Source organism: Podarcis bocagei, assembly GCF_964188305.1.
Source record: "Podarcis bocagei genome assembly, chromosome: 4".
Classification (NCBI taxonomy): Eukaryota; Metazoa; Chordata; class Lepidosauria; order Squamata; family Lacertidae; genus Podarcis; species Podarcis bocagei.
Window position 1 is genome coordinate 23,013,594 of NC_138128.1, and position 275,943 is coordinate 23,289,536.

At 45.3% G+C, this 275,943-nt stretch overlaps 2 protein-coding genes across 3 annotated transcripts; one reads left to right on the forward strand and one right to left on the reverse strand.

Annotated features, from left to right (window-relative positions):
• The first annotated feature begins 8,424 nt into the window (after window positions 1-8,424).
• Window positions 8,425-16,167, forward strand: SSR3 (signal sequence receptor subunit 3). The gene is made up of 5 exons (XM_081190733.1): window positions 8,425-8,668; window positions 11,065-11,191; window positions 12,133-12,231; window positions 12,977-13,108; window positions 15,782-16,167. The coding sequence occupies exons 1-5, from the start codon at window positions 8,515-8,517 to the stop codon at window positions 15,846-15,848; spliced, it is 579 nt and encodes a 192-aa protein (XP_081046859.1). The 5' UTR covers window positions 8,425-8,514; the 3' UTR covers window positions 15,849-16,167.
• Window positions 16,168-17,916: 1,749 nt separating this feature from the next.
• Window positions 17,917-235,580, reverse strand: KCNAB1 (potassium voltage-gated channel subfamily A regulatory beta subunit 1). 2 transcript variants are annotated; one of them, XM_081190502.1, is made up of 14 exons: window positions 235,324-235,580; window positions 98,757-98,800; window positions 74,437-74,474; window positions 66,214-66,293; window positions 65,328-65,372; window positions 63,896-63,940; window positions 56,829-56,872; window positions 54,598-54,684; window positions 42,553-42,638; window positions 32,806-32,926; window positions 29,026-29,120; window positions 26,813-26,933; window positions 21,900-21,988; window positions 17,917-21,691 (listed from the first exon to the last, which is right to left on the reverse strand). In XM_081190502.1, the coding sequence occupies exons 1-14, from the start codon at window positions 235,563-235,565 to the stop codon at window positions 21,602-21,604; spliced, it is 1,227 nt and encodes a 408-aa protein (XP_081046628.1). In that variant the 5' UTR covers window positions 235,566-235,580; the 3' UTR covers window positions 17,917-21,601. The 2 variants fall into 2 exon arrangements, with proteins under 2 accessions (XP_081046628.1, XP_081046629.1); XM_081190503.1 differs by lacking the exon at window positions 235,324-235,580 and adding an exon at window positions 198,142-199,878.
• Between the last annotated feature and the right edge of the window lie 40,363 nt (window positions 235,581-275,943).

The following is a 275,943-nucleotide window of genomic DNA, read 5'->3' on the forward strand; positions in this document are numbered from 1 at the left end:
TATAATGCGCTCAGTGTAGGGTTTCCACATATGGGTCTTGTTAGGGTATCTGCCCATATTACCGAACTAGAAATAAGGCCTGGTTGAATTTCACACTAAACCTTGGCTTGTGATGATAGGAATGAGTTTCAGCAAGCCTAAGACTTCTCCCTCCCCTTGCTTCCTCCAGTGACCATGAGGAGGAGAATGGAAGTTTCTGCTTCTGTTTTTCCATTGTGTAGTTTAGCATTCTGTCTGAATCCTAAACTGTAGTTAATCTTAAGAGTTGGTTGGAACAAGTCAGCTTCAAAGCCATGTTTTGAAGTCAGCTTGTTTCAAGCATGAAGAAAAAAAAGGACTGCCAAGAGCTCCAGATGCCAGAAATCTACTTTATTGCAGGCCCAAGGCATTAAATTTATTCTCTAAGAGTACATTTTAAGAAACAGTGCTCCCTTTCAAGGTATACTGCTGTTTAACTGCATACTAAATCCAAACACTCCCAGATGTACACAGATTGGCTGGGGAAACCCAGCCAGATGAGCGGGGTATAAATAATAATAATAATAATAATAATAATAATAATAATAATAATAATTATTATTATTATTATTATTATTGCAGATAGGTAGCCGTGTTGGTCTGCCATAGTCAAAATAAAAAATAATTATTATTATTCACAGCTGTACTATCATGTGTTGATGCTTCTCAACAAGACTATTTACATGGAGCTAATTAACTGTTTTTAAATATCTATCTAAATTTAGGTCCCAAGAATATTTAAGTATCGACACATAACCGTTTCCAGGAGTTAGGACAGTATATTTCATGCCTACAAAGATCATATTGCAGAAGCGCTTGGGAATAACTACAGGTCCTTCTTTCCACATTTAAAACTTATTCACCAATCACTAAATATAGCTATCACTTCTGAAACCTTGTTTGGAACGAGATTTACCCTTAGCTGACTGGCACAAATTTTTGAAGCAGTCAATTTCCATGTGAAACAGAACTGCCGTAGGCTATGTGTATTTTGCAACCACAAAAATTCACCCTGGAACTAAGCTTTAGACAAGGGCGGCTTCCAGAGAACACTTAGGTAAAGCAGGCTTAACAGCTGATTCATTCTATGGAGGATTTTTTCAAGTAAGAACTACCTGTTTGAGAAGAGAAAAAATGAGTTTTTGGGCTGATAAGCATGTTATTAGGCAGTCTTCTAAAAGCTGGAGAAGCTCCACAGTGGCAGTTATTTACTTTTGGCCACTAGGTGCCTCATTGAGCTCTCTCTCCCCCCCCCCCCCCCGCCCCACCCAATATCTCAGACTCCTTTTATGGAGGCTGCATATTGCTGTGTACTACAAGTCTGAATTTACTCTGAGGCTGCGCAAGGCTAGGAATGCTCCCAAAGTCAGGTTTTGTACCTCTGCTACTTTACAGTAACACCACTGCATGCCAATAATTGGCTCTTTAGCTAAAAAAGGCTCCCACAGCAATTTACATCAATGGAAGCTAGCATACTAAATACCAAAATATAATATTTGGGCAAAAATCTGGCAAATATTTAAGCATTCAAAAATTCTGACATACAAAATTAGACATACAAATACACAAAATTGTTATTAGAATTTTGTGTGCAGAGGGGTAAATTCTACAAAAATCTTAACATCCACATTCCTTTTCATGCAGGTTGAATGAAATGCTACAGCATCATCTAATGGGCAAAGGTCTTATAGGCAGCAATCTTATACCCATTTATCTGGCAGTATGCACTATTGAACTCAATAGGATTTACATTTAAAAAATGGATTGATTGTATTTCTAAAAGGTATTACTCAAACAATGAAAGAGGCTTTGGGATTTCCCACCCTTTAGTTTTTACATTTTAGTGCCAAAATATCACGTCTATGCATAAAAAAATGGGTGGTCAGTCTTCCTGCGGGCAATATTTCCTCACTAAAAAGGAGTAGTGGTACTGGTGTTCACCATCTTAAGCAACAACTAATCATTAATTTCAGCCATGACAGCACTGTGCTTTCAGTGCTATGGGAACTGATATCAAAACAAGAGTACAACTGTCAATGGCTCCTCACAATGGCTCCACATGTCTTACTCAGATGTAAGCCCTATTGAGTTCAATAGGGCAGTGTTTCCCAACCTTTTTTGGGCAAAGGCACACTTGTTTGATGAAAAAAATCTCGAGGCACACCACCATTGTCGAGAATCCAGCTCGACATCAGTAAGAAAATCAGTCAGAAATCAGTCTCACACCAAGATGACTTGAAGAAAAAGCTTTGGCTTCAGCCGTGCCATGTTTATTGTGTGCAGTAAGAAATAAATCATCCTCTCTCCTCCAGCACCGCGCTTGCTCTGCCTGGTACTCAAAAGTAACTAATCAAAGGAATGTAACCTTGCTTTTGCCCACAGACAAAAAGAGTGTTATGCTACGTGAGCCAATCATTAGTCTAGCATGAGGTGTTCACGTGCCCATCATGCTCTTAGCAATATCTCGTGCTGTAAAATCACTCTGCAATAATAAGAACTCTGCTCATGCTCTTATGTACAAGCAATCATTTTCCCACATGCCCTCTTTTCTTGTTTATATTATAAGAGGAAATCTTAATCAGAATCATATATCTCATTACCTAAGCATTTATATTTTGCAACATAAATTCCTCTTGTAACCCCTGTGGTGGGCCGTGGTCGAAACCACCATGCAATATATTGGGAAGTCAAAGAAAGCAAGCATTGAATACATAATAAAACCAACAATACATGCAATTACAATCAATAATAAATTTCTTAACCATAATCCATTAAGTAACCAAGAAAATAACCAATCCCATGGATCAAAACCTTCAGGCGGATTCAAAGGATTATGGGTTATCATTTGTTCCATATAATCAATAGTAGTGGAGATATTGGTTGATTGATCAGTTATATACATACAACAATGAGAATGAATTAAGGCATAAATTCCACCTTTAGAGGCAAAGATTACATTTAAAGCATAAAAAGTTTATAAAGCAACTTCTCTCATTTCTGACTTTTTTTGTTTTTGTTAATTATTTTTAAAACAAAGATGATAGAATTAAAAACAAAGCTTCGGTCCAATTTGCCACAGAATAACCATAAATCAGATTGAAGCAAACATGTAGATTTACTGCTCTTTCTCATCCAGTCCAACCAAACATAAAAATCTCTACACGCAGCCTGTTGTTCATAAGTCATGTAAGTTGTGACATTATTAACTGAGACTTTTGGCCTATCACTCATAGTGGTAATAAAAAAAATAAGAAGATCCATTAACATACTCATAGGTTCAATTATAATATGGATAATGACCTAAAAATATACTATTATGATTAAAACGAAAACAATAAGGCACTATTTTTACAAGTGATAAAAAAAAAACAGAGAATTGTCCTTCATATTATTGCTAATCTTATATGAAGCATTTACTGGAATGCTAGAATACCACCACCAAAAAAGGCTCAAAGCTTTCAAGCATATTCCGCTTGCTGTAACTAAAAAGATTGCAACAAGGTCGAGAACAGAGCCCATTGTCTCAGGCCCTGTTAAAGAACCTTATTGCAACTTGCTTTCTGTCCGGGAACCATGCCAAAGCACAAAAATGAAACAACTGGAACACACTGAAATCCCCTCACCCCTCCCTTGCCAAGAGTCCACAATAGTTCCAAGACAGCCCTCTGTACATGCTCAGGGGAACACATCATAAGGCAGGACTCCTGAGGGAGGAGAAAAAAAAATATGGGGGGTAAAATCCAAGTGATGCCAATAAGGATGAGAATGGTAAATTAGTCCAAAGGCTGTTTCCGAGCAACCTGCGTGGTATTTCGTGGCTCGATTATTGGCATGTAAAAACCATAATCCAGAAGAAGTCACACAACCATTTCTGCAGATACAGGAGCCCATTTGCTGTAAATAAGTCTGATGTATTGCTCCTTGTACTGCTGAGTCAAAAAGCCAAGCCCAATGAAACGTGGTGACACAGAGGCAGTGTCCACAGTGAGATGTACCTTAGAAAATGGAGCCAAAGAAGGCGTGTGGGTGACATCCATTTGCCAAATTGCCAGGGGATGCAGGCCTCTAGGGTTGACTGCATCAAAAGAAGTGACTGTGATCTTGTCTGCTGGATCCTTATGTCCTTTAAGGGCAGAAAATAGTGGAGACAAAGTGGAGGTGGGCAGGTCCAAATAACTCTTTATCCAATTCAGCTGTCCAAGAATTTGTTGTAAATCCACCAGTTTAAGATGATCAGGGAACTGTAGTTGAGGCGTAACTGGAATGGCTGCAGATGCTGTCAGCTTGTGTCCCAGGTACGTAATAGGTAAAGTCCGCTGGATTTTTTCTTTAGCCACTGTCAAGCCAACAGGTTTTATCCTTTGCAGGATTTTGGGACACGGCGGAGGACAAGGCCGTGGCTAGCAGATGAGCTTTGTGCATCTCAGTGCCCACTGACTGGCAGGCTTTAAGCATATCAGCAATGGCTATATTTGATGTTGTCATCAAAGGGCACAGTGCTTGCTTATGGTCCTCATTTGCAAGCTGGCGTACAGTCAGTTCTTGTGCTGCCAGGTCCTGAACTTGCCGCTTGAAGGTATTGTACAAGCGATCAACAAATTGTCCATAGGGCTTTGCAAGGCCCTGTCTGACGCTTCCCAATAGGCCACCGTGCTCATTCCTGTCATCAGGGACAGAGGCCAGAGCCTCTTGGGCTGAGGCTGTGGTGGCTGCCCAATACATAGGATCAAGGGCCAACTGTTGGGCAATGGTAAGAAAATTGCCTCCTCCCGTCAGCCCATCGAGAACATCAGTTTGGGTCAGCATGACGGGGGCTGGGGGTGCAGGAGCAATCACAGGAAAGAAATTTGGAGTATCAAAATCAAAAGGCAGCAATGGAGCAGCAGTACAAAGAGTCTCTTCTTGGAGAGGAGTGGAAATGGGGGGTGCTGAATGCGAAGAATGCAGGGGAGGGACGACAGGAGCCGAAGGAGAAAAAATGTCTGCCTGTTTAGGAGGCTGATAAGACGGTGCTTCTAAAGGCAGCATGAGGACTGGGAGGGGGGGCAAAGGAGCTGAAGCAGCGGCCAGGAGGAGATTTGTAGGAGTTAGGCTTGAGATAGCCTTATAAACCTTACAGCAGGCATGCAAAACTTTGACATCAATCTGAGGATGGTTTTGGAAAAATTGTCCTATCTTTTCCCAGTCTTTTAAATGATAATTCCCATTCTGAGGAAACCAGGGACAGTGGGTATCCAATGCTTCTATAAGAGACACGATATCAGCATCTGAGACAAGAAGGCTGTTGCTGGCCAAAAGAGATTTAAGGTCTTCAAAAAACTTTTTCTGTGGTGGAGAGAGAGACTGCCCCATAATGGCAAAAGAAAGGGGGGGTTGGGAGCACTCACCAGGGATCCACTAGGTGGATGAACGACGCGTCTGCAGCCCTTGCCGGGCGAGATGAGTGCTGATAAGTCCTTAACGTAGTCCAGAATCACATACACGGGGTACCAAGGGAGCACTCACCGGGATCCATAGCGGATGAAAGACGTGTGGTGAGCGCTGAACGATGAGAAACAACGTGGAGTCCAAAGGTAGTCACACGGGGCACCAAATGTCGAGAATCCAGCTCGACATCAGTAAGAAAATCAGTCAGAAATCAGTCTCACACCAAGATGACTTGAAGAAAAAGCTTTGGCTTCAGCCGTGCCATGTTTATTGTGTGCAGTAAGAAATAAATCATCCTCTCTCCTCCAGCACCGCGCTTGCTCTGCCTGGTACTCAAAAGTAACTAATCAAAGGAATGTAACCTTGCTTTTGCCCACAGACAAAAAGAGTGTTATGCTACGTGAGCCAATCATTAGTCTAGCATGAGGTGTTCACGTGCCCATCATGCTCTTAGCAATATCTCGTGCTGTAAAATCACTCTGCAATAATAAGAACTCTGCTCATGCTCTTATGTACAAGCAATCATTTTCCCACACACCATTGCAGCCCCGTGACGTCAGCGCGCAGCGTCGCGCCGGGAGGGACGCACGAAAGTGTAAGTTTCAATTTTTTTCCCTCCCCTCCTGTGTAAAGGGGAATGCACTCTGCTAAGTAAAGGCACTTGCCACAGCAGCGTCAACGTCACAGCACCCACCGGCACCCAAGAGAGAAGGGGTCTCAGCAGCCCTTTTGCCAGGAAGAGGAGCAAGAACAAGAGGAGGAGGAGGAAGAGGAAGAGAGTCCCCCCCCAAAAAACATTCTCCTTTTGATCTTCCTTATTTGCAATTCCTCATTGCAAAACAGCGGTTGATATACAGCTGATTTTTTTGTTATTACAGTCCCCACCCCCTCACCTAGAAAAACACCACCTGTCAAATTATTATTATTATTATTATTATTATTATTATTATTATTATTATTATTATTATTATTCCCTGCCACTCTGGGAGGCTGAAGCCCTTTAAGGCTTCCTTCTGTCCACTCTCTGTGAATTACCTGCCCGGAGCGGGTTTCTGGGGGGGGGGCGCTGCTGCCGGTGTCCTCCCCGTCGAGTCTCGCCTTGCCCGGCGCATGGCGGCCGCCCTTTCCCACACTCTGCCGGCTGCGCTGCCAAGCCCCGCGGCTCGGCCTGTCAGCGTTACCGGGCTCGGCGGGCGGTAATTCCCGAAGAAAGCCGGCGGCGCTTGAAGAGCTGGCAAGCCCCCATTTGCATGTTTGTTTTCCGCAGCCCTTGGAGAGGATTAAGTTCCCTCCTTCCTGCCGGGGAACCTCCAAGCTTTGGGGGTGGGGGGGGGAGGAGGCAGCAAAGCGAGGCAGGAAGGAGAGCGCGGCTTGGCTGGGTGAGCTTTGGCAGGGGCAGGGAATGAGAGCCGCGAGGCGGGCGCTGTGGACGGAAGCGCTGCCCGCCGAGTTTGCAGGCAGCCAGGCAGGCAGACGGCGAGAGCCCCGCGCTGGGCAGCCTCTCCTCGCCGCCACGCCTCTCGCCGCCCGACTCGCCCGCCTCCCTCCCACGGAGGTAGGCTGGTGTGCCGTGGGAGGGAGGCGGGCGAGTCGGGCGGCGAGCACACGCGGGGCGGCGAGCGAGCTCCCTCCCACATCCCATCGCCGCTCGCTTCAGCCGGCCTACTGGGCTGTCGCAGGCGGAAGGCCTGCGCATGCGCGAGGTTTTCGCGCCTTCCTCCAGTAGGCCGGCCGAAGCGAGCGGCGATGGGATGTGGGAGGGAGCTCGCTTGCCGCCCCGCGTGTGCTCGCCGCCGCCGCCCTGCCTCTCGCCGCCCGCCTCGCCCGCCTCCCTCCCACGGAACACAAGGCAACATTCCGCGGCACACTAGTGTGCCGCGGAACACCGGTTGGGAAACACTGCAATAGGGAATACTCCCAGATAAGTAGCAACCTAATATTGCAAGCCAACCCTGTACAGTTATTTTAAAACACTCATTTTATTTATTCACCACCCACACTGCACCCTTGCAGAGATCACACTGATCCCCATGGGCAAAGAGGAGTAGAAGAACCATAGACACAGGATAGCTGGAAAAGTCTGCTCATGATACACTGGAATATCCTGAACACTATACAAGTGCAAAAGAATATCCTGAACAGAGTCTTACATGAAAACCTCTGTTCCAGCCTCCCTATGCTCCCAGTTATTGCTAGACTTTTAAAGCGAGGAACTGAAAAGCATCGGCTTTTGCAGGGGGGAAACACAGCCCGTTGTGGAAAACTTGAGACAGGGCAGCTAATTTCTCAAGCAATCTCAACAATTCAAGACTTCTACCCACTTAGTAGACCCCCTAGCCATCTTTAACATACAACTTTTTCTACTAATTGCTGTCAGTACAGACAGAACAGGAGGAACGTATGGAAATAAACAAAAGCCAACTTCTGACCACGTATTAAACTTCTCCTTCGTAAAGCAGCATAACTACCACTAAAAAAATAAAATAAAATAAAAAAGATACCTACACGCACGAATTAAGCAGTATTCAGAATGGGAAACCAAGAGGTCGCTACCCTATATAACAAATGCACCGTTTATTCTGCAGCTGAGCCAAAACAGAATGGGCTTCAATGCAGACTCTGCAAGTCACGCCCCCTCCGCTTTTTAATCCCGGCTGCAGAGAAGAGCCAATAAGACTCTGCCCACAAGCCCCGCCCCTGAATTCAAGCAAAGGACACGTCAGCCGAGTCCTGATGACCCGGATGTATAGGCTTGGCCCAATTCTCCTTGCTTATTACTTTTTAAAAAAAATGCTACACAGACTTACTCTCTGCTATTAACTAAACACTCGTAGCTCCGCGGTAGAGATAATAATTCTATCGAGAGAAACGGGGGACAGCGGCGGTTGGGGTGTGTGGAATTGACAGGCGACAGCGGAAGTACTCTGTAAGGAGAGCGGCCGTTGGTCGGCGGAAGTCCCGCCTACGAGGCCGTTGCGCCGCGTGTGCTTTCGTGGGCGAGTACGGCAGCCGCGCGGGGCCAGTCCCGGTCTTCCTTTCGAGCTCGGGAGGCAGAAGGAAGCGACAGCGATGGCTCCCAAGGGCGGTAGTGGCGGCAGCAGCGGCGGGGCCCGGCAGCAGTCCGAGGAGGAGCTGCTCCTGCAGGATTTCAGCCGTAACTTGTCGGCCAAGTCGTCGGCGCTCTTCTTCGGCAACGCGTTCATCGTCTCTGCCATCCCCATCTGTGAGTGAGGAAGGGTTGGGTTGCCACGTCTCCCTCTCTTCGCCCTGGAAGAGCTGCTCTGTCAGCAGCGGGGGAAGCAGGGATCCACCTCCCCCACACGCGAGGCTCCTCCCGGGGCGCGGTCTTCGGGCGAATCCGGATAGGAAAGGCCACAGATTTCGGGGTTCGAAGGGGACCCCCGAAGGTCATCCAGCCCAACCCACTGCTGCAGTGCAGGGGCCACAGCTAGAGAGGCAATGACGGACGGCCCTTCGACCTAGAATCACGGAATTGCAGAATTGGAAGTAATCTAGGGTCATCCAGTCCAGCTCCCTTACTGCAATGCAGGAATCTCAATTTAAAGTATCCGTGACAGATGTGGCTATTCAGCTTCTGCCTAAAAACTTCCCAAGGAAGGTGTGCCCCACCCAGTGTTAGAAACGGGAGATAGGAAAGCTAGTAGCTAAATGGCGCCTTAAACCTAGGATACAGGTGCCACAATGCACTTTTTTAAAATAAAAAGAATACAAAGCTGAAAATGAATGAATGGCAGCTGGTCCTTCCCCTGTCCACCCCCCTAATATTCTTAAGAGGGTCTTGTCTCTTCAGTCTCCGGAGAGTAGCTGGAAGTGGGAAGGCAGAAAAAAGGTCCTCATTTCCTTCCACTCTGCAGTTTTAATCTGAAATCTTAGGTGCAGTACTGCGCCCAGAGCTCATGAAATTCCCTGTCACAAAAATGTGCCTAGAACAATGGGAGTTTATCAGGAAACTGCAATTACTGTCAGAAATTTCTTCCTGGTGTTTAGTCGGAATCTCCTTTCTTGTAACTTGAATCGGCACATATTCCAACTGTCCATATTGTTCTTAAGCTTAGAATGGCATTTTCTCTTCTTTAGGGTGGCTTCTGGCCTTCTCTTAACTTCAAAGCTGTTATTCACTGTGGACACGCATTGCAGTGGGATATAAGAAATATTATTATTATTAAAGTATGTCTCTTTTTTGAACATCACAAAGAGAATATGGAAGTATTGCTATGTGGTTCATATTATCCACTTCTTTGGTATAGATTGAGTGAGGCAGAAAAGGTGACAGCTTATAATATATACAGTGGTACCTCGGGTTACATACGCTTCAGTTTGCATACGCTTCAGGTTACAGACTCCGCAAACCCAGAAATAGTACCTCGGGTTAAGAACTTTGCTTCAGGATAAGAACAGAAATTGTGCTCTGGCGGCGCAGCAGCAGCGGGAGGCCCCATTAGCTAAAGTGGTGCTTCAGGTTAAGAACAATTTCAGGTTAAGAACGGACCTCCGGAACGAATTAAGTACTTAACCCGAGGTACCACTGTACTTCAGGCTCCATGCAAGATTATAGAAGTGCCTGTATACCACTGATTCTCACTAAAGGGGACAATGTGCTGATGTGAGACAAATAAACAAAATTGGCTGCTCATCTACATTTCCATTAGCCCATCCACTTCCCCCCCACCTAGTAAAACGTGGTTTAGTGTTGAATTGGAACAACAGCAACCGAGTTTCCTGTGGATTGTTGTTCTCTGTGGGTTTCCTGGGGGAAAGTGGCTGGGCAAAGGCAAAACCACAGACCTGTGCCTAGAAAGCACTAGACAAGCAGTAAACTGCCCAAACCTGTGTTTTTTAGGCACAGGACAGGTGGAAGTGTAGAAAGCCCCAAGTCAAGTTTCTAAGGTCTGCGTGTGCTTTAAGGATTTGAAGAGCAAAGGGTTTCTAAAACTATTTAGAATAATAGACCACTAGGTGGCATTGCTACACCTTTGTTGGGTGTTATCATGTTCGTTGACTGTAGTTAGTAAAATGAAAAGAAAAGACAAATGTGCTTGAAATCAGTTTCACACAATGCTTCTGAAGCTATTCATCCTTGTGAATGTGGCATTCTGTTAGTTGTTGGGTCAGTCCAAAGATGACGTATTTCTTTCACATTCAGATACTCCCTTTCCTTTATTATTTTGCATGCTGCTGTTCAGGCAAAGGAAGACATATGTGGTAGAAGGTAGAATAGAAGATTATCCAAAACAGTATGTAAACTGGAGATACATTGTTCAGTTAATCAACATGAGTTGTTGTTGCTTAGTCGTTTAGTCATGTCCGACTCTTTGTGACCCCATGGACCAGAGCATGCCAGGCATTCCTGTCTTCCACTGCCTCCTGCACTTTGGTCAAACTCATGCTGGTAGCTTCGAGAACACTATCCAACCATCTCGTCCTCTGTCGTCCCCTTCTCCTTGTGCCCTCCATCTTTCCCAACGTAGCTGCCTTATATAGAGGTGGGCCCGTTGGTCAATCTAGCTAAACTGACAGGCAGTGGCTTTCCAGGGGTTAAAACTGAGACACGTTCTGCATTCAAAAATCTTAACCACCTGCACAATGTTTTTTCCTTAGGGCTCTACTGGCGAATATGGCACATGGATCTTGTTCAGTCGGCAGTTCTCTACAGCGTTATGACCCTTGTCAGTACATATCTGGTGGCTTTTGCCTACAAGAATGTAAAGTTTGTTCTTAAGCACAAGTAAGCATTTGGACAGTTCTTTTATATTTCTAGTGCTTGGGGTGGGTTAGGATGTTTATGGGGAAAATGAACGGGAGCTAGCAAACATCTTGCAATATTCCCTCAGACTACATCACCCTGGCTACTAAAAACCATTTCAGATCAGCCTTTCTGTATTTCTGGAGATGGTCTTTGGAGGGTCTGTGAAGCAAGACAGTTCCAGAACTAGGCAAAAAATATTTTGAATGGACGTTTTCTTTGGAAGAGCACTTGTACTTTTACTTAGACCAGGGTGGTCCAATTTTTTGTACCAAGCGGGCTGCAATAGTACTTCAACACAGAACTCGCAGGCCACACACTGAATTCCATTTCCATATCATAAAGTGCTCACAATAGGTTTAATAATACTTAAAAAAACCCAATTAATATATATAATTAAATACACAATTAATAGATTTAATTATTAAACAAATTTAATACTCAAACAGATGTATGCACTTTTGTAAAGAATGCATGACACAAAAAATAAGGCATAAAGATTTTTTTTATCTTGAACGTTGCTGAGGGCTGCCAAAAACGCCTTGTGGGCTGCAGATTAGACTATCCTGACTTAGACCCTAGTAAATATTCATGCATCCTGCTCCTAGTTGGATGGTTCCAACTGTTTGTTTCTCCTTCAGTGAACTCTGTGTTGTATCTAACAGTTATATTCAGAGTAAACCTACAAACATCAATGGGCCTAAGTTAGTCCTGGCTATTCTTTTCAGCAAACCCATTAACGTTGGTTACAACCCTGTGATTGGAACCATTGAGATGGGGCTTGCCGGCCTTGTGGCTCCACAATATGGGCAGTGAGTCTTTCACAGTGTGGAGGGCATTTTATGAAATGGCTAGTATCCTTGAATTTATTCTGATCTCCCCACCCCAAAAACATCGGGAATGTAAAATGCTTTCTCTTTCAGAGTAGCCCAGAAGAGGGAAGATGCCGTTTCCAAAGAAGTAACTCGAAAGCTCTCTGAAGCAGACAATAGGAAGATGTCGCGCAAGGAGAAAGATGAGAGGTGACAGTCAAATGCATTGTACAGCTTTGTTTGCAGGCAACCTGAATTACACCCCTCTGTTCATAAAGAGGGATTTATTTCTGTGGTTTTGTGTTTGTTTTGACTTGGCTTGTTGGTTACCACCATCTTAATGCCTACTTTGTTTTGGGCTGAATGTGTTTCAGATGTCACCAGTATTTTTTTAAAGCAGCATGGTTTGTGTATAGTTCATCATTTTATATAACTTGATGCATTAGAAATGCTTTAAAAAGCGTTTTATCATCCTAAAAAGCTCTTCAGTGGTGCTAGATTGAATACTTGGCAGTAACTTCCCAGCCTAAGCTTCTAATTCTTCATTAAGTTACTATTTCATAGCAGGAGATTCAATCTTGCTTTATTAAGTTTGAGTTATGTGCTTTTTTTAAAAAAAAGATCTCTAATAGCTAGAAACAAAGACTACATTCAGATAGCAATTTTTCCCCTTTCTCCTGATGCACCCATATCTGATAATTCCAACATTTTATGCAATCTTTCACACAGTGTAAAAACTGCTTTTGGAAATCTAATGGAAGTTTGGCGCTCATTACTGTGTTTCCAAAAAAAACCCCTGTTTGCCTATTGACAGCTGGCAGGTGCCTTCGCTGTACTACTTTTGACTCTTAAATAAAATAATCCTTTTTTCAGAAACTGGAATTTAGCATCTAGGTCATTTGTCAGTGGAAAAAATATGCCTAAATTGTTTGGAATGCTGCTTTTGCCTCTGCAGAATTTTGTGGAAGAAGAACGAAGTTGCAGACTACGAAGCAACAACATTCTCCATCTTCTACAATAATACACTCTTCCTGGTCTTGGTCATCATTGCTTCCTTTTTTTTGTTGAAGAACTTCAATCCCACCGTGTATCCTTTCCTTCCAAAAATTTCAAGTACTTTGAGATAGATGGGTTACATAAGTCAGGTGCTGTAGCTGTACTCTCAAGGGATATAGTTTCAGGGCCTGTAATTCAAAGAAACCAGACACACAATGGATACAGTTGTAGCAAAAACAGACAACTTTGCACATGGCACCACAACTGTAGAGCAAATAGTGCAAGGGCATTATGAGGACAAAGCAAATAGTCCTACCAGTAATAGAACAGAATATATGGACAGTGTTGTGACACTATTTTATTAGTGACTAAATTACAGGGATGTGTGGGGTGTAAGTAATAAAATTATTAAAAATTTTATTACAGTGAGCAGCTAACTGAATGTTACTGGAGGTACTTGGGACATTCAGGTTCTTAATCTCTGTAAAAAGTTTCCTTAGGATTCTCCCACCCTCTGGAAAAGTAGGCATTCTAAAAATCAAAAAAATGCTTTTAATAGCAACTGCAACATGTCACTTTCTGGAAATATTTCTTCCCTTTTGCACAGCCACCAGTAACCTACAAACAGAAAGGAGCCTCTTGATGTGGGGAAGCTTTTGTGACATCATTGATACTCATTCTAAACTCAGATATATAAACCAATTGCCAAATGGCACCTTAAACCCTGGTTACAGTTGCCACAGCAGAATGTCTAGGCACAATTATTTCGTCAAGGAAATTTATTATCATCACTATTACTCATTTTATTTCTATAGTCATTTTATTTTTTTTCTTTATATTTTTAAGAGAAAATCTCAAAATGGTTAGTAACGCCTTAAAACATCAAATAAAACAATACAGAACAAAACAGATTAAAGCTTCAAGGAACATATTTCTGATCCTTCTCTAAGTTACATTTACTTTCCCCATATTTATTTACCTACTTAATTTATAGAGCTGTCCTGTAGCAGAAATACTCTAGGAAGCCAGTGTGGTTTGGTGGTTAGAGTGTCAGACTGGGACCTGGAAGATCAGGGTTCAAATCCTCACTCGGTCATAAAGTTCACTGGGTGACCTTGGGCCAGTCACAGCCTCTTAACCTACTTCGCAGGGTCGTTGTAGGGATTAACTGGGGAGCAGGTGAACCATGTACTCTTTGGAAAAAAAGGTGGGATATAATTGCAATAGATTAGCTCTTCTGCTTACCTGCTTAAGAAATCTGGAGAGGCCAGCCAGATGGAGATTTCAGTCGCTAGCCTGGCGTCCAGAGATCTCCACATGGTTGCAATTGGGTAATTTCTAACATTCTAGAACTGTTTCAAGGGGTCAATGTTTCCCCATGGGCACAAGTACTGCTGTTTGTGCCAAGGTCCTGCACAGTACAGATGAGCTGTGTGTAGGCCTTATGCTCAGGGTAGGTTACTCCAGATGTGGCTTCCTGCGGGGCTTTCTCTAACCAGCTTACCTTTATATGGGAGTCAGTTGATAGGTTTTCTGGCACCAGGTCTGATTGCTTTTCAGACACAGTGACACATTCCTCAGCTGTTCCATAGGATGGGCTATAGGTACCGGGGCAACAGCTTATTCTGCTGGAGGGTTGCTTTTGAGGAGCAGATGGGTGGAAGTCAAGGGTCTTGCTTCCCTCTCCAGTTGCGATTACAAGCCAGTCCTTTGACCACAAGCTCCTCTACTTACATAGAATCATAAAACAGCAAAGACCTGATGAAGAGAGCACAGCAGAGGTTATATTTTCTGAGAATCCTCCGGAAAAACAATCTCTCAAAGGACCCGCTGATGGCCTTTTACCATTGTACTATTGAGAGTGTATTAACATATGGTCTGTGTGTGTGGTTTGGGAGCTGTACGGTCAGGGAAAAAACAACGCTGTCCAGGGTTGTAAGGACTACTGAGAGAATAATTGGGTGCACTCTTCCCACCTTGGATCAAATCTATGCTTCCAGGTGTCATAAGAAAGCTGCAGAGATAGTGCAGGACAGTGCGCACCCCAGAAATGACCTCTTTCAGCTTCTGCCTTCTGGAAGAAGGTACAGGGTTATAAAGACTAGGACTAGCCGCCTGAGAAACAATTTCTATTCAAATGCGATTTTGGTTTTAAACGCAGTGTAAGGTAGTCTCTATGGGAGTATATTGTATTTAATTATGGGGTATCAGAGTTTTTAGGGGGCTAACCAGGCTGGGATAGCAGGCTTGTTGGTTTTTGAAAGTCTGATGTAGATCCCCCCTCAATTCCATTGCTCTGTATGGGACAATGACAATAAAGATTATCATATCGTATTGTATTGTAACTGCTCTTGGAAGGGACCCGGGAAGGGGTCATCTAGTCCAGTGCCCTGCAATGCAGCGATCATCTTTGCCCAGTGTGAGGCTCAAACCCATGACCCTGAGCTTAAAGAGTCTCACACCCTACCAACTGAGCTATCTCACAGGCCTCTTGCTTCTGGGATGGGATACATAGTACTGGGTTTGATTCTTGGACTTGGGATAATAGATCCCTATTTATACGACACCCTAAATAAAAAAATTCCTTCCTGTAGCACCTTAAAGACCAACTAAGTTAGTTCTTGGTATAAGCTTTCGTGTGCATGCACACTTCTTCAGATACACATACGACACCCTGTTTTTGTAGCAGTTGCAACGGTAGTTGGGAGATATACTTACCACCCTGAGTGTTTGGGCTTTCATCCTTAACATGCTGCTTTATCAGAAACTACATCCTGTCCATCAGCGCTTCGTCTGGATTGATTGCTTTGCTGTCTACAGGTTCCAAGTAGACAGAATTGTTTGGATGGGTCAGTCCTATCCAGTCACACTCAGCAGCCTGGATAGAGAGGTGTTGCTTTTTTATAGCTTGAAAACATGAGAAACTATTTTTTACAAGAAAACAGAAAGGAAACAGAGATTATGGTTCCTTCATAAAATAACAAAAATGAGTAATGTCATTTTAGCTCATGAAATTGTTTTTCAAAACACAAATATGTTACAAATAAGTTTCTCTTTTTTCTGCCAGTGAGATGGGCTTTGTTGACTTCGAGCAGTGACTTCATCCCGTAACCTTTTGTAATCATGTTTGAATAAAAGCTTAAAAGAAAATACAGCCTGAAGCTTCTTCCATTGTGATATTGTCCTGTTTTCTGTTCTCTGCATTGCAGTCTTTAAAGAAATTTTCACTGTGTTTAGTTGAACTTACTCTTAGGAAAGTGCATAGATTGCAGCCTTTGCCCGGCTTTTCCAGTCCTTTTATCTTGTGGGTAAGGAATGTCTTCCTTCTTGCTTCCATTGCAGAAAAGATTCTCACCCCCATCATAGGGTGAAAACTGAAAATGTGAGTTTCCATCATCTTATTCGGTTCAGACTTGTTAATTCACAGCAGTTTGCCAATAGTGAAATAGCATGCCATAAAAATACATGCTACTTTAATTAAAACTGAACTCACCCTGTGCTAAACTGAAATGAAATGAATTTGAATATTCTAGTTTAGTCCCATGTTTCCCTTTCTGTATGCACCTCTAAATGCTGTATATCTGATATGCCGCAATTCCGAATCTGCTACATGCAGTAGTTTGTCTACCCTCCCCCCCAAAACCACTACCCTTCATATTATAACAAGCAAATGGAAGCAATGATTGAAGGTGTTGCAAAGAGGACAGAAGCTTAACAAAAGATGATTCAGTTAAGAGGAGTGATCACTGATATTAACTTGGTATAAATCACTGTCTAAAGAAATTTTGCATGTGGGATGTGCAAGGCTTTCTCCAGTAGTAGGAACCCTAGGATTTGAAATGAAACTGCATGCAACAGTCATCTAATAATTTAAGTCTGCAAATGAGGCCTGTTGACCAGATGCCCTAAACAGTTTTTCTAGCATGAGGTCACAAACAGTTAACATTTCTTTATGGAAGGGTGGGCTGCAGGTTTACCACCTCTGTGAAAAGTTTTTCATTCTGCTGGGCAGCACCCTCCCCCTTTTTTGTAAACTCTACTTCCTTTAGGCCAGTGGTAGCCAAACCTGGCCCTCCAGCTGTTTGGGGACTCCAATTCCCATTATCCCTGACCTCTGGTCCTGTTAGCTAGGAATGATGGGAGTTGTAATCCCCAAACAGCTGGAGGGCCAAGTTTGGCCACCACTGCTTTAGGCCGTGCTGTATCCTCAAAACTGTTGAAAATAAGCTAAATTCATTGTTATATGGCAGGTATGATGATGTCGCGAGGCATTACTGAACTGTCAGGATTTCATTGGGCAAAAAACTTTGGGGCTGTAGCAGTCGATTCCATGAATTAAGTTTAATTGTTCTCTTATCCTTTCTGCTGTCGATCAGCAGCAAGTAGCTGACTTTTCTCTGTAACAGTGGTGATGGAATAACCCTTGTTAATTGCTTAAAATTTGAAGACAATGGGGGGGGGGCAGAGACACCCTGAGGATTTCTGTGAAGCCATGTAGGCTGTCTCAAATGAAGAAAAACTTCGAATAAATCTTCCGAAGAAGAGAGTGTGTCTCTAAGGCAATCAAAAATATCCTCACCTCCCCCTTCCCCCCCAACCCTACTGCATTCCATACTTCAAATCAATGTATGTTAATAGTCACTGGTATCTTATGAGAGACACTGCCCTTTAAATCTGTCTTTAGCTAATGCTCTCGATGAATGAACATTTTCTTTCCTATCAAGCACTCTGTGTAATGTGGTTATCCCTACTGGGAAAGAAAAGTAATATGTATTGATTTTCAAAGTAATGAATCAGAAAGATACAGTCCTATTTTAATCCTAATAATGTAGGCTCTCCACCACTACCCTCCCTGCCCCCGCTCCACCACTCCAAATTAATGGAGCCAAAGTAATTAAGCTAGGTGCATAAAATGCCTTTATTATGTCCAAGCAGAAATAGAAAGCAGTTCCTAGTATACAGCAGCTGAATTCATTTACACAGACCATTGCTTTGATTAAACACATTAAAAGAGGGAAAAGTATTTTTTTTCTTTAGAACTCGGTGCCTTCTGTAAGCTCCGTTGCTAGGACTGTCCGATGAACAGTTCAAATGCAAAGGCCCTGTTTGATGGAGGGGAGGGAGGAGGAGGCTGTGATTCGGAAGCTTAAGCTTCACACATGGTGCGACCTATATGTGCAAATGCACCTTTGCTGCTTTCTGTGGGACGGTACATGTTCCATGTTCTAACCCAGACTTTCCTCTAAGTTCATTGCAGCAGCCGGAGCAAATCTTTGGTGAATAATGAAAACAGATTTGCTCGTGCCGCCGAAATGTGATGAATAAGTTGTGCCAGGCAGAGAAAGACTGTTCATTGAAGCTTTGCCACCCAGACCAGATGAATGGAGTTGAATACATGTGCATGATACCCCTGCCCACCAGGTGAACTGGAAGATTTGTGGATATGAAACTTGGCTTTATGGCCATTTGCCTTTAGCAACAAGAGCAATTATCCGTGAAAGCAGGTTTCACATCAGTTGCCCCAGATCCAGGCTATCGTATGCAAAAAAGATGAAATGCTTGTTCGCCATTTTGGGGTAAGGATACTCATCTGGGGCCAGAGTTAGGCAATATGAAATTATTGCTGATAAGGTACAGCATCAAAAAGGAAGCCATTGTGTAGCAGTGGGTATTTAGTATGCTTCTGGATCTGGGTCTTGAGCTGCAATCCTATGGATTAGGCCCCACTGAGTACACAGATTGCAGTTCGTGTCTGTCCTTTAGAGTGCAGGCTGTGGAAGTGAGATGTAGTAAACTAAAAGGATATTTGTACTTTCCATATAAATACAGTGTTCCCTGCTCAAAGGCCTTGGCACCTCCCCACCCCCAATTGTATGCACTTATATAATTTATTACAGAGGTGAGGAGCCACTCCAGATGTTGGACAGTGGCTCCATCCGCTGGCCATGCTGGCTGGGGTTGATGCAAGTCAGAGTCCAAGATCTGTAGGCTCTCAGGCTCCCCACCTGTGTTTTACAGTAGTGGATCTCAAAACCATCTTGAGACTTCAATTAGACATGAAAAAGTGGACCTATCCACAAACGTAATAAAACATCTCAGCTGAGAAGACCTCATTTCTGTTGGCCAAGCCCATTGAAGAAAAAGAAGAGTCCATGATAAGGTCTTTGCAGCCCACAAAATCAAAGTATTCATGGAAAGTAAGAGATGACAGGGTTGTAGCTGGGAGGGTGTGTTGTTCCTAAACAGTGTTTTCAAATGCAATGGTTTGAAGGATTTCTAGAATACACATATCATATGATAGAGATATACAAATCAAGAGGCACAAAACAGCTGCATTTCATCACTGTGGGATCATTGCCAATTGGATACAACCATGCAAATGGGGCAGGATAGGAGTGGGAAGAAGGGAGAGGAGATCTCCTTATCTGTATTAATCATCTGCCCATCGAATGAGACAGATGGATGCCAACAACAACACCTACCCATCAAATGATTGCTTTCAAGAGCAGAATGGTGTGGGATCAGCCTTCTACCTGGCTGCGCTGCCTAGGGCAGATGGATCTTGTACTCCAAAACATTGGGGGGAACCAGGTTGGGGAAAGCTGTTCTAGACTCTTTCTAGCTCTTTGATTGCTGATGCTTATGGGCTGATTTACACACAACACTCGCAATTTTCAGTAACGCTGACTTCTAGCTACACTGCTAAAGGAGCTTGCCCAAACCAGCCAGCTTCCATTTGCACTTGGCAAAGCTTGATGTTTTTGGCATCCCACCACTGGTACTTAAAAAAAGATGCTCTTGTTGCATCAAGATGCTCTTGTCCATCACAGGCCATCCTGTGCCACTGGCATGTGCATGTTAAGTCCAGTGCTTGGCAATGCTTACCATTCAGCAGCACAAGATCACTGAAAACCACAGCTGCCATGTGCCAAAACAAGGATCGGGAACCAAAACCCATGATGTAATGATGATCCTAAATACAGTTTGGAAACGAAAGTGAGAAAAGGCAGAGGAGATTGGGCAAACATAACATTTCCTGGGATCCATTAAACTGTGATGAAGTGCTTACAAACCGCATCAGGCTTTTCGATGGAGGTACAAAAGGGGAAATGAAACCCTTTCCAGTACACCTTCAGAAAATTGTACAACTCTGCACATTTTGTACATTTATTATACATTATATTAGTTAAGTTTAAGTAATCAAAGTTGCAGTAACTACGTCTACAAGCTGCCAAAAGTAAAGCAGGTTCTAAGAAAACAGCATTAAATTATGGCATTTTTTATTTCCGTTTTTGCAGCAGCAAAATGATTATGTGAATTTTACTTGCCTAGCCTAGCCTCTTTCAGCCTGATCCTAAGCACGTTGACTCAGGTGGGGGGGGGGACCTCTGTTCTGATGGTGCAAACCTCTAAGGGGGAACATGTGGCCCTCTCCAGATATTTTTGGACTCCCAGCTCCTATCAACCACTATGGCCAGCAGTTAAGGATAAATTGGTGCTGTTTTCCAGCAACATCTGGCGAGCCGAAGGTGAACCACCTCTGCTTTAAGCAGGTGACAGAACTACAACCTTTACTCTTTTTATTTTTAAATGCCGTAAAGCTAATGGCTACAATCCAGCTTAAGTTAAGCACTGTGAAGTCTCCCCACCCCCAAAATGGGGAGTGTAGAGCATATGCATTCAATCCCGTGCACTTTTCCTTGGAATTAAATCCCAGTGTGTTCAATAGGGTTTACATACTCCCTGGTAAGTGTGCACAGAAGTGTAGCCAATGGTTGCTTAGCTTTGGATGGATCGAGTCCATTCCCCACCCCACCAGTGAATCTGGAGCTACCATATACAACCTGCCTCTGAAATCCTAAAATAACTGGAAGGCAAAGATGCCATCCTCTGTAATTCTTTGATTTTCTGCCTTTAAATGGACAGCCCGTACTCCCCTAAACAAAGTCCAAACTAGGCTAGTATCCTAGAACTCAGATTCAGCATAAAAAAATGCAAATGGAAAAACACACACCCAAACTTACTCATCTTCAAGATAGCTCGAAGAATTTTTATGCTTGCAATTGTCTGATATGCGTCTTTGACCTATACCTGTATCTGGCTTTTGTGTTCGTTGAAAAAATATATCTGTACATCCTTCTTCTAATTTCCAAGTAACTAAAGCTTAGAAGAAATCTTTTATTGTTTCTTTACAATGTGTATTTTCACTGCATAAATGGGAAGTGCCGAGAGGATAATAAGGGTCAACAGGGAGCGGGCACGACCCGGCAAGAAGTTGTGCACAAACTCTGCGGAAATGAATGCTAGCGCACAATGTCCTGCAGGATCTCATTCGTTTCAACAGGGCTTGTGCTGGAAAATCTGACTGTAGTAAAAAAGAAGAAGAAGCAAAAAAGCAAAGGCAATCTCAGCTGTAAAGAGAGATCGGCTGTGCTTTTGGATCCCGGCGCAGCACGCCGCCTTGGAGAATCTAGTACACAACAGAGACTGCCGAATAATTCTAATCAGGATATTATTGACTTGGTACTGTACTAAGTACAGAGCGCTATTTTAGCCATGCAGTCCAGTTTAATCATGCAATGCATTAGGATCTGTAGTCCTTCTTGCTGTAAGGTTTGTTCCCCAAGATGTTATCGATCTCGTTCACAATGTGGGACGTCATCTTCGGAAGAACCTGTAAGCATAAAAGCGGGCGGCATACGTTCAGGATCATTACGTGCTTTCAGTTCACCAATTAAAACAAAAACAACATTTTGCTCCAAAGGAATGCAGGTAAAGATGGGTTATGCTCTGTGTTCAAAACTTACATACATTTGAATAAATTTGCCTATTTTGATCATCCATTTGCTTTGGCTCATCACAAATCAAGATTTTGTACTTGCCTGTATGGCACCAAGATTCTCTATTAGCTGCTCCGGATTGGAAGATCCTAAGAGGACAGAGCTCACACCCTCGTTACGTAGACACCAAGCTGGGAAGACAGAAAAGCCCATGGCTGTGTTAGGGCTGGTATCGGTTGATGCTGGTGAGCAACCTTAGTTCAGAGGCTTATCTCATGCAGTGGTTAAGACCTTATCATTCAGACATTTTTCCAGATAGGTTTTATTTTTTTTTTAACACCGCTGTGATAAGAAGAAAAGAAATTATGTGGCATTTGGCTACAAACAAAACTTGCTTATGCCCCATCTGCAATCTATTGCAGGGACCTGTCAGGGACAGGCTAGACCATGCGTAGGCAAACTAAGGCCCGGGGGCCGGATCTGACCCAACTGCCTTCTAAATCCGGCCCGCGGATGGTCCGGGAATCAGTGTGTTTTTACATAAGTAAAATGTGTTTTTTTATTTAAAATGCATCTCTGGGTTATTTGTGGGGCATAGGAATTTGTTCATTCCCACCCCCCAAATATAGTCTGGCCCCCCACAAGGTCTGAGGGACAGTGCTGAAAAAGTTTGCTGACCCCTGGGCTAGCCACTGAAGAGTGGTCACTGTGTACAGAGGAGAGGACATTGGGAGAATGGGGTGTTGCAGACTGACTTGGGTCAGTGACCTGAGGGAACCTGTAACAGCCAGGAGACGAGAGTCAGGGGCAGGAGAAGCTGCAGGGCTGAATAATGAAGAACAGGTGCAGGAGGAGGAAGAGATAGACCAGGCTGCTGTAGAGTTGAAGGCTTCCACATCTTCTCCTGCCCACACCTCTCCTGCTCTGCTGTCTTCCAGGACGAGAAGAGGATTGAAGAGGGAGGAGCAGAAGCAGGTTGCATGCTGAGGCAGTCTTCACCTGCTTGTGTGTAGCTCAGGTGGGGAAGATACATAACCTGAGGCCTCTCTGTTGCTGCAACAGCCTCATCGAGTGCACGGCTAGGAGTAGCTGAGGAACCTACGACTGATAGACATGCCTTTTCCTAACTTGCAAGTGTACTTTTGACAATACACTTAATTCTGCCCTCTGGACATTCCGTACTGTGACAGGACACCTTTTCAGCTCAAGGGCCACATTCCCTCTCTAGGCAGCTTTTCCAAGGGCCACATGTCAGAGGTAGGTAGAGCCAGAAGCAAAAAGCAGGCAGAGCAACAAAATAAATGAAATTAGGAGCACACAGGTGATGGTGCCGAGGTGAACCGAAACCTATTCTGTGCAGCCACTTTGGGCTACTGCCTTCTGGGGAACGTCCATTGCCATCACATACTGCCTTTGCTTTCTCCCCGGTTGCAGATGACGAGAAGCTTGTTCCTTTGCTGGTTTGTAAAACTGTGACGAGCGCTTCATGGCTTACATTGTCTAGCCAGCATCCAGAGAAGTGGGATTGGGCCGCATTGCTTACCTGGTTTCCCAATGTGGAGGACGCTTCTGGTAACTGACAGAAAGAGACGGAGGGGTGAGGTGATGGGCAGGTTGGTGCGGTGCAGGTGTTATGGCAGGAGCAGGGAATTAGCTTCCCCTCTGTGTCCGCACCATGCCTGCCTCCCTAGTGTCTCGCCCCTCTCAGCTACCAGCAGTGACCTCAGCATTCGGAAGCCAAGTAACCAGCACTGCCCCATCTTGCTGGCTGCTACAGAATCTGGATTGTTTTGTTTTAAACTTATTCCTGCACTGAATGTATTAGCTGATTTTTTTTGAAAAGTCATCTGCCAGGGCCAGAAGTGATATTTGAACTTCATCAGACCATTTATCTCCCACCCCGTCATCCCTGTGAAACATTTAAATCGTGTCTTTGCCAAGGCAAGAACGAGACAGCACAGTTAAACATGATTAATGGTCTCTCTTGAATTTCTGCGCTGTGTTAGCTCTATTTTTGCAGCCTGAGTCAATCAGGGCTACACAGCTGTTGGGAAGGAACTGTGCTGGGGGGGGGGGGAGATTAAAAGGGAAAAAATCCAGTCCTGCTCATGATTATTTCATAGTGATCGCTAGCCCAACTTTGTTGCTGTCGTCCATAAAAACAGCTATTCTTCCCACCCCAAAAGATAATGCAGTCAGTAGCTGTATCCAGTATCCGGCAAGGTACTTGGATGACTTTGTAAATATTTGCATTCCATAACCAGGCTTGCTGTATTGTTGGGTAAAACAATAGACATCCTGGAAAAAGACAGCATTTTTACTGCAGCAGCAGGCGGAAGGAAATTAGGGGATAAATCACAGGTCAGGGGTAGAGCATTTCTTTTCTGGCAGAAGATCCCAGGCTTGGTTCTTGGCATCTCCAATTAAAAGGGTCTCAGAGTCGGAGGATATATCTGCCTGAGACCCCCAGGAGCTCTACTGCTAGAATAAACAGCACTGGGCTACATAGAGAAATGTTCTGATGCAGTATAAGGCAGCAGCATACATTCATTCCATTCTAGGTCTCTGTGGGTCACCTGAAGATTTGGCTTGCATCCATATTGGGAGGGACTTGCAAGTGGAAATCGGAGAGAAGTTAGTTTGATCCAGTTAACATTTTTAGGTAAACTTACCTAATTTGTGCTGCCTGAAACAAGGTGTGAACTAAAACAAAAGCAATCTTCAAATTTTGCAATTCTTTGAATTTTGCAATGCAGTTATCAAGTCAAGTAACACATACAAAAATGCATGTACTGGAGTAAAGTGTACAAAAAAATGCACAAATCAGTGAAAAAATGAATTATGTTGGGGGAAACGGCTTTGCATATTAGATTGAATTCACTAAAATGGAGATGAAATTTCACAAGGACTTTTATTAGAATTGCTAACTGATGTGGAAGTGTGGAGAACTGATAAAATTTGGAAAGTGAGAGAAACAAAAATTGACAGATTGGCTCATCCCTGCTTGCAAGCGCAAAACCACAGGAGCTGAGAACACCCGTGCTGAGAATCAGTGAGGGACCAGGGCCCAGTGTGTGTCCCACTTCAGCCTGAAAAAACCCAAGTCTAAATCAGTACACTATCTTGCCTCTGTCAGTCATGGCAACGTCCTTTGCAAATATGAGAAGAACAATTATCCTCTGCCAGAAGCTGTTATTTAATCAGATTCTGCTTTGTGGGAATTATCTCAGTTACAAGGGGATTTATCTTTATTGCCCTGACTGTGAACTGTCCTAGTGTTTTGAAAGGACTTCCTTCTAAATCAGGGATAGTTGCTGTGGTTCCTGCCAGATGTGGACCTTCAACTCCCATCAGCCCCAGCCAACATAGCCAGTGGTCAGTGACGTTGGGAACAGTTGTCCAACAACATCTGGAAGACCCCCATAGCTTTTCCTCTTCGCTGGCAAGTCTTTTAGCCTCTTTCCCAAAGGGATGCTGCATCTGTTTCTTAGGATTTCATGGTACACTCAATTGGTTTTAATCAGGGTTGCAATTAATTAATGTTTAATTTGTTAATGATTGTTTGATTAAACCCTTTTAATCAGCAAATAGTGTCCCTAATTTAATCAGCCAGCAGGTTTTTGTTTTTTAAAAAAAATATTTTTAAGGCAAGTACTATCTTAAAAGAGCATTCCCCTTTTCTTTCACATAGTGGGGACCTTCTAAGATTATGACAATGTGGTGCACATTATCTAGAAACACGTACGCTTCCTACTTCAGAAATATGGTTTTTACCCCTTAAGTAAATATATGCAAATGTAATCAATAACCATAAACCAGCTGAAACTCATATGAGAAGGGGCATGGTTCAGTGGTAGAGCAAGAGGTCTTAGGCTCATTCCTAGGCATGCATCTCTAAGTAGGGCTGGGAGAGAACTCTGTCTGAAATGCTAGAGAAGAACAACAACAACAACCATTTATTATTTATACCCTGTCCATCTGGCTGGGTTTCCCCAGCCACTTTGGGTCAATACTGACCTAGATGGTCCAAAGAACTCTGTACAGTCATACCTTGGTTGTTGAATGCCTTGGTACTCCTATGTTTCGGCTCCTGAATGATCAAAACTCAAAAGTGAGTGTTCCAGTTTCCAAAAAATTTTTTGGAAGCCGAACGGACTTCCAGAACACATTCGAAAACCAAGGTATGGCTGTATATGATAGCTTCCTATGAACCTTAATTGATCATAAGACGCTTGATTAAGTTGGGTGTTGTTTCTTTATGCCACCCTCAGCTTTGGGAAAGCAGTATAGAAATGATTTAGATAAATGCACAAAATAAAATTAGCCATTGAAGACCACTGCAACCAACTCTCAAAAAAGGCATTGGATAAGTACCTCCTTTGTATCGCAAGCAGCTCACAGTGCCAGCCCAACTGAACATCACTAATGATACAGGTTTCTTGGGGGGGGTGTATTTGTCTATGTGTTCTTGACATAATAATAGTTCATTAAAGGTAAAGGTAAAGGAACCCCTAACCATTAGGTCCAGTCACGGATGACCCTGGGGTTGCGGCGCTCATCTCGCTTTATTGGCCGAGGGAGGCGGCGTACAGCTTCCAGGTCATGTGGCCAGCATGACTAAGCCGATTCTGGCGAACCAGAGCAGCGCACGGAAACACCATTTACCTTCCCGCCGGAGCGGTACCTATTTATCTACTTGCACTTTGATGTGCTTTCATTAGTGGTGGATTATGGGGCTATACTGTAACCAAAGAGGGATTCTCCACCCCACCCCACCCCACCCCACACAACATTTGTGGTATGAAAAGTTACAGGATTGCAGCAGAAAGTTACACACTATGCACTGATTGGAAGTGAAGCAGTGTGACTGCCCCAAAACCCGAGCAGGCACAAATAGTATTGAATGCGGAGTTGTGTCTGACTTCGCTGAGAGCATTGTGAATATGAATAGTTATGAATACACAATGCAAAAGACATTTGGAAGTGCCCAGAGGGAGACTTTCAGAATCACTCACCAACGGCCAGCTGAGGTAGGGTGCATCCGAGGCGTTCAGCAATGGGGAAGAGATCTTTCAGCTTCGACTGCTGTTTCCTCCCTTCCTCGCTCACAATCTTCTCCTTTAGCCACTGATAGCACTGGGGAAGCAGAAGACAACAAGATGTTAAAAGGAAGAGAAACCTTAGAACCCTGCAGTTTAAATCATGCACTGCTCTGTTAGAGCCACTCTCTATGTCACAGCTGCCAAGGGTGCTGGCAACTCACTGTGTAAGCTGAGGCCATGGAGTAGCATTTCCCCATCAGCAACGGCAGGGGTGCAATGTGAGATGCGATAGCTTGAGCACATGCAGTGAACACTAAACATTATGGCAGAGGGATGGGAAACTGGGCTGCAGCTGCCTCTGGTATGACATATTGGCCAACTCAAGGAGTGCTTTCTCTGGGCAATACTTGTTTTCCAATGTTTTAGTGCTCTCTGGGTGAAAGAAGGAGCTCAGTGAGTTTATGAATGCTACACTCTGGAGAGAAATGGGGGAGAAATGAGCTCCTGGCTCTCAATCGCAGAGCTAGCAAGCAAACAAAAACTCGGTTATCCTTTGGCCGCCAATCTCTAGTGCTGGACAAATCCATTTTCCTTAAACATGTGGAGCTTTGATGATTGCTTTCAAACATACCACAATGATTTCAGTGTGCTGCCATCCTTCAAAATGTCAAACAAGGTTGCTGTGAGGGGCATGGGGTGGTGGTGGTTTGGCAACAGTGACAGTATGTCACAGATAAGAGGCTATACTAAACAGGCTGCAACAGCAGCCAGTCAATGTGTCCAGGCAATTCATGTCAATATGTCCTTGTTAAGTTTCCTTTAAAAAGGCTTAGAAGCAATTCTGGATACAATTTGTGGCTGACATGCCAGCTTGATTTAATCAATAACGCCAGGAACGAAAACACTGATCTAAGTGTTTCAGAGCAGACTAAAGGCTGTGGAGGGACATCTGTTGGTCTTCAGTATATATATACCGAGGCTGGGAAACCTTTTTCAGCCTGAGAGATGCATTCATTCCCTTGTGGGCAACCATTGGGGGCCATGGGCAAGTGGTGGATGGTGTCAGAGGCAAATATGTGTAGCAGCACACGGCTGGCCAACTGTTCAATTGCATCCCAGTCTGGTGCAAAGATGCACAGCCACGGAAAAGTTTAAACTGTCTCTAGGTCTCCTCCACCTCCACCTCTTGCGTAGTGAAAGCCTATCATGTATTCTTATCTAGCCCCACACAAATGAATCTTACTAATCAGTGTTATGTACTGAGTTGAATAGGATCCAAAATGCAGCAGTCTGATTGGTCCCAGAACAATGCAGCAGTATGATTGGTCTGCAGGAGCCACCCAATCCAGCTCCAGATGGAAGTGAATCTACAACCTGATTGGCCTACAGGAGAATTCCGGAATTAGCCAATCATGTGCAGCCCATTGTGTAAATAATGTATATAAAGCAGATACTTTGAGGGGACTTTCATTCCTCCTCACCACTATGAGCTGAATAAAGAGGATGAAATCCACTCTCGACTCTGAGTATATTTCAATCAGGGAAGCAAGAAGAGATAACATGGAAACATGTATGTAACAGGCAACTTGGATGTTCTCCAAGAATACTTAATGAAATCAGAATCTATATCCACTTTATGAATAAAATCAAAATGGCAAGCAATGGGATAGGCTTGTATTTCATGCTAGTCATACTCGGCGTAGACCTCAGCAACAATGTTCTCATTAATGCTGAAATCTTGATTGTCAAGGGAATTATTAAAATAAAAAAATTCCTTCCAGTAGCACCTTAAAGACCAACTAAGTTAGTTCTTGATATAAGCTTTCGTGTGCATGCACACTTCTTCAGATACACTGTATCTGAAGAAGTGTGCATGCACACGAAAGCTCATACCAAGAACTAACTTAGTTGGTCTTTAAGGTACTACTGGAAGGAATTTTTTTTATTTTGACTATGGCAGACCAACACGGCTACCTATCTACTAAGGGAATTATTATTATTGTTGCTATTTATTAAATTTGTATACTGCCCTTTACTTGTAGATCTCAGGGGAAATTCTTTCCGTCATTCAAACATGTGCTTCTTCACACTTTTCACCTACCATCTTGAGCTCAGAAAAGACGTTTCTCTAGAGCACGGGGGGAAATATATTGTGATCGTACAAGTGGTTAGCATGGGGAAAATACCTTCAAAGAAGCCCTTGAGCTTTCAGGAATTCCATTGGCGTATTTCCCTGAGACAATCCCACAGGCGAGAGGGGACCACGTCATTGCTCCAACTCCTGCAGAACAACCAATCAGACAAGAGATAGCAGTGAGATACAGTGGTACCCTGGGTTACATATGCTTCAGGTTACATACGCTTCAGGTTACAGACTCCGCTAACCCAGAAATAGTACCACAGGTTAAGAACTTTGCTTCAGGATGAGAACAGCAATCGTGCTCTGGCAGTGTGGCAGCAGCAGGAGGCCCCATTAGCTAAAGTGGTGCTTCAGGTTAAGAACCGTTTCAGGTTAAGAACGGACCTCCAGAATGAATTAAGTACTTAACCCGAGGTACCACTGTAATGTTAACATGATCCTGTAGACACCTCCCCCTCTCTCTCTCTCTCTCTCTCTCTCTCTCTCTCTCTCTCACACACACACACACACACACACACACACACACGTGTGTTACGGATTACATAAGCAAATAAAAGCAAACATATACAGTGGTGCCTCGCAAGACGAAATTAATTCATTCCGTGAGTTTTTTCGCCTAGCGAATTTTTCGTCTTGCGAACCACGGTGTCGGAAAAGTTTTGGAAAAGCTTCAAAAACCACCAAAAACCTCAAAAAAGGCTACCACACCGCGTTCTATGTTGCTCCTCGAAGTCAAGTCGCAACTGTATTAACGGTGTTAAGAAAAAGGAAACAAACTTGCAAAAAACGCAAGACGTTTTCATTTTGCGAAGCAAGCCCATGAGGAAATTCATCTTGCGAAGCATCTCAAAAACCGCAAAACCCTTTCGTCTAGCGAGTTTTCCGTCTTGTGAGGCCTTCGTCTTGCGGGGCACCACTGTACCACAAATGACCAAAGTACATTTGCTATGAGGAAAAACTACATCATTTGTCCTTTATAGTTTAGAAAAACAGAAGGCTGAGCTTCCAGGGGCTGGAGGGCCGGAGGCAACATGATAGAGTTTTATAAAATTACAGATGGTGTAGAGAAAGAGAGACGTTTTCCTCCCTCCTTCATAATAATAGAAGTTGGGAGCATTCAATGGAACCATTGCTTAGTGGGCAGAACCACAGCAGATTCCTGACAGTGGGACCAGTGCTGTTTTACTGGGAGAGGGAGGGAGAGGGATGAAGGCCGTATCTTGTGTGGGTTCCCCAGCAAAGATGATTCAGTATTCCCACAGCAGCTTCTGCACAGCTTCTACCGCTTGGTAAGCGACAGCGACTCCATCGCTGGGCAAGCTGCCCCCGAGTGAAACTGATTGGCAGGAGGTTCAGGAGAGGCAGAAACAAGCAATTCTTCCCACAAAGCATAATTTAAACATGAAATTCATCGGCATGGGACATTGCGATGGATGCAAACTCAGACGGCTTTCGGAGGGGAAGAAGGCAAATTTGTGGAGGGTCTGCTGGCGGCTGTCAATCATGAAGACTGAATCATGAAGATTGAATGATTCACTGCCTCTCTTGAAAGGCAGTGAATTTTAGTTGCTGGGAAGCAACAATGGAAGAGAACTATTTTTTTATTTTTTTTAGTGATTTAAACAATTTCTATATTGCTGGACTTGTGAGTGGTGTACAAGAAATACAATACAGAAAAGGGGAACATCATTTTAAACTATAAAATCAGACTCCAAGTTAAAATGCTTGCTGGAATAATAATAAAGTCTTCAGTAGGGGCTAGAAGCTGCACAGGAGGTGCTAGGAGGTGCTGTCTGACCTCAGCTGGAAGATTGTTCCATAAAATTGGACCCACAACAATAATACATGGCTTCTGGAGCATCTGAGATGCGCATCTGAGCCATGGGGGACTGCTAACATTGAAGACTTCAATATCAGGGCAGGGATATTAGGGATTAGGTGGTCCTTGAGGTACCCTGGGCCCAAGTTATTAAGTGCCTTGTAAATTAATACCAGAGCCTATTGCCCTCATGCTCTGCTCATGAGTTTCCTAGATACATCTCATTGGAACTGGCATAGTGGAGGGGGAATGTGGGAGAGTGCATCTCCAGGACCTTTCTCCAGAGTGACAGCCATGTTTCCAAAAATGCATAGATTGGTGTAAGGTGTGCCATTAATAACGAATACATTTGCATGGATAAAGCCACACAAAAATGCATTATTTCAGGAAAAATTGCTTGCAAAAAAGTGCACATGAGTCAAAACTGCCCCAGCTTATGCCAAGCTAGCAGTTTGAAAGCACACCAATGCAAGTAGATAAATAGGTACTGCTGCAGCAGGAAGGTAAACAGCATTTCAGCTCTGGCTTCCATCATGGTGTTCCATTGCGCCAGAAGCAGTTTAGTCATGCTGGCCACATGACCCAGAAAGCTGTCTGTGGACAGACGTTGGCTCCCTCAGTCTGAAAGCGAGATGAGCGCCACAACCCCATTGTCACCTTTGACCAGACTTAACTGTCCAGGGGTCCTTTATCTTTTTACCTTGTTGTTGTTGTTGTTTAGTCGTTTAGTCGTGTCCGACTCTTCGTGACCCCATGGACCAGAGCACACCAGGCACTTCTGTCTTCCACTGCCTCCCGCAGTTTGGTCAAACTCATGCTGGTAGCTTCGAGAACACTATCCAACCATCTCGTCCTCTGTCGTCCCCTTCTCCTTGTGCCCTCCATCTTTCCCAACATCAGGGTCTTTTCCAGGGAGTCTTCTCTTCTCATGAGGTGGCCAAAGTATTGGAGCCTCAGCTTCAGGATCTGTCCTTCCAGTGAGCACTCAGGGCTGATTTCCTTAAGAACAGATAGGTTTGATCTTCTTGCAGTCCATGGGACTCTCAAGAGTCTCCTCCAGCACCATAATTCAAAAGCATCAATTCTTCGGCAATCAGCCTTCTTCATGGTCCAGCTCTCACTTCCATACATCATTACTGGGAAAACCATAGCTTTTACTATACGGACCTTTGTTGACAAGGTGATGTCTCTACTTTTTAAGATGCTGTCTAGGTTTGTCATTGTTTTTCTCCCAAGAAGCAGACGTCTTTTAATTTCGTGGCTGCTGTCACCATCTGCAGTGATCATGGAGCCCAAGAAAGTAAAATCTCTCACTGCCTCCATTTCTTCCCCTTCTATTTGCCAGGAGGTGATGGGACCAGTGGCCATGATCTTCGTTTTTTTTGATGTTGAGCTTCAGACCATATTTTGCGCTCTCTTCTTTCACCCTCAATAAAAGGTTCTTTAATTCCTCCTCACTTTCTGCCATCAAGGTTGTGTCATCTGCATATCTGAGGTTGTTGATATTTCTTCTGGCAATCTTAATTCCGGCTAGGGATTCATCCAGCCCATTCTTTCGCGTGATGAATTCTGCATATAAGTTACCTACTTGGAAGTAAACTCTGCTATTTTCAAAGAGGCTTTCTCCCTAGTAAGTGTTCTTAGGATTGCAGCCCATGGCACTTTTTGGTGTGGTAAAGGAACATACTAAAACATTATAGTTAAGCATTCTGCTTCTTTAGCCTGACACCATGCACCACTATGGACCTGCTATATAGGGTTTTGATGACACTATATTTATTATAATAATAAATCAGAGAGGAAAGCCATTGAAGAAGCCTGGCAGACATGCTGTCACTTACCTCTTCGCACAGGGATAATTGCTGCTGGCAAGAGACTAATTGCACCTCTGATAATTATTGAACAGCAGGGGCTATGAAATATTTTCCGAGCAGACACCCTTTGCATAGAAATGATTTGTTCCTCATTCCCTCGCGAATATTAACAATACAGCCTTTCTGACATTACCTATCTTGTGATACAGTTCCGGCAACTGAACCTCTACTTTCTCTCTTTGGAAAAGGTGGTATTCTGCTTGTTCGCACACGGGTGGAATCATATTAAACTGCCTTGCTACAGAATAGGCTTCCTGTGGAGAGTCAGCAAAAAAAGAATAGCACATTAGCGGAGAGTTCTCCTGGGAGAAATGACAGAGCATTAATCAAATCAACTCTTTCCAAGGCAGCACACAATACAGATGTTTTATTAGTGTTGCAATGTTTAATACATTTGAACAAATTGATTAAAAGAACATCATATTAACTGGAAGCCCTTTTTAAAGAAAATACAACTACAGTCGTACCTTGGTTCTTGAACGCCTTGCCAGTCGAATGTTTTGGCTCCCGAACGCTCAAACCCGGAAGTGAGGTTTAAGAATGATTTTTGTAAGCCGAACGTCCGACGTGGCTTCCACGGCTTCTGATTGAGTGTAGGAAGCTCCTGCAGCCAATCGGAAGCCGCGCCTTGGTTTTCAAATGTTTTTGGAAGTCGAATAGACTTTCGGAACAGATTCCATTTGAGAACCAAGGTATGAATGGCGGGGAACATCTTCTGTCCTGCTTGTGACAAAGCGTGTTCTCATAGAAGAGAGAGCACGTGTTGCGGATGGGGCCAAACAAAACCCTCAGTTAGCAACCAGCCCATTGAGGTCAATGGGATGGAGCAGATTGGTTAAAGCTGTTACTGGGGCAAAATTGATGTTGCCAATTTAGGGGTGGGTTTAGTCCCCTTATATAAGCAGGGTCCACAGCTTTCTCTTTCTCTTTTGCTGTGGACATCGGATCGTTTACACCGGAGTGAAACAGCGAGAGAAGTCTTGGTCGTATTGATCTTAGCTTTACCTTTCTTTCCTTCCCAACCCATTTTATCCCCAAGCGACTGGTTAAGTTAACTTTTTCCGAATTATTAATATTAATTTAGTTTTCTTCCCTGTTAATTTATCCCTGTTTTCTCCCTGCGGGGGGGGGGGTTATCTCCCGGTCCCGACTGGCTACGGCCCGGTCTCGGCCGAGCCGTTGTCCGGGCCGGGAAGGCTTTGGCCGGGGGGGGGGGGGCTGGGTCCCTGTTGTATCTGGCCCGGCTATCCCTGGCCATTGGAGCCTGCCCACTGACCCTCGGCCTACCGCTCCGGGGCCTACCGCTGCTGCGGGGCGGCCGCGGTTCGGCCGTTACCCACCCTCCTCCCCTTCCCCCTTACTCACATTTGAGTTCCCCCGGGTCTCGCTGCCGCCGCTGCGGTTGTTGGTGGCCCACGGCGAGGCGCCTTCACGCGTCCGGCGGCGCGGTGATCGGCCCCAGCCTGCTTCCCGGTGTCGGGGCCTAGGGGCTCCCGGAGCTCGCGGCCGCAGCGGCTGCTGCGCGCGGCCCGCCGGGGCGCCTCGATCGCCCGCGCCTGGGCCGGATCCGGCCGGGCCTGCCGCGCCGCGTCGTTGGTCGCGTCCGGCGGCGCGACGATCGGCCCCGGCCCGCTTCGGCGCGGTTGGGGGGCCTGCGCGGCCTGGGCCGCCCTCCCGGCGTCGGGGCCTAGGGGCTCCCGGGGCTCGCTGCCGCAGCGGCTGCTGCGCGCGGCCCGCCGGGGCGCTTCGATCGCCCGCGCCTGGGCCGGATCCGGCCGGGCCTGCCGCGCTGCGCCGTTGGTCGCGTCTGGCGGCACGGCGATTAGCCCCGGCCCGCTTCGGCGCGGTTGGAGGGCCTGCGCGGCCTAGGCCGCCTCCCGGCATCGGGGCCTAGTGGCTCTCGGGGCTCGCAGCTGCAGCGGCTGCTGCACGCGGCCCGCCGGGGGTGCCCATCCGGCCAGGCCTGCCGCGCCGCGGACCGCCTCCGGCGGCGCGGGGATCTGCTGCGGCCGAGGCCGGGACGGCCTGGGCCGCCTTTCTCGGCTCCCGAACGGGGGAGCAGTTTTTTCCACCTTTCCCCCTCCTCTTGCCCCTCCCGTCCCTGCGGGCCCTATAGGGGTGCTGGGGGGGGCCGTTGGAGCTGCGGAGCCTTATCTGCCCCGCTGGGCCTTCTCATAGGCGCTTGGGGGCTCCTACTGAATTGATCCCTGGTTCCTGGCCCAGCCTCATCGGGGGGGCAATTTTGACGGGAGCGCCATCTTGCCCCCGTTTCATTAATAGAGGCCCCTGCTGGCCGGATCTGGTATCTGCAGGGCCTGTTCGTGTTAACTGTGCACCGCAGTGGCCTCTAGTGGCCAGTCTGGTATTGCAGGGGTTGTTTAATTTTACCTGTTCAGGTTAGCCTATTAATCCCTGTTGCTGATACCACTGATTGAGCCTCCGAATACGTTTGGGGCTTTGGGGTTATTCTCCTGCCTGCTGGTTGTTTATTCTTTATTAAAATTCGTTAATTTGTATCGTATTATTTTCCTGTATTATTATTTAATTCTATTTAATCTTGACTTAATTTCTTTTGTTTTATCTCCTCTTATTTGATTTTCTGTCCAAAGCCAGTAGCAGGCATGGCTCCAAAAAAGGCGACAAAGAAGTCGGCCCCTCCCCTCTCTGCTAAGCGGCCCATAAAAGGCCCATCTCAGGCTTTGCGTTCTCCTCAGCCTGGCCGGTCTTTACAACGAGTCCAATCCATGGTCTCTAGTTTGGCTGGTGACCCGGTGTCTCTGGCAAGGATGGAGGCGGAGCTGGATGGCCTGATGCATCGCCACTCGACCCCGTCAACTTCTTCTGCTACGCTGGCTCCCCCTGTGGATGCTCCGCTTCCACCGTCTTCATCCAGTGAAGAAGAGGATGAGCCAGTGCCAGCCAGTGGCTACTTGCTTGATGTGCCACAGGCTCAGTCCTCGGTGCCGCCTGTGTCACAGGTGGCCGTGCCACGGGGTCGGGTCTCTGCCCGGGCGGGGGCTAGGAGAAGGGCACCTGCACGGGGCCTTGTTGTGCGGGGTCGGCCTGCGCAGCACGCAGTTACGGGCAGAGCGATTCCTGGCCAATCACAGGCTGTGTCTTTTCAGTCACTTTCAGCCACTCCGCAGCAGGGCGATGCCTCAGAGTCGTCGATCGAGGACAGCCTCCCTCTTCCTCCGAAGACCTCCTCGGGTGGACATCGCCGTCACAAGAAAAGCTCCAGGAGGCATGCCAAGAGGAGACGTAGAGACACCTCGTCCTCTTCATCAGGTGCGTCATCCCAGACTTCTAGTAGTGATGAGGAAGCGCCCCTTAAGTTATACTGGGGTTTCGGGGAAACCTCGGGGCTCCCAAAATGGGTTTGGGAACGGAGGGCGAATTCCCATAGGGCCAGGTATGGTGCAGTGCTAGACTGCCTTGATGGGGTCCTGGTGCCGGACGTAAAGGCCTCCACCAACTCGGCCAGGGACATCATTCCGGGGGCTCACCTGTCCGCCAAGTTGCGTTCCAGGATATTGGACGGCCGTTATGTTGATATATTTCGCCTAGCCCCCCCTTTGGAAGGCCAGGAGCCTCTGGACAAGGGCCTGCCTGCTCCAAAGAAGCGATTGATCATAGCTAAGGCTGACAGGACCTTTGAGCGTTGGCTAGATAGCTTTCAGGTTTTTGCTGGAGTTGTGGCTGCAGCCTACCCCAGGAGATCATTGCATCTTTGGGTGTATCTATCCATTGTCCGTTCCGCCTTCACAATGGCCGGAGAAACTGCCGCGCTAGCTTACGACCAGAACTTTAGGCGTAGGGCGGCTAAGATCCCTACGGCCCGCTGGGATCGGAAGGACTTGGATGTCTGGACCACTTATGTGGCCCCCCGAATAGAAAAGAAGGCCCCTGACTCCCAGAAGTTTAAGGCTGCCCCTACCAGGTTGGGAAAAAAGCTTTTTTGCTGGGATTTCAATAAGGGTGCTTGCACACGGCAGTCTTGTAAATACGCACATGCGTGTGATAAGTGTTCAGGGAACCATTCCGGGTCCGCGTGCCAGTCTGGCCGCCGCCCCTTTCGGAAAGGGGGGGGCTCTCAACAGCCCCCAAAAACCGCAGCCCAGACCCCTGCCGGGGGAGCAGGAAAGTAGCTTGATCTCCTCTTTAGCTTACACCCCGGCAAGGCTACAGCCGCTGCTTTCCTTGTTGAAGTTGTACCCCGATGCCAAGGCGGCGTCTTATTTGCGCGAAGGTTTTTCTTTAGGTTTTAGAATCCCGGTGGTCGCTACCCCGGTTGCCAGAAACCCAGCTAACCAGAAATCAATTAGGGATATGCCAGAGGTGGCACGAAGAAAAATTGGTAAGGAACTAGCTTTACGTCGCATGGCCGGTCCATTTGCGGTCCCTCCATTTCCCAATCTGCATATTTCACCTTTGGGCATAGTTCCCAAAAAAGCCCCGGGGGAATTTCGCCTAATACATAATCTCTCACATCCCAGAGGCACATCAGTAAATGATGTGATTCCCCCGGAGCTTTGTTCGGTGAGGTATGCTTCTTTGGATCACGCAATCAAGATGATCCGAAGATTTGGGCCAGGCGCCTTACTGGCAAAATGCGACATTGAATCAGCATTTCGGCTGCTTCCTATTCATCCCGATGATTTTTGGTTGCTGGGGTTTCAGTTCGAAGGAAGTTTTTACTTCGATAAGGCCATGCCCATGGGTTGCTCAGTTGCCTGTGTGGCCTTTGAGTGTTTTAGTTCATTTTTGGAATGGGCTTTACGTGAAAGAACCGGTTTATGCGGTGTCACGCATTATCTTGATGATTTTTTGGTCGCCTCTGCAGGCAATACGGGGGATTGCGTAGTTTTATTGCAAGCCTTCGCTTCCTTAACGGAAGAGCTGGGCGTCCCGTTAGCGGCTGAGAAGACCGAGGGTCCTTCTACCAAGCTGACTTACCTGGGTATCTTGTTAGATACCGTGGCTCAAACATCTAGCCTGCCGCCTGAAAAAATAACCAATTTAAGAATGGTCATTGAGGAGATGATTCCTTTAAAGAAGGTCTCCCTGCGGCAACTTCAGTCTCTGCTGGGCCACCTGAACTTTGCTTGCAGGGTGGTCGCTCCTGGGCGACCTTTCTGTTCACGCTTGGCCAGACTCACCTCGGGCTTGCAGGCCCCGCATCACAGGGTCCGCCTTCCTTCTCAGGTACGGGCTGACCTTGCTATTTGGCTGGAATTCTTGGAGGAATTCAACGGGGTGTCCTTGTGGCAGGACACTTTGAACCTCCACAACGACTTCCAAGTCCATTCGGATGCTGCGGGGTCCTTGGGGTTTGGCTTGTACTGGGATGGCAGGTGGTGCGCCGAGCGCTGGCCTCCTGCATGGCGTGGGCAGGCTATAACTAGGGATTTAACCTTTCTTGAGTTTTTCCCCATTGTAGTGGCAGTGCACTTGTGGGTCGAACAGTTTAGGGATCACCGTGTTTGTTTCTGGACTGATAACCAGGCGGTGGTGAAGGTACTGGCCAAGCAGTCTTCACGATCCCCTCGGGTATCTGCCCTTCTTCGGGCCTTCGTTTTGCATTGCTTGCGTTTTAACATTGTTTTTTCTGCCCGTTTTGTACCAGGAATTTCTAACGAAATTGCTGATGCTCTGTCCCGTTTTCAGATGGAGCGTTTCAGGTCCCTGGTGCCAGTGGCTCGAGACCGTCCGGAAATTTTCCCGGATCATCTCTGGAACCTTGGCAGAACTTAGTCTTACAGGGAGTAGCTGCATCTGTTGCACCTTCTACCTTGAGGTCCTATAAAAAGGCCTGGGCGGACTTTTTGTTATTTAGTGGGCACCCTGCTGGGGAGGTTACCACCCCCCATTCGACCTCTCAGGTGCTCCGGTATCTGGCACATCTATTCCAGATGCGTCGGGCAGCTAGGACCCTGCGCCTGCATTCTGCAGCAATTTCCTTTTTTAGTAGAGCATATTTTAATAAAGATCCATGTAGGAAGTTTGTAGTGCGTAGGGCCCTGGAGGGATGGGGGCGACTCACTCCTTCCAGGCCCGTTTCCAGACGACCCATTACATTTGAATTGCTGGCGCAGATGCGGTCTAAGCTGCGGAGCATCTGTTGGTCGAAATTTGAGGTTCGGCTATTTACAGCAGCCTTTTCGTTAACTTTCTTTGGGGCCCTGAGGGTTGGCGAAGTGGTCCTCGAGCCCAAGCAGGACGGAGGTTCTAGGGGTTTGTTGATGCAGGATGTGAGTGTGTCTTCAGGGGACCTGCAGGTTCACGTCCGGAATTCAAAGACGGACCAACTAGGCAGGGGCGCGGTCATTACACTTCCTGCGACGGGCGAAAGCGGCCCTTGCCCGGTGAAGGACCTTAAGAAGTATTTAGCACTGCGCCCTGGTGGCGAAGGGCCCCTGTTCATACACGAAAATGGCCGCCCGCTGGTGAGACACCAGTTTGCGGGAGTGTTGCGGAAAGCTGTGGAGGCTTGTGGCCTCCCGGCTTCTGAGTTTGCCCCTCACTCGTTTAGGATTGGGGCGGCTACAACTGCCGCTCACTGGGGTTTGTCAGTTAAGAGGATAAAGGACCTGGGTCGGTGGCGTTCGGATGCATTCAGAACCTACGTGAGAAAATAATGTGTTGTGGTACTTACATATGTGTGTTTTACCCTAGGTCGGGCTGCTATCCGTATTTGGATAGTAGGGCACAGTATTGTGCACTGGGCTGCGGACAGAGCTCGCCAGTCCGGACTGGGTGACGGCCTGGGATTCCCGCGCCACGTTCAGGTGTCCTGGATTTCCAGAAGGGGGATGCTGTGGAGGGAATTGTTACCTCTCATGCGAAGGCGTGTCTTCCAATGTGGCCCTCCTTCAGCGATCGTAGTGCAGCTCGGGGAGAACGATATGGTTTCCTCTTCCTGCTACGAGCTGCGTGCTACCATATTACAGGACCTTGGGGAATTGGCGGCACGGGTGCCGTCAACTAAGCTAATTTGGTCACAGCTGTTGCAACGCCGCATCTGGCGTGGTAGTCCTTGCCCAGTCGCCACTGAGCGTGTAAGGAAGCGGATTAATTCCGCAGCAAGCAGGCTGGTGGTGAATCTGGGTGGGGATGTAATCCCTCACCCTCTGATTTCATTCAAGGCAATTGAGTTTTACAGGGATGATGGGGTTCATCTCTCGCCATTGGGGAATGATGTGTGGCTGGATGCTCTAGTGTCCAGGCTGAGGGTGTGGTTTAATTTGTGAGTGGTTGGCGGCGAGCGTAAGGGCTCGAATGGCGGTTAGGCATTGGTTAAAATTGGTTGGTGGAGGGGTAGGGATTGGCTGTGCCTGCCCCTCCAATGCTGCTGCAGACGGGTATTCCGTTAAAGGAATTCTGAAGCTTACCATCCCCCTCGTCCAAACCCTGACGGCAGGGTGCGGGCCATGTAAGCTTCAAGGAACATGCGCGGAGCAGTGAGAGTCTGTGACGCAGCTCCATCTGACTCTGACCATGTTTCCTCCGGGACTGACTAAGGAGTCAGTGCTGTCCCCCAAGGCGGGGGGGGGGGACAGGTAGTCATAACCAATGCCTAAGCAACCACTCTCAATCTGTATAAAATAAAGTTGTGGCCAAAATTATGCCAAAAACCAAAACAAAAATTATGTGTGATGTCTGAGTTATTGGGGTAGGGGGTTTGTGGGACCTCAGCACGCAAAGCGTGTTCTCATAGAAGAGAGAGCACGTGTTGCGGATGGGGCCAAACAAAACCCTCAGTTAGCAACCAGCCCATTGAGGGCAATGGGATGGAGCAGATTGGTTAAAGCTGTTACTGGGGCAAAATTGATGTTGCCAATTTAGGGGTGGGTTTAGTCCCCTTATATAAGCAGGGTCCACAGCTTTCTCTTTCTCTTTTGCTGTGGACATCGGATCTCCCGCCCGCCCTCCCTTGTTTGGGCTTGCGCTTTGACCTTGCTTTGCCTGTCATGGGGTCGTTCGCCTTGGTGCGGGGGCCCAGTAGGAATTTGTCCAATTGGCTGATTAGTGCGTGCCTTTTGGGTTTTGCCTACTGCTTAGCAAATCGTCACAACTTGTAAGGTTGGCGGTTAGGCATTGGTTAAAATTGGTTGGTGGAGGGGTAGGGATTGGCTGTGCCTGCCCCTCCAATGCTGCTGCAGACGGGTATTCCGTTAAAGGAATTCTGAAGCTTACCATCCCCCTCGTCCAAACCCTGACGGCAGGGTGCGGGCCGTGTAAGCTTCAAGGAACATGCGCGGAGCAGTGAGAGTCTGTGACGCAGCTCCATCTGACTCTGACCATGTTTCCTCCGGGACTGGCTAAGGAGTCAGTGCTGTCCCCCAAGGCGGGGGGGGGGGACAGGTAGTCATAACCAATGCCTAAGCAACCACTCTCAATCTGTATAAAATAAAGTTGTGGCCAAAATTATGCCAAAAACCAAAACAAAAATTATGTGTGATGTCTGAGTTATTGGGGTAGGGGGTTTGTGGGACCTCAGCACGCAAGGCATCACTTAAAAGCACCTGCCTGTACCATGAACACATGCAGCCTGCTTTTCTTCTCTTGAATTATTTTTCTTATATGCATGTCTTTGTGGATTTCATCAAATCTTTCGAGATTTCTATCCACCCCCCACCCCACCAATGATCACACTACCTACCCACAGCAAAAGGGGTGTGGACTGTCGAATTTTGGCTTGCTTCCAAGTAGGTGGCTCCTAGAGCTGCTGCTACCACAACTTACTCTGATCAATTAATTAATTAATTAATATACTGCTTAGTGCCAAAATAGACTTCTAAGTGGTTTAGAAAACAGAGGAACCAGGAACACAAACACTGCTAATGAATGCTTTCCCGCTGTAAGCTGGTTTCCAGATTGCCTTTTGTACCGTTAGGGGCATTGCACTTTTACTGTGCGCCCATGCTGGTATGTTCCCTGAGTCCCTGTAAATAACTAAATTAATAATGATGATGATGATGATGATGATAATAATAATAATTAATAATAATATAAAAAATGTCCCAACGAGCACAGCACAGCTGCTGAGAGTGGGAAAGGCTAATTTCCACTTTACTTGGGCAGTATTCTGTCTGTCTGTCTGTCTATCTGTCTAAAGTGATGCTTAAAAATAATAACCAAATATTGAATTAGTGCTAAGTGCTTATGCATTTATGTCCTTATAGATTCAAGCTCAATTGCCCATTGCTGAACACAAAACATTTTTTTTAAAAACCCCTCACAAAGTTTTTAACATTTGGACTGGAAGTGCAGATTGGAAGCACTTATCTAGAGAAAAATGCACTAAAATGACAGCGAGTAGGAAGGCAGTGGGGAGTCCATTTGTTTTTAAAAAATCATTTTAAAATGTGTAATGGAGCTATTGCTGAACTTTAAAAAAAGTATATAGATGGACCCGTGCTTAAGAGACTTTAGCATAAATAAAACTTAAGTGATAACAGGAGTGAAAAAGCAATAGCAAAGGTGTGCTGAGCGGGCAGTTGGTTTTGGCAATAGGGTTACTGTCTTAATATTTAACTGCACACATCAAAACTCCAACCTTTTAAATAATAATAATAATAATAATAATAATAATAATAATAATAATAATAATAATAATAATAATAATGAAGAGAAGCTATGGGAGTCTCTACCAGCTATGTTCTTCTCTTCTTCTAAAAAAGCTAGACTTTTTGGAGCCTGGGAAAAGACTGAAGAATCGGAAGAAAAATACAGGAAGGCAATGATTGGACGATGGCACTGTGTGGATGCCCCGTAAAAAATGAGGGAGCAGACCATGGCAATTCCACACATCACACCTGGCGCTGTTTCAATGCTTGCAGCTCTAATAACGCTGTATCCTCTCGCAAAGCTACCTTACCATTATTTCCATGGCACTCCATCGGGAAGTTCCCCAGTACATGGCCATGCCTTGGTTTATCACATGAGTCATCGCCCGGACAATTTCTAAATTGGAAAGAGAGAGAGAGAACAGAAACATATCATATGCAATTGCAAGCAAGGTGGTTAGCAGACATATGCATTTGGGACCAAGGGTGTGTGTGTGTGTGAGAGAGAGATGCAACAAGGTCGTACACTTAGCAATCCTCCCTAAAAAGAAAGTTGGCCTTTTCTTATTTCTCTTTCCATATGTCGGCCTGCAACTTATGCTAACAAAGGTTGGAGTCCAGCTTTCAATCCTGCATTTATAAGTTTGACTCTTTTATGCGTTGCGAATCAAAAGTAACCGTGGAAGAAAAGGCTCCCCCCTTTACGTATTCAGGTGGTATGAATGTTCTTACAGTTTACGCAACAGTGTAAAGTAACACCCCACCTTATGCACATTTAACTTGTGCGCATTCAGCTTTATGAACATGACAACATAATATTTTTAAAAATATCAAGAGATGTGGGGTTCTGGGAAAATGACCGTGGCAAACCCTTCCACCACTGAGCCCACTGGATTTTGACTATACAGTCATACCACATGTTACGTTTGCTTCATGATATGTTTTTTCAAGTTGCATCCTGTGGCGACCCGGAAGTACCGGAAAGGGTTACTTCCAGGTTTCGCTGCTTGCGCATGCGCAGAAGTGATAAATCACGCTTTGCACAAGTGCCAAATTGTGCCGCACACCTGCGCAGATACGCCGCTTCAGGTTGCGGGCTTTTCATGTTGCGAATGGGCCTCCAGAACGGATCCCGTTCGCAACCAGAGGTACTACTGCACATGATTTTGACTTTAGGTATGATCCCCAGACGCGGGTGGCGCTGTGGGTTAAACCACAGAGCCTAGGGCTTGCCGATCAGAAGGTTGGCGGTTTGAATCCCCACGACGGGGTGAGCTCCCGTTGCTCGGTCCCTGCTCCTGCCAACCTAGCAGTTCGAAAGCACGTCAAAGTGCAAGTAGATAAATAGGTCCCGCTCCGGCGGGAAGGTAAACGGTGTTTCTGTGCGCTGCTCTGGTTCGCCAGAAGTGGCTTAGTCATGCTGGCCACACGACCCGGAAGCTGTACACCGGCTCCCTCGGCCAATAAAGCAAGGTGAGTGCCGCAACCCCGGAGTCGGCCACGACTGGACCTAATGGTCAGGGGTCCCTTTACCTTTACCTTATGATCCCCAGAACATATCCCTCACAGAATTTGCAGACGTACTATGAGAATATGCAACCATATACATGTCTGACCACCTGCATGTTGCTGAGGCAACTAGAGTCAAAATAAGGATAAAGAAAGCATATTGAAACAGCTTTGGTAGATCTCAGTGTGTGTATGCCCAACCTAGGTGTTGAGCCTATTTGCTGCTGCCTCCATCACCAGATGGCTGGTCATCTGGGTATTCTGGACTTTGGACCCCTAGCTGTACCATCTTCATGAAATATTCACATATCCCATGATAGCCCTATGGCATGGTCACGATAAATAAACTCACTGCAATCCACCAGGTTGTGGGTTAATATCGAGTAGATTCAGTCAGCACACCTCACAAATGTTCTAAGAATCATCTGTCTCCAGGTGTTCTGGTGTCTACACTGTCCCTGGATTGTGGAAACTGATTGGCTGCTGGGCAACTTTGAGCCCCACATCACATCTCTGGGGCTGATTGCAGACGCAAAATATTATCCTTACTTTCACACAGACAAACCCTGGAAAATCATTACCAGGAATATGGAAGGTTGCCAAAGGCTATTATTACAAATTGTATTTGCTGTTATTTTGTGAGAGGCTAGTGTAATTTATGTACAACTGAGGAGAATCAACGCATGATTTTGTGAGTTTCCTACTAAGCAAAAAAACCACACCTGTCCACAAAGAGAAAAGTTTAAAACTTAAACAACACAAGAGGGCAGCATTGTAGAAAGAGATACATGGGAATACTAACTTTTTGGGGTTCTTTTTGCTTTTAAACTTCATTGGATTAATTTCTCAAGTGGAAATCAGCTTATTGATCCAAGGGCAAGATGTGCAAGGCTTGCACAGTTGTGCTTTTGTACAAAGCCCTGTATTTGGGCCCAGGGCATGGTCTAAAGCCGCAACCTTGCTAAAGCTAATGCATGTCACCCAAGCAGAACATTGTCACCATGTGGATACGCTTGTCCTCCATGAATTTGTCTCATCTTCTTTTAAAACCACCCAACTTAGTGGCCATCACTGCCCCCTGAGGGGGCAAGTTCTATCATTTAACTATGTGCTACACGAAGAACAACTTCCTTTTTATAGAAAGGAAGCCTACAATGGAAACATAAATAAATTTCAGTGGGTCGATTCCTACAGCCATTTTGGGATGATGGCTGTTCCGCTGATGAGGAAATTGGTGCACTCACAAAGACTCTGACATGGCTTGTGTCTGTGCAGGATGCTGCAAGGCGCGAAGAGATGAAATCATCCTCTCTCTGCCTTTTCTGTGTGTAACTGCAAACAGAGCAACGGGAACACTGGGAGTGGTGGGTCAAAAACTGATCTAGACTTCATGCAGCACATAGCACCACTAAGGAAACAACTGCCTCACCCTGTCTAGCATGACTAGAATTCAGAAAAGACCAAACTTTCATCCATAGTCAACATGAATTAAGGTAGTGAGGACAACTGAACCATCCACTGGGTCTCTGCATACTTCTCCTTCTCTAGCTTGAACTGTAGATCTTGCACTGAGCTAGGAGTTAGGCTTGTTGTTATTGTTTAGTCGTGTCTGACTCTTCGTGACCCCATGGACCAGAGCATGCCAGGCACTCCTGTCTTCCACTGCCTCTCACAGTTTGGTCAAACTCCTGCTGGTAGCTTGGAGAACACTATCCAACCATCTTGTCCTCTGTCGTCTCCTTCTCCTTGTGCCCTCCATCTTTCCCAACATCAGGGTCTTTTCTAGGGAGTGTTCTCTTCTCATGAGATGGCCAAAGTATTGGAGCCTCAGCTTCAGGATCTGTCCTTCCAGTGAGCACTCAGGGCTGATTTCCTTAAGAATGGATAGGTTTGATCTTCTTGCAGTCCATGGGACTCTCAAGAGTCTCCTCCAGCACCAGAATTCAAAAGCGTCAATTCTTCGGCGATCAGCCTTCTTTATGGTCCAGGTCTCACTTCCATGCATCACTACTGCGAGTTAGGCTAGATGACTGCTAAGGTCAGCTCTATAATTCTTTGAGGCCATTGTCTTCTTCTCCCTTAGGGCTGGCCATGTTTGGTTGTGGCTCTCCGTGGTGTCCAGCAGACCTCTCTCCAATGACCTGCTGCCTAGTCTTTTTTACTGGAGATGCCAGAGATCAAACATGGATGCAAAGCACAAGCTCCATCATTGTGTGACAGTTTGAAAACAACCGCATTATTTTGTCTTCTAGCCTGCGACACATACATTGGATTAATAAAGTGCTGCTGCTGCTGCCCTTCCCATAGCCCAGTATATATTCCATCTAACCCTCTGAGCTTTCTGAAACCACTGCAAGATCAGAAAAGCCAAGCCAACTAGTGACCAGAAAACATTATACGTGTTTTTTCTTTAATGAAATGTGTAAACTGTGCCAGTTTCTATGGGCCTCGCTTAGTCATCCATCTATTGAGTTGACAGCGCAGGGGATGATTACATTAGAACTTCTTAACGCCTCCAGGAATTTTTCACTGTAGAGTTTATTATCTCCCATGCCCCAGCCATTTATTTTTATTCAAGGCATTGTTGCTTCTTGGAAGTTAACTCTTTTATATCTTGCTGCACAATCTTTGCTTGAATGAGGAAAACCGTATCAATCAACACAGAGTTGCCAACCTTTGGTCTTAGGGGAGGGAAACTACAACTAATCCAGAATGCGGCAGCTAGACTGGTGACTGGGAGTGGCCACCAAGACCACATAACACTGGTCTTGAAAGAACCTACACTGGCTCCCCAGTACGTTTCCAGACACAATTCAAAGTGTTGGTGCTGACCTTTAAAGCCCTAAACGGTCTCGGTCCAGTATACCTGAAGGAGCGTCTCCACCCCCATCATTCTGCCCGGACGCTGAGGTCCAGCGCTAAGGGCCTTATGGCGGTTCCCTCATTGTGAGAAGCCAAGCTACAGGGAACCAGGCAGAGGGCCTTCTTGGTAGTGGCACCCGCCCTGTGAAACATCCTCCCACAAGATGTCAAAGAGAAAAACAACTACCAGACTTTTAGAAGACACCTGAAGGCAGCCCTGTTTAGGGAAGTTTTTAACGTTTAATAGACTATTGTATTTTAATATTCTGTTGAAAGCCGCCCAGAGTGGCTGGGGAAACCAGCCCAGAGTGGCTGGGCAAATAAATAATAAATTATTATTATTATTATTATTATTATTATTATTATTATTATTATTATTATTATTATTAAAGCTGAACATACTCTCTTTGAGAGTGTTACTTCCCTGACCTTCAAAGAGTAACAGGACCTGTCAGTCATGGATCTCCCCACATTGCATCTCATGGGTACCTCCAACGTTTCAAGATAAAGCCATCATAATATGAACCCATTTCACAGTAATTAGGCAGCAAAGGTGTGAAACAGTATTAACTAGGTTTTCTTTCATAGAACCATAGAATTGCAGAGTTGGAAAGGGTTCAAAGAGTCTGCTAGATGCAACCTCTGTTGAAAAACCTTCACTGAAGGAGAGTCCACGATGTTCTTTTATCATCCTCGGTCCTCTTCAAGCTCATCTTTCTGAGAGGAAGGCCCTAACTTTCAAACCAGGGACTGCAATTGTTGTGGGTACTACAAAATCCCCATTCCAGAGAAGAAAAATTGGCAATGCTCAGAACCACCCCTGCAACTCCTCCCCCAACCCAGGCAAAACACCAACCGTCAAAAGAAATAACACATATACAACAGAAGCAAGAAATACTCAAATACTGTAGACAACACATCACAACCTCCATATCGCTGAGCCTTTAATTCAGCTGGAGAAACCATTGGAACCTGCAGTCCTGCAGTTTCTAGTCTCTTGCCATTGCTATCCTATCTCGCTTCAGACCAATTCCGATGCTGCTGATTTTTAACGAATAAATCATAATAGTAAATGCAGCTTCCAGTAGCCAAAGGTGTTGCTGTACTTGGGCACTGTAGCTCGTTGGGATGAAATATCGCACTCAGTCTTAATTGCAAAGCATCCATTTAGAAAAACAAAACACATAACAAGCCAAAAGATGGCTTCATCCCTCAGGGCCAGAACATCAGAACTCGTGTATGTGTGTGTGTGTGTGTGCGCACACACAAATGAACAGTTCAGAGTGACATAGAGTGCACCGTTGCCATGGAAACTCCACACATGGTAGGGATGCCAACAAATTACCTCTGCCTTCCCTATTAGCAAGATCCTATGCACAGTTCTTTGGAACTAATTCCTACAAACTACACTGGAAGTTACACCAGTGGATATAGGATTTCAGCCTTATTCTCTACACTTCTGATACAGGAAGAAAGCAATGCCTCTGATTACTGCGTGTCCAGAAAGGAGTAACGAGAAAGATATTCACAAAAGAGGAGGACGGAAACAGAGTATTTTGAAATGTTCAGAGTTCCTGCCCCCCCCCCTCAGTATTGTTGCACGTCCCTCTAATCTCTGAGCAGTGCAAGATTCCAGGGGTCCCAGGTGATTACCCAGGGTTCCTGTTTCCACAGAGACTGGGATGTCTTTATGATATATGGTTTATTTCCATCCTGAGCCTAAAATGGAGGGGTCCACAGCATTAACAGCTCCAAAAGGGTCTTGTTTCTCCCATTTCCGCAGCCTTGGATTCAAACAGAAATCAGACAGTGCTCTCCAATGCTGCTCTGACTCTCTCTCCAGTTTGCTGCTTTATTTGTAGGCCACATCACTGCCAAACTCTGCTCTAAAACTCTAAAAAACTTTGTCCTTCTAACTAACCACAAGCTGGGAGGGGACCCCAGCCATTTGCCATCTCACACAGAGCCCCTTTCCTTTGTTTCCCTTAATGGCCCATCACCCAACACATGAAGCTAGACTGGCTTATATTTTAACATTTGATGGATCCAGGGGTTAGAAGGGTCTTGCACAGAAGGTATAGAAAGCTCCCCACCCCAGCCCCAAACTCATAACAATTAGAGTGTTATTCTCCTCGGCATCTTTAATGACATTTGTGACATTTGTTGTTGTTTAGTCGTTTAGTCATGTCCGACTCTTCGTGACCCCATGGACCAGAGCATGCCAGGCACTCCTGTCTTCAACTGCCTCCCGCAGTTTGGTCAAACTCATGCTGGTAGCTTTGAGAACACTATCCAACCATCTCGTCCTCTGCCGTTCCCTTCTCCTTGTGCCCTCCATCTTTCCCAGCATCAGGGTCTTTTCCAGGGAGTCTTCTCTTCTCATGAGGTGGCCAAAGTATTGGAGCCTCAGCTTCATGATCTGTCCTTCGAGTGAGCACTCAGGGCTGATTTCCGTCAGAATGGAGAGGTTTGATCTTCTTGCAGTCCATGGGACTCTCAAGAGTCTCCTGCAGCACCATAATTCAAAAGCATCAATTATTCGGCGCTCAGCCTTCTTTATGGTCCAGCTCTCACTTCCATACATCACTACTGGAGAAAACTATAGCTTTTACTATACGGACCTTTGTTGACAAGGTGATGTCTCTGCTTTTTAAGATGCTGTCTAGGTGACATGTAACATAGATAATAGAATAGAATTCTGGCGATGCAGGAATCTTTTGCCCAACACGGGGCTCAAACCCGCGACCCTTAGATTTAAGAGTCTCCTGCTCTACCAACTGAGCCGTCCCAGGTCCTCGACTACTGTTGTAAATGGGCTAAAATAGCTCAGCCTCCTCCCCGTCCACTCTGTCAATTACGGTTCCATGGATATTAAACTAGCACAGACGCTCCCTCTCTCTTGCCAGCAAATCATAGCAACCCTCCTTTCTGTGTGACACTCAAATCACATGAGCAGCCACGCAGCGAGAGTATTTCCAAAAGACAGCGGTGCAAGGGATGTAATTATCACAAACACCATGTGGAGCTCTTTGTTTTCTCTTGTCTATCTGCCGCGTGCGCACGCACATGTGCGTGTGTGCAGCCTCCCACGAACTGCTTAATTCCCTGTCAGTCTAGAATGTGAACAATGAAGTGCGGTCTCCATTATTCTTCCTTCACCCAGAGATTGACTTATTTCGCTGCCGCCGCCACCAATTCACGTATTAACCCCTCAGATATGCCCATAGGGGGGATGTCATGAGGCAGCAGCAGGAGATGATGAGAGGGTGGAACAAGTGATGCTTGGCAATAAATCAAGCCTGAAGAAGGAAGAGTAGGATTGAGAAGGATCAAAAGCTTGAAGGCAAACCTCCTTCCTCTTCCACTACCCCTTAAGATTGTTGCTGTTCCTGAAGCAGAGTGTGCAGAAGATAGACTGGGATCCACAGGTAGATTGCCATATGCCCTCTTTTCTCAGGACACACCCTCTTTTTCATGGGTAGAGTCATCATAGCAATTCATAGTTAAACGTAGAAGTTGACAAATGTATCCTCTTTTTTTTTGCTCTTCAAAATATGGCAACCCTAAATAAATCCCTCTTTCAACAAACTTTATAAAATAATTGTCCCAGCTTTTTCGAGCATCTCCCGTCCAGGTTGTAAGCTTCCCACTTTGAACTGTGAGCACCTGTTTTTCTTAAGAGAAATGTACCACATCAAGGGATTGAGGCAGCATAACTTAAAGGGCCATAAACATCCTGCGATTCTACACACACTAAGAGCGGAGGAAATCCTGTGTGGCAAAAAGGTGGGTTTTTGCAGCTTTGGCAGGCGGATTGGAGAAAGGTAGCCTTTATCTCCCTTCTAAAAATTGTTTTTAAAAATGTAATCACTTTCACTATTTTTAGATATGTATCTCATATAGATAGATAGATAGAGATATAGATATATAGGTATAGTATAATATAATATATAGTATTATAAATCACTTAGTGATGCCTCATGGGAAGAAATTCATAAATGACATAAATAACAGCAGCAGCAATAAATAGATCTCTGCGTGATTTGCAATAGATCAGCATGGGTTTCTGACTCCACATCATGGAGCATCAGATAGCAAAAATTAAAAAGCTTTCTCAACCCTCCCAAATTCAGTTGCTGAAAAAAGATGCTGGGGAGCGGAGGGGGAGCAGCAACATTTGGCTCCCAGGCCTGATCTTCCCCATTCCTGTTTTACAGCAATACGTACATCTTGTCCAGGGATGTCTCAACCTGACTTGGCCCAAGCCCAGTTCCCTCCATGAATTGGCCTGATTTGGTTCTGAATCTAGCACACAGTTTTAGTGCTGAGCCCTGACAAAATGCTACAAATTTAGCATGGCTCATCATTGCTAATGCTGCGAAAGCTTTGTGAAAGTTCAACATTAAAAGGCTTCTCTCTGGCATTCCGCTATTTGCTCAAAAGGTTCTTTTGCACTTTGTCAAAAGCAGCAAGAAAAGAAGTGCCGTGTTGACTTGTGGAACAGCCATGAAGGCTGCTGGGAAAAGTCAAGATCATCCGCTAAAGAGCTGAGTCGCTGACAGTAAGAAGCAAAGACAGTGCAAGTTCTGCTGCTGCCATACATTGTACAGGTTGTTTAACGGTAGGAGCAGCTTACTAGGCGAACCGTGAAGAGTTGACTGTAGGAAAGAAATGTCCCTAAGGCTAAGGCTGCAATCCTACACCTAGTTACCTGGGATGAAGCTCCATGTGACTTAATGAGATTTACTTCTGGGTCAACATGTATAGGGTTGCACCGACAGTCTCTCTTTGAATTATTCTCACCTTCTGGGTTGCACAGATGGCTGTCAGAGGTGTTGCCATTTTGCTGGCAAGATTTCAAATTGTCTTCAGTGCCTCAAGTGGAAGCATAAATACTTGTCACTATAACCAAGAGGGGGAGCTGCAAAAATGTGTAGACGGAGCTGACAAACCTCCCTCCTCCATCATCTGCTCTCTGATGTGTAGTTATCCCTGCTGAGGATTAATGGGATGAGTCGCGAAAGGGCTTTTACTGCTTGCGTGTCAGTGCGACGAAGAGGCTGGGCAATTGCCTGTACGTCTGCAGAAGCAAACAGGGAGGGAGGCTTCGAAAAGGTGCTGCAGCCCTCTGGCTTGTGGCAGAAGGTGAGGAGGGTGATGCTGCCTGAGCGGTCACTATAGAGGCTGTATCAGGGGTGTCACCGGACTAAATAAATCTTGCAGCACAACCCTCTGCACACTTGTCTAATTAGAAGTTTAGCCCCAGTGAGTTCAGTAGGACTTACTCTCTGGTAAGTGTGTATAGCAGGCGTGGGGAACCTTTTTCAGTCTGGGGGGCATATTACCTTCTGACTGAATTTCAGGGGGCTGCTGAGTGGGGAAATAACAGCAACAACAACAATGTTCAGTTGTGGGTGAACATATCAGACGACACAGCGATTCTTCAAACAGCTCTTGTTTATTCACAGGCCAGAACAGAACTGAACTGAAGGGTTCAGCCAGCCTGCTTATATAGAGCTCCACTAGAACGTAACAGTAACCATTTTCTGTAACTATCCAACCACTGAACGTCACTTTTGATCCCTTATTTGCATATGTGGACCTGAACTGTCTACAGTATCCCCCTGCTGGCCCAGGGTGAGAACTTCAGTACATAACAAATAAAGCAATAAAACATCAGACATTAAAAACTTCCCTAAACAGGGCTGCCTTCAGATGTCTTCTAAAAGTCAGATAGTTGTTTATTTCCTTGACATCTGATGGGAGGGCATTCCACAGGGTGGGTGCCACTACCAGGAAGGCCCTGTGCCTGGTTCCTTGTAACCTCACTTCTCACAGTGAGGGAACCTCCAGAAGGCCCTTGGAGTTGGACCTCAGTGCCCAGGCTGAACGGGGTATGAATGAATGAATGAATGAATGAATGAATAAATAAATAAATAAATAAATAAATAATACTGGGCTGAAGTCATTTATAGTATGGCTTCAGTTACAGCAGCACAAGCTGTGGCTTTCACCAGTGGAGCTAATGCGTAATACTTTCCCTCAAAAGCAGGACACAGGAAGCCCCCATTCCCTTGCTTTCCCTTTTATAACTGGTGAGCTGTTGCACCAGCCTTCCTAGTTTTTATGCTCCAAAACAGCCCTTAGTTTATGGCTGTAGAAGGGAGATAAAAGCTACCTTTCTCCAATCCGCCTGCCAAAGCTGCAAAAACCCACCTTTTTGCCACACAGGATTTCCTCCGCTCTTAGTGTGTGTAGAATCGCAGGATGTTTATGGCCCTTTAAGTTATGCTGCCTCAATCCCTTGATGTGGTACATTTCTCTTAAGAAAAACAGGTGCTCACAGTTCAAAGTGGGAAGCTTACAACCTGGACGGGAGATGCTCCAAAAAGCGCGAAGCAGAAGGCACAGAACATCCAGGGTCAAAATAGACAAAGCAGAATGCTAACAGCTGAGAGGGGTATTGGTACAGATGCAGATGGCCATCAGAAACTAGCACTCATCCAAAAAGGGAATTGCAAGAAGGCAGCCTGGTACTTCTCCAGCTAACAAGAGTCAGGGCAAACTCCATGCTTCTTGTTTCAATAGACTTGGCCAACTATGTGAATGTCACCACCCCTTCTCTCTCTCCCTCCCTCCCTCCCTCCCTCCCTCTCTCTCTCTCTCTCTCTCTCTCTCTCTCACACACACACACACACACAACTTAATGTTATATACAACAACTTAATGTTATATGTACCATGATTGCAATCCCGTAAAAGGTTAGGCGTCTCAAATCCCATTGACTTCAATTATCTTCATAGTTAGTAGGCTACTGGGCTTTAAGAGGCTTTAGCTATGTGCAAGACTGCAGGCCTGCTTTTATCTTTCTATCTATTATAACTGACTGAGCAAAAAGGTTATGTCTCCCTCCAAGATACAAGACATGTTATGCTCCGTGACCTCATCGACTGCTGGCAAATTTGCACTAGACTCCGTCTCCAGTGAAAACTCTCAACCCTACAACCGTAGGGCATTGTCAGCAAGCATCACATCAAAGCAGCCTTTCAGAAATTGATATTGGCATTTGTTCCAATTTACACTAAAGGGCTGCATCGTTTTGCTCTGCAACCTCTTACAAATTCATCTACGCAGAGATTAATCTACATGTAGGGAAATTGTGCCTGATCTGTGCATTTGGGGGGAAACAAAAGCCCATGTCACAGATTATGTGTTTGGAATAAGGAGTTCTCCAACTGAGCCAGGGCTCAGGAGGAGAAAACTGACTGAAGTCCTTTATCCTGGCTGAGATGGAGATACTCTGGTGTAAGTCCTCTATCCCAGCTCAGCCAGTTCAGCTGGGACTCAGCCGAGGCTGGGGTAAATCCCTTAAAAGTGGTGTTTTTAAGGTGTGGCAGAGGGAGACTTGCTCCGATTTCACACTCCATTCAGTCTGGTCATGAGATCTAGCAAACCAGCAGAAACTACATTGGCAAAAAAGCTTTATTTTAAAGGCTTATTTTCCCTCACAGCTGAGCAACGGTAAGATACATCAAAATGATTTACTCCTGTGTAAACAACGGGCTTTCTATAGTTTGGATTGTGACCGCAATCTCTGTTACGTTTTATTTCCATGGTTGGCGACTGAGGCTGAAAAGAAATTGCAGAAACACATACAAACCCCTGCAGCCAACTTTAATTTCTTTGACTATGTCAGGAAAAAGAAATATTTACATACATGGAGTGGATGGCATCAAAGTTGCTTTGGGGATATTAATAATCTGGCCCTGGGGTTATAGACACAGTTAACACATTCTTCCACAGAGCTGAGTCCACACACAACTTTCTCAAGAGTGGAAATGTGAAAGACTCCAAGAGATTAAGACTGAGATGTTTTTCAAGTAATTTCCCTCACCTGAATACTTGAGGAGAGCCATTTTCCTGTTGGTATAAGCTCCTGAGCTGGGGCCAGTCAAGCAAAATCTTTTATTAAATCTCTCACTAACCTTCCATTGGGGTATTATTGTCTGGTCGATTTGCAAAGACGACGTCCACATACTCAAGCTGCAGCCTCTGGAGTGAGCCTTTTAATCCTAGAAGTAAAATAAGGAAGCATTAGAAAGAGAGAGAGAAAAAGAGAGAAGACGACGTGCAGAACCCATGACAAAGAATCTGATGACTCAAAAATATCATGGGCCTGAACCATCTTTAAATCTGCTCCAGAGATCAGTGATGTTATGCTATTAAAAACAACCAAAGCATGAGTTTATGCAGAATTCATGGCCCTCCACATTTTTCAATTTTTTGAAAATCATAATTACATTGAAACTTGGATTGGAGTCGACAAGCATTTAACCACAGTATCCTTCTGTGCTTGTCAAACTGTAGCCTCGGGGGACAAAGCTGATAGCGCAGATTTTGTTTCACAGTACGCCTAATCAAAAACGTGTCAGAGTGAATTATTTTGCATACTCCGCCTCTCCCTGCAAGACTGCACTGGTATTGTTCCATGGAATTAAGCCCTGCCACTCAGCGAACCACTAGGATTTAAAATCTGGAGGTGAATCTGGCACTCTAATATACAGTCATGACTTCCAACCTGCAGCAGGGATGAGCAAACGCCTGTGAATCTTGATTTCTTTCAGTTTTCCAAATCTTAAGTTCAGTTCTTCTTCATTTCTTCAGTTTGTGATTATTATTATTTTAAGTGAAAAAGGTCCTCCAGCAAATTCACCAGCATTTTAGCACGAAATTCTCCCAGTATGTACATTTTTGTATGCAATTTTACCTAACATGCATATTTTGGAAGCATGCATTTCCCCCAATGCAATGCATGCATGCTATTTTTACTTACCGTATTTTTCTGTGTATAACACGCCCCCGTGTATAAGACGCTCCCTATTTTGGGGGACTACAATTTAAGAAAATGGGAGGGGGGGAGCAGAGATGGCTCAGAGTTGTTGAGCTTTTGGGGGGGGGGTCCCTGAGCTTTTTTTTTTGGGGGGGGGGCAGAATGCCAATGATCACTCAACTGACTCACAAACGCTGAGAATCGCACTCATCAACAAAGCAAACAAGCGTCTGCCTGCTCGCCACCAGCAGCCAGCAATCACCCGCCCAATTGTCGCAGCAGAAGCCAATCAAAAAGAGCCCTTGCCGCAGACTCCACCCACCCACCAAATTGCCGCAGCGACAGCCAATCCTAAGCAGCCCTAGCTGCAGACACCAAGCACCCACCCAATCACCAGTGACAAGCTGCTGCTCGTGGCTGAAACAAATCGCCCGTCCCCACTCTGCACTATCCATGTATAAGACGAAGCCTGATTTTTAACATTCTTTTTGAGTAAAAAAACCCTCCTCGTCTTTGACACGGAAAAGTATGCATTTTAATGCACAGTTTGCCTTAGTATATGTATTTTTGTACACATTACTGGCAAAGTGGTTGTTCCATCCGGACAAGCGTTTTGGCTTGCCAGATGGAACAATCTCCCCTTCTCCTTCCCCATCCAATGTTCTGGGGGTTGTCTCCAAGCCATCGGGGGTTGCATGGGGTGGGGGTGGGGAAGTCCCATTGCCCTTATGCAGGGCTTCCACAGGCAGGACTCACTAGCTGCATCCTGCCCTAAGCGCATATCTGGTCTTAAACATGGACTCATTACATCTTAAGCCACTATTTCCTAGCTTCAGCTCTTTACTTGCAAGCAACTAAAGAGCAACGCAGGGATAGCAACATCATTGGGTTGTTGCCAACTATTCAGATTCACTGAACTTAATGGACATGATTCACTCAGACCCTCCAAGTGTCCCTATTTTCGAGGGACAGTCCCGGATTTACAGAAACCATCCCGGTTTCTGATTTGATCCCAGAATGTTCTGCTTTTCCTTAGGAATGTCCCCATTTTCATCGGAGAAATGTTGGAGGGTATGTTAAGTCCACTCCTTTCAGTAGGTCTACTCTGAGTATACCTGAGCTGGGTAGAGCCCAAGGCTATTGCAATATTATGCCAAGTGCAGTGCTTTTTTCTAAATAAATGTTTAGGGGTACTCTCATTTTCCTACTCATATTCAAATACTGCTCCTCAATGAGGCCAAACTTAGATTCACAAAATGTTTAGGGGTATGTGTACTCCTGCTCCCCCCCCCCAAAAAAAAGCACTGGCCAAATGTATTGGAAGCACTTTACCATAGTAACACATTATCACATGCACACCAAGTATTTTTTATTCATACGATATACCTTCAATAATGTGTTTTCTTGAGAGTCCTCTTTCTGTTTCAGCTCTGCAAGGAGAAAAGGCATACATTTTCATGTGAGCATTGTTGTTGCATACCCTTTGACTTACAAATGGGATTCTGCTGCGTCAAGAATAGTCTCATAGGACCTTTCACTAATAGCTAATACCTTACTGGTTAAAGCAAACAACTGGCCATATTGAACAGGTATCCCAAAACAATTATCACACATTGCTATATCCACTTGCCGTATATATATATATATAATGTTAACCTTGGCTTCAGCAATAGATGAATAATTCTACATGAACGCTTTTACAATTCACAGTCCGGATCCGGTCTTTCATAGTTACCTATCTGTATCACTGCAAAGTTTGCCAGGGCAGAGAATTTGAATAGACCAGCCCAGTTGCAATGCAGATTCTCTCAGGGCTGATAGGTTAAAATTCTTAAGCAGAGCAGGCTCCCTAAATTAGGGTTGCTGTGTGCAGGGGTGGAGGAAGGGGTGTGTGGTGGGGGCGGACCGCCCCAGGTGTCTTTGCTGAGGGGGAGGGGTGACATTTGGCATTCGTGATTGGGCGGCATGCCGAATGTCCACCATCGGCAGCTCACTCTGCCCCCAGCTGCAGGGTGCACACACCGCTCTGTGCAGCTGAGCGGCTATCCTGCGCCTGGGAGGGCACCCTCTGTGCCCCAACCCCCTTGGGAGCATGCCCACCCTGGGCAGTGCAGGCATATGCTCCGCCGCTGGCCGTGTGTCCTCCTTTCCCCGGACATGTCCTTCTTTTTCAGGCATAAAATTTGGGACAAATTCCATTTATTTGCTTTGAATGGCCATCATAGCATTCTCTTGTTTTGCTCTTCAAAATATGGGAACCCTACCTAAATGGCCTGGGTGTTTTGAAAGCTCAAACAGCAACACTCCCTATTTGTACAGAGCATATACAAGAAATAATGCCCAAGCAGTAGTAATCCAATAACAAAACATTTATACCAAGATAGAGCCGGACACCAGTTTAGTCTCTCTGAGTGTGTGTGTGTGTTTGCGTGTGTGTGTGTGTGTTTTCTCGCGCACATAAAACCAACCAAAAACCTATTGGTTCAATTATAAAGCCCATTTTCAGCTTCCTTTTTAAAAAAGCCTTTTCAAACTGTTGCAGGAATTTATGTACAGGTTGGTAGGGGGAAGTTGCCCCTCCAGCAGATATCATGCACATGCAGCCCACTACCAAAATCAGCGCAATCACTTTTGTGACTTTTGTGATTTGTCCCCACAAAACCCTTTATCACAGTTTCTTCCTATCTATTCAAAGGGCCTTTGCTGCACGATACCAAATGTAACAATTCACTGATAAATGTATCTATGTACTGGCTCACTGGGAAAACTTCAGAAATTCATATAGACATGTGAGCTCAGCTACTCAGCAGCCCCTCTGCCTGAGTGATAATCCCTGGCCTCCTGATACCTGAGTGCCAGCCAGGTAGCCATTCCAGAAATAACAAACCCAGATGAAGACAAAAGGGTGTGATTAACTTGGCTGGGAAACAGGGAAATGTAAAGATCTCTTTTGTTACACTTGATGGGTGTTTGGTGGAGGGCAAGGAAAACCATGGGGCAGGGTCCAGAATGCTCAGATTACTGCCACCAGACCTCCCCTTTCATGATGTAATCATGATGTATTAGTGATGTAGTTGGGGCGGGGTGTAACATGGGGATTAGCAGCTAATAAAAGTTTGGGTTCTCTTTTGTTTGGGGCTTCCATCTTGTTCCACCTTGTGGCAGGTGGGAGTCCTGTCGCGACAGTCTTCAATACAGACCAAGCCTACTGGCTGCTGTTTTGCTCAAGTATTCCTGGCTGGTGTCCTTGTTTTTTGTCCAAGGGAGCCCTCAGATTTCTCCGTTAACAAAACAGAAATCTGAACCAAGTCAAATAACTCCGATTTGTGACGCAGCTCCCTGCAATATCAAAATTTATCTTTCTGTGTTTATTCTTTATTTTTTTTTAAAAAAAAGAACAACAAGAAGTTTCAGTGTTGCTTTCCTTCTCCTTCAACTCTACTGCCTGTAACAAGAGCCTGAGTGTTGGCAGTCAGACACACAGGGGTTTCTGAACACACGCACCCGCAGTTTCGGAAGTCCGTGGAAAGTTATATTGCAGCTAAAATTGCCAACTGGCAAGCAGCCAGACATCCTTACTTAATAGGAAGGAGTTCAAAGACGTTTGGCATGTAGGCTACATTCAAAGCCTGCATTTTAGCTTAATTCACCAGAAGGAAATCTTCATGCTAATTATCCAGGATCAGATTCCTATGTATCAAAGAGACCATTTCCTCCCCTACGTAGCCAGGACGTGCTATGAAAGGAGCTGGATTCTGATTAAACTCTCATCTGAGCAGCAGAAAAGAAGGCAATGGCAATGGCTACCTGCCCCCAGTTCCTGAAATGGCCATTTTAAAAGTGCAAAAATATTTTTTTGGCTTCATCAGCATGTTTTTGATTTTGTGTGTGTGTTTTGTGTTCATTTTCTTCCCCAGCCTGCATGCTGCAGCTGGAAGTTAGACAGGAACAACCTCGTTTGTGGTCTGCAATCTAAGAAGTATGATTTGATTGCCGCTTCACCAGACACCTACAGACTTCAGGCACTAGAGGGAGGGGTGGTCCGTTGGCCTGTTCTTATGTTCTTAAATTATTTTCTCATTGAAGGCAGCAAAATCCTACAAGCACTGCACCCCTCTCTGGCAGTAAAAAAAATGCAACAACAAAACATTAAATACTGCAACTAACTGTTTCCTTCCATTTGATGACACCTAAAATCAGTTGCCTCACTCTGTCTATCAGGTGAAGTGTTTTTTTATTTTAAATGACTTTAAAAAAATAATAGTTAAAGCCTATTCAACTCTGAATAATTTTACCTACAGTACAAAGGGTGGGTTGGGCACAACAGTAATAGTAGTAGTAGTAGTAGTAGTAGTAGTAGTAGTAGTAGTAAGTATAATAAATTATTTCTACCCTACCCATCTGGCTGGATTTCCCCAGCCACTCTGGGCAGCTTCCAACAAAAGATTAAAAATACATTAAAACATCAGTCATTAAAAACTTCCCTAAATGGGGCTGCTTTCAGATGTCTTCTAAATGTCATATAGTTGTTTATTTTTTGACATCTGATTGGAGGGCGTTCCAAGTAATTTTAGCCAGCAAAATTTGTACAGAGTTCCTGTGAACAGAGGGAAATAAATTTTTCTCTTCCATTTAGGCCAACATGGGGGGGGGGGGGAGAGAGAGGCAGTCACATTTTATTTTAAACAAGATGGTCTTTTTGACCTGGTCTTACTACAGGGAGTGATCTGAGCTTATGCCCCAGGGGGTCACAGGAATATATTTTTAACTTTCTGACATTAAATAAAATGCTGCCATTTTTGGCAAAGGCTGAATATTATTTCCTCCTTACTGCTGAACATTATGCAGTATGCACACTTTTTAAGCTGAGTTTGGAGGAACAAATGGGAGGCTATTTATATATATCTTTATTAGGCCTGCAATCCTGCACCCATTTAGATTGCTGAAATTGATTCAAATGGTCTGTTAAGCAGCTGAACTGTGCAAAGAATTGCAATTTCATGTATGTATGTATGTATGTATGTATGCATGCATGCATGTAATTTAAATCTTTCTAGGCTACCTCATAGGGAAAAGCCCTCTCAAGTTGGCTTACATGAAAAAAAAAGAAAAGGGAGAAATAACACAATTGCAATAAAACACCATCGTGTTAAAACAGCAGTCAAAACATTTTATAAATGGCTTGGATGAAGGAATTGAGGGGATGCTCATCAAATTTGCAGATGACACCAAACTGGGAGGGGTGGCTAATACCCCAGAGGACAGGATCACACTTCAAAACGACCTTGACAATTTGGAGAACTGAGTGCAAGCTAACAAAATGAATTTCAATAGGGACAAATGTAAGGTTCTGCACTTAGGCAGGAAGAACCAGATGCACAAATATAGGATGTGGGACACTTGGATTACTAGCAGTACATGTGAAAAGGATCTAGGGGTCTTGGTGGACCACAAACTTAACATGAGTCAACAGTGTGATGCAGCAACAAAAAGAGCTAATGCTATTCTAGGCCGCATCAACGGAAGTATAGTGTCCAGATCAAGGGAAGTAATAGTACCACTCTATTCTGCCTTAGTCAGACCACACCTGGAATACTGTGTCCAGTTGTGGGCACCACAATTTAAGAAGGATGTTGACAAGCTGGATTGTGTGCAGAGGAGAGCAGCCAAGATGATCAGGGGTCTGGAAACTAAGCCTTATGAGGGGCACTTGAAGGAACTAGGTATGTTTAGTCTGGAAAAGAGGAGACTGAGAGGAGATATGATTGCCATCTTCAGATATCTTAAGGGCTGTCACATGGAAGATGAAGCGTGCTTGTTTACTCCTGCTCTGCAGGGTAGAACTCAAACCAATGGCTTCAAGTTGCAAGAAAGGAGATTTCAACTAAACATCAGGAAGAACTTTCTGACAGTAGGAGCTGTTCAGCAGTGGAACAAACTCCCACTAGAGGTGGCGGACTTTCCTTCCTTGGAGGTTTTTAAACAGAGGTTGGATGGCCATCTGTCATGGATGCTTTAGCTGAGATTCCTGCATTGCAGCGGGGTTGGACGAGATGACCCTTGGGGTCCTGTCAGGGAACTGCAGGCAGCGAGGGAGGAAAGAATTAGAGGATACAGGGAACGATCTCCACTGCTCAGTACTGAGTCCTCCTCAGAAGACAGAGAAGAGGATAGTGAGTCTGGGGAGGAAGGGGTGCTTCAGAGAGAGGGGGATCCACATCACAGGGGAAAACGGAAGGGGCTGAGCCGTTGGCTCTGTTGGTCTCGAGGGAGAGGGAAAAGAGAAAGTAGTTAGAGCAACGCGTCATGAGAGACGGGTCGCTTTGTTTATTCTGCATGTAATCTTGTCAGAAGAAAATAAAGAACGGAATTTATGGCTGGCTGCCGGGAGTGTTTTTCTGCTAAGTGCAGCAACGCATGCAGCTGGCTAGCTGACAGGTCCCTTCCAACTCTCAGATTCTATTAAAAGCGTGCCACACTCAATATAAAATTAATTCAAACAGCTAAAAAGAACAATTTAGAACCACCAGCTTAAAAACCAGCAGCAATATAGGCCATGAAAACGTCCCACCTGGCATACAGATTAAAAGCAAGCAAGCAAACAAACAAAATAAACAGGTTTTCAGGGTGCATTGAAATCCAGCAGTGATGGAGCCAAACATATATATTTTGGGAGTCCCACAGATGCAACCACTGAAAAGGCCCTGTCTTTGGGGCCTGCAAATCTAGTAGATCTTATAGGGCTCTGCAAGCAAGGCCTCTGAAGCTGACCTTAATGCCTGGGCAGGTTCATATGGATACATGCTGTGCTTCAAGAATGAAACCCATTTAGAATTCATAAAGGAAGAGGATGAGGATAAAACTAGAATTAGTTGGCTCTGCTTGTCATTGGCTCTGGCTCCCCCTCCCAGATTCCTGCCCCACAAGCCTCAATGGTCACCAGCCACCCCTTAAGGCTGATGGGGAAATATTATGAGGGGAAAGGGCCCTTCGAATACTCTGAGAGGCCCAGAAGCCCACTTCCTTCTCTTCAGTTTCACTATATTATTTGCCAATATTCAGGAATGTCAGCTTGGCCCCGTGACTGTGGGTGCCTGGGGCTATGGGTGCCACGCACCTAAATATGTGGATGCACGGCCCTTTCATGGGGAATTTTGTGGGTGCTCAGGGGCCCAGGGAGTTGGCACCTATGCCAATATTGATTTGAGGCACACAGCAAGGCCTGGGGTCAGTTGCTCCCACTGCTCCCTAAAGGGGGTCATTTGAAGGAGAGAATTGGGTGGCGATAAGAAAAGTTTAGTACCCCGCCCTTTTGCCTGCTGACCTTCCCTCATAAGTGTGCTAATTATCCTGGCAAATGCTATGCCAGGGGTCCGCAATGTTTACCTCACCTGGGTTGGTTCACTCCCATGGAGATTGCTCCGTGAGCCGGATCATGCCTGCGCAGACGCGATTTCTGGTGTCTGCATCTGCACAGAAGCGATTTCTGGCGCCGCAGAAGTGAGTCCCCGCTCTGTGTTGCGCCAGTTATCACAGTGTGCAGGGACTCGCCGAGTGGGCGGCTCGGTTTGGGGGTGGCTCGGGGGCAGTTTAAACAACCCCCGTGGGCCGCTTGTGGCCCATGGGTTGCAGGTTGCCGACCCCTGTGCCAGACATTCAGGTGTTGTTGGGCAAACATGGCCAGGGATGTTGGAAGCTGTAGCCCAAGCCCAACCACATCTGCAGAGTCACCGGTTTCCCTCACCAGGGATTTTTTTCCAGCTGGAACTCTCCAGAACACAGTTCCAGCACCTCTCAGGTGGGTGCCATTACCATTCTAAGAGAACGAGGGAGGTCTTTATCATGAGTTATGGCCCCTCTTTTTCTAGAAAAATAGTACTGCCCAACACTGATATAGCAAGTGGTACGAAGAAGCTAAGAAAGTGATGGGAAAATGCACAGTGGTACCTCGGGTTACATACGCTTCAGGTTACAGACGCTTCAGGTTACAGACTCCGCTAACCCAGGAATATTACCTCAGGTTAAGAACTTTGCTTCAGGATGAGAACAGAAATCATGCTCTGGCGGCGTGGTAGCAGCAGGAGGCCCCAATAGCTAAAGTGGTGCTTCAGGTTAAGAACAGTTTCAGGTTAAGAACGAACCTCTGGAACGAATTAAGTCCTTAACCTGAGGTACCACTGCTAGCACACTTGTGAATCAGAATGGATGCTCATTAAATAGCCAGTGGTTTCTAATTAGGATGAATGCTCAAGAAACGGTTAGTCTGAAAGCTACCTAGGATAACTCCCAACTCTGCTCTCAGGTTTAAAAATCGACGGCTCTTCAAAGAAAGCAAATTATCTTTCTTGGTTTCACCAACCTAAATGCATTTTGATGGTACAAAGCCATGCGGTACATTTTTTACTTTTAATAACAAATGTTTTCTACAACACAATGATTAAAAGGAAACTTACTTTCCTCCCCAATAGAGTTTTGTTGTAATGACCAGACTTGACCTCCTAAACAAATAGAACACATAAAAATTGAAAAACAGGCCATTATTTCTTTTGCAACTGCACCCTTCCTAATACAGCCATGCCTGAAATTCATCCATAAAGAAGAAAGGAAAACAGCAATAGCTCTTACATCATAAAAACTCTTCCATCAAAACTGTGCAGTTATAGAACAAGCTCTATACGGAAACTGACAGAATGTTGGCACTGTGACCCACACACACAAAGGGTGTGTACACATTACTGGTTTACAATGCAGCTAGGTCCTTATTTTTCTTAATTTGGTTTTGGACCAGGCATTGCAGGAAATGTCCAGGACCCTTGAATTGCCTTTGCCCTAGTCATTCCCAGGCCATAGCTGTCAACTTACAGATTTGAAAACAAGGGACCAGCAGCCTCGAAAATAAGGGATCAGCAGCCAAAATAAGGGATTTTAGTCAACCACCTGAAATACGAAGTTAGAAGGGACCAGATAATTTGGGAGAGCAGCGCTGGTTTTTAGCCCTTCATTTCCAGAGGTTGCTGCTCAAGACACTAGCTGATGAAAAACTGCAATTAAATAACTACAAGCAGCCACCACTTTTCGCGCAAAACGAAGTCCAAGCTACGAAGATGCTGCTGCAGTTCTGTATCTTTTCTCTCGTGCTCCATCTGCAGCTCACAGTTCCATCAGGCGGGGCAGGAGGAAGAGAGGGGAAAAAATAGTGCCTGAAGTAAACCCGCAGATCAGACCATCTATGCTCGTCTACCACTACAAATCTATGGGAGAAGCACTTGCGGTCCTTCCTCCGCTTTCCCCCTCTATGATTAGCCCTTGGAACACCTGCCCGCACCTCTGCCTCCTCCTCCTCCTCCTCTCTCTGAACTGCTTTCTCTATGGTTGCCCGCGCTCTCCTCTCAAGGCTCCTCAGTCCCAGTGGGGAGGGGCTCCCGGGGGCCAAGGCTGGTGAGAGGAGGCCGGAGGGGGGCAGGCCGGGCAGCCAAGCAACACAGTTGGAGCTTCCCTCCTCCCTGGCTGGCAGGGAGGGAGGGAGAGGAGCTGCTTCCTTTGAAACCCAGGAAATTTAAGGGACATCATCAATAAGGGACAGCAATGGGACACGGCACTGGGATAAGGGAGTTTCCCACCAAATAAGGGACGGTTGACAGCTATGTCCCAGGCCGGCTGCTTCTTCCACATAACACCAGCAAAGAGAAACTTGGAGGAGGTTAAGCAGCCTGAAAAGTAGAAGAATCTCAATACTAGCCTAGTGTTGGCTTGTTTTGTGGGCAGGTTTGCCAAGCCTTTGTAAAGCAAAGGCCCAAGATTCAGAGTAGCTCTGTAAGTCCTGATTTACTAGTCCCAATTCCACCATTGCATACCAAAAATTGAATGCTTAAATCTTTACATTACCTCCAGCCTTTCTTTTTTATTATGCTTCCTAAAATCACCTCGGCCCTGTGGGAGGAATAAAAAAACCCAGATGCACTATTCGGAAGAAATGTTTTTGGACATAACAGTATGGTACCACAATCGTTTATCGTTTTATGCTAACTGTTACAGGTCTATTTACTGCATTCAGTTGTTCATTCATTCACAATATCAGTGCTTGAGTTATTTGCACAATTTCATTGCAGGTCAGCATTGATGCTGCTTTGAAAGAATCCATCTGCTCCCCACTGTGTGCTTAGGCACTTCTGAGCTTGAAGGATCACCAACAATAGCTAGTCTTGATGCTACTTGGTAGTTGACTTCTAAATCAAGGATATTGTTGGACTTCAACTCCCATCAGCCTCAGCTAGTGATCAGGGATGATGGGAATTTTCGACACATCACAGGAGGAACCAGCTTGGCTTAATTAGCTTTTGACACATGTTGATCACATGATTTAGAAGTGTCTAGTACACAGCTTCAATACACATGGGTCTGGCCTAATACACATGAGTCTAATACACAGTGTCTAGCTTTGTTTTAGCACTCCTGAACTTAATTAAATTCTAGTACCCACTGGATGCAGGGATTTAAGGGTGTCTAGCACTTGCAACTCATAACAATATTTTATGTATGATGGAATTATTTATTTTAAAAAACCCAGAACACAACTGAAATATTTAGCTGAGAAATTAGCACATCAACATATGGTAGAAGTTAGTACCAGACAGCCATAGGGCCATTTTATCCTAATGCCCCTTGTTACTCATGCATGTTTGCTAAAGTCTTCTGTTCTGCCCAGGTGCTGCAGCAGAGCTGCAAGTTAGTTTCTTTAACTGGAAGCAACAAAGTAAGCACAGATACTTACTTTCCAGCTGCGTACACCTCTGCTGTGTCAAACAGGTTTACTCCACTCTCGTATGCGATAGTCATGAGCTGTTCCGCAATCTTTGGGAAAGGGAGACATGACATTAGTCCTAGAGAACACGAAAGGTAGCACCACCATCTACTGCTCTGTGCTGCAGAAACTACCCATAATAGAGCGCAAGTTTGCATAGAGAAGGACCAAGGAACTTCACCCAAACCAAACCCCAATTTTTAAACCATAGAGAATGGACCAGGGGTTTTGCAGCGCAGGAAAGAGGACTGCTGCTGCTTCTACTGCCACTTCCCATTTACTCAGTAGTGGCTGGTGTTTATTTGGACAGACAGAGCCAACTAGCTATGATTCATCCCATCTTCCTCGCTGCTGAAGTCTACATGGGCCACACTGAGACTAAGGAGCAGGAAGCTGACAGGTAGAACTACGGCACCCCCTGGACTGGTTCCCAGTAAGAAGGTGGGAAGTGGGGGCTGGCGAGAGCAGACTGAAGTGGGTGGGGCAGCACCCCATTCACCCTAAGGAACCAGCCTCCGCTGCAATTGTCACCCCCCCCCCCAAAAGTAAGAAGCATCAGTGCTGATTACAGAATTCAGGAATCTTTCACACAATGTGAGGCTCAGACACACGATCCTGAGATTAAAAGTCTCATGCTCTCCTTTGTGTTTTGAAGAGACAAAGTAAATCTGGCCTCTGCAGCAAAGCAAAAATAGTATATATCCATATTTATTTCCACAGTTTCATGTTGGGCAGTCAAGTACACATTTGAAAAACCAAGCATTAGCAGCCACAGCAGTAATTACAGATGTCACAAATGGTTATGATTTATTTTGCAAGCCTATTTAGGACCGGCTATGATGATGCCAGCTAGCATAGCTGAATCAGCGTTGCCATTATATGAAGTACAATGCTCAGGGGATTGAAGAAACTTGACCATTGCAATAACGATGATGAAATAGTTGGTCAGAAGGAAATTATGAAAACCAGGCTGCTTGTTTTATAGTTGCATCAAAACGGCGTCCTGTTTTAGCGGCAGGAAAGGCAAACTTAAAGGACCATTTAAAACAATTACAAATCTCTCCATTGCAGGTGAAAGGCAATTATAAGGAATGTGCATAGTACACCCAGCATTTCTGAAGTGCTTCCCTTATAAGAGTTTTATTCTGGGACTGGTGCCATCTCTTCCCATTGTTACAATCAGGCCCCATCTGCAGTGTTGTATCTGACAGTTATAGCTTCCCCCAAAGAAATCTGGGAAGTGTAGCAGAGCTACAATACTCAAAATTCCCTGGGAAAATGGAGTGGTTGTTGTTCAGATAACTGAAGCTCTGTGAGGGGAATGTTGTTGTTTAGTCGTTTAGTCGTGTCCGACTCTTCGTGACGCCAGGCACTCCTGTCTTCCACTGCCTCCCACGGTTTGGTCAAACTCATGCTGATAGCTTGGAGAACACTATCCAACTATCTCGTCCTCTGTCGTCCCCTTCTCCTTGTGCCCTCCCTTTTCCCCAACATCAGGGTCTTTTCCAGGGAGTCTTCTCTTCTCATGAGGTGGCCAAAGTATTGGAGCCTCAGCTTCAGGATCTGTCCTTCCAGTGAGCACTCAGGGCTGATTTCCTTCAGAATGGATAGCTTTGATCTTCTTGCAGTCCATGGGACTCTCCAGAGTCTCCTCCAGCACCATAATTCAAAAGCATCAATTCTTCAGCGATCAGCCTTCTTGATGGTCCAGCTCTCACTTCCATACATCACTACTGGGAAAACCATAGCTTTAACTATATGGACCTTTGTTGGCAGGGTGATGTCTCTGCTTTTTAAGATGCTGTCTAGGTTTGTCATTTAGGGGAATAGGGGTGTCCAAACCACTCTTAACACTCATAACAAACTACAGCTCCCAGGATTCTTTGGGGGAAGCCATGACAGTTTAAAGGAGTATGATACTGCTTTAAATGTAAAGTGCAGATAGGAGCCTAAAACTAGCCTGACCTACCAAGCCAAAATCAGCCTCTCTCTTGCTCGCCGTAAGCAAGATAAACCCATGTGGTTTTTGCCCGAAGGCATGGCAGCAAAGCTCTCCCAAGCTGGGCTCAGAATCAAACTTAGGAATACTGGAAAGCCAGATGCAAAATGAAATGTGCCTTTTCAAAGCTCCAAACTTTCTTGCTCGCTTGGATCAAAAAAGAAGTCCTGGCTCCTCACCTGTCTCCAACATCTTCCAATCCCCCCATACCCAGCACCCACAGGTCCCAAACACATTCTCTGGTCCCTCGCCTCTTTGTTGGCAGTTCCACAGGTATGGTGACAATGGCAACTGAAGAGGCAAAATGGAAACATTCTCCCACCCTACTCACTGTTGCTCAGACTGAGTGATGTTGTGATCAAGGTTTGGGGACTGGATCCAGCCAGCAGGACTGATTCTTATTTCCTCCCTTGATGGCTGGTTGGGACCAAACACCTGTCAGTTATCATAGAGCCATAGCATTGTAGAGTTGGATGGGTCCTTTAGTCCAACCCCCATGCAATGCCTGATGTCACCATGACCCAGAAAATCCAGGGTGGGGGAAATCGCGGTTCATTTCAAGGAAAGTAATGCAGGGCTCCTCAAGGGCTGTCAATTCATTCCTTTATTTCACAATGTCTGGCTAACTGGGCTGCAAATGGAATGAGGAGTCCCAGGTACATTTGCAGAGCTGGCTGTACCAGTAAGCAGGGTGAGTTAGTCCACCTCAGAGATATCACTAGAGGAGTGTTGTGTTCCAAAAGCAAGGAAGGATTGGACTCTGATTAATAAAATATACATGAGGCTTGACCAGCAAGACTCTGGGAGGAAGTGCCAATAATAATCCGTCCACACCTTGGCCCAGGTCGTTTTATTCACAAAAGAACTTTTTACACAGTGTTCGTAAGAACCAATCAGATTTCCTCTGAGCATTTAAAAAACAACCATGTGGGACAAAGTCAGATCAGAAGAAATCCTTTTAACTACAAAAGACGACTTTGAGCATGCATACATATCTGAGAGTAAATAAAACAGTACTAAAGGAGGAATGCATTCAGCAAAATCCTGGAGGTCATAAACCGGCAGAAAAGGAAGGAAGGATGGCAAGGGAAGAGTATTTACCATCTCCTTGTGAACTCTCTTCCTGGCCCTTAAGATCTATCTAAAAATTAACAAACTACATCAAAGCTACCTTATATCTTTATGACCCAGGATGCCTGGTGAAGCAACTGGCCTGTGTTTCGAATGCTTATGCGTGCCTGTTAGGCGTAGAGAAAGAAAATGGCAGAGGTGCAGAGAGTTTTGGGATTTGATCAGAAATTATTGTCAATGAATCAAACCCAGTCAACCCAATGCTTTCATTGTGGACACAATGGCTTGCTCCATATTTCATAATTCCTCATAGAAATCCCACCTGACCCCCACACTCTGGATATTTGCACCCCCACATCGGAGCAGAAAACGGTCTGTTTTGTATTTATTATTCTTTCTTTATCATCATGACAACAGCATGTTGATTTTCTGCCTCAGGTGCCAAGACTATTCTTGGGCTAAGTGTCTCTTAGGGATCTTTTCAGCTGAATCACAATCGCTTCAGTTAGGTCTGCAGCTGATCTCCCAGAAGGCAAAGTTACAGAGAAAGTGCTCGTTATTTCTGTTGCCAAACACAGCCTTCATTAACTTGGTGGCTTCTAAGTGTCTTGAACTACAATTCCCATCAGCCTCAGCCAGCTGGCTGGGGCTGATGGGAGTTGTAGTTCAAAATGTTTGAAGTCTATCAGGTTGGTGAAGGCTGGCTTCACTCTTAAAACTTAGACATAACAGCCTGCAAGGTGACAAAGTGCTTGTAAAAGTCATTTGTGGCTGCCTAAGATTTTGGCACTTTATTTCACTCCCTGCAGCATTTCCTCCTGTCACAGTGTTCCACTTACTGGATTAGTCCCGTAATCAGTCATTGTCTTTCCCCACTGCATATAACCTCTCTTATATGCAGCAAATAAAATAAGCCTTAGACAATTTGTGGAAGGAAAAGAAATATCTCCATGTAGCAGGGTTTCCCCCCCTTGCCATTCTCCTGAATTTAAATGTTCTTCAAATGGCACTTCCGTGTCACTATTGCTTCTTTGAAATAATTTAAAATATTGATCAGAAGGAGATAGCTTAAGTATAGGAGATGACAGGGAAAACTCATTCTTAAATGTCATTTTTTTTTTTACACCTTTAGTTAAGGCTTAAAATTGGGTTGTCAGGCCTTTAGTGCATTGATTGGTCACATTAAATAAAATCGCCATGTTGCCAAACGTCAATACAGATGCCTTGTTTAAGGACTCAAAGTAATCTCCTCTTAAGGGAATGTGCTACCATAATGCCCTTGGTGAAGCCTTCATTTTAGTCCATTACTAAGTTGGCATAACCAAAGAACTGCATCAGGGGAAACAGCCTCTCAGTCACCTTTTGTGTTTCTGGCCTTTTACCTTATCTGCTGGGGTGGAATCACCAGGAAGACTGCATTGTAATAATGATAAGAATAAAACTATCCGGCTGCAAAAGATTGTGTCTTTGATCTACAGAGACAAGTTCTCTTTAGAGTGGGTGCCGAAAGCTTGAGTTTGACAAATGTTATGGTTTAATTAGAAATTGCATGTTGGCACCAGGAATAGCCGGACCCAAGTGTATGCTAGGGGTAGTCAGAGATGTGAAGGACTCACTGATAAGCCTCTGTAAAAATGCTAGTTAAGTAGGCACACTTCCCAGGTTGTGTGCTGGACATTGTAATCCAAGCCAAATCAGCAAGTGTTAATGAAGTCAGAAAGACTTCTTTGTGAGGTGACCTCCTGGGGTGGGGAGAAACAATTAGGGGGTTCAGAGCATCAAAAGATTAGGTGTTCACACAACATAGGATCAAAGGATGTGAGAATGCAAATGTGAGGCATCCTCCTCACAGAGCAGGTGTAGTGGTTAAGAGCAGTAGTCACGTAATCTGGGGAACCGGGTTCGTGTCTCCGCTCCTCCACACGCAGCTGCTGGGTGACCTTGGGCCAGTCACACTTCTGTGAAGTCTCTCAGCCCCACTCACCTCACAGAGTGTTTGTTGTGGGGGAGGAAGGGAAAGGAGATTGTTAGCCGCTTTGAGACTCCTGAAGGGGAGTGAAAGGCGGGATATCAAATCCAAACTCTTCTTCTTCTTCTTCTTCTTCCTCCTGTGTTAGAAAAGGAAAGCCTAGCCCTAGAAGCTATGGAGTGTGAGCCAGGAATGATGGAACCAGGAAGCAGAGAGGTTAAGCTGGGATGTTCCCCGCAGAGCAAGAGAGGTTGCAAAGAAGGGATGCTGATGCTCCTACTATGGAATAAGCTGGCGTGTTTTGGGGTGGTGTTGCTGCTGCTAGCCCCTCTGCTGAAGGTTCTAGGTTGCATGTATATGTAAATAAACCATATGTCATAAAGACACTATAGCCTCAATTGTACCAAAAGAAACACAAACCCTGCATGAGCGCCTGAAGTCTCACATACCGCTCAGCTGAGACTGAGGCAATTCATAACAGGTATAAATTAAAAGGATAAGCAGAGCAATGGAAGCTCATCCCAAGTGTCCTGTAAAACCAGGAAACAGTTTATAAAATAGCATGGACTTAGTTCAGTAAATTAGCTCATAGGATGGAATCAATTCAATAATTTTTGTAAAGGTGTAAATTTAAATTTGGCAATAATAATAATAATAATAATAATAATAATGGCAGCTATATATCTCCAATGCTGCTGCTACAGAGCCTATTAACTACACATTCCCCACTTCTTGTCACCATTATTAGAAATCATTGCGAGGGCTTCTCAGCGGCACAATTTATTTCACCAACACTTGCAGGCACAGTTTCTTTTCTCCATTGCTATGCAGTGCTCTGCCACTCTTCATTTTTGCAGCTGAGCAGGCTTATTTTGGAAAACAACATAGGGCTCTAATCTACATGTGTCCCAAAGGAGACACTGAATAGTGGAGTGAACGCTCCAATGGACTGGAATATTCCCACTATGGGGAACATCTGCCAGAATTTTGCAGGGGTCTTCAAAGTGCTCTTGTAAGTTGCACAGTGTTGGAAGCGCCAATGCTCTGATTTAAAAAGAAATAGAGCCTATACATTCTATACATGTGTACTCAGAGGTCCTAGTATGTTCAGTGGGGCCTACTCCCCACTGTTAAGATTGCAACAACAATGGCAGGAATTGTGCTTAGAGCAAAAAATAAATGACAAATTCCCCTATTCTAAATTCTTTGTTGTGGTTGCTTTTCAGTCCAATACAGGTGAGTTCTGAAGCTGCGCTGATTACTGAGTAGAGCAGTCAGGAGAGGCAGCTGTGTGTTGCTTTATTTCAATCACTCATCTAAGTGACCCTCAAAACACAGAACCCACCATCCAAATCTCCAAGGCACTTCTAAAGTCTTTGGGAAGCACTGTGTCTCTCAACAGGAGTTGCACCAGGGAGTAAAGTCCAGAATATTTGGGAGAGCACAGACCTTGGCCCTTCCTTGATATTTGCCATGTTGCAATGAAATACACATGAAAACCCACCCAGCATTCTTTTGGGGGGAGTGCTCCTCAAAGAAGGAGCTTACCCCTACTGGCCCCCAATTGTTGGACTCATTAATACACACTGCTATTTTTCTTTCAGAGATTTAAGAAGTCACCCAACTAGAAATATACAGTGGTACCTCGGGTTACAGACACTTCAGGTTACAGATGCTTCAGGTTACAGACTCCACTAACCCAGAAATAGTACCTCGGGTTAAGAACTTTACCTCAGGATGAGAATAGAAATCGCGCAGTGGCAGCGGGAGGCTCCATTAGCTAAAGTGGTACCTCAGGTTAAGAACAGTTTCAGGTTAAGAATGGACCTCCGGAACGAATTAAGTCCTTAACCAGAGGTACCACTGTACTTTGCTGTTTCTGTACCCTGCCTGATGTCCGCCACCACTGCCAGCAAGGCCAGCGGTCAGGAAAGATGGGAGAAACATCTGGAAGGCTGCATATCCCCTATGCTTGCTTTAGTGATACACAGCTGGAATACTGATGGGGGCAAGCGCCTTTCATGTGTCCAGCACACCATTTTGAAATACTGCAGAAGCAGGGATTATGTGAAGGACAGATGGTCCCCTTTCTTGGTGGACAGCAGCCAACTAGATTGGCAGTTACTCTCACTTGTCACACATCTGAAGCAGCAAGCCAGGTTAGGAGGGGCAGGATAAGCTGTGCAGCACACTCAGCTCTGTCCTCTAGCACGTTGCCACCCGCCAAAAGATCTGCTTAGCAGCCTCTCCCACCCCAAGCCCAGAAAAGTCCCTTCATAGGTCTTCTCCCTTATAACCTCCCTTCAGCTCATGTTCAAGCAAGAAGGACAAGTTTTAAAACCTGAAACCTGAAACCCATGTATTTACTAGCTTGGAGTAGCTATCAAATGTCAACAACTTGGACCCTGTTGCCCACCATCACGGGCCAATGTCATGGAGAGAAAGAGAGGCCAGTTTTGGCAAGCCAACCTTACAACGCGAATGTAAGAAATGGGCAGCGCAATCCTGCTGAGAGATGTTCCATTGAATTCAATGGGACTCACTCCCAGGAAAAATAATAATCTAGGATTGTAGCCTCTTAACCACTGTTTTAGCATAACATAGAGAACATAGAAAGGTGTGGAGAGGAGTGCCTAAGAAACAACGAAGATAATACCATGTTATCTGTGTAACCAAACACTACTGGGGATATGTTGCCAGTAGGAGAGGTCTTGTGTTCATAGTAATTTGTAGCTGGTGCCTGAGGTTATCGACTGAGCCCATGTTGGAGCTGAATTGTGAATCAGGTCTGCTAAGCTCACAACTCACGCTCCTCACTGCCCTGACCTCAAAATGTATTCTTCATATCCCTGTCAGTGGACCACAGGTGTCTTTTCTCTTCAGGAACATGTTTAAAAAGGTATTTTAATTGGATCGCAGAGCCATTTAATGCCAGAGGTGCTGTCCATTAAATTCCAGGTTCTGAAAAGATGTTCTGAAGTGCATGAAAAGCACAAATCCCTTTTCTTTTAAGTATGATCATTCCTTTGCCGGAATGGACTCTGTACATTCTGTCATCTGTGGTTTGCCTTTTAATTAAAAAGACATATAAGAAATAAGACACAGCCAAATCTCTCCCCCCCACCAAGTTGTAGTTAAATGAAACTTTGCTTACCTCGTCTGAAATTTGACCTCCAAACGTGACCCACGTCCCTAGGAAGAAACACAGTGATTTGTTACTCTTTAGGGCTTTCCTTTAATATATGAAACACATAATAATTAGGAAACTTTCCCTCAGAGAATCTCCCCAAGCTGATTTGTTCGACGAGCTCTTTCCTAATGAGAACGTACTCCAAGGATGTTGAATGCTTTCAATTTAATTGCCTGACAAGCGACAGTGGCCGGGTTTCCATTACTTAAACAGCCTTGTCATAGCTAGGTAGGGATTTCTCCTTTCTGAATAGGACATGGATGAAATGTTTCGATAGGAAGAGATTACAGTCAGTCAGTGAATGCACCGCTCCTGTTAGCAATTATGGGTAAGTCAGTATGAAAAAGAGCCCATGGTACAGCTAGAAGCTAGATTTGATCAGACATCCGCTCCACATGGCAGTTCCCACATTAACTGCTCTGCGCAGAATTTCTGAATAGGCGCAAGTCAAGCTCACTTAATTCAGTTTGCAGCGCAGTCCTCTACATCAGTGTTTCCCAACCTTGGGCCTCCAGCTGTTTTTGAACTACAATTCCCATCATCCCTGACCACTGGTCTTGCTAGCTAGGGATGATGGGAGTTGTAGTCCAAAAACAGCTGGAGGCCCAAGGTTGGGAAACACTGCTCTACATGCCTTGTTAGGAGCAAACCCCATTGAGTTCAATGGGGTTTACTCACAGGTGAGAGAGTGCAGAAGCAAGCCTTCCCCTTCATAGCAACCTCTGAATGTTTTGGAGTACAACATCCTTCAGTCCCAGCCAGCACCCAGTCAGCTCCCAACAGCACATTGAGGTCATGGATGTTGTAGTCTAAAAGGTCAGAAGAAGGTTAAACCACAGAGCCTAGGACTTGCCGATCAGAAGGTTGGCGGTTCGAATCCCCGCGACGGGGTGAGCTCCCGTTGCTCAGTCCCAGCTCCTGCCCACCCAGCAGTTCGAAAGCACGTCAAAGTGCAAATAGATAAATAGGTACCACTCTGGCAGGAAGGTAAATGGCGTTTCCATGCGCTGGTCTGGTTCGCCAGAAGCAGCTTAGTCATGCTGGCCACATGACCTGGAAGCTGTACGCCGGCTCCCTTGGCCAATAAAGCGAGATGAGCATCGCAACTCCGGAGTCGGTCACAACTGGACCTAATGGTCAGGGGTCCCTTTACCTTTTAAGGATTGAGTCACGGAGCCCTATCAGTCAGTTTATGCGAGTGAAAACTTCAAGAACATACTTGCAGCAGTTACACAGCTGGCTTCTGTATGTGCCGCTAGATCTGCAATCAGCCATTACAGATTAATTTTACTCTGGTAGGTGGGGGAGGGGGAGGGAGAGTATGATCTTGTATCCGATAACTCAGCTAGTAGAGAGAGCAGGATGTCGTGATGATGCATAGTTCCTGCCAGCGCTCATTGCCACCAGCTGTAGAGAGATAATACCCTGGGATTTGAAAAACCCAACTAGAGCTTGGATTATGCATATCATTGCATTGTAGGCAACATTAAACCTATTCAGGCACTGTGGAGAAAAAATATATACGTTGATAAACAGGCAAGGGAGATAAACCCGACAAAGCCCCACGCTCAGGCTTAAGCAATAGAGAAAGATTGAAGTTCTTCATGAGAGCCTCATTCTCTGGCAGGGGCAGCAGGAAGCCAATTGCTGTCTGTTGTGTCTTTCCTGCCCCCCCCATAGCTGTCAACTTTTGGATTTGAAAATAAGGGATCAGCAGCCTCACCTGTCCCAGAGACAGTCTACGGCAGCCTTTCTCAACCTGTGGGTCCCCAGATGTTGTTGAACTACAACTCCCATCACCGCTAGCTAGCAAGGCCAGAGCTCAGGAATGATGGGAGTTGTAGTCCAACGACATCTGGGGACCCACAGGTTGAGAACCGCTGGTCTACGGGATATCTAACACTCCGGGGTAGCAGTGGGAAGCAGCAGGAAACGGCGCTGAAATAAGGGAATTTCCTGCAAAAAAGGAAAGGTTGACAGCTATGCCCCCCCCCCCCGCCAGCCACATACTGTACTGTGGTGAAGTCTATGGTGGGGAGTACAGCAATGGTGGATAAACTTGGTGCGGCTTGCCTTTCAGTGAGAACCTACACAATGTGCACTTCCTAAACCGTTATGTGAATTGAAACTCAGTTGGTTAGAGCATGGCATTGGTAACATGAAGGTTGCAGGTTCGATCCCCTTATGGCAGAGGTTTTCAACCTTTTTTGAGTCCACAGCTCCCTTGACCAAGTGCATTCTTACTGTGGCACCCCTGTGGGGCTCAGGAGCCCAGTTATGCCACCCCTTGCCTGCAGAGCTGGCAACCTCTCACCCTTTTCAAACCCTTGTGGAGTGTTCCCTCAGCTGCCTCTCCTTTCCCCTCTCCTTGGGAGTCCTCTGGGCAGCTGTTGCTGCCATCCCTGGTCTCTGAAGAAGAAGAAGAAGAGTTTGGATTTGATATCCCGCTTTATCACTACCCGAAGGAGTCTCAAAGCGGCTAAGATTCTCCTTTCCCTTCCTCCCGCTCAACAAACACTCTGTGAGTTGAGTGGGGTTGAGAGACTGCAGAGAAGTGTGACTAGCCCAAGGTCACCCAGCAGCTGCATGTGGAGGAGCAGAGACGCGAACCCGGTTCACCAGATTATGAGTCCACCGCTCTTAACCACCACACCACACTGGCTTTCCTCCCCTCCCCACCACAAAGAGAGGTCACTGTGGAGCTTATATCCATGGCTGGTGCAATAAACAGCCGTGCAAGCCTTTGGGAGGCAGAGATGCGAGAGGGCATCAGAGGGAGGGAGGGAAGGAAAGAGGGACAGAGGCCAGTGTTGCCTGCGGCACCCCTGAATATCATTCAAGGCACCCCAGGGTGTCACGGCACACTGGTTCAAAAGCACTGCCTCATGGGACAGCTGCACTTTCCCGCATTGCAAGGGTTTAGACAAGATGATCCTCAGGGTCCCTTCCAACTCTAGAATTCTTTGAAAGACAGCTATTTTCAGAAATTCACTTTTCTCTGAATTTTGTGATGCAATTCTCCAACCCATAAAACTCCCCAACATACAAAAGTGTATATGTTAGAATAAAGTGTGCCTAAGAATTGGTGAAAATAACAGCAATGCATTGTAATAGGGAGAAATGCTGTGTGCGGGGGGGGGGGGATATTTTGGGCAAAATTGTATACAAAAATACTGTGTCTTAAGAAAGTTCTGGAATGTAGATTAATGTTAATGAGGATGTCCTCCCCACAAAAGTTTGCAAACAGATGTGGAAAGGTGGCAAACTGAACTTATGATTGGGAAAAATGAGAAACGGAGAAAAACTGAAATTGACATATGTGATGAGCAGCCGTGTGCAATCAGGGATCTACATTTCGGGGGAAGCCTACATGCACAGAGCAGGGTTCCCTTGTGTCCCCCAAATAGTAAATGGGGTGAGGGGAGGTCAGCATAGATGTGGCAGTAGGGGCAGGATCAGCAGACACAGCCCTCTTCTCTCGTCCGCAATATTGCAATCATGTGTGAAGGGGAATACATAGTTAACCTTAATACTAGATGTAACTCTTGCTTCATGGTGTCAAGATGAGTTTCGAGATTTCTGAAACCTCTCATCAAACATTAAGGTCATCATCCACTGAGAAGTTCTCCCGTCTAGTCCCCATGAGAATGATTGAGAGCTGTGCAAGATCACACAAAGTTCGCAACAGCTAATGGCACAATCATTCTGTTAATCTTTAAAGGTTCTGTGTTTGTTTTCCAGTAATGGATTAACTCAGCAACTTCCCTGGTAGTGAAAAGTGAGTGTGAGAATGATTTTTAAAATGAACATGTCTGCAATGTAGAAGAAATATTATTTTTCTCCGTAGTATTTTTCTAACTTCTCTTTATTATTTTAAATCTGTTTTTGCTCTTTAAAAAGTCCTATCACACACAAAAATCTCTCACCTGGAGCAAGCATTTTGGGGGGGATTTTGACAGTTGGGACAAAGTTGTGCCTTCTGTTGTTCAAGCTTGCCAACCAGTGCCCTAGTCATTTGTTAAGGGGTATCCTTTACAGGTATGCAATATGCTAGTAATTCTCTCACTGTGTGATCTAGCTATCTATCTACCGTATTTTTCGTTCCATAAGATGCACTTTTCCCCTCTTAAAAAGTAAGGGGAAATGTGTGTGCGTCTTATGGAGCGAATGCAGGCAGGAGGCTCTGCTCAGCACTCCCTTTAAAGAGTCGCGCAGAGCGTGTGTGCGGCTTTTGGGGGCTTTCCCCCGAGGAGGGAGAAGGGACTGACGGGCTGCCCTCTGTCCCTTCCCACACCTCCCGGAAAAGCCAGCAAGAGTCGCTGCCAGGCTCTGCTCAACGCTCCCTTGTAAGGGCTCCCTTTCGTCCCTCATCCCGCTTTGCTGGGAAGCAAAGCGGGAGGAGGGACAGAAGGGTTTAAAGCAAGAAAAGCGAGAGCTGCTTACATGCTCTGCGCAGAATATTTTTTTTCTTGCTTTCCCCCTCTAAAAACTAGGTGCGTCTTATGGTCAGGTGCGTCTTATGGAGCGAAAAATACGGTATCTATCATCTATCTATCATCTATCTATCTATCATCTATCTATCTATCTATCATCTATCTATCTATCTATCTATCTAAAATATCTATCATATCTATCATATCTATCATATCTATCTATCTATCATCTATCTATCTATCTATCTATCTATCATCTATCTATCTATCTATCTATCTATATCTATCTATCTATCATCTATCTATCTATCATCTATCTATCTATCTATCTATCTATCTATCTATCATCTATCTATCATATCTATCATCTATCTATCTGTCTATCTATCATCTATCTATCATCTATCTATCCATCCACACAACAGTTAACATATATAAAAACCAGTTAAAACAATAGCAGATATATAAAAAAAATTAAAAGATTCATATACAGTTTAAACAGCTCATGTATAAAATCAATTCAAATCCAATACAGATGCCAATTGAGATAAAGATCTTCATTCAGAAGATTTGCTCTGCTCTTGTTCATCAAATACCTAAAGCTGAAAAATACCACAGAAGAGTAAGAGCTCAAACAGCCTTTGCTTCTGTCACCATCACTTGAGTTTGCACATCATGATGCAGAAGACAAGGTGCTGTAGTGTGAAAAAATGGGAAATTTAAAAATCACCCCATGCTCTTTATCACCTAGTTACTGTGTCACTTTGATTCAATCACAGACGCAAAGCAGCCCCAAACATGTCTCGCTCAGAAATGCATGTGTGTTAATATGTGCATTATCAGATAGTCGGAAAAGCTTAATAAAATGAACCCCACCACCTGACTCCTACCCTGTTCCCCATTTTGATCAAATAATGCTCAGGGCCGGTTGAAGACTTTTTGCCGCCTGAAGCAAAGGACAAGATGGGGCCTCTCTCATTTCAGCACAAAAGCTAACCCAATGGGCAGCTCCATCTTACTTGAACACTGGTGATGGGAGAGTATTCTTCACCAGAGCCAGGCCAGGTCATGTGGCATGCACAGCTCTCTCCTCCAAAAGAGGGGAATGGTTGGAGGGCTCAGGAGCAGCAGCCATGGGGCTGACAGCACAACCTCCAGCATCTGCTACCTGTGGCGATGGCTTCAACTTTACCTAATGGTAGGGCTGGCTGTGATCATGCCCTCCCCAGTCTTTTCAAAAAACAGTAGCTTGACGTTAGAAGGCTGGAAGAAAACCACAGTGCCACTACCTACCTATGACAGCTGCTGCTTACCTGAATGGGCAGGGCACGAAGAGAGGTAGGGGCTTTGTGCATGTTGCAGGAATTTATGTATAGGGTGGGGGGGGTTTGCCCCTCCAGCAGATATCATGCACATGCAGCCCACTACCAAAATCAGCACAATCACTTTTGTGACTTTTGCGATTTGTCCCTACAAACACTTCATCACAGTTTCTTTCTATCTATTCAAAGGGCCTTTGCTGCACGATACCAAATGTAACAATTCACTGATACTGGCTCACTGGGAAAATTTCAGAAATTCATATAGACATGTGAGTTCAGCTACTCAGCAGCCCCTCTGCCTGAGTGATAATTCCTGGCCTCCTGATACCTGAGTGCCAGCCCGGTAGCCATTCCAGAAATAACAAACCCAGATGAAGACAAAAGGCTTGGATTCAAAATGGATGCCAAGAAGGGGGGAGGCCTGCCTTATCCATCTCCCCTGACCAGAGACAGTTATTCATCATGGTCTAGAAAGATGACTACCCCAGAAGGGGTGAGCCAAGATGGTGCTGGCCAGGTTCCTAAGAGCTCATCGAAAGCCGAGGAGAGCTTTGACCCCAGATGGGGGAGTGAAGGAACTGTTCAAACTGCACTGGAAGTGAAAGACAGGGGGAGAGTGGAACGGAGTTCTAATTCCCCCACTGCTGTTGCTACTGGAGAGCATGCTGTAGCATTGAGCACTGTCCGATGTTACAATTGTGGACAGGCTGGGCATCTTCAGCGGAACTGTAAGAAGCCACGCCAGCCAAAAGGAGCAAAGGGCAGCTCTGGAAAGCCTGGCGCATCAGGCAAAAGTTATACCAAGTCTCAGGTGAAACCTGCTAAGGCTTTGATGTCGAAAGGAACCATGCCAGATGTTGAGAATGCGTTTATAATTGACACGGGTTGCACAGTTCATATGTGCCCACACAGAGAACTGTTTTCAACGTTTAAGAAGCAAAGCTTCGCTGTGAAACAGGCCAACGGTCAGGAGCTGGAAGCGACCGGGATTGGGACTGTGTATCTTGAGAGTCTGAACTTGACTATAAACAAAGTGTACCTGGTTCCAGAATTACGGTTCAATCTGCTGAGTGTGTCGCAGATTGCAAAGAAAGGACTGAGACTGTCCTATGATGATAAGAGCTGCAAGATCTTCAAAGATGGAGAACTGTATCTTACTGCCAAAGAGAAAGATGGACTGTATTTGTTGACTTTTGATCAAAGTGATTACATGAAATGTAATTCTTCTGATTCTAACATGATCTCTCTTGCAGGTGTGACCAAGACGGACACCAGGAAGGTGACCACGAGGGTCGACAGGGCATTTCAGCGGGTGTATGCTGATGTGATTGGTCCTCTAGCACCATCTAGAGGCAATGCAAGATTTTATCTTGTGTGTGTGGATTGTTTTTCTCATTATGTGTGGATATATACACTGGAGAGACCAAAAGAAGCCTTAGAGAGGTTTCAGGAGTTTTGTGACAAGGTTAAAAATGTGCATGATGCTAACATTGATTGTCTCTTCACAGATGAGAAGCCATTTTTTCTGTTACAGGAGTTTCAGAAGTTCCTGGATGAGAAAGGGATAGACCACAAGGTTGCTGTTTCGGCGGAAGCGTGGAACAGGGGGGTCTGTGTAAGGGTGAACAAAGAATTGCAAAAGGGGATGAATGCGCAATTGCTGAGTTCACATTTGCCACATGAATATTGGGCGGAGTCATTAATGTCCTATGTTCACGTGTGGGTGAGAAAGGTCTCAAAAGAGTTGGGAAGTTCTCCTTTTGAGAAGCTGTTTCATAGAAAACCTTCTGTAGCCTATTTTAAGGTTTTCGGGTCTCAAGTGAGAACAGAAGCTCCAGGTGGAGTAAAGAATGCCAGAGGCATTTTTGTGGGATATGAAAAGGGTCTCTACAGAGTAATTTTGTCTGAATCTGGTCAGGTGATTCTCACAAAGTTTCTAGAGAGTGCTCCTGAACAGGAGCGGGTAATAGTACACACATTTCCCACAGAGGACAATTCAGATGATGATGATTTTTCTGATTACACAGATTACAGTGGTACTGATGATGACAGTGATAGCTCAAAGAGCTCAGTTGAAACAGTCATTGAGAGGAAATCTCACATAATGAATAGACCTTCACAAGTGAAGGATGAACCACTGTTTGCCATTGGTACTGGTTCTCAACAAAGTCCAGAGGTTGAACCAGTGAGCAGAGAGGATCAGCACCTCATACGCAGGTCTGAGAGAGTTACAAAGGGCGTACCACCAAAGAGGTACTCAAAAGAGTTTGCTAACTTAGCTGTTGCATGTGTTGCTATTGTTAACAACTCAAAACAGGTTGAAGCTGTGTCTAAGTCAGAGACAAAGACACAACAGAGAGTAGCAAGCCAAGGTAATGCAGATGCACTCATTCCTTGGACACCAGACAACCAGAGAGGTACACTGGAGAAACCAGTGGTAGGGAGTTCCAAGGGCGGAACTGAAACAACAGGGGACTGTTATATGTGTAACAACTGTTTGTTTTCTTCTCTGGATCATGTTTTGCACATTGATGCTTTTGGGGGAGGATGTCAGGAAAAAGCAGCAATGCAAAAGCCAGCTGCAGGTGGCTGGAATGCAAAACAGGATGTTGATGTCTGGAACTGTACTATTGGGGAAAAGGGGCAGTCTATTCTCTGTACTGAGCACCGGATGTTAGCTCAGAGTGTCATCTGACCTGTACTGGAAGTACAGGGGTGGAGTTGTGACTCTACTGCTGGAGTCTGGAGAGTGCAGACACGTTTCTCTGTACTGCTGAAATGACAGGAATAAAGACATGTAAATAGCCTCCTGTCTGTCTTTTTCCCCTCCCTGGGGGAATGCAGGGAGGAGGGAGAGGAGGGTGTGTTCTTCTCACGTTTGAGGAGGATTGCCGATTTATGGCCTTGCCTGTATCCTGCCGGGAGACGCAGACGGGAAGGTCAACAAGTATCTCAGCCAATTGCCCGGGGGAGGCCAGTTACCTCTGACTGCGTGCTGAGAATACTGACAGACAAAAGGGTGTGATTAACTTGGCTGGGAAACAGGGAAATGTAAAGATCTCTTTTGTTACACTTGATGGGTGTTTGGTGGAGGGCAAGGAGAACCATAGGGCAGCATCCAAAATGCTCAGATTACGGTGCTTGCACCCGACCTCCCCTTTCATGATGTAACCATGATGTATTAGTGATGTAGTTTGGAGGGGGGGATGTAACATGGGGATTAGTAGCTAATAAAAGTTTGGGTTCTCTTTTGTTCGGGGCTTCCATCTTGTTCCACCTTGTGGCAGGTGGGAGTCCTGTTGCGACAGTCTTCAATAAAGACCAAGCCTACTGGCTGCTGTTTTGCTCTAGTATTCCTGGCTGGTGTCCTTGGTTTTTTGTCCAAGGAGGCCCTCAGATTTCTCCGTTAACATACACCAGGAGGAGCACAGGATTTGTCCCCCTGGCACACCCATGCAGCCCCAGCCTAGGAAGCCAACAACAAACCTTGACTCCAGATCATGGTTTGTTTCCGGGAAAACAAAGCATGATTCTGTACTCACACCTCTTGACACGCCAAGTTACTTGGCTTGCAGCTCCTGCGTTCACAAGATGAGGAACAAAGTAGGAGTGATCTGTTCATTGCCAGTATGTCATAAACCATAGTCTACCATGGCATGTGAAAAGAGGCAACCATACAATTCCTTGCAGACTCACCAAGCATCTCAGAAAATCTTGGCAAAAACAAAGACCCAAAGAAGATAAAAAATGGAAAAGGAAATATTAGTGGTGTCAACTCACAAAACCAACTAACCTGCCTGGCTAAATAACAATCCAGGAAAGAAAATCAGATTTCAAAACCTTAATAGTTTTCACTGTTAAATGGGTGAATTAAAATGGTATTGCTAACTTTATGAAGAAACCTTCCGACTGACCTTGTTAAATATCGCTGCACATTTCAAAAGGTTTAGGGTGACTTACTGTTTGGGTGCAGAGGCACAAAAGAAGAACAAGAAAAAAGTAATAATGGGCGCACTTTGTGAATTTAAGATAAGAATGTATGAATAGCAGAATGTATGGTCCTACTGAAGATAGGAGAAGGGGGAAGTAAGTGACCAAAATACCAAAGCATTTGGAGATAAACATGAATGTTGGAAGTATTCTGCACCTGCATGTTCCTGATGGGTACAGTCTCTCTAACTAATGCCTGCTATTTACTCTAGCACTGGAGAATGCTAATATGATTCACTCTGTTAACTCCAATATTCAGCTGCATAGTTAAGCTTTGGAACTTGGGGAAATAGAGTTGATCATTAGTTACATTCTTGAGTAAAACTAGCCTCTCTGTGTATTTTATAAATTTGTCCACGGTCCCCTCATACAAGCCAGTTTGTTGTTGGAACATTTATTTGACCTTTATTTATGTTTATGCATTTTGATGCATTTTAATTTATTTGTGCATTGACATATGCACGAGGTTGTGCATTAGGTGAACGCTAGCGTACCATACTGCAGCTAAGAAACTGAGATTTGAGCTAGAAACTCCAGCGTTCAAATGTCACCCCTGTAGGGACAGGCAGATCAGTCTATTTCTGGACTGTGTCAGTTTCTCATCTATTGATTCATATACCCAGTCCATCTCATTTTTTTCCACCCCTCCCATAAATATATGTATCCTATCTCAATGGGCACATTTCTAAACATACTTTAAAAATCCTAAAATGTACATTTGACACATTTGTGATAATGAACAACCACCAGCAGTTGTGGAGATTGCTAAATGTATGTGAAGCATTTTGAATAAAGCCCTAAACAGCTTTGGCCCTATATACCTGAAGGAGTTTCTCCACACCCATCATTCAGCCCAGACGCTGAACTCCAGCTCCGAGGGCCTTCTGGCAAGTTCCCCCATTGTGAGAAGTGAGGTTACAGGGAACCAGGCAGAGGGCCTTCTCGGTAGTGGCGCCCTCCCTGTGGAACACCCTGCCTTCAGATGTCAAGGAAATAAACAACTATCTGACTTTTAGAAGACATCTGAAGACAGCCCTGCCCAAGTGAAGTTTTTAATATTTGATGTCCTATTGTGTTTTAATTTGTTGGAAGCCGCCCAGTGTGGCTGGGGAAACCTAGTCAGATGGGTGGCATATAAACAAGCAAACAAACAATCCAGTCACATCAGCTCCCTGGTTTTCTGGGTAGCTTAGCTGGAAGCAGTGAAACAGCTGGGGAGTGTGTCTGTGGAAGGCTTGTGATAAACCCAACCGAACACTGACTAGAGCCCATTTTAAGGATTTAAGGAGGGTGCCTAAGAAACCATTGACAGGGCTCATGCTCTCCACTTTCAAATATTACTTTCAGGGGCTGCTTCACCGTCCTTGAAATCTCTTGCAATCCTTCGCATTAAGCCATTTCAGCCTTCCAGTAATTTCTCCATTATGATTCTTTCAAAAATGACATGTTACCAAAGCAACCGAGGAAACCTGAAAATGTTTACATGCAAGTGCTTTAAACCTCATAGGCAGAGGTAACTTGTAAACACTGGGAGATGAAAATCCCAAAGCACAAAGAGCCAAGCATATGAGCATATTACTTCCAATTTTTGAATTGCTTTATCTGCTAGTGGAGGAGCTGTCACTTATCTAGGTACCAGGCAGTGAAAACAGATGTTTACTTAGGAACATACAAAACAGCCAAATGCAGGTATCAAACTATTGGTCCACCTACCACAGTATTGTCTGCTCTGGCTGACAGTGGCATTCCAGAAGTTCCAGAACTACAACTCCCATCATTCTTGTCCATGGACCAAGCTGACTGAGGATGATGGGGGTTGGAGTTCAACAACAACTTGGGACACTGCGGTAGAAATTCTATGGATGCAGGAAATCACTGCAGCTGGGCACCAAACTGCCATTTTATTTCTCATCCACTTGCCTTCTGGAGATTTCTTTCAAAATATTGATAATTACATATTCAGAAATAATGGTAAACCATGGATTGGCAGTGGGAGCACTCCTTCTTCTTCTTATGGGCAAAGGTTAGAAACTTCAGACCTTTTACCATTTTGTTCCAATCTGGCAAAGCTTACACTGAGGTTTGGACTGAGGCTCCACCCACATCGTGGCCTAATGTACACAGCACTGGGCACTACAGTTTAACACTCATCCTGGGAGCTATAGCTTACCATTCAACTCCCAGCATACATAGAATCATAGAATTGTAGAGTTGGAATGGGGACCACAAGAGCTATCTAGTCAAAAACCCCTGCAATGCAGGAATCTTTTTGGCTAATGTGGGGCTTGAACCCACAACTCTGAGATTAAGAGTTTCATGCTTTACCATTGGAACAGACTACAGTTCCCACAGGATTCTTTATGTGAGGGGAATGATGTGTTAGGAATGTGTGTGGGAGCCATGAAGCATGGCAAAGGCTTGTAGCGCCACCTGGTGCCTCGCTGACCTCGGTGACCTGCATGCCCGTGCCTTGCAGTGTATTAAGTGCATAGCCTTATATGGAGTTATGTTCCCCCTCTGGGCAGTAATTACCCTATATGGCGATGGGTGGGGTTAAGCCATGACTGGATGTAGGTAATGTGAGACATTGGCAAACGGCCATGCGACAGGAGAGAACAAAGGATAATAAAAGTTACGGGAGAGAGAGAAGTTCGAAAGGAGCTGCTCATACCATCCTGAAAATATTGCTGGCTCTCTGTGCCTTTATTTTATGCTAAACCGCCATTTGTGACGGCTGACTTCCGTCAAATGTGCTTCGATGGCATGGTGTATATGCAAGCTTATGTCCAGTCTTTATTGAACATTTGTTCTGATTTATTTGTGGGGAGCTTCCATGATGACAAGCATTCATCCTGACCCAACACTTTTAGTGCATTCCCTGGTCGCTTTCTTAACTATAAAAACCAGATGATTCTTATTACAGTGGTACCTCGGTTTAAGAACAGTCTGGTTTAAGAACAATTCGGTTTACAAACTCCTCAAAAGTGGAAATAGTGTCCCAGTTTGAGAACTTTACCTCAGTCAAAGAACGGAATCCGAATGGTGGAAGGGCACCAGCGGCGGGAGGCCTCATTAGGGAAAGCACGCCTTGGTTTAAGAATGGTTTCTGTTTAAGAACAGAGTTCCGGAATGGATTAAGTTCGTAAACTGAGATACCACTGTGTTTTTTTAAAAAACTGCACCTGGATTTGTTGTGCAAGGTGACAAACCTTTAATCCACTTGAATAGCACAAACCTACATTTCCAGTATGTGCCTGAATTCCTCCTGCAAAATACTGACAGCCTGGTAGCAACTTTAATGCGTTTCTCTAATGACTGCCAATTAGACTAAAAACAATCACTTCAGTACTCCTATGAAAACTCTAGAGTATCCCAGCAAATATTGAAGGTTTAATCCTGCATGGTCTATGATTCACCTAAACACTGTCTACTCAAACATGCCCAGTAATTGAGAGATCTATGTAGGTGCCTGGGCTTCCATGCTGCATAGCAATTTGTCTGATTCAACTCAGGGAGAAAGTAACAGCTAACTGTCTCTAGCATGAATTGACTGGAATAACAAACAAAAGCTACCCTAGAATTGTATCACAAAACCGAAAGCAGCAAGTGTGAGAAACCAGGGCAAGAGATAAAATAGCAATTTAAACATCAAAGGAAAAGCTAGAAATATTAATGGATTAAGGATATTGTTTTCCACACACTAGGCATTCCTAAGGGTGGTGGAGCCAGCATGACGGGGGCAAGAGAATAAGGTCATTTCCAACATTTTTGATCACTTTGTTTCTGGAAGGGTAGACACTATCCTGTGGTGCTGAAGTCTTGGGTAAAATTGCCTCAAAGGTCCTATATTAATTATAAGGATGCGGGTGGTGCTGTGTTCTAAACCACTGAGCCTCTTGGGCCTGCCGATCAGATGGTCAGCGGTTCGAATCCCCATGATGGGGTGAGCTCCCATTGCTCTGTCCCAGCTCCTGCCAACCTAGCAGTTCGAAAGCACGCCAGTGCAAGTAGATAAATAGGTACCACTTTGGCAGGGAAGGTTAACGGCGTTTCCATGTGCTCTGGCACTCATCACGGTCCTCAATAGTGGTTTAGTCATGCTGGCCACATGACTCGGAAAGCTGCCTGTGGACAAATGCCGGCTCCCTCAGCCTGAAAGCGAGATGAGCGCCACAACCCCATAGTGGCACTCATCGCCTTTGACTGGACTTTACTGTCCAAGGATCCTCTACCTTTTACCTTTACATTAATTATAGCCCCCCCCCCTTAAAAAACAAAGTACTCATGAGAAGAGAAAACTCCATGGAAAAGATCCTGATGTTGAGAAAGATTGAGGGCACAAGGAGAAGGGGACGACAGAGGACGAGATGGTTGGACAGTGTTCTCGAAACTACCAGCACGTGTTTGACCAAACTGCGGGAGGCAGTGGAAGACAGGAGTGCCTGGCGTGCTCTGGTCCATGGGGTCACAAAGAGTCGGACATGACTAAATGACTAAACAACAACAACAACAACTTAAAAAAACTAATAAGAGGATTCTCTCCTCCCTTCTATATCTTGAAACCCTTGAGATGCTGAAATAAGGATATGTCACAGAACAGGGTGCTATTGATTATGTGAATGATCCTGAGTTACATAGATAATTCCTTAGGAACATAGGAAGTTGCCTTATACTGAGTCAGACCATTGCTCCATGTAGCTCATAGAATCATAGAACTGTAGAGTCTTCTAATCCAACCCCCTGCAGGCCAGGAATCTCAACTAAGGCATCCCTGATATTCAACCTTTGCCTTCAATGATGGGAGCCCATCACCTTCCGAGGGTGTCCATTCTACTGCTGAACAGCTCTTACCATCAGAAAGTTCATCCTGATGTTTAGTCAGAATCTCCTTTCTTCTAACTTGAAGCCATGGATTTGGGTTCTACCTCCAGAGAAGGAGAAAACAAGCTTGCTCCACCTTCCATGTGATAGCCCTTCAGACCTTTGAAGATGGTTATCATATCTGATCTCAGTCTCCTCATACGCAGGCTAAACATACCCAGCTCCTTCAACCATTCCTAATAAGGTTTGATTTCCAGACCCTTGATCATCCTGGTTGCCCTCCTCTGCATACATTCCAACTTGTCAATACCCTTCTTAAATTGTGGTGCTAAGAACTGGACACGGCATTCCAGGTGTGGCCTGACCAAGGCATAATAATAATAATAATAATAATAATAATAATAATAATAATAATAATAAATTTTATTTATATCCCGCCCTCCCCAGCCGAAGCCGGGCTCAGGGCGGCTAACAACAATCAAATAATCAAACAGTCAAATAGTCACACAATCTAAAAATATTTCATTATAAAAATTAATTAAATCAAATTGATGGCAACCAATTAAGCAAAATTCTGTGCAGGTTGCCAGAGGAGGAGTCAGGCTGCGTCCTAACCAAAGGCCTGGCGGAACAACTCTTTCTTGCAGGCCCTGCGGAAAGATGTCAGGTCCCGCAGGGCCCTAGTCTCTTGTGACAGAGCATTCCACCAGATTGGAGCCACAGCCGAGAAGGCCCTGGCTCTAGTTGAGGCCAGCCTAACCTCTCTGAGGCCTGGGACCTTGAGGATGTTATTATTTGCAGACCGTAGGTTTCTCTGTGGGGCATACCAGGAGAGGCGGTCCCGTAGGTACGAGGGTCCTAGGCCATATAGGGCTTTAAAGGTTAAAACCAGCACCTTAAACCTGATCCTGTACTCCACCGGGAGCCAGTGCAGCTGGTATAGTACTGGATGAATGTGATCTCGCAGCGAAGACCCCATAAGGAGTCTCGCCGCGGCATTCTGCACCCGCTGGAGTTTCTGGGTCAGTCTCAAGGGCAGCCCCACATAGAATAGAGAGGTACTATTACTGTTTCATTGATTTTTTAAAAAAGGAACCCTCTAAGTGGTGTAAAAGTAAAGGTAAAGGTACCCCTGACTGTTAGGTCCAGTCATGGACGACTCTGGGGTTGTGGCACTCATCTTGCTTTACTGGCCAAGGGAGCCGGCATTTGTCCGCAGACAGTTTCCAGGTCATGTGGCCAGCATGACTAAGCTGCTTCTGGCGAAACCAGAGCAGCGCACAGAAACGCTGTTTACCTTCCTGCCGGAGCGGTACCTATTTATCTACTTGCACTTTTTGGCGTGCTTTCGAACTGCTAGGTGGGCAGGAGCTGGGAGTTCACCCTGTCGCAGGGATTTGAACCGCTGACCTTCTGATCAGCAAGCCCTAGGCTCTGTGGTTTAGACCACAGTGCCACATGCGTCCTCTTCTAAGTGGTGTACAAATATATAAAACAAAACTTTAAAAAACATTGATTAAAAACAGTTCAGAACTGGTATTTAAAACATTCAAAATATTATTAAAATCAACAATAGAGGGAAAAGAGTTAAAACAGATGCAACTTCTATATGTCTGGATAGACCTGCCTAAACGAAAATGTTTTAAGCAAAAATAATTCAGCCAAGGAGCCTACCGGATGCCAATAAGCAGGGAGTTCTGAAGCGTAGGTGCTGCCACACTAAAAAAGATTTCTTAAAAGTGTGAAATAGGTATTATGGGGCACTCATAACAGTGCTGGTTTTGCAGATTGATGTGGCCAAGTGGGGGTATATGGGGCATGTTGTTAATCCCATCACTTCAACAATATTCCCCTTCAGTAGGCAGTGGAGCACCATAAAACTGATTCAAGATAACTGTTTGACCATTCAGTGATTGACTGTTGGTGCCAAGCACTCCACGACAGTGCTGTTCAAAAGGGCCACTGCAGTGCCCCCATGTGTTCTGCATATGCCCATGTTAACTGCAGCCAAAATGTATGACTCAAGATCTGGAGGTGGAGAGCAGTTCATATATACTGGTATACTGAGCTTCTTTGGAACAATTAAGGGATTAAGGATTTCCTCTTCCGAGCAGCGAGTGCGGCAAACTGTATCCCCGAATATCAGACTGTTGCAGGCTTGCTGATAAATATGTTGTTACTAAAACGTCTCTGGGCTTAGAAAGCAACCGTAAATATTTGGCATTTGCCAATTGATTGCTAGCTAAAGGGAACCATGAAGGCATTTTAAGTTACGAGCAAGTGAATTGGGGTGGGTTGTGAGGGGAAGATCACATATTCACTTGGACATGTACGAGTCCCCTATTGCCAATTCTTTCTTTCTGTGCATCGAAGGCTCCTTGTCCGCTAGAACTTCTTCCGGAATGTCATTTTTCTAGTAATTGCTATGGCAAGCAGCCATGTGTTTCATTTTCAAAGGGCAAATCAAGTAGAATTGGCCTCTTTAGTTTTACGCTGCTGTATTATATTTTTACATCTCTTAAAACAACAGCAACAAATCTCATGATCTCCCTAATTCTAGATCTTTCAAAAGAAGGGAATGGTCTGTAGGCTGCTTTCCCCGCCCTCCTGTTAAATAAAAATCCACTTGCAATGTCTTACCACAACAGCTTTGTATCTGCCTAAAATGCATGTGTGTGTCTGTGTGTGTGTGCATGTTTTCACATAGCAAAGATATGTATTTGCTAGACCACATTTGACTATGCACATAGAATAAACAACTCTAGTCCATTGGACTAGATGAGCCTTTGAGGTCCTTCCAACTCTACAGATCTATGTTTCTATTCAAATACAGTGGTGCCTTGCAAGACGAAATTAATTCGTTCCGCGAGTTTTGTCGTCTTGCGATTTTTTTCGTCTTGCGAAGCACGGTGTCGGGAAAGTTTTGGAAAAGCTTCAAAAATCACCAGTCTTTAAAAACCTCAAAAAAGGCTACCACACCGCGTGCTATGAGTTGCTCCTCGAAGTCAAGTCGCAACTGTATTAACGGTGTTAAGAAAAAGGAAACAAACTTGCAAGATGTTTGCAAGCCCATAGGGAAAATCGTCTTGCGAAGCAGCTCAAAAACCCCTTTCATCTTGCGAGCTTTTTGTCTTGCGAGGCATTCGTCTTGCGAGGTACCACTGTAGCTCTATTTGTTCCAGCTGTAAAGTCCCAATTCTGGATTTGTCACCATCAGCAATTCCATGTCCCATACCCACCTCCCCCATCATTGACAGAAAGCTGCCCGTTCAAATGCTATAAGGCAAATAGATCTGGCATGACAGGAGATCTGCATGACAAAGTTCTACATTTTGATAACTGGGAACTCTGTGTCTACCTTTCATGAGTAAAGATTTGAGCAATAGTGGTCAGCAGGTGAGGGAAGTGGCTGCTATCTGACCTCCCTTCACTGTCATAGCTGCGGCATACCAGGGAAAGGGCTGTGAGATGGTTGGTGAGCTGCAACCCATCATGGTTGGGAGCACTGGACTGGCTCTGCTGATGCGTTTGCACTGCTCTGACCTCACCGCTGCCTCCGTCTCTCCCAGTAAGCCCAGCAATGCTGGTGATGGGGAGGTCAGTGTATTGCCAAAGGGGCAACGGTTCTTTTAGGGTTTTGAACACAATGAAGACATAAATGGAGAGAGGGTTAAATATTTCATTAAGTACGTCAAACAAAGCTACACAGCTTTGTCACAATCTCATGCCTCTTGGCTTTTTGGGTTCCTGGGAACTCTCTCAGGAACAGGCATGACCCCTGAAGACCGTCCAGAGGTTCTCACTAACACAGTCCCTGGGGCTTATATGCCCTTGGGGCCCATCTTCACCAAAGTTACGTAAACCACAGCTTGTGTTTGGGTAAAACATCCACTTCCCATCAGAGTTGAAATACTAAATAATACTCGGCAGGAAGTCAACACAGATAACTTCCAAGGACTCTTTACTCCAGGTGTCAGCTGCAGCCTTATCTTAAAGATAAACATTCGTGCACATTTATATCCCATGAGAAACTAGGCTGCTTATTTGTGGAATAAACAGAATTAACCACTTAACAGCTCAGGATTTAGACATGATCTGGGCATGAGAAGGGCAATTGCTAGGCACCACCTTAATCTCCTCACGATAACAATTGTCTTCCACAATATCGCAAATGCCATCCTACTGCCCGGCCAGCTGCTCCTGCTATTAAGTCAACACATTTTCATTCCCCCCCCCTTCTAGCCATGAGAGCTAGAACTTTGCTATTTTCAAAGGAGAAAGAAAAAAGATTAAATTTACATTACAAGCCTCATCTTTCCCTCAAAGGTAACCGAAGCCTAAGTGTGGGACAACAGCTGCAGTGTGAGAATTTAAAAACAAGCAACCCTACACTGTATATAAATATATGCTGCTGTTTCTGCTAATAGCAGCCCATCTGGAAACTGCCAGATGCTGACGAATGGCTAAAGGTCTAACAGTTGAAGCGTGGTACCAAAGGATCTGGTCAGTGGCACTGGCAGAACAACTAACATGCCAAATCCACACAGCAAAAGGAAGTGCAAGCTCTTCTTCTTTTTACACAGCATGGCAACTCTTTATATCACATGCAAAGGTGATGGGGGGCTGACGTCACAAGCGTGACATCATGTGTGATGTCAGGAGGAGCTTCAATGGCTGGCGGCTCCTCCTCCTCCTCCAGCAGCAGGGGGCTGCTTCGAACCTCCTTCACCTCCACATCAGGCCACTGAAGTCACACCTTGCTCAGCTTCTCGCTTGACCTCCTCTGCCCCCTGATTTTGGGGGACATTTGGGGAACTGCTCCCACCCAAAAAATATTTGGGCCCCCCAAAGGCCTCAGCACTCATGAGTGGACATCCCTATGAGGCAGGAAAAAACAGACAAGGACTCCCCCCAGTTTCATGGTGGACTTTGGAGAGATCTCTTTGATTGGAGCATCGTCTTGTGTGCTATTTGTACCTGTCAGAGCTGCTTCAAGATCCTAGCTCACAGAGGATCACGCTAGCCAGCGGTCATTAAGTAAAAGTCTTTATTGAGTTACAGTTTCCATTCCCAAGCTGCTGCGTGCAACTCTACGTCTAATGGCTAGATCGGCGAAGCTCCGTCTGAGTCTCCGCCCCTTGTGCACCAACTTAATATCCTAGCCCTGCTCCACCTTTTCTGCCTGACTGCTCTCCTCTGGGTCCCTCTGCCCCCCGGGGTCTCTTCCTTCCGGGATTCTTCTGACGCCGACCCCCCGGAACTCCCTGTCTCCTTGCGCCGGGCTTTAGGACCTGGCTCCCTTTCCTGGCTGCCTACTGCGTCACTTTCCTGTGCATTTGAACTTGGCGCGCGCGCCCAACCTTCCACCTTCCGTCTGACCGTTTCTTCGCTCCCCGATGGAGGTGTGGCCACTCCTGACTCGTGCCCTCCCCCCTGTTGCGAGCTGCCAGCGCTTGATCTCTGGCGCTCTTCCTCTTCCCTGCTCTCTGGCTGTGACGCTGGTCCCGATTTCCAACTGCTCTCCTCGGAGTCCCCTCTGGCCCTATCTTCCTGGGGTGTCCCCCTAGGCTCCCCCCTTGCCCTGACCACTGGTGCTCCTTTCTGTGAATCTTCTGATTCACTGGAAAGACTCGGAGATCTCGGGTCGTCGTCATCACTCATCTTTTCTTCTGCCTCCTCCCCCTCGCTCTCGGTTTCCTCCCTTGCCCTTGCCTCTGCTCCTGAACCCCTGACAGTACCGCATGACAATGTATATTATTTTCAATCATGACTCCTCTAATGCAGAGGTTTTTAACCTTTTTGAGTTCATGGCTCCCTTAACCAACTGCATATTTTCTGTGCCACCCCTGTGGGGCTCAGGAGCCCAGTTATGTCACCCTTTGCCTGCAGAGCTGGCAGCCTCTCACCCTTTTCAAACACACTCCCTTGTGGAGGGTTCCCTCAGCCTCCTCTCCACTCCCCTCTCCTTGGGAGTCCTCTAGGCAGCTGCTGCTGCCGTCCCAGGTCTCTGAGCTGAACACCCCCCCCCACAAAGAGAGGTACCTCCTCACACTGCCCCATAGGGGCCTGGGGCTTGTCCGTCCATTCCCAACAGCAAGGCCTGGTGGACTGGCTGGCTGGGCTCCCTCGCCTGCTTATTCTGAGGCCACATAGGCTCCTAGAATTATAGAATCATCTAGTCCAACCCCCTGCAATGCAGCAATCTCAGCTAAAGCATCCATGACTGACGGCCACCCAACCTCAGCTTAGAAACCTCCAAGGAAGAAGAGTCCACCACCTCTCGTGGGAGTCTGTTCCACTGACGAACAGCTCTTACTGTCAGAAAGTTTTTCCCAATGTTTATTCGGAATCTCCTTTCTTGCAAAGCCTCTCCTCTTCCCAGAGGGGGAGTGTTGTGAGCGGGAACCGTTCCTGTGTTGGTTCATCTCCCTGGCTGCTGCCTGGGAGATAAAAATAACAAAAACCGTAGCATTTATTAATTTCTACGGTTTACCCTACATCTATAACACCATGCAAAGACAGTCAAGATATTTGTAACAGTTCTTGTCCGTTATATATTGCAAAATGAGAAGAGGGGAAAAACAACAACACAAACACAAACCAAACCAGAAATAAAAGAAAGTTTAAAGGGCTTAAAGTTGGAATTTTACTATCTGTAAAATTCTCCCTTATAATGAGAGCCATTCACGTTTGCTTCAGAGTGTGACTGGTTTCAAGAAAGGCCAGGACCCTACACATTATCATGTTTTTATTGTTGGATCTTTAAGTGGAGTTCAAGTTGATCCCATACTAAAGGCAGGGTTTTCTGCCCAGCCCTCCCCTTTGTGTAACTTAACTCCTTTCTGCTTCTTCTGCATTTCCCTCTGTTCTTTAACCTTATCTGAACAAGATTCCCTCTCACCTTCCCTTACACATGCATTCCTTTGTTCTGCCCATAAATCCTCAGTCCTGTCTTGCTCCCAGCCAACAATGGCACCTCTTGCTCCCAGCAGATGCCTTTTCAGCAGCCCCAGCTGCATGCCAGAAGGTTTCCTTTGTCTTGCCTTCAACTCACCATTCCTCTTCCTGCCTGCCAGTACTTAGAATCAGGTCATCTGCAAGAGCATTACCAAGGCATCACCCCCCTCCTTCGCAAAGCCTAGTAACCTGGTGCAGTCAGACCTCAGAGCCCTCTTTGGGCTCAGGAAAAAAAAGGTATGCAGTGCTGGCCCTTGACTGCTATCAGAACTGAATGATATGAAAATGTTTGTGCCTAAGGATGACCAAACCTGTCATTTTTTGTTTCTTTCTGTTTCTCGTTTTCACACCCTTAAGTCCAGTTTTCTGGACCAGTTCCTGATTTTATTTTGAAGTTTTCATGAACACCTACCAGCATTTTACTGCAAATGTCTCCTCATATACCGTTTTGTATGCAATCTAATACAAATATTTTTATAAGCAGCCCCCCCTGACCATAGGGCATTTATACATGTTATTTTCACTCATGCATGTATCCATGCACACATTCTTCAAGTACATCCATTTTTGCACACATTATTTGTTTGGAGAACTGCCTCAGAAAACTCAGAGAACTGATGATTTTGAAGGATGGCTATATTTCAGTTCATATAAAATGTCTTAAAGGTAAAAGTATCCCTGACTGTTGGGTCCAGCCGCAGACGACTCTGGGGTTGCGACGCTCATCTCGCTCTATAGGCTGAGGGAGCCGGCGTTTGTCCACAGACAGCTTCCGGGTCATGCGGCCAGCATGACTAAGCTGCTTCTGGAGAACCAGAGCAGTGCACGGAAACGCTGCACTTTGACGGGCTTTCAAACTGCTAGGTGGGCAGGATCGGGGACCAAACAACAGGAGCTCACCCCATCGTGGGGATTCGAACTACCGACTTTCTGACCAGCAAGCCCTAGGCTCTGTGGTTTAGACCACAGCGCCACCCGTGTCTTATATACTGTAATGTCTTAGGAAGCACATATTAGATAGATTTGCCTTTAAATGTGAACTGGATCAAATTTATCCACCAACCTTAATTGCACTCTAACAAATTTTTAACTTAGTATTCCCCGAAGGAAAAATAAATCAGTTTCAAAAAGTCCAGTGATTTACCAGGGACTGGTACCAGAAAACATATCCCTGGTAAACAGAAATAGTTGCAGTGTGTGAATCTGGCAAATTCCTCTAGCATGCGGACCTACTTCTGAAGTCCACTGTGAGAATAACAATAGGCAGCAGAACCCTGTGATTATGGGAAAAGTCATATAAATAAAGAAGGGTTTTGTGGCAACGAACAGGTTGCATTTCAGGTTATAGGGTACACTTTGTTGCCAGGGTATGGTCTTGAGGACGTTTAGATATCTCTGCTTATAAATTGATACGTTTTCTCGGGATTAATCCAATTTCAGGTTGCACAAAGCCTTGGGAGCAGTCAAATTTGATTATTATGTTTTCACTCTCATCTATGGACCCCACAGTGTCGAAAAGCTTACGTCTCATAGCAACACAGTGAGGTATGCTAAGCTGTGCCAGATTCCACGCAGTGGAAGGTTTTCAGAAAGAGCCCCCGTACGATAAGAAAACTCTGGAGGTATGAATTTCAAAGTCGCCTTAGATTTAGAGGCAGTGAGCAAATGACACACATAGAACGCATTACTGGTTGGACCTGCATGCAAACTGGGGTCTCTTTGAAGCTATGGAAAATGTCACTGCAATGCATACTTATAGGGCTGGATTGTGCTCTTCCTCTAAATGGAAAGTTGATGGATTTTTTTGGTCTACTGCCCAATATATGTACACAGAAATATATCCCCTGAATAAGAACATTGGAAGCTACAAATCTGAGTAGAAAAATTTCTTTTCTTTTCGGGGGTACAACTCTGAATCTTGCTTGATTTGAAATCACTGTCCCTGAATCTAGCTGCACTTAAATTCATCATACATGGGACTTGAAAATGTTAAATAAACTGCTTTCTTGACTGTGCAGATTATCTGTTTGAAAGCGCTGTTTGATCTTAGAGGCACTAAAGGCAAAAATATGCAAGATGTATGGAATATAATATTTTTATATGCCCCTGTAGATGAACTAGATGCATGCAACATTGACACAGTTTCATAGAAAGTGAAGTCAAATAAATGCACGTGTCATGTATTCATGCAAATTTTCAAATCAAAAACAGTACTGGCCTCCCATTTGTGGAATACTCTCCTCAAGGAAATTCACCTGCGAGTGCCTCTGCTAACATCTTTTAAGCATCAGGCATTTGACTTGCTTGTTAACATCTCTCTTATCTTTATGGGTGTTTTAAGTGGCTAGTTATTTATTTCTGATCATGTTGGCCTGCATGCGCTTGGAAGCGGGTGGGGGTATCTGTTTGTTACTTTTAGCATTAGGCTGCAATCATAACCCCACTTACCCGGGAGTAAGCCCCACTGAATTCAATATGATCTACTTCGGAATCAACATGGTTGGGATTGCATTGTGGGAGTATAATAATTTGTAAGTGCTTGTTGTCACCATTTTAATCTTGTGTATATTTTTCATCATAATATATTTTTGCACTATACTGGGCATCTAAGAAATGGAATAAACAGAGGCAATAAGAACATGGGAAACTCACTATTATTCACATTTTAACCCAGAGCTACTACCATTAGCAGAATCATGCAGATGAACATGGCTAGTATAATTTCTTCCCTCTATCCTTAAAGTAACAATAAAATACTCACCTAGCCCCAGACACGAAACTCTTAATCCAGACTTTCCAAGGTTTCTAGAATCAAAATAAGAAGACAATTAGCTCAGATTTCAATTGATATAATAAATAAATTATATGATTACTGTTACCAGATTTATCTCTGTGCAGGCAGTAACATGTGCTAATCATATACATGTTTCACACACATTGCCTGCACACATGCAAGTGAGCTTCACCTTCCCAGTATCTGCACACCAGGTGTATATGCATTTTGTAAGATAGTACCCCCCATGTGTGCATTTATTAGAAGTATTTATATATCACCCATTAATAAAGTTTTCTGTATGGCTTGTAGAAACATTAAGAGCACAATTATAAACTGTAAGAAAAAAGGGGAGGAGATCTTGTGCAGCATGAAAACCTCAGTGGAAGAGAATAAAACCAATGAATTAAACACACACCCTTAAAAGGCGTGGAAAAACAAACAGGTTTTCTTCTAGCCCAGAAAAGAGCAAAGGAAAACAAGTGTTGTCAGGGAACCCTGGTTTGTTAAACTCTATACAAATCTGGAGTGGAGTTTCTAAGATGGTTGGATGGCGCCTTGCATGTCTCCTTCCAGCAACTCCTGCAGCCAAACTGGTGCCAAACATCGCTCTGCTTTCCTTTGGACCACTTCAGGGAGGCTGAGAGGTCTTGTCTTCTGGGCAACCCAGGACCTCCATTCACACTACCCAGGTTTGCCCCCTGGGGAGGTCACTTTGATGCTGCTACTGCAGCAGTTTGACTCCACCCCCAGAGTTGCACTCCATTGCCTCTCGAGGCAGACAGATGCCAACAACAACAACAACGTCAGGGAAATATTTGGGTTCACTACCCAATACCTTGTGGGTTCAGCCTGGATGGCCAATAAAATCTAGATTCCAGAGGTCAGCAAAACAGGACGTTCTTTTATTAAAAGCATTGCAATGGATGCAAAAGAGGAAAGTATCATGCCAGGTAAAAGGCACAGTAATATTTAAACTTTGAGCTTTCATAAACAATAGGTATTCTGTCTGGCTAAGTCATGTAGCATAACAAGACCCTTCTGACATAGCAATGGCCTTCATCCTTCATCCTCCTACAGTTTCTCCTGCTTACGTGCTACTTTGTCCTTCTCTCCTGGTTCTCTTGCAAGCACAACGTTCACATCCCACCCTTGCTCAGCCCTTCTTTCTCGCACTTCAATTTTCATTCTATATTTTCTATAATTCCAAAATTTTCTCTGACATGCGATGAACAGGCCTCCCTAGTGGAGCACTCCACTGGGGTGCTACCTCTGAAATGGTCCTGTCCTAAACACACGTCTGCCACACCTCATTCGGTGAGGGCATCTGGAGATGAGTCTCTGAGGATAGTCCTTAGGTAAGGGACATCAAGGAAGAAGAGTTATTTCAGGTAATCTGATCTCAAGGCATTAAAGGCCAAAGCCAGCTGTCTGGAGCCAGAGGCAGAGGCAGGACAGCAATAAAACATCCAGTGTCAGTGAAGTTAACCCCTTATTCAAAGAAATCAAAGCAGTGCAGGCCTAGTGATCACAGCAACTCTTCCCAGTAGGTCTTGCCCCAAAGGACTGAAGGTCCCTGTCTTCTTGCTGCTCTCTAAGGCTCCTTCCCTAGCAGCTTAAGGCTACTTGGCCTGGCCTCTTTTTGCTAGCAGCACCCACTGGAGGAAGGAAGTCTTGATTTCTTCCAGCGGATGCTGCTAGCAGAGGGACTCAGAAGTGGCAGTGGTTTCACTAGCAATATACCACTGAGTGAAGGCAACAGTGTGGTGTACTGGTTAAGAGCGGTAGTCTCATAATCTGGTGAACCGGGTTCTCATCTCCGCTCCTCCACATGCAGCTGCTGGGTGACCTTGGGCTAGTCACATGTCTCTGAAGTCTCTCAGCCCCACTCACCTCACAGAGTGTTTGTTGTGGGGGAGGAAGGGAAAGGAGATTGTTAGCCGCTTTGAGACTCCTTAGGGTAGTGATAAAGTGGGATATCAAATCCAAACTCTTCATCACAGTCTGCTCTTCATACTGGTCCTTGGAGATATATGGATCTATTGCCCAGGCCTAGTGTGTGCTGGTGCCCCTCACCTGTGCACAGGACTCCCTTTAGAGACACAGATGCATCTCTGACACATCAAGTCAGAGATGGGGGTCGCAGCGGGAAGGATGGCAGAGGATCAAACTAGGGACATTAATTGCATGTGATTGCAATCAACAAGTTTAGTTTGTGGGATTTGTTTCTGATATCAGGACTGGGATGGTAGTGCATACAGAGGAGGGCTTACCCTCCCGTTGTTATAGTACCAATGACAGCCTATCTGTCCTCCCCGGGAGCAGGTGGCACTGTGGTCTAAACCACTGAGCCTCTTGGGCTTGCTGATTGGAAGGTCGGTGGTTCGAATCCACGCAATGGGGTGAGCTCCTGTTGCTCTGTCTCAGCTTCTGCCAACCTAGCAGTTTGAAAGCACACCGGTGCAAGTCAATAAATAGGTAACACTGCAGCAGGGAGGTAAACAGCGTTTCCATGTGCTCTGGTTCTGTCACCATGTTCCATTGTGCCAGAAGCGGTTTAGTCCTGCTGGCCACATGACCCAGAAAGCTGTCTGTGGACAAACGCCAGCTCCCTTGGCCTGAAAGTGAGATGAGCACTGCAACCCCCTAGTCGCCTTTGACTGGACTTAACCATCCAGGGCTCCTTTGCCTTTTTTAGCTGTCCTCCCCACTTCCTAAAAAACTCTGGCAATAACCCCCATAGGCACAAATGGAAACTTCCTTCCAGGAACCAATAGCAGCCACTGTACTATTTCCATCAGGGCTGCAGCATGGGAGGAAAGGGTTAACCACTTCCCCTACGCATTGGGTCCTGATCTTATTGCCCTGTGCACTTTTTTCTCTCCCCACCCATGGCTGCTATTGGATTTTTTCAAGCTAGACATGTTAATTGCAATTACCCAATTATCATCATGCTTCATTTGGCCTTTAGGCAAACCCTCCTCCTTGCCTCTAGGCTCACCTATGGCACACAGACATTTCAACACCGCTTTCAGAACTGGAAAGATGAGGCTTCTGATTCTCCAACAGCTTTTTATTGTTACAATTTCATGACCCTGAAGTCTTAAGTATGGGTTTCACAGGCAATGATAATTGCTGTAAGAGTCTGAAGTACTAAATACCTCTCAAGAAGCAATACTGGATGGCTTCTTAATGTCTGCACAAAGAGGAAGATTGGAATGGGCTGGACATTATTGGATTTGCGCGTCTGAGGATGTGGAGACGATACTGTAATTTGGGGCAGGGCTGCACAGATCTCTTCCGTTAGCTGTTTTCAAGAAGGATGTATTGTCTTTTATTACCAGAGAGGCTTCTGCTGAAGCTTCATGTTGTAGTTGGGGAAATAAGTGGATATATTTAGAGAAGTGTGACCTGACGTGAGGTGTGCTGCGCATCTTCAATTTCGGATAGTCTAGCCAGCATTTTGCATGCACTGTAGTAACACTGATTAATGCATTGGCAATATTCGTAACCCAGAGATTGCATTTTTGCACCAGTTCAAACTTCTGGATGCTTTGCAAGGCTTTACAGTAATCTGGTTTTGGTACATCTGTGATTTGGTGTGATTACCACCCCCCGCATCAGTTATTGTGAGAGAACACACTCAAAAGACAGTAGAATTAATAAAGCAAGATGTCAGGAAAGATCACTATCATTAAGGCTGAGCATGCTACGTTAAACATGGACCCTGGCTCAAAGTGATCTCTGTAGCATGTAACTCCCTTTTAATTATACCTTTCTGCTGGAGCACTTAAATTATCAGCTGTACTGATAGCAATTTGGGTGCTTTCCCCCTGTTTTGCTAAGATAAAAGGTATAATTTGCTAACAATCTCTCCACCTTTGATTCAAGAAACCGTCAGCAGCTCTAGCCTTCTGGGTAATTTTATGCAGCTGTGAGCATGTGTTATTTTAAAGCAAAACATGCCTGAACTGTTTTTCTCTTAACATGGCTTACTTCGGCTGGAATCAAACTTAGCGGTTCATAGAGCTAGAGACTTGGCCAAGAAATAACGCCATTCAACCTGCCCTACATGTGTAATAAACTGCTGAGCACTGCAGGATTACAACACAGACCTGCTGATTTTGGATAGACAGATGGGTTAAAAACAAAAACAAAAAACAAAGTCTGCTCAAATTGGTCTTCATTGGGCCAAGCTAATGAAACCAGACGAATTTCCATCCATAACCCTTAGCACACACTTGAAATTTTGAGAAAATGGCTGCCGTGGAGGCACGACATATCACTAAATGGCAGCAGTGGGACCACAACAAAACACAGCTGTGAGATAATGGCTGTCACATCTACAGGAACAGAATACAGAGGTACCTCTGGTTAAGAACTTAATTCGTTCTGGAGGTCCGTTCTTAACCTGAAACTGTTCTTAACCTGAGACACCACTTTAGCTAATGGGGCCTCCTGCTGCTGCCGTGCCACTGGACCACGATTTCTGTTCTCATCCTGAAGCAAAGTTCTTAACCTGAGGTACTATTTCTGGGTTAGCAGAGTCTGTAACCTGAAGCGTCTGTAACCCGGGGTACCACTGTATGAATTGAGGCTGCAAAATGAGGGGAGGACATTCCCCCCCCCCATCAGTGGAGGAAAGGTCCCTACATCGGTCACCGCCACACTAACTCATACATGCCCTCCAACATTTCTCTGCTGAAAATAAGGCCACCCTATTTCACACCTGCCAACATTTCTCCAATGAAAATAGGGACGTCCTAAGGAAAAGCAGGACATTCCATGATCAGGCCAATGGTTCATCTAGCCCAGCATCTACTTCTGATAGTAGCCACCCAGATGCCTTCTAAAACCCTCCGAGTGTCCCGATTTTCCAGGGACAGTCCTGGAATTATGAAAGCCACCTTGGCTTCTGATTTCTTTGAGGGAGCATCCCTGTTGCCTCTCCATGGCTGCCACTGTCAGCCTCCTCCCTTGGGCAGCTCGTAGTGGCTGCTGGAGAGGAAGTGAGGAAGAGTTGAAGAGGCTGCCACTGGTGGGGCTCAGCCCCACATGCCGGGCTGGCTCTGAGGGGCAGGCAGAAGGCAGGGCCACCCTGGGTGGGAATGAAGGGGGAGCAAGGAGTCTTGGAGGAGAGGGAGAAATGTCCCTACTTTCATCTGAGGCATGTTGGACGGTATGAGAAAGACTGTAAACCTGTCTAACCCTGACAAGTACATTTTCACACAGGGAAAGCTGTGTATGCCCCTCTCCCCCCTTCCCAAAGTACCATATAAATGCTGATGTGTGTGAGTCTTAAATACATTTGTTTTCTTTCATTGCCTTGGCACCAATTTTCCTAACCAAAAAATCCCCCCCCCCCTTAAAAGCCTTTTCCCAGTACAGCTTTTTCACAGAACACCGTTCATTCCTTAAGGTACATTGATTTGGATGGATCTTTAAACTCCACAAACTCAAAATTACAGTGAGCTCTGGAAATGAAACAATGGTGGTTCATATTTTTTTTAATATAATCTGTGGGGTTTTTTGGCTTCTTTTCACTACTTATCAATTACCAAATGTAGTATTTAAAATGCTGTAAGGTTACAGCTGTCTGTGTGGCTGACGGAACATCACAGGCTAGAGAGCTCAAAACTGATCTCTTGGGATGACGTAGAATTCTAGATTACTTGGTGAAATGTTCCACCCACTTCAACATGCTCTTTAGGGAACTCAAATCCACTTTGCCTTTTAAAACACGTATAGAAATTACTGTGTTTCTCTCTCTTGTGTGTGTTTTTTTAAAGTCCACAAGCGTCCTGCTGAGGGCTAAATTGCAATTCATGGTTGACTAATGAAATGTCCATCTTTATGATAGGATGAGGGGAGGACTGCACACTTACAAGAACCCCTGAGCGTGGGGGTGGTATATTCCTGTGAGATACACTGCACCCTTATGGGGCCTTGCTTTTAAGATTCTCTTCATCTTAAAGATATAGCGACACACGTCAGTGATGATATTCCATATGAACTCTTTAAAATTTTAAAAGATGATGCTGTTAAGGTGCTACACTCAATATGCCAGCAAGTTTGGAAAACTCAGCAGTGGCCAGAGGATTGGAGAAGATCAGTCTATATCCCAATCCCAAAGAAGGGCAGTGCCAAAAAATGCTCCAACTACCGCACAATTGCACTCATTTCACACGCTAGCAAGGTTATGCTTAAAATTCTACAAGGCAGGCTTAAGCAGTATGTGGACCGAAAACTCCCAGAAGTGCAAGCGATAAGCATTTAAACTCAGGTATATATCCTGGCTTCATTGTCCTCTGTCCTTCCTCACTAGTTGCCACTGCCCAGAAGAGGAAAGAATTAATGTGAGTAAACAGAGGGAGCAATAAAAAGTAGCTTAGATACTATACATGTCACCCACCGCCTGGTGACCATTTTCACCAGTCAACACGACAATTCTTTATCCTGTTTTACTGTAGGGAGACAAAATCTCCCCCGCAGCTTGTTTGTCTCCATAACTGCACTATCCACATGCTTATAAATAATTTGAGAGAGTGCCTAAGGCACGCAACAGAAGTCATCCATTATCACTTTAAGTTTCCTTAAGCAGTCATTTAGCTTTACAGCTCCCTTCTCAGCAACCCGATGTTGAAGTGTTAATCAGGAAGAGAATCCACTGAAGGCAAGAAGAGAAAACTGTGTTATGATAGCTAAGTGGTGGTGGGTGGGTGAGTGGGTGGCTGTGGAATGGATCTGGTGGGTTATCTAGATCCTTCTCTCAGCAGGCCATGTTCAGTGGATGGGGCAGGGTGCCTCTCTGTCAATTGACCTGCCTTTGCCCTACATAGTTTGAAATCAGACTTTTTTGCTGAGGGAGCCAAAACCCACAAAACACCGCAGATCAGATGACCTGCACAGTGCTTTGTATGCACCAGCAATCAGCTGTGTGTGTACCCCAATGTATATAGTTTGAGCATGGAAATAATGGAAATAATGTTGCTTTCTATCATTCACACACACACACATATATATAATTTAAATATTATATATATATATATATATATATATATATATATATATATATATATATGAATGAAACTTAAAAGCCCTGGAGCAAGCACTCAGGGGCGTGGGTTTAAGCCCCAAGTTGGGCAAAAGATTCCCTCGTGGTCCCTTCCAACTCTACAATTCTATGATTCTATGACTCCTCTCTTTGCCAAGCTCTCTTGCTATTCAGCAAGCACGCCATCAAACAGAGTATTTGGCAGGTTATAGCCTCCTAATGAAGATGTGATGAATGCTATCATCTGCTATAGAAATGTTCGTGCTGCAAGACATTTAGTGGTGTAATATTTTTTTGGGCAGGTGTCAGTCGAATAATAATTATTATTTTTTTGCAGGTGAAAGATTAAGGTTGCCTTGGCAGCGCAGGAAAAACTCATCTGTACTCATTTTTAAGTACACAACAGAAATGAAACTTCAAAATATTGTTTCACCGTATATTAAAAATTAAGGGACCTGCAGCTTGCTCATTTTTCATGCAGTGAAAACTGTCGCTGGCTCTCTGAGAATTAGGCTTAACAAAGCCAGTTATTTTTTTTTGGGGGGGGGGAGGCACAGCAAGGCTGATAAAGAATTTGCAGGTGCTTTCAAAACATTTCCTTTCCCCACCCACAAAAACCAAGCTACCCAGCAGAAGGCCAGTTGAGATGCCACACCTACAAAGCCTTATCTAAGAACAGGGATGGCTAATATTTCTTGGTCTGAAGGCTACATTCAGCCTCTGCCAATCCTCTGGGGAGTGGATCCCAGTGGTGTCAGGCTGGCAGAAAAGTCCTTCCATCTGTGGGGCCACCCCACACTCTTGTTCCCACACACATGCACAGAGGACAAAGAGGCACCCATCCCCTGCCCTTTAGGTGACCCATGCAGATCAATTGAGGATGGGAGCTACTCCCTATCTCCATTCGCCAAATGATTTAGTCTGAGGTCCAGGAAGACCTTGATCTGCATTGCTCTCAGGGCTCCAGACTCTGCCCACGCCAATACTGTCTCCACTTTTCTTTTTCTCTGCCAAAATCAGTGGAGTCTGGGGGAGGGGACTTTTATCCGGCCCCTGTCTTAGAATATGAGTTGCTGTAGCAAACAGGGATAAAACAGAGGGGTGGGGAGAGTCTTTCAAACAGCAAAGTCATACGTGGGGTGGGCTCAGAAGTGTTCTCTCAGCTGGGCTCCAAGACTGGAAATTAGCTCAGCGGTTGGGAAAAGCCTTTTTGGATCTCCGTGTATGGAGGCGGAAGGGGGCAGAGGGAACATTCTCAGCTAGGTTCTTGGAATTGCAAAACAGTGATGTATTTTAAGAGCATTTGCTAGAGTTACTTTTAGTATTGCATAATAATAGGAGATGCAGGTGCTCCTGAATAATAATCGCATGAAATGCAAGGCCTTGATTTTATTGCAGCGGTGGGAACCTGTGGCTCTCCAGGTGTTTTTTCACAACATCTCCCAACATCCTTGACCACCAAACATCGTGGGTGAGGCTGATGGGTATTGAAGTCCGAAATCTGAAGGGTCAAAGGTTCCACACTGCTGTTTTTTTCGTTGTAAGGTAATTGTCTGTCAGCCACCTCAAACATTTGTGAGAGTATAGATGTTTTAACTAAATAATAAGTGGGGCGGAAATCCTCTTCAAACTTTTACAAGCTCTCCCCCAACTTAGCTAAAGGTTTTTTGAAGGCTTTCAGGGGAATGATTTGGGTCTGGGTGCTGTCAGGAGGCAGAGCTTATGGTTTCATCATTGTCATATTTATTTGCATGCTATTTGCTCACAAGGTTGTTCCCAGAGCAGCTTGCAACATGTCAAATGAAGCGCAATAAACATATATAACGAGGTGCACAACGCAGCAATAATCTACAAAGCATGGAGGATAGTACAGTGGTACCTCGGGTTACAGGCGCTTCAGGTTACAGATGCTTCAGGTTACAGACTCCGCTAACACAGAAATAGTACCTCGGGTTGAGAACTTTACCTCAGGATAAGAACAGAAATCGCATGGTGGCGGCACAGCGGCAGTGGGAGGCCCCATTAGCTAAAGTGGTACCTCAGGTTAAGAACAGTTTCAGGTTAAGAACAGACCTCCAGAACAAACTAAGTTCTTAACCTGAAGTACCACTGTAATGGAATAGCAACTTCCCCCTCTATCTTAGCAGCAGCAAACATCTTCAAGATTACCACTAGATCAGGGGTCAGCAAACTTTTTCATCCAGTCCACTGTCCCTCACACCTTGTGGGGGGCCGGACTATATTTTGAAAAATATAAATACCCTGCAAGCCAGTCCCACAGCTGCCTCCAGACCTGGAAGAGGAACGCAGTCTGCATGTGCCGCCTGCTCACCAGCGTTGTTGATGAGCAGCAGCCGCTCCATCAGTCTGTCCCCACAGAGTTCCCAGGCGGCGTGCACCACGCGCTGTGGCCCATCGTCTGAGGCCAGATTGGTGGGCAGGCCACGCATGCAGAGCGTTGGACAGGCAGTGCACAGCTTGTCCTCCAGCTGCTCCAGCGCAGCTGCCAAGTGCGCCACCAGCAGCAGCATGCACCAAGATCCAGTTGAAGCCCTGTGATGCGCCCATCACAATGTCCATGGCCCAGACCTGCCACCCACCCACCCACCAGCCTCTCCATCCATGGCTGCGCCGGGTTTACCTCAGCTGCGGGCAGAGAGGCTCCAGATTGGCTGCAGGAACTTCCTGCAGCCAATCCAAAGCCGCACCAGCACTGCCGCCCACCCAGAAGCTGTGCCAGTGTCACAGAAGTCAGTCCCTGTGCAGCGAGGCATCCGCAGCGCACAGGGACTGACTGAGCAGGCAGCAGGGTCCGTGGGCCGGATTTATGTGCCTGGAGGGCTGCATCTGGCCCCTGGGCCTTAGTCTGCTGACCCCTGCACTAGATGGCAAGTAATTTGAACATGCACCATGAAAATGTATGTGCCTTTCATTAACAGCTGTTTGTTAACATTTGTAGACCACTGCTCACTGAAGTGCCATAACAACTGACAACTAATAATGGGGTGTGTATGTGTGTGTGAAAATGCTTTCACTTGCCTTTTGAAAGTCAGCAAGGAAGCTATTCAAGTTTGGTTTGGCTGGGAGTTCCATGAATACTGGAGATGCAACAAAAAACGCTCTGCTTCTGACAGGCTATTTTAGGCTACATCCATATGATACATTTAAAGTTGTCTTGCTCCGCTTTAAGCTTCCCCCAAAGAATCATGGGAACTGTAGTTAAGGGTGCTGAAAGTTGCACCTCTCTGAGGGGTCTCCGAACAACTCTGAGAATTATGAACATATTAGAGTTCCCAGCAGTGCCATAGCTATTGGGTGGGGAGGCTAGCTGGGTTTTTTGCCCCAAGCGAATCCTCAAGAGGGCCGCCATTGAGGCTCCCAGCCTCTGTGTGTGTGTGTGCAAATACACCTGGGGGTGTGTGCCAAACTGGGTCTTTGACCTGGGTGAAATAAAGCCTAGTTTCACCCCTGCTTCCCAGAATTCTTTGGGGAAGGATGTAAGAGTGCTTTAAATGTATGAGATCACATCCAAACTAGACATCTATGGTTTCTTGGACAATGTGCAAGATGGCCGGGATGAATAGACAATGAAAAAGGGGTGACCACATTTACTGTGACAAGTTAACCAACCCACCCCCACACCTCAATCTAAACACTTTTTGCAGTGCTAAAGCCAATGCATATTCCCCACATAGGTAGAATTTGTCGCAAAGAGAACATTTATTCAACAAATAAAATGAAATTGTGCTGTAATTGCAAAATAAGCAAACAAACAAAAAAGCAAACTAAAAATACTTCTTTTCATACTACAGCCATTTTGTTGGTTTAAAGGTAGAACACATCGCAGTAACACAAGTCATAGCACACAGAGCTAAAGAAGGTAAAACTGTCCTAGGTCACTTGAGAGTCCCACACTCTTTGATGTCCTATGAAATACCAAACAGGCTAGCCATCTCATTCATGGAAATGGCACAAACAGTTTATGAACTCCTGTATTGTGTGACATGTTCAGAGTGTTTGCAAAGTAGATGAACCATCTTATCCCGGCTCCTGGGAATAGCAGGCAGTGTCTCTGTTGCCCGAAGACATGACGCTCAATAAGATCAAATGAGAGTCAGATTTTTCATGAGCACACAAATATATCTTGCTGCAAGGTCAGCAGCCAACAGCCATCACAGATGCTTTTGGTTCCTCATTATGTGTCCAATTACAGTGGTACCTCAGGTTAAGTGCTTAATTTATTCTGGAGGTCTGTTCTTAACCTGAAGCACCACTTTAGCTAATGGGGCCTCCTGCTGCTGCCGCGCCGCCAGAGCACGATTTCTGTTCTCATCCTGAAGCAAAGTTCTTAACCTGAAGCACTATTTCTGGGTTAGTGGAGTCTGTAACCTGAAGCATATGTAACCTGAAGTGTATGTAACCCAAGGTACTACTGTAATGATTATTGTGATGTGTAGAATTTGGGGTGCCCTGAGTGTGTAGGAAGGGGAAAGAATCAGGATTGCGCCTGCTGGTTCCACTCTCAGCCTCACGTGTGAATCCTGTATTCTGTACCAGGACCTGCATACTTTTCAGATACCTTTATTTATTTAAAGTACAAGTTCATTAAAATCAATACTGTATGCAACAATCAATCAATACAGCAGCATGCCTAACCAACTAAAATACAGCAAGTCAAACTAATAGGTCTATTTAGGAATGCCCTCAGCTCACAGAAAGTCTGACCATTTTTGGAACGTTCAGCAACCCACCCATAATATTTATGGTGGGAACCATTTCATGACACCATTTTATGTTATTTTCATTTATCTTTTATCTGTCACAAAAATCCAATAGTGCACAAAAGGCAGGGCCGATCCTCACTTCCGCTTGCACTGCTGCTTTCCCTTGGGGAAAACCACTCTTCCATGCTCAATCGGAGCGAAGAGCAATTTGGTTTTCTCCAGATTGACATTTGCTCTGATTTAGCACCAAAGAGTGGGTTTTCCCTGGGAAAGGAGCAGCGCAGGGGAGAAACCCTTGGACCCATTCTTTCTAGGCATGAGACAAGTGGAAGTGTGGATGAGTCCTCAGTTGCAATTCCTTTTGTGGAACAGCAATGACATACCAATTTCCCCCTGCAAGAGTACGGCAGCCATTTCGGGTGGCTTACTCCCACACGATTTTGGGCCAAGGTCTCACCCTGAAAAAAGCATTTTTTTCAGGTCCGCAATCTCATGTAGGTCACGTGACACACACAGGATTTCGGACCCAGAAGATGGTGTCCCAGATTTGGGCCTCATTGTGTTGGAGGGTATGCAGTAACTGGGAGCTGTTCGTCTGGGAGCCGCCTGAGTCTTTGATCCTTACTGGAAATCTTTCCCTTTTGCCTTCCCTGTGGAAGTTTGTTCTTTTGCTCCCTGCCATCAGCTGAGAATTGGCACCCTGCTTAGCTTAGAAATGCTCCACCTGAGCTGGAGCTATTTGGAAGAATTAAGCTGCATAACACAGGCACTTACAAGCTTTATATTACAAGTTTTGCATTTCACCATAGCGTAGGCATGCCAGCATTTCAAGATGCCCTGATTTCTTCAGTAAGCGGCTTTTGCAGATTGACACATCATTATTACATTCATTTCACCCCCCAGTCTGTTTGTGAACTACTGTTGTGCTAAATATCAGCAACTCCTATCACATCTTTTTGGGGTGATGTAAAACAGGACTTTCTTTAGAACATGTGGAGCTCTGCAGCAGCTTCATCTTATCTCCTGGAGAAGAACGACCAGGCCCACAAAGAAGCTCCTTCATTCAGCTGATAAAGGAGTAATGAATTTATTTTTAGCTGGGAGATTACAGTGGTAGGGGAAGAACTACAGTTGTCAAATTTTGCATTTTGAGCGCTCTGGTGTTGGGGCAGGATCAGTGACCAAACAAGGGCTCTGGCACTTTAACCAATAGCTTTTCAGTGTAAAACTATATTGGCTATATTGGTGATGGGTTGTAGAGCATGTATCGCCAGGTCTCAAAGCCCCTTTCAGGCCCAGAAGGGGGCTGTGAACGTGCAAGAAATTCAAAGCCTCTGGATTCGACATGATTTGTACAAACTAGAGACAAAAAGATTTCAAACTATTGCCTTGATCTGGATGTGCAAGCAGAAGAAATGCATCAAACTGAGGGCAATTTCGGGGGGGGGGGGGAATGAAAAATCTCACTGGGTTGCAGGGTGTTGATTTGTCCTTTGAAAAACCCAAAACATTTTGCCACTGCCTGTGGTGATGGAGGAGTTCCTCTTGGCAGTCAGTGGCTGCTATCTTTCCCCTGCCCTTCCCCCCAAATGCCTCTAAACAATGCTACTTTATGACACAAATATTTTCCCGGGGGTATTTGTGCTGAGGAAGATTTTGTGTATTGGTGTGAAATGTGGAATGGTGGTCATCAGACTTCAGCTCCAGGTTTTTTGGGGGAGGGGTACCGTGTAAGAAAATCCCAGTGAGGTCCACTCCTCTCTTTCCTAAGGCACCACTGTCTACTCACCTGCCCCTCAAATGAAAAAACAAACAAACTACCATTTATAGGGGGGCTTAGAAGGTGCCCAATGATGTCTACCTGGTATCAGGGACAAGAAGTCAGATTCATCATCTTCAGGTGAAGTGTTCAAGGACTCTGAATCAGAAGGGGCTCCACGAGCCGGTCTAATTCCTCGTCCATGCAGGGTTTAAGGGCGAATGGGACCTGGCGGGCCTTGACCCTGATGGATCATATGGGTTCCTCAACCTTGGCCCTCCAGATGTTTTGAGACTACAATTCCCATAATCCCTGACCACTGGTCCTGCTAGCTAAGGATCATGGGAGTTGTAGGCCAAAAACATCTGGAGAGCCAAAGTTGAGGAAGCCTGGGATAAGCACACAGGGCCAGCCCCCAAAGTGCTTCCATTGGACAAGCCTGTGAGAATCAGTGCCCCTCTCGCCTGGGAATGTGGCACTGCCATTTTGGTCTCAGAGACTTTATTGCAGAAGACCCTATGGGACTGGAGGCTCCTCTGCTCTGGTGCGATAGGAGACTACTGGAAACAGGGCTAGATCCCTTTAATTGAATCAGCATCTTCCAACACAGATGGGGCTAACAATTATAGGATGCACCTGCTGCTCATTCTCAGGTTAGTTCTTGCTTCAGAATTCTGTGTTCCCCCATTTTGCAGGGCCTTGAGCCTGAACCATGCTTTACTTTAGCCTGTGCCCTCCCCTGTCTTGTACCTTCACTATGAGTCCTATGTCCTGCTTGCCGTGTATTGGACCCAGTCTGGGCCTTCTCACAGAGCAGGACACCACTAACCCTGGCTCTGGTTTTAGGGAATACCGGTATATAATATTGGGCTCTATCATGGGCAGACAGTATAACATCTCTGGTTTGGACAGTATGACTATCAGAACCCTTGCTTGCTGTGGCCATCAACTCCGTTGCCCCTTGGTCATGCCCATCAGTTACCTCCATCTGGAGAGAACACACTGGCCACATATAGATTTGCCTTGGACTGCTTGTGTGTGTGGCTGGCCCCTGACTTTTGCAGTCCATAACTTCACCACTAATTCATGAATGCTGAGAAAATCACAACCCAACGTGACTTTACTTTCAGTCCAAAATCCACTTAGCTTGACCTACACTCCCAGTACGTTTCCAAGCACAATTCAAAGTGTTGGTGCTGACCTTTAAAGCCCTAAACGGCCTTGGCCCAGTATACCTGAAGGGGTGTCTCCACCCCCATCATTCTGCCCAGACCAATGCCGAGGGCCTTCTGGCAGTTCCTTCACTGCGAGAAGCCAAGTTACAGGGAACCAGGCAGAGGGCCTTCTTGGTAGTGGCACCCGCCCTGTAGAACGCCCTCCCACCAGATGTCAAAGAGAAGAACAACTACCAGATTTTTAGAAGACATCTGAAGGCAGCCCTGTTTATGGAAGCTTTTAATGTTTAATGGGTTATTGTATTTTAATATTCTGTTGGAAGCCAGATGGGCGGGGTATAAATAATAAATTATTATTATTATTAGTAAGCCAATTTAGGATAGCAGCAGTAGGGTTGAGCCGCACAGGCGTTCCTCCCTACTTCTCCATAACGAAGCCAAGGTAGACTGAGTTTCTCAAAGGGTTTTGGTATGATGATGAGCTAATTTCGTGAATGCTTCAACACATGCCAGCACTGCAGTGCACCGAATGCTAGTAAAGCCTGCTTTCCAGGACCGAGTGAGCTCAGGATCTGGACAGGGATTCAGCTCAATCGGCTGAAGTTACTGAAAAGTCTGCAGCAACACTTCCTGGTGGGAGTGAATGTCCCCAAGGGCTTAGCTGGCATTGGCAGTATAGCTGTTAAAATATGCCATTGTATGAGTGAGAAATAAGACCCCTGTGGGCAAAAGGCATTACGCAGGTGCAAATTGTTAGGAGTCCATTCATTACATTGGTAAGAATAACCTCACGCTCACTGCAGCTCTCACCTTTCCTCCAAGCACACTCAAAGTTTTCACGACAATCCACAACCGCACTCTCAGATTTCCTCCTTCCCTGTTACCAAGTGGGCATGATTGGAAAGAAGAGAAGGGTAGGGACTGCACTTCCCTTTCTCAACATGGGCTATGGGAAAGGGCCTCTATAGGTGCAGCAGCAGGTGTGGAGCCTTGGATGGGGGGCAGCTCTCAACAGGTACGAGGCAATGTGCAATTCTCCATAGCAGATAATTTGCTGATTTGGAGAAAATGAGGTCAGTCTCCCACAGAAATTGCCAATGAATCAATATCTCAAGGCACTTGAACATAGGAACATAGTAAGCTGCCTTATACCAAATGAGTCAGAACATTGGTCTATGGGTAGGGATGATGCGTGTTGTAGTCTGAAACATCTATAGGGGGTTGGAGTAACTGGACATGAGACAGGGTTAATTTCCTTCAAGAGCATAAATCACCCTGTGGATGAGCTAATCACAAGTGCAAGGTCAGCCAAGCCAGTTGCTATGGTAACAGCCCAAGGCCCCAGCTATATCTGTGATTAATGCAAGTCAGCTCAGTTTGTTACTTTGTGAGTCATCAGTCTCTTAGTGTTACTTGTCCAGTGTTACGTCTTGAATTGTTGAACTTATTTAGCGCAGTGGAGGCACTTTGTACTTGTATATATCTGTATCTGCAAAAGCCTACAAAATGCATATATCTATGTCCAGAACTGTTTTACTGAGCCTTATCTTCTGCAACAGTACCTTTCTCTGGTTCCCTGTCATGACTGGTACTGGGAACAACTTCCACTCCCTGGGTATATCACCTGTGATTCCCTTCTTGGATACCATGTTGGCTCCCCCTGTTCTACACTGACTGACAGCGGCTGTCCAAGTTTTTCAGATGGGGCGACATTCTCAGTCCTACCTGGAGAGGATGGTGCTTGGACCTGGGACCTTCTGCCTGCAGAGCAGCTGCCCTACCACTGAGCTACGGCTCCTTGTGTGTTTTCCTGATTTATGAACTTGCTCCAATGAGCATACAATTTAGCAGTAGTCTGCTCAGCGATGAAAATTTACTAAGGATAACTTTCATATATAATGGGTGTTGTTCAACTAAGTCTTCCTCAGAGTAGATCTACTGAAATTAATGCTCCCAACTTAGCTGTGTCCATTAAGTGCAATGGATTTACTCTGAACAAAACTTAGCTGAATGCCACCCCATGGTTATAAATTTAGGACATAGGCCATGGCAGACCATAGGTCCATCTAGCTCACTATGGTCTATGCTGGTTGGATTTCCAAGGCTGCAGAGAAGAGTTTTTTTCTCAGCCCTACCTGAAGATGCTGGGGACTCAACCTGGGACCATGGGAAACAGAATCTCTGCCACTGAGCCATTCTCCACCTCCCAAGCTGCCTAGAGGAAAGAAAGGCTATTCTAAAGACACAATGCAATAAGCAAGCTAAAGATGATCACAGTCCCATACTGAAGAGGCAAGACAGATGGAGTCAGGTTCTTTGCACTTGCTGGGCATTCAGAAGACTTGTTGTCGAGTTTGGTAGGTGACCACAAAACATTGCCTTTACATCACAGGGATTGGCAGCATGCCCCTCTAGCGTAGGGTTACCAGATGTCCCTGGACAGTCCCCGGATTTGCAAATCTGTCCCTGGACAAATTCCGCCCCCAGAATGTCCCCAGATTTGCAAATCTGTCCCCAGGAAACATGGCAGTGGCAGCCTCAGCAGCCTGGAGCCAGCCTGGTAGCGCAGTTGGCTCTGGCTGGCTTCAGGAGCTGCTTGCTGCTCACTGCTGCTGCCACTGCCAAGGGGAAACCAGGGACGTCCGAGGGTACAGATCTCCTGCCCCCTTCCCCCTTTGTTTTGACAGATTGGGGGAGGCTCTGGAGTCATAGGCAGCATGCCGTTGCCCAGTTTTTAAAAACCTCAGAGCATTTATGTTTCACAGAGTGCGAAAGAAGGGTTTGCACCTTTATACAATATGCATATGTGCTTGAGCCCAGGGTCTTTTGCCTCACCACCCCCCTTACTGATTCCCTGTAGCTACTCAGCTTTAAAAAAAATAAATGTCCCCAGATTCATTGAAAAAAATGAAGATTGGACAATTAACAAGTTAGCATAACTAAGGTGCCATTCTTACATCAAAGAACTGAAAGGGTTTAAACTCAAGTATGTCTAGATGAGATTCCGAGATGGTAAGCAGGCAACTAAACCCCAGGTCCAGGACAAGAGCAGGATCTGAGCACAAGATTTCAGATTGCTACAGTTCAGAAAGACAAAACAGTAACTCATAAGAACATTAAACCAACAGTGTAGATACCTCTGTAGGAGGTGGAAAAATAAACCCCAAGATACAGTACTTCTATTTCACAGTGATTGCTATATGCCAGAATGGTCCAAGGCATGCATACGTTTACAAGGGGTTGCAAATGCTTTGCTTAAGATAACAGGCTAAACAGACCAGACAAATTCCAAGACAGAAAAAGACACAGTGTGTATGAGAGAGCAGTTCACATGTAGCCCTTTGCCTAATTTAATGTAGGTGGCAAGGGGGGGGGGGAGGTGGCTGGCAGAAAGAGAGGCATAGAGGGAGAGAGATTAATGAAGGCAGCATCAACCAGCTCCAGCCCTGCCCAATACCAATGCATGCACCCCAGCAGATTTAACCCTGAAGCAATGCACGTATCCCTCAGGAGGAAAATGGTTTCTCATCCTTGCCATATAAGAACCAGAGAGAGAGAGAGAGAGAGAGAGAGCACAGATTGCTAGAATTTGAGGCACACAGGAGCGCATTTGATGCTGATCTAATGCCTGGGCTCTGTTAGTGGTGCAGAACATACTTAGATTTCCCAAGACTTCAGAATTCCTCGTGTGTATATTTACCAAACAGAGAGCACGAAATGACCAAGGGAAACGGCTTCAAGTTTAGAACCGGAATTGCAAAAGAAAGCAAACCAAGCTTCACTTTTGAAATGCCAAGTACTTGTTAGCTGGCAACGTCGTGTTGTGAGATGTGACACAATGTCACGCCACAACTCTCTGAGAAATTAATCAAGTGTGATGAAACCCATTGGAGGAGGAGGCTTCCCTCTGGGGCTGAACACGGCGATTTGCCAGGAAGATTTCGAAAATGTGATCATTATTCATAAATGGAGAGGGCTTATTTCAATCAGCTCTGCTTCTAAATCCTGCTAATCTCAAAGGGCTTTCTGAAGAGAACTACCTTGAAAGTTGCAGCTTTGATCATCTACATGCAGTGCATTTGAGCCCCATGCTTGTCATTTCAGGTTGTTTTTTACTCATGGGCTGCCATACAGCTGGATTTTCCCAGACATTTGGCCGATTTCTGCCTGGACGCTGCTGACGAACACGGTATTCCGAATTTGTCCGGGAAATTCCGGACGTATGGCAACCTTCATTTAAAGCACTATAATACCACTTTAACAACGTCTTCCAGTTTGTTTGTTTGTTTGTTTGTTTGTTTGTTTGTTTGGTAGGTAAAAGAAATCAGGTGCCAGTGCTCAAGTCTTGATAAAAAAAGTCATCAATGCCAGCACACAATGACTGCCATGGGCTTCCAAAAAAGAGATGACAGTGTCTGATACTGGTGAGTAACTTTTTATATATATAAAAAATATGCACTGATGGCTTACCCCAAAGAATTCTGGAAACCTGTAGTTAGTCAAGGCTGCTGAGAGTTATTATTATTTATTTAATTCATTATTTCATTTATTATTATTATTATTATTATTACTACTACTACTACTACTACTACTACTACTACTACTACTAAATGGACTTTTTGTGGTTAAGAAAAGGATAGGGAAATGCACTGAAAACTGTAGGTTGAATGAATGAATAATAGGAAGATGTATCAATGCAATGCAAGCGAATCAGACTGATTGCTCAATGAAGATCAGCAAAACATAGTACGGTTTCACATTTTCTTTTTTTTTTATAAAATTTTTATTGGTTTTACAACATTTTTAAGAAAAACAAACAAACACAAAAAGTGACAGACATACATGAATAGTTTCAAACATATTTTCATAAACCTCTTTTCTTGAACTTCCCCATACCCCCCCTCTCTGCATCCCAATATCCATAATTCAACTAGCAACTCCCAGTTGTTACTTTCTAATCTCTATCATCTTAGTCCTCTTTTATAGTCTAACCTTGTATCCCTGTACCCTTTTGCTTCTGGAAACCACAACATTTTAGCATTCATTAAGTTTATAGTAGTCCTTAAGATAACTTTTAAATTTTCTCCATTCTTCTTCCACCGTCTCTTTTCGTTGATCACGGATTCTGCCTGTCATCTCGGCCAGTGTCATATAGTCCATCACTTTCATCTGCCATTCTTCCAAAGTGGGTAAATCTTGTGTCTTCCAATACTTTGCGATAAGTATTCTTGCTGCTGTTGTGGCATACATGAAGAAAGTTCTATCTTTCTTTGTCACCAATTGGCCGACAATGCCCAAGAGGAAGGCCTCTGGTTTTTTAGAAAAGGTACATTTAAGTACCTTTTTCATTTCATTATAGATCATTTCCCAGAAGGCCTTTATCTTCGGGCATGTCCACCAAAGGTGATAGAAAGTACCTTCAGTCTCTTTACACTTCCAACATTTATTGTCGGGCAAATGATAGATTTTTGCCAGTTTGACTGGGGTCATGTACCACCTGTAAACCATTTTCATAATGTTTTCCTTTAAGGCATTACATGCCGTAAATTTAATACCGGTGTTCCATAACCATTCCCAGTCAGCTGACATAATGTTATGTCCAACATCCTGAGCCCACTTAATCATAGCCGATTTAACTGTTTCATCCTGTGTGTTCCATTTCAACAACAAGTTGTACATTCTAGATAAATTCTTAGTATCGGGTTCTAACAATTCGGTCTCTAGTTTTGATTTTTCCACCTGGAAACCGATTTTCCTATCCTGTTTAAAAAATTCCATTATTTGGCGATATTGGAACCAATTTTCTACTTTATGCTTCAATTTCTCCTGACTTTGTAGTTTGAATTTATCTCCATCCTGTTCTAAGATTTCCCAATACTTCGGCCATCCGACCTCCATATTGAGTTTCTTCACTGCTTTAGCCTCCACTGGTGACACCCATCTAGGGGTTTTATTTTCCAATAGATCTTTATATCTTATCCAAACATTAAATAATGCTTTTCTAACAATGTGATTTTTAAAGGCACTGTTAACTTTATCATACCAAAGATATGCATGCCAACCGAAAGCATTATTAAAACCTTCCAGATCCAAGATGTCCGTGTTCTCGAGGAGCATCCATTCTTTCAGCCAGCAAAAAGCTGCTGCCTCATAATACAGTTTTAGGTCCGGCAGGGCAAAACCCCCTCTTTCTTTAGCGTCAGTCAATATTTTAAATTTAATTCGGGGCTTTTTGCCCTGCCAGACAAATTTCGAGATGTCTTTGTGCCACCTCTTAAAACATTCCATCTTGTCAAGAATCTGCAAGGTCTGAAACAAAAACAACATTCTAGGCAATACATTCATTTTAATTACTGCAATTCGGCCTAACATTGACAGTTTCAAATTTGACCATATTTCTAGATCTTTTTTAATTTCTGACCAACATTTTTCATAGTTGTCCTTATACAAATTCACATTCTTAGATGTTAAATAAACCCCTAGGTATTTCACCTTCTTGACCACATTCAAACCTGTTTCCTCTTGAAATTTCTCCTTTTCCATATCTGTTAGGTTTTTCCCTAAAACTTTAGTTTTTTGCTTATTCAACTTAAATCCAGCTACCTGGCCAAATTGTTGTATTATTTCTAGGACCTTTTTCGTACTAGTGTTTGGCTCTTGCAAAGTCAATACTAGGTCATCTGCATACGCTCTTAACTTATACTGTTTAGCTCCGACCTGCACACCTTTGACCTGCTGGTCATTTCTTATCATGTTCAGCAACACCTCCAGAACTGAAATAAAAAGTAATGGGGAAATTGGGCACCCCTGTCGTGTTCCTTTTTCTATCTTAAGTTCCTCAGTCACGACATTATTTACAATCAGTTTAGCTTTTTGTTCAGAATATATTGCAGCCATACCATTCTCAAAACCCTGGCCTACCCCCATCCCATGAAGATTCTTCCTCATAAAACTCCAAGAAATATTATCGAAGGCTTTCTCCGCATCCACAAAGATCAATACTGCTTTAGTGTTTATATTCACCTCTAGCTTTTCCAAAATGTCTATTACATTCCTTACATTATCTGCTAGGTGTCTCTTAGGGAGAAAGCCTGCTTGGTCTCTATGAATCTTCTCCATCAAGACTCTTTTAAATCTTTTTGCCAAAATGTCTGCAAAAATTTTGTAATCCACATTAAGCAGTGATATTGGGCGGTAGTTCTTAAGTTGGGTCTTTTCAGTCTCTGACTTTGGTATGAGTGAAATATATGCCTCTTTCCACGATTCAGGTGCCCTTTTTCCCTCAAGGATCTCATTACAAACTTCTCTTAGTGGTTGAGTCAGCCATTCCTTCAGCGATTTGTAGTATCTGGAAGTCAGTCCATCTGGTCCCGGAGATTTGCCCAATTGCATATTCTGAATGGCAGCCTCTATCTCTTGTTCTGAGATTCTCTGGTTCAAATCCATCTTACTTTGATGAGAGATGTTTCGTAGTCCATATCTTCCAAGGAATTTATCTATATCTTCTTCATTTTGCGGGCCTTGAGTGTAAAGTTTTTTAAAATAACTTAAAAAGCAATTTCTAATTTCATTGGGTTTAGATATGTTCTTTCCATCCACCTCTAGGCTTGTAACTGTATTTAGTTTCTGCCTTTTCTTCAGTTGCCATGCCAAAAGTTTACCACATTTATTTGCTGATTCAAAAGTCTTTTGCTTCATTTGCTTTATCTTCCATTCAATCTCTTGGTTCATCAATTCCATATATTGTGTTTGATATAACTTGATCTCTCTTAAAATATCCTGAGACTTTGGTTTTGTTCTTAATTTCCTCTCTCCTTCCTTTATCATTTCCAAAATCTTCTCTTTTTTCTCAGTTTGTTTTTTCCTCTTTATTGAATTTTGTTGAATCAAAAATCCTCTCATAACCGCTTTACTTGCGTCCCAGATCACTCTTTTCTCCACGTCGGTCCTCAAATTTATTTCAAAATAGTCTTTTAGGGTCTTTTGGGCCTTCGTGAGAATCTCCTTATCTCGAAAGAGGGTGTCATTCATTCTCCATCTAAATTGACCAGTTATTGTGAGTTTCATCTCCATCTTCACGGCGTTATGGTCGGAGCAAGTTTTTGGGCAGATTTCCACTTTCTTAATCTTTGGAGCCAGTCCACTAGTAACCCAGATTTGGTCAATTCTGGTCCAGGTCATCATTGCTTGGGAGAAAAAGGTTCCCTCTCTCTCCAGAGGGTTCCTTGTTCTCCAAATGTCTATCAAGTCCATGTTTTCTGTCATTTCGAAAAAAGTCTTAGGGAGTCTCCCTTCTTTAGTGACTGTTAGTCTTTGTGCCTTGTCCATATTAGTGGAGACCACGCCATTCATGTCTCCCATGATTATCATATTGTAATCCAGATAGTCCGTCAAAATTTCATGAAGTCTCTTAAAGAAGTCAGATTTGCCTTCATTTGGTGCATAAATTCCAACAACTAGAAATTTTTCTCCTTGTACTTGTATCTCCACAGCCAGATATCTCCCTTGTTCATCTTTGAATATCATTTTTGGAGCCCATTTCTCCTTCACATATATTACCACTCCTCTCTTCTTAACTTTGTCTGATGAAATAAATTCTTGTCCTAGCCTTTTATTTGTGAGTAATCTCCTGTGGGCTCTGGTTATGTGAGTTTCTTGTAAACATATCAAATCCAGTTGTTCTCTGTTCAAAATATGAAATACTTGTCTTCTCTTCAAAGGCCCATTCAGTCCATTACAATTCCAACTAAGGAATTGCAAAGCCATCTTGTTATTTTCTTAAGGCTCCTCCAACAGCTCCAAGTTGTTGCTCTTCTTCTGATGGTGATGGTTTTTGTCCAATCGAGAGATTCAGGATATCCAGTGCTCTCCTCTGTTCTACAAATACGTCCACAGTCCCCTTCTGTAGGTCCTCCTGGTATCTTGCCAAAAATTTGTCTTTATCTTGAATTGTCTTTATTTTCACTTTCTTTGCCTTGTAGTCAAATGACAGTCCTTGTGGGAACTCCCACCTGAAACGGATAGAATTTTTCTTTAGCAAAAGAACCAAGTCCTTGTAGAAGTTTCTTAAATCCAAAATATATTTTGGGATGTCTTTAAAGATCTGTACAGCTGAATTTCCAATTTGCAAGGCCTTTTCAAAGTGTAGTCCTAATATTTTATCTCTTTCCTCCTTGGATCTGAGTGTAATCAAACAGTCTCTCGGTGTCTTTCTATCTTGCTTTTTACCCAGTCTAAAGGCAGTCGTAATTTTAAATTCGTCTTCCTCAAGGTCCCAGCAATCCGCAAACTCCCGTGTCAAATATTCCACAAGGTTGTCTCTTTCATTCTCCGGAATCAGTCTTAATTTTAAATTTCTCTCTTTCCTCTGTAACTCCCACAAGGCCAAAGTTGCATCATGCTCATAGACCTTCTTGGCAAGTGGCTCTAATTTCTCCTGTGTCTCTCTGGCAGTGGCTTTTGCCTCTTCGGCAATTTGGCGCGTGGTGGCGTTTTCCTCCACCAATTTGTTTATAGATTCTGTATTCTGGTTTAATCTTGCTGATATTTCTGTTAATTTTTGTGTGTTCTCTGAAGTCTGTTTTGTCAAAGACTCCAGAGTTTGGTTTATCTTGAGCAAGGCCTCTGTCACAGCTTCCATAGAGACGGCTGCTCCTTTGTCTTGTCCTGTTGTTCCTGCTGATCCGGCTGTTGCGCCTGAAATTGAGCCTCTTTTCTTTGCCTGTTGCAGCTGCAGCTGTTGTTGTTGTTGTTGTTGCTTGATCTTGGCTCTTGTAACTATCTCTTCTTGTGGGCCACTCATGTCAAGGTCAATTCCCACGGGATTATTCTCCCTTGGAAAGTTCCACTGTCTTAGGCCGTGCCAAGTTTTACTTTATCCTCTAGAGGGAGCAAATCAAAATGGCCATAGAACGGGATTTCCAAATACAAAAACAAAGGAGACAGTCCAAGATGTAAAAAAGAAGGAGATTAACACAGTCAAAGTCAATGTTGCTAAAGACTTATAACTTCAAATTGCCACAGTTGCCCAGTTTATACTGTTTCTTCTTATGATATACAGTGATCAGGCACTGTGGAAACTTTGTATCAAAGTATCACTTCACAGGAAAAAGTCAGTTCAGTGTACTAAAAAGGCAGACCGTTTCATGCTTTCAAATAGGTGAGATAGCAGAGGTTTTTTTCCTCCAAATAGATCATGCAGTTGTTGGTCAGATTCACCTCCCCTCTGCCCTGCTTGCTAGAGGGGAGATCAAAGGTCTAAATGTCCGGTTTATATGATCAAAGAGCAGGTTTAAACGGATGCAAGTTTAGAGTTCCGTTGCTTTCACTTTCATGCGGTCGGGGGGAGGCAGACTTCCTTTGCTTAAATCTCCCCGTTTTTAGCCCAATTTCTAAAATTTTAAAGGGTCCCGATTATTTTCCAGCTCTTACTCACGGGAATTCAGTCCAAATTTTCTTTTCAGGAAGGAATCGGCGCTCTCCGCTTATGGCGACGCGGCTTCACTTCGCAGGCTGGGTAGCGACTCTCAGCACCGCGCTCTCTCCCGATGTCGATCCGTAGCCTTTAAAAAGGCTCTTTCACGGTACCGGGGGGGCGCGAAGGTGCCCACCGAGTCTCCTTGTTCTCAGGCTTCAGCGCCTGGGATTTTAGGGGTCCCCCGCTCGCCGTAGCGGGTAAGACCCGAACTTGCGAAGCAGTCCTTCTCCGGAGCTCGGAGGTAGGACCGCCATTAAGCGCTGGCACCGACCGGAAGTAGTACGGTTTCACATTTTCGTCTCACTTTTAACTCATTGTAGTTTCCCCTCACTTCCTGCTCAGGGCTAGTCACCAACTCTTGGTCTAACCTACCTAACTCAGCTGTTGTGAAGAGGTATAACATGACTGCAAAAGGTGCTTGTATCAAAGGAATCAACCTATTTATTACAAAGGTATTAGGAAAATTCAGGTATAGGGGATATTGTTCTCGTTTTCCTGATTCTAATGCTATTGCTTCTGTCCAGTTTTCTAATGTTCCTTCTATACCTGTTGGGTTCAGGAACTGTGGCTTTTTAAAAATTATTTTTTACCATTATACCAGCACTTTGTGTTAAAATCTTCTTCGTACCAGTGGGTGTGGTGCAACACAACAGTGAACATCATTGAACAATGATGTTACTCCCCCTCCCTTTGCACATGTGTTCTTCTGCCCCCCTCCCAAATGATTCCTTCATGAAAACCTAGGGAAAGAACTGTGCGCTGGTATATACTGCCCCAGATTTCATCACGTTACTCCCATGATTTTTCAGCTTAATGGGGCTATAAATGGATTCCCTCCCCTGGAATCAAATGACATGGAAATGAGTGCTAAGCATGAACTATATTCCATTAGTTTTCTGGAAGTGGCTTTTCCATTGTGTGAAAGCTCAAGGATAATGTGAAAATTAATAGAGAAGTATCGGGGGAACGGAATGAACTGCAGTGTGGATGCAGCCACAGTTAGGCACTTGCTGTTGGCAGGACTTTTGGAGGTGGCATGGCATTGGAAAATGCCTGGGGATTATACTCTGCAGTGCTTTTGTGTGAATCTCGCAGTTTCCTTTATCTGAAAGACAGATGCAGCTAGCAAGAGATCAGATGAAAGAGGGTACATTTACAGAAATCTGGTTCCTGTTCCTCGCATATATTGACAGGGGATTGTGTGTGTGTGTGTGTGTGTGTGTGTGTGTGTGTGTGTGGCGTCCAGATACTTGGAGGTATTTTGGGATGGATTTGCTGAATTAACCAGATGGAGGGAAAGCTTGATTCTTGTACTGTATAATGATATTTGTACTCAATGACTCGTGGTATTCCAGTAGGTGTTTATTGTTATGATGCTAACAATTAACAATAAAGAACTTTGGCTGCTGATTTGTTTTCAGATCCAATTCAAAATTCTGGGTTTTTTCTAACTTTTAAAGCCTTATATAGACTCGGACCCCTATACCTAAGAGCACGTTTGCCTATAGAACCTGCCCAGACCCTTCGATCATCATCTGAGACCCTTCTCTGGTGCCACCTCTGAAGGAGGTCTGGAGGGTGGTGGTGATGAAGAACAGGGTCTTCTCTATAGTAGCCCCCTGTCCAGTGGAATGCTTTCCTGAGGAAGGCCCATCTGGTGCCAGCTTGGGTATCATTTTAGCACCAGGCAAATGCGTTTTTGTTTTCTTGGGCATTTGGGCAACACCAATGACTGGACATTTTTATTCTGTGTTTTAAATATATTTATAAATATCCTTGCACTTTATCACTGTTTGGAATAGCTCTGGGACTTTTTCTTGTGGGAAGGGATGCATGCATTCCATACACCAGTGTTGGCCAAACTTGACCCTCCAGCTGTTTGGGGACTACAATCCCCATCATCCCTGACCACTGGTCTTCTTAGCCAGGGATGATGGGAGATATAGTCCCAAAACAGCTGGAGGGCCGAGTTTGGCCATCACTGCCATGCACCAATGAACCAACCAATGACACACAGTTGGATACAGCTGAAAGTGTCATGGAGCACGCACACACACACACACACACACACACACACACACACACACTTCCCATGGATACTGCCATATGGCAGTATGTTATATAGGCAACACAGCCAGGACACTTCGAGTTTTTGACTTTCAAAATTAAGAGTCATCCAGATAAGTCTATGACAGAAGCAGAGCACTGCTTGACATGGCCTCAGAGGCATTATTGTAGTGGTCCTTTTCTCTCCCTTTAGCAGAAGATTTGACAAACTCTGTGCCTATTCCCCTTGTCAAGCTGGTTTTCTATCAGTGCCGTGTCACTGCCAGCAATTCAGTTGCTCCCTCTTTCCACTGATGTGAGCCAGAAGAGGACAAGGCATTTCTTACATCTGGTATATGTAGCCAAAGAGGCCCTTAAGACAAACAAGCCAAGTCAGTGCCCTATGAAAAACCTTCTGGCGGGCCTTTGAGTATCTTTGCGTAACATTTGTGTGGGTCTGTGTTCCTGCAACTCTTTCTGCTGGTATCTAAACCTACATTTTGCAGTAATATCATCAACAAGGGTAAGGGCAGTGGTAGTTAATGTAGAAATCACTAACTATCCTAGATGAGATTTGGGTGTGATGAGCTGTGTGTGTGCTCCTGAAGCTCGCCAAGAATTCCCCATCAGTTCTGCAAGGTTAGTGCTAGATGTAAACTCACCTCCTCTTTGATAAATTAGTTTTAAGTGTAAACTCATCTCCTCTTTGATAAATTTACCCTGTCAATCAGAGTGTGCCAGAAGTCAGCAGACGGCATGAGCAGAACTGCTTGACAGAGTTTTGTCAGGGAACAGAATGACTGCATCCCACTTTGCCAAACCAGTGCAGCATTCAGCACCGATTCTGTAATCTGTTCCAGTCCACATGCAAAGGTGGACATGTTGGTAAGTCCTATATAAATCCTACTTTCTGGAATTAGTTCCTAGTGGTAGAGTTGGACGTCAGTTGCAAGCACATCATGCATTTATTTGGACTTGATGAATTAATTTAGAAGCATTCAGAATATAGGAAACTGATCTGCATCGAACCATTGGTGCATTTAGCCCAAGATTGGCTAGGCTGACTAGGAACCTGCCTCATACTGAGTCAGACCATTGGCCCATCTAGCCATCTGCACACTGATTGACACTGGCTCTCCAAGGTTGTAGACAGAGGCCTTACGGAGCCTTGCCTGTAGATGCTGCGAACTGATCTTTGGACATGATCTACCATTGAGGTTGTCAGGCTCTACTTCTTCAGGGGGTTAGACTGGGAATTCAGAGAGGAAGAGGGAATTGCTTTCAGGGCCAGTTCCAGAAGCACCTAAAAAGCTGGAAACAGTGCCACAAAAGAGCCTGTGGTGCCAGTACCCCTCTTGCCTGATGGTATTGTGTTGCCCTCCTCAGACACAGAGGATTCCAGCTCAGAAGCCCCAGTGCAACCAGAATCTCCCCTGCTGTGTTACAGTCCATTACTGCTAAAGCAGGCTGTGTCCCTTTAAATGAAGGGGCTTCTCCCCATGAAGGCGGAGTTAGTTAACAAGACAGAGCTGCAGCTCCCATTTAAGGCTCAGCTGATGGATGGCTAATGCTGAAGCAATATCTGAGTTATCAGTGGGAGCACAGCATGGAGCTATCCAGGGCTGAAGCGCCTCTCCTGAGTCAGTGCTCACAACAGAATTGCTATGGCCCCTCCCCAGCTGCTATCTAGGGCTTTGGACAGGAATTTCCCCCAACCTGCCTGGAAATGCTGGGAATTAAACCTGGGTCTGTCAAGAGCAGGGGTAGGCAACCTAAGGCCCATGACCTTCTCAATCCGGCCCGCGGACGGTCCAGGAATCAGCATGTTTTTGCATGAGTAGAATGTGTGCTTTTATTTAAAAGGCATCTCTGGGTTATTTGTGGGGGCTGCCTGGTGTTTTTACATGAGAAGAATGTGTGCTTTTATTTAAAATGCATCTCTGGGTTATTTGTGGGGCATAGGAATTCATTCATTATTTTTTTCAAAATATAGTCTGGCCCACCACTGGCCCACGACTGAAAAAGGTTGCTGACCCCTGGTCTGCAGGAAGAGCATGTACTCTGTCACTGAGCTATGGCCCTTCCAGTGATAAGATTTATTCTTCCTAATTTTTGTGTACAAAGATTGGTGTCTCTTAAGTGTGTGTGTGTGTGTGTGTGTGTGTGTGTGAGAGAGAGAGAGAGAGAGAGAGAGAGAGAGAGAGAGAGAGAGAACTTAACAGGCCAAGTTCTCAGCTGAGTAGGTGAAGTTCTGACTTAGCACATCTGAGAGAGAGAGAGGACAAAGAAAAGAAATAGGAGGAGGGAAACCACGACTATTGCTGGAGCCTGGAAAGTACATAATAATACACTAAAATGATCTGTGCCCTTTGCTAACATATGACAAGTTGCCTGTGTTGTGCTCTGCAATTTTTCTAAAGAGATTAATTAAAATTGTTTCTCATATATCTGGCATGTAAAAAACCACAGCTACACTTCTTTTTAAAAATCTGTCTTTGTTTGAGTCTAACATCTTGAGAAAACCAGGAGCGGAGAGGGCAGAAAGCCTTCTGAGCTATATAAGGTCAGCAGATGTAGATGGTGAAACCACACGTAGACTCCTGTTTCTGTATAGCTCATGCTAGAGTGAGGGTGCAGACCTGAACTGACATTAACTCATTTGCCAGACATTCGCCTCAATTTGATGTAACTAGGGAAAAGCTTGAACAGTTTTGGGGGGGGGCCCCAGCCCACAACTCTGTCATTTTTTGCTGTGTGTTGTGGACTGTTGGGTGCTTAATGAGCTGCCCTTTTTATTCCTAGCTCATGCTCTACTGTCTGAGCTATTCCAGTAGTCATTAATATGGTTGGTGTTTTCCTTCATCTCTCTGATAGGGTGACCATGTACCCTACTTTACAGAGGACCATTTTCTGTTTGAAGGGCCAAGTCAAATTTAAATTTGCAGCAGCAAAAGAAGAGAGAGCAGGAGGGGCCTTCAAATTGCCCATCCCAAGTCAGCACTGGGACAGCAACTTTTGCAGTTACAAAGGTCACTTTGTCACAATCTCTGTTTGGGTGACCAAAGAGAGGGGGTGGGAAGGGTGATGCAGAAGAGACCCACTCCCCTCTGCGCAAGATGACAACCTTAGCAAACAGTTCACAAATAAGAGATAAGAAGCATCACAACTTATCCTCACGATGACGCTGCCATATGATTGTTTCATATGCCGGGTTGATCTTCAGTGAGCAATGAGCTGAGTATGAAAGAAGGAGTGTCCGTGTCACATGCCCAAAACTGATCTGCATGCAAGTGATCTAACTGGGTGACTACGGTATTTCCCACCTTCTCACCCACCCATAACCTCCCACCAGGCAATCCTGACTCCTTGATGTGTATAAGATACTCATGTCCTCAAAGTGTTAGGTGGCATGTTGGGAGGATGCAAAGTGAGCATCTTTGGTTTAACAGTGATGGTTGGTTTTTTTTAACCTTCAAAGGTTATGTATGCTAAAGGTTTCGTAATGAACCAGAACCCAGGCTCTGTTTGCTGTCTGGCTTTGCCACCCCTGCTGACCTCAGCTTCACATTAGGTCTATGTTTGAAGGTAGTTAAAATAACTTGCAGCTTGTCACTTGCCACTTGCAACTGATACAAGGATGCCTCTCTGGAACAGATTTAAACACATGCCACGGATGCAGTCACAGCACCCAAAAACTTGTTATCTTCCTTCAGCAGATTCATTCTTCCAAATTTATGAATTACATGTCCTGTACATTTTATTTTCAGGCTAAACAAGAGTAGACTGTGGAAAAATGTGTGCATTTCCAGCTAACACTCATCTTATTGCCTTGCATTTGTTTTGCTTTGCTAAGTTAAATAGAACCAAAAATAACTCAAATGGTCCGCTTTCTTACTTAGACGTTTGGTTGCCTATGGTGCCTTTCACAATCCCATCACCACCTAAGAAATCTAACTTTGAGTGATGGCTTTGCCTTCAGAGCCACATGGCCGCATCCCACAAACCACATGGTGGAAGTAACTGCTATGCTGTGATCTTTGCCAAGCTGGAATGTCTCACTTGTCACTCACATGAGGAGGCGTGTGTCACTAGACCAGGGATGTTTGTTCACCACCAGCACAGTCTAAACTCAATTACTACTGCATGCAGTGGAGTGGGGGGGGGGAGATGGTTTCGTACAGACAAATTCCACATGATTCATGATGGTTCTGCTTAACTTGGACTTCTGGATGATGCCAAATCTGGCAAAGAAGCTGGTGACTACTATGAATTTCTAGATTGCCCCAGAATGATTGCTAAAGTGTGTCCCTTGGGTTTCAGAATTAATCACAGAAGTCATTCCTTTTCTAGCAACACGGGGAACTCTCTGCAGAACATTTACATCTTTGAGGTCAAGGATGCATTTTTTTTAAGCCTGCTAACCAACCACTGTTCCTTTCCTCTTTGGACACCTACAGAGCACTCCTGATCCCCAATCCATGCTGCTGAGAGAACTGGTGGTCGGATGTGGCAGATGTCTCCCTCTGATGGGCTCCTTTCTGGAGTGATGGGGACTCCCTGGAGCAACCAGGCAGTCAGGGAACAGTGGGGCTAAATGATACATCAGAGCCACTGAAACTCTGCCACTTGTGCCAGTTAGGGTGAAAGGGGCAGCACGTTAGTGCCAACTCCAGGCTGATGTGCTATTGGGCTGAGACACCCTTTGGCTGTTGGACTGACTTAAGATCACCAGATCTCTGGCTGGCTCATCTCCACCCCTCTCATCCCTGCTCTGCCCTGCTTGGGGGTTTTCTAATTGCCGGGGGGGGGGGAGAGATAGCTTCTCTTTACCTGCCTCTACCAGGCTCCTTGTTGCTCCTCTATTCTACGCCGAACTTAAAAATGGAAAGCGTAGTGCTGGTGGTCAACAAATGAGGTTCAAAGACTCTCTCAAGACAAATCTTAACAAAATGTAGTATAAACACCGACAATTGGGAAACACTGGCCTGCGAGCACTCCAATGGGAGAACAGCCTTTACCAAAGGTGTAATGGGTTTTGAAGCTGCTCAAACTCAGGACGGAAGGGAGAAGTATGTGAAGAAGAAGAAGAAGAAGAAGAAGAAGAAGAAGAAGAAGAAGAAGAAGAAGAAGAAGAAGAAGAGTAGTAGTAGTAGTAGTAGTAGTAGTTTGGACTTAATATCCTGCCTTTCACTCCCCTTAAGGAGTCTCAAAGTGGCTAACAATCTCCTTTCCCTTCCTCCCCCACAATAAACACTCTGTGAGGTGAGTGAGGCTGAAAGACTTCAGAGAAGTGTGACTAGCCCAAGGTCACCCAGCAGCTGCATGTGGAGGAGCGGGGAAGCAAACCCTGTTCACCAGATTACGAGTCCACCACTCTTAATCACCACACCACCCTGGAACGCACACTTGGTAAACCCTCACTGTGCTCAACTCTCGCTCAGAAACCAATGTCTCCACTGTGGAAGGACGTGTGGATCCAGAATTGGCCTCCACAGTCACTTACGGACTCATTGTTAAAACCATGTTACGGAAGACAATCTTACTCAGCTACAAGTGATTGCCAAAGAAGAAGTTGCTCCTCTGAACCCATGGGCTGTTAGTAGCCCACTACCCACAGTTTCCCCACCAGAAATAGCAAAGTATAGTGTGGGATGAAGGAACTCTTACGCCATGCACTAAGGTATTATATTGAGCTAAGCAGTCCTGGCCACAGCCATGCAGCAAGGTGAAGAGTCTTGCTTTAGGTGGCACCATGAATGGAGGGGAAAGAGGTAGACAAGAATTAGCCAAGTAAGGCTTTGTAAAGCATCATTCCTAGAAGGAGGGCACTCTGTGGGCTATGCCAAGCAGCAAAATAGCCTAAAGTGGGGGACAGGGAAACTGTGGTCATCCAGATGTTCTTGGATTCCATGAGCTCCCAGTCAGCATGGCCATGTTAGTTTCTGTTCTTATCACTGAGCAGCTGCTTGGAGTCACAGGACTCTGTTTACATTCCTGGGATTCCATAGTATTGGAAGTCTCATGGGAAGGGAGACGGGATGTGACGTTAGTGGTTTCCTGTTTCCTTTGTTCCTTTGTTCAGTTGCTCTCTGCTTTCATAGAGAAAGGATGTTTATTCTGACTGCGTAGCTTAGAAATAAAACTCTTTACAATGTAGCCCAAACCTCTCATCTCTTTCCTGTGCTGGAAACTCTGCTGAATGGAACGTGCCTTGGAGCCTTAACAAAGGTTCAGACTTGGGGGAAGAAAATGAGCTTTATCAGCTTGGCCGAGCGGAGATCCCGACAGGCCATTGGTAAGAATGATGGGAGTCCACAACATCTGGAGGTTCATGGGTTCCCCCTTTCTGGCCTGAGACTATTTCACACAACTGCTTTTCCACCAAGGAAAACCAGCATTCACTGGGCAATGCTGTTGTGGCAGTTTCGGAAGGGTGTCACCCATTCCTGTGAAAAGCTTCATGACACACTCCACCACTAAACAATATTCTGAATTTTGCAATGCCGTTCCGCTGCCAAGTGATGTGTCCAAGAAATGCATAAATTATGGTAAAATGTGCATAAAATCCATATAGCAATAAAAAGCATTCTATCAGGGAAAGCTGCTTCACAAAAAACATACGTATTAGGGAACATTGCATACAAAATGTTGTATTAGGAGAAATTTGCACTAACATGCTGAAAAAATTTAATGAGGACCTTTTTTTAAAAAAATGCAGACTAATGTGGAGAACTGAATTTAAGGGGGGGGGAAATGAGACACTGAAATTGACAGATTTTTCTCTAATATATATGTAGATATTGGGGTTGTCTTAATATATGAAGATTGCCTCCCAACTTGTAGCAGTGTATCTTCAATTTTTTTAATCATTCAAAGTCATTTCATTCCTTCTGACAAGATGCCAGAAGACACATCGATCACAGCAAACATCCCACCGGTTCATTTGCGCCTGATCGGTTCTTTACATAATGTTGCTCAATTTCATCTGCTTCACGTGAACTGCCTTTCTCCTGGAACACCTGTTTCCCCAATTAACTCGTAATATCTGCTCTGTATCGCTGAGCTTAATATGCAGCTCATTAAAAAGGTTCACCTAGTTCGTGATCAGAAAAAAGCTTTGTAAGTAGGGGGAGAAATAATCACATGGAAAAATATGCTGCTGTTAGCTGAAATGAAAGGACGTCTCTACCCTGGTGATCACATAAGCCTCGTTTATCAACTGGGGGATTATTTTAAGATCTGAAAAATGATATTCAATGCCGTGTGTGGGGGAAAAAAAGCTAATAGCCACCTAAACTTTGTGTGACAGCGGCTCTTATTTAAATTATGGCTTAAATTCTTAGGCAACGTGCTGACTAAGCAGAAGCGGTGGAATGAAATGTCAAGGGATGTTGCCACAGTTGGCTGCCCTGAAGCAGCTTGCAAGACCCTGCTCTCGATTGCAACCAGGTAAATCAAGGATGATGTGATTGAGGTTAATGAAGTTCCAGTTGCATTACATGCTGAATTAGGTCATAATTGGGACTGCTGGTCTGTGAAAGAGATCTCCCATAACATAACATTGAGTGATGCAATGTTGGTGCAGGGGTACCCAGTGTTTTGTCTCCTGGATGATGTTGGAATTGTTGGGAATATTCCATTCCACCTTAAGGAGCAGACATGGAACTGTTGCATGTCACATGTCTGTTTACATTCCACCACAGTATGCTGGGAACTTCCGTTGTGTGTATAGTTGCTGTTTTTTCCCTGTCTCTCTGACAAGACAAAGAGAGAGATGACATGTTTCTTTGTCCTGATTTATGATTAATAAATCTGTAGTTGTAGTATGCTTCCACAAGCCTCACGCCTATTCTGTGTGCGCAGTTTCTATCTGCTGACGTAGTGTGCCCTGGCTTTGAAGCCCGGGTCGCTGATTTACGTCGGAGCAGAGGGTGATGGGTCTTCGCAGCAGGACGGCTGGAAGGAGATGGCTCAGCTGGGGGCTAGTCAGCTGGCCTTGCAACCCTCTGCATGCTGACAGGAATATGACCCCCATCAGAACCAACCAATGGTGAGGGATTTGGGGAGTTTTTAGTCCAGCAATGTTTAGAGGGACCCCGTTGGCTACCTCTAATAGATGAGCATCTTTCAGCACTGCAAAGACGACAATAATAATAATAATAATAATAATAATAATAATAATAATAATAATAATAATAATAGATAATTGTATTATTTATACCCTGCCCATCTGTAGGATGGGGTTTCCCAAACTTGGGTCTCCAGCTGTTTTTGGACTACAACTCTGATCACCCCTAGCTAGCAGGACCAAGGGTCAGGAATGATGGGAATGGTAGTCCAAAAACAGCTGGAGACCCAAGTTTGGGAAGCCCTGCTGTAGAAAATGAGTGGGCAGCATGACAAAGAACCATAACTCATTTTTTCCATGGGGGGGGGGGAAGGAAAGTGAGCAAGGTCCCTTGCAAAAAGGATAGGCAACTTAAGATGTTAGAATATGCAGAACGTACAGCCTTAACACAGAGAATAAGAGAGGAAGAAGAACATATATTTAAAGAAGAGTGGAAAATATTTATTGAATATATGGACAGCAGCTGTACACAGCTGAAAATGCTGGCAGCATTAAGATAAATTCAACAGAGTAGACATTATTTGATTGATGTATAAGTGGGAAATTGATTTGAATAGTTATAGTAAAATATGCAGGAAAGTATATGTAATATGAACCATGGAAGGAGAAGAAGGGAAGTTACTGGATATTTTAAAGCTTGTAAAATGTTTATTTTGAAATGTAGAAAAATGAAAACTCTATTATGGGGAGATATGGATATACATAGAGACGTGAGTGGCGCTGTGGGTTAAACCACAGAGCCTAGGACTTGCCGATCAGAAGGTCGGCGGTTCGAATCCCCGCGACGGGGTGAGCTCCCGTTGCTTGGTCCCTGCTCCTGCCAACCTAGCAGTTCGAAAGCACGTCAAAGTACAAGTACATAAATAGGTACCGCTCCAGCAGGAAGGTAAACGGTGTTTCCGTGTGCTGCTCTGGTTCACCAGAAGCTGCTTAGTCATGTTGGCCACATGACCCAGAAGCTGTATGCCGGCTCCCTCGGCCAATAAAGCGAGATGAGCACTGCAACCCCAGAGTCGGTCACGGCTGGACCTAATGGTCAGGGGTCCCTTTACCTTTACCTTATGGATATATATATATATATATATTCTAGTAACAAGAAGCCGAAAGCACCAGCCTGAAGATGACGAGTGAGACCTCGTCGAAACGTCGCCTAGACACCCCAACTCTTACACGGGAAGATACCCGAAGACACCAAAACCTGCATTCCTGTACCCGTGAAAATCTACGAAAGCATATATATATATATATATATATATATATATATATATATATATATATATAGTCATAGCTCGATGACATAGCATCTGATTTACACGGAATAAGGATCTTGAGTCGCTACCAGCACCAGCTAAAAGGAAAGAAGCATTGGAAAGACATAGTCAGAAGACAATACTGGCCTAAGCTGACCAATGTGGCAGGGTAGCTATGGGTATTTTATGCATGAGAAGAGGGGCTACCCTTTCGGGAAAGGCCGTGGCTCAGTGGCAGAGCATCTGCTTCGCATGCAGAAGGTCCCAAGTTCTATCCCCAGTATCTCCAGGTGGGGCTGGGAAGGACTCCTTGTCTGTAACCCTGGAGTGTCACTGCCAGTCCACATAGACAATACTGAGCTGGAGGGATCAGTGGTCTGGCTCTGCAGAAGGCAGTTTCCTGTCTTCCCCTGCTGACCTTTAAAGCCCTAAACGGCCTCAGTCCACTATATCTGAAGGAGTGTCTCCACCCCCATCGTTCTACCCAGACACTGAGGTCCAGCGCCGAGGGCCTTCTGGCGGTTCCCTCACTGCGAAAAGTCAAGTTACAGGGTACCCGGCAGAGGGCCTTCTCGGTAGTGGCACCCACCCTGTGGAACGCCCTCCCGCCAGATGTCAAAGAGAACAACAACTACCAGTCTTTTAGAAGACATCTGAAGGCAGCCCTGTTTAGGGAAGCTTTTAATGTTTGATGCATTATGGTATTTAAATATTTTGTTGGAAGCCGCCCAGAGTGGCTGGGGAAGCCCAGCCAGATGGGCGGCGTATAAATAATAAATTATTGTATTACTACTACTACTACTACTACTACTACTACTTAAGAATTTCTCTCAGTTTACTTTTTATGTCAGAGTAAGGCTGGCGGGACGTTGCTTATAGCAGCAGTGTGCTGAGAGTAGAAACGGATGGGTCAGACTGTTTCTAGACTGCGACCATTTTGCATGACTCCTTTATATTTGAACTCTGGCCTCCCAGGTGCTAGTTTGACACTCTAACCACTAGTCTACACTGACTCCCCTTTTATAATTGGATGTCCTACATCCACTGGTGTCTCACCTGCCTTTGGGGACCATTTCAGCGAAAAGTTTCCGCCAAATCCACCAGTCACCACTCAAGGCAGCAACACCCAGAACAGGGCCTTTGACAAAGATCTCAAAGGAGCAATGAAGTTCATACGAGTTCAGACAGTGATTCAGATACCCTGATATCAAGCTGTAAAAAACTTTAAAACAAGTGCCTTATCTTAAGTGTGGTGTAGTGGTTAAGAGCGGTAGTCTCGTAATCTGGGGAACCGGGTTTGCGTCTCCGCTCCTCCACATGCAGCTGCTGGGTGACCTTGGGCCAGTCACACTTCTTTGAAGTCTCTTAGCCCCACTCACCTCACAGAGTGTTTGTTGTGGGGGAGGAAGGGAAAGGACAATGTTAGCCGCTTTGAGACTCCTTAAAGGGAGTGAAAGGCGGGATATCAAATCCAAACTCTTCTTCTTCTTCTTATCATATGTGGTGGTCTTGTAGTAAGGTTAAAGCTTACTGGGAAATGATAGACAGTGGTGCCTCGCAAGACGAAATTAATTCGTTCTGTGAGTTTTTTCGTCTAGCGAATTTTACGTCTTGCGAAGCACGGCGTCGGAAAAGTTTTGGAAAAGCTTCAAAAATCACCAAAAACCTCAAAAAAGGCTGCCACACCGCGTTCTATGAGTTGCTCCTCGAAGTCAAGTCGCAACTGTATTAACGGTGTTAAGAAAAAGGAAACAAACTTGCAAGATGTTTTCGTCTTGCGAAGCAAGCCCATAGGGAAATTCGTCTTGCGAAGCAGCTCAAAAACCGCAAAACCCTTTCGTCTAGCAAGTTTTTCGTCTTGCGAGGCATTTGTCTTGCGGGGCACCACTGTATAATGAAATGAAAAGAATGGTTAAAATAACCTTTGCAACAAAAAAACTCAGAAGCTTTTCTTTTGGGAATTATAGGGACAGAGCTACCTAAAATGTATAGAAACTTCTACATGTATGTGACTACAGCGGCAAGAATGTTACTCGCCCCAAAATGGAAAGAAGCAAAGGAAGAGTGGATACAAAAACTTGTGGAATATGCAGAATGGCGAAACTTACAGGAAGAATAAGACATCAACCGCAGAAAGAGGGGGAAGGAAGTCAAGCTTTGAAATGTCAAAATGATTGTAAAATTAGTGAAATGTATAAACTTGAAAAGAATGAATGAATGAATGAATGAATGAATGAATAGTGCCTTATCTTGGCCCCTGAAACAAATAGGAAGATAGCAGAGATTAGTGCAATTTGTTCCCATCAGCCGACTTCAATCAATACTCTGACTGCCATATTCTGAAACGGTGGGATGTGGTTCTGAACAGTTTTCTGAGTAGTTCCTAAGTAGCTTCCAAGGGCAGCCCTAGGCACACTGTACTGAAGTAGTCAAGTCCAGGTGTCATCAGGTGCTGCAATAACAGTTATGACTGGTTGGAAGAACTTGCATCACAAATAAGCCCAAAATGCATTTTGGGTATCATTTTGTACTTGCAGAGAGGGCGCTTAATTTGTCCCTAGAGATGCAGGGTTAGGAAACGGTGATAATTATTCATTTTTAATTAATTCTAAAATATTGGAATTAGTGAAACAACTTGCGAATGACTGGAGCTTAAATTTAGAGCTGTATCCAGGTAACAGGAATGCACTGCACTGTGTCGCCCGCATATTATAGTTATTTTAAGGGGATGATGTCTGTGTAAGCTAACATAGGTGACACAATGGACTTGTGATTTGGAAGTGCTTGTCAGTGATACTGAATATAACTACACTTTATTAGTCATATATGAAATGCACCAGGGGAAACGCTAAGCTCTCCCTCTTCCTCCTTACGGGGAAGAAGAGAAGGAGAAGCAGTCTTTGGTGGTGTACAGGTATGAATTCACCTTTGCAATTAGCATATGAAAGCACTCAGTGCCAATTTTCTAGAAAAAGAGGTATAGAATCATAGAACCATAAGACCATGAGGGTCATTGTGGCGATCACACTGGGTCCCCAGACGTTTGACGGTCTATTGATCCCTGTGCCACCACTGTGATTGCTTCCCTGCTGCCAACCAACCCGTTTCTCTTGGGTACACACAGAGTCCAAACAGTTGTTAACATTAAAAAATAATCAAGTTTATTTTGTAGGCATGAACAAGTTTATGGTTTCAGTTAATTTTTCTTGGCAGTTTCTTAATCTTAGTTTCTTTACTGGCCTATACCTTCCTAATAACTCCTAACTGATTATTCCAGCTGTCTATCTGACTCCTCTTAACAGATTCTCTCACTCTCTCACATCAAACTATCCCAAGCCACAGACTTATCCCCCATCTCCCTTCTCTAACACCCGACTGACTCCTTAACAACACTAACTCTCACTCTAACTCCTCCCCTTGGGTTCCCATTGGCCAATCACTTCACACTCATTTAACCCTTTTCTTATGACCCAGCATGATGTCACCTAGGAGGGGCAAACACCACAGTCATCTGGTCCAATGCAAGAATCTTTTGTGCACTGTGGGGCTTAAACCCATAACCCTGAAATGAAGAGCCCCATGATCTGAGCTGACCATGGACACCTCCTTTGTCCTCTTAGAATGGCAATGGTGCCCACCTGAGAGGTGCCAGAACTGAGTTCTGGCGAATTCTGGCTGGGGGGAAAGCCCTGGAAGCCCTAGAATACTAGAACTAAGTGATATGTTAACAATGCTATAGAGTGAGGTCCCAGCCAGAGGAAGTCCCAGTGCATAAGAGAGCACAAGAGTCCTCTCCCCTTCTGTGGTTTCCAGCAAAGCCACTTCTGAGCTAGAGAGGAGGTGGGGTTGTGGGCTTCCCCCGCGAGACTGGGGGAATCCTCGGTCGCATCATCTCCCTTGCCAGCAAATCGGCTGGCCTGGGAGGTGTGGCCTGCGCTATTTAGGGCTGGCACGGCCAAGGATTTCCCTCTTTCTTCGCTCCAGCTGATCCGGTTTCCCATCCCTCCCACCCTTTAGGTTTTGCTCTCTGACATTGCTATGGACTTCGGTTGGTCGCCATCAAGGGGCCTGGTAGGATTTTTTTCCACTTGGCAAATTGGCACCAGCCATTTGGTTTTTTGCCTACCTCGTAGCAAATTGTCACAACTTCTTCGGCATTGGCGGTTAGGCATTGGTAGGGGTATTGTTATGCAGATGAGGGGGGGAGGAAGCGCCATCACCTTCCCCCATAACGAAGGGTAGTCCGGTAAAGGATTCTGGGGGTCGTTGCCCTGTCCGAAGCCTATGGAGGTGTGGGCCTAAGGCACGCCCCCGAGCGGTGACCCCGGGGGAGCTCCTAGTTGATGTGCATCAGCAGGACTCCCCCTACTGGCGGTTAACCCTTGCCGGTCTTCTAGCAATCAGGCTGAAGCCGGTTAGTCGATAGGACCAATGCCTAAGCCAATCAGTTCTTGCAATCAATAAAGTTGTGGCCTATTTTCGCCCATTAACCTAAAATACTGTGTCTGGTGTCTTTATTTCCGAAGGGGAGGCAGGAACTCGCCACGCAACTGGTATACAGAAGCGTTTACTGCCTCTGACCAAGGAAACAGATCATAGCCATTGTGGTTAATAGCCCATGCTTCAATCCAGGGCTTTATGGGAAGGAAATATACTAATAGGATGTATCATTTTAGGGGGATAAAACTTAATTTTGGGAAATTTCTTCACTGATGGGTCCTGGTTTAAGGTCCTGGTTTGGACCTTTAAAGCCCGTTGCGGCCTAGGACCCTCGTACCTATGGGACCACCTCTCCTGGTATGCCCTGAGAAGGCCCTTAAGGCCCATAAATAACAATACTTTGGAGGTCCTGAGCCTCAGGAAGGTTAGATTGGTCTCAACTAGGGCCAGGGCCTTTTCAACACTGGCCCCAAATTGGTGGAACGCTCTGTCACAAGAGACCAGGGCCCTGTGGGATTTGACATCTTTCTGCAGGGCCTGCAAGATGGAGCTGTTCAGCCTGGCCTTTGGCTTGGACTCACTCTGACCCTTTATATGGGATTTGGTATATAAATTTTCCCTTGGCTTTTTTGCCTGCCCGTGTAGGACCAGCATGGATAGCTGGCTCGGTGAATATCTGATGTTTCCTCCCTTTATGGTCTTTATTTATGGGCTACTACTAAAATGAGGCTGCATTTTAAGCCATATTTTAATTAACTTTCCCCCCTTTTTCTATTATGTTTTATTGTAATTTACATTTGGTGTTAGCTGCCCTGAGCCTAGCTCTGGCCGGGGAGGGTGGGGTATAAATAAAAATTTATTATTATATTATTATTAACTGCAGTGTTTGCTTCCAGCCTCAAAGAGCAGATTCTGGGACCTCATTCTTCATTGGTGCCAAAGTGGTGGAGGGCTCTGTCTGCTGCCAAAATAAGAAGAGATGGAATTTTCCAAGTGGGCAAAACTCAGCTCTTTCAAATTTCAAAACCCAGCCTGCACTAGTCTAATACTTAGAGATGGGTGGTGGACTAGGTCTGGGGAGACCCAAACTCAGCTTCAAAACACTGTTCAGCTATGAAACTCACTAGGTGACATTGGGTTAGTCATTTTCTCTCAGCCTAAGCCACCTCACAGGGTTGGATAAGAGGAGAGAGAGCCATGTACGCGGCTGTGAGCAACTTAGAAGAAAGGTGATCAAGAAAGGGTAGTAAAGGTAAAGGTAAAGGGACCCCTGACCATTAGGTCCAGCCGTGACCTACTCTGGGGTTGTGGCGCTCATCTCGCTTTATTGGCCGAGGGAGCCAGCGTCCAGCTTCCGGGTCATGTGGCCAGCATGACTAAGCCGCTTCTGGCGAATCAGAGCAGCACACGGAAATGCCGTTTACCTTCCCACTGGAGCAGTACCTATTTACTTGTACTTTGACGTGCTTTCGAACTGCTAGGTTGGCAGGAGCAGGGACCGAGCAATGAGAGCTCACCCCGTCGCAGGGATTCAAACCTCCGACCTTCTGATCAGCAAGTCCTAGGCTCTGTGGTTTAACCCACAGTAGGATGTAATAAAATAAATAAATCCTAAATCAAAAGAAAGCATTAAGTCCTTGACCCAATATTTTGGGGGATGTTGGCCTAAAGGAAGTACATGGTGTTCCTCTTTAATTTTTGCAAGGTTTAATTGTAACTCTTGGATAATATTAAGGGGAGGGAGGTGGGTCTTAAATGCAAATTACAAACAATAGTGTGTGTGTGTGTGTGTGTGTGTGTGTGTGTGTGTAAATGCCATGGTAACCAGGATGAAGCTTGTGAAGTTAACTCCAGCAACCCATGTAGAAAGCTTGGTAAGAACACTGTTTCTATGGCAACTAGGAGATGATGTAGGGTTCGCATTAACCTTTTGGCTGGAAGACTCATCTGAGCTACATCAGAGTGTATGCAAGTGAGTTACCCAATATATTAGGGGGGGAAAGTTTTCAGAAATGAAATTTTCAAATCTTCTGAGGACCAACGAACAAAGTAACTGCATCCCTCTTATGTAAAAGGAACAGAAGTGACACGGTCTGCTTTGTAGGTTTCAACATTTCTAAATATTTTGTTTGATAACCTCCTAAATGTCAAGAGAAGGGAGTCAAGGCGATATGAGGGTTAAAGCATCAGGTTTTGGTGTGTGAAGCCCAGGTTCAAGTCTCTGTTGACTTATGAGTCTCCCTTGGTCTACATTGAGACCAGGCCCTTCTGAGGGCCAGTTCAGTGGATAGAGCAGGAATGAGCAACCTCAGATCTGTAGGCTGAATGAGACCCTCCAAGTTTCTCCATCTGGCTTTCCTGCTTATACCCTCTCTCTCCAAGGCCACAGTCTTCATCAGCCCTGCTTCTCACACTCTGCAAGAGTTTTTGCCTGGCTAGCAAGTATCCTTGAACTCTGGAAATGCCCCTTGCCTTGCCTGCCTGGAGGAGAAAGAGTCCACACTTTGTGCATTTATATTTCTCTGATGAAAATTAGGACACCCTATTTAATCATAACCATAATTTTATTATTTATATGTCACCCATTAAAATTTTGAAAACATCCCCATATAGGACTGCCTTCAGGTGTCTTCTAAAGGTTGTATAATTACTTATCTCCTTGGCTTGGGAGTCACATAACTCTATACCTGCCAACATTTCTCCTATGAAAATAGGGACATCCTACCATACTCTCCAACATTTCTGATGTAAATAGGGACATCCTAAAGAAAAGCCAGGATCAAACTGGCAACTGGGATGGCTTCTGTAAAACTGGGATTGTCCCTGGAAAATAGGGACACTTGGAGGGTCTGATACAGAAACTGATCTATTGTGCAAAGGTAAAATTTATATTCATTGCACCATCCATGCTTGTCTCTGGCTCCACTCGCCATCCGCATGTGGCCCTTGGAAGCCTGCCCAGAAAGCTCTCAGGCTGAGAAAGTTCCCCCACCTCAGGCTAGGGTGTTAAGCTGGAACTAGGAAAACAGGAGTTGTTAGGAGACTCCTATTCTCCTCACAGAGCTACAATTCTCAGAGCTGCCTGGAAAGGTGGATTGGTTGTTAGACCGAGATTGTAGCTCTGTAAAGGTTACAGCTCTCTCCTAACCATGGCTTTCTGTTCAGCCGGAACTCTCCGGAACTCAGTTCCGGCACCTCTCAGGTGGGTTCCATTTTAAGAGAACAAGAGAGGCCTTCATGGTGAGTTCTGGCACTTCTTTTTCTGGAAAAATATAGCACTGCTCCTAATGAAATGCAGTTCCCAGGATTCTTGGGGAATCCATGACTGTTAAAGTGGTATCATAATGTTTTAAATGCACAGTGCAGATGGAGTGTGAGTCGGTCAGTTATCATGTGAGATTTGATCTGCAATGGGGAATGAACAAAAGCAAGCCCAAGCAAACATGCCCTTTAAAGTGTGGACTTCTAAGCAAGGGACCCAAAGTCTTGGGAGGCACATTAAATTTTCAAAGAACTGCAGACAAAGCCTATTTTGCCATCAGGGGGCTTTGTTTCTCTAGTTTAAAAGTTGTTTTTCTAAGTCTCTTTCAGAAATGTAGTGAGTCACGATAGTTAACCTACTCCGCTTGGGGGAAAATAATGCCCACTATTACACCTCAGAGAGGATTGTCAATATGGTTTAAACGAGTTGTTTATCAAGCTCCAAAGGGTAGATGCAAATTCTGCCCCCACCCCTCCACAACAACACCATCCTGCAAGCCCCGCGATGTTGTTCCACGGGGAGTCTCGCTTTGAATCGCAAGGCTCAGATTTCCCACTACGAACGAACCGCCATGTGTAATGAACCACAAACATCTAGCCACAGGGAGAAAATACCCTTATACAGGAGGCTCCGCAGCGAAGCTGCCACCAACACTCGCAGGCTTTGTGTGTCTTACAATGACAGCGCCACATCTGCATCGTGAGCACACGCGGAGCTATGTGAGAGAAGCAAGCCTACAGCTAAGCTGCGGATGGCCTCAATAGGAGGAGAAGTTGTGGGGGAGGTATAAACAGATTTGCAGGCAGATTTTTTGATGTGTTTGACTTTCAAAGTGAGACAAAAGGCAGGCAGCAAAAAGGAAAAGATGCAGAGGAAGGGAATGTGTCGGAACACGAAAGATGGTAGCGCTGAAGGAACCATAATGGCCTGTCTAAAGAACCAGATTACCCAACAATGTATACGTACTTCTACATCAACCAAATAGAACAGCATTCCCCTGATCCACCAAGCTTATAACTCCATCCAAGAACAATTTTAAAAAAGAGATTCGTTTGACATGACTTATTTTTGAGAAACCCATGCTGGGTCTTAGTAATCGCAACATCCTTTCCTAAGTGCTCACAGAACAACTGTTGGATTATTCTGATCTAGGACCTTTCCTGGTACCAATGTCAAACTCACCATTCGGTAGTTATCTGGGTCTTCTTTCCCCCCTCTGTTGAAGTTGGGGGCAACATTTGCCCACCTCCAGTCTGCAGGGGACTCACCTGTTCTCCAATAGTTCTCAAAGATCATAGACAAAGGCTTTGAGATTACACCTGCAAGCTCCTTTAGTACCTTTGGATCAGGCCCTGGGGATTTGAATTCATAGCAAGGGTAGTGTAGTTAGGATCACAACTAAAATGATCTGCAAAGCGGCACTAGCTGTTCCAGGGGCACATCCTGAGTAATACAGCTGGTGTGGATACAGACTTACATGTATGCATGTCACTGAGGACCACGGTCTTTCCCACTTCTCACTCAAGCCCATCCTTGCCAGACTGACTGTGAGAGAGCTTCAGAATTCCTATGCATTATGTAGTGACTCTCCAAGGACTATTGCCAATCTCTGAGTAGTGCTTGACAGATATATGCCTTGCCGGGAAAGAGCCGGCTACAAGCCTCTCTAATGGGAACAGAATGATGGATATTACTGTCTCCAATCCCTTAGCTGTTCTTCTGACTATGCCTAGAGGCTGCCTTGTGTCTTCATCCCTCTGCAGTTGCCGGACAACCAGTCATTTTCTTCCCACGGTAATTAGGGCAGAGTGAGTGGCTGGACTAGTCGCACCATCTCCTAGTCTTGCTCAGTGCGCAAAGGTGGTTGCAAAGCTAAATGAGGCGAGAATGAAAAAGCAATTGATACACTAAAAGTGCTTCTTGCTAGGCCTAGCAGGATGAAGAAGTCAATGGCGAATAGCATACGCCTGGTGTTCGCAGGACTTCTTACACTGCAGACTGAGGCCATTTTTGTCCAAATTGCTGCAGCGATTGATAAGAGCAAACATGGCTCTCGTGATATTTATTCCTGCATTGCCGGGGGTTGTACTAGATGACCCTTGGGGTCCCTTCCAACTCGACAATTCCATGATTCTGTAGTAGAACTGGGTTGTGATTCACAATCATTTTATTTATTTATTTATTTATTTATTTATTTATTTATTTAGGCACTGATATATTTTAAATCTTTCCTAAATATTCAGGACATTTTTATACTTCCACTATTTATGTGCACGTGTGAATGCTGCCCAAATGGTATAGAACAGGGGTCGGCAAGGTTTACCGGCCATGGGCTGAATCACCCCCATGGAGATTGTCCGTGGGCCGGACTGGCACAGTGCAATGCTGGAAACCGCGTCTGCGCATGTCCGCAGTGCTGGAATTCACTTCTGTGCATGCCCAGACGCCAGAAATCATGCCTGCGCAGAAGCGATTTTTGGCATCTGGACATGCGCAGATGTGATTTCTGATATATGCGCATGCGCAGACACCATTTCTGGCACCACTCGGCGAGTCCCCGCACTGCATTGGTTTAGCACAGTGTGAAGGGGACTTGCCAAGCAGGTGGCTCAGTTTAGGGGCAGCTCATGGGATGGTAAAATGGTCTTTGTGGGCCGCACATTGCTGACCCCTGGTATAGAAAGTACAAGAGAGCCACTCTGAAAGGAGATGCAAATTCAAGCCAATGGATGTTTTATTTTACAGGTGCAGGAAACATAAGGGGCACCTTGATGCTACAGTCCAAATCCAAGACAGCCTTCAAGCAAGATGGTGACCTCAGATGTGTTGGGGAACAACTCCCATCAATCCCAGCAAGTATGGTCTAAGGTTGGTCCCAGGGCCTGCCTGCCTGCCTGCCTGCCTATCTGTCTATCTGTCTATGAAATACTTGGCACACAGAGAGGGGAGGGAATTGTCATCAGGACTGTGACATGCAGGGAGGGGAAGTCTAAACCTCCTCTGCCAGTTGCAATCTCTGTGAAATCCCCACTTCTCATGGCTGCCCCCCCCCCTGGAGCTAATTGGACTGGGGGGAATTTCATGGAGCTCATTGCTGGGGAGGAAAGGCTCTCCTGCCCATATTCTCCCCATGTCTAGAACTGAATTTCAAATACACACACAGCATGATCACATTGTTAATGCCTCATGTAGTAAGGCACCATGTGTGATAAACCTGAGCTAGGAATGGGTAAACCCACCAATTCTGGTTTCCTCTCAGTTTCTAACTTTTCCAATCTTATATTCAGTTTGCTTCATTTCTACATCAACATGCTCCTTTAAAAAAATCAGTATGAAAATTCATACAGATTTGTATTTCTCCTCATATACTCTGTTTTGTATGCAATCCCCCCTAATGCAAGGCATAAGTGTTGCAAGCTGTTTTGCCTTTTGCACATAATCTTCATTTCTGTGCAGTTTCTCCTAATATGTATTTTTAGAGCACATCTTTTTTTTCTGTTGGCAAATAGCATCGGAAGATTTGAGGAAGTGAACATTTCAATGAAGAGCTACATTTTGGTTTGTGTATTGTTTCAAGAAGTGAAAATGAAAAGGCAAACTGAATGAAGTTATATATTTACTATTATAAACCAGTCTAATTTATACATTGCACATCATGAACTTGTTGCCTTCTCTAGTCCTTGGGGAGTGCTACAGAATTTGGAAAGGATTCGGTTGGATTCGATGGCCCTTGTGGTCTCTTCCAACTCTATGATTCTTTGATTGATGCAGCTAGTGAGCCACCTGCCAATTCTGCTTTTAATAAAATTTGTTTTTACACTGCGAATCCAGCATTTGTGCAACAGTGAACATATGTTTGCTACAGGTCACTGACGGTGAGCTAGTAATGGGATCACAAGGTGGTGATTTACCACAACCTACTTGTTACTTGAGGAGGAGGTTGTGTCATCTGCCTTTAATACTCTTAACTGTCATTAAGCCATGAGGACATTTATTGCAGTGGTGAAGAAGAAGAAGAAGAAGAGTTTGGATTTGATATCCCGCCTTTCACTCCCCTTCAGGAGTCTCAAAGCGGCTAACATTCTCCTTTCCCTTCCTCCCCCACAACAAACACTCTGTGAGGTGAGTGGGGCTGAGAGACTTCAGAGAAGTGTGACTGGCCCAAGGTCACCCAGCAGCTGCATGTGGAGGAGAGGAGGCGCGAACCCGGTTACCCAGATTACGTGACTACCGCTCTTAACCACTACACCACACTGTTTGCTTTCTGCTGCTTGAGGTCCAGCTGCCTGGTGCCTTGTGATGATTTTATTTCCCCTCTTTTTCTGCCAGCTGGATCTGGGCGAAGCATCTTATTGCTAGGTGGAACTGACTCATTGTGTAGGTTGGAGTCCCTACACTAACTTCCTGGCAGTGGGTCTCTGATGCTTACTGGGAGGCAGAGGGAGAGGCAGTGAGGAGGTCAGTGCAGTGCAAATGCACTAATGGAGTCCATGGCTGCATTGACGCCATACATTTAAAGCACTATACCACTTTCAGCACACCTGGCTTCCCCGAAAGAATTCTGGGAGCTGTAGTTTCATAGAATCATAGAATCATAGAATCATAGAGTTGGAAGAGACCACAAGGGCCATCGAGTCCAACCCCCTGCCAAGCAGGAAACACCATCAGAGCACTCAGAGTTTGTTAAAGGCTCTGAGAGTTGTTAAAGGTAAAGGTAAAGGGACCCCTGACCATTAGGTCCAGCAGTGACCAACTCTGGGGTTGCGCCGCTCATCTCGCTTTATTGGCCGAGGGAGCCAGCATTTGTCCACAGACAGCTTCCAGGTCATGTGGCCAGTATGACTAAGCCACTTCTGGCGAACCAGAGCAGCGCACGGAAACGCCGTTTACCTTCCCGCCGGAGCGGTACCTATTTATCTACTTGCACTTTGACGTGCTTTTGAACTGGTAGATTGGCAGGAGCAGGGAACAAGCAATGGGAGCTCACCCCGTTGCGGGGATTCAAACCACCGACCTTCTGATCGGCAAGTCCTAGGCTCAGTGGTTTAACCCACAGTGCCACCTGCGTCTCCTGAGAGTTGTTAGGAGTCCTCTGTTCCCCTCCCGGAACTATAATTCCCAGAATGATTTCTCTCTTCATGGGGAACTCTGGGGATTGTAGTTCTCGGAGGGGAACATGGTCTCCTAACAACTTACAGAACGCTGAACAAGTTACAACTCCCATAATTCTTTGGGGGAAGGCATAACTGTTTAAAGCAGCACCACAGTGCTTTAGAACCCTAAATAGCACAGAGCTCTAAACGGCCTCGGCCCAGTATACCTGAAGGAGCGTCTCCACCCCCATCATTCTGCTCGGACACTGAGGTCCAGCACCCAGGGCCTTCCAGCAGTGCCCTCATTGCGAGAAGTGAATGTTATGTACTGAAGTTCTCACCCTGGGCCAGCAGGGGGATACTGTAGATAGTTTTCACTCAGGTCCACATATGCAAATAATGAACTGAAAGTGACGTTCAGTGATTGGATAGTTGCAGAAAGTTGTTACTGTTCCGTTCTAGTGGAGCTCTATATAAGCAGGCTGGCTTAACCCTTCAGTTCTGTTCTGTTCTGGCCTGTGAATAAACAAGAGCTGTTTGAAGAATCACTGTGTCGTCTGATATGTTCACCCACAACTTAACAGTGAAGTTACAGGGAACCAGGCAGAGGGCCGTTTCGGTAGTGGCACCCGCCCTGTTGAATGCCCTCCCGTGAGATGTCAAAGAAATAAACAACTACCTGTCTTTTAGAAGACATCTGAAGGCAGCCCTGTTTAGGAAATTTTTTAATATTTGACGAATTATTGTATTTTAATCTTTTGTTGGAAGCCACCCAGAGTGGCTGGGGAAACCCAGCCAGATGGGTGGGGTATAAATAATAATAATTATTATTTCTATTATTATTAGATGTATGGAGTTAATCTGGCTGATGATCTGGCACTCCCGTTTGCACTGTGCTGACCTCCCTACCATGTCACCTGACTTATTTGGACAACTGCCCTTGTTAAGAATGGTTTTCTTTTAACAGATTGGTTTGAAGAGTTGAGAACCATGGGGCAAGATAAATTCAAATTGGACTCAGTTTGAATTGGGCAAGTGTATCCAGGCTGCAATTAGCTTTTTGGTCCTTTAAGTGCAAGTGAGCAACTTCCCATGAGTGCAAGACCACAGCCTATAATAAAATCCCATAGAAAGGCCAAGGCCAAGGCATCTCCCTCACGAGATGTCCAAACCTGTGCCAGCTATGGTGAATGCCAGGCAACATGGTTAAATGAAAGCCCCGAGGGGATTCAACAGGCAGGATGTGTTGCTGTAGCACTATGTCAGTGTGAGACCACAGAAGAGCTAGCTTGACACCTGAGAAACACACAAAAATGGCGAAGGACAAAACACCAACTACATTTTTCAGTCATTAGTGGACCTTCCTGCTATGTGTAAAGCATAGAACACTATTGAGTAAATGGTCTCTCCCAAAGTGTTAGAATGCCACAAGTAATTTAGTAGCAAAACGCAACATGTGTTATTTTTATATGATATATTTATACAAAGACATCCATTTACAACATAGGATGTTATTATTTGTGGGGCAAAAATTTTAAAGAAAAATTCTAGCCCCAAAGGGGGGATAATGTGATAGGAATTTTATGGTCTTAGATATATGGCAACGTTCATAACCACACGTACATAGATCAACACAGGAAGATCAACCTGGAACCATTTTGATTCCTAAACTGACCAAATCCTTTCTCTGCAAGGTTAAACTGGAAAAGCCTCCCCATTGTCTCTTTCCTCACAAATCCTGTCTCAAGGATATGTCTGTTTGAATAAGGTGTGAGCCTGTGACCTGGCCCAGGAAATAAGTATTTTACCACTACAAAAGAATGGCCAGGCTCCCCAGGCAATCCAATCAAGTAACTTGCCAGACAGGAGATAAACTGTGACAGGAGAAAAACAACATTAAAATTTCTGTGATGTAGGTGAGATGTATCTGAGGGGTGGTCTTAGGTTACACCCCTTCTGTGATGTATGCATGTTTCTGGGGGTGGCCTTGATCTAGAGAATGGGAATTTCAAAAGTCTTTATAAGCCCTTGCACAGCAATTTTGGGGGTCCTCTTCCTCTCCTGCGTGTGAGGGGAGTACCCTGTTGCAACAGATCAATAAAGATCAAGCTTACTAGCTGCTTTGCTTCTCAATATTCTCTGGTTGGCCTCTGTTATTTTCTCCTACCAATAGGGAACCTATGTAAGGACTCTATATGGGCTCTTGGATACCCCATAAGGGAAAAGGGCATATTTTTATTTACAACACACCCCTTCCCCCTTTCCTTCAAAAAACAACCCACCTGCCAGCAAACTAGTATAGCAGCTCCACTTCACCTGGTGTGCTGCTCCTGTTGTTGGGTCTCTTAGTTATTAACTGTTTAATAACATGTTTAATGTGGGTATTAAATTGATCTTGTTCAGTGGAAGTTGGTCCATTAGGTTAACGGTCTCACCATCCTCAGCTAGCCCCCACCTGCCTGCTGTCAGGGAGTGGGCAGAGGAGGAATGGTGGAGACCTCATCCTGACCCTTCCAGGGAAGATGAAGAGGAAGACAGTATAGATTTACAACAGGGGTTTGAGGGAGGTTGCAGCTCAGAGGCAGATGAAGGGGAAAGCTGGGAAATCATGGGAGAGCCAGAACATCACTCGGCTGACATGTTGCCATTAGAAAGTATTTCAGACCCTCCATCTCCCAGAACCCGGCGAGCCTTAAAAGTAGGAGGGCAAAGAGATCAAATACAGAGGCCATGTAGCAGCACCTGTAGAAGTGACTGTGGTGGTCGGGTGGGATTGCTATGAGGAATTATGAAAAAATGAAGCAAGCCATTGTGTCAGCGATTAAAGCATTGCTTTGACTGGGCTTGGGTCATTTGACATGAGTTCTGATTCAGTTCCACAAGCCTCTGCATCTCTGCCCCATTTTCTCTACTGCCCATATTCTCTATGCCTGACAGACACGTATAAGCATTCTAAAACACAGACCAGTTGCTTCACCAGGCATCCTCAGTACATAAGATAAGGAGGTTGCTTTGATGCAGATTTTGTTAATCTTTAGACAGATCTTAAGGGCCAGTAACAGAGTTTACATGGAGATGGTAAATGCCTGTCCTTCTTTCCTATGGGCTTATGACCTCTGGGGGTACTAAATGCATTCCTCCTTCCTTGGTTCCTGTTTATTTTAGCTTAACCATGTATGCATGCTCAAGTAGTAAATAGTTTCTTTTTAGTTAAAAGGATTCCTCTGATCTGACTTTGTCCCACGTGGGTTTTTTTTTTTGAAATGCTCAGAGGAAATCTGATTGGTTCTTACAAACGCTGTGTTAAAAGTTCTTTTGTTAATAAAAGGGACCTGGGCCAGGGTGCTGCAGATTATTATTGTGGACTTCCTCCCTGAGTCTTGCTGGCCAAGCCTCGTGTCTATTTTATTAATCAGGGTCCAGCCCTTTCCTTTGCCTTCAGAACGCAACAGTGATGAATGAGGAAGTGGGAGGGACGGGGGGTGGAGATTCACTCAGGACAACGCCATTATCCAAGAGGCTGCGTTCTATAGCCTCTCTCTGTAAATATTGAAATAAAAATGGACAGTAAAAAACTTTTCCTTGTCTTTATACTTTCCTGGGCAACCAGCCGGGAGCCTCTGACAGCATCCTGACACTAGCCCTCTTTATTTATAATCATTCAGGGTAGATCAGCCTGTCATTGACTCTGTCTCCGCCTACTGCTGGTCTTCCCACCTTCCATCCAATGGGCACCAGCCGCCATGGATGGTTAACCTACCTCTTGGTATGTTTCATGCTTGTTTCAACTTTAGCTATGCTTTAAATGAATTGTGAATTGTTGAATTTGTGATTATTATGAATATTGGTTGCACAACAGTGGACACTACTCAGAGTAGACCCATTAAAACCAATTGAGCTACTCCATGTATGGCTAATGTTGGATATCACCTATTGCATTTAAATGGTTTAAATGCGATATACTCTGAACAAAAAGCTAAGCTGATTGTAAATAATGTGATAACTGAGGAACTTAAGATAGAAAAAGGAACACGACAGGGGTGCCCAATTTCCCCATTGCTTTTCATTTCTGTTCTGGAGGTGTTGCTAAATATGATTAGAAATGACCAGCAGGTTAAAGGTGTACAGGTCGGAGCTAAACATTACAAGTTAAGGGCCTTTGCAGATGACTTAGTACTGACTTTACAAGAGCCAGACACTAGTACGAAAAGGGTGTTGGAGATAATTCAACAATTTGGCCAGGTAGCTGGATTCAAACTGAACAAACAAAAGACTAAAGTTTTAGAAAAAAAATTAACAGTCATGGAGAAGGAGAAATTTCAAGAAGAAATAGGTTTGACAGTGGTTAAGAAGGTGAAATACCTAGGGGTTCACTTGACATCTAAAAATTTGAACTTGTATAAAGACAACTATGAAAAATGCTGGTCAGAAATTAAAAAAAGATCTAGAAATATGGTCAAATTTGAAATTGTCAATGTTGGGCCGAATTGCAGTTATCAAGATGATTGTATTGCCTAGAATGTTATTTTTGTTTCAAACTTTGCAGATTCTTGACAAGATGGACTGTTTCAAGAGGTGGCAGAAAGACATTGCGAAATTTGTTTGGCAGGGCAAAAAGCCCAGAATAAAATTTAAAGTACTTACAGATGCAAAAGAAAGAGGGGGATTTGCCCTGCCAGACTTAAAACTGTACTATGAAGCAGCAGCGTTTTGCTGGCTGAAAGAGTGGATGCTCCTCGAGAACACAGATATCTTGGATTTAGAAGGTTTCAATAATGCATTTGGTTGGCATGCTTATCTATGGTATGATAAAATCAAAGTGCATAGGGCCTTTAAAAATCACATTGTCAGAAAAGCGCTATTTAATGTTTGGATAAGATATAAAGACTTGTTGGAAAACAAAACCCCTAGATGGTTGTCACCCTTGGAGGCTAAGGCATTGAAGAAACTCAATATGGAGGCCGAATGGCCAAAGTATCGGGAAATCTTGGAACAAGATGGAGATAAATTGAAATTACAAAGTCATGAGAAATTGAAACCTAAAGTACGAGATTGGCTCCATTATTATCAAATAATGGAGGTTTATAAACAAGATAGAAAAATTGGCTTCCAGGTGGAGAAATCAAAATTAGAAACTGAATTGTTAGAACCCAATACCAAGAATCTGTCAAGAATGTATAATTTGCTGCTGAAATGGAATACACAAGATGAAACAGTTAAATCGGCTATGATTAAGTGGGCGCAGGACATTGGTCATAACATTATGTTTGCTGACTGGGAATGGTTGTGGAACACCGGTATAAAATTCACGGCATGTAATGCCTTAAAGGAAAATATTATGAAAATGATCTATAGGTGGTACATGACCCCAGTCAAGCTAGCAAAAATCTATCATTTGCCTGATAATAAGTGTTGGAAGTGTAAAGAAACTGAAGGTACTTTCTATCACCTTTGGTGGACGTGCCCGAAGATTAAGGTTTTCTGGGAAATGATATATAACGAAATGAAAAAGGTACTTAAATGTACTTTCCCTAAGAAACCAGAGGCCTTTCTCTTGGGCATTGTCGGTCAATTGGTGTCAAAGAAAGATAGAATCTTTTTTATGTATGCCACGACAGCAGCAAGAATACTTATCGCAAAGTATTGGAAGACACAAGATCTACCTACTCTGGAAGAATGGCAGATGAAAGTGATGGACTATATGACATTGGCTGAGATGACTGGCAGAATCCGCGACCAGGGGAAGGAGACGGCGGAAGAAGAATGGAAGAAATTTAAAATCTATCTTAAGGACTATTATAAACTTGATGAATGTTAGAATGTTGAGGTTTGGAGAATGAAAGGGTTACAGCGATATAAGATTAGACTGAAGGAAAGATTAAGAAGGCATATGCTTGACAGAACTAACTTAGAAGTTGCTGGAAAATTTTGGACATTGGGATGCAGAAAGGGGAGGTATGGGGGAGTCCGAGAAACAAGGTTTATGAAAAAAAGGTCATGAAACTATACGTGTTTGTATGTCTTTTTATATGTTTGTATTGTTTTAAAAATTTTGTAAAACCAATAAAAATTTATATATATATTTTAAAAAAATGGTTTAATCTGTTTGAATCCTTCCCACCACTATATATTTGTGGAAATGTAGTATACAAGCAAATTGGCTGTGAGTACTCTTATTTTCACCCTTCCCTGACTATTTCTCCCAAGTCTATTGTTCAACAAAGTTCCCATTTGCTGGAATATGTTCAAACAGAGCACTTCAAAAGAAAATTGTTCTTTGAAATCTGGTGAGTAAGTACTACAAAGCTTAGTCTAGCTATCATTTCTGGAGCTGTGTTCTTTAAACGTTCAGATTCCCGTCTTACCCAAACACTCTGGAAGCCGCCATACTTTTCAGATTTATAACAGAAATACAGCCAATATCAGTACAATTCATGCTTTTGTGAAATATTTGCATGCGATCAACATGAGCACTGCTTAACCTGAATACAATAAGCCATATACTTCTTCTTTTTTGGAAACTGTCTATGCAGCATACAAAGTGAGTTAAAAAAAATTCTGAAGATTCAATGTATAGGGATGGAATTTTCTGAAAATCTTGATGTCAAGCTTATTTGCATGGATTCTCATTTTTTTTTACCTACTTCCCATCTTGCACCTTAATCACGACAGGAAGCAAGTCCACACACCCTACCTGGTTCTGCTAAAAGTGTCAAAAATTACATATTATATGCATTATTATACATATTATTATTTGCATAATATTATACACACATAGGGACGCAGGTGGCGCTGTGGGTTAAACCACAGAGCCTAGGAATTGCCGATCAGAAGGTCGGCGGTTCGAATCCCTGCGACGGGGTGAGCTCCCGTTGCTCGGTCCCTGCTCCTGCCAACCTAGCAGTTCGAAAGCACATCAAAGTGCAAGTAGATAAATAGGTACCGCTCCAGCGGGAAGGTAAACGGCATTTCCATGTGCTGCTCTGGTTCGCCAGAAGCGGCTTAGTCATGCTGGCCACATGACCCGGAAGCTGTACGCCGGCTCCCTCGGCCAATAAAGCGAGATGAACGCCGCAACCCCAGAGTCGGTCACGACTGGACCTAATGGTCGGGGGTCCCTTTACCTTTACCTTACCTAGAACATAAACACCATAGCCAGCAGCCATTGACACTATGCTGCAGATTAAATTTAGTGATGATCCCTGGATCTGGAAAAGTTTGGAGGCTTACTTGCTACGTACTTTTTGATACTTAGGAGTTCAGTGATCTTTTTCTTCATGCACACTTCTTCAGATACCATACAGGTATTCTTATGCACATATAATTTTGCTTCTAATTAGTCAGGCTTTCAAAAAATAAACTCTGACAATGTATGAATGGCTCAGACATAAGCGGATGCTCAATACAAGAGACTGCCCAGTCTGGGCAAAGCAAAATCAGGTAGAAACTGCCTCTTACAGCTCTAGCTGGAAATTAACATGGGAGGGAATAAGGGAAGGTGCCTGCCTAGTAATGAGGGAAGAGATGAACTGAATACAGTGGTGCCTCGCAAGACGAAATTAATTCGTTCCGCAATTCTCTTCGTCTTGCGGGTTTTTCGTCTTGCGATGCACGGTTTCCCATAGGAATGCATTGAAAATCAATTAATGCGTTCCTAGGGAAACCACCTTCAGGCCAGGTCCGGGGACAGTCTGTCCCCGGACCTCTTCTGAAGGCTGGGGGGGGGACAAGGGCTTTTCTTCCCACCCCCAGCATTTAAAAAAACCCCGGGACAGTGGAGGACTTCTCCGCTGTCCGGGCGATCTTAAAATGCTGGCGGGCGGCATTTTAAAATCGCCCCGGACAGCGGAGGACTTCTCCGCTGTCCGGGGCGATTTAAAAGCCCCTGGGAAGGCAGGCAGGGGGGAGCAAAGACTTTCGCCCCCTGCCCGCCTTCAGAAGGTGTTCCCACCCCCCCGCCCGGCTTCGCAGCAGCGCTACGAAGCCCAGCAGCTGGGGCAGCTGTTCCCGCCCCCCTCCCCCCTTCGGAACATCGTTCCGAAGCGGGGCGGATGGGGCAGCTGTTCCCGCCCCACCTCCCCCCTTCGGAACATCGTTCCGAAGGGGGGCGGATGGGGCAGCTGTTCCCGCCCCACCTCCCCCCTTCGGAACATCGTTCCGAAGCGGGGCGGATGGGGCAGCTGTTCCCGCCCCACCTCCCCCCTTCGGAACATCGTTCCGAAGCGGGGCGGATGGGGCAGCTGTTCCCGCCCCACCTCCCCCCTTCGGAACATCGTTCCGAAGCGGGGCGGATGGGGCAGCTGTTCCCGCCCCACCTCCCCCCTTCGGAACATCGTTCCGAAGCGGGGCGGATGGGGCAGCTGTTCCCGCCCCACCTCCCCCCTTCGGAACATCGTTCCGAAGCGGGGCGGATGGGGCAGCTGTTCCCGCCCCACCTCCCCCCTTCGGAACATCGTTCCGAAGCGGGGCGGATGGGGCAGCTGTTCCCGCCCCACCTCCCCCCTTCGGAACATCGTTCCGAAGCGGGGCGGATGGGGCAGCTGTTCCCGCCCCACCTCCCCCCTTCGGAACATCGTTCCGAAGCGGGGCGGATGGGGCAGCTGTTCCCGCCCCACCTCCCCCCTTCGGAACATCGTTCCGAAGCGGGGCGGATGGGGCAGCTGTTCCCGCCCCCTCCCCCCTTCGGAACATCGTTCCGAAGCGGGGCGGATGGGGCAGCTGTTCCCGCCCCCCCTCCCCCCTTCGGAACATCGTTCCGAAGCGGGGCGGCTGGGGCAGATGTTCCCGCCCCCCCTCCCCCCTTCGGAACATCGTTCCGAAGCGGGGCGGCTGGGGCAGATGTTCCCGCCCCACCTCCCCCCTTCGGAACATCGTTCCGAAGTGGGGCGGCTGGGGCAGATGTTCCCGCCCCCGCTTCGGAACAGCGTTTTAAAATGCTGGGGGTCGGCAGCGAACGCTCCCGACCCCCAGCATTTTAAAATCTCCCCGGGACAGAGACTTCTCTGCTGTCCCTTGGAGATTTTAAAATGCTGGGGGTCGGCAGCGAACGCTTTGCTCCCGCCCGCCAGCATTTTAAGATCGCCCGGGCAGGCGGGGGGGGGGAAGGCAGGCGGGGGGGGAGCAAAGACTTTTGCCCCCCGCCGGCCTTCAGAAGAGGTCCTCTTCTGAAGGCCGGCTGTGGGCGAAAGTCTTTGCTCCCGACCGCCAGCATTTCCCTATGGGCTTTCGTCTTGCGATGCAAGCCCATAGGGAAATTCGTCTTGCGAAGCGCCTCCAAAACAGAAAACCCTTTCGTCTTGCGGGTTTTCCGTCTTGCGAGGCATTCGTCTTGCGGGGTACCACTGTATTAAAAAATAATGGTATCTTATCTAGGAACACAGGAAGCTGCTGAATATAAGGTCAGACTATTCACTCATCTACCCAAATATTGTCTTTTCTGACTTACAGTAGCTCTCTAGGGTTCCATGTGAGGTTTTCTCTCTCTTCATATTACCTGTTACCTTATCCTTTAAAAAACACACAACTAAAACTGGAAATGCGAGCAATTGAACATGGCACATTCTGCATGAACAGCATATGCTTGGGGAACTGTAGCGTACTAGAATTTCAAAGCTTAATAATAATAATAATAATAATAATAATAATTATTATTATTATTATTATTATTATTATTATTATTATTATTATTATTATTTATTTATACCCCGCCCATCTAGCTGAGTTTCCCCAGCCACTCTGGGTGGCTCCCAATCAAGTGTTAAAATCAATACAGCATTAAATATTAAAAACTTTCCTAAACAGTGCTGCCTTCAGATGTCTTTTAAAGATAGGATAGTTGCTTATTTCCTTGACATCTGATGGGAGGGCGTTCCACAGGACAGGCACCACTACCGAGAAGGCCCTCTGTCTGGTTCCCTGTAACCTCACTTCTTGCAATGAGGGAACTACCAGAAGGCCCTCAGCGCTGGATCTCAGTGTCCATGCTGAACGATGGGGGTGGAGACGCTCCTTCAGGTATCCTGGAATGATACAGTTGCTCCTGAAGAAGAGTCTTATGGCCAACTCGTGGCAGGTGCCTCTGTTCACTTCGTTCACCAGCCCCTCAGCCAACCCCTCCTTCCTTTACACTGGTCCAAAGCCCGCTGCCTGTACACCTCACCCAACCCCTCACCTCACATTTTAAGGGAGGGGAAGGCACTTCAGAGAGCCATTTCCTGTTAAACCTTCCTGCAGCCATGTTTAACAGAGAGGGGAGGTGCTTCACAGAGCAGTTTGCAGAGGTGCTTCACACAGCAGTTGGCCCTTAATGCATTGTTCTCATTCATGTATTCAGCACCTTTGAAATCTCCTTCTTTCGTCTGGAAGATTATTATAGAGGAAAAAGCACTAAAGACAAAAGTTTTAAAGGCAGAGTTGCAAAATGATGCTACATTCTCTGCAAAGCAATGGACAGGTCACATCCGCACCATGAACTTCAAGCACATTCAAAGCACTTGGCTTCCTGGGAACTGTGGTTTGTTAAGGGTACTGGAAATTGTAGCTCTGCGAGGGGTAAACTACAGTTTCCAGGATTCTTTGGGAGAAGACATACACTTTAAATGTGCTGTAAATTTATGGTGATAATGTCATCCAGTTTTATTTGACCCAGATTTAGTTGTGAGCCATTGGCCACATTGAACAACTTAAGGTCCATAATGATCTATGCGCAACAGTGCCATTCACATCAAATGCCACACCCAGCCGGTTCTATGAGACACCAGTGAATAAGTCCATCACAATGTGGAGAGTAGATGCAGATCCTGGCTCCACACATGGCTCCTCCTTGCTGGATTATGTCTAGGGAGCTCAGTTTTTCAGAAAAATATAAATGAAAGGGCAGAGGACATTCTGACAATAGGTCATGCAACCATTTGACGTATTCGTTTGGACTGGCAATCTCTACTATGGTAGAATATTTATGATTAAACGTCCTGCCAAAGCTGCAGCCTTTATTTACAGCTATACCTTCAAGTAAACATGAATATATTATGTAGCTGGCAGAAACTAATTTTAAAACTTGTGTGGGCAGGAGAACATTCAAGAACGCTTGCTACAAAATTTTTCAATGCAGTAGCTATAGGGAGGTATGGATTTATCAAATTACGGCCTGCAGTTAAATATCATGGATGGGGTGCCAAGTGTTCTGGGGAAGGAGAAGCGCTACTTTACCTTCCCCTTTCATTATATTTCTATTTTTGCTACATCTTCTTTCCTTGCTTGCTTCAGCTGAACATTCGAGCCTGTTTAGTCATTATTTTGGAGCATGCAGGAAGCTGAGTGAGGTTAACCCCAGCCTCTACACCAGGCACCCCCAAACTCGGCCCTCCAGATGTTTTGGGACTACAACTCCCATTATCCTTAGCTAACAGGACCAGTGGTCAGGGATGATGGGAATTGTAGTCCCCAAACATCTGGAGGGCTGATGCCTGCTCTAAACATTCAAGGGCTAAATTTACGAGGAGTCGAAATGCATGTACCCAAACATACATAAGTTGTTGGATAAGTAAGCCTAAAACTTTGCAATACCCAGGCTCAGGGCTCCCCCCCCCATCTGCAGCTCAGTGGAGCTCAGCTCCTGCACCTCTCAGGTAGGCGCCATTTCCATTCTATGAGAACAAGGGAGTAGTTCATGGTGAGCTTCTGCGCCTCCTTTTCTAGAAATATAGCATTTACCAGGCTGAACACGCAAGCATTAAAAGTATGGACAGGGGTGTGATAGGGGTGTATGCAAAGCCCTAACCCCAATGCATGGAGCTCCAGATAGAATCAGTGATTTGCTTTTGAGGAGTAATTATGCACGGCTCTGTCTAACATCTCTGTACTTCAATCAATCAGCCAATCCATCAACTAAGGTGTGTCTGTGGTTGGGTGGATGTATCTGCTTGTATTGAAAACACAACCACAACTCTTTTGAGCTGCCAAGAAAATCACAGTGAATGCTCCACCCGTAGTTTGAGCAGGGATGGTTGTGCAGCCCTGACACTGTTTCGAAAATGCATCTCCAAATCTCACAGTGCGGTTCCCCGGCTGTAGAAACGCATACACTAAAGTGTGAATAGAAGTGCACATAAAATAGCAGAAATGTATTACATATGGGGAAATTGCTCTGCAAAATTGCATATTAGGCAAGTCTGACCAAAGAAATATGTACATTAGTAAAACTGCACTGAAATGCTGATGAATTTTTATGAAGCCTTTAAAAAAAATAAATCACACACTAATGTGGAAATGTGGAGAAGTGAACTTAAGATTGGGAAAATGAGAAAAAGATAAAACCTCAAAGATAAAACAGATTGGCCCATCTCTCATTGCATAACATAAAACTAAAATTTATTATCAGCCGGGCTGCCTGGGTCGTCCTCACACTTCACCCTCGACTTAACCACAAGTGAATACAAGTTCCGTTCATCCTTTAATTAATTTCACTGCGCTCCAGTGTCATCCTGCGTGTTGATATTAAGATGATACTTTAAAATTAATTGCTTTTTCAATAGCTAACTGATGGGGTAAGAACTGTGACAAGGAGGAGTGCCAGGAAGCAATACTAGAGGTTTTGGTGATTTTGTACTAAGGCTGAGCTGCATTACAGGTTCCAAATTTCCACCCAGCATTATGTGTATTGTATATGTGTACACCCGTTCACAGTATACAAATTAAAGTGGGTATCATTAGAACAAGAGCAGCCAACCAGATGCCTATGGGAAGCCTGAAAACAGAACTTGAGCACAGCAGTACTCTCTGCATCTGTGATTTCCAAAAACCTGTATTCAGAGACATACAGCTTCCAATGGTGGATAGAATGCGGGTGGCACTGTGGTCTAAACCACTGAGCCTCTTGGGCTTGCCAATCAGAAGGTTGGCGGTTCGAATCCCCACAGCGGGCTGAACTCCCATTGCTCTGCCCCGGCTCCTGCCAACCTAGCAATTCAAAAGCACACCAGTGCAAGTAGATACATAGGTAGCACTGCAGATGGAAGTTAAACAGCATTTCCGTGCACTCTGGTTTCCATCACAGTGTCCCGTTGCGCCAGAAGTGGTTTAGTCTGCTGGCCACATGACCCAGAAAGTGGGCAAACGCCAGCTCCCTCGGCCTGAAAGCGAGATGAGCGCCACAACCCCATAGTTGCCTTTGACTGGACTTAACCCAGGCCCGTCTTACCCATTGAGGCTAGTGGCACAGGGTGCCAAGTTCTGGAGGGCACCATGTGAGAGTCTGGGGAACACTGAATGAGCGCGCTGAGTGAACAAGGGTGTGTGCAGCGCTCCAACCAAGGGTCGGCTCGGTTTTTTCCTTTTTAGCCTGCAGGCGCCAAATTCTGTGGGGCGCCAGAAGGCTAAAAGGGAAAAAAGTGAGCCACTGCTCAGCGGGAGTGGCACACGCGCCCTCGCTCACTCAGCACAGACCTGCTTGCTTGGTGTGCTGCCTGCCGTGGCCACTGTGGCACGAAGAGGCCAGCTGAGCCAGGAGGTGCCGCGTCCAGCCTCTGCCTCTTCCCCACCGGAGGAGCCACCCTCTAGCCACTGCCCGCCTCCTCCAGCCCTAAAAAAAGGTCAACTCTGGTTAAGGGGGGGGGAGCCGGAGGGATCTTTGCACCACAGCACTGGATATGCTTAAGACAGCCCTGACTTAACCATCCAGGGGTCTTTTACCTTTACCTTTACCTAGAACATGGGGATGCGGGTGGTGCTGTGGGTTAAACCACAGAGCCTAGGACTTGCCGATCAGAAGGTCGGCGGTTCGAATCCCCGCGACGGGGTGAGCTCCCGTTGCTCGGTCCCTGATCCTGTCTACCTAGCAGTTCAAAAACACCTCAAAGTGCAAGTAGATAAATAGGTACCGCTCCGGCGGGAAGGTAAATGGCGTTTCTGTGCGCTGCTCTGGTTCGCCAGAAGCGGCTTAGTCATGCTGGCCACATGACCCGGAAGCTGTACGCCGGCTCCCTTGGCCAATAAAGTGAGATGAGCGCCACAACCCCACAGTCAGCCACGACTGGACCTAATGGTCAGGGGTCCCTTTACCTTTACCTTACCTAGAACATAAACACCATAGCCAGTAGCCATTGACACTATGCTGCTGTTTAAATTTAGTGATGATCCCTGGATCTGGAAAAGTTTGGAGGCTTACTTGCTACGTACTTTTTGATACTTAGGAGTACAGTGATTTTTTTTCTTCAGAGACCCCTATATATCATCCAAGCATGAGATGAAGAGCCCTGCTGTATCAGTCCAAAGGTCCGCCCAATCTCGATTTGCATTTTTGGCAGTCTTCTCAGGAACATAACTAAAATGTAGAGGAGGTGACATAAATGAGCCGGGACAAACAGCAGACAGGAGCTGGGATGAAGAATGGCTCTGCTTATCTGTCAGTTCCCTCTGCAATATTTTATGTCAGCCCAAGAATCGGGACTGTGGTGATCCTGGGTGGAATATTGGATCTCGGTCCTATTGGAATACCAAATGATACTGTGCAGTGAGAGCTGCAAAGTTTCAGCTCCTTGTAGAGTGAGTATAGATAGGGGGAAGATGGAGATCCAGCTCTGTCAATTGATAGGTTTATCATTTGGCCAATGACCAGCAAATGGTGATAAACAGAGAAGCCATTTCTCCTTTCTGCCTTGGGCGATTTGCTTTCTCCAGGAAAGAAAAAACTCAACATTGCTTTCCATAGATGTTATATCAGAGGTCACCAACCTTTTTGAACCTGTGGGCATGTTTGAAAGTTGAGAAACTATTGCAGATACCAGGCACACACCATGGTCAAGTATACACCACAGCCTATGATACTGGCAACCGTTTCTTTTAAGCCTGATTGAAGGGGAAGGGGACCCCATGAGATGTTACAAGTAGGGTTGCATATCTATACCCATTTTCCTGAGAGTAAGCCCAACTGATTTCTACAGGACATGGTTCCATGGAGATCTGCATAGGATTGTGCTAAAAGTAACGACTTAGCTTGATTGCATATATATATATACACAAATCTGTACCTTTATATCTAAATGTGATTGGCAAAATAGAGTAAGTTCATGGTGGTCATTTTGGTAACCCGCCAAATAGATGGCTCTCCTACTGGTGCTAAGTCCTATCAAGATGGGCCTAGGAAACTTGCAGGGGGAAATATCAGTCCAAGGTTGTGTCTAGGGATACGGGAGAGATTTGATTCAGTTCACATTTAAAGGTTAAAAACTACTCAATGCACACTTTCTGAAACAATCTAAGAACTGAAACACAGCGATCCTTCAAAAATTCTCTGAATTTTGAGGTGCAATTCTCTAGCCAAGTAACATGTACAAAAATGCAAAGAAGAAACTGTGCCTAAAAATGCATATATTAGTTAAAATAACACACAAAATTTTACTTTTAAGGAAAACTGGCTTGCAAAACATGTATATTAGGGGAAACTGCGTACAAAAATTTGCATATTTGCACTAAAATGCTGATGAATTTTCATGATGACTTTTTCTTTTTAAAATCACAAACTGATGTGGAAACTTGGAGAATGGAATTTGTCCAATTCTCTCTTAAAGCCACCCAGGTTGGCAACTATCACTTCCTCCTGTGAAGGCAACATAATTTAACTATGTACTGAGTGAAGAAGTCATTTCTTTTTATCTTCCTCGAATCTTCCAACATTCAGCTTCATTGAATGTCTGTGAGCTTTAGTGTAATGAGAGAGGGAGGAAAACTTTTCTTTGGCCAATTTCTTCACATGCCACAACATTGGTCTGACATGTGTTTTGTGGATGGGGTGAAGAAGAGGCTGGGACAGAAACTGTGGCACAAGGATGGATACATGCAAATGGCAGAATGGTTATTTAAACCCGGGTCTCCTCTCCCTTCAGTCTCTATGAATTTCTGGCTCCTGCTCACCATTCTTCTGATACTGTATATTGGTCACTTTAGGGCCAAGTAGGAATTTTTGACCTGCCTGTGCCACTTACTCCATGAACAGATTTTTCACCTACTCAGTACAGTAGTCCTGGTGCAGGCATGTCCAAAGGCCGTTTTAGGGGCCTAATCCGGCCTACCGGTCAATTTAATCTGCCCCTGTGGCAGTATATGTCATGGAGTATGTTATGTACTGAGCCAGCATCCTCGGAACATGAGCCAGAACCCAAACCCCTGACCAGGGAACACCCCAGGCCGCAACGCACATGTAGGTGGCCGGCGTACCTAGAGGACTATGAATGCAGCCTCCCGGGCAGGACTGGAACTTAGAGGGGAGGGGTGTTATGTACTGAGTTGAATAGGATCCAAAATGCAGCAGTCTGATTGGTCCTAGAACAATAGGATCCAGAATGCAGCAGTCTGATTAGTCCGCAGGAGCCACCCAATCAAGCTTCAGGTAGAAGTGATTCCACAACCTGATTGGCCTACAGTGTTGGAAAACAAGCCTTTCTCGGGAGAAGCTGGCAACTCTCCCAGGCTCCCGGCTTGGTCTCCAGCGACCTCCCTGGCTGCAATCCCCGCAGGTTCCAGGCTAGGTCTCGATAGGCGACGCTTCGCAGTGTGGGAAGTGCACACCTACTCCCTCCTGCTTCCCTAGCAGGGAAAGGAGATAGCCAGAAACGTCTATTTACATCCTTTATTTCTGACTTTGCAGCACTACAGCAAACATGTCCGATCACTTCAAACTTCAGCAAACAAGTGAGAAAGACTTCCTGTACATACGCAAGAGGAAGGTCTCATATTACACACTGAGCAAATTCCGGTGAACTGCCCAGTGAACTGACTGTAACATTGTTTCCCACAGTCAGCCCCATCATGTGATGTAAACAAGCTGGCTGTCTGCAGCTGCGATGATCTCATATTGTAACATACAGGAGCATCCCGGAATTAGCCAATCACATGGGACCCATTGTGTAAATAATGTATATAAAGAAGACACTTTGGGGGAACTTGCATTCCTCACTACTATGAGCTGAATAAAGAGCATGAAATCTTGACTCCGAGATTGAGTCTTGACTCTGAGTATATTTCAGGGTAAAATCCTAAAAGAAGTTCAATCCTTAAAAAAGCTTAACAACTTAGGTTGACCCTCACGCATATTCACTTCATCAAATCTGGCCCTCTTTGAAAAAAGTTTGGGCACCCCTGCCCTGGTGCAAAGAGGGACAGTTGATGTCAACTGACCACATTTGCAGAAAGGTTAACAGGTAGGGGACGAATTTAGGGCCATCATCCTTAGGCACCTTTGAGGGTAAAAGACACATTTTGAGGCTTGCCACTCAGGGCTGTGAGGCTGTGGCCAGGAGTGTCTCTGGGGCTGGAGTTGTGGGGTACTTCTCTGCTCACCTGAAAGGGCTGGAACATAGGGAGAAAGGAATATTATATTTGCAAATTAATGAAATGTAGACCTAGTACTACCCATTTACATGCATCTTGCCCCTATTGTTTTTCACCTCTCTCCCTGAATATGATTCTGTGGTCTTTCTACATGAAGCAGGCATTGCCTCCAGGCTGGTTCAGATCAAGGTGTGTAGCTTCTTAAGCAAAATCCTTGCCATTTCCACCTTCTCTGCAATGGGAATTCTGATGAAGGAATACAAACCCTGCCATAATATCTACAAAGGAACTTAGTTCTCAGTGCTGCTTTTGTATCCACACCTAGTTTCCAAGAGGGGCCTCTTGTAGGTGCAGCAGGACAACCTTGAAACATGGCTATCCATGAAAGATTTGTCAGATCATTAGATCTTTAGTGGCAGATTTGCTGTTTAGCTTGGTTGCTGAGGCAACTGCATTTTCTATTTTTGTGCAGGTATTAGAACTAGCAGCAGCAGCAGCAGCAACAATGTGGAACTACTTGCTACCTTCCTTTGCAGGCTACTGATTCATACTGTTTGACCTTTCGTGTTTCTTCAATGCAGATGCAGAACTTCCTCAGCTCATAAGCATTCTGCAGATTCATCCCTGAAGATTTCCAATGTGTTTTGTTGTAAGGATTCGAAAAGCCAGGGATGACATTGCGTTATATAACATAAACACATAGGACTTACACAAATGCAGACAAACACCCACACCGCACAGAGATGCAATGAGACAGCTTAATATTCGCCTGGGTTCTTTTGCAGGAAATGCAGCATTATTGCACAACCGAAGGAGCAGGAGGATAATCTAGCTGAAAGGATTTTAGGGAACACAGATTTTGTGGCTGCTGAAAACTGTCACAAAGGAGGCGCGCAAGCAGGCTGTTAGAAAGAGGAGCAAAACCATGTTCTGTGGGCAAACACTGCTGGCTTCATAGGTGCCAACTCCATGGGGCCCTGGGTGCCCAAGCACCCACACAATTCCCCATGAAAGGGCTGTTGTTGTTGTTGTTTAGTCGTTTAGTCGTGTCCAACTCTTCGTGACCCCATGGACCAGAGCACGCCAGGCACTCCTGTCTTCCACTGCCTCCCACAGTTTCGTCAAACTCATGCTGGTAGCTTCGAGAACACTATCCAACCATCTTCTCTGTCATCCCCTTCTCCTTGTGCCCTCAATATTTCCCAACATCAGGGTCTTTTCCAGGGAGTCTTCTCTTCTCATGAGGTCCAGCTCTCACTTCCAATTTGTGGGTGTCCAAAGGGCTGGACACCCTGGCCAGAGGATTGGAGAAGATCAGTCTACATCCCAAACCCAAAGAAGGGCAGTGCCAAAGAATGCTCCAACTACCGCACAATTGCACTCATTTTACACGCTAGCAAGGTTATGCTTAAAATTCTACAAGGCAGGCTTAAGCAGTATGTGGACCGAGAACTCCCAGAAGTGCAAGCTGGATTTCAAAGGGGCAGAGGAACTAGAGACCAAATTGCAAACATGCGCTGGATTATGGAGAAAGCTAGAGAGTTCAAGAAAGGCATCTACTTCTGCTTCATTGACTATGCAAAAGCCTTTGACTGTGTCGACCACAGCAAACTATGGCAAGTTCTTAAAGAAATGGGAGTGCCTGATCACCTCATCTGTCTCCTGAGAAATCTCTATGTGGGACAAGAAGCTACAGTTAGAACTGGATATGGAACAACTGATTGGTTCAAAATTGGGAAAGGAGTACGGCAAGGCTGTATATTGTCTCCCTGCTTATTTAACTTATATGCAGAATTCATCATGTGAAAGGCTGGGCTGGATGAATCCCAAGCCGGAATTAAGATCGCCGGAAGAAATATCAACAACCTCAGATATGCAGATGACACAACCTTGATGGCAGAAAGTGAGGAGGAATTAAAGAACCTTTTAATGAGGGTGAAAGAGGAGAGGGCAAAATATGGTCTGAAGCTCAACATCAAAAAAACGAAGATCATGGCCACTGGGCCCATCACCTCCTGGCAAAGAGAAGGGGAAGAAATGGAGGCAGTGAGAGATTTTACTTTCTTGGGCTCCATGATCACTGCAGATGGTGACAGCAGTCACAAAATTAAAAGACGCCTGCTCCTTGGGAGAAAGGCGATGGCAAACCTAGACAGCATTTTAAAAAGCAGAGACATCACCTTGCCAACAAAGGTCCGTATAGTTAAAGCTATGGTTTTCCCAGTAGTGATGTATGGAAGTGAGAGCTGAACCATAAAGAAGGCTGATCGCCGAAGAATTGATGCTTTTGAATTATGGTGCTGGAGGAGACTCTTGAGAGTCCCATGGACTGCAAGAAGAACAAATGCATCCATTCTTAAGGAAATTAGCCCTGAGTGCTCACTGGAAGGACAGATCGTGAAGCTGAGGCTCCAATACTTTGGCCACCTCATGAGAAGAGAAGACTCCCTGGAAAAGACCCTGATGTTGGGGAAGATGGAGGGCACAAGGAGAAGGGGACGACAGAAGATGAGATGGTTGAACAGTGTTCTCGAAGCTACAAACATGAGTCTGAACAAACTCAGTGGAAGTGAGTGGAAGACAGGAGTGCCTGGCGTGCTCTGGTCCATGGGGTCGCAAAGAGTCGGACACGACTAAACGACTAAACAACAACATATATATATATATATATATGCAGGTTTTGGTGTTTTCGGGTATCTTCCCGTGTAAGAGTTGGGGTGTCTAGGCGACGTTTCGACGAGGTCTCACTCGTCATCTTCAGGCTGGTGCTTTCGGCTTCTTGTTACTAGAACAGAGCAGGATCTCAGTGTTTGAGTTCCTATAAATACTGTTGAGGGGGTGTGGTGTATAGCCTCCAACGTTCTGGGCAGAGAGGAAGTTCCCAGGTTATTGTGCCTTTTCTTCTTTTGTTCATTAATTACTTGAGGGATATCTTGAGTGATTTCTTGAGTGATATTCTGAGTACCACTTAGGAGGGTCATTAGGTGTGGATTAGTTGCTAAAGCTTTCGTGTCTTGACCTCTTGAGCTTGTGAAGAGTTTTTCTGAGTTTTTCTGAGAAGAGTTTTTCTGAGAAGATGGCTGTACTGCACTTAGTTGTGCTCTGGCTTGGCTTCGTGTATAGGGGCGAGCTGTGGTTTTGTGCCCTGTGCCAGCCAGATCTGTGTAGGGATTGCAGGGGGGTGCAGCATCCGGAGGTGCCACTATGGTTTGGCTACTGGATGGTGTCTGTAATTTATCTGTGGAGAGGGTCTGGGTTTGGGTCTGGTGTGGTTGATTGGAGATGGCGTTCTGTGTGCCTCTGGTTCTGGTGTCGGTTTTTGTGGGGAGGGCTAATTTCCAGATGTCTGGCAGGCGGGACGTGTCGTCACGCTTGTTCATGTTGTGAGGGTGTTTCTCTATCTCGATGGCTTCCATGATTATTCTCTTGTGGTGATGTTCCATGTTAAAGAGCAATTTGGAATCTGCAAAATTAATTTCGTGTCCTGTTTCTTTCATGTGTTGGTAAAGAGAGGAAGTTTTTTCTTCTTTTTTGACGGCATTCTTGTGTTCTGCGATACGTGCATTTATTCGTCTGTTTGTTTGTCCAATGTACGTGGCTGGGCAGACTTTGCAGGGTATTTCATAGTATTTATAGGAACTCAAACACTGAGATCCTGCTCTGTTCTAGTAACAAGAAGCCGAAAGCACCAGCCTGAAGATGACGAGTGAGACCTCGTCGAAACGTCGCCTAGACACCCCAACTCTTACACGGGAAGATACCCGAAAACACCAAAACCTGCATTCCTGTACCCGTGAAAATCTACGAAAGCATATATATATATATATATATATATATATATATATGTGTGTGTGTGTGTGTGTGTGTGTGTGTGTGTGTGTATGTATATATATTATTAAACAAGCTCAACCAAGAACCATAACCTTTATTAAAACAGTGGAAGCAATCAAGGCCTAGCCAATCAAGAGTACAGCATCAGCCAGCTTGGAGGGACTGGTGCTTTCATGCAATGTTTCAGCAGCTTATTTGTTTAGATGGACAGGCGGAGTCCCCCCAACCCCAGGCGACCCCCATGCGGCATAATGACTCAAGACAACGTGCTATGGGATTAAAATTGCCCACAAGTTTATTAAGTTTCAGATGTAGGGAGACCTTGGCTCAAGCACTGGGCGTTTATCCTTCCCAGTCCCCAGCTGGGGATCTGGGAGACTTCAGGGTTATCCAGAATGTGTGGGGATTGGGCTGGCTCTGGAGAACATATGTTCAAGCAGAGAGCCCACCCCCACCCATTTCGCCGCTGTCACAGGGGAGAGAAATGACAGCCTCTCAGCATATGGCCAATGCTTCCCCTCAAGACCCTTTTAACGGGGAACCCTGGTATCACCGCCGCAAGGGGGGGCGTAGACTAAAGGATTCCGCCCAAGGCCTGAAACCGCCAAAGTTGTGACGTTTTGCTACGGGGAAGACAAAACCTGCCAATGCAGGAAAATTCCTTTCCAGCCCTTCAACTGTGACCCTGATGTAGCAGTGCCTGCATACCTGTGGAGAAGAGGTTAACCTGCAGAAGAAGACTTAACTGAGGGAAGGGAGGGTGGGAGAAGCTCTGGAGCCGACTGCCACTTCACAGGTAAGATTCACCTTCTGTTGTATGGGCAGGACGGTCCCTCCCCTTACCTGGCCAATCCCCTGGCAACGCCTCCCTGGGTGGGATTAGGCGATTGGCTGAGGTAGGCAGAGCCCTCCAGGTATCCAGCCTGGGGAGGATGAAGCCAGCCCGAACTACAAGGAATCGCACTGGGATCCGAGGGGCTGTGCGCGACCACACAAAAGCTCCCTCATTTGATGTGGGGAGCGGTCATTCCACCGTTATTTCCATTACTGATGAGAATAGACGAAGCCTTAGGGTAGTGGAAGCACACTCTTCAAGATGTTGGGAGTCACCTCAAGCAGCAGAATGGGATGCGCCACCCATGGCGGAGGTAAACTATCGCCATAATGGCAACGCAATTCTATGTGTGCTTACTCAGAACTGAACTCCCAATGTATGCAATGAGCTTCCCTCAATCGATAGTTAAGTGTGTTAGGACTGCAGTCCTCATCACCATGTAACACCTATCGCACATCTCTTTTGGGACAATTTGGTCCAAATCTAACTCCATCTTAGAGCAAAACATGCACATGAAGAAAAGGTGTTGGTGGTCACTACATCCAGAGTTGAAACAACTCACTCCTGTTACCGCTTTGCCTGCTCACATAAATCTCATGTTTTATGCAGCTTAAAGGATGACTAAAGACGCGTATAGATTCCTCTGTATAGTGCAAGTGAGAAGTCATATACAAACTACAGCACTAAATGTGTCCAATAAAATAAGTCAATAAAATGCTGCCCAGTCATACTAGCCAGATGGTATTAAAACTTCCTACTAGTGATGATCCAGTTTCTGAAGTTTCAAATATCCAGTCTGTGAAGGCAGTGGCAGATATGAAAACCCAACCTAATCTCCAAAAATAGTCACCAGTGCATATTAATGAAACCAATTGCTTAGCGCTGTATTGTATTTTGCTTTGAACTAAGATCCCATCCTGAGACTATGTAATTAAGCTCCTTTGACAGATGCACTGCAAGAGCCTAACCAGTGGGAAATCTTTCAGCTCAAGATATTTTAAACACTGCTAAGTGCTACAGGTTATGTTACATGTACACAGCTGATGGGCACCAGAGGCTTGAATGAAATTTGAAAGTTGCTAGGAGTTTCTAAAAGAAGAAGAGAATCTTTTTTGCCTATTTAAGATAAGTAAAATAGATCTCAATGTCTCCTTTGCCTTCCTTTCAAAACCCCTCATCTTATAAACACTTGTTATAAGAGGGATTGAAGCAAGGAGAGATACATTACCATGTGTTCCACCCTGTACCCAGCTGGGTTGTCAACAGCAAAGACTTTTATTTGCTGGAGTGATGAGCACTGCACAGATGCCTATAATCTGCTCAGAAGAAAAAGAAGCTTCATATCCAAAGATTCGCTTCTACATTACCTTGAAACACTTCATGCGCCTGATGAAGTGGGCTGGCTGTAGTCCACAAAAGCTTCTGGCACATTAAATTCGTTAGTTTTTAAAGCGGCTGCAAGATTCATGGTTTCTGAAATCACATCACAAGTGGGACCTACAACAGAATGTTGCCATGGGGAGTGTTCCCTGTTCAGGAGTTTAGCCACTCCACTCCCTCATCTTTTGTCCCCCTGTGGCCACTGAGCATGCACAGATATTATTGGACTGTTCACTTTCCCCTTAATTCTGCACCACCCCAAAGATTTTTTTAAAAAAAAATAATAATAAATTTTGCAACCTTGAGAAACCTACTTGGCTGATACCTCTCCTGTTGTTTGTGGGGTGTGTGTGTGTCATTTTTTTACTACATAAAACGGGTGGCCAATGTGAAGCTCTCCAAATGCTGTTGGACTCCAACTGCCATCAATGGCAGTCATCATAGTCAACGGTGATGGGGAGTTGTAGTGCAACAACTGGAGGGCCCCATGTTGTGGACAAAAGCAATAACACAGCCTGAACATTGGAAATAGCAAGAGCCGCAGAATTCTAGGGATGCAATCCCATCCGTGGGTATAGTGCAATTCTCTGCGCATCTCTTCATGTTAGTCTCTATGGTTAGAGATGTTAGTCCCTATGGTGTCTGCTAGGGCTTTTTCCCAGGTAAGTGTGTATAAAAACTGAGCTCAGCTGGAATTACTTCCAAGCAAACACACATAAGATCTGAATGTGTGGCGAGCAAGGATCTAAAAACCACCACCTACACAAATTGCAGAGCTTTTCCATTTTCCAAAAATGTATTTCATGTGCCCTTTGTTGTTGTTTGGGCTCATTATGTTATTTGAATTTGTTTGCTTTTCCCAGGTCAATGCAGATTAGAAAGTTGCATTTGGAAAGCAAACAAGCATTGCATTTTCAATCTTTGAGTCATGATTCATTTGGCATATTAGAAAGCTCCCGAAGAGAGCAAATGCAATTTTTTAATATTTATTTTTATTACAGGTCTCTCCTGCCCTTCTGCTCAAAGGAGTCCAGGGCTGCAAAGAAAGAAAACAGAAAAACAACAACCCACCATTAAAAAACAAATGGAAACATGTTAACTATTTAAACACATTAAGAAGAAGAAGAGAAGAAGAATTTGGATTTGATATCCCGCTTTATCACTACCCTAAGGAGTCTCAAAGCGGCTCACAATCTCCTTTCCCTTCCTCCCCCACAATAAACACTATGTGAGGCAAGTGGGGCTGAGAGACTTCAGAGGAGTGTGACTACCCCAAGGTCACCCAGCAGCTACAGGTGGAGGAGCGGGGACACGAACCCAGTTCACCAGATTACGAGTCCACCGCTCCGAACCACTACACCACACTGGCTATAGAGGTTCTTAAGAACCTCTAAAAACATTTTGAAGCTGCTCCATAATCTCACAGCTAATAACTTTAAAATTGCCAGGAGTGGCATATTTCAGCCATCAAATGTCTGGATGAAGAGAAATGTTTTCAAGTCCCTGCTGAATGTTAATACTGAGGGAGACAGACACACCTCACTCATTCCACAGATTGGGAACAGCCACTGGGAAAGCCCTGTCATGAGTCAGTGCCACCATCAATGGGGCCTTCGTTGATGATCATATGGCTTAAGGTGATTGATAGGTCGTATTGTGCATTGTGGGGAGGCATAAAAAGGTGCCTGAGAACTCATTCTATCTCTGGCCCTGCAATACAGTGCAACAAGATGTAGGGCAATCTAGCACTGATAAGGGATGTTTGAGGTGTCAATGAAGCAGCTGACCGCAATGGAATCACTAAAAGGATGGCATCATTAGGGGAGAGATGATAGATCTTGGATGTCAAGCTAGAGGAGGAAGATATATTTTATCGGAGTAAGAATTGTACCAAAAAGACATAGAAGACTTTGAACAGCCACTCCTAATTGCTGAATGTCTGACAGTCGATTTACATTTACACAATGACTATCACTCCATCATTTGAAACTTCCATCATATGTCTAACGTATTTGTCTGGGCTTTCGCATTAATTACTACATGAGCTGGATGTATAAATCTAACATTAATTGTTTAACACAGTTTGTCTGGTTTCTCCTCCTCCTCCTGCCATCATTTATGGGTTTTGCAGGTATATCAGTTTTAAAAAATAGATGTGATCAGATGTCAATCAGTTAATTTGTCCTGATTTTTTAAAAGAATTTTCCACAACTGGGACTAAACAAATTGGTGTAACTGTAATACTAAATATCATCACGTGGTTATCAATTAAAAGCAACCAGATAAAACTAATACCCTAAATCAAAGACTATTTAATATGTTGCCAAAGAGGGTCTACCAATTCTTTCAATGTATCTTCTGGAGAACTTACAGCTCAGTGGTGGAGCATCTGCTTACGTGAGAAGTTTCCAGGTTCAATCTCTGACATTTCCAGATAGTGTTGGTAAAAACTCCCTGTCTGAAATTCTGGAGAGCCTCTGCCAGTCAGTGTAGACAATATTAAGAACATATGAAGAGCGTTGTGTTGGCCCTATATAGTCCAACATTCTGTTCTCACCGTGGCAACCTAGAGGCCTGTAGGAAACCTGCGAGCAATACCTAATTTCAAGAGCACTCTGCCCTCCTGAGGTTTCAAGCAACTAGTACTTAGGAGCACGTGCCTCTTACTGTAGAGGCAAACCATAGCCCTTAATGACCCTTATCCTGCATGAATTTGTCAAACCCTCTTTTAAAACCACCCAAGCTAGTGGCCATCACTGCCTCTTGTGGGAGCAAACTCTATAGTTTATGCGCTCTTTGAAGGAATACTTTATTTTATCTGCCTGGAATCTTCCAATATTTAGCTCCATTGGATGCCCACTAATTCTGGTGTTACAGGAGAGGGAGGAGGGAAACGTTTCTCTATCCACTTTCTGGATAGTTGTATAAATTTCTGTTATGTTACCTTTTACTCTCCTTTTCTCTAAAGGGTCCCAAATGCTGTAACCTTTCTTCATAGTGGAATTGCTCCATCCCTTTGATAATTTTGGCGTTCCTTTCCTGAACCTTTTCCAACTCTACGTTATACTTTTTTGAGCTAAGCGGTCTGATTCAGTACTAGGCAGCTTCCTGTGTTGCGTCCCATGTTAGTTCTCATGAGTTCTTTGGCAGCTTGACAGGAATTCCTCAGTGAGATGAAGAGCTGAAAGACAGTTCACTCACTACCACTGATCTTCCGCAACACTAGCCACAAGAGGGTCGGCGGTTTGAATCCCCGTGACAGAGTGACCTCCTGTTGCTTAGTCCCAGCTCCTGCCAACCTAGCAGTTCAAAGGCATGCTAGCACAAGTAGATAAATAGGTACTGCTGTGGCGGGAAGGTAAACAGCATTTCTTTCTTTTTTTAATATACTTTTTATTAATTTACAACAAAAACACACAATAATTTCACATCCAATTTTTCACAAAGTTTTTCTTGTCTGGACTTCCTTCAGCTTTTCCGTAAATCATCCATAGTCATTATTTAAGTTACGCATTCCTTAAGTTTGTATTGTCATTATTTAAACCTTTCCTTTTCTATTCCCTTTTAACAATACTTCTCAAATTTCACAGTGCTTCTTTAAATCCCTCTAGCGTTATCTGTCCCTCACTTATAGGTAAACAGCATTTCTTTGTGCTCTGGTTTCCGCCATGGTGTTCCGTTGTGCCGGAAGCGGTTTAGTCCTGCTGGCCACATGACCCGGAAAGCTGTCTGTGTACAAACGCCAGCTCCCTCGGCCTGGAAGTGAGATGAGCCCAGCAGTGGTGGAGGAGCCCTCTCCGGCACCCGGAGTGGGGCAGCCCATACAGAGTGCGCATGTGCGGCATCCTGTACGGACTGCACATGTGTGGCATCCCACACATGCGCACTCCATACGGAATGCCACACATGCACAGTTTGTACGGGATGCATTGTGTCCGTATGGACTGCCACTTGCATGGCGTCCATACAGGCTGCGTGAGAGGCATACCATACAGAGTGCGCATGTGAGGCAGCCCGTATAGACGACATGCAAGCGGCAGCCCATATGGACTGTGCATGTGTGGCAACCATATGGGATGCTGCACATGTGCAGTCTATATGGGCTGCTGCTTGCACGGCGACAGTACAGGCTGGCGTGCAAGCGGCATACTGTATGGACTGCGCATGTGCGGCATCCCATACGGAGTGCATACACGCGGCAGCCCGTACGGTCGCTGTGCAAGAGGCAGCCAGTATGAACACCCGTATGGATGGTGTGCGAGAGCGGCAGCCTGTACAGACGCCACGCCAGCGGTGCTCATATGGACTGCATGCGTCCCCGGCCACTCTACAGCTGTGGGAGGCAGGGGCCATCTTGTCACCCCCCCAGAGTGGCACCCGGGGTGGTCCACCCCCTCCGCCCCCCACTTTGTATGCCCCTGGAGTGCTGCTATCATGGGAATTAGGGTTGCTTGTGTGTAAACCTCCAGCCGTTCCCAACTGCTTGGGGTGGTTGCGTCTTTCCCCGGCTGAGCAGCCCTTTTGCGCTGCTGCTCAGTCGCTGGCAGAATCCGTCAGTGGGTGTCTCCTAAATTTCCTCCAGCATAAGAATTCCTTAACGGACAACCTTCGCCTCGCCTCTCTGCGCGGAAGCCTTCTGCGCAGAGTGGGCGTGCCAAGCACTGGTCCTCCACTCTCCTCACTGATTTCACTGGAAGAGTCTCGGAGCCTCCCCTCCGAAGTGCTCTCTGCCTCTCCCTTCTTCCTGGTGTCACCTGGGCTTCTTTCTCCAGAAGACGTTCTCTCTCTTCCCTTACTAGTTCCCTCTCCTGCAGAATCTGGGAGCCTAGCCTCTCCACTCTGCTCCGATGTCAGTTCCCTGACAGCAGCAGCCCCATAGTCACCTTTGACTGGACTTAACCACACAGAGGTCCTTTACCTTTTACCTACCTGTTATGGGCAGTGCTATTTTTCTAGAAAAGGAAGTGCCAGAACTTACCATGAACTTGTTCTCTTAACTGCAATGGTGCCCACCTGAGAGGTGCCAGAACTGAGTTCTGGCGAGTTCTGGTTGGGAAAAAAAGCCCTGGCCATGGGTATAGGAAGATCACAGAAAGTTGTCTTATACGAGTACTGAGCCAGTTGCCTATACCAATCAGCAGCAGATGTCCAGGGTTTCAAAGTGGGAGACTTTTCCATCCCTACGTGGAGATTCTGGGGATTGAACCAGGGACCTTTCGCATGCAGAGCACGTGACACACGCCCAGTTCACAATAAGTGTGAACCAGGTGTGCACCCTGGGATGTTGCCCCAGAAGAAAGGGTGTAGACACCCAAAGGTTCCATGTCAGCCTCTGATACAGATACTGTTCCCTGAAGGTTGAACGTTTGAAAACACTACATGACATCACTGTGTATCAGCCACCAGCACTAACAACCATTAAAATACTGTGTTGCACATCAGCTGCCAAATATTGTTAAATATCAGCTGCCGGATATCAAATATTGAAAATGAATTCCTACTGCATGTCACACACAGGCATCAAGGAATTGGCAAATACCCCGAAAATATCACATTTGTAATGGAGAATTTTGAGAGCAAATTCATTTCATCTCTCCCTCAGCCTTGCCAGGTGCTGCTGAAAGGATGGAGAGAAGGTAAGACCTTCCATAGAATCATAGAACTACAGAGTTGGAAGGGACCACAAGGGTCATCTAGTCCAACCCCCTGAAATGCAGGAATCTTTTGCCCAACATGGGGCACAAACCCATGACCCTGAGATTGAGAATCTCAGGCTCTAATGACTGAGCTAACCCATGCTGCTGAGAGCCTGGAGGGAAGGCAAGAATCTTGTATATTTGGTCCAGTGCCCAGGCATCACCTTGTCGTAGCATATTTGGCCATAACATGGAAGGCAGGAGAGGAGATGATGGAATTCGCAATAGTCAACCAACAGTTAAGGCCAGCAAGCAGTGAAAAAAAGAACATCTTAGTCACTTAGAGCACCAATGGAATTGAAGTAGGCAATAATGTCATTACACAGGTTGGAATCTGGCCAGGCCATTGGCTTTTACACCTTTGCCGACACTAAAGGAGTGCCCAGGGGAGCAGTCAATACTGCAAGTGGTCAGATGGGTCTCTCTTTTGCATCTCATTTGGAAGGCGACAGCAGAGCATCCTTCTCTTTCCTTTTTCTGTTTACTATGCAGAGGCATTGCTTTCCTTGCTTGGCTCTTCATTGTGATTCTAATAATCTAACATGGAACCTGCCTCACTGGGTTTTAGCAGGGGTGTTGTTAGAAGTGGTTGGTGGGGTGTGGGTGCATGCTTAGCTCTGGGTCCCTGGCACCATGCTTTGGGCCTCTTGGCCTGCTTTTTTAAAAATGCAGTCTTTCCATCCCTTTCACTAGAGTTCCTCCCCATCTACGTATGTTAATTCCTAGGCTCAGCCACAGTGGTGCAGGTCTTGGTAATTGCTAGACCAGCCTATTGCAATGTGCTCTATGGCTGCCATGTGTCCGGGATTTCCTAGACATATCTGGGCTTGGTCTGTTGGAAATAGCATCCAGGCTGAATTTCTGAAAATTGGTAGAAGTGTTGGTTTTTTTGGCGAATTTACTTAGAAATAGTTCAAAAACCTCAACAACTTTTGTGTCCGGATTTTCACTTTTTGAAATATGGCAACCCCATCTACCCTTAAAGCTGGTTCAGGAATTGCAGCTAGCACAGAGTTCTGTGACCTGCCATACCAGTACTGAAAGTTCTGCACTGGCTGCTAGTATATTACCAAGCTAAATCAAGGATATGGCATTTGGTGTAGAAAGCCCTCAACAGTCTCGGACCAGGTTGCCCAAAGGGCGGTCTTGTCCCTTATACATGAGCTAGATCAACAGAATCATTTCGAAGAGTTCTCCTGCTCGTTCCACATTTATCTCATGTTCACTTAATTTCTAGGTGAACCCGGCAGGTTCTGATTTTTTGCTGCTGGTTGTAAATGTCTTTGCTTTGGCAAGTATTTTTAGAGAATCAATTTGATTCCATGTTGGTTATTTGTTCTGCATTTTAATGATTTTATAATTCTGGCAGACCAACTCTGTGTTACAAAGATGTTTGCAGATGGGACCTGAAGGCTGGCAACCTGGCAGCCCCACCATATGGGACTCAGATCGTGCATCCACAGCAGTGATCAGCGAAGGAATGACTGCTGGGAGGAGCACAGAGAGAAGATAACACCATGGTGCATCTGCAGCAGCACAACCAGATTCCTTCATCTGCCCCAGCTGCAGCAAAACATGTCTCTCCTGTATCAGTCTCTATAGCCACAGCAGGCACTGCAACCTTCCAACAGTTTTACTTCACCCCCAAAAGGGTGCTGCTCCATTATCTCCTGAGACAGACTGTGATGGTCTGGGATTCGGATTCGGATGCTGAACCTGAAGAATCCCAGCCTGCACAGGAGTCCCCGCCTCCAGGACCAGCTGAGCCGGGGTTGAGCCTGAAGGGTCCTCACCTGTGCTGGATCCTCAGGTGCAGGCACCAGCTGAGTCTGCTCTGGCTCCTGAGGGGATGGAGGACCCATTGCCTGCAGGTGCTCCACTCTCAGCCCCATCGGAGGAAGCTGAGGTTGCCTCTGGGTCCAGTAACCCTCCAGCCTCTCCTGAGCTGCAGAGGCTCAGGGCAGAGAGGCAGAGGGAACTAAGTTCCCACAGGAGGAGTGCTCGCCTCCAGGCCAGGAGAGGTGAGTCACCTGAGGATCGGGGCCGCCCTATGCCTCAGGGCAGATAAAAGCCACCCAGTCCCAAGTTGCGGGAGCAACTTCGTTGGTTGACAGTTCCTGCCTGAACCCTGTCCTGCTATCCTGCCAGAGCTCCTGACCTGACCCAACTACCTACCCTGAATCCAGCTTCAGCTTTTATGGACTGCCTCCATACTGCACCTTTGACCTCAGACTGGACTCGGACCTCACCTCCCGGTTAGCCCATGGGACCAGCACACAGATGGACGCCAACAACAACCAGCAATTTTATGATACTTTAACGTTTTCATCATACACCATCATGCTACTGTTTATGATCTGTTGGCTTATAAATATTCTTAAAAAGAAATAATAGCAAGATCCCTTCCCAAGGTGCAAGGCTCTAATATCATGGTTTTGTCTTTTGGAAACTGATGTTGCTTTTTTTATTAAGAAAAATAGCACCATCTGTTCGAGTGTTTGCCTGCTTTCCACACACTCAGCTTGCATATTTGTAAATAAAAGACGATTGGAACTGATTCTGTAGGAAGTTGCTTCCACCACTCAAAGAAATAGGAAGTCTGATAGAACTTCCACCTTTAGTATAAACAGCAGCTTCTACCATAGTTTAACAAGGGCCTTTTCAGTGGTGGCGCCCCAGTTTGTGACGCTCTCTGCCCCTGGGGAAGTAGGTCTGTTCCGTACAATGACCATTTTTAGATGTTGACTGGAGACACAATTGTGCACCTGACCTTTGGCACCTAAGCAACTGGTCTGGTTGTGTTAAACTAGGTTTTTAATCTTTAGATATGTATTCTTAAAATATTTTGATTACTTATGATTACTTATGGTTATTATTCATTACAGTTGCATACAGCCCTTCATCTGTAGTTCTCAGGGCAGTTGACAGCATAAAAATACCAGATAAAAACAAAAAACACATAATATAAACACAAACAGCCAATAACCACCCCCTCCCCCACTTTAGAAATGGTGTTTGTATTACAAGGCTTCCCTGTAGGTGTGCCGCTCAAAGCCAGATGCTCATATATCTCCAGGGAAAACAAGCCTGGCTTCATAGTGAACCCTTGGGTTTCAGTTGTATTTGTTTATGATGCAATGTGACAAAAGGACTTGGAGGTATTCAGCTTCATCAACACATAGGCAGGATAGCCCACCAGTCCACAGCTGCCTGCAAAAACCAGCTAAGGCGTAATATTCGACTGTGCTGTATCTATAAAAGCTGCATGTAGAGAAGCATTATGTGCAGGTGCTTTTGAAGGCAAGCCATATTCACTGACACAAGCAGGTCAGGTGAAGGCAAAAGTACAAGCCCAAATGAAATATGTCCAAACCAAGGTGATGGTGTAATTGGTCATTTCTCATACTAGCAGTCAATCCAGTTCATTTTGTCTGAAGGCATAAGGCATCGACCCAAACCAGTCTGCAAGTCAGAATTGTTCAAAGGGTTGCAGAGCAACTGAAGCACCAAATTTTCTACCCAGAAGTTCAAAATGTTGTAATTCAGACTTACCCAGTTTGAATTTGGTTGCACCACACTAAAGCCAGCAACTTCTACACTTACTTAATATTGAGGTCCTATTCCCTGCTAACTTGAAGCCCGGGAATCATGTCTCTGTTGTCTATGGTTTCACCAGATATTGCAATGGGGAGAGCTAGAAACCTTTTTGAAAAGAAAATAGCACTAGAGGTCAAATGCTAAATTTGTGCGCAGCACTTCCACAATGTTTTATTGCACCTTTAATGTCACTTTTATTTCATCCCCACTTCTAAAACTCATACATGCACTGTATGACTGCAAAATAGAATCCATTCACTGGCTGGAACTATAGATATTGACTAAGAGCTGTGTGCACATTGAAGCAGTGATGGACTGCTCTAACATTTTCTGTAGCCTGCCACCATTGTTCCACGATCCATTATGAAGTGCACTGCACAGTAATGGTTTTCCGGAATAGAATAAAGAATAAAACACTCTAAGCTTAGGTTACACTTGAGAGACTCCTTCAACAGTAGTCCTAATTTTTTTTTAAGTCACAATAGCTCACAGATGGTTCTTATGCCAAGTTATCTGAACTGCTTCTTTGGTTCCTTCTGGGTCTGCCCACAGCTTGCTAGCAATTGTCTCTATCTTATGATTCCCATACAATGAACTAAAGTGAGACTGGAGCAGATGCTGTACATGAGGTCATGCTCTGTGCTACCACCTCTGGCATGAACATACGATGCAGCAATTTCCCAGATGCTCTTGGCTGCACAGAATAGGACAAGTAAGCCCTGGATACAAGCAGTTTTCGGCTGATGAAATCATCAGGGAGTAGCACAAAAAAGAGAGAATTTCTTCTCCCAGTGCCAACAGTCAAGGAACCTGGGCAGAAGGGAACTGTCGAAAGAAGAAGAAGAAGAAGAAGAGTTTGGATTTGATATCCCGCCTTTCACTCCCCTTCAGGAGTCTCAAAGCGGCTAACATTCTCCTTTCCCTTCCTCCCCCACAACAAACACTCTGTGAGGTGAGTGGGGCTGAGAGACTTCACAGAAGTGTGACTGGCCCAAGGTCACCCAGCAGCTGCATGTGGAGGAGCGGAGACTCGAACCCGGTTCCCCAGATTACAAGACTACCGCTCTTAACCACCACACCATACTTGAGAAGCCCCACAATCTCTGAAAGAATTTTGCCATGACAGTATTTCCCCAGGCAATAACAGTCATTAACAAGGAGAAAACCCTGAGCCTGGTTTGTGGTTGATGCTTTTTATGTCTTGCTCATCTGGAGACCAAGGCTGTGTACACACTATACCTAAAAAGCACACACACACCCAAGAATTCTGGGCACCGTAATTTGCTACGGGTGGCTAGAAATTGTAAATTAAAATACTCAGAATTCTTGGAAAGGGAAAAATGTACTTCAAATGTACTTCATACTTGTATGGCGTTTATGCAGCCCAAGTCCTTTGATGAAAAGTTGACTAGAGTTAGGTTATGTTTCGCCTGGAGAAAAGACAAGATATAGCTGTCTTCAAATGTAGAAGGTGGAGCAACTTTGTCCTCCGTCACTCCAGAGGGTTTTAACTCAAACCAATAGTTCCAAAGGAGAAGAAAGCAGACCTCAGCTAAACATTAGGAGGAACTTCCTGAAGGCATGATCTCCTTGGCAATGGAGCAGGCTGTCTTGGAACCTGATGGACTAGCTTTCATTTGAGGTTCATAAGCAGAGACTGGATGGCTATTTATGGGGGGGAAATTCAGTGAAAGCTGGATTTTTCATGAGTCTCAATGTCCTCAGAACTTTGATTCTGAAAATTCTGAAACCTGTACATCTATAATCAAGGCCCACCCTTGTAAAAATGAGGGTTTAGGGCTTTTTCAGCCTAAATGTCACATTGTTTCCCTTCTGGGGGAGGGGGCATACCCACTTCTGGGCAGGGCCAGAGGCAGTGGCATGGCATGGAAAACACAGGGGTGGTTGCCCTGGCTGCAAAATTGGAAATTCCAGCACCTGGTGCTGCTTCAATACAGCTGTGTGCTTCTGTCGCTAGGATTCATTGAAAACGGCTTCTCCATGCGAACCAGGAAGTGACCTATCCAGACAATGGAATGACTCTTCTTTTCTTATCTCTGCAGCTTCAGTCTCCAGGGTGATGTGCAGTTGAATGCACATGCGTACTCCATCCGTTTCCCTCCCTCTGCCCCAGGCACTGGCAACCCATGCTACGTCACTGGCCAGAGGCAAAAGTGGGTGAAGCAACCAATGGGACTCCCATATTTATACAGCAGGCTACATTCCAGCCATGAAAAAGTCAGAGGATTCTACACACACACTTTTGTTCATCCAGGCAAGCAAAAGGCATTATCACAGTTCAATGACACATTCTAGCCAGGCAAAAGTGCTCAAGGAGGACACAGAGCAGGGCTGGTATGGGGTTTGGCCTGGGAGGGAGCACTGCCTGAGGAGAATTTCAAGGGCCAAACAGAATGACATGGAGGGCCCTGTTTGGTCCCTGGGCCTGAGGGACTCCACCCCTGACATAAATGTAGTCAAGGGGAGCAAGCAGGAGAGAGAGAGAGAGAGAGAGAGAGAGAGAGAGAGAGAGAGAGAGTTTATTATGTGGTTACTGTCGTATGTCGGTATGGGGAAACTGGACTAGGGTTTTCATGTCATGTTTCATTCAGAATTTCACCCTTCTCAAGAACATTTCAGAAAGGCCCACTAGGCCTCTGGCTGTGGCGATGTGGATAAAAATACAAGCACATGCTTACATCATGTGCATTTCAAACAGATCAAATGTTCAGATCAAACCTTGCATAACAGATCAAACTCGCATAAAGCAATGCTAATGTTCTTTTTTAAATAAGGAAATAATCACAGACTCCAAAATAACTACGATAATATTAATTGCTTCCTTTCTCTTTATCTCTCACCCACCCACCCCCCGCTCTCCCTCTGTTGATATTCTCTCTTTTTGCAGGTTTGGTGAAAAAGAAATACTTTCATGCCTTACATACAGTCCAGCTCTGGCCTTATGTTTTGCTTATGTCTATCTATATTATCAGATATTGAAGGAAACCAACGGGGACTGGGAAGAGAGAAGTTACAAGATTTTGTACAGCCAGCTATCAGAGTTACAAATGCCCTGGAGAAGAGATGCTGTTTCTAAAATATTCTCAGGAAAAGATACATCTACCCATCTCATGTTATCCCTCAAGCAGTTGTTCTCCCCCTGCATACACCAAACCACACAACGAGGCCGGCTAGTGGAGAAACCAGCAATCCACAAGCCAGCAGAGTTTCAAATTATTTTCCTTTCCCACCCAGTATTCATCAATTGAAAATCAGCAAATTTCATGAAATGCCCACATGGCAACAACAACAATCTGGTTTTGAATCTTCTGGATTTCTTTTACTCAAATTTAGATACTTTGGTGTGTTTTGATATTGGTGTTCCCCTGATATTTAATAGACTGTAAGATTAGAGATTTTAAAAGTATTAAGCAGTACGGAAATGCTTTTAAATAATATTTTTTTCCCAAAGCTAGCCATTTCATATTCATGGGTGGAATGAGAGGGCAGTTGCACCCATCTTGATGAACACAATCCGAATATTCCCAGCTTTCTTTTTTTAAAAAAGAGAGAGAAAGGTTCCAGCATTTCTAGAACATGAGATATGAGGGGAAATATACAGGTACTATTCTTCACATATTTTTGCAAGAAACTAGCTTTACTCTCCCTCCCCCACCGTGGAAAAATCCCTATGGACACACATCTTCCTATCTTCTCCACAGAATGTTTCTGTGTAGAGCTAACTGAAGATTTGCAGATATTACCGTATTTTTCGCTCTATAACACGCACCCAACCATAACACGCACGTAGTTTTTAGAGGAGGAAGATCTGTAGGCATGCCACCCGTAGGCATTTCCTCCATAACACGCACAGACATTTCCCCTTACTTTCTAGGAGGAAAAAAGTGAGTGTTATGGTGCAAAAAATACGGTATTTCTTTTTAAAATTCTGAGATTTCCCGCTGCCTCTTTTTCTTGTTCAGCGACAAACTGGTCAATTTGCCAAATTTTCTCTGGATATTCCCCACCATTTCCTTTGGTGATGGCTGTCGTCCTTTTCTCCCTCCCAGAATGATACTAAGTTCAGGGCATTGTAAAGTATTCAAAACGGCTGACAAATTCCAGGCCGAATGGAGGAAGACATTTGAAACAGAGATTTGCAACCGACACAATTAATGCAACAATAAACAACCAACCTTGCATAACACCCCAGAAAACATTCCTCAATCAAATCAGGATGGATACACAATAAATTTAGAAGTGACATCAGTCAAATTTACCATGTCTTAAAAACCACTCTTCAAATTTACCATGTCTTAAAAACCACCTTCTTCTCTTTTATCAACTTGTGCTCGCAAGATCCACGTGAGAGGCCTAACTCTGTGCTCCATCATTGTTGGTAGGGTAGGTGGTCACAAGAGGAAGAACAGTTTCTGTGGTGGCACGTTGATGATGGAACGTGCTGTATTGAACCAGTAACCCTCTTCATTTACTTTCAGACAGTTAAGGACTGCTTATTTCAGCAGGCTTTGTCCATCTGATGATTGCTATTGTGCTTTTAGGTAAAGGTAAAGGGACCCCTGACCATTAGGTCCAGTCGCGAGGACTCTGGGGTTGCGGCGCTCATCTCGCTTTATTGGCCGAGGGAGCCGGCGTACAGCTTCCGGGTCATGTGGCCAGCATGACTAAGCTGCTTCTGGCGAACCAGAGCAGCTCACGGAAATGCCGTTTACTTTCCCGCCAGAGCGGTACCTATTTATCTACTTGCACTTTGACGAGCTTTTGAACTGCTAGGTTGGCAGGAGCAGGGACCGAACAATGAGAGCTCACCCCGTCATGGGGATTTGAACCACTAAGCTTCTGATCGGCAAGTCCTAGGCTCAGTGGTTTAACCCACAGCGCCACCCACGTCCCACTGTGCTTTTAGTTGTACCTAAATGCTGCTGCTGTTTGTCATTAATTCTGAATGTAAGAAGAACCTCTGTAGAGCAAGTCAAAAGCCTATCTAGTCCTGCATGCCTTCCTCACATTGGCCAACCAGTTGCCAATGAGAAGCCCAAAAGCGGGACCTGAGCACAACATTACTTTCCCCACTTGTGAGTCCCAGCATCTGGTGTTCAGAAGCACACTGCCTTTGACAGTAGAGGGAGGGCAGAGCCATTGTAGCTAGTGGCCATTCATAGCCTTGTTCTCTATTATTATTATTATTATTATTATTATTATTATTATTATTATTATTTTACTTAAAAGTTTAGTTTTGTTGTTCTAAATGAAGCTCTTAGCTGCTTTGAGTACACCTTATGCAAAAGTGGGATCTTGCCATACATATGTGAATAATAAGAATAAGAATAAGAATAAGAATAAGAATAAGAATAAGAATAAGAATAAGAATAAGAATAATATACTGCCCATCTATCTGGGTTGCCCCAGCCACTCTGGGCAGCTCCCAATAAAATATTAAAAACACAATAGAGAAGTTTCTTAAGAATTACTTCAGTACCTTAAAATGTAAAGGTGCTGAATGTAAAATGTAAAATTCTAGGACTATGTTTGGAAATGTGTATCATTTCTGTGAAAAGGCCAGCAAATCAGTCTCTCATTGGGCATTTAAATAGCTAAAGGGTTTCCTTAAGAATGAAAAATCTCATGTGATTATATTTTTTTACTGTGCTGATGGATTTGTTTTCACACTCAGATGAACTGAGATCTAATATTTACCATCGCAGTTGCTTGTTTAGGGTTCCCTTCCCACCCTTCCTTTCATTTTATCCTCCAGACCTCACATTTCCACATATCTTAATGCGCAGTTCAACTGCTAAGAGCGTGTCCAGAACATTTTAGAAGTAACACGGACAGTGCCTTGGGGCTACAAATGGATGCTGGTTGAAAGATTAGCTTATCTTTCAAGCTTGTTACCTGATTTTTCACCTTCCTTCAGGAGCAGTTGAAATTTCTTTCTGTTCTCTAGTCCAGTGTTTCCCAAACTTTTTTGGGCAACGGCACACCTGTTTACTGAAAAAAAATCTCGCGGCACACCACCATTAAAGCCCCGCCCCGTGACGTCAGCGCGCAGCGTCACGCCGGGAGGGACGCACGAAAGTGAAAGTTTTTTCCCTCCCCCTTGCCGGGGAACCTCCAAGCTTTGGGGGTGGGAGGAGGCAGCAGAGCGAGGGACTGAGGGACGGCGGCAACTGAGGCGGCGGCGGCTGTTGTGGTGGTGGCGGCGATAGCGGGCGGAGGAGGGGGCGGCGGCGGGGCTTGAGGAGCCGTCGCCGGGAGTTGCTGCAGCTCCTCGAAAGGCTTCTCTCAGCTGCGCTCAATCCGCCTCGGAGAGGATTTCCCCTCCGGTCCCATGCGTTCGTTTGGAGCATCGCTCCGGCTGCTCCCTCTCCCGCCGCGCAGGAGCGATGCCTCTCTCTGGCTCTCCCTCCGCGCAGGCTGAGGGAGGGAGGGAGGTGCACGTGTGACCCATCTCTGCTGGGAGACCAAACCCAGCGAGGCAGAGTCACGCGGAGGCGCCCAGGCAGCGCTGCCGGCTGCGAGGAGGAGCGCCAGGCAGCAGCAGGAGGCGCGGCCTCTCCTCGCCGCCGCCACCCCGCCTCTCGCCGCCCGACTCGCCCGCCTCCCTCCAGGCATCTCGCGGCACACGAGGCAACGTCTCACGGCACACTCGTGTGCCGCGGAACACCGGTTGGGAAACACTGCTCTAGTCTACATCGATATGAGAAAGTATAAACATACTAAAGGAGAATCTGTCATCAGTAATGGGCTGCTGGTGAATTTTGTTCCTAGTGAAGGGAGTCCATAGCACAGAGTTATCCACTAAGCACAAAATTTATGAAATGGGATATTCACTGGGAATGCTGTATTGAAGGCAATTAAAGTAAGGACACACACATAGGGAGGGAGGGAGGGAGGGAGGGAGGGAGGGAGGGAGGGAGAGAGAGAGAGAGAGAGAGAGAGAGAGAGAGAGAGAGAGAGAGAAGGCTGCTTTCAAAAAACCATAGGAGATAGAGCCTTTTTTCTCCCAGCCAAGCATTTCAACAAAAAACCTTTTCAAAGATTTGCAGCACCTTATTAGGACAGCGTTAGAGGATATGGACTTTTTCTGGGCCACCGAATTAACGAACCATAATATGAATAGATTTAGAAGGACTGAAAATATTTTCACTGGCTTGTCAGGTTGCTCACATGGAGTCTGAGACTCCTGCAGGCTTTAATGCTTCTTTCGACAAGGTAACATGTGGTGTTATTGGAGAAGGCAATGTGTGCTGAACTGATTTGTTTTCCAGTTCAATCTGGCCGTGGCCAAGCAGTGAGTCTGTGAGCTCATTTGCCTCCGTGGGCAGGGCCTGTTGCAAGACAGGTCCCTTCCAACTCTACAATTCTATGATTCTAAACTTCGGATCACATGCCATTTTGTTCTTCCTCAATTTGGCACCACATGCCAAAGCCTCTTGACAACGTACAATATCATCCCATATCAATGTAAGTACATCCCATATCATTGGTGCCAATGTGAAATCAATAAAACAAAGCCACAGCAAGGAGGACAAAGGGATGGAAACCAAAGAACCCTTAGCCCAGAAATGGAAGCAAGAAGAAATTCTGATGAAAGAAGAATGGCAGACGAAATTAATGGACTACGCAGAATTGGATAAAATGACAGGAAGGATTCAAAACCTGCGGGACCAGAGATTTACAGAAGACTGGAAGAAGTATATGAATTATTTGAAGAGCAACTGTAATCAACAAATTACGTTAGTAGGACTACAAGAAGTTTTGTAAGGAGAAATATACGAAGTGTTACAAAGTAGAAAAAGATAGAGATATTGGTAATGATTTTGAAATGTAATAGGGAAAATAAGAAGCGCATAGTAAGAGATTAGATTGGAAAATTTTCAGAGAGGACTGATGGAAGTAAAAAAAATTGATTAATATGTAAAAGTATGTTTAATTACTGTTGAAACTGATAGGTTAAAACACACACACACAAACACACACACACACACACACATATAACCAAAGAACCCTACAAGAAAAAAGCAGGCATCAACAGACTGACAGGGGAAAAAATTAATGATCGAGATAGCAAAAGCTGTTAAAATTATGACACGATAAAGCTAGCAAAAGCTAAAATGATTACATCTTGTTGCCGCCCTCCATACTTCAGCAGTAAGGCCTGCATCATTGATATTAGGGTCTAGGTAGGCACACAGACGCGGGTGGTGCTGTGGGTTAAACCATAGAGCCTAGGACTTGCCGGTCAGAAGGTTGGCGGTTCAAATCCCCGCGATGGGGTGAGTTCCCGTTGCTCGGTCCCTGCTCCTGCCAACCTAGCCATTCGAAAGCACATCAAAGTGCAAGTAGATAAATAGGTACCACTCCGGTGGGAAGGTAAACAGCATTTCCGTGCGCTGCTCTGGTTCGCCAGAAGTGGCTTAGTCATGCTGGCCACATGACCCGGAAGCTGTACACTGGCTCCCTCAGCCAATAAAGCGAGATGAGCGCCGCAACCCCAGAGTTGGCCACGACTGGACCTAATGGTCAGGGGTCCCTTTACCTTTACCTTTTAGGCACATAGAAGTAGAGGCATTCTGTTAGGTCAGGGGTTGAGAAACTCAGGTCAAGGGGCCAAATGCAGCTCTTCAGGCCTCTCGATCTGGTCCTCAGAACTCTCCCTTCCACACACCTTCTCCATAAGAGAAGGACTTCATGGGTTCTGCTTTGCACCTTAGGGTTTTGGCTTGGTTTGAATGTGCCCTCGAACAAATCTTTGGCTTGTCTAAATGTGGAATAGAGTGGGGTGTGTTTATAAACCTATCCTACTGTACAGAAATTACGGGGATGCAGCAACACTCAGAATGCCATCTGCTTCACTGGCACTCCTAAAGATATTGATGCCCCAAGCAAGGAAATGTTGTACATTAATGCACACAGGCAGTGTATGTTTTAAATTTTTTTATAATATAAAGGAGCAAAGCTGCTTTGGCAGGGGGAAATTTATAGTTTATGTAAATCTGTGCTTAACCATTTTTAGGCATGTGAGGTTGACCATTTCTCTGATGGCAATTTTTCTACTCAGGAACACCTTCCGCCCAGCTATTTTCCCACTCGTGGACTAGGGTAAATGTAGACTTGGAACCCCACAAAAGAGAAGGAAAGAGCTTATGGGGCAACCTTGAACAGAAAAATAGCTCAATTCACATCCATCTAAATCTGCATGATTTCAGTGGAATGTCAGCTGCACCTCCTCATTAATAGGGATTCCCACCCTCCTGTGTTTGACTCTACAGCTGGTCTGTGATCTGGAACTAATCCCACAAGTTTGTTGTACGCATGAAGGGCTCTCTTCATTGCTGAATCACACATTAATTCTCTCTCTCCCCCCCTCTCCCCTCCCTTTATATAAACCACTGACAGGGCCATTCTTTTCAGCTGCAGCAGTTCAAAAGCTGCCTACCAGACGTAGGAGGCAAAGTACTGTGTAAGTAAATGAAAGATTAAAATAATAAAGCACTAAAAAGTATTCTGTACAACAGCTCTGCCTTAGTATTATCCAGGTCTTACAGAGACTTAAAATTGGGCAGGTGTACATCATTAGTAGGTACCGAAATACACTATTTCTAATACATAATTCTAAATAGCATCTACATTTTTTTAAGCAGTGACATACCTGAAACAAAAAGTAAAAAATGCAAAAAAAAAAAAAAAAGTTCACTAGGAAAGGATGGCAAAGCTCCATGACCCATACCTAGGTTATTTGATTGTTCTGCTCATATGAACCTAAACACAACACCCTTTCAATGTAGCTCAGGTTGAGAGATAGCAACTGGCCCAAGGTCAGTTGTATCTGAATGGGATACCTGGAACATGTCATGGGTCCCAGATCAGGAATCATACAAAGCCTCCTACAACAGTGGCCCCAAGAAGGAGATGGATCCACTGCCTGGTCCTTGCCATGTAGATCCACTGTCACTGAAGCCCTCCTTGAAACTGAAGAGGCATCTCTGCTAGCAGACACTGATGACTGGACCACAGAGAGGATTAGGAAAGACACAAGGGGCCTTCTTGAAAATGTTCCCCCAACTTGAATCCCCACTGCCTAGAAGAACTGAACACCTGCAGGGAAAGGCACTGGCCCGTTAATTGTCCAGATGCACCACTCAGGCAGCAGGGTTCTCACCTTGATCACCCAGCCCAGACTATCTGTCAATTACTGCAAGGCACTGCTGAGACAACATCATATTGTCTCAGAGGTCAGGGCTGCCTGGGAGTGGGTCCCAGCCAACAAAATGGCTGGGGCAGGTTCCATGAGAGTGATGCACTGGGAGGGCCTTCTGGCAGTTCCCTCACTGCAAGAAGTAAGGTTACAGGGAACCAGGCAGAGGGCCTTCTTGGTAGTGGCACCCACCCTGTGGAACGCCCTCCTACCAGATATCAAAGAGTAGAAGACATATGAAGGCAGCCCTGTTTAGGGAAGCTTTTAATGTTTAACAGACCATTGTATTTTAATATTTTGTTGGAAGCCTCCCAGAGTGGCTGGGGAAACCCAGCCAGATGGGCGGGATATAAATATATTATTATTATTATTATTATTATTATTATTATTATTATTATTATTATTATATTTCTGCTTTGCATGCATGGCTGCTAGCCATGGTCCTGAACCTTACCCCTTGTCCAGGGTCCTGACTTTGCTGCAGTTTCCAGCTGATTCCAGAACTCAAAGTCTGCTGTTCTCAATTTGGTTTGGGCCACCGCCTTCCCTTGGAGCTGCACATCATAATGGATCAGGACGGATCCCTACAGCTCAGTGTTATAACCATTACACCACACTGGCTCTCCATACAGTCCTGTGCATATACCGTAGTGCACCTATTTGAAACTTTGGAAGATTTAGCACGGTCAGCAACACGCTATGCATGTGTGCCTTCAGTGTACAAAAACTGCAGATTTAATCCACTCACTTAGACTCAGGTGGCTGTTTTCCTTCGTGATCAAATCAGTGAGTTCTCTCAGTTTGCGATCTTAGTGAGGAGAGTATTTCTGGCTGTTCATGGAAAAGGGTATGTATAGAACCATATATAGAGTTGAAGGGGGTCTTGTAGCCCATCAAGTCCAACCTTCTGCTTGATGCAGGACATACAGAGCTAGAACATCTGATTGATGGCTGCCTAGCACCTTGGTGCTTGAAGAACTCCAGTGAGGCACAGCCCACCACCCCTCTAGGTCATTGGTTCTACTGAGAAACTGCTCTCACTATCAAGAAGTTTCCATAGAGCAGAGTAAGCTGCCTTTTTCTGAGTCTGACCATTAATCCATCTGTATTGTCTATCCAACAGGATGCGGGTGGCGCTGTGGGTTAAACCACAGAGCCTAGGGCTTGCCAATCAGAAGGGTGGCGGTTCGAATGCCAGCGATGGGGTGAGCTCCCGTTGTTTGTTCCCTGCTCCTGCCAACCTAGCAGTTCAAAAGCACATCAAGTGCAAGTAGATAAATAGGTACCACTCCGGCGGGAAGGTAAACAGCGTTTCCATGCGCTGCTCTGGTTCACCAAAAGCAGCTTAGTCATGCTGTCCACATGACCCGGAAGCTGTACGCCGGCTCCCTCAGCCAATAAAGTGAGATGAGCGCCGCAACCCCAGAGTCGGTCACGACTGGACCTAATGGTCAGGAGTCCCTTTACCTTTATTGTCTATCCTGATTAGCAAATGCTCCCCAGGGTTGCAGATGGAGATCTCTTCCAGTCTTACCTGGAGACGCTGGGAATGGAACCTGGGGGTGCTCTACTACTGAGCTACTTCCCTTCCCTAAGGGACCCTATTTGCCCCTCTGTTACTTAAGCTTCTTAGGACTAGTTCTGTACCATGGGATGGCAGAGAATATGTTTTTGCCCTCTTCAGTGTATGTATGTATGTATGTATGTATGTATGTATGTATGTTTGATCTAATAAACTTTTCTTCGGGACAATAATTTCCCAAAGCAGTTTATGATCACTAAAATGTGTTAATAACTATCAATAAAATACAACAGCAACAGGGTTTGCCTGGCTCCTCCCAGAATTGAGTTCCTTAAAACGCAGCCACCACAGAAAAGGCCTTGTTCCTTGTGCCCACTTTTGTTGATGGACATCTGCCATAAGATATGAGTAGGCTGTTATGGGTGCTAGGGGTCTTGAAGGTAAACTGGTCCCAAATGACACTGAACAACAGAGGTTTAGATCAGGGTTAGCCAACATGGTACCCTCCAGTTTTATTGTCAAACTACAACTCCCATAATCTCCTTCCATTGGCCATTCTAGCTGGGGATAATGGGTGCTGTTGTCCCACAACATCTGGCCGACATCACATTGGCTATCCTTGGCTTTGATTATTGTTACTCTTTCCATTTGGGAGATAAACAAAAACTGTACAGTGGTACCTCGGGTTAAGAACTTAATTAGTTCTGGAGGTCCATTATTAACCTGAAACTGTTCTTAACCTGAGGTACCACTTTAGCTAATGGGGCCTCCCGCTGCTGCCACCACGCCGCTGCGGCGCAATTTCTGTTCTCATCCTGAAGCAAAGTTCTTAACCCAAGGTACTATTTCTGGGTTAGCGGAGTCTGTAACCTGAAGTGTCTGTAACCCACGGTACCACTGTAAAAATATAGGCTCTCTTCTTAGTTCCTAGCCAATGTCAATTTGCTCTAAATATGAATAAAAGGCTGTATTCCCAGGTGTTGGGATTATGAGGGAGGGAGGGAAGAAGGGAAGGAGGGAATAATGAGATACAACCTTCAGAAAGCAAAGTTTATGTCACAGTGCATCAGAGCTCAAGGAGCAGAATTATCATCAATGAATTTGCATTCAAAAGATGCTGGCCTTCAAAGAAATTAACAGATATGTAACTTTTTATTCACCCAATACTATACACATGCTACCATATGGCTACAGATTTAATAAGAGAAGCTTCCAATTGTATAATACTAATTGCAATGCTGTACGTTCCAAAGAAAATTCAAACACAGAAGGTGATCAAATCCTCTGTTTGCTAAGTAGCTGTGTGCAAATTCAGTGAAAGGGCAGCTAGTTTACAGTGCCCAAACTTTACACAAGAAAGCTGTGGATATTTCCCAAGTACGCTCAGCTCTCACATTATATCGGTATCATCCTAAAGCAAACTGGTTAAATATTAACTTGAGAGAAACCTGCAGCAAAGGCCGCATACAAACAATATATTTAAAGCACATATTTAAAAATCATGGGAACTGTAGTTTGTTATGAGTGCTGGGAATTGTAGTTCTGTAAAGATAAGTGGCAGTTCCCAGGGTTCTTTGTGGGGATTTGTTTTAAATGCAATTTAAATGTATGGCGCATACACAGGCAAAATGTGCTCCTGATCAGGGCGCCAACTACCCCTGCCCTGTTATGCACAGCTCCATTCTTCACTTAAAGAGACAAACACCCCATCAAAGTCCCACCAACACAACAAAGAAACCCTTTCTCTCCCCAAGTAGTTCTACGTCCCTCTGATTATTTATTGGAAAACATTTCTAACTTCATGCAGAGATGGAAGCAGTGCCCATAATAGACAGCTGGTTGGAATACCCAGCACACATTCCAACGTATCTTTCAATGTACAATGCGCACACAGAGTTTGAAGGAAGTGAATCTCCTTCTGTCCTGTATGTTAATTCATACTAGTTCAGGTGTGGAATGATGGGTAAAGGATTTAGATACACAAAAGCTACTTAAGATAAGAGGATAGGTAGACAGAGTGGAAGAAAACAAAGAACTTGCTCTTTGCCACAAGTCTCTGCCTTCCAGTCAACTCTCCTGCCCTTGTCTTTCCCTTGCAAACCTCAGCAAACTTCCCATTCTCCCGGTTAGTCATGCTCTGCCAAATTTCTTTAGAGAATGTGCCTAGTATATCCCAAAGAAGGTATGAATCAATACAGATTTCTAAAGACTCTGCCCTTTACTCGATAAGAGGCTCCAGTTGTACAACATAGTGTTTATTTCTGTCTATTTGTTAAGATTAAGGGGATGTCCATATATCTATCTATCTGTTTTGTTTTATTGTAAATCACACTGGGATGTCTCACAAGTGATTTATCAATGAAATAAACAGCATACAGAGATAGTTCTTTGGTGCTGTCTCTTTGTGTGGCAAAGAAATAGAAATCTCAGCAAGGAGAGACAGGTGAAGACAGAGAGCTCTGCCAACGAGAGAGGGCTCCTCCAATGGTTCCCTTTGACTCCTAAAGGGTCACTAGGGGCTGATGTGGCTTCAGTGACTTGGAGTGTCTTTTACCAACTTTGGCTAGTAGGCCAGCTACAGCCATTCCTAGACAGGAATAATCTGGCCACAATGGTCCATGCATTGGTCCCCTCAGTACCTGGCTACTGCAATGCATTCTCTGTGGAGCTGCCCTTGACGTTGGTCTGGAAACTACAGTTAGTGCATCATGCTGCTGTGAGGTTGCCATCTAAGCTAGCCATCCTCAACATATATGTGGAAGCAGCTGCATTGGCTGCCCATATGCCACCAAGTGAGGTGCGGTGACTTGTTTAGAAAGTCCTAAACAACTTGGGAGACTACTTGAGAGACCGTATCTCCCCTTATCATCCAGCCTGGCCACTACGCTCCATGACAGAGGACCTTCAGGTGGTTCCAAGAGATCCTTTGATTTGCCTTGCATCTCCTAGTAGCAGGGCTTTCAGAGTTGTGGCCCCTTTGAGGTGTAATTCATTATCAATTGGGATAAGGCATGCTCCAACAACCTTCTCTTTTAGATGCATGCCCAAGGCCTTTTAATTTCAGGCTTTAGTGAATGAATTGTTAAAATCACTGTCTGCTGATCATCTTCTAGTGTTGCAGTGTTATTTTAGCCTTTATTTACTGTGTATTTTATACTTAAATTTGGTTTTCTGTACACCACTCTGATATATTCTAATGTGAGCAGCTGTCTTTTAAAATAAGTAAAATAAATAAGGAATGGGTGCCAAATGATGAGAGTGTTGGAGGAAGGCAAAGGGTTCCTCTTTTCTTGGACCATGAATGGGTGCAGATTTAGCCTCCACTAAATCTTCACCCCTCAACCAACAGTCTCTGTAGTAGAGACTGCTGCCTCCCTGCCGCCTCCCTTACCACCCTTGATTATTGCTACTTCTAATGGCTTATTGTGTAGAAGAGCTGGATAAGTGTAAACCATCACAGTGCCCCCCAAATTACTCAAAAACTACTTGTAGATGTCCCCCCAGAATATAGAGACTCTAGACTAATTACGAGGACCTGCAACTACAGGGACCACTGCTCTTTGTCCTTATGTCCCATTGCCAAGCACCAATATGTCTTCAGACCCTCGACCATCAAGATAATTCTCTAAGATCTGGGCTGCTTGCTATGACAATAATCATCTACCTCTGGAAAGCACAAGTATTCCCAGTAATGAGGGATGCAACACATTCTTTCCATCATAAAATTTGCCTGCTAAACTAGTATTTGTGTTAACTAGTGCGATGTTTTTGAGAAGGAAAGTGATTTCACCTTGAGCTTGATCATACTCAACGAGAGCCTTCTTCCAGAGCAAGGGTAGCTAATGACCATTTTGAGGGCAACTTTGAGGAAACTGTAGCTCAAGGGTAGAGCATCTGCCTTGCATGGAGATGGCCCCTGGTTAAACCACCAGCATCTCCAGGTAGGGTTCTGAAACCCTGGACAGCCACTACCAGTCATTGTAGCCAACGCTGAGCTAGATGGACCAATGAATCTAGCTCAGTGTAAGGAAACTTCCTATGTTCGTATTTGCCTGCCAAGCAATATTCTCTCCCACCCAGCCCTTGGCAATTTTGGGGGCAGTGACAAAAAGAAAAACAATGAACATATACATAGTGCTGAAGTGGATGAATTGCCCTCTCCCTGGTCACCAGGTGGATCATTTGATGAATGGAGAAGGGAGTGATGATAACCATCCCCAGTTGATCTCCATGGATTAGTTAAGGTGTGTGCATCTGCACCTGTCTGTGTGCCTACATGTGTGAATGTGCATCCTGTGTGTATGCATGAATTTGCAAGTGTGCATGCAAGTGTATGGGGTGGCCACACCCACTGCTGGCAAGCATATCCTGGAAGTTTGGTGATTGCCTCAATTAGATCAATCCCCCCCAGAAAAGATTAGCCACCCCTGTCCTGTGACTGCTAATAATGATCAGTTCCCTAGCTCTATTTGCTAAGCAAGACTCCAGCTGCAATCTTACTCATGACTTACTTGGGAGTAAACTCCACTGAACAGAGTGGGATTTAGTCCTGATCAAGCAACACATAAGATTGTACTATCTGAGTGACTTTCCCAAAGCCACCCAATGAATCCGGCAATTTAAAGCCATGTCTCTTGGGTTCAACTCCAACACTATCCACTGCATGACATCAGAAAACTCTGTGGGTTGGTCAGTGACTAAGTCACAACTCTGCTCATAAGAGAGCCTATGAACGCCACCATCTCTCCCCCTTATTTTTTGGAAAACAAGCCATTCTGACATCAAATGTCGTATGCTGGAAAGGAGGCATTAAAAAAAAAAGAAGTGCAAGATTAATTGCAATTGATTGATTGGCCAAGCAAAACAAAACAAAACCACACAAAACTTCAGTCTGCAAAGTTTCATTTGTGACAGTCTTCAGTTCGCTCTCCTTTCTACTTTGCAGAGGAGATGATTTGGGATAACAGATGATATTTTATAGGGACAAGCATGTTGCTTTGCCTGCATTTCACAAAAAACAAACCCTTCCCTATCCTTAGACAACAAGTCACTTACCAGGCCTATGAGTGATAATTAGAGCACCAAAGACCATCTAACTTAGTTTAACAGGCGCTGCTGTTTTGCATCAACCAGCAAGTGCCTTGAGAGGCAAGCTTTTTCCCAAACAGAGCCTGGAGTGTCATCTATTAATTCCAAGTCCTAAATGCAAGTAAGTCCTAAATGCAAGTAAGGAAAAAGGCAAAACATCCCATGCAATGCTGCTCCCCTGAATACTCGGTAGAATTCAAATAATCCAGAAAACCCAGAATACAGAATATAGGGGACTCTGCAAAAAGAGAGAGAGAGAGAAAGACTGAAACCTAGGTAGGACTGGAGTGACTTTCTAAAGGCGTCAAACTTTCCTTGCTGCATCCATTTCTTGGACTCTAGAAATTTGCTGGTGGGGTTTATGCAAAGATTTCCTGGTTGGTTAGCAGACAATCTCTCGCAACGTGGGGGGTGGGGTGGGGAGTGAGAGAGGTCACTGAAACAGTGTGAATAAAGAGTTTTCCCATACCTATATTTCATGCCCGTCTGCTTTGCAGTGGACTCTTTTAAGGAAATGTGGTGCTGAGGGGTAAAGGTCCCAAGACTGCGAGCGATAATCGCCACCGTCCGGAATTTCGCCCGGGCTGCATTGACTGAGTTCGGGGTGGTGGTGTTCTGTTTGCTGATGAGTCGGTCTTCCCCATTCCGGTTCTTGAGGTTGTGCTCCGTGCACGCGATGGAGACTTGCATTGCGCGCTCGCCGAGCCCTTCTTGACAAAAGAGAGAGGACCCCTTTCGGGTGGCAGAGCGCGACTGCGGTGCGCCGAAGGGGCCGGTCCCTCACAATGCAGCTGCAGGAGACTTCAGAAGGGCGCTCTCCAACTTCGGAATCTGCAGCAGGACGGAGGCGACCCGAGGCGCTGTCCCCCTCGCGAGTGCTGAACTTGCTAGAAAGCCAGAAACACCAAACGAACTGGCAACGCCGCGCGTCTTGATCGATCCTCCACACTTTGCAAGGATTCCTTCTCCCCGCTTGGATCCGGCTCTTAAATCGCCCCCTCCATTTGCTCTGTGGCTTTCAGAAACCTCGAGCCTGCATCGTCTTCACCGCAAACCCCAAGCAGCAGCATGGGGGCTGCTTCAATGCTGGCTTGACTCCGCTTGCTGGATCGAAATCAATGCAGGCGCGTACTGCAAAGATGCGTCTGCAACACCCGGTGGACCATGGAAATGCTGAAGGCGCAAAGCTCAGGAGCCACCAAGGAGCACCGGATCACGGGGCAGGTCTCCGCAGATATCCATCTGAGCCTTGGTCGGCTCCTGCAAAAAAGCCTCTTCGGGATTCCTTTGTCTTTTCCCCCACCCCCTGACAGCGAGGTGAAGCTGCACTGGATGAACCCGGCGCTGCAGCTGTGAGGCTGAGCATGCAGCGCTCCCTTTAAGAAGCTGGCAGAAAGCGGGAGAGGGTGGCTGGCTGGCTGGCTCCCTTTGTGTGCAGCAGCAAGCCAGGCACTTGCAATGGGTCGGGCTGCCCGGATAACTGGCAGCGCAGCTGAACGGAGAGGAGGTACCCCCGCCCCCCACAATCACGCTGACTGCGCCCAGCGATGCTCCAGCATGCTGTAGCGTCTCGAAGAATGCTGGGAGGGGAAAGGAATTACTATTCCAGGGCACGCTGCCGAATTAACTCCTTAATCCCTCTCATCTGCCTTGCTTAAAGCCCCCTCTGCCTTCGCAATCCGTCCCTTGCCAGGAGGGCCAGGGGTTAATCTCCTCTCCTCACAAAACAGGTCCCCGGCTAAAATAGATACCCTGTGGCACGCCCTTTGATCCCCGTCACACAACTCGCTGCAAAATCAGATTATCCCCAAGGACTGGGACAAAGGGAGGGATGCGTGCCGAGGCGCAGGGCGGTGTGAGTGCAGGCGAGAGCGTTCATACATCCGTCATGCGCTGGATTGCTGGTGCTTAGATGCCCGCCCGCCCACCCCCCATTGCTTAGGGTGACACTTTTGGCAGGCCACAACATCTGCTCCCCACCAAAGGGAATAAAACCCCACGTCCCCAAACGCCTGCTGCTTTGTGTAAAAAGGTTTGATCCTGCACATGTCAGCAGCTGGTCAAAGGCAGAGAGCAGCCATGTGTACAGAAGCTTCAGTCCTAATGAGCTGGAGGTTCGTTGTGGCCATTGGGCCACAGTCTCTGTCTCAACCTCTTAGCTCTCCATCTGTGAAATGGGAGCAAGAGCAGCCTGTTTTATGGAAAGAGCTGAGCTGCCAGTCCGTCTGCTTGACTTTGATTACCCCTTTTAATTGGTTTTACATATATATATATAAATGTAAACAATTTAAAGACTAATAAATTGAATTAATTAACTGATAATTCTGCACCGTGCTGGAACTGGGCCTTCTATGTGGTGGCACCTACTCTTGGCAACTCCCTCCGCTTGTCTCCTCTATTGTCTTTCTGTGTCTGCTAAGTACATTTTGCTAAAGCCTTCTTTATCCCAGTTGGTGTCTGTCTTGGATTTGCATTGGCTTTAGGTACAGTTGCTTTAAGCTGTTTTTTATACAGGTAACTCATAACTTAGGTGCATTTAAACTTGTGTGCATTGTGTGCTTTGACAAATATTTTTAAAGGGGGCAAAGAGGGGGCAGGCATCAGGTTGGTGGTAGAAATTTTGGCAATTCCACCCGCCATTGCACCCAATGTATTTTGACTTTATGCAATTTTGGCTTTAAGCAATGTAACCTGTCCATAAGTTGAGAGTTGCTGTATATGTTGTGTGTGTGTGTTATTATATTGTAAATTGCTTTGGGATGCTTCATGGGAAGTGATCGATAAATGAAATAAATGAAATAACAACAACAACAATAGTAATTTTTTGAATTAGTGTTGTCTTTTCATTGTGGTCCACCACACACACACACACACGCATGCCGGTTGTGTTCCAGGTCATCTTGCATGTTGTTGAAATACACCTAAGTCCTTCCCATCCTGTTCCACCCTCGTCTCACTCCACCACCTTCCAGGGCCAAAAACAGCATGCACATTGATGGTCATGCGCCAATCAAACACATGTAAAAAGGTTGCCACCTGTATGGTGCTTGGACACATAGCTTGAAATTCTCATGCACATTCAGGCTTGGTTCTCCTATCACATTTTAAGATGTTCAATGACAGAGAAACAGTTCCTGAAACAATTGCTGAAGTTGGTGTGGCAAGGTTTTTATTGTTATTTTATTATTTCTTGAATTTGTCAGTCACTTTATGTTTATCTTACAGCCAACCCTGGACTCTGGCATCCCTGAGATGCTCTGCAGGGATGGGACAGTTGTGCTCTTTATTCCAAAGAACAGTGTCAACAACTCTGTTGCCCTCTAGGAACCTAGACTCCAATTTGCTTGAATTTGTCTATCAAAAAAATGCATTCCCTCAGGGGCCTGGAGCAAAGCAAGCCTTGACTTGGGACTCAGCTATACAGCTGCAAATAAAACATTTTAAGTGTGTTGTAAATTGCATTATAGAAATGCGACACTAGCTGGCGGTGGTGAGCTATGGCAAATTCAATATATTTTTCAAAACTTTTTTTAAAAAGCATTTTCACAACTTTTTTTATATGTCTCTAGACTCCACCTTGGTTCCATCACAAGCTGAAGTACCCAAAATAAGGGAGAAGTTGCCCTTCACCAGTGTTCTGTGTCAGAACTTTTGTCACTCTCCTAAAATGCAAATGAAAAAGGGGTTTGGGGTGTTTTTTTTAAGTGTGTGTGTGAGTGAGCATAACCAAGACTTTCTAAGCCGCTCTGCATTTAAAATAGGCTGCATCTAAAATATCTCAAAGCTGACAGGACATTTTTTGTCACAGCGAAGTGTTCAGAATAAGGATTTGCTACTGTGACACTATACTCAAATACATGAAATGGCCAGTCAAGCGAAGGCCTTTGCTACCATCAGTCATCTGGCAATGCTGCAGAGCAGCTCTTGAAAATCTTGAAAAAACCCACCAGCTTAGCTAGGTAAGTGCAAGTGGGGTAGTTGACTGCTGAAAAATCAGAAGACCATGGAAGGGAGGGCTGACAAGCATTGGGAGGAACAAAAAACTAGGAAGGCACCTCCAGATGGGTGATTTTTTATTTTTTGGAGGGTGGGAAGGTGTATTCTGCAACATGCCATTGACACATGAATAGTACATTAGATGTGGATTTATAGTGGGCAGTTCACACTTCGTTTTACTTTATTACAGTTGATCTGCGATGCTTCCTGAATGATACTACTAGATTGCCATCTAGAGGGGCACTCTTGTAGTAAAGTGCAACAAAAGCGAGACGGAAAGTAAACACCCCGGAACATTTGCAGCATAAAAGGTTAGACCATTTCAACAGTAAAGTATGGGGAGTGCACTGAAAGGAAGCAAAGCAGTATAGTTCTTCCTGTCACCACCTTGAAAGGGTTGCAGGCTCAAAGAATATTGAAAGAAGGAGTATATATTTCTGTCCTGATACCACCAGGAACACAAATCAAGATGAATGCACAATAATTGGGATATCTGTAGAGGCCCCTAGACAGTCTGGAGTGCAAAAAGAAGAAGCTCCCATCATTTCAGAGTTACTGAAATCGGTGTGTGTCCTGTGATGTTTTGAAAAATATATAAAAATGCTACGTCAACTTTCTCCCTGAAAGTTTATAGTCCTTAAGCCTATGGCAGCATGTGAGCAAGGTCTAGCGACATTTTTTGAAGCTGGGGGGTGGGGGTGGAGTCAAGGTGGCATACAACTAAATTTTACTCAGAGATGACCCACCAAAATTTAATTAATTGAACTTACCCATAACCATTAATTTCAATGGGTCTACTCTGAGTAAAATTAGTTGAATGCCAGGGGAAGAAGAAGAAAAAAATGCAGCCTGTGTCTATTACAATCAGATTTGCATTTCATATAATTTATCTTGTTTCTCCCAAAAATGAAAATGCTACTCTGGCCTCGAAAATTTCATCAGACACTGCTCACATGCTGTCATAGCCTTAAGCACCAGAAGCTCCCTTTTTGAAAAAATTAAGAAGAAGAAAACATACTCAATGCCAATTTCTGTGCTTTTTAGCTGCACTTGTGTAGAGTAATCAGCAAACCAAAGGGACTGGCTCAGATATTACGCTGCTAAATATCCTAGCATCTTCAGAAGTCTATTGCAACAGAATCTGGTTTGAGACAGGGGTCAGCAAACTTTTTCAGCAGGAGGCCGGTCCACTGTCCCTCAGACCTTGTGGAGGGTCAGGCTATATTTGGGGGTGGGGGGGGATGAACAAATTCCATTGCCCCACAAATAACCCAGAGATGCATTTTAAATAAAAGCACACATTCTACTCATGTAAAAACACGCTGATTCCCGGACCGTCCATGGGCCGGATTTAGAAGGCAATTGGGCCGGATCTGGCCCACGGGCCTTAGTTTGCCTACCCCTGGTTTGAGACCAGACATGCTCCAAGAGTGAAGCAGTAACAGTGCACTCCACTTAAACACAAAATGAGTTTATTGAGTATGAAAGATGGACAGCATCTATATAACACACCCTGCAACTGAGAGATAGCAGGCGCCACAGCCATTGCATAAGTGTAAAGTTTTCACCAACATATGTGCATGCCTTTAAAGCAACGCAAAATCCATTGCTACAGATAAACAGGTTTAATCCCTCTTCCTCAAACAGGCTCACAAACTTCTCACATGTAAAAAAAACCAAAAACTTTTAGCCAAGTTCACCAGACTAAGAACATCTTAAGATAAATAGGAATCCTTGGCTGCCAACACTCACGGCTCCTTGTCCTTCCCCAGGAATGGAGGACAAATTCAGTTTTGTTTCCATTTGAATGATGAACTACCTAAGTCACACTCCTTGAATCAAAATGCAAAGCAAAAAACCCAAAAAACCCCAGCTGTCCTTCAACATTCACTCGTCTCCAAATTTTGTGGGGTAGTTCTCCAAACCAAATAATAAGTAGTAAACGCATATCTTGGGGTGTGTGTGGGGGGGTGGAAATGCATCTATTAGTAAAAAAAATAACATACAAAAATGCATTACATTATGGAGCGTGACTTGCAAAAATGTGCATATTATTTATTTATTTTACTTACATATTGCATTTATAACCTGCCTTTTCCTCCAAGGAGCTTGAGGTGGCATACAAGGTTTCCCCGCTCCCCATTTTATCCTCACAACAATCCAGTGAGATAGGTTAGTCAAAACCACATGTAAAAATATGTTTATTAGGAAAAATCTGAACAAAAATTCTGATGAATTTTCATGATTTTTAACAACAACAACACATTTCTGCAGAATTGTGGAGAACTCAATTGGAAAAAAATGATAAAATAAAATAACTGAATCTGGCCATCTAAATTTTTGCCTTTTTGGATTGTTTTACGACCCCCAAGCTATATCCCAATATATATTTGAAGTAGTAGTAAAATGTCCCTCAACTAAACCTAGGGTGTGGAGTCGGGAGAAGTCTGCTTATGTGGATCATTTTTTGTTTGAAAAATACTATGGAGAATGTTTCTCCCAGTAAGTTCTTAACAATGCCTTGGACACATAAGCATTGCAGGGGCAAAAATCAATGTATTTCGTGGGATATTTCTTGTCTCAAGCTTTTCTTTCTTTTGTTCTCAATTTAAAAAACCTCTGAGCCTTTAAATTTCCACCAATGAGCCATTTGTTGTTGAAAAAATCTTCCCTAAACACACGCTAGTTGGAACAAACACACACACAGCCCTCAATAGCAAAAATCAAGAGACCATGGGATATTTTCTGTACCAGAAAGAAAAATGTAAAGAGCATATAAACATAAATAATTATATCTGTATGCTGTCATTCCACAGTTCAAACCACACTCAAAGGTGGCTTGCATCCAGAAAAAAGTGCATAACTACAACATAACAAAAGTAGTTATGAACAATAAATAAAACGTAAAAAATATGCAACCAAACTGAACAATTTCCACATAAATAACAGGAAGATCTAAAAAAAAAGAGATACAAAAAACCAACAGTCAATAACTCCACCCCAAACAACACCCTATCAAGTGCTGAAACAGCAAGTATCTGAAATTTGGCATCAATGTTTCCTACAGTGCAGTCCTTGAAGGACTATGTCATAGGTCTACTTTTGAGTAGACTTCTGCAATGAGCAGTGCACCTGTAAGCTGCCCAGAGTGGCTGGGGAAACCCAGCCAGATGGATGGGGTATAAATAAAATAATACTAATAATAAATATTATTATTATCAGGGTGCAAAACCACAGTGCCAAAGGTCCGAGATAACAAGCACTATGTGTTAAAAACAAAGCAAGATGTCAAAGCAAGTTGCTGAAGACACAAAGAGCTTGTCCCCAGCTGGAGATTCACATGTCCAGCTTCATCTTAAGACTTTTAAAAATTCTTCTTTTACCTTTTTTGCCTAAGGACCCCCAAAGCTGCCTCTGAGCACACACACCGCGACATTGGGCACAAAGGCATTTAAATGTCATTCATTATATAAAAAGCCACTTATGCATTAAATAGCAAATGCAGAAATCTGCATCCGTAAGTTCCGTAACTATATATATCCCCCTGTGTTCTTCATTCCATTTCTCCGTCCTGCAACTGCTACAATTATGTATCTTTTGTTATGCATGATGCTTTGCTTATCGCACTGAAGACAGTAAGGCGCAGAGTTGAAAAGAAGAGAGGAGGCAGTGGAAAATCCAGATGCAAGGCTAATTGGAACAGTCGCAGCACAAGTGGTCCATGGTGCCAGATGGAAACATCATTTTCCCTTTAGAGCCGAGGATGCAGAGGATGGATAATTCCTTAAACCACTTTCCTGATTAGAACCCCAGAGTCCATCTTTCCTGTAGGTTTGCCTCAGCCATAGAGCTAAGGAAGGCTAGAGTCACACACAATTTTCTAAACTGAAAAAACACTGTATTGTTAGGTACCAGAGTCTATTAGTGAATAGCAGAAATTAATAAACAGCAGTATTTAGATATTTAGGATATAAGGGGGAAATACAAGGTGCCGAGGACTTTCTGGTTTGCATCGCCGCAAACACAAAAGTGACACAAAAAGGGGCAAAAATAGTGCGGAAATAGCATCTAGAAATCCCACAAGGCTTTGCAAGCGCAATCCCAGGAGTCTTTGCACAGACCTTTGAGACCTGTGTAGAGTTGAAGTTTGAACAAGGGTTTAGAGGGAGCAATTGTGGTGGAGTTGGGTGGATATTTTTGGGTTTTTTAAAGGGTTATTCAAGGGTTTCCAGAGGTTTAGAGGCTTTTTCAATGGTGTTCCCAATGCAGTGGTACCTCAGGTTACAGACGCTTCAGGTTACATACGCTTCAGGCTCCGCTAACCCAGAAATAGTACCTTGGGTTAAGAACTTTGCTTCAGGATGAGAACAAAAAACGTGCGGCGGCAGCGGGAGGCCCCATTAGCTAAAGTGGTACATCAGGTTAAGAACAGTTTCATGTTAAGAACGGACCTCCAGAATGAATTAAATTCTTAACGCGAGGTACCACTGTATACACAATTTCACTTAAATGCATGATGCTTTGGAACGTAACCCAGGCATAAATGGGGAGTTGGCTGTACTAGGCCATTAAGGGCCCTTGACAATGCAAAGGAATTGTCCTTTCATGCTGCTCAGCAAAGTGGACAGAGAGAGGGGATCAGGAAAAGGTTGCCAGGGTAACTGGGTGTGATGTCACAGGAAGATTTTGAGCTTTTTGCACCAGGCTTGGAAGAGCTGGGGCTGAAGGGAATGGGCTGTGTTACGCAAGGAAGAAGTGTTGGGAAGAAGAAGAACAACAACAAAGGAGAGGGCCATCTTGGCTGCTGGCTGAAAAGGCAGAAGCCTAGAGGCTGAGGAACATGGCTGGCTGCTCTAGACTCAAGCAGCAGGGAGGGACTTTCTTGAGATGACCATGGTGCAAGATCTGCAACTCCTTCAATCTACGCTCAGGTTGTATATTTGTGAATAAACCATATATCTTAAAGTCACTACAGTCTCAACGGAAACATGACCCTGGGTGAGCACCGCTCTGCAGAGATTGAGGGCTGGCGTGCCACCTTTGTAACAACATTATGGGAGGACCATGATGCAAAGCAGGGGGAGGTCACTCTGCCCTGTAACCATATGGTGTAAGCCCTACTTGTTTTTGTTGGGATACTTCCAGGGAGACAAAAGCGATCATGCCCCCACGTCGATTCCAGACGTGTATCGACCTCTGTAGACACGCAGTATCATTCAATTAGCAACACGAGCTCCAGAAATAGCTTGCCACATTCCAGAGCTGGTGCACGCTCTATCAGCAGAGAATGCACAGTGAAAGATGCACGCAGGAGAGCATTATTTACAATTTTATTCAGCGTTGGTCAGAACAAAGAAAACATGACTGCCTGCTTCGGTGTCTCAGGCACAGAGAGAGAAAACGAAAGCATAGACAAAATATAAACTTCCTGTGAACAGGAAATACGCAGACTCTGTGACTCACAAAGCCTGCTCCCTTTTAAGGTGGAACGGAAATATCCTAACAGTTTTTTTTACTTAAGTGGCTGCCCTGAATTTGACAACAGAGGTGCCAGGCAGCTTGTATTGGAAGTGGGATTTGACTAGCATCATCAATGCTCACTAGGTCAACCTCTCATTGTGATTCTGTTTGATTTGGCTGTAGTTTCAATTCCCTCCAGACCTCTTGAGTTACGCACATAGGGGTCAGTATTGCTGTTGCTGTTCCTCTCACCCAGGTCTTAATATTGACCACTAATGAGACTGATATTCAGGGACTGAAGGAGAATCAAGCCTACCTCCTTTAGTAGCATCCTCAGCAAGCAGCCATACAGAATGACTTTGGCTACTCTAGTTGCAGAGGCTAATCAGCCTGGCATGGGACAGAGGATACGGTATGAAGAAACTTTCCAGCTTTGAATGGTTGCAGATGCCCTTCTGTCATTGCCTACGCAGATGGCTTCTTAAAGAAACCCATCAAATCACAGCTGTTGAAAATGTTAGAGGAATGTTGTGGCGCTGCTACGAGCAACCTCCTCAGAAGAGTTGGCAACACGCAGCTTGCTTGCTTGGTTGATGGATGGCACAGCTGCGATTCAGAGTCACACTGAACGGTGAAAGAACACTTTATGATTTAGCCAACTCTGCTCTACAGTCCATTGTTAGATCTCATACAAGATATTATGTGATTCATTGGATTGACACTGTCACCATAGAGATCAGCTTGTCAACCCAGAAGGGTTTCTTCAGCTGAGCTGAGGGAATCGTTGTGCTATCTACTCTACTCTGAAGTTCAGCAGAATGGGATGTCCCTATTTTCTTCGGAGAAACATTGGAGGGTATGTAATAGCATTAACAGTGCTGATGACAATAATAAAACTCTTCTTAACTATGCAGGTCCTATCAACGTTTAGGTAAGAGGGCTGCTATCTGCCATAGAACAATGTACCCCTTAGTGTGATAACAGCTGCTCTAGCAGAAGGCACCAAGGTAATGATATTGATGGGATGAGGACAGAAATAGAATAGGCCTGAGCGAATCTGCAAGAGATGTTCAGGTGCCAACCTTGGTGCTGCTGAAGTTTACCCTTCTCCGTGGGTTGTGTGTTTGTAATCTGCCAGTTCCACTGGGCAGAGGGAAATGCATACCCAAATGGCCTCAGAAGAAAGGCCAGAATCCCACTGTGACTAATGCTGCCGCTGAGTTGCACAAGAGAACAGTAAATGGCTTGAAGAGATTACATCCCTCTCTGATTGCAAGCTGGAAGAAACAGTGTTTCCTCACACTATTTCCTGGAGCGTTGCCTAGGACGGCTCATTTAGTTCCGTCTCCTTGAATTCAAATGACTAGGCTTTCAGAATGAACGTGCTGCAATCCTTTATGGAGGGCAAACGGGCTGCTGTCAGCTCGCTTCCTGCTCCTTTGATTGGTTATTCAGACTTACATGTACAAAGCACATTATCTGTGCACCAAACACAACTTGACCTTTGGGGGGAACAGCCGTAGGATGTTAGCAAAGGTCCCAGCTCCAGTCACTGGCATCTCCATATAGGACTGGGAAAAGAACGCTGCTTAAAATCCTGGAGAGCCTCTGCCAGTCAGTGTAGACCAGAGCTTTCCAAACTGTGCATTGTGACACATTAGTGTGTTGGCTGCAGTGTGTAGGAGTGTCACGTGAACACTCCCCATCCTCCCCCTGGGACTGGAATGGGAATAGTTTAACTTCCAGTTAGCTAGTAAAACTGAATTACTGTGTCACAAACTGATACATGTCTAAAAAGTGCATCACAAACATGAAAAGTTTGGAAAGCTCTTGTGTAGACAACAGTGAACTAGACGGAACAATGGTCTGACATTGTGTAAGGCAAGGAAATTTTGTCTTTTTAATTTTATTCTGGAATGACAAATTACAAGAGGTGTTAATCCCTTACATTTCATTAAGATAGATTTGACCTTTAGCTTTAAGACCATCCTTCACTATATTTTGTAATCTTATAAGCTGCCCTTGATTATATTCATTTGATTATATATATTTTTTTACTCTGGGTCAACAAAGAGCACTTAATTAAAATCACCCAGATGTTTGAATCACATGATACAAAGGCAGTGCTTTCTCCAGGGGAGATGCAGGGGTACGCATACCCCTAAACATTTTGTGAATCTAAGTTTGGCCTCATTGCGGGGTAGTATTTCAATATGAGTAGGAAAATGAGAGTACCCCTAAAAAACCCTCACTGTAAATAGGTAACCTGTAAAATGTAGTTAATTGTCAGTCAATAAGAAGTCCACAAACACCATTTGGATTTCAATCGGAATATAGCATGCTGCTTCGCACAGCAGTCAGTGTATGAGCCCTGCAAATTTGGTTATTCTGAACTTGACATTCTGCGTGCAACTGAATTTTTTTTAATGAAGCACTTATTTTGAAGTATAACCTCATATTATCAGCAGTGCTATGTTAGTTGCAAATGATATGAAACAGCACATCTGAACAATTTTTTCTGACTGTTGTGGGAATTCTCTTCTGACTTTAATTGAGATGACTGCGTTTTGCATTGACAACCCTGGACAGGCATGCCAGTTTCCACCCAACACTGTGGGTGCCCGGCAGATGTGTGTGATGTCACGTGTGTGTGTGACATCACACATCACTGCCACAGTGGGAGGGGCCAATGGAGTGGCCCACCACAGCTGCAACGTGTTGGGTTGCCCGGCCAGGCACCCACAGTAAAAAAATTGTGGGTCCCTCAGCAACCATGGCTCCCAAGAGATGACACCTATGACCCTAGATCTCTCTGGGCAGCAAAATCCAGGAGCTATCTCTATCCAACTCTTCCAAAGCCCAGTCAACCTGGTCCTGGTTTCAGCAGAATCTGGTCCACAGCCTTAGCTGAAGTGGCAGTGTGCCATTCGCTGTACTATATTAGGCCCTACTGTTCCAGTCCACGGTTCTAAAAATGTTAAATCAGGCTCTCTGAAGTGGCACACTTTCAAAAGGCCAGCAAGTGCACTCCTCCCAGACATCTCTTAAAGGGCAGAAGCATAGCGCCAAGACAAGGTTGAAGCAGTGTACTCCCTGCTAACAGCTGCTTATTGCAGGTTGTAAATAAAAGCAGAGTTTCCAAAACTCCTGTGAGATACCCTCTCGCACAGCCCAGGCGGCACAAGTAAGATTCAATAAAGCCAGTGGGACTACCTGTGAGTAAATTTGCATAACCTAACATTTATGGTGGGAAAGGGTGCCTCCCGACTGTCACTGTTTTGCAGGGTGGATTCAAGCACATTCCAGAACTTTAGGTTTGCACAGTTAAAGTTCTGTGCCGCCCTGGTGCAAAAAAATTGTACGTGCACTTTTTGCAGTTAGGAAAGTGATGAGGAAAATGCACTGAAAAAATGGAGTGAACAAGCAATTAAAGGGATGACATATAAATACCCCATAAGCAATTCAGGATGAATCCTTATTGTGATATAACCACCCTATAGACAAATCAGAATCAATGCTCAATGAAGACCGCAAGCAAAATAGGATGAAAGGTCAACTGGGAGTGTACAAAGGCATGGAATATTGCGATATTGATCATATATACTGGAATGATATGGTGTTATGGTCTGAATGGTCTCTCAAGGGTGTCCCTCCCCCCTTCCTGCAAAAGAGGCAAAAACTGGTTGGTCAAATTTAGCCTGGCAGACCCCCTTTTACAGAAAGGTCAGCACCAATGGCCCTAGAAAGGTCTTTCCTTTGTATGGCTAAGGAAATGGCAGGATAATTTATGCGAGGGGGCTTAGCTTCCCCCTCCCCCTCACAGCTACAGAAATGTGCTAATTTGATGGGGGAAATGAGCAGTTCAGAGTCAAACAGAGGCGCTGCAGATCAGAGAGCTTAAAAGGAGCTCTGGAAGCATTTTTAGAGTGTGAGATCCACCCCCATGGGAGCAGTAAACTTTGGGTTATTAATCTGTGAATTGCCACCTAATCTCAACCAGTATATTTGTTAGGTACCCCTGACCATTAGGTCAAGTCGTGGCCGACTCTGGGGTTGCGGTGCTCATCTCGCTTTATTGGCCAAGGGAGCCGGTGTACAGCTTCCGGGTCATGTGGCCAGCATAACTAAGCTGCTTCTGGCAAACCAGAGCAGCGCACGGAAACGCCGTTTACATTCCCGCCGGAGTGGTACCTATTTATCTACTCGCACTTTGATGTGCTTTCGAACTGCTAGGTTGGCAGAAGCAGGGATCAAGGAATGGGAGCTCACCCCATCAAGGGGATTCGAACCACCGACATCCTGATCAGCAAGCCCTAGGCTCTGTGGTTTAACCCACAGCGCCACCCGCGTCCCTAAGTATATTTGTAAATTAATGCAAATGCCAAAAACCCCACATAACCTGGCTTCGAAGGAAACCAAGCATCAAGGTAAGCCCTGGAAGACTTGAAACCTTGGCTCTCAGAGAATCAAAAGGACTATACGTTTCTTTAAAATAAAATAAAAAATGCTGCACAGGCGAGACATATCCCATCACACATGGCATGATTTTCACAGGCATTGCATGTGACATTGTGGGGTCCCCTCCAAAAGCACAATCTTGTGTTCAAATTTAGCCTCAGGAAAATCTGGTCAAGAAGTCTTTCTTTTTGGGTTGCTGGCTCCAGTGAAGTCTCTAAATCCAACTTCTGTGAAGAGGAAGTTAGCAAGGATAAATAAATGTGTGCGTCAGTATTCAATTGGCTATGAGGAACGGCTAAGGGAGCTGGGCATGTTTAGCCTGGAGAAGAGGAGGTTAAGGGGTGATATGATAGCCATGTTCAAATATATAAAAGGATGTCATATAGAGGAGGGAGAAAGGTTGTTTTCTGCTGCTCCAGAGAAGCGGACACGGAGCAATGGATCCAAACTACAAGAAAGAAGATTCCACCTAAACATTAGGAAGAACTTCCTGACAGTAAGAGCTGTTCGACAGTGGAATTTGCTGCCAAGGGGTGTGGTGGAGTCTCCTACTTTGGAGGTCTTTAAGCAGAGGCTTGACAACCATATGTCAGGAGTGCTCTGATGGTGTTTCCTGCTTGGACGGGGGTTGGACTCGATGGCCCTTGTGGTCTCTTCCAACTCTATGATTCTATGATTCTATGATTCAATCTTGCTCCAAATATACACACCTGCGTGGATTCTCACATCCACCCCAGGTCTTTGCAAGCTATCCTATTGACTTAATTGTGCTATCTGTGCCATCCAAACTCAAAAGTATGTCTTGCAGGAGATGCACAAACTCCAGCATGCTTGTAATTTATGCCATCAAAATGTTCCAGTGTTTAACTGGTAGCCAGAAATTGACTGTATTTGCACTGTTATGTTTTTGCACAATTATTTATTATTTCATATCCCTTTTTTATTGTAAGGAGCTCAGTGCAATATATAGCTTGCCCCCCCTTTTATCTTCACAACAACAGTGCAATGAAGGTTAGGGTGAGTGATGGAGACTGGCCCAAGATCTCTCAGTGAGGATTCAAACCCAAGCCTTTCTGGTTCTAGTCAGGCACTACGGCACAGGGGCTTTTACTATTGTTTTGTGGTTATCCAAGTGGATAGCTCAGTTGGTTAGAGTGTGGTGCTGATAAATCTAAGGTTGCTGGTCCGATCCCCATACGGGGCAGCTTCATATTCCTGGATTAGATGATCCTCAGGGTCTCTTCCAACTCTACAATTCTATGATGGGACCACTAGGCAGAGAGTACATTTTCCCCTTCACCCGCCCTAGTGGGTGCTGGCAGTTACAATCCCATGTTATTTTGATTGACAGTACTAGAATCCACGAGAATACCCATCTGCTTTTCATAGCTGCCTGGGGTGTCTTCATCTATGAAATTTAACTGGCAGCCTTAGCAGAGAGTGCTGTGTTTGAAGTGACAGAAAGATAGAGACCCTTAAAATTCCAATAGGCACATGATAGATCACCACCCCATGCTGCAGGGGGAACTATAAATGCTGATATGCCACTTAAGAAAAAGTAATAGGCAGTGGCTTTTGAGCTCAGCGTTAAAATATAGTTCAAACTCTGGAACATTTGGAGAGCTTCTTTGGCTTACTTTAATTGGATCAACTAAACTTATAAATCTCCCAGGATGAAATATATATCAATCTGTGTGTCAGCACCTGCTTTCAACTGAGACACCCTGAGGACTGAAAGCACATTGATCAGTGATTGCAGAGAATTTAAAACCTAGCAATGCACGGCTACCGAGAAGTAAGCCCTACTGAGTTCCTTGGGGCTTACTTCCAAAGATGTGGATCTAGGATAGAATCCTACATTTCACATATCAAAAGGGCTTCTTAAATACATGTTTCTAAACTTGCACAGTTTCAGTTTCCTAAATATACGGAGCAATCACTTAAAGGAGAGGGTAATCTGCTTCTCGTTGCAATTAATATTTAAGCTACCTCTTAGGAACAGTCGCTTATAATTTGAGAAATATGACTTATGGCCTGAGCCCATGATCAGATCTGTGCATAGGAACAGGACATAACTGAGGGTGTGGCAATAATGCAGAGTCACAGGTGGACCCAGGAGTGGGGCATGGCACAGGTGCATAGTGTTTTGTTATTTTTTTAAAGCACCATTTTGGTAAGTTTGGTAAAATGCATCTCATGCTCCAGCAGAATGTGAGAAAGTGTTTCTGTAATTCTAATCAGGCTTTGTGGCAGGCTGTGCATGATAAAGCAGCCTCCAGTTCTATTAATCCTCTCCTGTCCAACTCCATAAGAACCCTACAGGACCAGTCATGGTGGCCAATCAGGTGCCTATTGAAAGCCAACAAGCAAAATCGGTGCAATATCACCCTCCCACTTGTGATTCTGTTGCAGGGACACAGGTGGCGCTGTGGGTTAAACCACAGAGCCTAGGGCTTGCTGGTCAGAAAGTTGGTGGTTCGAATCCCCGTGATGGGGTGAACTCCCGTTTCTCAGTCCCTGCTCCTGCCAACCTAGAAGTTCGAAAGCACGTCAAAGTGCAATTAGATAAATAGGTACCCCTCCGGTGGGAAGGTAAACGGCATTTCCGTGTGCTGTTCTGGTTCACCAGAAGCGGCTTAGTCATGCTGGCCACATGACCTGGAAGCTGTACGCTGGCTCCCTCAGCCAATAAAGCGAGATGAGCGCCGCAACCCCAGAGTCGGTCACGACTGGACCTAATGATCAGGGGTCCCTTTACCTTTTTACCTCTGTTACTGGAACTTAAGAACTTATTGGATCAGACCAGTAGCCCATCTAGTCCAGCATTCTGTTCTCACAGTGGCCAGTCAGAGGCCTGTGGGAAACTGGCCAGCAGGACCTAAGCTAAGTGCAAGAGCACTTTCCTCATCTGCTATTCTCAGCAACTGGTATTCAGAGTTGTACAGTCTCCACCTGGGATGCAGGTGGCGCTGTGGTCTAAACCACTGAGCCTCTTGGGCTTGCCAATCAGAAGGTCAGCGGTTCAAATCCCTGTGACAGAGTGAGCTCCCGTTGCTCCGTCCCAGCTTCTGCCAACCTAGAAGTTCGAAAACATACCAGTACAAATTAATAAATTTGACATGGAGCAATGGATTGACACGGAGCAATGGATTCAAACTACAAGAAAGAAGATTCCACCTAAACATTAGGAAGAACTTCCTGACAGTAAGAGCTGTTCAACAGTGGAATTTGCTGCCAAGGAGTGTGGTGGAGTCTCCTACTTTGGAGGTCTTTCAGCAGAGGCTTGACAACCATATGTCAGGAGTGCTCTGATGATGTTTCCTGCTTGGCAGGGGGTTGGACTCGATGGCCCTTGTGGTCTCTTCCAACTCTATAATTCTATGATTCTATGATTCTGTGAAATAGGTACCACTGTGGTGGGAAGGTTGGAGAGGCTTCCGTCATAGTGTACTGTTGCACCAGAAGTGATTTAGTCATGCTGCCAACATGACCCGGAAAGCTGCCTGTGGACAAACGCTGGCTCCCTTGCCCTGAAGCGAGATGAGCGCCGCACACCATAGTCGCCTTTGACTGGACTTAACCGTCCAGGCGTTATTTACCTTTACTGTCTCCACCAGTGGAGGTAGAACATAGCCATGGCTTTTTTTCAGCTGGAACTCAGTTCTGGCACCTCTCAGGTAGGTGCCATTGCCATCGTAAGAGAGCAAGGGTGGTGTTCATCGTGCACCGTTTTTTCTAGAAAAATAGCACTGAACTGTGCCATTGTGTCTAGTAGTCATTGGAGTGATGCATTTATGTGTGTTATCTTAAGCCAAACTCCTAACATGTTGTTATTTATAAAAAGGAAAAAAAGAAATGCCCTAAGTAAAATAATAACATGAAGCAAATTCTCTCAGAAATAAAACATAATTAGGGAACTCTAGGACAGAAAGCTTAATTTCTCTGCACTAGTTATTATATACGCCTGAAGTCTGAGGTCTGTCATGTAAGATCTAGGCAGGGGCCCTGGCTGAACAGCAGCATATCTGAACAGCCTGCCAAAATAGTCATCTGACTAGGCAATGGCTACTTTCACATGATCACTTTAGCACTTGCTACCAACAATTTCTGGGCATGGCAAGGATTCATGCGCTGAAACACGTCTCACAACTAGTTTCAAGAGGCAGATGGCAGAAGCCACTGGGTGCAGAAAAGCAAATGTAATGCCAATGCATATCAGACCCCTGAGGCTTCCTTCAGAGGAACTGCACCCCCATCCCCACCCCCCCGCCACCTCCAATATAACGTTCTAGCTCAATTTGTTTTCTTCCAAGTTAAGGGAAAGTAGATTGGGGAAATACAAAAAATGTATTCTGCTCAGGTTTGCTGTTCACAGAGAAGCTGCTGTCTCCAAGCTGGACTAACTTCAACCAGAGAAAGTAAGCTCATCCAAGGACATTTTCACTTCTCTTCTTACTGTGGTTAGGGACTTCTAGCAACCAAGCAGGAGGCTGGGGGCAGCTTGAGTCAGGGTCAAGCTGGACGTGCAGTGAATTGTACAAGTGTGTTGGATGCTGATGGGTAGAATAATACAGCCACCCTTTGTGTGAATGAGGTGGAGGTGTTCGTCTGCCCAGCTCTCCTGGTTCAGCCAACCTGCCAGCGGCTGAATGGGCAAGTGGACAGAAGGCAAGAGCTGGCAGAAAGTCCCTAAACAGGGTGTTCTGCATCATAGAACTGAATGCATAAAATCAAACTATACTTTCACACCTCTTGCTTATTTCAGTCAAGGCAACATAGCCCTTCAGAGTGGTATCTGTGAGAGTGGAGGTCTGGCCTTCCCAGGGTTTGAATTGATGTACGAGGGCAAGGAAAGGCCACAAGTCATCCAAAAAAGTGTTCTGTTCTCTCTCAGCTTATAGTGGGCCTACAGTAAGTTTATCTGCAAGTTCCAATTGCCATATTCAGCCTGTCACCTACCCAAGGCAAATCCTTCTTCGTTTTCCCCAAATGGGTCATTTCCATTCAAGATGCAATTAAAAATGTATTTTATTATTGGAGCCTGAATAAATGAGTGTCTTATTTTGCCTTTGGAAAATAGAGTGAAGCCAGATCCGGTTCCTTGATGCTTTCCTGTCGCACCACTTTCCTAGTGACTTGTTGATATCTATTCTTCATTAAGGACATTCACATGTGCTCACAAGTAACACAGGGATGTATGAAAAACCATTTTGTATTGCAGATGAGCACCATACACTGCAAATTAATTTGATCTGTCAAGCTTCCTAATGGCATTTTCTTAAAGAATAATAGCAGTTATTGTAATGAACCTATATAAAAATTAATTAAGTTTGATATAGGAAATATCAGTCAATGTCCTTTGCTGTTGCTTAGCCAATACTCTGGTTTCGAGGATACCAGCTCAGTCAAGAGTAGCAGATGCCTAAAACTAATTAAAAACATAATTTGAAAAGAAAAACTTGATCACTGCAGAAAGTACAACATAAACCAGATCATAATGATTTGGTATAATATACATCACACATTAAACTACCCTCTGAAAACCTTTCCTTATTAATGATGAAAGATACCAGTTACATTGTCTAAATGGTTACAGCCTCATTTATCACCACTCCTGCCCAAAATGATTTTTTATAAGCTAGCCATGAATTGTGAAAGCACAGTAAGAGAAGCCAGCCCCATCTTTTGCAGAATTCCCTCACTGGTATTTTTAATTTTTTTTGGACACCACAGTCTCTAAATGGGGAGAGGTTTAAGGAGTTCCAGTAAAAATTCATTCAGATTGGCTTTCTTGGAATGAAGATTACTGGAGACCAATAGTGTTTTTTATGATATAAAATTTTATTTATAATCATATACTGGCTGAGTATAAAATGGAAGGTTCACAGCATGAACATGCCAGCAGATCCTGCCTTTCAGGTATTTTTTGCATGGGAGTAGAGCACCCAAGCCACAGCTTTGGATTCTTCACAGAAAGCAGTTCAGTTCTCTGTCTCTTTCCAGTCCCAGTCCCAAGACTGCCTGGACATACAGAGAGACCTTGATGACGTCATCTCCAGCAAAAGGAACAGAAAGAAATAGCCACTTCAGTTCACCTTCCAAAAGGATCTCCAGCTACATTCTGTACAACTCATTGCCCTAGCTGACATTACAAAGCAGATACTTAACAGACTAGATTATTTTCTTAACAAAGAAACTGGTTTGACCTTTTCCCCTTTCCCTTTTGCAATCTTCCTCTTCTGCGGAATTTTTCAGCTTTAAATTCAAAAGTATGGAAGGGACCCTCCAAAGACATCAAACCCAACCACATTCCTATAACTGTTTTGAAGTCTTGGACCCCATAACTTTCCTTACTGGAAAATGTCAGATTTTGAAAAAGAAGGTTTGTCGCGCAAAGGCACCAAATCCATTTTTGTTGTGCGGTGTGAATTTGTCGGCCTGCGACTGAATCCCATCTGCAAAATAACAGCAGCTTGGAAGCAGCCTGAGAAGGTGAGAAATGTGGATTTCTTAAAATGGGATGCTTCAAAGTTCTTGTTGGTTAGTCTGTGTAATCAGTACATCCTCTAGTGCAGGTTTACACCAGCAATCCATGTAAATGACAAGCCGGGAAAAGGAAATGAAGGTTCATTAACTGTATTGTAATTTATAGGCCTGTACTTTTCCCATAAGAATCTGGAGAAAGTCAGTGGAAAAGAGCAAGGCATGTTCCTTCACCCCATGCAGCCCAAGTAAGAAGTGCCATAACCCAATTTTTCCTTTCCTACTGAGCCAGCACTTCAGTGTTCAAAGCAGAATGCATGCTGCCAAGATGATAAAGCTCCACTGCTCCAGTACGAGGCCAGCATTATAAGAAAAAGCTCGCCGCCTTCCAAGAATAGACACTATTGCGGAGGAGACTCATCTGTAACATCCTGTGGATAGTGTTTCTCCTGCTGCAACACGGATATGATTGGCACTGTGCAGCTGATGCCACACATTGAATGCCAAGCATTCCTCTGTGCGCATGAGTTCCCTGTGTGGCAGTGTGCTATCCCCAATAGAAGTGCTCCTGTTCAGAGTGCCAGGCAGCCAGCCCACCATTTGCCGTGGCCTTCAGTGGCAGAGTCCTCCTGGGAGACCAGGGTTCAAATCCCCATTCAGCCATGAAGCTCCCTCAGTGACCTTGGGCCCATCACCATCTCTTAGCCTACCCTACCTCACAGGGTTGTTGTGAGGATGAAAAGAGGAGGAGGAGAACTGAAATATACTCGGAGTCAAGAGTGGATTTCATGCTCTTTATTCAGCTCATAGTGGTGAGGAGGAATGGAAGTTCCCCCAGAATGTCTGCTTTATATACATTATTTACACAATGGGCCCCACATGATTGGCTAATTCCGGGATTCCTGATTGTAGGCCAATCAGGTTGCAGATTCACTTCTACCTGGAGCTGGATTGGGTGGCTCCTGTGGACCAATCAGACTGCTGCATTCTGGGTCCTATTGTTCTAGGACCAATCAGACTGCTGCATTCTGAATCCTATTGTTCTAGGACCAATCAGACTACTGCATTTGGATCCTATTCAACTCAGTACATAACACCAACCATGTACACCACCTTGGAAGAAAGAGGTGGTATAAAACTATAATAAATACATGAATGAATAAATAGCAGCAGCACCAAGGGTGAGAAAGATTCGCTCCTCCTAGTCCTTCTGCACATAGCAGCTTCTATACAACTGGGAATCCTCATCAGTCAGAGTTCCCAATGGCACAGAAGCTTATAAGCATCTCCAGTCAAATGCATGCAGGAGCTGTCTTCAGATATTTGAGCTGTAAGAAGTGTCCTCCCTGTATCTAATAGCAGAGGCTTCCAACCAGCCCCTATCATTTGAAAGAGACAGGCAGACTACAAAATGTCAACTGTTTCTTCAAACCTCCAAAGAAATATAAGCAGTCAGTCAAACCATCTGGGACATCGGTTGTTATAAAAAGAGCTTTTATCTGCAGACTTCTAATCAAAGTAATTCATTCAGGAGGAACAGCAAATGAGTAATTATCCATGTTATATCACCAGTCTATATATTGATACACGAGGAAATTTTAAAGGTTCCAAATTAATGTTATTTAGGAACACAGGAAGCTGTATTGCACTGAGTCCAACAAAACTGCAAGTAAAATGTAAACATTAGGAGAAATGCTGGTTTTTTTAAATTCAGCTTTAAGCAAACAAAAAGAGACCTGATACAGAAATGCAGTGGGAATAACTTAAGGTTGAAGACATGAGAAACAGAGAGACCAAGACTGACAGATCCATCCATCCCTATCTGTCATCCCACACAAAAATCCCTGCACATTTCAGGAAATTTGTGATGGCCTGGGATTCCGATTCGGAGGATGAAACAGAGGAATCCCAGCCTGCACAGGAGTCCCCGCCTCCAGGGCCGGCTGAACTGGGGCAAGGCCTAGATGCTGAAGAGCCTGCATCTGTGGCAGTGCAGCAGGAGCTGGCCCCAGGTGAAGTCCTCCTGGCCCCAGAGGGGCCTGATGACTCGGTGGCCACAGGTGAGCCTCCTCCAGGGCTCAGTAACCCTTCGGCCTCTCCTGATCTGCAGAGGCTTAGGGCAGAGAGGCGAAGGGAACTAGTTGCCCCCAGGAGGAGTGCTCGCCTTAAGGCCAGAGTAGGCGGGGCTCCTGGGGGTCGGGACCGCCCCTGACCTTAGAAGAGGATAAAAGCCCACTCATCCCGGCCCCAGGTTGCGGGAGCAACGTCGTTGTTGGCTTCGGACCTTCCAGTGATCCTGATCCCTGCTCAGCCTCCTGTTCCTGACTATCCGGTACTCCTGTTCCCTGCTCGGCTTCCTGTTCCTGACTATCCAGTACTCCTGTTCCCTGCTCGGCCTCCTATTCCCGACCATCCGGTGTTCCTGTTACCTGCTCAGCCTTCTGTTCCAGCGTTCCTGTTCCCCGCCCGTCTCTCTGCATCGGACCTCGCCCCGCTTCGTGTGGACTCTGCTACACTCACGGTACCTTACCCCCGGGACCAGCACAAAATTCAGCAGACTACAACTTCTCTGAAAAAGTATCTATGCCTACAAATTTCATCGACTTCTGCAATTTTTTTTAAAAAAGTATAGGCCTTTGTTTATCTCCACATTCTAGCTGACAAAGAAGGCATCTAATGTTTTTTTAAATGAGTCAAGGTGACCATATTGAATCCAGGGTGAAGCATAATGTTACTCTGTGGTTCTAAGGTGAGGCACCCCCTATCTCAGAGATGAGGAACTGGACAACGCTTCAGAGGCCACTGACTGATGTCAATCACCCAACATCATGTGACATCAGATGCTTGAAACTTCAGGCCACATCTGCAAAGGAAGAATCAGGGGCACACTCACAGTAAGCTTAGTAAATGCATCTAAAGTAAAGAATACCATAGTAAGATGACTGAAGGAATGAACTCAGTCTAAAGCCTGCAGCTAACTTCATCAAAAGTACTTTGTAAAAATCTCTGCAAAAGTCTGATACTCACATCTTGTGGCAAAAAATTTTGGAGGCAGAAGTAAAGAAATCCAAGCAAATTATTGTAGCTGGTGGTTGGCAAAGAAAGCTAGCTGCTATTTGACTTTTTTCTTACAAAAAACAACAACACATGCTAGTGTATTTGCAAGTAAGAGTGCAATTTACAGTTTGCAATGATTACACATATACATCAGAACAAAAGAGATTTCTATGCCCATTGCACAACCTTGAAGTAGCTAATCTTTTGGAACCATTCAGTACACCAGTTAACACAATTAATTCCCTGTTGGGAGTCTTAAATGACTGCTTAGGAAATTCACTTTATTAGACCCATTCTGAGGAAAGAATATGATGTCTCTGAATCAAACCAAACAGTTCTCAGGCTGTCAGGCGACAGAGGAACCAACCCCCACGGCAGGTTGCCAGGAATGGATAAGACAAGGAAAGTCCTTACCAACCGCTTTTTATTCAATATTCACAGAGAGAGGCTTGGGAATAATGGTGTTGCCCTGAATGAGTCTCCACCCCCTCAATCTCTCCCATTTCCTCATGTGTCATCGCTACAGGTGCTGAAAACTGCCCTCTGCCTTTGAGCTATTTGCTTTCCTACTTTCAATGCTCGCCGGATTTTGGGGGGGGGTCTGGAATGCTTTCTAAAGACACTGTGTCTGTCAGCTGTCGCCCCTCTGGTGCTTTTTCTTCTTCCTCCTCTTCCCATTATTTCCCAGCTTTCCCCCTCATCTGCCTCTGAGCTGTGATCCCCCTCAAACCCCTGTTGTAATTCTGAACTATCTTCTCCTTCTCTGGAAGGTTCAGGCTGGGGAGGCGGTCTACACCATTTCTCCTCTGCCCAGTTCCTGACACAGGCTTGCTCTCTGCATGACATTTTTCCCTATTGAGAGGTAATTTCCACGTTAGGAAACCTGTGCATATCATCACTTGTGAAGTGTGGCACAAACATTTATTCCGTACTGAGAATACACCAATCAAGAAACTGACGCAAACCACACTTCCCCAACATGTACAGCCAAGGGGAGGGCCATAGCTTGATAACAGTGTGCACTGTGGTTTGTATGCACTTAGGTTGAACCTAGAATGAACCGAGGTTCAATCTCTAGGTAGAGCTTGGAAAGCTCCTGTCTGAAATCCTGAAGAGCTTAAGGCAGGAACAGGCAACTGAGCTAGAAGGACCATTGGTCTGACTTGGTATAAGGCAGCTTCCAATGTTCCTACTAGGACTGGGCGATATCTGGTTTCCAACATCGCAGTATATCACCAGGTAAACATTGCACTATACCGATATATCACGATATCTGAAATAAAGATGGTGCTATGTCGAGGCAATGGCTTCATGGTTTTTCCTGCATCGTGATTTTTGCCGGCACCTAATCTTGTGATTCGCCAGCCCCTGCAGGAGGCAGGGGAGAGCTGAGCCAGCAGAGTTAACAGGGGCTGCAGGAACTGAATGAAGCTTTGGTTGACTTCACAACTTCCACACATTGTGATTTTTGCATAGCACACTGTATTGCTAGGTCAAAAATTATGAAACTGATATCACAATGTGGACTTCAAACCAGTTTGGGACAATATATCAATATATCGCCCAGCCCTAGTTTCTACAGTAAAATAAATGCTTAATAATAATAAATTTTATTTATACCCTGCCCTCCCCGGCCAGAGCTGGGCTCAGGATGGCTAACACGAGTAAAATTATAGTAAAAACATAATGGGGGGACACACCAATTTAAAATACAGGTTAAAATGCCATTTAAAATGCAGCCTCATTTTAAAAGTAGCCCATAGATCAAAACCATAGGGGAGGGAAATATAAGGGTCAGACTGAGTCCAAACCAAAGGCCAGGGGGAACAGCTCTGTCCTGCAGGCCCTACGGAAAGATGTCAAGTCCCTCAGGGCCCTAGTCTCTTGTTACAGAGTGTTCCACCAAGTCGGGGCCAGTACTGAAAAGGCCCTGGCCCTAGTTGAGACCAATCTGACCACCTTGCGACCTGGGACCTCCAAAATGTTGTCATTTGTGTACCTTAAGCTCCTCTGCGGGGCATACCAGGAGGAAGTTAGAGCAGAGAGAGAAATGAAATTATCAAACAGCATTTCAGACAAATTTGTTCTTGATCCTGGTAAGATGCAGTTAATCACCCAAACCATATATTCAGTACAGTGACTAACAAAACAGAGGTGTTAAATTCTTGCAGCAAAACGTTTTGGCTTCCACCTTTATGAGCTGCTCTGGTTAAAATGATGCTGTTTTTAAGGTGGAAAATGCAGGGCTTTGAGGGTGGAATGCTCAGAGGGGCTTCCTTTGCTGAACTGCAGTGGTGCTGGTACTATTCTCTAGGATGAGGCCATGCATTGCTGATGTGTCTAACATGTACATCTAGAAGTTCTTGCTTTAGGGACTTCCGGGTTGGTGCCTCCGGCAATGGCGGAGTTCCTCTGATCGGGAGGAACTTGCCCCATGGGAATTTGGGTCTGTACCGCTGCGGCGAAGGCGGAGACCCATAAAAATCACAGGCAGGAGAAGCCTGTGAACGTGGGATTCGGAGGGCACCATTTGCGCCTCCCCTACTCACGGGGAAACCCGGTTTCGGGGATCCGGAGCGACGTGGGGTGAGCGGCGCGGTGCTTCGAATCGTCTGCTTCTTCCATGGAGCGAAGCCGCATAGCTGTTGCCGGAGTGCACTGACTTTTTCCTGTGGACAATTTGACTCCAAAGTAATTACCCGTGAGTAGAGTTGAGACGGGAGAATCGGATTTTAAAAGTTTAATTTGGCATCGAAACGGGGAGGTTCAAAACAGGAAGTCCGCCTTCCCTACTTGTAAACAGACTGAGGCAAGGAGGCTGTAGGCTGAAGTCTTGGAAAGCCTTTTGTAAAAGCCTAAATTTCCGTTGGTAAAGAGCACAAAACCCCCCTTGGAGGCAGGAGAAGGGGGGAGTTGTGGACTGAGTATGCCTGCAGGAGAGAGTGAAGAGAGTTAAAATAAAGCCGCTCTGACCCTGGAAACGGGCTGTCAGTAGGACTGACATTTTGGAATGTTCATTGACAGCACTTAGAACGTTCCTTGACAGCTAGCAAAGGAAGAGAAATACATTGTTTCTATGGTTCTAAAAAGGAGTAAAAAGTAACTGAAATCTGAAATTAACTTTGGATTGTATGAATTGTGTTTAAAGGGGACATTTTTTCCCTCTAGTGGAAATCTCTGAAATTGGTTACTTTATAAGAGCTGGGCTAGGGGGACTTCCAGCTGCAAGATAAGAACTGTGAGACTCTGAGATTGACCTTGAATTTCTCAAGTGTTATGGTAAATGGAAAGGAAAAAAAACAGGTGAAATGTCAACAGAAGAGGCCTTAGTGGTCGCTTTAGTGAAAATAAGTGATTCGTTGGAACAGCTTCACAGGAAAATAAACAATCTGGGACAAAAGGTGAACACCAACACAGAAACCATTCAGAGATCGATACAGGAATTTACGTCGACACGGCAAACTGCGGATGAAGTCAGGGAGAAAACCCTTGCTGCTGAATGTAAAACAATACAACTGGAGTGTGAAAGAGCCCCCTCCATTCAAAGGCAATTCGATGTGACATCTGTTATGATGGAACTTAAAGGAAAACAGAAGAATTTGAGGACCAGAGCCCTACCTGAATTGGGAAAGGAAAGCCTGACAGAGCTTCAGGAGGAGACTGGACTAACATCGGTTGAGAAAGAGAGGCTTTTGGGGGCCAGTATGACCGCCAAAAATGTGAATTTATTTAAGGGTAACTGTGAAGGACGTTGGATTGAAGAGAAGGGGATTGGGAAATATGGACAAATCTGAAGTTGCTATTGTTGGGCCGAGTCGTTGTGGTGGGGATGAGGGTTGCTGTGATGCCGGGGATGTTGCTTTTGTTTCAAATAGTGCAAGTTTTGGATGGGATGGATTGTATCAGGAGGTGGCAGAGGGATGTTTTTGGAGTTGTTTGGCAGGGTAGGAAGCCTCGAGTAAAACTTAAGATATTGACAGATGCTAAAGAAGGAGGTGGACCTGCCCTGCCAGACCCCTAAACTTTGTTGTGAATCATTTGCTCTTTGCTGGCTGAGAGAATGGTTGTCTACTGGAATCACAGAAGTGTTGGATAATGGCAGATGAAGTTGATGGACTAGATAGAATTGGCGGGAAAGACTGGCAAGATCCGAGACCAGGGAGAAGAGTCGGTGGAAGAAGACTGGGAAAAGTCTGGGAAGAGTCGGTGGAAGAAGACTGGGAACAGGCTGTGGTTCTCCAGAATCGAAGTGTATAGCAACAGGGTTGCTCCATTCTGGGGGGTCAAAATCACCAATATATGGTTTCTGAAATGTGTGCACAGGCTGTTACAGAGATTATTGCCAGGTTGGGAGAAGACTTGTATATGAAACAGATCTCCAGCTGCCATCAACATGAATTAAAGACCTTTAGATGCTAGTATCAACAGCAGCTGTTGATCTCTGAAAGGTCTACTTCTATAATGTTCTGGGCTGGGTTTCAGCAAGTGCTGAATACTTTTCCCCCTGCAGTTTTCTCAGAGTTTCTGTAACTCAATTCCACCAGGAAAGCCAGACTAGTCACTGATTAGTATTGCTTTACTATTTAACTCATACTAAAATTGATGTCCTACCAATAAACTTTAATAAAAGCTGTCTTGGTAGCTTTTTCAGCCCCAAAGGGATATAGAAGGACATTTACAACATATGAAATTAAATTCTCAGTGGTGCTCATGCAATCAATAAAACAATAACATTATAGTAAGGCAATAACACACTAAAATCACAACCGAGAGGCAACACATAAAAGCTGCAGCACATAGAAAACTGCCTCAGCCTCCTTAAACCTCCCAGCTCTTTTCATTTAAAGATCACTTGGCTCTGCCACGTTAATGTTGGCCTGCATACAAAACATCATATTTCATTTCCTAAAAGCCCTCTATCACATAAGTCTTAGTTATATCAACAAAGGAATTCTGTGAGTCCCAGATCACACAACATAAATTATCCATTGGACCCAGACTTCTTGCTGTACATATGTTTGTCTGTACACCCCCCACACACACACACACACATACACACACATGTACAGAAGCTACAATTCTGAAGTCTAAGTATCTGGCTAAGGTCAAATTTGCTCCAGTTACAACGGCTGTTTAGGCCAAAACATTCCAAAGCTCTATTTCAAAATATTAGCTGCTTCCAAATTAGATGTTTACTCTAGAAATGCCATCTGTTGCTCATGCACTTTTTACGGGGGAACCAGACCACATCACTGCTAGCCCATTGCATTCTCGAATTTTCTGTGTTGTCCTCCCACTCCCCCCCCCCCGGAAATGATTAATGACATTTTTTGTTATCTTAAAGCACAGTCACAGCACCACTCTGTCCAATGTGGACTGGCAAAATGCTATTGAGGCTCTTGGGGGTTACCACGCCTTTAATTAAACCCATCCTTCTATGAAAAAAATAATTTTCTTCACCTCTAATTCTTTCTGTTTTGTGCAGCCCCAGTATTGTTGATGAATTACTAATTAATTGCCTCTTGATAAATCAGTTCTTGTTCTCATGGGAGTTAGTAACTGTTTTTTTTTTTTTTTAATAGCCGAAGACTTCTATTTCTCAGTAGATGAAAACAAAAAACACAGAGAAGATTCCAGGAATGTTTTCTCTCTAACACACGTCTGTATACAGTGGTACCTCGGGTTACAGACGCTTCAGCTTACAGACTCCGCTAACCCAGAAATAGTACTTCGGGTTAAGAACTTTGTTTCAGGATGAGAACAGAAATCGCGCGGTGGAGGCGGGAGGCCCCATTAGCTAAGGTGGTACCTCAGGTTAAGAACAGTTTCAGTTAAGAATGGACCTCCAGAATGAATTAAGTTCTTAACCCGAGGTACCATAGTACAAGGAACAGGAACTAACTAATTATGTGATAATGTAAAAGGTAAAGGGACCCCTGACCATTAGGTCCAGTCATGGCCGACTCTGGGGTTGTGGCACTCATCTCACTTTACTGGCTGAGGGAGCCGGTGTACAGCTTCCAGGTCATGTGGCCAGCATGACTAAGCCGCTTCTGGCGAACCAGAGCAGCGCACGGAAACGCCGTTTCCCTTCCTGCCGGAGCAGTACCTATTTATCTACTTGCACTTTGACGTGCTTTCAAACTGCGAGGTTGGCAGGATGTGATAATGTAGCACTCAATAATTATTAATGTTGCGGCTAAGCTGAACAGGAATCAATTAATGGCAGAAACATCTAATTAATGTTGTGGGAACTTCTGCTGATCATCACTTACTTCTGGGTAAACATTATTGAAGTCTCTTGGCCTCAGGACCAGATCCTGATGGCAAGCACTGTGTTATATTTAGTGTTGGCTGGAGCCACCGATCTCATTCCGCTTTTAGCTGATGGCAGGAAAGCATTGCCTCAACAGTGTTCAAGGTCCCCTGCCTAGCAGCAGCCTTCGTTTCATTCTCTTTGCTAGTGAACCAATTTAAACTGAAACAAGTCAATTCTGAGGAGGGAAAGACAGCAGACATCCAGGGACTTATGACCAAGTCTGTTTGAAGTGATACCTTAACTGTGATTCCTGCTAGCTGAAAACACTAAAGCGTTCGTCAATATCTTTTCTAAATTCACTCCAGCCACTGCTAGGAGATTTGCAAGGCCAGATTTGACTGAATCGGCGCCCACGTGAGGCATGCAAAAGGTAGCATTTCAAATTCCAAGGGCTAAAGTGCTCAGAGAATTTCTGCTCTGTAAAGGTCCAAAAGGATAGGGGAAATGAGTCAATTACCAATTACCATGCAGAGGAGAGAGACCAAGCAGTGCTTAGTTGCTAAGGGCTCTCTCTCTCTCTCTCTCTCTCTCTCACACACACACACACACACAGAGAGAGAGAGAGAGAGAGGGGGGGGGGGTTCCTTTGCCCTCCTGCAGCTTCCTTCCCACAGCATTGCTCCAGGCACTTCAATTAGCTCACTTTGGTTTTAAGAGTTCAGCTAGAGGAGAAGCAAAACTAGCTTTGGTAATGGAGGTAATGGACTATGTGGGATAACTTGCCAGAGGATTACCTGCACGGTCCCCACAGCTGAACTTAGGCTTCTGCTTTCACCGTGAATGGGGCAGAGCCTGATTTAAACACAGGCTTCCTCAACCCCGGCCCTCCAGATGTTTGAGACTACAATTCCCAGCATCCCTGACCACTGGTCCTGCTAGCTAGGGATCATGGGAGTTGTACGCCAAAAACAGGAGGGCCGAGGTTGAGGAAGCCTGTTTAAACACATTGGTTTTAGCCATCATCACATCTAAGCTGGTAACCAGGTGGCCAAAGAGCTCCTCCTCTTCCTGCAGGTCTAACCAGAGAGTTTAATGAACATGTAAAAGCCACAGAACAACACAGCAGTAGGGAATCTTTTCCAGCCTGAGGACCACATGCAGTTCTGGGCAATCTTCCAGGGGGCACTGGTCAGTGGTAGTCAGGGCCACAGGCAAAAGTGAACAGCAATGAATGTCAATGTTACCTTTGTGCAGTAGGCTAGTTTCTACACACACACAAACACGCCATCCTTCTCCATCTTTCACCCAGGCAAGCAACAAACATGAACAGAGATTGAGGACGCATTTCAGCCAATCAGAAACACTCAAGGAGGGTGCAAAGCATGGCCAGTGAAGGGTGTGGTACTCCATGAGCCAGAGAGAGATACCAGAGAAGTGCATTGAAAAATTTGGAGAAGAGCTAGTTTTTAAGGTTTACTGCATTGCAGTTTGCATCTTTTTCCACAAAAGTGCAAATTAGGCAAGTTCATATTTAAATGCAAACTGAATCTAATCTCTCCTCCACCCCTGTCCTTTACACAATTTCCCATTTACACCCATAACTGAGAATTAGTCATCTTTACACCCATTGCTTCCTAAAATGAATCTAAACTATGGGAAAAAACCCAATACAGCATAAAGGTACACCTGATCAAAAACAGCATTTATTTACTTTATTTTTTTTTTCATTCTTCCTTATGGTGCCTGTTTCCTTGGCATAATACCTCATAGGGCAGGTGGGCTGGAGAAAAACACATTATTGCAGTTCCCCAATCTCTCTGCCAGCAAATATTGAAGCACACAGGAACACTGCTTTTATGTTTTGCAGTTTCAAAAGTACAGTGAATGAAAAATTCTCTTTTCTGTTTCAAACCAATTTGAGTTCCCTGCCTCTCTTACAAAGGCATTTCTTCACTTTTTTTTGGTTTTGCTGATCGGAAATGCTTTTCACTTTTGTGAACGTTGCATGCATAAGACGGTATGAGAGCTCACTAGTGTGTACTCACCCCTGGGGTACTGCATTCTAACCCAAAATGGTTGATGAAGGAAGACAAGTAGACAGGACAGTTTCTAGGATAGTAACAACAGCCAAACTACTGACACTGCCTCCAGACTTTTGGAGGACAGATTCAAACACAGGTTTGTGCAATTAAAGTGGATTACAAAGGAGTCATGAGAAATTGAAACATAAAGTACAAAATTGGTTTCAATATCACCAAATAATGGAGTTTTTCAAACAGGACAGGAAAATTGGCTTCCAGGTGGAAAAATCAAAACTAGAAACTGAATTGTTAGAACCCAATACTAAGAATTTATCCAGAATGTATAACTTGTTGCTGAAGTGGAATACACAGGACGAAATAGTTAAATCGGCTATGATTAAGTGGGCACAAGATGTTGGTCATAACATTATGTCAGCTGACTGGGAATGGTTATGGAACACCGGTATCAAATTTACGGCATGTAATGCCTTAAAGGAAAACATTATGAAAATGGTTTATAGGTGGTACATAACCCCAGTCAAGCTGGCAAAAATTTACTATCTGCCCGATAACAAATGTTGGAAATGTAAAGAGACTGAAGGTACCTTCTATCACCTTTGGTGGACGTGCCCGAAGATTAAGGTTTTCTGGGAAATGATCTATAATGAAATGAAAAAGGTACTCAAGTGTACTTTTCCTAAAAAACCAGAGGCCTTTCTCTTGGGCATTGTCGGCCAATTGGTGCCAAAGAAGGATAGAACTTTCTTTATGTATGCTACAACAGCAGCAAGAATACTTATCGCAAAGTATTGGAAGACACAAGATCTACCTACTCTGGAAGAATGGCAGATGAAAGTGATGGACTATATGACACTGGCCGAGATGACAGGCAGAATCCGTGACCAACGAAAAGAGACGGTGGAAGAAGAATGGAGAAAATTTAAAAGTTATCTTAAGGACTATTATAAACTTAATGAATGTTAAAGTGTTGTGGTTTTTAGAAACAAAGGGATACAGAGATATAAGATCAGAATACAGAGAGGACTAAGATGACAGAGGTTGGAAAGTAACAATTGGGAGTTGCTATAAAATTTTGGACATTGGGATGCAGAAAGGGGAGGTATGGGGAAGTCCCAGAAAAGAGGCTTATGAAAATATGTCATGAAATTATACGTGTATGTTTGTCTTTTTAAGTGTTTGTTTGTTTTCTAAAAATTCTGTAAAACTAATAAAAATTTTATAAAAAAAATAAAAATAAAGTGGATTACAAAGGTCCGTATAGTTAAAGCTATTATTTTCCTGGACCATAAAGAAGGCTGATCGCAGAAGAATTGATACTTTTGAATTATGGTGCTGGAGGAGACTCTTGAGAGTCCCATGGACTGCAAGAAGATCAAACCTATCCATTCTTAGGGAAATCAGCCCTGAGTGCTCACTGGAAGGACAGATCGTGAAGCTGAGGCTCCAATACTTTGGCCACCTCATGAGAAGAGAAGACTCCCTGGAAAAGACCCTGATGCTGGGAAAGATGGAGGGCACAAGGAGAAGGGGACGACAGAGGACGAGATGGTTGGATAGTGTTCTCAAAGCTACCAGCATGAGTTTGACCAAACTGCGGGAGGTAGTGGAAGACAGAAGTGCCTGGCGTACTCTGGTCCATGGGGTCACGAAGAGTCAGACATGACTAAACGATTAAACAACAACAACAAACAGTTGTCATATAACCTTCCCACAAACAAATCAGGATAAATGCTCAGTATAGACCAAATGCACACTCTAACCTCTGCATAGTTTTTGTGTAAGTAAATTGGGATGAATACTCAATAAACAGCTCATCTGGAGGAGCCCAGAGACGCTTTCAGGAAGTGAAAAGCACTATGCCTACAAAAGACAGATAGAAAACAAATTGGGGCAATTGTCTTTTTACAGGTAGTGTAATCTCAGTAGTATGGAAGCCACTTGAAAATGTTATCACCACTTCAGATTGCAGTTGTTCACACAATCAGCTCCCAATGAATTTGCAATGATTTTCCGAGAGAGAGAACTAGCATGAAAGGAGCAAAAAAGTACTGTCCACAAACAGCTTCCCAAGCAGGGCAGCCTCTCTGCTGTTTTCTGTTCAGGCAGCTACTGTGCTGTTGACTTCTATGCATGAATTGGACCTCAAGCAGTATCTTGTTCCTGCCAAGCAAGCATGACAGAGCTCACCAGCTCTGCCTCAACCCATCTCCAATCACCTGCTGTTCGAAAATCCCTGGACATGGTTCAATGGATGGAAGAAGAGAGAGGAGGAGAGATTTTTATGTAAGGAGAGAGGAATCAAGATCCGCTTGTTTTGCTCTTAGTTTGCTGTAACCAAATGTTCCAGGTTTTTATTTTTTCTTTGCTTGTTTTTCTTTGGTATGTAGAATCTTAATAAACTGTTCTTAAAAACTAAATGAGTGGAGGAGAGATTCAGCTGCTTTTAAGATCACTTGTTATTTCCTTTTTTAAAAATTTCATAGGAACTATCACAATGATACCTATACAGTGTTACCTCGGGTTACAGACGCTTCAGGTTACAGACTCCACTAACCCAGAAATAGTACCTCGGGTTAAGAACTTTGCTTCAGGATGAGAACAGAAATCGTGCAGTGGCAGCGGGAGGCCCCATTAGTTAAAGTGGTACCTCAGGTTAAGAACAGTTTCAGGTTAAGAACGGACCTCCAGAACGAATTAAGTTTTTAACCCGAGGTACCACTGCACATTCCCTACAGTTACATCCTCCACCCTTTGAATCAAAGGGATATGTGCCTTTGGCATACATATCTAGCTCATGGATTGTTCCGTGGCTTTTACATGTCTCTCGCTTTTTATGAAAAGGGGAAAGGGATAATTACTTCAATGCCATATGTTTTGGCCATTATGTGAGTGCCTGTGAAATTATTGCTTTAATAAACAATTACACATTACAGTAGAGTCTGTTCGTCATGCAAAGCTGCTAGCTGACCAGGGCGGGCCTAACCTTTTAAAAAATTAGTCTAATTAGTCAAGAGACTAAAGCAACCACATGAATGCATTCTGGTGCTGTTTTCTTGTGGGAAGTCAGGGAGATGGTCAGTTTTGAAACTGCATTTTAAAACATCTAAGAGGCTTAAAATTAATAGGCTCTGGCTGAGCAATTTTCAGCCAACAGAACTGGTATGAAAAATCCCAAGAAAACATTAGTAGCAAATGTATAGGGAAGGTTCTACTGTGGGACTATTACTAGTGTTAAGAGAGTAATTAAGCATATAAATGGGGGAGCTTTTTCCACCTGAGGGAAACATTCTCTTCTGGGCAACCTTCCAAGGCCACATGCCAGTGGTGGGAGGGGCCAGAGGCAAAAGTGGGTGGAGCAACAAATAAAAATGTCACCCTATAAGATTTGGGACCCAAGCAATCTAAAATAGTGCCCTTCCTAATACCAAGCATCTTGGGCCTTATGATCAGCATAGGAAGCTCTGCTGGTGGTGCCACCATTGGGGAGGTGAGCCAGGACAGGGCCTTCTCAGTGGCGGCCCCTCATTTGTGGAATTCACTCCCTAGTTAGGTGCATAAGGCTCCCTCGCTATTACATTTTAGGAGAAATTGAAACAGTCCAGTTTACCCAGGCATTTGATGATTGAAAGTTCTGTCCCTGGTCACTGCAAAATTATTAGTGATTACTTTTAGGGCTCTTATTTAGAAGTTGCAATTGTATTGTTTCATTATTGACATATTTACCAACCTGGGCTCCTTTGGAGGATGGTGCAGGGTATAAATTCAATGAATAAATAACTGTTAGAGCGCAGCAGGCTAGTTTCTGGACACAACTCACATATTCCTCTCTTGTTCATCCAGAGAAACAAGAGACAGTATCAGGAAGGCTATGTCAGGCTATGAGAACAGCGCTAACTCATTGGTAGAGCATCTGCTTTTCATGCAAAAGGTCCCAGGATCAGTCCCTTCTGGGAGAGGCCCTTGTCAGAAATCCTTGAGATCTGCTTGCCATCCATGGCAGACAATACTGATCTTGTGGATCAGTGGTCTGACTCAGTATAAACCATATTCCCATGTTCTTAGATCTCCATGCCAGGTGGTGCTCCAAGCAACCTGGAGACAGAATAGACTCGAATAACACAGCATGGTATAGAAACTGAAAAATCAATCTTGTCAGTTTTCTGGACTAGCTATTGTGCCTGAACCTGTTGCCAATGCTCAGAGAAACCTACTGTGCCATATAGAATGCTCACACCATCTGTGCGTTTAACAGAGGGAGGCAATGCTAAAGAAGCCCATCAGCACCAACCTGATATTTGTTCAGCTGTGTTTTGGGAGCAAAACATAAAAGAGATTTGGGAAGTGTTTAAACCTTAGTGGACAATGACTACTACTTCTGCTTCTTTGAATCCACACCCTGGGTGCAGAAGTTAAGCAGCGGGTAACAAGCTCTTTCGGAAGTCCACAAATGGATTTTGGGGGAAGGAGTTGCTTTTGCTACTTCAATATATACACTTCCCTTTCGTATTGATTTGAAACGTAAGTGAACATTCTGTGTTCAGCTCCTGCTGACTTGGAAGGTACCTTTCAATTGTGCGCAATTGTTCGCCTGCCACATCTGTTTTTGAGATTTTCACACTAAGAGAGAATGCTTAACTCACTTAAGTTCAGGTTGAAAGCAAATCCATTCATTATTTCATGCTGTTTAATTTAGTATGGAAAACAATGAATTGTTAATAAGGGACACTCATCAAATTCTCATAAGCTGGTTTATTTATACAATGATTAGCTTTTCTTCCTCTCGTGCAATGTTAACAAATCCTGCTAATTCAGCTTATTGTTGAATAGTAGAATGCTAATACTGCAGCTTATTCCTCTTCTTAGCTAGATTTTGTTCATTACCCTACACCCTACGCACAAACTTTTGTTTATATTCTACTTCTTTAAAGCTTGCTTTCATGGTTAAATGGTGGAAGTACTCAGCAGGCAGAAACTTGCAGAGATCCTCCAAGGTTTTCCCAGGTTTGTTCCATTCTCCAAGGTGTTAAAAGCATACCTAAACATGAAATTGCTTAATAAAAGACTTGCAAGATTTGTTACAGCTTATGAACATGGTGCAGTTGTCATGCCTCCTTCATTTATGAGAGAGGTATGTTTTATTTTCAGGAACACACTCAGGACAAACTTCCGAAAGGTTGGACATATAGTGGAAGGGTGGGGTGGGGTTTTTCTCAGAAGGGTAGTAGGAAATGGGTGATTGACTGAATGGGTATGGTAAACCTGAGGGAAAACCCCACCCCACCCTCCCACTACATATAAGGGTCTGGTGACTTCTGTTTCAGTGTGTCTGAAGAAGTGTGCATGCACATGAAAGCTTATACCCAGAACAAAATATATATTTCTATTCAGAGGAGGACAGACGCTGGCTAACAGCACAATCCTAACCATGTCTGCTCAGCAGTAAGTCCCATTGAATCCAATGGGCATCACTTAGGTAACTGAGGTTAGAGTTGCAGCTTAAGTGACTGTAAAATAAAAATGATTTAAGGAGGCAACACGGACCTCTACCAGACTCTCCCCCCCCCCAAAAAAAGCTATAGTTTCCAAATAGCATCCCATTTGTTCCAACAGTCTTCTCAATTGAGGAAAAGGTTGGAAGAAGTACCACATTCAGCCAAACAGAGAACTGCAGGGAGGAGGCAACTATAATGCCTTAAAGTCTGAGAATAAGCAGGATGGGTTAAAAGCAACCAACTCCTAAAATGTGCTACAAGCTCAGATGAAAGCACTGCAGAACAACCCCAATGTAAGTATAAGCAGACGAAGACAGGACTGATCACGGATCTGGCAGAAGTCCAAGTGCAGTCATCTCACTAAATTAAAAGCACACTCATCATCTGTCAGTGAATGCAGGTACCTGTATAGCATCCCTGTGGCAGCTTTGACAGTTTGCTGTATCAACAGTCCATGCATAAGCAAAAACTTCTCCAGTGACTTTTGTTCTGCTGGGCTCCTTAGTTCTCCAGGCCAGCATCTTACTGGAAGGCAGACGTTAGGAACCATTTTTTGCCTTGTATCCTTCAAAGGTGTTTCACTAGACTTCTGCACACCTCTTTTTGGGGGTGGGATATCAGTACACACTGGCTTGTACAGATTCATCTTCTACTGTAAAAGCCAAGAGCTAAACCCCACACCGCTCAGATGCCAGTGAGGTGTAGTGGTTAAGAGCAGTGGACTCGTGATCTGGTGAACCGGGTTCGCTTCCCCACTCCTCCACATGCAGCTGCTGGGTGACCTTGGGCCAGTCACACTTCTCTGAAGTCTCTCAGCCCCACTCACCTCACAGAGTGTTTGTTGTGGGGGAGGAAGGGAAAGGAGATTGTTAGCCGCTTTGAGACTCCTTAAGGGGAGGGAAAGGTGGGATATCAAGTCCAAACTCCTCCTCCTCCCCTCCTCCTCTTCTGTCCACAGGCTTCTCTAAGAACCTCTTGCCATTATGCTTCTGTTTTCAGAAAATGCTGTTTGCCCACTAGATCCCTAGAAAATACTGCACCATATTTTCCATCCAGTCCCCCAGTAGGTTCTGCTTACCATCTCATTTTAATGGATGCATAAAATGAACCACATGGTCACAAATGGTCAAAGGGAGCTGGGAACTGCCATGGGAATAGAATGCCAACTCTGTTTCTCATGCAATTATATTTAGATAAAGAAAAATATGTTTGTTTGGGATTCAGCCCTCAGTTCCAGGCTCCCACAGAGTTTATTTAATGTCAAGATTGATTGTGTCATTCCCAAATATCCAATAATAATAATAATAATAATAATAATAATAATAATAATAATAATAATAATAATAATATAGTTGTTATTTCTTTGTTGCAAAGAAACTAAATGTATTTTTCCTTAAGGTAGTTCATACCTTGTAGAACGTGATAGTTTCCCCAGTGCTGAACTTGGAATGTTTTCTTGCTGAAAATAGTTCACCCCTCACCTGCCAATCTATTCTGAGATGTGGTTGTGAGCTTGCTATGTCATGGCTTGGAATTGGTGCCTGTGATGTCATTAGTGATGAGTTCACTTCACATTCTTATCAATCTCCATTTCTAACCCTTTTCTATTGCAAGAATGTCTTTGTAGTAGCTAAACATTCCCCTCTATATCACCAGAGGGCAAGACTGTTCAAATAGCCTCAACATTTTGTGAACTTTCCTTATTACCGACCTAGGCCTTTGAAGGCTAGGGCTCCATTGCTGCAGGACATATATTCTTTTTTTAAAAAGAAAGAAAGAAAGAAAAGTTAATTTGATCACCTCTTCAGCAAGGCTACCCCTCCCTCCAAAGAAATGGTGAAATCAGCAGTGCACCTCTAATCACACCTACTCAGAAATAAGTCCAACTGAATTAAATGGGGCTTACTCCCAGGTGGGTGGGGCTATTATTTGTGAAACACCTTCCACATATATGCCCCAAGGTGATGTACAGACGTATCATTTAAAGCAGATAAAATCAATTTAAAAGCAATACAGGGACAACCAAGCATAGGTTTATGAACCAACACTAAAGGCAAGAACTTTCTCAACAAAGCTTGTTGAAACTACAGTGGACCCAGTTGTTTCCAGATGGTACAAATAGCTATTGATGATATTTATTTCACAGCCTTAAAAACTTTCCCAGGTTCTATCAATGCCGTTGAGTGAGATGTTCTATCGGTCCTCCCGAAAGTAGCCTCTGGTACACCTCTTGTGTATTGACTATTCCGCCGCCGCCGCCCAATAAGCTGAGGCACAGCATCAGACCCTTGAGAAGAATATCCTCCTCTCTGGTATAAACATCCACAGAAGCTAGAATAACCTTGCCTTGGGCATTTATGGCTCTGGGGAGCTGTATTGTAATAGCCAGGCCATTCCTAACCCGGTCTTTCTTTCCGTCAGTAATCCATCAAACAGAATGTCATTAGATAATCAACTCATCTGATGATGATTCATGGCCTCAACTAATCTCTAAATCTTTCAAAAGCAGATCAGTCAAGATTGATCTGCAAAGAGAACATGCTTTGGAGAAGATTATATTTCCGTGCAACGGAGAGACTTATTCCTGCTTTGCAAGCAGTGGTTGACCAATAACCTGTGGGATTTCGATGACCTTGCCAATGCCAGTTGTTGAAATGTTTCACCAAGGTCTTATCTCCAGTTCCTGGTTATAATACATAAGGTCAAAACTTGCTTTTAACATCTGCTTTGGAAACCTGATAGATATTGTTGTACTATCTGCCAGTTGGACAGATCCAAAATTGCAGCAGTCAGTCTGATATTCCAGCTTGCACATTGAGCAGGAACATACCAATCTTGGACACACTGACAGTTTTCAAGTCTATAATTTAGCGACACACCTTCACTCTCCTGTTCTTTCTTATTTAGGACATGTTCATAGATCTGTCACTTTGGGGAGCTGGGCTGGAGGCAGTTGCATGATGCCACAGAGGTCATTGCAATGAACCTCTTTACTCTGAATGGCTAATCTTGTCTTGTCTGCTTGGGGAATTAGCAAGAGCCACACCATTTACTATGATTAAAATATGTACTTATGCAAAGTCGTTGGCAATGAGTAAAACGACTTTGTGGCTTAAGTACCAATACAAAAATATAATCTAGCACAGGTACCCCAAACTCATATTGCCTGAAGCATTCAATGCTTATTAATCGAAATGTGGGAGAAATTTCAAACCCAATATCAGGCTTCTGCTATTGATCCAAGAACTATACAGCAACATAGAAATGAGGGTCAGAGTAGGTTCAAATGGTGGTGTGACAGATACTTTTAAAAAACTGCAAGAGATGAAGCAAGGTTGCCTTCTAGATCTCACTCTTTTTAACTTTTACATTTATGATTTGATGCCATATGTAGCCAATACAAACTCCCTCTCTCCAGTAATTAGGAACATATGATTTACTGTTCCTCCATCTTTCCCGATTGGGGCCTCAAAAAGCTCTTGGAAGTATCCAGCTCATACGGTAAACAGGAAAGCCCATCCATAAATGAATCTAAGACCAAGATGCAAATTTGAGCAGACACAGTCCTAGGTATAGATGATGCTTGGATCAGCAGGCTATAGAACAGGCTTGCTCATTTAGATGCCTGGGTGCACTCTTTAATGAAACTCTCTCCTGAAAGTGTCATATGGAGATAGTGAAAGGAAGGTAAAAAAAAGGTAAAGGACCCCTGGATGGTTAAGTCCTGTCAAAGGCGACTATGGGGTTGCAGCACTCATCTCGCTTTCAGGCTGAGGGAGCCGGCGTTTGTCCACAGACAGCTTTCCAGGTCATGTGGCCAGCATGACTAAACCACTTCTGGTGCAATGAAACACCATGACAGAAGCCAGAGTGCTCGGAAACACTGTTTATCTTCCCGCCACAGCAGTACCTATTTATCTTCTTGCACTGGTGTGCTCTTGAACTGCTAGGTTGGCAGGAGCTGGGACAGAGCAACGGGAGCTCACTCTGTTGCAGGGATCTGAACCTCCAACCTTCCAAAAGTAAAGGCACAGATAACGACAGGGGCATTGATGAAGTTCTATTACAATAAGGGAGGGCAGCTGATTGAACCTGCTTTAAAGGTATTTGGTAGCTTACCCAAATGCTTTATGTCATTGAAATATGGGGCTCCGATTCAAACTCCGTTAAAGTTTTGGAAACTGTGCAGAACCATTTTTTCCATGGAAACGATACTCTTTACCATCAGGAATATCAGCAGCTGTTCTTCATACAGAATCTGGGTGGCTACCAATAAAGGCAAGAGTGGACTGTATCCAGTTAAATTATAACCATTTTAAAGCTTAAAAATGGCTCCTATGTCTATTGAGCATTTTCCTACTCTGTGCTATATGGAACTGGATGATAAATAACCTCCGGATAGCAGCTTGTCAAATGTTTTAGACTGTTGTTATTTTCTAGAACTGAGCTCTGCTTTGAGCTTGAATAAATTCAACTAAGGGATTGGCTCTTCTGGATAGAATCTGGACAGGACCTGCAACCAATTAGAAACACCAAAATTCCCTTGGTATCTGTCAGGGAACTGCCATCAGAGGCACGGGAGAAGGAGAGGGTCTCTGATTCTGCAGGGGAAGGTCCCAGCGCTAGAGGGAGACTCAGCTGGGAAGAAGGGGAAGAGAATGAGTGTAACACCAGGGATCCAGGAGAGCAACGGGACAGGGAAATGCAGGGGCTCCAGGACTCTTCGTTGGAAGTTAGCGAGGAGAGCTCAAGCACCCCGCTGCCCACGCCCACCCTGCGCAGGAGACTCCCGCGCAGTGAGAGGCGGAGACGATTGGGCGTCAAACAACTCTTATGTTGGCAACGCTTTAAGAAACGCCCACAGACAGATTCTACGAGTGACTAAGGGCAGCCACGCTGAGATGGGCTGTGCAGTCCGGAGGGTTTAACCAGGCAATCTAATGCTCAAACGGAGCACGAGTAACTCCCAACCATTATAGTATCCATTATATGTTAACCTACCCCTTATATATAGACCCAAGAGATCACTTTCTGAAACCTTTGTTCACACAAGCAAGCTGGTACACACCAGCAGAAAGGTCCAGTTTCTTTTGAGTGACAATACCTCTGTAACACAGATTTGATGCGTTATGCACACATATGTGCCTCTATGCACTGGCTGGGGAAAAAAATCAGGAAAAATGAGTTAGACAAAATTGCTACAAATTGTTGTAGTGATTTGGAAGTTTAAGTTGAAATCAAGTTGGATGTGTTGGTGTCTCTGATAACCTCTGTATTATATCACGGGTGTTGGTTCATATTATGGATGTATTATCTGTATTGTTTTATTGGTACTGTTGCTGTGGGTTTGTCATGGCCTTTGGCTAGAACAATAAATTCATACTGAAGACTGAATAACTCCTATTGCAGAAAGAGAGGATGGGGAGCTGGAAAGATGGCCTTATATGCAATAGAAGCAAGTGCGAGAGAATTAGGCAGGTAGAGTGGGTACCTAAACACACCGGGGGGGGGGGAATTCACATGCAAATGACTGGGGCTTGGACTAATGCAAAGGTCTGCAGAAGGTAGAAAAGCAGGGCAAAGTGCTCATAATTACCTGTCCAAAGAAACAGGGATGTGGCTGAGCCTAAGGCTGCTGAACAGTAATTATGAAAAGTGGATTGTGGGTCCTTTTGGTATAAAGTGAGTAATCTTGCACACTTACTCTGCTTCCTGAAAGGATACTCAAAAGACTCAGGCTGTGACGGAGTGACTGAACGCAAACAAACCTTTATAGGCAGCCCCTGAGCCAAAGTCTAATTCCACTCTGGGTTCCAAGAACCTTCCCAATAAAGTTCCAGAAATAGATAAAGCTTCCTTTGGGATAATCCTGGTTTGTGCCTCAAGCAAGGAAACAGATGGAAAGGGGAAGGAGGCAAGGGAAGACTGAAGAAAGCTAGCACCTGCAGGAGTTGAGTTTAGGGATGCTAAATGGCAGCGATTTCCACTCCAACCTGTATTTGTCACAATCAGCACGTTTCTGTTCTACTGCAGTTCAGCTTCTTCCAAAATACTGTATTGGCCCGAATATAAGCCGCACTTTTTTTTTCCAAATTCTGACCATGAAAAATTAAAGTGCAGCTTAAATTTGCGACCTTACAAAAATTGGCTTTTACGATAACATTGCTGAAACAGACATACAGTAAAATGGAACGGGTTTGAGTTCCTGTGGAATTTTAAGGGAGCAGCTTATATTGTCTTTTTCTCTCCCCCCCTCCCCCCTTGAATTTTAAAGGTGCATCTTATTTTTGGGTACAGCTTATATTCGGGTCAATACAGTACTATGCTATTTATCTCCCTGTCTGCTGTTCAACACAACTTGCAGAACTATTTGCATAACTGATGTAACTTACATTCATTTCAATGTAAAGGAAACATCGAAACAATGTTTTAAAAGGAATCAACTTTGTAGCTTTGCAGCCTTAAAAACAACAGCCACAATGTGGAGGAATACTAATTGTATCTTCTTGACCAACTTCCATTCCTGACCACTGAAGAAGATGCAAATTGCAGCACTATCCACTTCCTTTTCCGCTTTCATCAGAATTCTCCTGAAATCCCTGTTTGGAGCACAGGGTTGAAGCAGACTTGGAAAAGAACCTCCTGGGGGATTCCTAAAAGCTGAGCAAAATGATGCAGCCTCCCGGGCAGAACAAAGCTGGAACCAAGAGGTGCCCAGTTTCAGGAAAGGCACTTCCTTGTGGCCATTGGCTCTAACAGAAATGGTGATCTTGTTAAGGGCAGGGTAAAAAGGACATTTTGTGACAAAAGAGTCCGGTACTAAACATCACAACATCATTTTTCCACCAGAAAATGGCGGGGGATCTCTGGTCAATGTGGAGTCACAGACAGATAGCTGAGGATGTTGAGATTATTGCATTACTTTTCCTGGTTATAATGCTAGTGCTTCTATCCCAGTTTCTAATGTTCCTTTGACACTGCATTAACTCTTCCATTATAGAACTGTGGTTTGTGGTTGTTGTTGTTGTTTTTTAAAAAAATCAATATACTGCTGCCATGCTAAATTTCATTCACACCAGGGAGCATGGTGTGACACAATGATGGATGTCATCAGATCACCCATGAAAACAGTGGGAAAGAATGGCTGCTTATCCAGTCCAGGGTAGGCAGTGGTTGCAACCCATCACAGTGGCTCTACTACTGTCCAAAGCAGGGGTCAGCAAGGTTTACCTTGCCTGGACTGAATCAGTCCTGCAGAGCCCCCTCCGTGGGCCAGATAGTGAGCGCGCACACCCGCAATTTTCAGCGTCTGCGCAAGTCTGCACATGTGCAGACGCAGTTTCCGACACCACGGAAGTGAGTCCCCAGGCTGTGCCAGTTAGCAGTGCAGCGTGGGGACTCACTGAGTGGGCGGCTCGGTTCTGGGGTGGCTCATGGAACAGTTAAACAGCCTCCGTAGGCCACTTCCGACCAATGGGTCACAGGTTGTTGACGCCCGGTCCAGAGCAACTCCATTGCTGCCACAGCCATTTGTTTCTTCCCCAGGAGCATCATGGGGCCCCCGCCAGACCCAGTTTGAATTTGCACCAATCCGCAGTGGTGGGGGGGGCACTTGGGAGCAGAAAGTCTTCACTCAGGTCCGCTCCCACTTTACTGTAAAGCTGCCTTATACAAATTGGTGCACCTAGTACTTTACAGGTGGCACTGTGGGTTAAACCACAGAGCCTAGGACTTGCCAATCAGAAGGTCGGCTGTTTGAATCCCTGCGACGGGGTGAGCTCCCGTTGCTCGGTCCGTGCTCCTGCCAACCTAGCAGTTCGAAAGCACAAAGTGCAAGTAGATAAATAGGTACCACTCCAGCGGGAAGGTAAACGGCGTTTCCGTGCGCTGCTCTGGTTCGCCAGAAGCAGCTTAGTCATGCTGGCCACATGTCCCTCGGCCAATAAAGCGAGATGAGCGCCACAACCCCAGAGTCGGCCACGACTGGACCTAATGGTCAGGGGTCCTTTAGTACTATACATTCCAATCATCTGATTCTTTGCAATGTCCCAGGCCAGAGCAAAACTTATAGGTATGTGCATTATAGCTAAGGGCCTCCCAGATTAATAGTATACATTGTTGGCTGAGAGGATACATTTGAAATGTGACTGCAAACAACGCCATTGTTGAATTCTAGTATTTTATTGTGTTGCATTGCTTCCACTCCTGCATTTCTCCTGTTCCCCAGTTAAAAGCCTTGGAGTCTGGTCCATTAGGGCCATGAAGGTCTTCATTGGTGCCATCAAATAGGAGAGTCAGTCTAAGTAATTTTTTAACAAAGTCGACTCCAGCACTTCTAAAAAGGAACATTTTGCCGTATAATATGCAATTTCTAAGCAATATGTGTTAAATGAGCCAGACAGATGGCTCCCACCTATCAGTTTTCTTTGCCAATGAGTGAAGCCACAGCTATTAGTCCCTGGGATCTTAACAGGTGCAATAGTGGTGAAAATGGAGTGATGGCACAGGGCCCATGCCAGCAGGGACCCCAGAATCTTAAACAAATAAGTCTCCAGTCCTTCTAGAAAGGCAGTTATCAAGCATAATGTGCAGGCAACCTTCTAAGTCTAGAGTTGCCAACCCAACACAAACAGGAGGAGGAGTATTGATGCTTCTCCTGGTTCTGCAGCACACAGCACTTGCTGAAGTTGGAAGATCCCAACCCACTTCCTGTTCCAATTGACTATGATCAGGGGTGCCAAGATGTGATGTGGCTCCAGTGGCTGGCCCCTTTTCCCTTTTCCTCTTTGGACAAGAAGGCTCCAAGCAGCCTCCTACTGGTGGCAGTGCAAGGAGGAAGAGGGAGAGCCACTGGCCATTGAAGTCATGAGGCCACCACATTCAGCTTCATCCCTGGCTCCTCCCAACATCCTAACATCATGCACATGATGTCAGGACATCGGTACATCATGCATCACATGTGAGATGTTGCCCCCCCCCCCATTGCCATCGTAAGCTATCACCTCTGGCTATGATGTAAGCTCTTCCCCTCCTTTCTGGAAGAAAGGATTTGCCTGGGCATTTGTTGTGGGACGACAATGGAGAGGAGAAGATGGATAGTTGCCACCCCTTTGGGTTTTTGGAGGATGTTCTGGATGGGAGAATAGCTAAGTATACCTGAAGGAGCATCTCCACCCCCATCGTTCTGCCTGGACACTGAGGTCCAGTGCCGAGGGCCTTCTGGCAGTTCCCTCACTGCAAGAAGCCAAGTTACAGGGAACCAGGCAGAGGGCCTTCTTGGTAGTGGCACCTGCCCTGTTGAACGGCCTCCCACCAGATGTCAAAGAGAACAACAACCACCAGACTTTTAGAAGACATCTGAAGGCAGCCCTATTTAAGGAAGCTTTTAATGTTTAATAGATTATTGTATGTTAATATTCTGTTGGAAGCCGCCCAGAGTGGCTGGGGAAACCCAGCCAGATGGGCGGGGTATAAATAATAATAAAAATTATTATTATTATTATTATTATTATTATTATTTATTTATTATTATTATTATTATTATTATTATTATTATTATTATTATTATTATTATTATTATTCCATTCCACCTCCTCTGTTTTGATAGCCCATGGAATGACTTCTTGAAAAGGAGGGGGTCAGACCCTCCAAGTGTCCCTATTTTCCAGGGACATCCCTGATTTAGCGAAGCCGTCCCATTTTCTGATTTGATTCCGGAATGTCCCGCTTTTCTTTAGGATGTCTCTATTTTCATTGGAGAAGAGTTGGAGTGTATGGAGTCATCCACCCCCCACACTGATTGAAGGCAATCCTGTATAGGGGAGGTTTTTTTAATGTTTAATGTTTTATTATGTTTTTATATATGTTGAAAGCTGCCCAGATTGGCTGGGGCAGCCCAGTAAGATTCATGGGGCATCAATAGTAAGATTATCATTATGGAATGGGACGTCCCTATTTTCATTGGATAAATGTTGAAGAGTAAGAAGTGCTGTGCCTGTTTTTCTTCTCCTTTCTTTGCTACCCATGGAAAGGGTTATTGAAAGAGGGACAGGGAAGACTTCTTGTTCCTGGAGGGGCTTTTTCTGAAAAAGTGGCCAGAGGAAGTGCCAAGGTCTGCTTGCCTCGCCTTTGCTGCCCACAGGCCTTGTGGCACATACAGCAGTCAGCTGCTCTGGCCAGGGAGAGCCTCTTAGAAATTATGCATGTGTGTGGAGTGCTGGAGGAAGAGAACAGGACCCACCCATTTGCTGTTCTATTTGTTTTGCTGCCAGCCAGCTGCATGGAGCAGTAGGCAAGCACAGCTGTTCGTTTTGCTTTGTAACAGACAGCTACTTGAGGGACATTTTGAAAAGATGGGGGTGGGAGCAGGGTTGGAGGAAGGAATTCTGGAATTGTCCTGTTGCTGCTGTGCTTGTTTTGCTGCCTGCCGGCATGTGGTGCAGGTAGGCACTTGAGAAGGGTATCAGTTGAATATGACAATATGAAAGCCCTTTCAAGTTTCTGCTTCATGCCATAAGATTGTTCCAAAGCTGGTGTGGACGTAGAGGGGGAAGCCTTGTGTAGAGTCACCATAATTGTTATCACCTTTTCCCACATTGTTCCCAAGTTGTTTGGGAGCAGGGGCAGGGTAGAGCCATTCATCATTACTATCAGCATAATGATTGCCACATTTTTCCTGATTGTTCCCAATGTTGTTGTGGGTTTTTCTGAGGGTTGGGGGTCATCCATTTCAGAGGCCTCATAATTATCATCACTCTTTCCTCCTGCCTGGCTCCCAGGCAGGACTGTTCCCAAGTTGTTGGAGAGAACAGGGAAGTACAATGCAAAGGCAGAAATGTTATTACCAGATCCTCATACACTCCTAATACTGACCTAGTCACATTTATTCAGGCAAACAAATAGGGACCCTGAAATGGCTGTGCCCCTTGAACCATATATCTGCCACTGTCTCAGACAGAGGTCTTTCCCAGTTCTACATTAAGAGCTTCTTTTCATTAGAAGACATTAGTGATTAAACATGACCTTAGATACACAAAGCATATAGCCTGCCACTGTGTTATAAAGTGGTTATTTATTTCATCCATGCAAATACAGAGAGAGACATCAGCTGAGCACAAATCCTATAGATCTTAGATATGGGTCAGCAACAGGTGGCCATGGGCCAAATTTAACCCTAAATTGATGTTATCTGGTCCCTCAGTGGTCAACCCTGGAAATAGAGAGTCGTGTGGATAAGAAGCAGCTAAATTAAGGGGGCTTTTACATCAGGTCATTTTGAGAGTAGGCAGTGAGTACTGTCATCCTTTTGTCTAAGAGAAGGATGGGGGAACCTGTGGTCATCCATATGTGGCTGTACTGTAACTTAAGTCATGTCAGTGGTCAGTGGTGGCTCAACAACATCTGGATGGCCACAGGATCCTAATTTCTGGTGTAGGAGAAGTCAAAAAAACTATTCCTAAAAATTGTATGGATATCCAGCTCTTGTTTTTCTGTTTCCTTTTCTGGAATTTTGCTGGAACTTGGTTTGTCTTCTTTGTTCTGATTTATCTGCTTGGCTCAGTTTATGAAATCACTATTGGTTGCTGAGCTGAATTGGGGTGCTGCTATTTTAAGAGCAAAAACTTGTTGCTTCCTGCAAATGCTCCCCCCCCCCACACATTTCAAGAACCCTTTAAGCTGTGGGGAACCAGAGCGAAGTCATAGGAAAAGCAAAGCTACAAGCCAAAATTCTCCCCTTGTCTGATTACGCCTGATATATTAGAAGCTGCCCTCTGACCAAGTCACAATCACACTCTCAAAGTAGCCATCCCGTAGCAACAGGCAAAACTGATTAGTGAAACAAGAGCTTTTGCAAGAGGGTTTCCTGGTGTCTAGCAGAAACAAACAAACAAACCCACACCAACAAACCCGTATCTTTAAAATACATTAAAGCATCACCGCAGAAAACAACTTCTGTGAATCCTTTGTGTACTCAAAAAGGTATCGTTTCAATTATCTGTCTTTCAAGGGCAGCACATTTAAGGAGCTTACCTGTGTGGCATGCCACTCATATAGGCTACGGTGTATTCATGGGATAATTCGCATGCCTTGAGGTACCAGGTCATTTCCATTTCACGCAGGAGGGCTGCCCGCCGGGCCTTTAGCTGCATCTGGTCCAAGGTGGTCTTTTTGGTGTCCTTTTCCACGGAGACCTTTGGAAAGTGTGTTGGCTTCTTCATCTCGGGGTTTCTCACGGTCCCCCCAGTACGAGCTGCAAGCATCTTGGTGCTTTGCCGGTTCAAAAGGCACACACCATCTAAGTCTCTGGCCTGAAATCATACAAACTGATTTTTTTTTTCCAGCAGGCACTTTCATCCCTCTACAACCTTATCCTGGTCGCAAAGCTGTAATCAGATACACATCTACAGGGCTTAAAGCAGAGCTGTACCCTTTCCATGGACACATCTGGTCGCAGTTTTCTACCTTTTGATGTCCTTGACTGCAACAAGCACTTTATTTTTTAAAATTTTTGAATAATTTTAAATAAAAATCTGGAGCAAATCCAGAAGAGGCTGAGTGTGGTTCCTCTGTTTAGAAAGCAGGGGCTCTCTGCACATGCTCAGAGCCACTTGGCTACTACTGCACACATTCTATCGCCCAAGTCTGGTAGCCCTGGCAGAAATTGGAAGGCAAGACTGCAGGAGATAGCAAATTTCATAACAAAGGGAGAAGGATGCAGGTTTAGCCAGGTTTATGCAGCATGTGAATTTCACTGTGTACAATCTTTATACAGTGGTACCTCGGGTTACATATGCTTCAGGTTACATACGCTTCAGGTTACACACTCCGATAGCCCAGAAATAGTGCTTCAGGTTAAGAACTTTGCTTCAGGATAAGAACAGAAATCAGGCTCCGGCAGCGCGGCGGCAGCAGAAGGCCCCATTAGCTAAAGTGGTGCTTCAGGTTAAGAACTGTTTCAGGTTAAGTACGGACCTCCGGAACGAATTAAGTACTTAACCCGAGGTACCACTGTATCGTCAAGCCTTGGGGTGTGAAGATGGAGTTTGCAAAACAAATTAGGGCTCCTTCACACTTCTGCTTGCCCCATTGTCATCGTTTTCCACAGGGAAAACTTGCTGTTTACCATTGAATTAAAGCAAATATCAACTGAGTTTTATCCAGATTGACATTTGCTCTGGTTTAGTGCTAAAGAGTGGGTTTTCCAGGGGGGAGCTGTGGGGCAAAGGCACAACCACTCAGACCTGTGCCTAGAAAACATGGGAACAGTGGGAAACTGCTTGGCCCCATACTTTCTAGGCACAGGACAAGTGGAAATTTAGAGAAGCCCCACATCTCTGTTGGGGGCTTGCAAGCATCAGGTTACACCCCCATTTTTGACAACCTTGAGTCCGCCTGTTGCCCAATTCTGTGCCAGGCCGTGAGAGAAACACAAAAGTTCCTGATGAAGCAGAAAACAGATGCAAAGAGAAGCATAACAGTCTTTATATTAGCATTTCTTGTTTATTTTATCAAATGATTTGCTTGCAAGATTACTTTTATTAATCAAAAGAAGGCAGTGTTGTCTAGAGTATGTTCAGTTTTGCAATTCTTTTTAGTAGTGCCTACTTCTTCATCTGTCAAAAAGCCGCTAAAATATTGCAATGAAACAATGGAAGGAGATATACGTATATATGCATGAAACCAAAGGTTATGGTTGGTATTCAACTAAGTTTCACTCAGGATAGACCCACTGGGTCCATTAATTTGGCCAAGGCAGATTAATTGGATGCACGAGGTCCATTAATTTCAATAGGTCTGCAGTGGGTAAAATTTAGTTGAACACCACCTCGAGAAAAAAAGTCCAGAGGTTAACATAGCTGAAAATCTGTGGAACAAGGCAGGTTTCCTCAATCCTGAGTTGACATTGTAGAATTTCTGCACGGGTTTTATGTAAGCAAATCAGGTTGAATGCTCAGTTAACAGGTTGTCTGGAGGAGCCCTGGCTTATATCAGATGGTTATCTGCAGCTTGTAGGATTTGAAGAAAGTTTATGCAAAACCAAAGTTCGTTTTTTCATGCTTTTTATTTCATGAAACTAACAGCACTATCCCAGGAATCTCTTCTGAAAAATAAGTCTATATTTAGTAGGGTTGCCATATCTTGAAGAGCAAAATAGAGGAGCCCCCAAGCCACACCCATGTGCCTCTTTCCATGGCTCACGCTGGCAGCAGCCGTGGTGTGCAAAGCAGCCCAAGCACAAGTCTAATGCCCCCCCCCCAAAAAACCCTGAACATTTCCTTTAAAATGTAAAAATCCACCCAGATGGGCATGCTGACCCCCAAAAGGAGGACATGTCCAGGTTTTCCTGGACATATGGCAATCCTGTATTTAGTTCATTGGGACTTACCTGGAAGTAAGTGTAACATTGTAGTTGCAGCACAGAGCTAATTCAGAAATGCAGAAAATATAGAGGTTGCTACTTAAAACATTAAGTAAATACAGTTGCAGCTAATCTGAAGTATTAGTTGCTCATTTCATAACAAGCCATTGTCAAGGCAGACATTCCCTTAACACAACTGTTTAATGTTAGCATGCATTAATCCGTTCAGGTGGCAATACCTTCTTGGCCACCCAGGGTAATCCCAAACCAGCCCATGAAAAATGTAGAACTGACACACAGTGGATGGCTTTGCTCCTAGAAAAGGGATCTAATGGTCTTTAAATATTGATTCCGGGATTCTTCAACCGAATTTCCATAACCAGTTCAGTTTACTCACAGTCAGTTGATCAGCCATGGCCAAGCTGTTAATGTACAAACCAAGGCAATGAATCCTTTGTGGAATTAATGGACACCATTTTCCCACTTAGTTTATGGGAGGCGATCAGGGACTTTTTGCAAGAGCGTATATCAAATAGGAGATTTCAGAAAGGAGGAACGGAATGAATTTTTGCAAGGTACAGCTGCAGGACAACGGAGAAAGCTCTTGGACCGAAGGAGAATTCATTGGCATACAATACAATCACAATACAGGTCAAATAAAAGTGTGGATGAGCTCATTAATTTCAGTGGGTTTACTCTGAGTAACACATAATTGAATACCGCCCAATGGTAATGCTAAAGGCCATTTGCCCTGAATTCCAGTTGCCAGGAATCACAAGTGGTAACATGTGATTCTACCCGGTTTCAGGCTTCTTGTTTGTACCTGGTTGGCCACTGTCAGAACAGGAAACTGGTCTAGATGGGCCAGGGAGCTCATCAAACTGGTTCTTCTTATGTACTCCCAGGTGAGTGGGGATAGGATTGCCACCTAGCTTGTCCCATTGATTTAAGTGGGTAAAGGTTAAAAGGTAAAGGACCCCTGGATGGTTAAGTCCAGTCAAAGGCGACTATGGGGTTCCAGCGCTCATCTTGCTTTCAGGCTGAGGGAGCCGGCGTTTGTTCACAGACAGCTTTCCAGGTCATGTGGCCAGCATGACTAAACCGCTTCTGGTGCAACGAAACACTGTGACAGAAACCAGAGCGCACGGAAAAGCCATTTACCTTCCTGCCGGAGCGGTACCTATTTATCTACTTGCACTTTGACATGCTTTCAAACTGTTGGCAGGAGCTGGGACAGAGCAACAGGAGCTCACCCCGTCGCAGGGATTCGAACCACCAACCTTCTGATCTGCAAGCCCAAGAGTCTTAGTGGTTTAACAAACTTAGTCTGGCTCCAACCCTGTGAGGAAATACTTTTCGTGCTGCTACAAATGCTTGTTTAAAGGACAGTAAGGTGCTGGGTATCCTTTCAGCATGATCCTTTCTCTTGTAGGTGAGCTCCTGTTAGAAGGCCAGCTTGTTATTTAAGGGAAAGGGACACAGTTCTGCAGTCCTGACTTGGGGAGGACGACGTCCCGTTCAAGCTCCTGTATCAAGATTCATTGACTAGTGTGCTGGTTGATTGTGTGTTTAGATCTGTGTTTTTCCAAATAAGCAAGTCCCTGCTTCTCTTAAATCTGCCTTGCACCGTGTAACCCTGGGCTTTGTTTTCCGAGGAGAACAAGGTTTTGATTAAATCCTGCTTTTAAGAAGCGGCGAGAGTGTTGCTTCTTCCGCAGAGCAAAGGATCCATGAATGGAGCTCCCTTTTGGTGTTCTCATTTTGAAGTTGTGAGATTATATTTTATTGATAGCATTTCCTTCTGTTATCTAGGAGCATCACTTTGAACCTGTTGTTGTCGTTTAGTCGTTTAGTTGTGTCTGACTGTTCGTGACCCCATGGACCAGGTACGCCAGGCACTTCTGTCTTCCACTGCCTCCCGCAGTTTGGTCAAACTCATGCTGGTAGCTTCGAGAACACTGTCCAGCCATCTCGTCCTCTGTCGTCCCCTTCTCCTTGTGCCCTCCATCTTTCCCAACATCAGGGTCTTTTCCAGGGAGTCTTCTCTTCTCCTGAGGTGGCCAAAGTATTGGACCCTCAGCTTCAGGATCTGTCCTTCCAGGGAGCACTCAGGGTTGATTTCCTTAAGAATGGATAGGTTTGATCTTCTTGCAGTCCATGGGACTCTCAAGAGTCTCCTCCAGCACCATAATTCAAAAGCATCTGTCAGAGCTGCTTCCAGATCCTAGCTCACAGAGGATCACGCTAGCCAGCGATCATTAAGTAAAAGTCTTTATTGAATTACAGTTTCCATTCTCACGCTGCTGCGTGCAACTCTACGTCTAGTGGCTAGATCGGCGAAGCTCCGTCTGAGTCTCCGCCCCTTGTGCACCAACTTAATATCCTAGCCCTGCTCCACCTTTTCCGCCTGACTGTTCTCCTCTGGGTCCCTCTGCCCCCCGGGGTCTCTTCCTTCCGGGATTCTTCTGACGCCGACCCCCCGGACCCCCCTGTCTCCTTGCGCCGGGCTTTAGGACCTGGCTCTCTTTCAGGGCTGCCTACTGCGTCACTTTCCTGTGCATTTGAACTTGGCGCGCGCGCCCAACCTTCCACTTTCCGTCTGACCGTTTCTTCGCTCCCCGATGGAGGTGTGGCCACTCCTGACTCATGCCCTCCCCCCTGTTGTGAGCTGCCAGCGCTTGCTCCCTGGCTCCCTTCCTCTTCCCTGCTCTCTGGCGGTGACGCTGGTCCCGATTTCCAACTGCTCTCCTCTGAGTCCCCTCTGGCTCTATCTTCCTGAGGTACCCCCCTAGACTCCCCCCTTGCCCTGGCCACTGGTGCTCCTTTCTGTGAATCTTCTGATTCACTGGAAAGGCTCGGAGATCTCGGGTCGTCGTCATCACTCATCTTTTCTTCTGCCTCCTCCCCTTCGCTCTCTGTTTCCTCCCTTGCTCTTGCCTCTGCTCCTGAACCCCTGACATCCATCCCCCCCTCGAAGCCCCCCGTTCCCCCCTCCCCTCCTTTCGGTGCGGGAGCTGGGTGCTGCTGTGTCAAAGGGACGAACGTCGGATACCGTTCGCTTCCCGTGGTGGGCCTCCATCTGAAGTCTCCCGGTTCTTCCTCCCTGCCCTCGTCGACGACGGTCACCTCCGCTTCCATCTCCGTGCCGCCGTGCTTGAAACCAGGGTCGTCCCCGAAAACGTCCATGTCCGTCTCTCCCTCACTTCCTCCTGGCGGCGTTGCTCGTCCTGGACCTTCCAGCCACTTCCTGCGCCACTGCTCCTCTGGTCTGTCGTCCCACCAATACGAGGGTTCTGAGGCAGATCCCGAGGGGGACCCCTCCGGGGAACGGGCGTCTCGTATCGGGTCCTCGTCCGAGTCGAACCCCCGGAACGTGCTGGCAGAAAGCGTGGGCGTGAAAAGCCAGTCGTCGAAAAAGTCTTCTGGCATTGGCCTATGTGGGAAGAGGGCATGAAACTCGTCTTTGAGCAGAGGTTCGTCCAAGGCGTAGCCCGGCACCCAGCTGTTCGCACTGGCCGGGGTGCCCTCCTTGGCGAGAAAGTATTCTACCCCCTCTTCCCCCCATCTGGAGTCCAAAATCTCCGTGACTTCGTTGATGCGCTCCTCCTGTGCCACTCCCGCGTGCCCGGTTCTTTCTCTGAGTGGACTCGGTGCCGTTCTGGGTTCCTGAAACCTGTGCGGTGCCTTGTAGGGAGTGAGCACCGATCTGTGGAACACCGGATGCATTCTGGAACCCTCTGGAAGCGCCAGCCTGAAAGCTACCGGGTTGGCCTGCTCTTCGACTTGGTAGGGCCCCAGTTGCTTATGTCCCAGTTTCTTCTTGGCCAACGACCTGGCCGGCACTGCGTGGGCTGCTAACCAGACCCAGTCTCCCACATGCATCTCTTCGCCAACCCTTCTGTGTTTGTCCGCTTGTACCTTGTATGCGTGTTTGGCCAGCTCCAAGTGCCGCCGCAGCTGATCGTGGACTTCCTGCAACTCCGACGCGAACGCATCTGCTGTCTGCGGCTCCCCCTCCCCCATTCTTTCCAGTCCCGGGAAGGTTCTGGGGTGCCTCCCGTTGTTGGCGAAGAACGGCGTGACCCCCGTGGACACGTGCTTCGTGTTGTTGTAGGCGAACTCGGCGAGCGGCAGGTAATCCACCCACGTCGCAGGCTGTTGATTCGCATAACATCTCAGGTACTGCTGCATGATGGCATTGACCCGCTCCGCTTGCCCGTTGGTCTGCGGGTGTCTCGCCGACGCCAGGTTGATCTTGACGTTCAGGAAGCCCATCAGCTTCTGCCAGAAATTCGAGATGAACTGCAGCCCCCGGTCGGACAGAATAGACCGTGGCAGACCGTGAACCTTGAACACGTGGTCTATGAACAGTTTGGCGGTTTGCTCCGCCGTGGCCACCTTAGCGCACGGAATGAAATGTGCCATCTTGGAAAACAAGTCCACCACCACCAGCACTGCCGTCTTGCCCCTCGAGCTGGGCAGATCCGTGACAAAGTCCAGGGCCACCCTCTCCCATGGTTCGACCGGAGTTTGCAGCGGTTCCAACAGTCCGGCCGGCGGTCTGTGCACTGGCTTGGCCCTCTGGCAGGTGTCACACCTCGCCCCGTAGTCCGCGACCTCCCCTCTCATTCCGGGCCACCAGAAATCCCTGGCGACTAATTCCACCGTCTTCTCCTTGCCAAAGTGCCCGGCAGTGGGCGCGTCGTGCAGCTGCTGCAGCACCTTGGCGCGAAGTTCGTCGCCCGGCACATAGATGGCCCCTTTACGGATGAGCAATCCATCTCTCAGCTGGAACCCGTCGGTCGCTGCCGTGCCCCTTTGCACCTCTGCCATCTTTGCTTGCGCGAAGGAGTCATCCTGCAACGCTCGCCGCACCGCCTCCAGGTCCACGGTTGCCGCGGCGCACGCCCACACTGTTGGTGCGAAGATGTGCATGGCGGCCGCTGGCGCTGCGTCCTCCAGATACTGTGGCTTACGGGAGAGAGCGTCCGCCATGATGTTGGTGTCCCCCGGGACATACTCTATTCGGAAGTCGAAGTTCGCAAAGAACTCAGCCCAACATATCTGCCTCTGGTTCAGGAACTGTGCCGTGCGCCAGTGCTCCAGATTCTTGTGGTCCGTGCAAACTTGCACCGTGTGCTTGGCGCCGATCAGGAAGTGCCTCCCGGCTTTGAACGCTGCATGAATGGCCAGTAACTCCCTGTCCCAGATGGTGTAGTTCTGCTCGGACTTGCTGAGCTTCCTGGAGTAAAACGCTCCCGGCCGCCAAACCCCCTGCGGGTTTTTCTGCAGCAGGACGGCCCCCACGGCTCTGTCCGAGGCGTCTGTCTCGACCCTCATCGGCCTGCTGGGATCGACATGCAGCAGCTGCTCCTCCGACGCGAAGAGACGCTTGAGTGCCTGAAAGGACTGCTCCGCCTGCTCTGTCCAGATGAACCTCTTTTTCTTGGAGCTAAGCGTGTCCGTGATGGCCGCTGTCTGCATAGCGAAGCCTTTGATAAACTTGTGATAGAAGTTCGCAAAGCCGACAAACCGTTGGACCTCCTTCCGGTTGCGTGGGCTTTTCCAATCCAACACCGCTCGCACCTTGGCGCTGTCCATGGCGAGCCCCTTGTCAGACAGCTTGTAGGCCAGAAAATCCACCTCAGTCACGTCGAATTGGCACTTCTCCAGCTTGGCGTAGAGCCTATGCTGCTTTAGCCTGCTCAGCACTTCCTTGACGTGTCTGTCATGCTCCTGCTGCGATTCCCAAAAGATCAGGATGTCATCTAAGAAACAGACGCACGTCTTGTAGAGAAGTCCCGCCAGCACGTGATGCATGAATGCTTGAAAAACGTGGGAGCCATTTTGCAATCCAAAAGGCATAACTCTATATTCGTAGGTGCCCAGTGGCGTGAACATGGCTGTCTTCCACTCATCTCCTTCCCGCATGCGAATGAGGTTGTACGCCCCTCGCAGGTCTAACTTGGTGAACACGCTGCCCTTCCGTACCTTAGCGAGGAGGTCGTCGATCCGGGGCATGGGGAAGTCCGATGGCTTGGTCACACTGTTTAAGATGCGATAGTCCATGACAAGTCTTTTTGGGGGCGTGTCCCGCTTCTTAACAAAGAATACAGGACTGCCCCCCGCTGCCTTGGACTCCCGGATGAAACCGCGCTCCAAATTATGATCTATGAACTCCTTGAGTTCTTGCAGTTCGTCCTCAGACATGGAATACAGCTTCCCTTTAGGCAGCGCCGCCCCCGGCAGCAGGTCAATTTTGCAGTCATATGGTCTATGAGGGGGTAGCCTGTCTGCCTCCTTCTCGCAGAAAACCTCCAAAAATTCTGCGTACTTGTGGGGAATCGCTTGCAGCGTGCCTAGCAGCAGCTGTGTCTCCTCTTCCTCTCCTTCCTGCCGGGGCACGATGCAGTGTTCAGCACAAAAGGAAGAGCCGAAGGTCAGCTGCCTCTGGTACCACGCCAGCGTTGGGCTGTGCTTGTCCAGCCAACTCATGCCCAATACAATGGGCGTGTCCGATAGTTGAGTGACGTTGAAGCTGATGATTTCCCTGTGATTCCCAAGTCGCATCACCATTGGTGGCGTCTGCTTCACCACTTGCCCCCCGAGCAGCTCCCTGCCATCCACCGTGACAACCTGCAGGGACAGCGTGGCCGGCAGCAACTGTATAGCGTGCCGGTCGACAAAGTCTTGCCCTATAAAGTCCGCATTGCTTCCTGAGTCAATGGTGATTGGCACGTCCATGGTGATTCCATTGGGCAGCTGGAGCGATGCGGTGAGCCTCACTACTGGTTTGGGCGGGAGGGGGTTCACGGGCTGCAAAATCTCTGGGGACTGCTTCACTGACACGTCTGGCTGGGCCCCAGTGCCTCTTCCTCCAGCCAGACTGCGTCGTTTCCCTGCTGTGGTCCTCCGTGCTGCGTTGCTGCAGTTACCATTGCTGAGGCTGCAGTGTGCTTGCTGAGCCTCCGGGGACACTCTTTCGCCATATGCCCTGGCTCCTCGCAGATGTAACACTTCCTGTTCCCTCTAGGAGGCTTCGCCGTCACTGTTGTCGGTGCTAGGGCTCTGGCTGCTGACTGAGCCTTTGCACTTCCAACCTCCATAGGTTCTGTCCCTCCTCCAGACGGAGGCGTGGATTGCGCACGCGCTGCTTCTCTGGGAAGGAAGGAGGAGCCCCTGGCTGGTTCGCGCCCTCCACGCCCTTCGTCCCTGCTCCACGGACGTTCTTCCAGCCGCACCCCCACCGCCAGCGCCCTCTGAACGATCTCCTGCGTGGTCCGGGGTCTCTCCCCCCTCGCAATTTCATCTTTAACAGAGCCGTGCAATCCCTCCCAAAACAGGTCTCTTACAGGGGCCGAATCTCTGTCCCATTCCAGGGCACTGACCAAAGCGAAAAAGCGGGCATGGTACTGCCTTACGCTGGCCCTTCCTTGCTTCAGTCCATGTATCTGCTGCCGAGCAAGATCCACGTCAATGCTTGATAAAAAACATCCATCCATCGCTTTAATAAAGGCATCCGCATTTTGGAGCGCCGGATCATTATCCCTCCACAAATTGCGCAGCCATGCTTTAGCATCCCCATGCAAATGGGACATGATGAATCCCACTTTCTCTTGCTCATCTCTAAAGTCTTTATTCAGCAGTTGCAGTGCGCACATTACGTCTGCTCTAAAATTGGGGTACTGTTGCAGGTTCCCATCGAAGTGAGAGACCAGACCGCCTGTTCGTCTCGCCAACCCAATTCCCTCCTGTCTGGGTGTCAGTTGCCCTTGCTTCGTAAGCATGTCCAACCTGACCTGGAGATCCCTGCAGGCGGCGGCTGCCTCCTCCTCTCTCTTCCTGGATGCGAGAGCCTCGGCATTCAGTTGTGACACTGCTTCTCTGAGTTCCGCTATCTGCTGCTCTGCCGTCATGTCGGCTGCCGTTCGTGAGCTCGCTAGTAGGCACCTGCTTCTCTCCTCTCCTCGAGGCTGTAGATGCCCACAATACTGAGACGGAGCTTACTGTCAGAGCTGCTTCCAGATCCTAGCTCACAGAGGATCACGCTAGCCAGCGATCATTAAGTAAAAGTCTTTATTGAATTACAGTTTCCATTCTCACGCTGCTGCGTGCAACTCTACGTCTAGTGGCTAGATCGGCGAAGCTCCGTCTGAGTCTCCGCCCCTTGTGCACCAACTTAATATCCTAGCCCTGCTCCACCTTTTCCGCCTGACTGTTCTCCTCTGGGTCCCTCTGCCCCCCGGGGTCTCTTCCTTCCGGGATTCTTCTGACGCCGACCCCCCGGACCCCCCTGTCTCCTTGCGCCGGGCTTTAGGACCTGGCTCTCTTTCAGGGCTGCCTACTGCGTCACTTTCCTGTGCATTTGAACTTGGCGCGCGCGCCCAACCTTCCACTTTCCGTCTGACCGTTTCTTCGCTCCCCGATGGAGGTGTGGCCACTCCTGACTCATGCCCTCCCCCCTGTTGTGAGCTGCCAGCGCTTGCTCCCTGGCTCCCTTCCTCTTCCCTGCTCTCTGGCGGTGACGCTGGTCCCGATTTCCAACTGCTCTCCTCGGAGTCCCCTCTGGCTCTATCTTCCTGGGGTGCCCCCCTAGACTCCCCCCTTGCCCTGGCCACTGGTGCTCCTTTCTGTGAATCTTCTGATTCACTGGAAAGGCTCGGAGATCTCGGGTCGTCGTCATCACTCATCTTTTCTTCTGCCTCCTCCCCTTCGCTCTCTGTTTCCTCCCTTGCTCTTGCCTCTGCTCCTGAACCCCTGACAGCATCAATTCTTTGACGATCAGCCTTCTTTATGGTCCAGCTCTCACTTCCATACATCACTACTGGGAAAACTTTGAACCCAGAGGACTCCTATCTTGCATTTGGGGATTCCATATTTTCTCAGCCCAAAGTGTGTTTCCCAGTCAGTAAGCACTTTAGTGGCAAGTGCCTCAAAAGCAAGTACATTCACCCCGGCCTCCCTCCATTCTTGTGAAGATCTGCTGTTTCATCAATGCTGAGTTTGTGCACAATCTGACACACAACAGAGCGACTTCTTGCATTTACCCAGAACAAACAACAGCTGTGCTTGCTTTGCTTCCACAGTCCTTTTGTTTGGGTCTTGTCACAGAGAGTCTGATTAGAAAGTAATGCTTAGGCTGTCCTCTACTGGTGTGGAGACCTTCCTACACTTGGAACTTGAATGCTGGAGAAAATGGGGTCTCTTATTAACATTTCACATTAGAAAGCAGGGTGCATTGCAGACATAGACCCACAAGCCTCAATTCGATTTTGATGCGTTATGGTGGGAATTGCAGTCCAAAACTTCTGAAGGGCACCAGGCTGGCGAAGGCTGCATCATGCCACTTGGGTTATTTCCTAACACGGAGTAGGGAACCTCGGGCCCACGGAGAAAATGCAACCATCCAAGCTGCTCTGCCCTTGAGATTCCCTCCATGCAACCCTGCTCCCAAATCACACGCCATCTCCTCATGCCACATATCCTCCAACATTTCCCCAATGAAATTAGGGAAATCCTATTCCATAGTAATAATACTAATAATTTATTTATTCACCACCCAGTAAACACTTTTAAAAATCCCAGTACAGAGCTGCCTTCAGAAGTCATCTAAATGTTGTATAGTTACAGTACCTATCTCCTTGGCTCAGGGGTTGCATAACTCCATGCCCTCCAATATGAGAATAAAGACATCCTAAGGAAAAGCGGGACGCAGGTGGCGCTGTGATCTAAACCACTGAGCCTAGGGCTTGCCGATCAGAAAGTCGGCGGTTCAAATCCCCATGACGGGGTGAGTTCCTGTTGTTTGGTCCCTGCTCCTGCCAACCTAGCAGTTCGAAAGCATGTCAAAGTGCAAGTAGATAAATAGGTACCACTCTGGTGGGAAGGTAAATGGCGTTTCCGTGCGCTGCTGTGGTTTCACCAGAAGCGGCTTAGTCATGCTGGCCACATGACCCGGAAGCTGTCTGTGGACAAACGCCGGCTCCCTCGGCCAGTAAAGCGAGATGAGCGCCGCAACCCCAGAGTCATTCGTGATTGGACGTAACTGTCTGGGGTTCTTTACCTTTACCTTTAAGGAAAAGTGGGACATTCCAGGATCAAATCAGAAACTGGGACGGCTTCTGTAAATCTGGGACTGTCCCTGAAAAACAGGGACACTTGGGGAGGGGGTGTCTGGGAATGTCCTGCTTTTCCCTAGGCTGTCCCTATTTTCATCAGAGAAATGTTAGAAGGTGGAGTTATGTTACCCCCCAAGACATGGAGAGAGTAACTATACAACCTTTAGAAGACATCTGAAGGCAGCTCTGTTTAGGGAAGCTATGTTGGAAGCTGCCCAGAGTGGCTGGGGCAACCCAGTCAGATGGGTGGGGTATAATAATAATAATAATAATAATAATAATAATAATAATAAGCAGGACATCCCTATTTTCATCAGAGAAATGTTGGAGGGTATAAAACCCTGGAGAGCCAATTCCAACTAGACTAACCAGTAACAAGCTACGTATCTATCTCAGTGTGTCTCATGGTCCTGCTCTGAAGGCTGAGCATTCCGTTTTTTGAATGTGCATCATTAGTGTGAACACCATGCATTTGTTAAAAGGAGGGGGAAGCAGCATGCTTATCCCACCCTTTGCAGCAAAGCTATATCCACCCAGTTACACGTGGGCTGTTTCATCTGCCATTTCCTGAAGTGCAATGGAGGAGGTCTACAAGCCAATTGCCGGAGAAACCGCTGTGCTAGGCTGGCTTTGTGGAGAGGGCCCGCTGTGTTCCGTTTACCGCAAAAGCCTGTTTGAACAAAGGAGCCATGTGGTCTGTTTCCTGGCTTCCGAGCTAATAATAAACAACTTGTCAAAGGCCTCCCAAGGGGCTGTTGGCAGCCTCACCCATTCCCTGTGGGACACAGCTTAAGTGGGTGCTTCAGTTCGCTCCTCACAATCAACAGGTTGATGACATTCGCTGCTCCTATTTGAAATAATTTCCTCATCAAGAGATGCATGGTTCCCCACACGGTGTAAATATGGCCTCTCCATCCATAAAAAGAAACCTTCGGTGTGATAATATATAGACATCCGAACTTAGGCAAGTTTGGCTTTTTGAAATATGGCTCTGCCATGTCGCGTCTGGTTACCGGGTTGTTGTTTTTAGGACTATTCATAGGCTAGTTTCTTCGGGGTTAGCTGGCCCTCTTCTGGCCAACAGGCTGAAAAACATCCCACCTGGCAGGTAGCTGAAAACTACTTGGTCCTAAAGCTAGGTAGCTGTTTTTGCAAGGCCCTTTTGGTAACAATGCAGCTGGTGAAAATTCTTCTAGTTAACCTGGGCTTGCAGCAGTTGTAGAGTTTGGATTAGCTGCGCCCATCACCCACAAAATGCAATCACCTGGAAACATTCTTCATTAGTGACTAAGCCACTGCTGTTTTCTGCTTTGTCCCCATTCTGAAAGGAGGGGATATCACAGTTCATGGAGGAGGGGTGATGCAGGTCCAGGAGCCAGATGTGGCCCTCTTGGCTTTCCTGTCTGGCCCTTGTAACTCTCCCCTGGCTACACCCCCAGACCCCTCCAAGTCTCCCTATTTCAGGGTCATCCCTGATTTAGAGAAGCCATCCCAGTTTCTGGTTTTTTCCTGGAATGTTCCAATTTTCCTTAGGATGTTCCTATTTTCATTGTTGGAGGGTATGGAGTTATCTGACCCCTGAGCCATCTGAAGGCAATCCTGTATAGGGAAGGGTTGTTTTTTAATGCTTAATGTTTTTATATGTGTTGGAAGCTGCCCAAAGTGGCTGTGTGGTGTAGTGGGTAAGAGCGGTGGACTCGTGATCTGGTGAACCAGGTTCGCGTCCCCGCTCCTCCACATGCAGCTGCTGGGTGACCTTGGGCTAGTCACACTTCTCAGAAGTCTCTCAGCCCCACTCACCTCACAGAGTGTTTGTTGTGGGGGAGGAAGGGAAAGGAGATTGTGAGCCGCTTTGAGAATAAAGCAGGATATGAAATCCAGACTACTACTACTACTACTACTACTACTACTACTACTCTTCTTCTTCTTCTTCTTCTTCTTCTTCTTCTTCTTCTTCTTCTTCTTCTTCTGTGGCAACCCAGTAAGATGCACGGGGTATAAATAGTAAAATCATCATTACGGAGTGGGATGTCCCTATTTTCGTTGGAGAAATGTTGGACCATCCCTCACTGGTCCTGTTTCACATTCGTATGCTTTTGCCTGGCTGTAATGTGTCCTTCAACTCTCATAATGCCTTCTCTATGAAGGACAGACATTTATGTGTGTACAAGTCTACAGTACAAAGGTAACATATGAATCAGTTGCTCCACCCACTTTTGCCTCTGGCCCCGCCTACCACTGCCATGTGGCCCTCAAAACATTGGCCAGAAGGGAATGTGGCCCTCAGGCTGAAAAGAGTTCCCCACCCCTGCCCTATTAAGGACCAATCTGGATTCCAGACACTAGACATCTTCACTGTTCTTTTCCTGTTCTTCCCAATGGAATGCTGTGAATGAAATATGATCTACACATGCCGTGGAATGAAATGTCAGGGAAGTGGAGGTGGAAGAATTGACTGGATTATATTAGGCTGTGAGTCATTTTTAATTTATTTATTTATTTTAAAAAAGCTCACCAATCAGAAAATTAGCACAGCAGGGAGTGGATTATGAAACAACCTTCCACCCAGATGTTATTTTTCTCTCTCCCTCCCTTCTCACTGGAAATGTAATACGTGGGAGAACATTATTGGATTTATTCCCTGTCCATCAATAAAATATCTAGGATAGCTTACAAAGTTGAAAAACAATACACAGAGAAAGAGAGTAAAATAGAAAAGGTTTTCACCAGGTGCCAAAATGATGCTAGTGTAAATAGATGTCAGGGACTGGCTGTAGGCAGGAGGGACAAGAACCAAGCAGGGCAACCCCCAAGGGTAGAAGGCGGTTAGTGGTGGGATGATGAGTGGTCAGGGAGGAGGTGTTGGAAGCTGAAGAGTTAACAGGGCTTAGTGAGCAGGAAGAGGCTGTGACAGAGAGAAGTCCAGGATAAGGGGCAGAAGCTGAAGCAGGAGAGGAGGGGGGCCAAGAGGCAGAGATGAGTCCAGCTTGTGAAGGCATGGGTGCTTCCCCTTCCTGCTGTGACAAGCTCCCCTCCCCTCTGGTGTCCCAGAACCAGAAGAGGCATGAAGAGGGTGGAGGAAAGTTAGCTTCACACAAGCGCAGTCTCAGATTGCTTGGGGGAAACCCTGGAGAGGAGGGGACTCAGATGGCTGTGGGGAGGTGGGGATCTTCAGCCTTAGCAACAGCTTCATGGAGGCAAGACCTGCCAGAGATGAGTCTGTGGGCTCATTAGGCCTGACACTCCTGTGCAGACCCTGTTTTGGCTAATAAAGAGTTAACTCCAGCTTGCTCAGTGTGATTTACTGCTGGCTCGCTCCTGTCAATAGCTGGTTAACCTCAGGGAGAGCATTCCAGAACTGATAGCCAGTGTTGTGCAGTGGTTGGAGTGTTGGACTAGCACTGGGAGGTAAAGGTAAAGGTACCCCTGCCCGTACGGGCCAGTCGTGTCCGACTCTGGGGTTGCGCGCCCATCTCGCTAAAGTGGCCGGGGGCCAGCGCTGTCCGAAGACACTTCCGGGTCACGTGGCCAGCGTGACAAGCTGCATCTGGCGAGCCAGCGCAGCACACGGAAACGCCGTTTACCTTCCCGCTATAAAGCAGTCCCTATTTATCTACTTATACCCGGGGGTGCTTTCGAACTGCTAGGTTGGCAGGCGCTGGGACCGAGCAACGGGAGCGCACCCCGCCGCGGGGTTTCGAACCGCCAACCTGACAATCGGCAAGTCCTAGGCGCTGAGGTTTTACCCACAGCGCCACCCGCGACCCTTAGCACTGGGAGAACCAGGGTTCAAATCCCTACTCCGCCCTGAAGTTTACCTTGGGCCAATCACCATCTCTCAGCCTAAACTACCATGTATGGGTGTTAATAAAATAGAGAACCATGTATGAGGTTTGTCAACCTGCTTGTAAGGAGAAATCAAGGCCACCAGAAGGACCACATAAGCAACCAAGACTTAGGAGAGTAGGGGGTTTTTTGGGGGGGGGTGTTGGTTTTTTAAGGGATTTTTTTAAGCAAGCCCCGTCTCTGCAACAGTACGAGAGGCCCTGTGCAATGCAGCCACTTGGGGCAGCAGAATGACTTGGGCCAACCCTGAAATTACAGGAGGCTAACAAAACAAAAGCAAAGCAGTAACCATGGCAGCAAGATCATAAGCAATTACTCTGAGAAAACAAGGCAAGAGTGGAAGCTGCCTCAGTGCTACGGATGCAGCAGAACCCATTTGCTTCAGCCAAGGATGCAGCCCAGGACTTGACAAAGTCCAGTACAAGGTGCTTTCTATTGCATTCTGCACACGCGTACACAGAGAAGATATTCACCATCACAAGAGAAAAGAGGTAATAACATGAACAGTTAAGATGTAAATGAGGCACAGTTGGGAACAAGCGGAGTGTTCCTCTATTAAGGTGAAGCCAGCAGTGTGTTGCTGTTGAGGCCTCAGTCCCAAAGGAATGCCAGCTATTAACTGGAACAGCTTGAACAAGTATTTCTCCTTTCCCTTGTGAAAAGCAGCTGTTGTATTTTTCTTGCCACAAATGGCGCTGAGCAAATTAGACAGACAGCATCTGGCTGTAATAATCGTCTCCCCACAATCTGAGCCTGTCACTTCCACTGTCCTTCCTTCCTAGAATTCCATTTGCAGGCTCATTCTTGGTTGACAAAACCTTTGCTTTTGAACTGATGGGTTGAAATATACTCGGAGTCCTGTAGTGATTTCATGCTCTTTATTGCAGCTTGTAAAACAGTGATTGACTTGCCCCCCAAACCTCAGGCTTTTATATACATTATTTACATAATGAGTCCCGTCTGATTGGCTGATTCTGCTTCCCTCCTGGAGCCTGATTGGTCTTTTCCTGCAGGCCAATCGGTTGTTGCAGTCTACAATCCTACCAACCAAATAGGCTGATTAACTTCCTCCTGGAGCCTGATTGGTCTTTTCCTGCAGGCCAATCAGTTGTTGCATTCTAGGATCCTACTTGCCTATTGTTCTAGGATCCAAGCTTAGTACATAACATGGGTTATAAAAAGAGGTGTCTTGCCCTACTTCCCCAAGTGGTAGGAGGTTCCGCGGGTGGCCTCTTTTCAGAGTCTGATTGCAATGAGGAAATGTTGGCAACTTATCAGGCCTAATAGTTGTATGTCCACAAGGATGCATGCAGAGCATATTGGAAGCAAATAGGCTCCTAATGCAAGGCAGTACTGCCATCCATCCCGCCTCAGACTCTGTAAAGATGCCTCCACCTGTTGCCAGCTCCAGACACAGGTTGGTTCCACAGGCATTCTACAAGCATTGGGGCACGGGTGGCACTGTGGTCTAAACCACTGAGCCTCTTGGGCTTGCTGACCAGAAGGTCAGCAGTTCGAATTCCCGCGACGAAGTGAGGCTCCCATTGCTCTGTCCCAGCTCCTGCCAACCTAGCAATTTGAAAGCATCCAGGGGTCCTTTACCTTTTTTTTTAACCTTCTACAGGCATTGCTTTTCCACAATTAGCTGGATTCAGAATCACCATATTTTTCACTCTATAAGACGCACCAGACCACAAGACACACCTAGTTTTTGGAGGAGGAAAACAAGAAAAAAAATATTCTGAATCTCAGAAGCCAGAACAGCAAGAGGGTGAAAGCAGCAATCCCTCTTGCTGTTCTGGCTTCTGGGATAACTGTGCAGCCTGCATTCGCTCCATAAGACGCACACACATTTCCCCTTAATTTTTAGGAGGGAAAAAGTAAGTCTTATAGAGCAAAAAATACGGTAGAATGAAGGATTCATACACGTTCTTAATATAATACAATATTATCTGGTAACACTTGGCCTCAGGGTATTAGTTTACTTGCACACAAGTGAGTCATGTTTATCAAAAGTCCTTTCCAATCTTAAGCAATGTTTTCCCCCTTAAATAGCCTGTTTTAATGCTTCCTGAGGATAAGTGGGGCATTAGTGATGAATAACTCCTTGAACAGACCTGGTTAATTGCCTGAATGCCAGTTTCTGTTTGGAGAACGGGAGTGGGCTTTAATTACTGTTTCCTGATTATTTTCTTTGAATTGCTACAGAAAAATAAGGTTGGTTCACTATTAAAAAGAGAAAGAGAGAGAGAGAGAAAAGATAACAGTCTCCACCTTACTGCATAATGTCCTCTCTGCATGATCAGGAACAATCAGGTTTTCCAATCATGGGAAGAGAACCAGAGGCATATTCATACAGAGGCTAGTTTCCTCCCTTCAGAATGAATCTGTGTAGGGTGAAGCAGGCGTTGCTTTCATTTGTGAAAGCAGTTATAAAGTCAAAATATGAGTCTGAGACCCATTCTATGAGTGTAAATGGGGAGGGACCAATCTCCAAATTATTGTTTGTTTGCTTGTGTTAGTTTTCTGTGCCACTCTTTGCACTCCAACGTTTCCACACAATTAAAAAGAAAACACAGTTCAGATCATTAGCTCCTTATACAGTAAGCATATATCTCTGATCATATGAACAAGCCATCAGCTTAAATGAAACTTGTCCCACTCTGCCTTAACGTACCAGGAATGCTTCCAGTGTGGACAATTTAGCAGCACCAGATCACTGCTGTTCTGCTTTAAGGCAGAATAGCAACTCCGCTTTCAAGAGACCAGTTTATCAAGCTTTCTTCCTGATTTGTTTGTGCAAAAAAAAATTTCAGGGAACTCCTATTGTTATGTATTAAGATTAGTGGCAGTTTTCACTCAGGGCCACCAGTATGTAAATGAAGGATTGAAAACTGTCGCTCCTGATTGGTTAGCTAGTTGTGAGTTGTTACTGTTTCAAGTTACTTAGTATTATATAAAGTAGCCAGCTAGGTTGCAATCAATCTGATTCCAGATGCAGCTCTAACTGCTGCAATAAAGAGCTGTGGATCCAACAGAGCTGTGTCCTTTGTCCATCTTTTCCACTAGTCAACACCTATGACACCAGCTCTTTATGGAACATTTGTTTTGATATGTTTAAAGGAAGATTGTACAACGTCACACCAAGCAGTTATTCCCTCAGTCCCTACTTCTGTGTAAGGATTGCAGTGCAACCCATGCACGCCCCCCAAAAACACCACCCCAGGGCAAGTATATGGTAGTGCTAGCAATGAACTTCAACTGAAGGGGGGGAATGGGCTTCATTCAGGGGCAGGGTGTCTCTGGCAGCCCTCCAGGTTTCTCCAATTTGTCCTCTCCCCAATCCACACCTCCTTGAGGGCTTTTGCTTGACTGGAATCTGTTCTTTGGCTGTACTAATGCCCCTTGCTCAACAACTTTTTTTGTCAGGATTTTCACTGTTTCAAATATGGCAACCCTAGGTGTGTATGTGTATAGAAACCCCCAGGTTTCACATGACCAAGATGTAAAGATAAAAAGGTAAAGGACCCCTGGGCACTTAAGTCCAGTCAAAGGCGACTATGGGGTTGCTGCGCTCATCTTGTTTCAGGCGGAGGGAGCCAGCATTTGTCCACAGACAGCTTTCCGTGTCATGTGGCCAGCATGACTAAACCGCTTCTGCCACAACTGATGGAAACCAGAGCGCACAGAAACACTGTTTACCTTCCCACCACAGTGGTACCTATTTATCTATTTGCACTGGTGTGCTTTCAAACTGCTAGGTAGGCAGGAGCTGGGACACAGCAACGGGAGCTCATTCCACAGGGATTTGAACTGCCGACCTTCTGATCAGCAAGCCCAAGAGCCTCAGTGGTTTAGACCACAGTGCCACCTGCATCCCAGATGTAACCCAGAAAGGTAGGACTTGACATCCATTGCCCCCCCCACACCACCAGTATGTGACCCTCAGCTGCGAAAGCTTCACCTCTCCTGGCTGAAATAAACAACTGGAATCCAGTTACATTGAGGCATATTCTGCTACCCAATGATAACCCTTAGGATCCTTTGCACTGAGCAAGGGCTAACCTGTTCCTGGATGGCTACAAAATGTCTGCCACTAAAGACAAAGGCAATTTTGCCTAAGTGATAGTAAGAACTGCATTGCCATTTTCACGCCAGATCACCTTCCTGCTACTGCAGTTCCTCAAGTGCCCCATTTATCACTTTGGTTATGCTCACAGGGCCATAAATAAACGCCCCTCGTTTAATTTACAGAGCCTAGTGGAGAGCAAGGCATTTCTAAACGGAGGCCTCCGTATTTCAAGCTGACCTCAAACCTGACTCATTTCCTGGAATGGATAGGTGGTGACGCAGATTTTCCGCAGGATGATTTACTTCTCAAATTGTTAATCTGAAGGTGGGCCTCTTTCCCTGGTGATATTTCAAATAATCCTAAAAGAGTGTCAGGGAAAGTGCATGTCGGGGAATCAGGAGGGCAAACTGCAAAATTAATATGGCCTGCATATCTTGTCAGAGTTGGGCCGCAGTCTGGAGCATGTCAGGAGCCAAGAACCGGGAGTCAACAGTTTCTCACACATTGTCATGGACTAGGAGTCACCTTCACCTGCTTAACAGCAGCCTGAAGGTGGAGAAGGTGAAGTGACTCCACCTGCATCTGATCAGCCTTCACAGAGGAGAAGGTACTGATGAGAACCAGTTGACTCTGGCCTTCTTAAACAGAGCTCTCAGCAGCAGTCTGATGCTGGAAACACCACCTGTGGTCCCTGGTCCTACCTTGCTGCTTCCTGTTGGACTGTGTTGGTCCCGTGGGTTACCCGAGAGGCAAGGTCCAAGTCCAGTCCGTGGTCAAAGTTCCAACGTGGAGGCAGTCCGTAGTAGCTGAAGCTGGGTGCAGGGCAGGGTGAAGTCAGGAACAGGCAAGGAAGCAGGGAGCCAGGGTGGGTCAGGAGCTCAGGCAGGAAGGCAGGAACTAGCAACCAACCATGTTGCTCCCGCAACTTGGGACTAGGGCTGGCCAGCTTTTATCTGCCCCGAGGCATAGGGCGGCCCCGATCCTCAGGTAACTCGCCTCTCCTGACCTGGAGACGAGCACTACTCCTGCGGGAACTTAATTCCCTCCGCCTCTCTGCCCTGAGCCTCTGCAGCTCAGGAGAGGCTGGAGGGTTACCTGACCCAGAGGCAACCTCAACTTCCTCTGATGGGGCTGAGGGTGGAGCACCTGCAGGCAATGGGTCCTCCATCCCCTCAGGGGCCAGAGCAGACTCAGCTGGTGCCTGCAGCTGAGGATCCAGCACAGGTGAGGACCCTTCAGGCTCAGGCCCCAGCCCCCGCTCAGCTGGTTCTGGAGGCTGGGATCTCTCAGGTTCAGCATCGGAGTCCGAATCCCAGGCCATCACATGGACCCTCTCGGCTCTGCAATCATCTGGATTCCCTGATCTCTGGACTGTTGGACTTCATATATGGATTCTGCTCTCAAGCAAGAGTTACTCAGAGACTCCTATCCTCTGCTTGTTCAGCAACAGAACTGAGACGGGGCTATGACACACAGGGCTCTTCCAGACTAGCCCTTGTCCTGCTGCTTCTCCCCAGGAAACCCAATCTTTGCCGCTGAATCAAAGCAAAAATCCACTGGGGTTTCTCCAGATTGACATTTGCTTCGCTAAAGAGCAGGTTTTCCCAGGGAAGGCAGCAGGGGAAGGGCAAAACCACTTAGACCCATGCTTTCTAGGTGCAGAACAGGACAACCTTGCTGACAGCTATTGGATAGAGCGTAGAAGAATTGCTGTTTGGAGTAAGGGCCGTCGCTCAGTGGTAGAGCATCTCCTTCATGCGCAGAAGGTCCCAGTAAAGCTGGATATGTATGCCCCCTGTCCGTGTCCCTGGTCAGCTGCTGCCAGTCAGTGTAGACAGTAGATGGACCAATGGTCTGTCTGATTCTGTTTTGCCAATGTTTTTAGTGCTTGTGAAAGATTAAGGGCTTTTGCAAAGGCATGGTAATGAACTTCCATGTTCCAACTCCCCTTCTCAAAGGTAAAGGAAGGGATATCACAAACCCTTTGCCTTTGTTTAAAAAGAGGAGGGCTAAAAATATGTGACACGGCCTGCAGCAGACTTCTTGAAGGACAGACAAATTAACCCTTTGTGGCTGCATGACTGCCAACCCATCATCATAGCAGAAAAATGCCGTCGTTTCCAGGAAAGGGATCTTGTGTCCAAACTATTGTGCAAAATAATGTTTCTCATTTTGGTGTTCTGGTCTTTGAAGCTGCTTTGTGTAGTTCTTCATGCCTCCCATTCGATTTCTGGCAAGTATGGCTTTGTTCCCCCTCCAAGGCTTCCAGTCAGAGTTAGGAGGAGGGGGGTGGAAAAATCAATGTTGCATGAATCACGCGCTGCATTGTGGAGATTTACTTTGGAATTGCTCCTTTTGTTTAATAACATATTCCCCGCATGCAGTGCTGATGCCAGGGTGTTTTGCACCCTAGGCATCTGCCTTCCCCAAAAATTTCAATTTTCAAAAGCAAATGTCTCGTAGTAAAAAATGAAAGGCAATTCTAATGGGAAAAAATGGGGGGGGGTTGCAATGTACTATTTACTTCAAAAGTGATAAAATTCTTAAAAATATAAAAAATAAAAGTAAAATATTATCAGGAATTAAATAATAATAATAATAATAATAATAATAATAATAATATATTATTATTATGTATACCCTGCTTATCTGGCTGGGTTTCCCCAGCCACTCTGGACAGCTCCCAATATAATATTAAAAACACGATAAAACATCAAACTTTAAAAACTTCCCTATAAGCTATAACAAAATCTAATCTGTATAAAACTCTGCCCCTCAATGGTCAGTTCTGAGTCCTAGGCATCTGCCTAGTTGGCCTAATGATAGCACTGGCTATATTGGTGGTTGGTGGAAGTTCAATACATAGAGAGTTGTCTCTGTATGGCTGTGCTTCTCAAAAGCCTAAAAACCTGAAGTCCCACATAAAAATTGCAGGGAGTAATCCTACAGGTTGGCACCCCTTAGTTTCAGCCAAAGTGTTTTTCTAGGATGCTGCCTGCACTTTAGACTAACAGCCCCATCGCTCTCCGAGAAGAGAAGGCACATCTACCATGACATTATCCACACAAAGCCTTGGCTGAACGTTGAACCCTGTAATAAACAGCAGCCCTGCTCAATAAATCTCTTGATGGCCCATGGAATTAGAGAACTAGAGTAAGCTCATTAAAGCCACTCAGTTGATTATGACAGCAATTTACAGTATGTTGTGCTGGGGCTCCCGGTGGACCGCCTGCACTTTGCTGAAAGGACAATGCAATCAATTGCAAAACAGGCAGTTGAAAGAGGGGAGGAGAAAGTGGTGGATTTCTTCATGAAGCTGGTGGGGAGAGCATTGAGTACATTAATGCTTTGCACAGGTCAGTAAATCCAGCAAACTGTTTCCTGCAAAACATCCAGATCTTTGTTGCATGTCATAGTGAAGGTGGTCAGCTGCGCTCTGCATTGCTCATGTGAAAACAAATTATTAGGTTTCAATTAAAAGATTGCACTGGGGTTTAAGTTCCCTGGTGGGTGACTTGCAGCTTTTCCTGCTTGTAACACTGCTCTGATTTAATGCTGGGCGCCTGGCAAATGAAGCCTAGCTCCTTGTTTTGATCAGACTCCGACAATGGCCTTTCAGTGGGGACCATTCATGCCCCTTCCAGTAAATCCTAGAAAGGTGAAAAACTGCCTTATCTTGAAATAATAATAATAATAATAATAATAATAATAATAATAATAATAATAATAATAATAATTTAATTATTTGTACCCTGCCCATCTGGCTGGGTTTTCCCAGCCACTCTGGGCAGCTCCCAACAGAACATTAAAAACACAATAAAACATCAAAACTTCCCTAAACAGGTTTGCCTTCACATGTCTTCTAAAAGTCAGATAGTTGTTTATTTCCTTGACATCTGACGGGAGGGCGTTCCACAGGGCTGGTGCCACTAGCGAGAAGGCCCTGTGCCTGGTTCCCTCTAATCTCACTTTGCGCAGTGAGGGAACCGCCAGAAGGCCCTCGGTGCTGTACCTCAGTGTCCAGGCTAAACGATGGGGATGGAGATGCTCTTTTGAGTCAGACCAATGGTCCATCTAGATCAATATTGCCTACACCAACTGGCAGCAGCTCTCCAAGATTTCAGACACGGTTCCCTCCCAGTCCTGCCCAGAGATGCTGGGGATTGAACCTGAGACCTTTTACATACCAAACCTGAGCTCTGCCACTGAGCCACAAACTTCCCCCTGGTGCATCTGCAGCGCAGGTATAGCCTTGCGTTTCTGAACATAGTTCCTCTCATAGTCAGTGTGGTATAGCTATAAGTGGATTGGTGGCAGCTCAGGTGTGATGGACAGTCATCCTCGTAGAGACCCAGTAACCAATCAAGGCTGCGCAGGGTGTCAACCAACCAATCAGGAATGAATGCAGAGTTAAAAGTTGGTACCCAACAGTTAAACTTTCAGATAAGGCTTAGATAGAGCCTGGAAAGGGATTAGGAATTTGCTAGGTAGAGAAACTGTGATTATTACCCTGAGGGGAAGGGAAATATCCTAGAAAGGGCTGGGTGTGTCTTTCTGGATTATTAGAACAAATACAGTGGTGCCCCGCAAGACGAACGCCTCGCGAGACGAAAAACTCGCAAGACAAAAGGTTTTTTCGTTTTCGAGTTGCTTCGCAAGACGAATTTCCCTATGGGCTTGCTTCACAAAACGAAGCTTGCCCCCGCACCCTGGACCTCTTTTGAAGCAAGGGGCAGCGGGGAGAAGATCGCTTCTCCCCATTGCCAGCCCCGCAATCTCCAGGGACAGAGGGGAAGGCGCGCGCGCCTTCCCCTCTGTCCCCGGACCCCTTTTGAACCAAGGGGCGGCAACGGGGAGAAGCAATCTTCTCCCCTCCGCCCCTTGCTTCAAAAGAGGGGACAGAGGGGAAGGCATTCGCGCGCCTTCCCCTCTCTCCCCGGACCCCTTTTGAACCAAGGGGCGGCAACGGGGAGAAGCGATATTCTCCCTGCTGCCCCTTCCCTTGCTTTAAAACAGGTCCGGGGACAGAGGGGAAGGCCCGCGGTGCTTCCCCTCTGTCCCCGGACGGTCTCCATAGGAACACATTGATTGATTTTCAATGCATTCCTATGGGAAACCGTGCTTCGCAAGACGAAAAACTCGCAAGAAGAAAAAACTTGCGGAACGAATTAATTTTGTCTTGCGAGGCACCACTGTAGTCATTTTAGGAGAAGCTCAGAAACTGGTTAAAAGTGGAAGTTTTAAGTAGAATACTCAATTCTTTCTGTAAAGTGGTTTTGACTGAAATAAAGTGGTGTGCCTCATCACAGAAACCATTAAGTTTTAACTCTCATTCATTGTGTTTAGATAAAAATCCAGTTTTGTTTACCATGTGCCTCATCCTTACATTGATCCTTTGGTTGAGGAATAAGGCGTCATAGGTTTTCATGGAAGATAAGGCTCTGAATGGTTACCAGCCATGATGGCTTTGTTCCACCTGCACTGCTGGAGGCAGCCATGCCCCTGAATACCGGTTGCTGGAAATCGCAAGTGGGTAGAGTGCTCTTGCACTCAGTTCCTGCTTATGTGCTTCCCCATGGCATCTGGTTGGCCACTGCAAAAACAGGACACTGGGCGAGATGGGCCATTGAGTCTAGCAGACTCTCTATGTTCTTTGATACAGTTGACGCAGTGCAGTAGCATAACCCTTCCTGAATTATCTTTGTGGAAATGTCCATTGCCCTTAAAATATGCCTCTGTGCGCACAATGAGATACATGAACGCCATTTGGAGGAAGTCCTTGGGTGTTTGGGGAAAGTCTGGAATAGTTCCAGACATGCATTTGCATGTCACTCGAAACTCATTCTGCCAGAATGCTCCTGGGAGCGGCATCCCACCAGCCCAGAGTCACTGCTGTCCTTTGCCAAAGTTCTGCCAAGATCAAGAACAAGTGTCACGTTGCTGGGTGCATCTGAGGTCAAGAAACAGAACACCGCCTCCTGAGGCTATAGAGCACCATCAGCAGATTTCCCCTGAGTGCCCGTAAGACAGAGGGCCAAAACAGATGCTCACCCCTACGCACTGAAACATGTTAAACCTGACCAGGCAATTTTCTTTAATGAAGCTTTGCAAACGAAAAGTCTTCATTTTGTGCCTGCTCTACAAGCCAACTTACCCATCTCTCATGTGATCATTTATTAGTGGAATTAAAGGGGGGAATTTGTGAAACATCTCAATGATTTTTTTTCCTTCTAAACAGTGATTCCAATGCAAGTAATGTATACAAACCAGCAACACACATTTTACCTCTGCAGGTGCTCTTCGTTTGCTGTGTAGGACCAGAGCAGACCCTTCATTGCTTGAAGGAAAATACTATACTATCCCCCTCCACACACATTTCAAAGGAGAGAAGCTGGCTCGATCGTCTGCTGAATCTTACTCCATTGCTGGCAATGAGATAGTTTCTCCTTCCATCTGAGGGCAGCAGATTAGCTGTGGGGGTGCAGAACTGGCCACATGGCATTAGAGATGGAAGAGAAATGCGTTTAAAGCTGAGCTTGCCTGATTTCCACTTTCTGATTCAATGCACAAACCAAAACTCAGCCATCCTTCCAAGTTTGCACACCTCTGAATTTTGCAAAGCAGTTTCCCAGCCAAGTAGTGCATATAAAGATGCATGTACCCAGGTAAAGTGTACATTAAAAAAATGCAGATGTTCAGAAAATAATGTAGAAAAATGCATTATGTTAGGGGAAATTGCTTGCACTTTGTAAATTAGGAGAAAATGGCACTAAAATGCAGATAAAATTTTCATGAGGAACTTTCCCTGCCACTGCCCCAAAAAGCACAAGCTGATGCAGAAATGTGGAGAACTTAAAAGACTGAAAAAACAAGATGTTGAGAGAAAGTGAACCTGAGCGGTTTGTCCATGGCTAATGTGGTTTCCTATGTGTCTGGGTATATCCAATCAAAGAGTGGTCAGCTCACAGGGTCTGTATGCTTGGGGACCTTATTCCCATTGGCCCATCTAGCTCACTTACTATGCCACAGATAGTGACTGGTGGACCTCCAGATGTTGGTGGGCTACAACCCCCATCATCCTTGACCATTACCAATGCCCCCTGGGGCAGACAGATGCCCACAACATCTGGAGGGCTTCAAGTTCCCTAGCCCTAGTCTTCATTGACTGGCAGAGGTTCTCCAGGATTTCAGGCAGGGAACCTTTCGCAGCCCTGCCTGAAGATGCCAGAGACTGGACCTAGGACTTTCTGCATGCAAAGCAGGTATTCTGCTGCTGAGCTACAGCCCTGTAGCCTACAGATCCTGCAAGGCATGCACATGTGAACAGCTCATATGCCCGTATGTACAGTCCAATCATGCCATGGGGTGGGGACACCATGCACAATTCCTGTCCTCTGACTATGTGTCAAATGCATGTGCATGAAGAACATCTTCACAAGGCCAACAAAACATGGCTTTAAAGGCTAGTGATGGAAGGCACAGTAATGAAGTCCATCTCAAGGGCTGCATCATTTAACTGGGCCTCATCTGGTGATATGGTTAATGCAGAAACAATGCAGAAATCCCTGTTCTGCATTGTTTTGGTTCTGGAGGTAGCTGCTGTTCTGGAGGTAGCTGCCACGGCTTTTTGGCAAGCTCTGGAAAACAGAATGCTTCCCAGGCAAAATGCACGTGGACATGAACATAGTCCCAGCTGCCAGACAATTTGCTCCTTCTGATGAAACCATTGCAGAAAACAACCTTTACAAACAAATCAATATTGGTTTCACTCTCTCTGAATAACTTGGCTCAACAAAGAGCAGAGGTGTATACAACGTAAGGCACATAAGGTACAAAGCATACCAGGCTGTTAGAGGTCTCAGTAAACACTGCCTCTGTTCCCTGTAATAACACCAACAGTAACAGAAATAAATGGAGCTGGGAAAACAGGCAGGGAATACTACCTCCATACCGCTGGGGAGCCAATGCTAGGGATGATGGAATGCTCCAGCCAAGGCAGTGCTGTTACTACAACTCACTACCCTATTTTGGCTGTTTCTGCAAAAGTCTCCCAGCAACATTCCTCAGTAAATCTACCCCTCCCTCAGCAGCAGAGAGCACTGTGGGGTGGAGCTACCCTCCCAATGATGGTGTCAGTCCTGCTTACCTGGACAGGGCTGAGGCTGTGGGTGGTGGGTGGCGGTGTAACAAGGTTGGAGCTACACTGTTGCATTGATGGGAACTGCAGGTTGGCAGCAGCACACCCAGTGGTGCAGCTGTGGGGTCCTGAGCCCACTGCCATCCCAGCTTAGTTGAACCCAGGTAAGCAGCAGTGCCACTGGCCTTAGGAGGGTGGCTCTGTGGCTCTGCCAAAACCCTCTCTCTTTTTAGAGCAGGACATTTATCCCCATATTTTCTAAAATGCATCTTGAACGATAAGTCATTTTGCACAATCAGTTTTGGGGGAAATCTTCTACAAGCCCATTTTCTTTAGTCAGCAAGGGGCCAGCTGCAACAAGCACAAATTTCTTGGCCTGCTCATACTGGAAGCCCATGCATTTTGTGAGCATGGCAACCAATTTACCTAACTAATTAGGAACATAGGAAGCTGCCTTATACTGAGTCAGACCATTGGTCTATCTAGCTCAGT

What these genes read in the sequence shown, in the direction of transcription:
- SSR3 (XM_081190733.1), top strand. Translation starts at nt 8,515, where the DNA reads ATGGCTCCCAAGGGCGGTAGTGGCGGCAGCAGCGGCGGGGCCCGGCAG. An exon ending in CGCAAGGAGAAAGATGAGAG is followed by an intron (nt 12,232 to 12,976) that starts GTGACAGTCAAA and finishes TTGCCTCTGCAG; the next exon opens with AATTTTGTGGAAGAAGAACG. An exon ending in AAGAACTTCAATCCCACCGT is followed by an intron (nt 13,109 to 15,781) that starts GTATCCTTTCCT and finishes CTGCTTTATCAG; the next exon opens with AAACTACATCCTGTCCATCA.
- KCNAB1 (XM_081190502.1), bottom strand. Translation starts at nt 235,565, where the DNA reads ATGAATCTGTACAAGCCAGTGTGTACTGATATCCCACCCCCAAAAAGA. An exon ending in GCCACAGGGATGCTATACAG is followed by an intron (nt 98,801 to 235,323) that starts GTACCTGCATTC and finishes TTTTGATTCTAG; the next exon opens with AAACCTTGGAAAGTCTGGAT. An exon ending in GGAACTGTATCACAAGATAG is followed by an intron (nt 29,121 to 32,805) that starts GTAATGTCAGAA and finishes GTTGTTCTGCAG; the next exon opens with GAGTTGGAGCAATGACGTGG.